Source organism: Xenopus laevis, chromosome 3L (assembly GCF_017654675.1).
Source record: "Xenopus laevis strain J_2021 chromosome 3L, Xenopus_laevis_v10.1, whole genome shotgun sequence".
NCBI lineage: Eukaryota > Metazoa > Chordata > Amphibia > Anura > Pipidae > Xenopus > Xenopus laevis.
This window is the reverse complement of record NC_054375.1, coordinates 14,714,999-14,940,547: the sequence shown is the minus strand read 5'-3', so window position 1 is coordinate 14,940,547 and position 225,549 is coordinate 14,714,999. Positions and strand designations below refer to the sequence as shown.

The following is a 225,549-nucleotide window of genomic DNA, read 5'->3' as shown; positions in this document are numbered from 1 at the left end:
AACAGTAGCTTGTACTTGATCCCAACTAAGATATAATAAATCCTTATTGGAATCAAAACCACAAGAGCCATGAATATCCTGTAAATAATATCCTTATCAACGGTGCTCAGTGATGTCATCAGTTATAATCAGAGTGTAGTGATGTCATTTCTGTCACATGACTCACTGAAACTTGTGTATTATAATAAATAAAGTACCCCCCGTTGCCAAATATGAGGATATTAGAAGTCACCCCGTAGTTCCATATTATATGTTATATTATATGGTCACAAAACTCCACAGTATCTTTTAATTGTTATATTTTACAAGAGGGGGTACTTTATTCACTATATATATATATATATATATATATATATATATATATATATATATATATATATATATATATATATATATATATATATATATATATATATATATATATATATATATATATATATATCTCTCTATCTATAGGCACAAGAAACGCTCTGCTCCAGATGAGATAAAGCTGAAGAGAATTATATCTTATATATGTAATATATATATATATATATATATATATATATATATATATATATACACACATACATATATAAAATATAATTCTCTTCAGCTTTATCTCATCTGGAGCAGAGCATTTCTTGTGCCTGTGACGTTATAAGAAATTGGGTGATATACTCTTTTCAAAAAGATATACATTTTTTTGATGAAGCAGTTATTGGTTTTCTGCCTGAGTGATCAAACTGTATTATTGTCCTTGGTCAGTTATACTTGTTATTTAGCATATTAGTGCAGCGGCAGGCGAGCCACAGAATGGTGTCATTTGCATTTATATAATCCTTTAAATGCGTATTACCAGCTCAGATGCAAAAAGGAAATTTCTCTTGTTTAGGCCTGGAATCCAGCAAGAAGCAAGGTCTTCTTCTGTCATTATAAATATAAAATTCAATTATAGCTAATGGGAAACAGGCAGTTCTGTATTTTTGTTTATATATATCTTCAGTTTATATTACTATTTGACTGATTAATAATTCTGTAGCTTTGCAAATAAGTTCTGCGTTATTTATCTTGTCGGCATCTACCAAATGAGGAGGATCCGCATTGCAGTTCTGTATGTGAGTCCTTGTGCATGCCATGTACTTAGAAATTGCATTTATTATTAGAGGCGTTTAAGTGTGTGACTTCATAATTAAGTTGGGATATTTTCATTGGTCGGTTGAAGTTGCAGTCATGCATTTACACATGCTGTGTATTTGCCTACTCCATTCACAACTGGATATTTACTGTCTAGATTTAGTAAATTAAATGACTGGGCTGCAAGTACAAGGTCTAGTAGGGAGAGATGGTGCCTATAGTAACAGTGGGATAATAGTCTCTGGGAAGGGAGTGTGACTGTGGGATAGCAGGTATAGTAGGGAGAGATGGTGCCTATAGTAACAGTGGGATAATAGTCTCTGGGAAGGGAGTGTGACTGTGGGATAGCAGGTATAGTAGGGAGAGATGGTGTCTATAGTAACAGTGGGATAATAGTCTCTGGGAAGGGAGTGTGACTGTGGGATAGCAGGTATAGTAGGGAGAGATGGTGCCTATAGTAACAGTGGATAAATAGTCTCTGGGAAGGGAGTGTGACTGTGAGATAGCAGGTATAGTAGGGAGAGATGGTGCCTATAGTAACAGTGGATAATAGTCTCTGGGAAGGGAGTGTGACTGTGGGATAGCAGGTATAGTAGGGAGAGATGGTGCCTATAGTAACATTGGGATAATAGTCTCTGGGAAGGGAGTGTGACTGTGGGATAGCAGGTATAGTAGGGAGAGATGGTGTCTATAGTAACAGTGGATAATAGTCTCTGGGAAGGGAGTGTGACTGTGGGATAGCAGGTATAGTAGGGAGAGATGGTGCCTATAGTAACAGTGGGATAATAGTCTCTGGGAAGGGACTGTGTCTTTGAGATAGCAAGTATAGTAAGAGAGATGGTGCCTATAGTAACAGTGGGATAATAGTCTCTGGGAAGGGACTGTGACTGTGGGATAGCAGGTATAGTAGGGAGAGATGGTGTCTATAGTAACAGTGGGATAATAGTCTCTGGGAAGGGAGTGTGACTGTGGGATAGCAGGTATAGTAGGGAGAGATGGTGTCTATAGTAACAGTGGGATAATAGTCTCTGGGAAGGGAGTGTGACTGTGGGATAGCAGGTATAGTAGGGAGAGATGGTGTCTATAGTAACAGTGGGATAATAGTCTCTGGGAAGGGAGTGTGACTGTGGGATAGCAGGTATAGTAGGGAGAGATGGTGCCTATAGTAACAGTGGATAATAGTCTCTGGGAAGGGAGTGTGACTGTGAGATAGCAGGTATAGTAGGGTGAGATGGTGTCTATAGTAACAGTGGATAATAGTCTCTGGGAAGGGAGTGTGACTGTGGGATAGCAGGTATAGTAGGGAGAGATGGTGCCTATAGTAACATTGGGATAATAGTCTCTGGGAAGGGAGTGTGACTGTGGGATAGCAGGTATAGTAGGGAGAGATGGTGCCTATAGTAACAGTGGATAATAGTCTCTGGGAAGGGAGTGTGACTGTGGGATAGCAGGTATAGTAGGGAGAGATGGTGTCTATAGTAACAGTGGATAATAGTCTCTGGGAAGGGAGTGTGACTGTGGGATAGCAGGTATAGTAGGGAGAGATGGTGTCTATAGTAACAGTGGATAATAGACTCTGGGAAGGGGGTGTGACTGTGGGATAGCAGGTATAGTAGGGAGAGATGGTGCCTATAGTAACAATGCAGATACCAGAACAGATAAGGATAAAGGTCATAAAAATATATATATATTTTTTTTTTTACAGTAAAAGGATGTCAAGTAACATCCATTAAAAGAACTATCAGTTATTTTGGGCCATTTGCTACATGAAAAGCAAAGTATTTCTGAGTGCAGCACTAACCTTTTCAATGGGAAGTGTTCTTTGGGTGAACACTGAGCTTCTTGGCTTTACAGTAAGTGCAACAGACCCATAACTCAGTAAGTGGCAGAGCGAGAGGTCATTAAATGATGTGCGCACCAGTGAACCAGAGCTTTTACTGTGTTTTTACTGGAAATCTAAGGATTTTTTTTACTCCAGTAATATGTTTTTTTATATATATAAATTAATTTTCACTCCTGTCTTAAAATACTTTTCAGCGGCTTTCTGCTCAACCGATGCTGCTTGAATGGAAAGCAATGACTAACATGTACTCTGAACTTTCTGCAGGTCACACAAGCAGATATACGTGTATACAGTATACAGATATAGGACCAGAAACCCGTTATCCAGAAAGCTCAGAATTACGGGAGGGCCATCTCCCATAGACTCCATTTTATCCAAACAATCCAAATTTGTAAAATGATTTCCTTTTTCTGTGTAATAATTAAACAGTAGCTTGTACTTGATCCCAACTAAGATATAATTAATCCTTATTGGAAGCAAAACCAGACTGTTTAATGTTTTAATATTTTTCTAGTAGACTTAAGGTACGAAGATCCAAATTCCAGAAAGACACAGGCCCCAAGCATTTTGGGTAAGAGGTCCAATACCTGTATAATAATTTGCATTGAAAAACATTAAAGGGGTGGTGCAGCCTTAAGTTAACATAGAGTACATATAGAATGCCCACTTCTAAGCAACTTTTCAATTGGTCTTCATTATTTATTTTTCATAGTTTTTTAACTATTTGCCATCTTCTTCTGACTTTTACCAGCTTTCAAAAAGGGGGTCACTGACCCCATCTACAAAAACAAATGCTCTGTAAGGCTACACATTTATTGTTACTGCTACTTTGGATTACTGATCTTTCTATTCAGGTCCTCTCCTATTCATATTACAGTTTCTTATACAAATCAATGCATGGTTGATAGGGTAATTTGGACCCTAGCAACCAGATGGCTGAAATTGTAAACTCAAAAGGCACACATTGCACAGTAACCACTTTTTGATACTATTTCCCCTTTGTGTGAATCAATAGTAAATACAAAAAGTAACAGATACTCATGTCGCAGGCCCTTCCTATGTTTTGATAAAGGGGTTCATATACTCAATTACCCCTTGGTCCCCAGTTCTTTTCATAATGTCGTTTAGTCCCAGTCGAATATATTGTACTACATTAACCCTTTCACTGCAAACTGATTTGGTCACTTGCAAACTTTTAATGCCAGATTGTTTTGTTTTTGCCTTTCCTGGGGGTTCTTTTAGTTTACCTAGGTAAACAATATATTGGGTTTTTTTCAGGACAACCTAAGCTTTCAAAATATACTAAAATGTTGTTGTAATTCCACTTCTATAACAAGATATAGGCTTCTAAATGTCAAAAAATTAAAAAAAAAAAATTACATAATATAAACACATATAGTAGATACATGATTGATTTTATGAATGAAAATACAACTGAACTGGAAATTCCCATGTCTCCTGAACGCGCTAATACCAAATATATATCGTTTTATGGAGATTTCTGGCTTGTATAGATCAACAACTCCAAGCCGTACACTACCAAATTTTCAAAGCACTGCTCCACAGATCTCAAGGTCAAAAATTCCAGTAAAAGTAGGTTTACCCTATCGAACCATATATTTTTGAAAAAAGCTGATTCTGACGAATCTAAAATAAGTAAATTTGTCTTTCTACTTCAAACTACCCAGTCAAAACACTTTCCAAAATTTTCAGAATCTTATAAAATTTTCTGAAAAATCACCTTTGCAGCATCGTATCTCTCACATATCATTAGGTATGAAGATATATCACCATAAATATGAAGGTCAGGGGTCAACTGAACAGTTTGATGTCCAATGTTTATTTGTTCACCAAAGTATGTGGCATAAGGCACCCAAAATGAAGACACCCCATATGATCTATCATTTCAATCATTCCAGCTACTGCAAAATCAACACATTTACCACATTTTATGTGGGGTAAAACTACAAAAATGTAAGTTCACCCCAGAAAGTCATATATTTTTGGAAAAAACAACAATCGTGTCACGGGGACCGACATGACAGCCCTACAGCCTTGTTGCCCACTCTCTGTGGAAGTGGTGAAGCGGCCAATGCAGAGTGAACTGCTCATCTGCTTAAGGACTTACTTAGTACCTTCTTGGCAGATAGAGCCCCTGCCTGCCAGCAAGTGCTTGGCAGGCAAAGGGTTAAACATATTTACAGTGAGAATTGTGACTTATCGTTTTGATCTGATCCATATTTTAACAAGTCCAAATTCTAAGGCTGTGGGTGATAATTCTATCACAATAGGCTTTGGCAAGGGTCAACATCCGTAATCACGGGGTCCCTATCATAAGTTTGAAAGACCCTCCCCTTAATGGGGCCCCAATTAATAGCAAACCTGGCCCTGCAAAGCATTCACCTGTATGTCCCAATAAATGGTTTGAACTTTTAATTATTAGTGATGGGCGAATTTGGGGCGTTTGCTTCACGGAAAATTCGAGAATTTCTAGCGAAATTCATGAAACTGTGAAAAATTTGCAAAATTTTGACACCGGCGTCCGCGTTTTTGACAAATTCTCAGACGAAAATGCGCCGGCGTCCATTTTTTTCTACGCCGGCGAATTTTCACACTGGTTTTGCGAATCACAGGAATTCGCCACAAATTCGCACCTGGTGAATAAATTCGCCCATCACTATTAATAGTAATACTTTTGGTTATTATTTTGGAGAAAATTTTTTGGATCCTGTTACCTGCAAAGCAGTGGGTCTTCCCTTCAAATAGAATTAAGTCACAATTAAAACAATTGCCTGAGCACACATGGTCATGCCTCCATTTATAGACCCACACTTCCCCGCCGCTGATGCCACAAAAGCATACTTCCGAACATTTTGGAAATAAAAACAGGGACGGAAAAGTTGGGGCGCGTAGCACGTCAACAATTAATTTGACCACGCCCATTTTGTGCCCACACCCCCTAATTATCATGTTAGTTTTACAAAATTTGGCAGGTTGTGAAAGTTTGAACATATTTCTGTGGTTTTTTTCCACTTATTACAGTTTTGCTAATGAAGGTGAATTGCCCTTTAAACTGCGAGTCTAACTTTTCCCAAGGGACCTGTTATCTTATATTGTTACAATTACTTATTTTCTTATCTCGAAATTGTTACAAAAGTATCTTATCAGCTGCTGTGGCTGTTCGGGGCTCTCTGCCAAAAGCCAATTAAGTTAGAAACGTTGTTTCTTTTTTTCTGGCTGTTCAGTGCAGAGAAAAATGGGACTTTCCAGTACAAACAAGGGACTGTGGGTTGAGCTGTCAAAAGAGGGACTGTCCCTCTAAGAACTGGACAGTTGGGAGGCATGAAGGGGCGGGGAGGGGCAGGTGTGAGCTGTTATAAAACAGGAAGCTGGAAGCCCAGTGTCGGACTGGGACACCAGGGGCCCACAAAAACCCTTAGACCAGGGGCCCACCCAAAAACCTTTAGACCAGGAGGGCCCACTGACACCTGGGCCCACCGGGAGTTTTCCTGGTAACCCGGTGGGCCAGTCCGACACTGTGGAAGCCATCTAAAACAGGAAGTCTAAGGTCATGGCAGGGAAAACAGGCATAAGAGCTCAGACAGAACACACACACGCAAGAGGAGCAGCGAGTCCCAAACCCGCGGGTAGTCGGTAGCCCACACATCACTACTAGACAGGTCCACCATCAATAACAAAGGACCACCATATTACTAATTATGCAGAGCCCTCCCTCCATGGGCCTCCAATTATCATCAGTCATCTCAGCTCTCTGATTGGTGGTCCCTACCAGAAAGTAAAATGGGACCCCAATGTAAAATAAATTCCCTCGCATGCATGGTCAGACCCCTGATTTACCTTGGTCACGCCCCATTATGCCAAATTCCTACCCATGATCCAACCAAACCCCTCCTACTTCCTTGCAAGCCCCACCCCATCATAACCTGCAAATTGCAATGTTCTTCTTTTGAGAACCCCTGTCCATGACCAGGGTAATCCTTGTACCCTCTGATAGCAGCCCTAGCACTATGCCCTAAAGGCCAGGCCTTGCCATTTTACATTGGCAATAAGGATAACAATTGTAACTCGCTGCTACATTTTACAGTAGCCTTTCAATAGTGCAGCAGGAGCAAATTCTGCTATGGACACAATCCTCTGTGTACAAAGTGTATAGCCTTCTGTAGAAGTACATTCACTTCACCTTTTATGGCTGTTAGGGTCGGTGACTGTAGCAATCAAATAGGGACAAGTAAACTAAAATCCGAGTGCACGGTATGCAAAATGCGAATAGTTTCAGGGTTTACTTCCCCTTTAACGTATATTGTCCTGAAAATTTAACCAGCTTTGTTTTTTCACCTTTCATTATGGCTTGAGTCATGTATTTCATGATATTACATTATATATAATGACGCACTGATACGTATGCCTATCCTGTGCCACACAATATTAGAAGGAAAACATAGAAGGAAGGGCATCTGGCTGGCATTTGCCAGTCTGTGTAAATGAATGAGAGACATGTGCCAGTGTTGGGGGGTTTGGGCTGGTGACTGTGGGAATGAGTGTTCTCTCTCTCTCTCTGTGCCAGGCTTGCTCCCAGCTGATACAGTATATGGAAAGATACAGGTTCTTGCTGTAATGACACTGTAATTGGCAGCGTAATCTTTCTGCCCGTCTCTTCTTTTCCCTGGTTATTTCCTTCTATTACCCAAGCTCTGCGCTGCAGCCCCAGCTGTGTCACTAAGTGAAGTTTTTGTCCATTAAAATAATGTATTTTGTGTTTAGCACCTGCTACAAAGTATTTTATGTTTTTCCCCACCCCCATAGCTGAGGGCACACTTAAAGGGGTTGTTCGCCTTTGAGTTAACTGTGAGTATGATGTTAACTGTGAGTATGATGTAGAGAGGGATATTCTGAGACAATTTGCAATTGGTTTTCATTTTTTATTATTTGTGGTTTTTGACTTATTTCACTTTATATTCAGAGGCTTGTAATTTCAGCATTTTGGTTGCTAGGGTCCAAATTATCCTAGCAACCATGCATTGATTTGAATAAGAAACTGGAATATGAATAGGAGAGGCTCTGAGTAGAAAGATGAGTAAAAAAAAAAAAAGCAGCAATAACAACACATTTGAAGTCAAACAGAACGTTTGTTTTTAGATGGGGTCAGTGACCCCCATTTGAAAGCTGGAAACAATCAGAACAAGGAAGCAAATAATTAAATTGAAAAATTGCTTAGAATTGGCCATTCTATGACATACTTAAAGGTGAGCCAACCTTTTAAGGGAGACTTCTTTGCCAGCCTGCATATCACTAGTGGAGAAAAAGATGAGATACCAATGGCATAGAAGGGGACAGTTCGACTTTATATCAGTGTTACCCAAACTGCAGCCTTTCAGTTGGATTTAAAGAACAAGCCAACCCAAATAAATGTTTCCCATATTATAGTTCAAAATTAACTTTTAGTATATTACAGAATAGCCAACTCTAAGCAACTTTTCAATTGGTCTTCATTATACTTTTTTTTTTTGAACTAGTGTTCTTCAAATGGAGGCCCATCTAAAAACACATGCTCTGCAAGGCTACAAATGTATGGTTATTGCTACTTTTTATTACTCATCTTACTAACAGGCCTCTCCTATTCATATTCCATTCTTTTAGTCAAATCAATGCCTGGTTGCTAGGATAATTTGGACCCTAGCAACCCGACTGCTGAAACTGCTAACTGGAGAGCTGCTGAATAAAAAGCGAAATAACTCAAAACCCACAAATAATAAAAAATGAAAACCAATTGCAAATTGTCGCAGAATCGCACTCTCTACATCATACTAAAAGTTAATTTAAAGGTGAACAATCCCTTTAATTAAACTAAATGCACCTACTTGGCTGATATACGAGGATGTATATTGCCAAGCAAGACAACTTTCACCTTTACTCTCTTCCATGGTCAAAAACAGGTCAATTGGCATAAGGTGAGCTCCTCCACACACCTGCATTATTGTGATGACCCTGAGCTTCTTGTTCTCATGTACTGGAGGAAGGTAGGTAATTCCACAGGATGGCAGCTACAGCTGAAGGGAAGGTGTGGGGTAAGTAGATCATGGCTCTGGGAACAGGGCTGTTTTAAGGCCTTGGTGGGCCCTGGGCAAAGAACCAAATGGTGGGCCCCTATTATACTGCTGTAACCAGCGTAGTGACATTTTTTGAGACCACGCCCAATTTGGCCACACTCCTAAATACAGCATTTTACTAAAACACAACCAAGGTGTTCCAGTATAATTACTATACAAAATGGATAATGAGCATATTAACTCAAGACTTGCCAATAAAATGCCTAAGTAAAATAGATAACGACATATTTACCCTAGATGTGCCAGTACAGGTATAGGATCCATTACCCAGAATTCTCTGGACCTGGGGTTTTCCAGGTAAAAGATCCTTCTGTAATTTGGATCTTCATACCTTGTCTACTAGAAAATCAGGTAGCCCAGGTAGTACTCAAGGAGTGAGTTGAATGAACTCTGACCTTGAATGGAGTTGCTCTACCCCTTAGTGAGTAGGTTCTGATGATGGTAGCTCGAATCCACCTTGCTATAGTTGCCTTCAAAGCTCTTATCTTAACCCTCTTCTAGGGCCTTCTGGAAGAATAAAAAACAAGTCCACTCTTCTTATCTTCTCTGTGGCAGACAAGTAGTTTTTGATTGCTCTGACTACATCAAGCTTGTTGAGCTTCCTCAACAATTCTGTGGATGTGAGCAAAGTGATGGTACCACCAAGTCCTGATTGAGATGGAATTCCAAGACAGCCTTTGGTAGGAAGTCCAGCGTTGGCCTCAGGATACCGTTGTCCTGGTGGATGATCGTGAATGGAAAGTTGCATGATAGAGCTGCTAGTTCTGAAATTCTCCTTGCCAATGTGATTGCTAGTAGGAAGACTACCTTTTCTGTGAGTGTCGGCAAAGGTATAGCATCTAGGACTGAGTACCAGTGCTGATATTTGTACCTTTAGGGAACTCAGCGAGAGACCCTTGGTTAAACCGACCTGGAGGAAGTATAGAATCTCCCTTTCTCCAGCTGTTCTTGGATCCTTATTATTGGATTCGCACCAGATGATGAAAGTCTTCCACAGTCTGTGATATTTTTTGGCTGAAACTGGCTTGCGTGCTTGCAGCATGGTAGGGATAGCCGATGCAGGAGCTCCTGATGCTTGTAACACTAAGGCCTCAAGAGCCATGCTGTTAAAGCCCACCTATGTAAATTCGGGTGAGCAATTGGACCCTGTGTTAGTAGGTCTGCTCTCTGTGGTAGGTGTAGGGGTGCGTCCCTTGACATGTCGACAACCTCTGCCAACCATTGTTCTGTGAGGCCAGTAAGGGAGTTCATTCTATTCTTATCTTTTTGATGACCCTTGTAAGTAAGGCCAGAGGTAGGAAAACATATGCCAGTGTGAACTTCCATGGAATCACTAAGGCATCTACCTCATATGCCTGTGGGTCAGTGCTTCGTGCTACGAATTTTGGAACCTTGGAGTTGTATCAAGGTGCCATCAGGTCTACCTCCGGAAGCTGACATTTTGCCACTATTAGCTGAAAGGCTTTCTGGTGTAGGAACCATTTGCCTGGGTCCAGGGTTTCTCTGCTTAGGTAGTCTGCCATCCAGTTGTCCACTCCCGGGATGTAAACTGCAGAAATTGCTGGAACAAAGCTTTCTGACCATCCTAGGATTTTTTCCTCCTCTGTAAGGGCTGCCTGACTGCTGGCGCCTCCCTGGTGGTTCACGTAGGCTGCCACTGCAATGTTTTCAGACTGTATTCAAACTGCCTCCTCGCAAAAGAGATTCGTCCAATGTCTTAGCGAGTATAGGATTGCTCTGAGTTTTAGGAGGTTGATTGGAAGCCTCTTCTCCTCCTGACTCCAAAGTCCCTGGACTGTCAGTTGACCTAACACTCCATCCCACCCTTTTAGGCTGGCATCTGTTGTGATAACTGTCCATTGAAGATTTGGGAATAGTTTTCCAAACTTTAACCTGGGTGGATGTAGCCACCAGTCCAGGGAAGCCTTGACCTGCATTGTGGTAGGACAAGTCCTTGCAATTCATCTTCTGATGTTGCAGAATTAATTGTTGCAGTGGTCTGGTGTGCAGTTGAGCGTACGGGACTGCATAAGTCGATACCATTGTGCCCAGCTCTTGCCTGACTGAGAAGAAGGCACTCGGAAGGAACACTTCATTTTCCTAAGTCACCCGAAGTTGCCTCACAGATAACACATTCACAGAGACTGGCAGTTGAAACCATAGCAGGGCCTCTGGGAGTAGTAATGTTAGTGGGCTTCCTCCGTCAAGCAGATTCCTCCAGCAACAACGAATCCAGCACTGCAAAATGGGAGCTGGGACAGTGGGGCCGTCACTCGAACTCTGATGTCACCTCAATTTGCATTAGAAAATTGTCCAATCTTCCAAAACTAGCCCAAATCCATACCTTGGCAGGTTTGAACTTTTAACACCTGCCAATAAGTTTTAAAAATAGCCAGATTTGGCTATAAACCCACCAGTCTGGCAACCCTGGGAGGGAGGAGAGGAGACTAGGAGCTCTGGCCAATCAGTTACAGTTTAGTTTTTGAGAAGCTGCTATTCAGTGACAACAGCCTGTGTGCAATTTGATCCGGCTGCAGTGAAAGTGACAAGGGAGGGAGAACTGTTTAAAAAAAAAAAAGTTGGGCAGCAGGAAAGCAAAGCTCTGAGGGAGGGAACAAAATTAAATGAATAAAAAAGGCATAGGGGCACAGTGGCCCTCAAATTATTGGACCCTGGGCAGATTGTCCATTTGCCCTATTCAGTGTCGGACTGGGACACCAGGGGCACACCCAAAAACCTTTGTCCAGGGGCCCACCAATTAATCTTAGACCAGGGAACCACTCTTAGTACTATTTTTCTTCCTCTGCTCACTTTACCTCTTTTCTTCTAGTCTATTTTCTTTACATTACTATACTCTATTTTTCCATCTATTTAGCCTCATTGTTCTCATAGAAATAGGAAATGGCCAAGAAATAGGCCAAATGTTTAGCACCACTGACACCTGGGCCCATCGGGACTTTTCCTGGTTTCCCGGGGGGCCAGTCCAACACTGGCCCTATTATTAAAGCAGTCCTGTCTGGGACCCTTCATCCCCAGAACCCCTATCATTCCAGGGTCTGGGTGCTGGCTGAGCAGTGTGGATTCAAATGACACAAGTGTCCGGAAGGCCCCAAGGGAGGTGTGGGCCTGGGTACCCCCCTGTAGTTCTGCCCTTGGGCCCACAAACATGGGAATCCGTTCCAAAATTCACATCTGTAGACAGGAAGTTGGTCCAACTGCACTTCCTGCACCAAGGGCCTTGATATTTGAAAATAAGACTAATGGAAAGAGTGAACTTTCATGCATTGTCTAGGAATAGTCAGTAATTGGCAGTTTATTCTGCAGAAATGATTGGCAGGTACCCCTACTTATTCTTGACCCATTTTCTTCTATCAGGAGCCATCTCAAAGCCAAAAATTTTATGTATGTAAAGCAGATTCGGTTCTTTATGGAGAGGTTTGTGCAGGTTTAGGGTTGCCACCTGGCCGGTATTTTACCAGCCTGGCCGGTAAAATGATGGTTGCTCCCAATGTTATTAATAGGAAAAAAAAGATAAATATATAGGAAGGCCGGTAATTTTTTCCAGAAAAGGTGGCAACCCTATGCAGGTTATAGGAGGTAAGTCTCACGCTTGCAGGAGCACTCACATTATATGATGGCAGTGCAGGTGCGGTCAATGGCATCCACAGACCAAGATTTGTGGCAAGGTCACAAAGGCCCAGGCCTAGGGCGGCAAAATATTAGGGGCAGCATCACGCCCAGCTGCTTTCTGAGGATCACTGAGGACACACAGCTCTGCAGTACTCCAGTGGGGGGTTGAAGTGCGGGCGCAAGGAAATCCGACAATGGGCATCCATGTTAATAATCGAATCAGGATCTGAGCAGTGAAGTGCAGCAGCCTCTCTCACTTCTTGTATCTCATTGCACTGTATCAGGGCATTGTGGATTGTTAATTATTAATGGAAATGAATGGAAAGCCTGACTATAGCAGAGACTTTTAATATATATGTAAACTAGTTGGTGTTCGTCACTGCTCTGTCTTAATCAATCTATAGAATCCTCTCCATGGCAGTCATAGGGCTATGGCACATGAGGGGTTTGGATTAGTGATGTGCAGGTCAAGAAAAGCTCGACCCACACCTGACCCAAACCAGCTCCTGCCCGCACCCGGCATCCCCCCACCATTTATAAACTCGATGTGCAGATGACATCACAAAAGAGAAGGAGCAGGCGCGCGCCTATTATTTTGGAAGTGGGAAGTCTAAGGTAGCGGGTGGGGAGAGCAGGCAGAAGAGCTCAATTGCGACCCTCAAACAGCACAGCTAGGTTAGCCCGAACCTGCCCGACCCGTGGGTAAACTTGTGGCTCCTGAGGGTATAAGGGTGGTACACACATCACTAGTTTGGATCACTGGTACTGTAGAGGTCAGAATGTGACAGATCACTGTAAGGCAGAGAATAAAAGAACCCCGGACCCTCATTTAAGCACATCTTTATTCTCTTTCCTCTATGCAATGGGATGAGGGGTCAGTGGCACTAAAGGAAACAAACAGGAGTCATGCCTGTTGTTCACAATAAACCGTGCATTTGGCAAGAGGATACATTAAGCCCTATTTACAAAGTTAAAGGTAAATAATTTGCACTTTGCACCATTTATCAAACTTAACACTTGTAGAGACAAATCTTTTCTCTCCCATAAATATAGTGCTGCCCGCATTTCGCTGCATTCATGAATAGTAGACTGGGAGTTGCACTTTTGAAAGCTAGGGAGCATCAACAGGCCTCTGTTTCTCAGCTTGTACAAGGGGGTAATTGAAAAATGAAATTATATATTATTTAATTTGGTGTCATCCCCTGTATTCTTGATTCTAAACCCCCACTGTTTAGCCTTTTGCCATGGTGGTGGGAAGGCCAAATGCAGATCCTTGTAAACCCTGAATTAAGCTGTATAGTTTGCCCTGAAACCTGCCGAACATATTTGTTTATCTATTTAGGGCCTCCCCTAGCGTTAGGGTTTGTTCACCATAGAGAGTGAAATTCTGAGACAATTTGCAATTGCTTTTCATTTTATATTTGTGGTTGTTGAGTTATTCAGCTTTTTATTCAGCAGCTCTCCAGTTTGCAATTTCAGCAGTCTGGTTGTTAGGGTCCGAATTCCCCTAGCAACCATACATTGATTTGAACAAGAGTCTGGAATATGAATAAGCATTAATGATATCTTAGTTTGGAGAAAGAGAAAAAGGAAAACATTTTTTAAAATGTCAATTATTTTATTATAGTGCAGAGAGGGAGATGGCCTTTCTGTAAATTGGAACTTTCTGAATAACAGTCAATTCAATTTGTGTGTGCTTTAAAAGTGGAAAATGGCTCTTTGTAGCCCCAGGTGAACGCTGTACCCTATGCCAGGGCAAATAGATGCAGATCAACAAAAGCAGCAGCACTCGGGTAATTTGAAAAAAGTGAATCTTTATTTAAAGTGCCAAGGCAACGTTTTGAACTTCTATGGCCCTTTATCAAGCTTGATGAAGGCTTGATAAAGAGCCATAGAAGCCCGAAACGTTGCCTTGGCACTTTGAGTAAAGATTTTTTTTCAAATTATCCTGGATTCGGTGCATCCCTATTTATAACCTTTTCAATTGGTCTTCATTTTTAGAGATTGTCACTGACCCCAGCATCCCAAGAAAAAAGATTGCTTTGCAAGGCTACAATTGTATTATTGTTGCTTTTTATTCCTTTTCTTTTCATTCAGACCCTCTCCTAGTCATCTTCCAGTCTCTCATTCACACTAATGCCAGGTTGTTAGGGTAAATTGGACCCTAGTAACCAGACAGCTGCTAAAATTAAGGGGGAACCTTGTGTGGTTCTGTTGATTAATGTTACCAACCTTTCTTCCTGTTTTGAATGCAGCTATTTGTTAGAAAAAAAAGACTAAAGCAATTCCTTGCCCGTAGTCTTTTAGAAAAATCACTTTAGCAGCTCTTTCTAGAGCCAGCGCCGCTGCACAATTCCTTTGCTGAACACTTTATTTTTAACAGGCTTCATCAATTATTTATGGAATAAAAGGCTAGAGCCGCGCATGAGAACAAAAGGTGCGGCGTGAACAGCATCGGGATGCGTATTTGCAGCCGCAGGGTTCCCATAGTTGTCTCTAACCTTTTCGACAGTGCTGTGCATGCTAGAAATTTAAATTGCTTCCCACCAGATTTGTAATATCTATTGGAAACGCTCTGTATTCCAGGTAAATATAGCGCCACTTAGAGTTTGCTTGCATTATATTCTGGAACTGGCAAGATTGGCATCTAAACAGAAAGGGCTTAAAGGAAACAAAACCCTTGGCATAAAGGGGACATTCACAAAAGTTATTGACTGAGATAAAGCCTCAGGGTTAGGGATCATGCTCAGTAGGGGCTAGGGTTGCCACCTTTTCTTGAAAAAAATACTGGCCTTCCTATATATATATCTTTTTTCCCTATTTATAACATTGGCAGAGCCGGGCCAACCCAGACCACGGGCATGGGCCACGGCATCGGCTGACAGAGCGTTCGATCGCGCATATCGAAAACTTCATGCGAGCGCACATGCGCCCAACTGTGCGCATGTGCGCATGCACAGAAGTGCATTTGCTTTCCAAATTCCCAGTAGCACCGGGGAGAGACGGAAACTGTGCTTGTGCGCGCATGCGCAGAAGCGCATTAAAGCACAGAAATAACAGCAGTGGCCGGGGAGAGACGGGACCAGACATGGGGTAGGCGGCAGAGCAGGTACGTGCCTGGCGCCCCCCCAGCTTTGCGCCCTAGGCACGTGCCTACTCTGCCTACCCCTAGTTCCAGCCCTGAACATTGGGATCAACCTTCATTTTTACCGGCCAGGCCGGTAAAGCACCGGCCAGGTGGCAACCCTAGTAGGGGCTGAAGTTTTCATTAGGGATGCACCAGATCCAGGATACGGTTCGGTATTCGGCCGTTTTCAGCAGGATTCGGCAGAGCCGGTCCAACCCGGGCAGGCGCCCTAGGCAACCTGGCCGGTCACGGCGCCAGCTGAGTGCGTGCTCGAGGGTGCATGTGCGCATGCACAGAAGCGCAATTACGAAAAAATATCAGCGGCAGTCGGGAAGAGACGGGACTGGACAATGGGGTAGGTGACAGACCAGGTACGTGCCTGGCGCCCCCCCAGCTTTGCGCCCTAGGCATGTGCCTACTCTGCCTACCCCTAGTTCCAGCCCTGCGATTTGGATTCGGACAAATCCTTTTGCCTGGCTGAACTGAATCCGAAACCTTAAATTCATGTTACATAGTTACATAGTTAAATTGGGTTGAAAAAAGACAAAGTCCATCAAGTTCAAGCCCTCCAAATGAAAACCCAGCATCCATACACACACCCCTCCCTACTTTTAATTAAATTCTATATACCAATACCTATACTAACTATAGAGCTTAGTATCACAATAGCCTTTGATATTATGTCTGTCCAAAAAATCATCCAAACCATTCTTAAAGGCATTAACTGAATCAGCATCACAACATCACCCGGCAGTGCATTCCACAACCTCACTGTCCTGACTGTGAAGAACCCCCTACGTTGCTTCAAATGAAAGTTCTTTTCTTCTAGTCTAAAGGGGTGGCCTCTGGTACGGTGATCCACTTTATGGGTAAAAAGGTCCCCTGCCTTTTGTCTATAATGTCCTCTAATGTACTTGTAAAGTGTAATCATGTCCCCTCGCAAGCGCCTTTTTTCCAGAGAAAACAACCCCAACCTTGACAGTCTACCCTCATAATTTAAGTCTTCCGTCCCTCTAACCAATTTAGTTGCACGTCTCTCCAGCTCATTTATATCCCTCTTAAAGGGAATCTGTCGTCATTTTAAATAAAAAATTTTTTTGTGTAACGCTTTCTTGGCCTATTCTGCCAATTAGGAGTTAAGGGTGACCAGCTAGGTAGTGAGCATGGGTTACATTGCGAATCCTCACCCAGGGCAGAGCCTTCGCCAAATGGAAGCTTCCCCTTTAAACTGTAGTTAAACTACAACTCACAGGCATATAAGTGCAAAATAGAATAATGGACGCCAGGAGGTTCTTTAAAAAGGTAAAACAGGAGCACAGATTTATTATGCCAGAGGCAAATGACCACAGGTTTACTTACAAATATACTGAGGACACAGCAGGTGGAATCACTTTGGACAGTACAAGGTTCACAGTCAAACAGGTGCGACTTCCAAAAGATATTGCAGATAGGTGTACATCAATTCCCAGTTCAACCGACGTTGCACAGTGAGGGGATCGGGATCGATCAGGTAGGGTACAGGTAGTCCTTTGCTCACCTAGATCAACTGAGTTCCCTGCTCTAAAGGCAAACAGGCCTTGTGGGAAGCTACTTCCTCCTACAATCCTCGTTGGAGCAACAACTGCTCTTTCTGCTACACCTCTCTGTCTTTCTCTCCTAGAGAGACTATAACAAGATCTTACTATATTAGCTGGTCCTCGTTCACGGGGTTACCTGGTTCCCGACTTAGCACCAAAGGTGTCAGGTCCCTCTGGGGGTAAATGCTTACTGGGGCCTATGGTGATCCCAGGCTCAATGGGGATTCACCTAGCAGCAGCACCAGGAGCCAAAGAGGAAACTCCCTGCACAACACTATATAGCAGTGTGGCAGGGGAGTGTCATTACACTCTTTGTCCAATAGGTGTGGGGGTTACACTTTACCAGTTACAAGGGCTTGGCCCAATTACAAGGAAAAAGAGAACTACATACAAAAGGTAGGGGATTAACTCTATAGGGAAAGGATATCCTATAGGTCCCTACATTTGCATTTTTATAAAAAACACACATCCATAAACACTGTCTGGCAAATAAAATGTTAATCCACAAATCCATGCATAAGTTATTTTAGTTTGTATTTTGTCATGGGGGCTTCCATTTCTGCTCATTACACATTCATCCTGTGCTGCTCTAACAGCTGGCGCAGCATTACCTGTGTGCTTGGAGGCAGCCACTCTGTAATGAAAAGCCAAGTCGCACTACCACATGAGAATCTAGCTGTACACTCCCCCTCCCCTCTCTGCCCATGCGTGTGATGTTTGGAGGAGAGAGGTCACATGGTTTGCAGGGAAGCAATTTCTTTCACTTTCCTATGTTCTGCTCTACAGCTGCACTAGCAGCCCCTCCTCCCACAGACACTATCAAAGCTCCTGCCGTTCTGTAAGTTTGTTCTCTGCTTTCCTTTGGAGGGGTGAACTTTCTCTCCTTGCTGCCTTCCTAGTTAGTTTTACTGGTTACTAGATGAGGTAAAGGAGCTGTGAGTTCCCTCTGCTATCCACCTCACACACACCTTGCTCCTTTCCTGCCTGCAATACTTCTTTTTACATTAACTACTTACTGCCTCCTTTTCATGAGCTATTTTAACCCTTCCTAGACTTCCTCTTAAATTTTCCTGGTTTTCAAGTATGTCCTTATTTTATCCTTTTTTTCTATTCCCTGTCATCAGTCCTGGGAGTGTACTCCTGTGTTTCTGCCATTCATTTTTGTGTAAACAAATATAATAAACTATCTATATAAAATATTTTTTCCAGTGTCCAAAATGAATTGTGTGTGTATATATATTTATATTTATTTTTTAAACGTAAGTGGGGGCAGTGATCACAGGACTATCTTATTTCAGTCCTTCTGAAGTGGTGTCAGTGAGAGCTTATCTTGATTCCTGCCTCTTGTTCAATTGACAGGCTCAGCAGACAAGGCTCTATTTACATTACAGCAGCTTGTAGGAGGGAGGGGTAATGACATCACTCCAACTTGCAGTGCAGCAGTAAAGTGTGACTGAAGTTTATCAGAGCACAAGTCACATGACCTGAGGGCAGCTGGGAAATGTCAAAATGTCTAGCCCCATAGCAAATTTTAAAATTAGATATAAAAAAATCCATTTCTTGTTTTGAAAAACGGATTTCAATGCAGGATTCTGCTGTAGTAGCACTATTAACTGATACATTTTGTAAAAAACATGTTTTTCCACGACAGTATCCCTTTAAGGACTGGAGTCCAAAATTGAACTGCATACTCCAGATGAGGCCTTACCAGGGACCTATAAAGAGGCATAATTATGTTTTCATCCCTTGAGTTAATGCCCTTTTTTATGCAAGACAGAACTTTATTTGCTTTAGTAGCCACAGAATGACACTGCCCAGAATTAGACAACGTGTTATCTACAAAGACCCCTAGATCCTTCTCATTTAAGGAAACTCCCAACACACTGCCATTTAGTGTATAACTTGCATTTATATTATTTTTGCCAAAGTGCATAACCTGCATTTATCAACATTGAACCTCATTTTCCAGTTTTCTGCCCAGTTTTCCAGTTTAGACAAATCACTGTGCAAAGTGGCAGCATCCTGCATGGAACCTATAGTTCTGCACAATTTAGTATCATCTGCAAAAATAGAAACAGTACTTTCAATGCCCACCTCCAGGTCATTAATAAACAAGTTGAAAAGCAAGGGACTTAGTACACAGCCCTGCGGTACTCCACTAACAACACTGGTCCAATTAGAAAATGTTCCATTTACCACCACTCTTTGTAGTCTATCTTTTAGCCAGTTCTCTATCCAGGTACAAATACTATGTTCCAGGCCAACATTCCTTAATTTAACCAGTAACCTTTTGTGCTGCACTGTATCAAATGCTTTAGCAAAGTCTAAGTAAATCACATCCACTGCCATCCCAGAATCGAGGTCTCTACTTACATTCTCATAAAAAGAAATTAAGTTAGTCTGGCAAGATCTATTACGCATAAAACCATGCTGGCACAAACTCATAGTATTATGATTTGCTATGAAGTCCAGTATCTTATCCTTTATTAACCCTTCGAAAAGCTTTCCTACCACTGACGTTAGACTATTTGGCCTATAGTTTTGAGGCTGAGAACGCGATCCTTTTTTGAATAGAGGCACCATATTAGCAATTCGCCAGTCTCTCGGCACCATGCCAGATCTCAATGAATCCTGAAAAATGTGACTCACAAAACAAGGAAGTAAGAAAAACTTTTCCTTCGCTCTTTCCCTCCCCCCCCTCACTGATTAGGGTACGGCTTTGGTTCAGTATTGTGCTATCCATTGTCTTCGGTATTGTACCGAATCCACTATTTTGACTGAATCCAAAATAGTGGATTCGGTGCATCCCTTGTTTTCATAGTTAATTGTAAATGAAATTGCTGTTGAAAACAGTGGCTGTGTGGCTGTCGGTATCCTCTGCACCTCCAGCGCTGACTTAGCGAATTAAAGTGGTTGCTCACCTTTATATTAAAGGGATGGTTCACCTTTTTAGTATGTTATAGAATGGCTCATTCTAAGCAACTTTTCAATTGGTCTTCATTATTTATTTAATTGTTTATAGTTTTTGAATTATCTGCCTCCTTCTTCTGGGTAGGACTACATGGACGTTTTCGGCATGATCCAACACGCTGCAACAAAACGCCAGCGTCAAACCGCATGCAACGGAAATAAGGTAAGTGAATGCATTGTCGAATGGTGTCACAGCGTTGATCCGACGTTCATCCAAGTAGTCCTACCCTTATCCCAGCTTTCAAATGGGGGTCACTGACCCCAGCTAAAAATGAAATGTAATGTAAGTAAGTAATGTAAAAATGTAAGCTACAAATGTATTGTTATTGCTACTTTTTATTACTTACCATTCTACTCAGCTCCTCTCTAGGGATGTAGCGAACGTCGGAAAAAAAGTTCGCGAACATATTCGCGAACTTGCGTCAAAAATGCGAACGGTTCGCGAACGTCGCGAACCCCATAGACTTCAATGGGAAGGCGAATTTTAAAAGCTAGAAAAGACATTTCTGGCCAGAAAAATGATTTTAAAGTTGTTTAAAGGGTGCAACGACCTGGACAGTGCCATGCCAGAGGGGGATCAAGGGCAAAAATGTTTCTAAAAAATCCATTGTTGACACAGCGCTGCGTTTTGTGCTGTAAAGGGCAGAAATCACACTACATTTCTAAACCTGTGTAATAAAATGCTTTAAAACGTCCGGCGTCTACATGCCAATCAAGTCGTGTAAAAGTTACAGCCTGTTCACACGCAAAGACGAAACGCGGTGCTTACTGCAACGCAAAAAGACGCAAAGAGCTTTAATGAATGATACCGACAAGTGAGCAAATAATAGTTTTTAATTACTAGTTGCTTGTCACCTCCAGGATGTTCGTCCTGTTGGTGGCAATATTTCTGTAGTGGTGTGTTTAGCAGTCACCGTGCTTGTCGCACGTGCACGGTCAGGCAGAGGTAATTCAATGTACAGTGAAGTGAACCAAAAAACACTGATTCTGCAGTGTGGGCCCAGTTTTGGTCTACTTTATTGATCACCTGCGGTGACCATAAAAGATGCGATTTTGCCACTGTTGCAGAACCCTGAAAAATTAGGCATGTGTACTTTCCTGAAAAATTATGTTTTTTTTGTCGCAGCCACTGAACCAGAAGTCCAGAAACAATATGCCATATAAATGCTGAAAATATTAATTTTTTTTTGTGGCAGCCACTGCAGCACAGAGGCCAGAAAAAATATGCCATATAAATGCAAACAATATTAATTTTTTTTTGTCGCAGCCACTGCAGCACAGAGGCCAGAAAAAATATGCCATATAAATGCAAACAATATTAATTTTTTTTTGGTCGCAGCCACTGAAGCACAGAGGCCAGAAAAAATATGCCATATAAATGCTGAAAATATTCATTTATTTTTGTCGCAGCCACTGAAGCACAGAGGCCAGGAAAAATATGCCATATAAATGCTGAAAATATTCTGTTTTTTTTAGTCGCAGCCACTGAAGCACAGAGGCCAGAAAAAATATGCCATATAAATGCTGAAAATATTCAATATTTTTGGTCGCAGCCACTGAAGCACAGAGGCCAGGAAAAATATGCCATATAAATGCTGAAAATATTCTGTTTTTTTTAGTCGCAGCCACTGAAGCACAGAGGCCAGAAAAAATATGCCATATAAATGCTGAAAATATTCATTTTTTGTCACAGCCACTGAAGCACAGAGGCCAGAAAAAATATGCCATATAAATGCTGAATATTTTCTGTTTTTTTTGGTCGCAGCCACTGAAGCACAGAGGCCAGAAAAAATATGCCATATAAATGCTGAAAATATTCTGTTTTTTTTTGGTCGCAGCCACTGAAGCACAGAGGCCAGAAAAACTCAGGATTTACCTGGATTCAAATTAAACCAGTAGGGTTTGCACCCTAGTTTGTAACGGTGGTGGAGGGAGGAGGACGCTAAAGGACAGCTGTATGTGGAGTCATGAGGCGTGCAGAGAAGGACAGCTGCATGGGGAGTCAGAATCAGAAACTCAGAACAAGTCTTCCGGCGTGCAGTAACCCTCCGAGATCCACCCCTCATTCATTTTAATAAAGGTCAGGTAATCCACACTTTTGTGACCTAGGCGAGTTCTCTTCTCAGTTACAATCCCTCCTGCTGCACTGAAGGTCCTTTCTGAGAGGACACTTGAGGCGGGGCAAGACAAGAGGTTCATGGCAAATTGTGACAGCTCTGGCCACAGATCAAGCCTGCGCACCCAGTAGTCCAGGGGTTCATCGCTCCTCAGAGTGTCGATATCTGCAGTTAATGCCAGGTAGTCCGCTACCTGCCGGTCGAGGCGTTCTTTGAGGGTGGATCCAGAAGGGTTCTGCCGCTGCCTTGGACAAAAAAACATTTGCATGTCTGACGTTACAGAGTGGCCAAAGTGCTTTGTCCTTGCAGGTGCGCTCGTGGCAGGATTACTGGCACCTCTGCCCCTGGAATGTTGATGAGTTCCTGAAGTGACATCACCCTTAAAAGCATTGTACAACATGTTTTGCAGGCTGGTTTGTAAATGCAGCATCCTTTCAGACTTGTGGTATGTTGGTAACATTTCTGCCACTTTATGCTTGTACCGAGGGTCTAGTAGAGTCGCGACCCAGTACAGGTCCTTCTCCTTAAGCCTCTTGATACGGGGGTCCTTCAACAGGCATGACAGCATGAAAGACCCCATTCTCACAAGGTTGGATGCAGAGGTATCCATCTCCGCTTCCTCGTTATCAAGGACTGCATCATCCACGGTCTCCTCCCCCCAGCCACGTACAAGACCAGGGGTCCCCAAAAGGTCACCACCAGCCCCCTGGGAAGCCTGCTCCTGTTGGTCCTCCTCCTCCACAAAGCCACCTTCCTCCTCTGACTCCACTTCTGACACCTCTCCCTGCGTTGCAGCAGGTGCCTGGGTTCGTTCTGGTGATTCCGACCAGAAATCGTGCGCTTCCTGCTCCTCGTCACGCTGGTCTACAGCCTCATCTGTCACTCGTCGCACGGCACGCTCCAGGAAGAAAGCAAAGGGTATTAGGTCGCTGATGGTGCCTTCGGTGCGATTGACCATATTTGTAACCTCTTCAAAAGGGCGCATGAGCCTGCAGGCATCGCGCATAAGCACCCAGTAACGGGGGAAAAAAATCCCCAGCTCTGCAGATCCAGTCCTACCACCCAGTTCAAACAGGTATTCGTTGACGGCTCTTTATTGTTGCAGCAGACGTTCCAACATGAGGAGCGTTGAATTCCAGCGAGTCTGGCTGTCGCAAATCAAACGCCTGACTGGCATGTTGTACCGCTGCTGAATGTCAGCAAGGCGTGCCATGGCTGTATAGGAACGTCTGAAATGGGCCGACACCTTCCTGGACTGCCTGAGAACGTCCTGGAATCCTGGGTACTTTGAGACAAAACGTTGTACTATTAAATTCAGAACATGTGCCATGCAGGGCACATGTGTTAAATTGCCCAGTCTCAGTGCTGCCAACAGATTGCTTCCATTGTCACACACCACTTTTCCGATCTTCAGTTGGTGTGGGGTCAGCCACCGATCGGCCTGTGACTGCAGAGATGACAGGAGTACAGATCCGGTATGGTTTTTGCTTTCCAGGCACGTCATCCCCAAGACAGCATGACAACGGCGTACCTGGCACGTCGAATAGCCTAGGGGGAGCTGGGGGTGCACAGGTGTGGAGGAGGAGGAGGACCCAGCAGCAGAGGACGAAGAAGAGGAAGAAGACGAGGTAGAGAGCGAAGGAGGAGTAGAGGTGGTGGCAGAACCGCGTGCAATCCGTGGCGGTGACACCAACTCCACTGTCGTTGTTGAGCCACACATTTCCTGCTTCCCAGCCATGACCAAGTTCACCCAGTGGGCAGTGTAGGTGACATACCTGCCCTGACCATGCTTGGAGGACCATGCGTCAGTAGTCATATGGACCTTTGGCCCAACACTAAGTGACAGAGATGCGGTGACTTGGCTCTGCACATGGTGGTACAGGTGTGGTATTCCCTATTTTGAAAAAAAATTGCGGCTGGGTACCTTCCACTGCGGTGTCCCAATTGCTACAAATTTGCGGAAGGCCTCAGAGTCCACCAGCTGGTATGGTAAAAGCTGGCGGGCTAAGAGTGCGGACAAGCCAGCTGTCAGACGCCGGGCAAGGGGGTGACTCACAGACATTGGCTTCTTACGCTCAAACATGGCCCTCACAGAAACTTGGCTGGGGGCAGATGACTGGGAATGGGAACTGGTGGTCAAGGTGGAAGGCGGAGTGGAGGGTGGTTCAGACGGGTCAAGGACAGCAGAGGTAGAGCAGTAAGATGCTGGACCAGAAGGAGGGTGGCTTTTAGTTTGCCTGTTGCCTTTGAGGTGTTGCTCCCAAAGTGCTTTGTGCTTGCCATTCATGTGCCTTCGCATAGAAGTTGTACCTATGTGGCTGTTGGGCTTCCCAAGACTCAGTTTCTGACTGCACTCATTGCAAATTACAACGCTTTTGTCAGAGGCACACACATTAAAAAAATCCCACACTGCTGACCTTTTTGAGGCTGGCAATCTGGCGGTAAAAGTAGAAGTCGGCGGCGTTGGCGGCAATGGCGGGTGCGTTGGCCGGCTGACCACAGGTGCCGATACATGTTGTTGCCCTACTGTTCCCTGCGAGCTGTCCTCCCTGCTTCTTCTAAGTCTTATTCTCCTCCTGCCTCTCTGACTCTCCGTCTCTCCATCTGAACTATCCTCCTCTTGCTCTCTTCTACTGGGCACCCACAAAACATCAATCTCCTCATCATCATTCTCCTCAGATGCATCAATTTCTTCTAACAGCTCACAGAAGGAAGCAGCAGCGGGGACCTCCTCGTCATCACTCATTATGTCCATCTCTGTTGTGTTCTCTGCCAGAATTAAATCTGGTGTAACGTCCTCATCTCCTTCATCTTCTTCTGCCAATAATGGTTGCGCATCACTCAGTTCAAGAAACTCATGTGAAAATAACTCCTCTGACTCCAGTGAAGAAGGGGCGCCGGTGGTGGAGGAAGTGTTACGTGGGGTGCCCATAGCAGTGGAGGATGAGGAGGATGTTGTGGTAAAGTTAGAAACGGTAGAGGATGGGGTGTGCTGTGTAAGCCAGTCAACTACCTCTTCAGCATTTTGGGAGTTCAGGGTCATTGCCTTTTTAAAACTGGGCAATTTCCTAGGGCCACAGGATAGCATAGCAGCACGGCCCCTAGTGCCTCTGCGTGGCGGCCTGCCTTTGCCTGGCATTATTTTTAAAACAAAAACAACAACAACTCAGGTGGTGTTTCTGGAGACGGTATTATTATTGATATTTAGACAGAATGTGAACAAGCTCACAGAGCTAGATGGGAGTTGTTTGAAAATGAAGAAGAAGAAGAACACACTGGGCAAACAAGGCCTACAAGGTCAATGTATACACTACTACAGCAGTGGATACGGAATATATTATTGCTGCCTGAAAAACGTCACTCGGGTGGTGTTTCTAGAGACGGTATTATTATTGATATTTAGACAGAATGTGAACAAGCTCACAGAGCTAGATGGGAGTTGTTTGAAAATGAAGAAGAAGAAGAACACACTGGGCAAACAAGGCCTACAAGGTCAATGTATACACTACTACAGCAGTGGATACGGAATATATTATTGCTGCCTGAAAAACGTCACTCGGGTGGTGTTTCTAGAGACGGTATTATTATTGATATTTAGACAGAATGTGAACAAGCTCACACAGCTAAGTGGCAGTGGTTTGAAAATGAAGAACACACTGGGCAAATAATGCCTACAAGGTCAACGTATACACTACAGCAGTGGTGGAAACGGAATATATTATTGCTGCTTGAAAAACGTCACTCAGGTGGTGTTTCTGGAGACGGTATTATTATTGATATTTAGACAGAATGTGAACAAGCTCACACAGCTAAGTGGCAGTGGTTTGAAAATGAAGAACACACTGGGCAAATAATGCCTACAAGGTCAACGTATACACTACAGCAGTGGTGGATACGGAATATATTATTGCTGCCTGAAAAACGTCACTCAGGTGGTGTTTCTGGAGACGGTATTATTATTGATATTTAGACAGAATGTGAACAAGCTCACAGAGCTAGATGGGAGTTGTTTGAAAATGAAGAAGAAGAAGAACACACTGGGCAAACAAGGCCTACAAGGTCAATGTATACACTACTACAGCAGTGGATACGGAATATATTATTGCTGCCTGAAAAACGTCACTCGGGTGGTGTTTCTAGAGACGGTATTATTATTGATATTTAGACAGAATGTGAACAAGCTCACACAGCTAAGTGGCAGTGGTTTGAAAATGAAGAACACACTGGGCAAATAATGCCTACAAGGTCAACGTATACACTACAGCAGTGGTGGATACGGAATATATTATTGCTGCTTGAAAAACGTCACTCAGGTGGTGTTTCTGGAGACGGTATTATTATTGATATTTAGACAGAATGTGAACAAGCTCACACAGCTAAGTGGCAGTGGTTTGAAAATGAAGAACACACTGGGCAAATAATGCCTACAAGGTCAACGTATACACTACAGCAGCGGTGGATACGGAATATATTATTGCTGCTTGAAAAACGTCACTCAGGTGGTGTTTCTGGAGACGGTATTATTATTGATATTTAGACAGAATGTGAACAAGCTCACACAGCTAAGTGGCAGTGGTTTGAAAATGAAGAACACACTGGGCAAATAATGCCTACAAGGTCAACGTATACACTACAGCAGCGGTGGATACGGAATATATTATTGCTGCTTGAAAAACGTCACTCAGGTGGTGTTTCTGGAGACGGTATTATTATTGATATTTAGACAGAATGTGAACAAGCTCACACAGCTAAGTGGCAGTGGTTTGAAAATGAAGAACACACTGGGCAAATAATGCCTACAAGGTCAACGTATACACTACAGCAGCGGTGGATACGGAATATATTATTGCTGCTTGAAAAACGTCACTCAGGTGGTGTTTCTGGAGACGGTATTATTATTGATATTTAGACAGAATGTGAACAAGCTCACACAGCTAAGTGGCAGTGGTTTGAAAATGAAGAACACACTGGGCAAATAATGCCTACAAGGTCAACGTATACACTACAGCAGCGGTGGATACGGAATATATTATTGCTGCTTGAAAAACGTCACTCAGGTGGTGTTTCTGGAGACGGTATTATTATTGATATTTAGACAGAATGTGAACAAGCTCACACAGCTAAGTGGCAGTGGTTTGAAAATGAAGAACACACTGGGCAAATAATGCCTACAAGGTCAACGTATACACTACAGCAGCGGTGGATACGGAATATATTATTGCTGCTTGAAAAACGTCACTCAGGTGGTGTTTCTGGAGACGGTATTATTATTGATATTTAGACAGAATGTGAACAAGCTCACACAGCTAAGTGGCAGTGGTTTGAAAATGAAGAACACACTGGGCAAATAATGCCTACAAGGTCAACGTATACACTACAGCAGCGGTGGATACGGAATATATTATTGCTGCTTGAAAAACGTCACTCAGGTGGTGTTTCTGGAGACGGTATTATTATTGATATTTAGACAGAATGTGAACAAGCTCACACAGCTAAGTGGCAGTGGTTTGAAAATGAAGAACACACTGGGCAAATAATGCCTACAAGGTCAACGTATACACTACAGCAGCGGTGGATACGGAATATATTATTGCTGCTTGAAAAACGTCACTCAGGTGGTGTTTCTGGAGACGGTATTATTATTGATATTTAGACAGAATGTGAACAAGCTCACACAGCTAAGTGGCAGTGGTTTGAAAATGAAGAACACACTGGGCAAATAATGCCTACAAGGTCAACGTATACACTACAGCAGTGGTGGATACGGAATATATTATTGCTGCTTGAAAAACGTCACTCAGGTGGTGTTTCTGGAGACGGTATTATTATTGATATTTAGACAGAATGTGAACAAGCTCACACAGCTAAGTGGCAGTGGTTTGAAAATGAAGAACACACTGGGCAAATAATGCCTACAAGGTCAACGTATACACTACAGCAGCGGTGGATACGGAATATATTATTGCTGTTTGAAAAACGTCACTCAGGTGGTGTTTCTGGAGACGGTTTTATTATTGATATTTAGACAGAATGTGAACAAGCTCACACAGCTAAGTGGCAGTGGTTTGAAAATGAAGAACACACTGGGCAAATAATGCCTACAAGGTCAACGTATACACTACAGCAGCGGTGGATACGGAATATATTATTGCTGCTTGAAAAACGTCACTCAGGTGGTGTTTCTGGAGACGGTATTATTATTGATATTTAGACAGAATGTGAACAAGCTCACACAGCTAAGTGGCAGTGGTTTGAAAATGAAGAACACACTGGGCAAATAATGCCTACAAGGTCAACGTATACACTACAGCAGCGGTGGATACGGAATATATTATTGCTGCTTGAAAAACGTCACTCAGGTGGTGTTTCTGGAGACGGTATTATTATTGATATTTAGACAGAATGTGAACAAGCTCACACAGCTAAGTGGCAGTGGTTTGAAAATGAAGAACACACTGGGCAAATAATGCCTACAAGGTCAACGTATACACTACAGCAGTGGTGGATACGGAATATATTATTGCTGCTTGAAAAACGTCACTCAGGTGGTGTTTCTGGAGACGGTATTATTATTGATATTTAGACAGAATGTGAACAAGCTCACACAGCTAGATGGCCACTGGGCAAATAATGCCTGCAAGTGCACTACTATTGGTAAAGTAAAACAACAAAAAAGAAAATAAAAGCAGTCCTTACAAGGACTATTGGGTTATTACAGCAGTCAGCAGATGAGATCAGAAGAGATCAGTGCCCACAGCAGGCAGCTACATACAGAGCACTGCAGTAGAAGGTAGATTACTAGCCAGCAAAGCTACCCTAAAATGTCCCTCAAATCCCTGCAGACTTCTGTCCCTCCAATACAGAGCAGTATCAAGTAGATTACTAGCCAGCAAACTTACTATCAACTGTCCCTCAAATCAGTGAAATCACTAGCAGCTCTCTCCCTACACTAGCTCTTCCAAGCACACACAGGCAGAATGAAAAAACGCTGCAGGGCTTCAGTTTATATATGGAAGGGGAGTGGTCCAGGGGGTGTGGGGGTGGTCCAGGAGGGAGAGCTTCCTGATTGGCTGCCATGTATCTGCTGGTCTGGGGTGAGAGGTCAAAAAAAAGCGCCAGGTAAGGCAAACCCAAAATGGCGAACGTCGCGCGACGTTCGCGAACAGCCGATGTTCGCGCGAACAAGTTCGCCGGCGAACAGTCCGCGACATCCCTACTCCTCTCCTACCCCAGTCTCTTTTTCAAACCAGTACATGGTTGCTAGGGTACCTTGGGCTTGCCAACTGGAGAGCTGCTGAATAAAAATCTAAATAACTCAAAAACCACAAATATTAAAAAAAAGTTATTTTTTAAGTTATTAAACGTTTTTATCCAGCAGCTCCAGTTTGCAATTTCAGCAATCTTGTTGCTAGGGTCAAAATGACCCTAGCAACCATGCACTGATTTGAATAAGAGACTGGAACATGAATAGGAGAGGCCTGAGTAGAAAGATGAGTAATAAAAAGTAGCGATAAAAAAGGCAAATAATTAAAAAAACTATAATAAAATAAATAATGATAACCAATTGAAAAGTTGCTTAGAATTAGCCATTCTATGTAACACTAAAAGTTAACTTAAAAGTGAACCAACCCCATTAACATCCCTGGAGAAGAACTGAGTTCTCTGACGTCAAAACCTGTGATTAATGAATACAGTATTAGAAAGCTGCTCAGAAGGACATTTTCTTTCATGGTGGGGTGGCGTCCCCCTGTTTCGTGAGCATCTGGATACATGAAAGCTGTCATGTTGCAAAGAACAGAAATTACTGACCAAAAATAAACTGACGTAGATGAGAGAAAATAACATTTTTCTGAAGTGCGATGTTCTGGGGAATGAATAATTGAGTGCACTGCCTGTCCTGACTCAACAGAGGAGCTTCTTTGCCCTCCATAACAATCAATAGTCACAATCAATACCAATCTTCTGGTTGGCATGGAAAAGACATCACCTACAGCAGTGAGATTGCCCTTCTAGCTACCTTGCCTTTATACAGGAGACAATTATACACCAGCACTCTCAATTTTACAAATTAAAGGGGAACTCTATCACCTTTGCATAATGAATAAAAAAGCAAAACCTTATTCTAAGCAAGGCGTTTATTACCGCTGGTTTTCATTTTAATAGCAAATGTATTTAATATGGCAGCTTGTTTTTCCTCTGTTTCTCTGGTCGGGACTTCAGGACAGAAGAAGTCAGTTCTACTCCAGGTAGAGTCCTTCAGTGGGTCAGATACCCGCGGGTTACCCGGAAAAAAAACGGTTACCCTGCGGAATGAGGGTAGGATTTTTAGATGCGGGTATTGCAAGTCTGCGGGCTGCGGGACTGGTTGCGGGTCTCATCTAAATATCTTATCTTATGTTATATTGTCGATATTTTACTCCTTTTAAATTTTTACAAAACGTGTTTCTGTCCCCACCCACTATTGATGATGTCACTTTGGGTTTGCAGCAACATCACTTCCTGTTTGATGTTGGTCAACGGGTTGTGGACGGCAAGGCAGTTGCGGGTCCGGGTCAGGTAATGGATCAAAGTGGGTAAATATGCGGGTTGTGGTTCAGGTCTCGGGCAGCGGGTTCAGGCATTAGAAATTGGTTCCACACAGGACTCTAACTCCAGGTCTGTCTAGTTTCAGGTGGAGTTTGCTACATTGTTTTATGAGTTGGAACCAGTAGTGCAGAGCCAATATCTAGGTATTAACAGGGGTTTGTTTACTTGTCACCAGGGTGCAAATGCTAGAGGACTAAGGGATACAATAAAGCATCCTTTAGAGCTTTACTGATTCTAGAGCCTGATTTAAAATTCAGTGGGAGGAGCAAACCATAGTATCAAGTGGCACAAGCCAGCCCTGTCCTTTCCATCTGCCATAGTTTAATATGTCATAGAATAGCCATTTCTAAGCAACTTCTCAATTCGTTTTTTTTTTCTTTTTTGAATTATTTGCCTTTTTCTAAATGGGGGTCACTGACCCTATCTAAGAAACAGATGCTCTGTAAGGCTACAAATTTATTGTTATATGCTACTTTCCATTCGTAACCTTTCTATTCAAGGCCTCTCCTATTCATATTCCAGTCTCTTATTTAAATCAGTGCATGGTTGCTAGGGTAATACAGACCCTGGCAAATTGATTGCTACAACTGCAAATTGGAGAGCTGCTGAATAAAAAGCTAAATACCACAAATGATAAAAATGAAAACCAATTCATTTGTTTTGGTTATGGAGCTTTTTACCCTCTATAACAATCAATAGTCATAATTGCAAATTGTCTCAGAATATCTCTGTACATCATAATTAAAGTTAGTTTAAAGGGGAACAACCCCTTTGAGATGAGATTCCCCAAATGGGAAAACTGAGAGCTGAAATCATACGCCTAGTGTACTTATTATTCAATCTCTGTTTGCAGATATTTCAGGAACCCAAGAGAGCGAATCAGGTGGATCAGGTTTTGGCTGAATATTCCAAGTGCATCAAGGTGAGAAGCGTCAGAAACTCAGTATAAAGTAAGTGGGGGGTTAAGGGATTTGAACATCTGGACAATCTCAAGAGATTTCCATGTCAGGCTCAGTCACCCAAAATAATGACTGCGGCTGAACACCTGGTGTAGAATTGTCTTATAATATGGATTATTCATGTGACCTACTTAGGAAAGAAGCAGAGCTCTATGGATTGTGATGGAAACATCGGATCTATAACGTATTGTTTTAGGGATGCAGAAAAAAACAGTTCTGAAATTGGCCCGAATATTAAATATGGTGCAACTATAATTCTTTGTCATTGAGGATAACATGACTTAGAAGAACTCCGCAGGCAGGGCCGGCCTTAGGCCTATTGGACCAATTGGGCCCAATAGGGCCCCGCACCTCTGGGGGCCCCGCACCACAGGGCAGCACAGATAATATTTCCCTCAGCACATGATGCTGCCTGGCCTGCCCCCAACTTTGAGAGTCCAGCCCATCCCCAAATCCATAGGTCCAGCCCACCCCCAACTCTGATAAGCCAGCCTATCCCCCAACTCCATAGGTCTAGCCTGCCCCCAACTCTCATAGGCCCAGCTTTCCTCCAACCTTGATAGGCCCTGCCTGCCCCCAATCCCAATCCAACCAAGCCTGCTCCCAAGCTGAATCAGTCCAGCCTGCCCCAAACTAATTGGCCCAGTCCACTCTCCTATTTCCTCCCTCTCTCTCTTACCCTGTGTGCCCCTATTATGTTCTCCTATTTCATCCCTCTCACTCTTGTCTGCCCCTTTTCTTTCTATTTTGTGCCTGTGTGCCCTTATTTTCCTAAATACTTGGTGTGTCAGTAGCCAGCAACACTTTGTCTAGGGGCCCCGCCAACATGGTCCCAGTTAGGCCCCATATTTGATAGGTCAGCCCTGTCCGCAGGGGGACTATAATGATCCTCCATTACCATTTAAACTGGTCTTCAATGTAGATCTGGAAACTAAAGGCAACTTGGGGGGCTACAGAAAAATTCATTGGGAAGAGGTGGAGCGTCACAAGATTTCCTTCCACCTGCGCGGGGGATCCAGACCAAGGCGTCTGCTTCCTCTAGTTGTAAAAACTGCTCTCAAAGTAGGGATGCACGGAATCCAGGATTCGGTACAGGATTCTGCCATTTTAAGGATTCCGATTCGGCCGAATCCTTGTCAGGCTGAACCGAATCTTCATCTGTGTCACGCTAAAGACTCCAAAACCTTTCAAATTTTTAAAACTTCAGCCGGGCAGAAGGATTCGGCCGAATCAGAATCCTGCTGAAAAAGGATTTGGGGGTTCCGCTGAATCCAAAATAGTGGATTCGGTGCATCCCTATTTCAAAGGCAGAATTATTAAAAATGTAAAAGGTTTTGGAGTCTTTAGTGTGACACAGATGAAGAAGGCATATTAGTGGTGGGATATAATCACATCTCCCAGAGTTACCCAGAGTTACATAGTAACATAGTAAGTTAGGTTGAAAAAAGACACGGCCATCAAGTTCAACCTTTTAACTCTATTTTAACCTGTCTAACTGCCAGTTGATCCAGAGGAAGGAAAAAAAAAACCCCATTTGAAGCCTCACCAATTGGCCTCAGAGGAGGAAAAATTCCTTCCTGACTCCAAAATAACAATGGGACCAGTCCCTGGATCAACTTGTACTATGAGCTATCTATCATTGCCCTGTATTCCCTCACTTGCACTCCTTCTTAAAGCTATCTAATGATCCCCAACAAGTGGCTTGAGAGCAACATGTTACTCATCAACCCTTGGATGTTGCTTGCAGTGGCCTCAAAGCAGGTGCATATTTTTGAATTCCTGGCTCGGAGGCAAGTTTTGGTTGAATAAAAGCCATGCATACTGCCAAACTAAGCCTCCTTTAGACTGCCAGTCCAAATAGGGGTTGCCAAATAACCAATCACAGCCCTTATATGGCACCCCCAGGAACATTTTTATGCTTGTGTTGCTCACCAACTCTTTTTTACAATTGACTGTGGCTCACGGGTAAAAAAAGGTTGGGGACCTCTGATCTAATGTATCAGCCCATAAGAGAGAATTCTACATCTTCACAGCTCTCAGTTGGCAAAATAGAGCCAGTCACTCAAATTCAATTATGTTAAAGGCCAATTTGCTTACAGAACTGCAGTCAGTTTGGGGAAGCTAGTGATGTGCAGGTCAGGTTTTACCCAACGCTAAGCTGCCCTCCCTGAACTCGCGCCTGCCCACAACTTCCGGGTTCCTTTTATAGACCCACGCCGACCCACCTGCCAATGACGTCACAAAAAGGGGTGGGGCGATATCGGAAGACCAGCAGTGCGAGGTTGGCCCGAACCGCCCGAACCGCGGGTAAACCGGCCGGCCACCTCTCTCTTTATCCGGAGTGCCGCCTGTTTTATGTTTTGAGTTGGGCGATAGTGAGAATGCCTTATAAGAATGTCCGATCCCAAGAGCTTCAAGATAGAGTCCTGCGTGGGTACATTTTTTGGAACCCGTACTTGACCCGTACGCGCAACCTGCAATCGGCAAGTACTTTATCTGCAACCCGGACCTTCGACCTGCTGACCATCAAGAATCAGCAAGTGCTGTCATTGTAAACCGGAAGTGCCATCATCAGAAGTAGACGTGATCAGAAAAAAGGAATAAAAATTGCTATTGAGAAGACCCCCGGCCCGACCGCGACCTGCAGAGCCGCGTCTATACCCGCACCCGGAACTTCTACCCGCAACCCGCAGGTTTTTGCGGGTAACCTGCTGCAGGACTTTACCTCAAGAGAAGATGTCCTCTCTAGATAAAACACTGGTTAAGAAGGAGCACGCTATGGACGGCTTTTCTAAGTAGCCCCAAAACAACATCCCCAAAACACATGTAACAGCTCAACATAGACTTATTGCTGTATGCTTTTTAATGCATTTTTCAGTGGTCCCCTCTCTTCTGGCCAAGACTCCATTTCCCACAGAGAGAGAGTTTTGCCTGCAAAGAGCTGACTATTCTTACATTGTTTCAATGGAGCATGTAATCGGGAGAAGCAATGGAGGGAACTGGAAAAGGACAGACACATAACGGCTTTTAGCAGCAGTTTTCATTGACAAATAACTTTACAATGTGCAATGAATGTATAATTATATGTATGTATAAATTTATGCGAGTTATCATTTCTTCCATAAGGCATAAAATTCCCCTTTCCCGTTTTCTCCAGTTATTCCAGCAAAAGAAAAGTTCCTGAGCAGACGATTCCTCTCTCGTGTTAAGATTTATGTTTCTGCTATTTAGTTAAAAAATGGTTTGCACTTATACTGTGTGTGACTGGTACAGATATCGACCATCTGTTGGAAATACTTCTGCTGCCACCAGCATTATGGAAACCGTGAAGGGGTGGTTTACCGTTATGTTAACTTTTAATATGTTGTAGATTTCTTAGCAACTTTTCAATTGGTCTTCATTATTTTTTTTTTTATATCGTTTTTGAATTAGTTGCCGCCTTCTTCTGATTTATCCCAGCTTTCAAATGGGGGTCCCTGACCCCACCTAAACTAAAAAGTAAAGTTATTGTTTTATTACTTATCTTTCTGTTCAGTCCCTCTCCTATTCATAGTCCAGCCTCTCATTCAAATAAGTACATGGTTGCTAGGGTTATTTAAATACTAGCAACCAGATTGCTGAAAATGCAAACTGGAAAACTGCCGAATAAAAAGCAAAATAACTCAAAAAACACAAAATGTAAACCAATTGCAAATAATCTCGGAATATCACTCTCTACATCATATTTAAAGTTAACGCAAAGGTGAACAGCCCCTTTAAACTCCCAAGTTTTTAAGAAAGAAAGAAAATGTGATTCTAAGCAACTCTGTAATTAATACATTCATTACATATTTTCACTGCTTTTATAGTTATGTGTCTTTCATGTTCTCTGCGATGCTGGTTCTGACTCCTGAAAAAAGGTAGCACCTGAAGGAGACCTGACTTTTTTGCTACTCAGAACCAGAGAACAGAAACAGCAATAACAATAGCAATAATAATAACAACAATGTGCTATTATTGAATACTGGGAAGTTGCTTATTTTCTTTCTTTGAACAGCCAGAAAAAGAAACAAAGTTTCTAACTTAATTGGCTTTTGGCAGAGAGCCCAGAACAGCCACTGATAAGATACTTTTTGTAACAATTTCAAGATAAGCAAATAAGTAATTGTAACAATATAAGATAACAGGTCCCTTGGGAAATGTTAGACTCGCAGCTTAAAGGGCAATTCACCTTCATTAGCAAAACTCTAAAAACTAAAAAAAACACAGAATTATGTTCAAACTTTCATAACCTGCCAAATTTTGTAAAATGAATATGATAATTAGGGGGTGTGACCACAAAAATAGGTATGGCCAAAAAATTTGCTGCGCTACGTGCGCCAACTTTTTTTGTCCCTCTTTTTATTCCCAAAATATTGGGAGGTATTCAAAGAGTAGTGTTGGGTTGTGACCCCTCCCCCCCTCTATTTTTTGTCTTTTTGCATTTTCACGGTGGTTAGTGTTGCTTCTTTGGAGCCTAAGGATAAGGGCACATGGGAAGATTCACGGAGATTTAGTCGCCCGGTGATAAATTGCCTCCTTTTCGGGGGCAACTAATCTCTCCGAACTGCCACCCGCCGGCAAGAATCTAAATCGCCGGCGGATGGCACTCGGAGCACTTCGTTTTCCCGAAGTTTCCTCATGCGTCAACTTCGGAAAAAGAAGCGCTCCAATTGCTGTCCCGCTGGCGATTTCGATTCTTGCCGGCGGGAGGCAGTTCAGGGAGATTAGTTGCCCGAAGAAAAGGAGATTTGTCACTGGGCAACTAATTTCCCCGAATCTGAGCATGTTTCTCTGCCCTAAGGGTCTGTATGGAGTTTGTATTTTCCCCCTCTGTTTACATGGGGTCCTCTGGTTGACTTCTTATAATTCTGACCCGTGAGAATGAAATTAGACTGGAGCAGGAGCCAATGGTATCCCAGTGGGCACAATATAATGATAATGGTAAATGTGAATGTTTTGAGGTTTTTAGCAACAATAAAAAAAAAGGATAGTTCACCTTTAAATTACCTTTTAGTATGTCCTATTTCCAATTGGACTTAATCTTTCATGGGGCCCCATGCTACTAATTTCTAAACTGCATGGGGCATTTTGATAAGATTTTGTGGTGCCCAAATGAAATTAAAAAAAAAGCCTAACCGAATCATGTTCCTGATCTACTACAAGTGTCAGACTGGCCCACTGGGATACCAGGAAAATTCCCGGTGGGCCCAGGTGTCAGTGGAACCTCAATCATCTAAACATTTGGCTGATTTCATGGTCATTGCCAATTTCTGTATGGGAACAAAGAGGCTAAATAGGTAGAATAATAGCGTATAGTATGTAAAGAAAAAAGATTTGGAGAATAAAGAGGTTGAGGAAGGAGAGGAAGAGGAGTGTGGGCCTATGATTTAAAGGATAAGTCAACCCCAAAAATATTTTTTTGCCAAATAAAAGAAAACACAATTCTAAGTAACATTGACTTATCCTTTAACTTTTTCTGGAGGGCCCCTGGAATCCAAGTCTGACACTGTGTCCTATCTCCTCAGTGGGGGTTGCCCTGATCCTAGCAACCAGATAGCTGCTGAACAAAAAGGTAAACATTAAAAAAAAAGACCAATTGAAAATGTTGTTGCTGTTTACATCATACTAAAAAATCAGTTAAAGGTAAACAACAGCTTTACCCACTGGATATTTAGCAGTTTCCCAAGATCTCTTACCTTTGGTTGAAATCGCACCCTCTGTTTATCACTGAGAAGTTCTGGGCAGCAAAAAAGTCGTATTAAAGGGGTTGTTCGTTTTTGAGTTAACTTGTAGTATGATGTAGAGAGTGATATTCTGAGACTATTTGCAATTGGTTTTCATTTTTTATTATCTGTGCTTTTTGAGTTACTTAGCTTTTTATTCAGCAGTTCTCCATTTTGCAATTTCAGCCATCTGGTTGCTAGGGTCCAAATTCCCCTAGCAACCATGCATTGATTTGTATAAGAAACTGGAATATGAATAGGAGAGGCCTGAATAGGAAGATGAGGAATACAAAGTAGCAATAACAATAAATGTGTAGCCTAACAGAGGAATTTGTTGTTTTTTTGAGATGGGGTCAGTGACCCCCTTTTTTGAAAGCTGGTAAAAGGAAGACGGCAAATAGTTAAAAAACTATGAAAAATAAATAATGAAGACCAATTGAAAAGTTGCTCAGAAGTGGCCATTCTATGATGTACTAAAAGTTAACTTCGGCTGAACCACCCCTTTCAATGAATGATGGGGAAGTTTCAGGTCATAGAGAGCAAAAAGGAAAAATGCAGACCCTGAAATACTTTCTGTGGATTAATTGTAACACTTTGTTACCCTCAGCAAAGCAAGTTGGACAGTAAGGGGCATGTTTATCAAGGGTCGAATTTCGAATTGAAAAAACGCCGAAATTCGAATTCAAAAAGACCAACCGAAATGATGTTGAAGGTTTTTTTGGTCGAATAGGTCCGTTTTTGATGGAATAGGTCTGTATTCGGCCGATTTCGAATCATTTAAATCAAAGCAATAGCGCATTCGATTGAATTCGATTCTACGTTTTTCCAACTTTCAAACTTTCAAAGTCCGCCAATTGACTTCAAATGGGTTCTAGGAGGTCCCCCATAGGCTAAAACAGCAATTCGGCAGGTTTTAGATGGCGAATGTTCGAAGTCGAATTTTTAAAGGGACAGTATATGATAAATTTCGATATTCAAATTTCCGAATTTTTTTCAAATCGAATTTGGACTATTCCCTAGTCGAAGGACACAAAAAATAGCTCAAAATTCGAATTCACCTCGTTCCAGATCCCCGCAGGCTCCCCTGTACAGTCCATAAAGGTTAATGGTTCCACCAAATCTCTGCCTGACACAAGTACAGAAAGCCCGGCACCTGGAAAGGAGACTCTCACGGTCTCTTGGATTAACCCAGACCCATCTGTGTATTTCTCTAGCCATAACCTGGACTGTATAATATATGCTAAACGATGCGTACAATTAATACCCGTATGAATATGCAATGCTTCCCTGATTGCTCCTTTACATAATCAGATGAGAGCAGTGAAGGGGATTATACGGAGGCAAGAAACTGCCAGAATTGTCATAAACGTTGTTTATATTGGGGACTGTCTATAAAAGCTACATTGTGACATTAACCAGTACCTCCAGTGCAGCTACACATTCATTAATACTCATCCCCAAAACTCCTTCTGTTCTTCATCCTCCAAGATTTTTAAATTCTTATGCATAAGCCTGCCTGCTCTTTACCTGTAAGAACAGTGGGTGCAGCATTCCTGTTCCGCCACACACCCCTTTTTTTTGGAAGCAGCAACACCACAACCTAAGTAGCCCCAAAAATACACCCCCAAAGCAATCATAAAAGCTCCCATAGACTTACCTCTGTAAGCTTTTTCATGCACTTTGCAGTAGTCCCCTCTCCTCTGGCCAAGACTCCAGTTTCGTTACATTGATGACGTGTTTGCTATTTGGACGGGTACACCTTGGACCCTAAATGCCTTTCATCAAGAGATAAATGCTGCCTTGCCCTTTATTCATTTCACCTTACATTCAGATGGAGAACAAATTGCCTTTCTGGATACATTGGTTATTAAGAGGGATGGAGATTACGGACTTGTTTCGTAAATCAACAGATAGAAACACTTTACTTCACTATAATTCATTTCACCCTATCCAGACCAGAAAGTCATTACCTAAGTCCCAATTCGTCCATGTGAAACGGATTGTTACAGATGGTAAATTGTTAACGGATGAAATTAACTTTTTACAGAGCGGTTATGACCTAGGCCTCTTTAAGCAGCAATGTGAGGATATTAGGGAATCTAGTGGAAGTCCTTCCAATCAGTCTAAGTCTAAGGGGGGTATTTATCAAGGGCCGAATATCGAGGGGTTAAAACCCTCGAACTCGACCATCGAATTGAAATCCTTCGAATTCGAATATCGAATTCGAAGGATTTAGCGCTATAATAAGCATTCGATCGATTGAACAGAAACTGTTGGATCGAACGATTAAATTGTTCGAATCGATCGATCGAAGGATTTTTATTTAATGCCAAAAACTTAGAAAATGCTTGTAGAAGGCCCCCATAGGCTTACAATGCAATTCGGTAGGTTTAACTTGGCGAAGTATTGAATTCGAAGGATTTTTAAAGAGACAGTACTTCGACTATTGAATGGTCGAATAGTCAAACTATTTTTTATTGGAATCGTTCGAATCGAAGTCCAATTCGATGGTCGAAGTAGCCTATTCGATGGTCAAAGTATCCAAAAATTTTCTTCGAAATTTGAATATTTTGAAATTCGAATATTCACCTGAGGCTTAGTAAATCTGCCCCCAAGAGTAATTTAAAACGGATCAGATTTAGTACAGTGAGTCAAGAGGTGGCCAAAATTATACGTAAGCATTGGAGTTTACGGAGAGATGGGGTTCCTGAAGTGGAGTATTTTCAAAATATGCCCCTTATGTCGTATAAAAGAAATAATACGACTGGATCAACACTGGTCAAATCTGACTTATGGGGAGCCCCATGGGAGGAGCGTGTGCTTTGTCCAAGAAATAATGGGACCTTCCCTTGTTTGTCCTGTAACTGTTGCTCTAACGTTCTTAGGGGAGATATAGTTCACCATCCACATAAGGTCATCCCTATTAAAATAAATAGCTTTCACACATGTAATAGAATACGTGAACAAAAATCCACCGTAATGTTGAAAAAACTGCGTCATGTTATTTTGCTGAGAAGGGCCATGAGGTTCACCAACTAAAGTTCCAGGTGGTGCATAGCCTTCCAAAACTTCTTTGCAGTGGTGACCGTGTAAAAATGTTACTTAAAAAGGAAGCTATGAGGATACGCCGCCTTGAGACCTTGGAGCCCCATGGCCTCAATTGAGAATATGACTTGCACCCCATATTCCGACAAAGTCTTTTCTCTCATGGTTCGTTTTTTACCTTAATTGTGATCAGTGTTTTTCTAAAATGTGATCAATTTCACTATTTTGCAGATACTGTGTCATGAAATTTGAGATTAAGTCTGGATGAATGATACCAGCAGGAACTAAGTGGATATTTTATTGATTTAACATTGTATCTGTATATGTCATCTTTATGTTTCCATTTTTGCTTCAATTTATTTCCGCTATCTGCCCATAGATGGCGCTGTATATGGGAGTATAAATTTGTGTGACCACGAGTAAAAAAGGCCATGTAGGCCTGAAACGTTGTTTTGTCTGAGATCTGAGGCAGGATTCCAATAAAGGCTTTTTATATTGTAAACGCAGATGGTGCTGTGACTTCAAGACTCCAGTTCTCACGTATTTTTTCGGGTAACAGACCCGTGCAAAAGTTGTTTCAATGGAGCATGCAGTTCTCTGAGAAGCAGCAATGAAATCCTATTCTTATTAAAACCTTTATCTAATTAATGACAACTGATCACCCTCTTCCTTAAGAATATTGGTTAATTCATCAAAATCCTCTCCTCTTGAGTACTATGAATAGGAACTGCCCAGGGGGAAACTGCAAAGCCATATTTTGTTATTACTACTGTTATAGTCTGTCTGTATATAAATTAGAATCAAGGCCACCATCAGTAATAATGGGGGTCTCATACTACTAAGGCCTATCCCTCAAGGGGGTCCTAATCATTAGTCCACCAGTCATCCGGGCCTCCAGAATGCCAACAAGTAGAATGGATCCCAAATGCACCTGAGCCCATGGTCGCACCCATATCTATACAGGTCACCCCCTTAAACCCAAATAAGAGCTCAGTCAACCCCTGAGGGCCCGACTTTTGCCATCCATTTATGGGTGAAGCCCATACAGAGAGCAGACTTAGCAATACATAGGGCCCAATGGGGATCAAGATGGATCTCTGGGGACCAGGTCACGTTCCCCGAAGGCTGGTGGGTTTGTGGCTCTAAAGTCTTTGGGGCCCAGTAAGTGCAAACAGAGCCAGTAGTATTTTCACAGAAACGTGGGAGGAATAAAACAATCAAAAAAAATCATTTTCAGCTTTTAATTTTTTCCATAGGGAAAACAAAGCCTTTCAGTGCAACTAAAGCTCCCACCTAACAGCTGTATAGGGCACTGGAAAGAGCAAGGGTGGGGGAGGGGGTAACTATATTGCAATGCGCCCAGTAAAATACTGGCAAGGTATTGTTAGTAATAGTGGATTACTGACTGATTAGTAAATGATGGGCCTGGGGTCAGGCGTTGCTTTTGTTATCACAGTGATAAATGCCTGTCTATTCTCACGACTAATGAGGGGAGACAGTTAAAGAGATGGTTAATGGTTGGTGCCAGTCAGCTGGACCAGAGAACCCCCCGCAAGCCAATTGAAACAGAGAAAAAGGTAAGGGGACATCAAAGCACTTTAGAAAAATGAAATATGATGTTAAAGAGTTCCTTCATAACCAACAACACCTGAATCCCTTCTTGGTGCTGATCTAAACAGGTTCCAGTCCATCAGAAGACTTTTGGGCCTACACAAATGTGCCATCCCTGATCTTGATTTGGGGTGTACAACAGAACAGATCCGTGGCAACGTTTCCTCAAGATGGGAAACCACCGCTAAGACTCCCAGTCATCCTCATCTCCATCTCCCGAGGCCTGATGCGGTGGAGGTAACGGTGGAATGGTGTCGGAAATGCGAGCAAAGGCACCTGTGGGACCGTCTCCACTTGCTTCTCCAGCGGCCGGCACCTTTCCGGATATGCCTAGTAAAAAGAGGAGTTACTATAGTCCCAAAGGAACAGCAGCCTTTGCCACTTGGCCGGAACAACAAAGATGTCATGGAAGCGGACATTCTTGGTTCAAACCAGCTGCCCAGGAACTTGAGGCCTGAACTGTGGCTTGGTCTAGTGAGGACAGAACTACACATGGAAACACCACAAACTATATAGTCTGACATGATTCTAATGTCGTTGTGGGTGAGATGTTTGACACAGTATCTACCCTTGTGGGTGCAAGGAGGCTCTCAGAGGTCCTAGTTGAGAGCTGGTATGGAGGGGTTCATGGTGATGCCAAGGAAAAGTGAGACCATCCTCTTTAACACCTCTTGAAAAAATTCCTGGCAAGCTAAATGCTTAAAGGGATACTGTCATCGGAAAACATGTTTTTTTCAAAACGCACCAGTTAATAGTGCTACTCCAGCAGAATTCTGCACTAAAATCCATTTCTCAAAAGAGCAAACAGATTTTTTTATATTTAATTTTGAAATCTGACATGGGGCTAGACATTTTGTCAATTTCCCAGCTGCCCCTGGTCATGTGACTTGTGCCTGCACTTTAGGAGAGAAATGCTTTCTGTCAGGCTGCTGTTTTTCCTTCTCAATGTAACTGAATGTGTCTCAGTGGGACATGAGTTTTTACTATTGAGTGTTGTTCTTAGATCTACCAGGCAGCTGTTATCTTGTGTTAGGGAGCTGTTATCTGGTTAACTTCCCATTGTTCTTTTGTTGCTGGGGGGAAAAGGGAGGGGGTGATATCTACTTGCAGTACAGCAGTAAAGAGTGATTGAAGTTTATCAGAGCACAAGTCACATGACCTGGGGCAGCTGGGAAATTGACAATATGTCTAGCCCCATGTCAGATTTCAAAATTGAATATAAAAAAATCTGTTTGCTCTTTTGAGAAATGGACTTCAGTGCAGCACTATTAACTGATTCATTTTGAGAAAGAAAATGTTTCCCATGACAGTATCCCTTTAAGTAAACCTTCAAAATAAGTAAATGTAAAATTGATGAGGGGGCTACTCTAAGCAATTTTGTCATTTACATTCATTATTTATTTTCTTTCCAAAGCAGAAGAACATCAGAGCAGCCTCTTTCTTTCTCCTGACAACTTCCTTGACTACTTGGTGGTCAGACTGGTGGGAAAATGATCAGCAGGTGGCGCTGTTGTAACACAATTCATTCATATTAACAGCACATGTATCCCTTAATATCTTGGAGTAACAAATAAATAAATAATGAATGTAAATTACAAAAGTGATTAGAATAGCACTTGCTTTACTTATCCTTCAACTGGACTTTGTAGTGGTTTAGTCTGTTAAAATATGTTCATCAATTGGTTAACAGTGGCCAAGATGGCAGCTGCTGCCAACTTGACCAGTGTTGAAAAGAATTAATCCCTGATGTGATCCATAAATTGGCCAATTTATCAGATTTGCTTAATTTGTCACACCAATCGGGCGCCCTGCTCAGGACTGATCCACTTATACTATATAGAACCAAGCTGAACTTTCTTTTGAATGCAAACATGGCAGACCATCACAACCAGCAGATACCGCCATGGGTTATTAAAACCCGGCCGGCAGTTTAACCTATAATAGGCCTTTCTCTGTCCTCTCACATTTGGGGCAGACGTGACTAAGTGTCAGGATGGGAGATTTCTGGAGCACAAGAGACCGTGCAATGGGCAGTGACAGGGTGTTACATCTTCTCTCCTTCCAGGCACCATCACCACACATTCTATCAAGTCTCCCTGACAGTCAGAGATGCGAGTCCATTCACATTACGCAAATGAGGGAAGTGATGGGTACTACAGCCGACTCTATGCGAATAACCACACATCTATGTCATCGGATGCTACAGGCAGATATGCAGAGCAAATGTGTTGCAGTCTGGCAGCCGGGGAGTTAAAATGTTTTTAAAGAGAAAAACCAACAATGTTTACATCAGGGGGCAGATTTACCAACGGTCGAATTGAAAATTCTATTTTTTTTATGGTCAAAACTGTCAACTACGACTAGGGAGTTATCCAAATTTGATTCGAGTTTTTTTAATTCAAATTATATTTTTGAAATTTATCATACTCTGGCCCTTTAAGAATTCGAATTCGACTATTCTCCACCTAAAACCTGCCAAATGACAGTTTAAGTCAATGGGAGAGTCAGCCTTCCTGACATTCAAGGTTTTTTTCAGAGAAAAAACTCAAATTGGGTTTGATCGAATTTAAATCAAATTCGGGTTGTTTAAATTCGGGTTGTTTAAATTCGTCCGAGTAAAAAAAAAATTGATTTTATTAATACATTTCGAATTTATGGGAGATTTAAATAAACTTACATGAATTCGACCCTTGATAAATGTGCCTCCCCATTTAAAAACCACAGGGAGGGCAGCCTAAAAGTCCCCTGCCGCTGCTGCTGAGCCCCTCCTGTCACATACCTTAACTCCGGAGGGGTTCTGTATACCCCCGCTGCTGCCCGCCTCAGGCGCTTTCTTCCTGGGAGCCACACAGCCGCACAGGATCCGTCTGCGGCCTGCTCACACCGGCGGAGCCGCGGCCTAAATTTTGCCGCACCTGCCCAGGATCAGAGCGGGTCGGCGCGGAGCAGGGACCAAACCTACTCCAACTGGATGGAGGTGGGTGGGACAGCTCTGGCCCTGGGGGTGCCCTCCCTACCTACTGTGCACCACTGTAGCCAGAGCGGCCACGTCTACTTGTGGACCTAGAGGAAAGGCTGCTGTGTGGCCTTGTGAACTCCGCACAACTAATGATCACACTGCCTGTATAGTGCGCAGTTAAGCACCAGGTGACACAAGTAGCCTCCAGACCTAACCTGCTCTTAGCTTCCCTAAGCAAATCCTAAAGGCTATAGGGGTGCCCCAAATACACCTACCCTGGCCTTCTACACGACACACCACCTGCTCACCCCAGCAACTCCATCTAAAGAAGCTGGCACCTAACAGCGCAGACAGCGGCAGGACAGAATTCTGGGCAGAACAGGCCTCTACCACTGTAACTCAGGGGCTGCTCCTAACAGGCCACAAAACTGGCCTCTTTTATGCCTTTTCTTGCATCTGTTGGCACCTTTGCGCTGGCCCTTACAATAACAGGAGCTGTGCCCCCCCTGTCCCCCCTGATCTGAAATATACCTTCTGTGGTTAGAGGGTATTAGCCTACTCCCGGCGGCGTGTCCAAAATGATGCCGTGAACAGACGTATCTGCCTAATTTTCCGAGCACCGAGCACACATACCCTGCTACTTACCCCGTTACTCCATTACTCAGAATACTTCTCCTGTCTGGAACTATTGACAAAGATGAGGAGGAATACCCCCAAACCAAAACCGGAGACTGCCTCTCGCCTAGAGCGCTTTGCACGAGATCAACCACACCCGCCATCTCCCGGCCAGGCCTCTCAGCCACCCTCTCCTCCAGACCTAGCCCTGGATCCACCAGCAACACCTCCTGAACCCACCCTGGGAGATGTACTATCCGCAATTATGGAGAGCCGCGCATCTACCACTGCACAGTTTGAGGAAATCCGAATTGACCTATCCTTGCTGCGCCAGGACCTACAAAAGGTGAGGGAGCGTACTACGGCCCTAGAAACCAGGGTGTCGGAAATTGATGACGCCATGCCCCCGTTACAAACTGATGTCCAGGCCATGAAAACCCAACTGAAGGCAGCCATTGATAAAGCAGATGACCTAGAAAATAGGTCCAGACGCAATAACATCAGAATAATAGGTCTGCCTGAGCGGGTGGAGGGGAATAACCCTCCATTGTTTATAGAAAATTGGCTCCAAGAGACTCTAGGCCCAAATACCTTCTCTCAAGTCTTTATTGTGGAAAGAGCTCATAGAGTTCCAACAAAACCCCCACCACCCGGTGTTCCCCCGCGCCCTTTTCTCCTAAAACTGCTCAACTACAGAGATAGGGATGCGGCCCTTACAGCAGCCAGAGTAAAAGGCCCGATTCGCTTCCAAGGGGCAACAGTATCACTTTACCCTGACTTTTCCCCTACCATTCAAAAACAAAGGGCTGAATTTACAAGGGCAAAGGCTTGACTCAGAGAGGCGCAAATCAAGTACAGTATGCAATACCCTGCGCGGATGCGCATTCAAGATGGCGACCGCACACACTTCTTCACCTCACCTAAGGAAGTGGAAGACTGGCTCAACCAACGAGGCGTTCGCCAATCTCCCAACCGGAATCCCAGACCTGACTAGCTAGTAACCTCCCAGAATCCCCATTTCTGATCCAGCCCACGAGGATCTCTGCAAGTTGTTGTTTCCCACACCCACTAGGGCATTCTATTGACTTTGGCAGTTTGTGTCAAATACTCTTACCCCAACATTATTCTGCAGGACCGTGCGTATTCCACTCACACTATCTTAGGTACTAGCAATGTAGAGCTGACTATTTGGTGACCATCGCACAATGTTGGGATGTTGGGTAAGCATGCAAATAAGCACCCCAGCTGTCCCTGAAACATAACTGCCTAGTTTCCCTTTGTTCTACCCATGGAACGCTTACCCCCTAATGTTTTTGCCTAAGGGATCAGCCCTGCAACTCTCCAAAACGGTCACCACAGAGGAGGCATGACCCTCTTTTGCATCCTAAGGACACCATTTACTACCTGCAAAAAAATGGAGATGCAACTGACTTGAAGGAGTCTCTTAATAATCCTGCAGTTTACAGTTTCCCCCCCCCTTTTTTTTTTTTTTCCCCCTTCCCGGCCACATCGGTACCCTACTGCGGGCAGCTCCTGGTCTTTTCTTACGGGGCAACTGCCCAATATTTCAGCTCGGTGCCTGACAACAGGCAGTTACTAACTTTAACACCCGCCCTAGACCCCCGGATAGGGACTGTTTCTTAGCAGATGTCTAGGGGATAACCCCCATTATTGTTATAGATTGTTATGGGTAATAGACTCACCCGAGTTTGGGGGGTGAGTAGGGAGGGTTGGGGATGTATATGTTTTGGGTTTGTATGTCAATCTATTTTGCAGACTATTCACTCTCAATTGTATGGCATAGTAACTAAGCATGTTGCACTTTATATGTTTCTCTTACTGATGTACCTGAAGGGATGGACACTTCCTCTGGCTCGGCATGTACCTGCTACTGTATGCTATGGCTAATATATCAATACTTTCTTGGAACGTGAGGGGCCTTAATTCCAAATTTAAAAGGAGCTTGTTGTTTAATTACCTCAAGAGATATCCTCCCTCTATCCTTCTCCTCCAGGAGACGCATCTCTCCAGGCAAAAAGTTCTCGCACTTAAGAAACCATGGGTGGGTTGACATTTTCATTCTACTTTTTCAACTCATTTGAGGGGGGTCTCCGTATTAATTCGCAAGGGTCTGCCATTTGAACTTCTAAAGCTCCACTTAGACCACTACGGCAGATTCCTGGTATTACATGGCCTTATCGCCAACAAACCCATTCTATTGGTCAATCTATATATGCCTCTGCCATTTGCAGTGTCAATCCTAGATATAATGATGACTAAACTGTCTGAATTCCCACCTAGCCCCCTCTGTATTATGGGGGATTTTAACTGTTGCTTAAATCCGTCCTTGGATAAACTTAGCCCTGACCCCCATACGCTTACAAAGCTCACCACGTGGACAGAAGCCTTACAACTGACTGACCCCTGAAGATGGAAATACCCACTCCAAAGAACCTTCTCCTCCCACTCTCCAACACACAAAACTATCTCTAGGATAGACCTGGCCCTAGTATCTCATGACCTCCTGCCAAATCCGATACCTACCCCAATCCCTATCCGACCACTCCCCACTTCAAGTTACTTTTCGCTGGAATCCTGAGGCCTCAGACAAGCTATGGCGCTTAAGCCCTCTTTGGCTTAAAAACACTACAGTGGCTGAAGCGAATGTCCAGGCCTATGGCGACTATTGGGTCCATAACGTGGGGTCCACCTCCCCTCTGACTCTGTGGGATGCTTCTAAAGCAGTCATGAGAGGAGCGCTTATGGGGGCAATCTCACAAGCGAGGAATGATACTTTAGACCAGGTTAAAGCTGCGGAGAATGAACTCCACAATGCTTCAGGAGCACATACTCTGAACCCTACCCCTGCCAACTATGCTGGTCTCCTAAGCGCCCAAGACTCTCTTTCCAGAGCCTCCATATCACTAACTAGGAAAGCCTTACTTTACCAGAACCAGCGTATCTTTGATCAGAGCGACAAAAATAGTAAGCTTTTGGCATTTTTGGCTAAACAACAGACAACATCCTCCGCTGTTCCCCGCCTTATCTTGGATGATGGCTCAATAGTCGCAGAACCCAAGCTCATAGCACAAGAATTTGCCACCTTCTACCAAAACCTCTATTCTACCACAACTACTCACTCTAGAACCCAACTCCTTCAGTTCTTGGACTCAATCCCTATCCCGTCTCTTTCACTTAGTGACAGAACATTTCTGGATGCGCCTATAACGCCCCGAGAAATTGCTGATGCCATTGCCTCCCTACCCCCCAATAAGACACCAGGACCGGATGGCCTCCCTCCAGACTGGTATAAAGCTCTCTCAGAACAATTAGTCCCAAAATATCTAGAAACGCTGCAAAGTGCTTTTGATAGTAATTCTCTACCTCCATCATTTACAGAGGCCCTCATAGTTGTCATCCCTAAACCGGGTAAAGATACAACTCGCTGCTCTTCATACCGCCCTATATCTCTCCTAAATACAGATGCTAAAATCCTGGCTAAGGTCCTCACTTCCCGCCTCCAACAGGTAGTCCCTGACCTTATCCACCCTGATCAATCTGGCTTTATGCCAGGACGCTCCACTTACATCAACCTCCGCAGACTCTTTACCAACCTGCAGATTGCCCATACTGAAACAGGCACCAGAGTAGTTGCCTCCCTTGACTCTGCTAAGGCTTTCGATTCGGTGGAGTGGGATTACCTATGCGAGGTTTTAGCCCGTTTCGGATTTGGCCCTAGATGCATATCCTGGATCAAACTTCTATATTAGAACCTGATGGCACGTGTGAGAGTTAATGGCCATATCTCCCCCCCTATTTTACTAACAAGGGGAACAAGGCAAGGTTGCCCCCTCTCCCCAATTCTATTTGCCCTAGCAATAGAACCACTAGCAATACTGACCAGACAATCTCCTTTAATCAAGGGTTTAACCTACGGCACTATTCAGGAAAAAAATCTCCCTTTTTGCAGACGACCTCCTTATATATTTGGCAGATCCCAATGATTCTCTCACTGCCCTCCTTGACCTGGTCAACCGGTTTGGCTCATTTTCCGGACTACGAGTTAACTGGGAAAAATCTGTTTTATTCCCCATTGACCCTGACCAACCTCGATCTCTACCACAAGAGACCCCACTCGAATGGGCCACCCAGTTCAAGTACCTAGGAGTGATAGTCCATACAGATCTCACCAAATACACTACCTTAAACCTAGACCCTATTTTACTTAATCTGACCAATACCTTAAACCGATGGACTAAACTCCCTCTGTCTCTCTGGGGTAGAGTAAATGTCATTAAAATGATTTACCTCCCCAAAATTCTCTACCTACTCCATAATGCACCAATATTTATTCCCAAAAAATACTTTAAAAGTATAAACCAAATCGTGACCCCCTTTCTCTGGAACAAGAAAACACCCAGAATCGCTTGGTCAAAGTTATGTGCACCATGCGACAAGGGAGGACTGGCCCTCCCCAACTTCCATTGGTATTTCATAGCTTCACAAATATATTACCTCCACTGGTGCTTTAACCCTGACCCGTATAACCCAAACTCCCAGTTACAAGCTCTTTTACTATCCTCGTGGGAGAGCCTCCGCAACTTTCCCTATCGGAGTCCCAGGGATTCTGGCCCGCTACCGACGACACTGACTACCCCACAGAAGGCCTGGCTGATAGCTCTCAAAATCTTGGGCCATTCACCACCCCTCCTATCCCCTCACCTCCCACTCTGGAGAAATTCCTATTTGAATCACTTTAGATCCTTGCAACACACTGCTTTCTGGCCCAGGCAAGGCATTAAATGCTTGAAGGACCTCCTTGAGAACCATACCTTTGTCACCCATTGCACACTACAACTTAAGTGCCAGCCAACGCAAATTCCACTATTTAAATACCTACAATTACGACATACCTTCTACTCCCAATTTAACAGTCTTACCCCACAGCAATCCTGCCTAGTCATAGAAGAAATTCTTCATGATCCCAACCCAGCAAAGCTGGTGTCCCGGCTCTACCAGCAATTCCTTTTATCCGGCCCCAAACCTTTTCAATCAGCACAAGACTGGTGGAATACCAAAATTATAGGCCTTGACCAAGATAACTGGAACGAAGCGACAGAACACATATACACTGGCCTGATATCGTTGAAAGACAAACTAATACAATATAAAATTATGCACCATATTTACATAACTCCCACACGACTCAAACTGATGGGCCAGATCCCTTGCGACTCCTGTCCCAGGTGTCGCCAACATTTCTTCCATCTAATCTGGGAATGCCATTACATACTGAGCTTTTGGACACAAATTGTAAACTATCTAGCGGATAATCTTGACTTCCCAAGAATAATTTCACCTGCAGTTTGCCTTTTGGGGGTCCTAGAAGAGATAGTCCCAGCTAAATATACTCAAATCTCTTTTCGTATCCTACTCTTTTATGCAAAAAAAACTGTAGCCCTTCACTGGATGGGTAACCTCTCACCCTCTCTCAATGCGTGGATACAACTGGTTAACAAAGCAGTACCCCTATATAAGCTCACCATGAAATTAGGGTACACCAACAAAATTTGATAAAATTTGGGGCTTGTGGAATTGACCCGACCCCTCTATAGTAGGTCATAGCCGAGTCCATCTCCTACTATGAAACCCCTCATGGTTTGCTATCCTTCGTATCCTCGAGGGTCCCAACCTAACCGTCAGATGTATAGTTCACCTGAGTTTGATAGTGTCCATCTCAACTGCTCAATAACTGTATTGTGTTATGCTTGGTGATAGCATGTGCCATATTTTCTTCCTGCCTAAATTGTACAGTCTAGTCTGCGAGTGTACTTATTGTTGTACGTATGATTGTTGTATGTGTTTAAAAATGAGAAATAAAACTTACCTTTAAAAAAAAAAAAAAAACCACAGGGAGAGGGATAGCATGCTATGAGCACTTTAGTAGTTGCTGAGATATTGGTTTAAGACTGCTATTATCAGGCTTTCAACTCAACAACTCTATTACAGTCAGAGTGTCAGACACTCTAGTGTGACTATACGGGCAGCACAGAGTCAATTAGGGCCAAGGATTTTGAAAGAGAGCTGGTAAACTGAAAGCTTAATATTAGTAGAACAAAACTACCCAGAAATCACTAAAAGTAGCACTTTCAGATAATGTTACATCCATTTTTCATTTGTGTTCAGATCCCCTTTAAAGGGGAGCTTTCAGCCAAAAAAATTGATTCCAAATACTATTTTATGGCATGAGTCAAGCAAAATAAACTTTGATTACACTATATAAATTATTTGAATCTTGTTTCATTCGGTCTGGGAACCTCATAATTATATCAAGCAGGCAGGAGCCATTTTCAAGCCTTACATCATCTCAGAATCTTGTTTGTGCACCAGAATGGGGGACCTGATGTCCATCCCCGTGCCCTGGTTACACAATTAAATGGTAAAGAGAGAGGGGGAATGTGGGGAGAGCAGTGATATATAGTAAGTGCGGAATGGAAAATGAAAGTATTTGCCTGCTCCGCCTCTATTCCTAAGGCATAGAGGAGGGGCAGACAATATTTGATTGACAGCTGAGATTTTTAAATGCATTTTCAACAGCTATGAATGCTTTAATAAAAAAAATAATTTTGATTTCATGTTTAATTTGAAAAGGACTTTAAATCTACAGCTTTTTATGTTGGGGTGACAGGTCCACTTTAAGCAATGGTTTGGCTAAAAATGCTCTGAGGGAAGTTTACAGGGGTAAGGCGTTAAAGGGGTTGTTCACCTTTAAATTAACTGTTAATATGATGTAGAGAGTTATATTATGAGAAAATTAGCAATTGGTTTATTATCATTTGTGCTTTTTGAGTTATTTCGCTTTTATTCAGCAGCTTTCCAGTTTGCAATTTCGGCTATCTGGTTGCGAGGATCCAAATAACCCTAGCATCTATGCATTGATTTAAACGAGACACTGGAATATGAATAGGAGAGGGACTGAATAGAAAGATGAGTAATAAAAAGTAGCAATAACAATCCATTTGTAGCCTTTTAGAGCATTTGTGGTTTAAATAGGGTCAGTGACCCCCATTTGAAAGCTGGAATGAGTCAGAACTAGGCAATTAATAAAAAAAACTATAAATAATAAAGACCAATTAAAAAGTTGCTTTGAATTGGCCATTCTATAACATACTAAAAGTTAACTTGAAGGTGAACCACCCCTTTAAGAGTCCCAAGAAGAGGGCTGGGCTAGAGCACTGGTGGCAGCTTACAGGGGGAGACGTGGAATCTAACTCATGCAGTGGGCTAGACTAGATGTGGTGATGGCAGATTACGGGGAGGAGTAGCTTTTTAAAACTAAAAGTTCAGATAAAAATGGTGGGGGGCAGTGTGTAGAACCCAAAGAGGCAGCAAATATCCTACTTATACATACAAATTCCCCAATGTCTATAGGATAACCTACATCCTAAACACTAACAATACATTATATTGCTACAACCAGCAATGCCTAGATCTTTGGCCAGTAGCAAGGCTCATGAATGGTGATGACTTTAGAGCTGACACTCACTCTTGTTGCCGCAGCCATAAGGGGCCCAAGCATAACATTTCCAGCACCTTTATTGCTTGTCTATAGCCCGTGAGAGTCACAGAGGCATCTGCTGGACCCTTGACAATAAACGATTAGCATAAAGCAGTAATGATAGATAATGTAGCAGTCACTGTACCTTTGCGTCTCATTGCCAGCTTATTAAAGAGATCTGACATCAGGTCACCGCCACCTCCTGTTGCTCCAACTGAAACACACAAAGCATTGAGAGGTCTGAGAAAAACCCTAGCACAGCCCATTCAGTCTCATAGTGACATAGTAAGTTAGATTGAAAAAAAACACACATGTCCATCAAGTTCAACCTTTTAACTCTATTTTAACCTGCCTAACTGCCACTTGATCCAGAGGAAGGTGAAAAACCTCATTTGAAGCCTCTCCAATTTGCCTCAGAGGGGGAAAAATTCCTTCCTGACTCCAAAATGGCAATGGGACCAGTCCCTGGATCAACTTGTACTATGAGCTATCTCCCATATCCCTGTATTCCCTCACTTGCTAAACACCATCCAACCCCTTCTTATACCTATCTAATGTATCAGCCTGTACCACTGATTCAGGGAGACTATTCCACATCTTCACAGCTCTCACTGTAACAAACCCCTTCCCAATATTTAGGCAGAACCTCCTTTCTCCTAATTGGAATGGGTGACCTTGTGTCAGTTGGAAGGAACTACTGGTAAATAAAACATTAGAGAGATTATTATATGATCCCCTTATATATTTATACATAGTTATCATATCACCCCTTAAAGGGATTCTGTCATGATATTTATGATGTCATTTTATTTCTAAATTTAGTTTACACTGCAAATAATTGACTCTACAATATAATATTTCATTCCTGAACCAGCAAGTGTATTTAGTTGTAATATTGGTGTGTAGGTGCATCTCAGGTCATTTTGCCTGGTCATGTGCCAAGAGCCAGCACTTTAGGATGGAACTGCGTTCTGGCAGGCTGTTGTTTCTCCTACTCAATGTAACTGAATGTGTCGCAGTGGGACCTGGATTTTACTATTGAGTGTTGTTCTTAGATCTACCAGGCAGCTGTTATCTTGTGTTAGGGAACTGCTATCTGGTTACCTTACCATTGTTCTGTTATTAGGCTGCTGGGGGGAAAGGGAGGGGGGGATATCACTTCAACTTGCAGTACAGCAGTAAAGAGTGACTGAAGTTTATCAGAGCACAAGTCACATGACTGGGGGCAGCTGGGAAACGGACAATATGTCTAGCCCCATGTCAGATTTCAAAATTAAATATAAAAAAATCCTCTTTTGAGAAATTTCAGTGCAGAATTTTGCTGGAGCAGCACTATTAACTGATGTGTTTTGCACATTTTTTCCTATGATAATATCCCTTTAAGCACCTCTTCACCAGTGTAACCAACACCAACGTATCCAGTCTCTCCTCCTAGCTAAGATTTCCCATACCTTTTACCAGCTTAGTTGCCCTTCTCTGGACCCTCTCTAATAGAATAATGTCCTGTTTGAGCACTGGAGTCCAACACTGTGCGTCTCCTAGCTGCTCTAAGCAGTACCCAACCTACTGACAACATAAATATCTAAAGCTTTCCCCATTCATTGCCTTCAGCAACCAACCATCTCATTAAATGTCTGCCTCTTAAAGGGATACATTTATCAAAAGAAACTTTATACTTTATACAGAATGTACCAGTGCATTATACTCATTTAGATATAGAAGAATTGTACTTAGTAGTGTTTTTTATTTAAGGCTGATTTATTGAATATTTCTGCAAAACCCCTAATAATCCCTCCCATCTCTTCCACTTCCTGCTCCCTGAATTAAGCAGCAACCTTTTTGGGTACCTAGGAAGGTCACCAGCAAGGCACTCAAAATATAAGTACGGAAGAATTTGCATTGAAATAATAATTATATAGAAGGAAATAACAGGATTAGCTGAATCTCCCAGTTTCATTGTGTTTCTTCCCTTTGATATACATGGAATCTATTATCCAGAAAGCCCAGGACCTATGCCTTAGGGTTACATGAAACATGAAAACGAGTTTCGTTACCCGTATGGATTTATGCAGCTTTTCAAGGAACAAGGCACTTATTATTATTACAAGGGGAAATAAATCCAAATGAAGTTGTTTGTATAAAGAGGACTTGCAAACTACTGAAAAGCCTGGAATTAGAGTATTTAAGAACTTTCTGGATAACAGGTTTCCAGATAAGGGATCCCATAGCTGAATTTCTATATTTTGACATTTCAGTGATGCTCCTGTAGTTAAATCTTTAATAAAATTGTAACTAAGCCCCCCTGGGCTGTCTGCTGTCAGAAGAAATGCTGGGATTTGTAGTTTGCCAGTCTACTTCACACTTTAAAGTCATTTGTAACGCAAACTTCCCCTTTAAAGACACAGTATCTACCCGTGGGTGTCGGCATTGCTACAATATATTAGTTGAGGGGTTAGGACATGTATTAAACAGAACAGACCTTTTATCATATAAAAGTGATACAAATTCAAATACAACTACTGTATGCCCCTCTAAAGGGGAACTATTGCAAAAATGAAAATTTAATATAAGCTTCAGCATACTGAAATAAGAAGTTTTCTACATATAATGAATCTAAAATTCTGTATAGTTTCTGAAATAATCAAGTTTATGTTCACTATTTATCTCTCAGCATCTGTTTCTCTTCATTCTCTCTTCATGCAGCAATTGGGTGTCAGATATTCATTGACAGTTAGATCCAATACATCCGACTGCCTAGACCTAGAAGAAGTATTAGAGCTCACTCTGCTAAAATCACCAGACATCATGTCTCTCTACCTGCAGAATTTGTGCAAAACACAGTTATTTTGTTAGATTGTGTTTGTACTGGAATCAATTATTTGAGTGAGCTCTAATGAATCTGCTAGGAAAGGAGCCCCCCCTATAAGATATATTGGATCTAACTGTCAATAAATATCTGACACCCAACTGCTGAATGAAGACAGAATGAAGAGAAACAGATGCTGAGAGAGGGATAGTGAACATAAACTTGACTATTTCAGAAATGGTACAGAATATTTAATTGGTTGTATTTAGAAAGTTTTGTATTTCAGTATGGTGAAGCTTGTATTAAATTTGTATAGTTCCCCTTTAAGTGCTTATATCACTGATTAGGTTAATAGCAGATCTAGTCATTTTCAGACCTTTGCAGTAACCTGAATATCCTTTCCTATATCCATTGCTAATGTAATGCGCGCATCCCCACGCTGCCTAATCCTTTCATTTCACAGCTGATAGGCGCTGCACTGCTCTGCACCCTCTCAGAGCCATTATCAGCGGCAAACAGTAGTTACTCTGCAGAGGGCCCACAGCCAGATGCCAAGAACCCATCCAAGTGTCGGCTTCAGCTGTCACAGCGCTGATCTGTTCCTGGCAGCCCCAGGGGAACTTTCTTGGCATTGGAATCCTTGTCACTCTTTAATGCTTACAATCTCCCAACTATTAAAGCATGCGCAGGGTTTGTTTTTAACTCTTGTGTCACCTTGTTCCTGTTCCTTCATCTTCTTCTTCTCCAGCTTTTTCTCCTTCACGTTCCGCAGATTGGCTTTCCCAATGCCGCCTGCCTGACGGATGGACTCCAGCAAGGATGCCCGTCCATTAGAAGGATTGACCACTTCTTTGGGAGCCCCCTGGACGGCACCTAGGGTATTTAGGCAATAAAGGTTGAGCAAAAAAAAATACTGCAGGATACCAGGGGTTAATTTAAAGGGATACTATCATTGGAAAACATGTTTTTTTTCAAAATACATCAGTTAATAGTGCTGCTCCAGCAGAATTCTGCACCAAAATCCATTTCTCAAAAGAGCAAACAGATTTTTTTATATTCAATTTTGAAATCTGACATGGGGCTAGACATATTGTCAGTTTCCCAGCTGCCCCAGTCATGTGACTTGTGTCAGCACTTTAGGATGGAGCTAATTTATGGCAGGCTGTTATTTCTCCTACTTAATGTAACTGAATCAGTCTCAGTGGGACTTGGCTTTAACTATAAAGTGCTGTTCTTAGATCTACCAGGCAGCTGTTATCTTGAGTTAGGGAGCTGCTATCTGATTACCTTCTCATTGTTCTGTTGTTAGGCTGTTGGGGGGGGTAAGGGAGGGGTGATATGACTCTTAACTTGCAGTACAGCAGTAAAGAGTGACTGAAGTTTATCAGAGCACAAGTCACATGACTGGGGGCAGCTGGTAAACTGACAATATGTCTAGCCCCATGTCAGAATTCAAAATTAAATATAACAAAATCAGTTTGCTCTTTTGAGAAATGGATTTCAGTGCACAATTCAGCTGGAGCAGCACTATTAACTGATGCGTTTTGAAAAAAACATGTTTTCCCATGACAGTATCCCTTTAAGGTGGTAAAACCACAGTTTCTTTTAAACCAACGGAGCCATGGTATTTATGTTACAAGTATGGGACCTGTTATCCAAAATGCTCAGGAGTAAGGACCTGGGGTTTTCCGTATAACAGATCTTTCTATAATTTGGATCTTCATACCTTTAAAGGGTTGTTCACCTTCAAACAACTAGTTGTTTTCAGATAGATCACCAGAAATAATGACTTTTTCCAATTACTTTCTAGGTGTCAACATTTTTCGAATATTGAAGTGTAAAGTGTCATTTTTCACCTTCTATAGCAGCTCCGGGAGGGGGGTCGCCGACCCTGTAAACTGTTCTAAATTGATACATTTAGTTGATACATTTCTTATCTTTGTCCCTGCTGAGAATCTCTGCGTTTCATTAAAGACAGCTGTTAGAATTGATACAATAGTTGCTAATACTCCAGAGATGCTGCTGAGAAATGGATCAACTAAATGTAGTGAAATTGTAACAGTTTAAAGTCTGGGCTGGGGACACTAAACTTTAAACTTAGATTTTAGAAAAACGGTAAAAAATAAATAATGGAAAGTAATTGAAAAAAGTCTATATTTCTGGGAAACAATTTGAAAATAACTGTACGGAAAAAAGTGTTTGGAAGGTGAACAACCCCTTTAAGTCTACTAGAAAATCATTTAAACATTATCATTTAAACATTATATAAAACCAATAGGCTGGTTTTGCTTCCAATAAGGATTAATTATATCTTAGTTGGGATCAAGTACAAGCTACTGTTTTATTATTACAGAGAAAAGGGAAATCATTTTTAAAAATTTGCATTATTTGGATAAAACGGAGTCTATGGGAGAAGGTTTTTCCATAATTCAGAGCTTTCTGGATAACGGGTTTCCGGATAATTGGTCCAATGCCTGTATCTCTCTGTACAGATAATGTGCAGCTTTGGGGGGGGGGGGTATTTTGCTGCAGCTATGTCTGTATAATTTATACTGGGCACTCCACAGATCACACCAGTGCCCATCTAGTACTAGTCCATGCCTGCAACTACAGGAAGTGATTTTTGACTAGTTAAGACAAACAATGGAGTTTTGTAGAAGGCTGAAACTGCCCAAGTTAACACCTTTAAATGTGCACAAAGAGTGCAGGAGTCCAAAGCAAACAGTACATTTTCCATCTTACCTTGGTCTCCAGGGTCACTGCCACCTTTCTTAGCAGGAGCAGGAATAGACAAAGGTGGGGGCGGAGGTGCAGGGGGTGACAGGGCACTGGGTTCAGGAGGAGGTGGGGGAGGAGGAGGAGGAGGGGGTGGGGGTGGTGGTGGCAGCAGACGACCATCTTGCCTATCTGAAAAAAAGAGAAATATTGTGACTTTTAGGAATAATCCAGCAGTTCTAGTTATAATGTTCTCACAACCCCTGACCTCTCTCCCACTTCTGTTCCCTCCCTCTACCTCTGATCTCGCTCAGTCTGCGTCTCTCTCCTTCTTCTGCTCCCCCCTCCGACCACTCCGTCTGCCCCTCTTCTGTCTTTAAAACTGGTTGGGTGGGGAGAATAGTGTGGACGTCACTAGTGTTGCCACCTGGCCGGTATTTTACCGGCCTGGCCGGTAAAAATGATGGTTGATCCCAATGTTATTAATAGGGAAAAAAAAGATAAATATATAGGAAGGCCGGTATTTTTTTCCAGAAAAGGTGGCAACCCTAGAAGTCACTACAGCCATGCTGCCCAGGCACGCCCCCCTCCCCGAGGCTTCGCTGGCTGGCGTCGGACTGTGTGCCTGCCCTGTATGGAGACTGGGGAGACAGAGTGTGGAGGTCTCGGTTCACGAGACTCTGACAGAGAGACTGCCTGTTGCAGTGTGCCGCCACCCACCATGACCACGTGGAAAGCCTCAGTCAGTCTGTGCAGGAGTCTTCTCTCCTTCAGCGCTCACACAGGCACACCCCTCCACAACTTCTCTTCTCTCTCTGAAACTTTAGATTATAATGAATAATGTACCCCCTATTTAAAATTTATAAAGATATTAATAGTCACCTCAGAGTTATGTGACCTGTATAAAAGCACTCGGCCTGCAGCCTCATGCTTTAATATGGTCACATAACTCCTCGGTAACATAATATCTTTATAAATTACAGTAGGGGGTACATTATACATTATATATTTACTCTGCAGAATGCTTTACTATACCGAAGTAAACAGCTCTAAAAGCTCTGTTTGTTTAGGATAGCAGCTACCATATTAGCTTGGTGTGACATCACTTCCTGCCTTAGCCTCTCTCTGCTCACTCGTAGCTCTGGGCTCAGAATACAGCAGGGAGGGGAGGAGGGACGAGCAAACTGAGCATGCTCAAGCCCTAGCCCTGGAGGTTTATGCTGAAAACAGGAACTCTGATACAGAAGCCCATGTATACACAATAGAAAGAAAATGCTGTGTTTCTTTTGACAGAGGACTCAGAGTATATATATATATATATATATATATATATTTAATTTTAGCCTTTTCTTCTCCTTTAGTACTTTAGTAACCCAAGGTTGGACCCAAAATGTCCCTCTTGGGTATAAAGTCTGGGAATAAAGTTACCAGTTATAGAGTTTTCTGTTATATCCTCGGTGGTGAAGGTTGGAAGCTCAGGGATGGGAACTCCAGGTGCAGAAGGAGCAATACCCGGCCCAAGGTCAGCGCTGTACATGAGATCATCAGCCACTCCCAGCAGGTCCGGCAGAGAGTAAGGGACATCTATTTCGGGGACTTGTCCCAGGTCTGGCACGTAGAAGTAATTCTCTGCTGTCTAAATGGAAAGAAGAAAACAATAATAAACATTAAATATCATTGCACAAGGAATTCACATTTTAGAACATCGAGCGACCAACTGCCTACCTGTCGCTCCAGCTGCTCCCTCTTAGTGATGGAAAGGGGTGCATCGAAAAGCTTCTCTTCATCCTCTCCCTCTAACGCAGGGTTAGTCCTAGTCACAACCCCAGCAAGCGGGTCAAGCAACACATACTTTTTATAGCTGTAAATAAGGTAAAATAGAACAAGAAAAGAAGACGTTCATTTTCTACTCCGCACCAACCATTTGTGGGACCAGATCCCTACCCACAGTGAACCATTTGTAAGATCCATCCCTCATATCACACCACCCATCTCCCAGCATCTAACCACATTCCCACTTCAAGAACCAAAGCCCTGAACAATTTGGAGACTCGTCTACTCATCATTTCTGTTCAGCTCATTCTACAGGGCATCACAAATGTATCCTAGATGCATCACTTTGTTTATTACATTCATTTTCCTTATTGACTCACAGATTCTCTGTTGTGTTGAAAAGGAGCAAGGAGCTGACAGAATTGATGTTTCTGGGGAGGCTGCCCAACCCTTCTTCTGCGCTTTCCTCATCTTGTCCTCTTGTATTCACGCACACTGGGAAATACTTCAGTTTTTCCTGGAGAAGATAATAAAGAGACAACACATGTGTTACTGGTCCTTTGCAAATCAGCAGTCCTGCCCTGCTTTATGGCTAAGATTCTAGCTATCTGTATAACAGTATTCCGTCCAATTGGCTGCACAGATCCTATCTGGTCCCTAATGGAAGCAGCAGTTGTGCCCTGCTTTATGGCAGCTGAGATTCTAGCTATCTGTATAACAGAGCATTCTGTCCCAGTGGCTGCACAGATCCTATCTGATCCCCATTGGAAGCAGCAGTCCTGTCCTGCTTTATGGTTGAGATTCTACCTATCTGTATAATAGGGATGCACCGAATCCAGGATTCGGTTTGGGATTCAGCCAGGATTTGGCCTTTTTCAGCAGGATTCGGATTCGGCCGAATCCTTCTGCCCAGCCGAACCAAATTCTAATTTGCATATGCAAATTAGGGGCGAGGAGGGAAATCACGTGACTTTTTGTTAGAAAACAAGGAAGTAAATAATGTTTTCCCCTTCCCACCCCTAATTTGCATACGCAAATTCGGTTTGGATTCGGTTCGGTATTCGGCCGAATCTTTCGCAAAGGTTTCGGGGGTTGGCCGAATCCAAAATAGTGGATATGATGCATCCCTACTGTATAACATAACATTCTGTCCCAGTGGCTGCACAGATCCTATCTGATCCCCATTGGAGCAACAGTCCTGCCCTACTTTATGGAGGAAATTCTAGCTATCTGTATAACTTTTATTAATAAGTGTATATATCAAAGCAGAAAGCTGCAAAATTGCAGAGAACATGAAACCAAACTTAAAAAAAAAAATGGAAATATTGTAATGACAGTACATAAATGCAATCAATCTGTAATCAGCGCAATCATGCTAATTGCATTTCTCATAATTGTCCCTGGGAACTCGGTTTTACCATTCTGCCCGGGGCTTGTATAAACCCTGCAGCTACAGCAACAGAGGGAGACAAAATAGGCCACGGTGTTCTCACCCACGGTCCCTTTCTATTTTTAATGACAATCGGTGCATAAAACCAGCGGTGGCTGTAATTACATTGCAGGATTTTTATGAACAATTTAAAATTCCATTTTATTAGGAGATTTGGTGCCAAATGAACCCTGGTGCAATGATTTAAGTTTCCACTTTGACCAATGTAAAATGTGGATCTGTATAGGAAATTCTTGTCCCTCGCAGGCAATAAAGGAAGAAAGGAATTCCCTATTGATATGGATGTTCTACTTCCATTTATCTTCCCTTAAACAGGCACTAAGTAAAAATACACTATATAGATACCTGAACAGCCTGTTCATCCAGTGGCCGGTGCTTACTCTGAATTTTGTGACGCTGCTTTTTTGCCGACCAGCCATCTTTGGCACCGGCAAAAATGGAACTGTATTCCTGAAGGCGGTCAGGTGCAGGATACTTAGCACTGGAGAAAACCTAATGCAGCAAATCATACATACAGAGTTGGGTTAAAGGGGAAGCTTGCCTAACAATTAAAGTTTTTTGTTTAATTTTATTCATCTCCTATGTCATACACAGTAGTGATGGTTGCTAGGGTCAATGAGCCTAGCAAACAGACCGTACCAAACTGGAGAAGAACAGAGCACAAAGCTAATGATAAGAAAAGAAAGCATAAATAAAATAACACAAGAAGAATGAACGGTGTCCCAAACATAGCAAAATGTTAATTTTAAGGGCCTCGCCATCTTCAAGTGGGACCAAACATGTTCATTAACTGGGATACAGTAGGAAACAGCTGAGAATAGTACAGGTTACAGCTCAACATAATAGCATTTTAAGGGATTGTGTGCCTTTAAATTAACTTTTAGTAGTCTCCAAGAATCCAGGTTTGAAGGACATGTAGTTTGAGATAAGGGCTAGTTACTCTTCTAGAATTCAAGCCTTAAAGGGGCTGTTCACCTTTGAAATAACTTTTAGTATGATGTAGAGAGTGATATTCTGAGACAATCTCCATTTGGCTTTCATTTTGTATTATTTGTGGTTTTCGAGTTCTTTAACTTTTTATTCAGCAGCTCTACAGTTTTGAATTTCAGCAATCTGGTTGCTAGGATCCAAACCCCCCTAGCAACCATGCATTGATCTGAACAAGAGACTGGAATGTGAATAGGAGAGGCCTGGATAGAAAGCAGAAATAACAATAAATGTGTAGTGTTACAAAGCATTTGTGACCCCCATTTGAAAGCTGGAAAAAGCCAGAAGAAGAAGGCAAATAATTCAAAAACTATAAAAAATAAATAATAAAGGCCAATTGAAAAGTAGTCTAAAATTAGTCATTCTATAAATTACTAAAGGTTAACTTAAAGGTGAACCACCAGAAGGTAAAAAGTACAGAGAGAGGCGGAGAGAGCGGTCACCTTAATGGCTTTCTTGCTGCCTTTGAGCCTTTCAATCTTTGCTTGTGCAAGGCTCAGTCGGCCATTGATTCTCTGCAGTTGGTCTCTGTTGGTCTCTACCCTCTGCAGAATCCTGCCAATAAAAAACAATATGGTTTTAGCAGACCTGTTAGCACACATTGTTTTTTTTTTTTGGAGTCTACTGTATAAGGGGCCATGTGGGCTGACCATCCAGAAGACTGGAGCAGCAGAAAGTCAAAATCAGCTGCATTAATGGGGCTCCACTTTAGGCTGACAACAGAAATATGTTGGTCATCTGAATGAAGGTTTAATGTTATGGTTGGACCACAACTACAGTAGCTGTAGAAGGCTGTCAAAGGATGATGGGAGATGCACTTCAATGACAACTGAAGGGGTGCAAATTGGATATCTCTGTGGCAGCAGAAGCATCTATGCGCACAAGACCCTTATCAGGCCACCCTCCTTCTTTGGAACAGGCTCAGCAGCACCCATTTCCGGGATCGCTGCCAGCCTCCCACCGCTCGAAAAGGACTCTGCTCATTTACTGTCAAGTTCTTGCCTCACTAATTACTGATAATTAGAAACCAGGAAGGAAGATTTTTGAACGAGATGATTTAAGAGCAGGAAAACATAAAACACGGCTGCCAATTCTCTACGGGGGGGGGGGTTTGTGAAAATCTCAGATAATTATACTGTAAACTGTACTTGTACGGTCTCAATTGTCAGTGATACTCGATCTGCCGTCCTAATGGGCTAAAGTTTGCCACGTCTGTATTAAAGGGAAGACTATACCCCCCAAACAATGTAGAGGTCTATAAAAGATATTGCATAAAACAGCTCATAAGTAAACCCCTGCTTCGTGTAAATAAACCATTTTCGTAATAATATACTTTTCTTGTAGTATGTGCCATTGTGTAATTATCAATAGAAAATTGCCATTTTAAAGAATAATGGCCGCCCCCTGGGGATCGTAAGATTCACGGTGCACACAAACAAACCAAACATGTTAGGTCACATGAGCCAATTAAAATACAGAGTTCTGTCTTTTGCTTCTACACTTCTTCCTGTTACAGTTAGAGCTGCAGTATTTCTGGTCAGGTGATTTCTGAGGCAGCACAGAGACCATCACAAAATGGTGGTTCAAGGCAAGAGATGTAAAAGGGCAATATTTACTTAAATATATATACCAGTTTGGTAAGATTCTTTAACATGCCACTTAATTTGATATAAACTATCTGTTGCTTAAATATTCACTTTGGGGGTACAGTTTTCCTTTAAAGGATAAGTAAACCTTTAAAATAGGTGAATTTAAAACTGATGAGGGGACTATTCCAAGTACTTTTGGAATATACATGTATTATTTATTTCCTTTCTATTCCAAGATACTAAGGGATACATGTACTGTTGATATGGATGAATTTTCCCACCAGTGTGACCTCCAAGTAGTCAAGGAAGTTGTCAGCAAGTGGCGCTGTTGGAACAAAATTCATTCATACTATGAACATGTATCCCTTAATATCTTGGAATAGAAAGAAAATAAATAATGAATATACATTGCAAAAGTGCTTAGAATAGCACCCTCGTCAAATTTACATTCTATCGTTTACTTATCCTTTAATAGAAATAGATATCGTTTAATAGAAGAAAAGAAAGTAAAACCCCCACACTCTCCAACAAAGTGCTACTGGCACTTTATCACGTTAATCGATTCATTCAATATTGACACATATAAATGAGTGTTTAATATACAATGCAATAAATGGTATAAGGCAATCAATTTAATCACTAATTAAATATTGTTGGAGAGTGTGGGGGTTTTTACTTTCTTTTCTTCTATTAAACAATTGATATCAGTAATTTATACCTCCACTTCTCCGTGAGGTGAATTTCATGTAAACTAATAAACACTGCTTTTCTTCTCTTTTTTTAGAAACAGATATCCTCAAATGTCTCCACTGCTGCAAAATGGGGACTTGCCATTCCCCCAATCTCCACTGGACCAGTGACTTGGCTCAGTTCCTTTGTGTAGAGAGAATTATAAATAATAACAGGGTCCCTTGAAAGTGCATGGGCCCTTGTACTCACATCAACTAGGGTGCTGGGATTTGATAGGCTGGGTCCCAAAGTGCCCTAGCATTGGTGGGCCTTCTGTACTGTTAAGTGACTGTGGGTGCAGGTGCTTTTGCTCCATTCTGGAGTCCTCTGCATCAGGGGTGGATGGGTGAAGGCACTTAATGTAGGTGTTGCCCCATCTACCACCCTAATCTTTCAAAACAATAAAGACTGTAAAGGAGCCCTGTCTAAAGACAGGCTGTAAGGATAAAGCTGCATTGCACCATTGTACTCTGAACCTTAATTTAAATCTAGCACAAGGTGAGGAGCATAGCAAGGTTTTGCTTCCCTTGGACATTTACTCATAAGCCTAATATATATGTGATGGATTGCTAGTAAACTCTAACACAGCTCTCCACCCACACTGGGTTTCTGGAAAAAAATGATAAATGATTCTCTGGTCAAGCAAAGACTAGTATAACTGTATATTGCCAGGTGTGCCCTGGAAAATTTGAAGGGATATGGGGCGCTTGGCTAGAATATAGTTCTCCAGGGCCTGATCGGCCAGCCTTACCCAATTCGATCCCGAGTGATGAGGATCAATATTACTAACTGGGCTCACTTCTTCTTGTATTCCCTTTCCTTTCTAATCTTGCTTTGCTATGTAAATGTTATGAAAATCTTTAATAAAAAAAAAACTCTAATATAGCTTAACATGGGCAGAAAAGATTAGCCAGAGCTTTCACTGGAGTAGAAATAGGGGACTCTGGGGCCACTTGTAAATAGGAAGAGTCGGGCAAGATGACCTCCACAAGGCAAGATTGTGACAATGTCAGCCGGTTGGGCCTTTCGTTTGGTACGATGACCAACAACCAATAATTGATAGTTGTAGTTGACGGGTTACCTGCTGAAGATGTCATTGGATACAGTCTGCAGGTGCTGCAAGGTGTCTGTGATCTGATGTATGGCCTCCTCCCTTCGCAGGTCTGGCAGGATAAGGGGAAGGGAATAAGCCTGGCTCTCCACTGACCGATTCTGTGGCATTGTGCCTGCTTCACCCCGGCCTGATCACTGGTCTTGCACCCCCCTGGAGAGAGAACATGTTATTAGAGAACAGATAGAAACACGACTTCAGAATCAGTTAGGAACATTGCCTCTCGGCCCAATCCCACAGGGATTCACACAACTCGCTCCACTGTGTTCCCTATAAATAGGAGCAATCATCAGTCTAAGGACAAGGAAATTAGATGCAATTATGAGCAGGTAATCAGAGCGAGTTCGTCACTTAACTAGGAAGATTGAACAAGACAAGAAGGGGAAGAGGGGGTGAAGCAGGGACAACGGTGATAGGAGGGCAGATGACAGGGTTGATGAGAGGGGTGCATGTCCAACTCATGTCACCAATAACGACAATAGCAATTTAGGTGGCCATACCTGCCCAGATGTAGCTGATTGGTACCATGGTGCCTGATATGCCCTTGGCATTTGGATGAGGCATTGGCAGGTGTGATAATGAGAGCAGCCTTAGCTTCTTTAGCAGCTAAGTTGGAATTTAAGCGGCTCGCCGGTTGCTAGGGCCCAATGTAACCTAGCAACCAGGTACTGGTTTGAAAGAGACAGAAATATGAACAGAGGAGGGCCTTAAATAGAAACATTAGTAATACTATTAGGAATAAAAATTGTAGACTCGCAAAGCAATAATTTTCTGGCTGCCGTTTGAAAGCTGGAAGAAATGATCCCATTCACATAAATACAATATTTTTTCTATTTGAATTTATGTCAAACAGAGTGATGTTATTTTATTCTTTGGCCACATGGTAGATTCCAGTTATTACTTGTTACTAGTTTTCACTGGCTTTAACTAGTGTTAGTTAATATACAATATATATATATATATATATATATATATATATATATATATATATATATATATATATATATATATATATATATATATATATATATAAAATCTATCAATCATTTATTTTGATCTGCTTTGAAATCGTCATGTCAATTTATTACATGAACTGTTTACTGCTGTATTATAATAAAATTCAATAAAAAGAAATTGAAAAGAAAGAAATAAAGCTGGAAGGAGTCAGAAGAGGAAGGCAAATCATTAAAAAACTATAAAGAATAAAGACCAATTGAAAGGTTGCTAAGAATAGGCAATTCTAGAACATACTAAAAGTTAATATGAAGGTGAACCACCCCATTAAATCTCATTTTAAAAATTGCATCATCCAGGACCCCCCTGGAGTACTCAGTCCTGGGTACAGCAAAGGAATTCCAACGGCACACAGGACTGTGAGAAATCTTCAAAAATTTATTTCAATGCGGAGTGCGATGCAAACTCAGTTCTGGCCCACAGATATCAGGTCTGTTGTGTAGATTTTACATCAGTGGATCCAATATTTACCATGATAAATCTGTGTATGTGACTTAAACCAGAATAAGGGAGTGCATAAAGGTGGGCATGCACTAGCCAATCCTCTTCAGTTACTGACTGATTGGCAGGCCCTGAAAGGGTGTGGGAGATGAAGTTTAACAACAGCAGTTGTGATGCAGGCTGGATAATGAATTCATAGCTCCCCCTCAGATAAAGGCCAATTCTTTCAGCATTCCTAAGGCCGCTTTAAACTAGCCCTGGCCCTGCTGACATGACTGGCACTGTCCTGCATTGGTAAAGAAGATCACATTGTCCCAGTGGTTAGAGGAGGTGCTTTTTGCATGCAAATAATATAGGAGGGAATCAGTATAAGGAGTAGGGAGATAGGGCAGATTATGTGTTAATACATTGTCCATTTTAGGACATTTCTGTCCCCAGTCTAAAGTCTCCATGTTGCTGAAAGTTCTTTATTGCCCCTCCCCAGTTAAGCTGGCCATACATCTGCCAAAGTGGATCTGTCAGTACAAGCAGGCCGTCAGGTCGAGGCAAAGACTTTATCCAGGGGATGGTGTGGGGGGCCCCTGAAGCTGCAGGCCAGGTGGGCCCCCCAGTCCAATGCTGCCTGTTTTGTGATCTGATTGTTGGGCCCTAGGTAAGTGACAGTTGCGTGCTGCAGCATACTTACTCTGCCCCTCTCCCTCCCTGTGTGTAAGTGACAGTTGCGTGCTGCAGCATACTTACTCTGCCCCTCTCCCTGGGTGTAAGTGACAGTTGCGTGCTGCTGCATACTTACTCTGCCCCCTTCCCTCCCTGTGTGTAAGTGACAGTTGCGTGCTGCAGCATACTTACTCTGCCCCTCTCCCTCCCTGTGTGTAAGTGACAGTTGCGTGCTGCAGCATACTTACTCTGCCCCTCTCCCTCCCTGTGTGTAAGTGACACTTGCGTGCTGCAGCATACTTACTTTGCCCCTCTCCCTCCGTGTGTAAGTGACAGTTGCGTGCTGCAGCATGCTTACTCTGCCCCTCTCCCTCCCTGTGTGTAAGTGACAGTTGTGTGCTGCAGCATACCTACTCTGCCCCTCTCCCGTGCTGCGGCATACCTACTCTGCCCCTCTCCCGTGCTGCGGCATACCTACTCTGCCCCTCTCCCTCCCTGTGTGTAAGTGACAGTTGCATGCTGCAGCATACTTACTCTGCCCCTGTCCCTCCCTGTGTGTAAGTGACAGTTGCGTGCTGCAGCATACTTACTGTGTCCCTCTCCCTCCCTGTGTGTAAGTGACAGTTGCGTGCTGCAGCATACTTACTGTGTCCCTCTCCCTGATCCCTCCAGCAGCAGGTCCTACAGCACAGACAAACCAGAGAGGAGGGGGGTTGGGAGCAGGACAGAGAACGTATGCTGCAGCCTACATCTACCCTTCCATGCAGGGGATAACAAAGCCAAACTGGGGACAAAGGCTACAGATTAAACAGTGAGTGGGACCAGTGTCATTTTGAACACAGATGAACACCGTAAACCAGTGAAGCTTTACCCACACATGAATCCACTTACCGTCTCTCTCTTCCTGGCTGCTCAGTCATCTGACTGTCACATGACCAGCCACACTCTTCCTTCTCCCACTCACAGTCTATCACTTCCTGAACTCCGCCCCCTACACAGTGTGGCCTAGTCCTGCCTTCTGCTGTCTTCAATGGCAGCTTTATTAGTCCTCTTCTTACACAATCCCCTGATGATTCAGCTTCCTCATAATAAACACAGTGTGCCCCTCAGAGTTTCTCAGTCAGGGCCGCCGTCAGGGGGGACAGGCCGGGTTAAACTGAACTGACCAAAGTTTTTCTTTTTAATTGTAGGGGGGGACCCTGACCACAGTGGGTTTTTTTAACTTTTAGGGGGCCCTGACCACTAATGTTGTTTTTTTTAACTTTTATATGGGGCCCTGACCATCAATTGTTTTTTAACTTGTAGGGGGATCCTGGCCACCAATGGATTTTTAGAACTCATGTTTTAGGGTCAGGCTGCCGGCTAAAATGAAAATCGCCTTTGGCAATTCACACGCGGCGCTTCGTTTTCCGAAGTCACTGGAAGTTGCCTCACGAGGAAACCTCGGCGACTTCGGAAAACGAATCGCTGCATATGAAATACCGCAGGAGATTTTCATTTCAGCCGGCGGAGGGCAGGGGGGAGGCAGTTCGGGGAGATTGTCGCCCCAAAGAAGAGGCGATTTGTCGCTGGGGGCGACTAATCTCCCTGAATCTGCTCATGTGGACTGACCCTTAGCGATGGTGACTGTGTGACTTTTTTTACTGTGGTATGGGTGTGCGCAGGGTCTGGGGCAGAGTCTGTGGTGGGGGTGCGTGTGGGCCTGGGGTGGGACCCAGAAACTTGTGTTGTGCAGGGATTTCTGATGGTGGCTCTGAATATAGCCCCAGAATTTCATGACATAGAGTCCCCCCTCGTACCAATGTTTGGTGTGGACCCACGAGCATTTCACGACACCCCCCCCCCCAACTACGGTTGCCACCTGGCCAGTATTTAACCGGCCTGATCCATAAAAATGATGCTTGACCCCAATATAATTAATAGGGAAAAATTAAATATAAAGGAAGGCCGGTATTTTTTTCCAAAAAAGGTGGCAACCCTACCCCCAACAGACACAGTGTCAAATTGGGCTACTAATTTAAAGCCCAGACGGGATTTGAAAGTACAAACTAGCCAAGGTATGGATTTGGGATACTTTTTTGGGCCTTTGTCTGGTTTCTACTTTGGAAACCAGCCAAAGTTTTTTCTTGCCCTAATGTGGCCAAGCCTGTGTCTCCCAATGCATGTTGGGTAATGTAGTTTTTGTTTAACAATTTGCCAACTGTGAAGTTTAATGTAAGACTACAATACCCAGTATGCAATGGGACTGACTTGTGTAGAAGTCGGGAGTTACGAGATTGTGGGCTCTGCACCCCAGTCTCCCGTTCTCACATTTTACGGTGACTTTTCCTAAATTTTGGAGCAAAAATTTGCTGGCCAACAAAATGTCTACACTAGGTTGAGCTGTTTTACCAATATTTATTGAAGTTGTTTATGTATTAGGGCCTTATTGGACCCCTATACCTCCTGGGCCCCCATCTGTAGTTACAACGCTTCTTGGAAAAATTTGATGAACTGTGAAAATTAAAAAAAGATGTATTTTCACATATATTTATTTATTTTTTTGACTTTTGAAGTGCCTTTGGGCTGGTTTTGCAGCCGTCTTTGGCTGGTTTTGAAAATTAGACCTGGCAACCCTGGATACTAAGTAGTCCACAACAGACACAGTATAAACAGTGAGGCCCTAAGCACTGCACAACAGACAGAGTATGACCCCCAATAATTTCACAGTAGACACATTGTGCCCCCTACCTTTTCCACGCAAGTACAGTCAGGCCCTAAGCATTTCACGACAGACACAGTATTTCATAACAGGCACAATGCGGCCTTTAAGTATTTCACCACATGCACAGTGTGGCCCTCAGTGTTTCACAATAAGAACAGTGTCTCATCACAGAAATAGTGTAGCCCCCAGAATTTTAAAACAGACAGAGTATGCCCCCCTAGCTTTTCACAACAGGCATGGTAAGGCCTTAAGTATTTAATGACAGACACAGGATACCACCCACTAATATTTCTGCTTCACAGCTGCCCCTGAGATGATATTGTGGCTGTGTTTTAATGGAAATGAGCCCCTAGGAGTCAGGGAGACAATTATAATGAGGAGGCAGAAATACTACTTGGGTCTTGGAGAACTTAGTCTGGGATCCAGCCTTTCCCTTATAGGTATGACTCCAAGAGGAATAACCCTGATTCATGGATTCCTTTTTCACGCTGATACTTTCTTTTATGTTACAGGAACAGCAGAACCTGCTGGAGTGGAAGCTTTATCTCCTCTGCCTCAATTTGTTTCGTGTAATGGTGACCATAGGTGATTTTTAAAAGATCTTTTCGTAATCGCAGGAGTTGAAATGATTGTTTAAATGCACGATTTGTCCATCAACAAAAAAAAACAATTCACGTGTTATCATCTAGTTGAAGCTTGGAAACTGTGGGTAGCTGCCTGCTTGGCCCTGCCAACAATTGGACAATGGATACATTTTACTGTGACCAATGAAAATTTTCTAACCTGAACGTGTTAGATACAGTGGTGTAACTAGATATTACTGGACCCCACAGCAAATAATTTTTCAGGCCCCAAAATTTCAAGAGGTTGACCTGTTTTACCAATATTTATTGAAATTGTATATGATTTAGGGCCTTGTGGGGCCACTGTACATTCTGGGCCCCCCTGCAGCCTCAGGGGCTGCTTCCTCTGTAGTTACGCCCCTATGTTAGATGCATGATTGTTCGATGTACTTACCCTAGAGTGATTACAATCATCTGTTACCTTCAAAGAAAGACTCCATTACTATTCCTTATCTAGGGTTGCCACCTTTTCACGGTCACCCGAGGCAATCTGAGCAGGGGACTGGGCCATGACGCAATGGGGGCGGGGCCATGATGCAACAGGGAGCATGGCCGTGTCTCAACGGTGGCGGAGCAATGACATCAGGGGCGGGGCTATGACGAGGTGATTGGCAATTGCCAATCATAGGAAATCCTGCCCAGTTTTCCTAATCTACCTGTCCCTGGTCTGTTTCCTTTGCTCTAATTACATTTCCAAAATGTGCAGGTTCCTGTCAGGTCCGGAGCTGGCAGGGTTTTTGCCTGTTTCACAGAGGAGGTAGGTCACACCAGCTGCTACCCAGGGCTCCCAACAGACTCCCTTCCTATATAGTAACATAGAGAAGAATAAGCAAAACCATTATCCAAACTGTAAAGCACCATGCTGCTACAGAAACACAGAGAGTCAGGGTTCAAATAGAAGATATGGGAAATCAACCAGAGATGTAATACGGTTCAGTAGGAACAGCCCCTGACGATTGCTTATTGCGCGTATAGAAAGAAACCATATTTTTCTGCCAGCATTTGAATGCCCCTGTACTAAGCACCGTTATGCAGAAAAATGTTAGGGTACAGCTGCCCTCTTGGAAGCCCACTGCCAAATGTGGCCCTAAACTCAGGAACTCCTTTGTATGATGTCATATTTTGATAGAGTCCAATTCTAACATGTTGGCACCCCCCCCACGAATTGGGCTTTGCTTGTCCTTTAATGAATAATTGATATTGAGAGTCGTTTTGGAGACAGGACTGCCAATCACTGGGGCGACTGAGGCATTATGGGAAGTGATGTACACACAACAAACTCCCTTATTCTAAAAAGACAATTACAGAGGGCTCGGACTGGGATTTGGTGGGTTCACTCTGTGCAGCACTAGCCATATGGGGGGGGGCAGAACCCTCTTAATGGATCCTTTAGCACAAACTTCTTCCTCCTTTTTTCTCTTATTTTTATTAACTAAAATATTTGCCTCAAGCCATAAATAACATCATTAACCCTTTAATCCCCACCGAGATTATCCATATTGCCAGAAAGGAGTGCAGCTCCCCATACCTTACTGATAGCTCAGTCTATATAGATAATACAGTCTATAAGCTGGTGTAATAAAGCCCTTTAGCGAATTATCTTCTACCCTTGCTCCCATCCAGAGCATGAATCAGGAAAAAGAATTGTGTAGGGGTAATGATACCAGGAAGCGCATAGAAGTATATAGATAACAACCTAGATATTCCTTCACATGAAGTCTCCATCAAGTGAGGGGCCAACAAGTATAACTACATGATAAAAAAAAGGAACCCCAACCCTGTAAAACCCTGGCTAAGCTTTAGGGATGAGGATCAGAACTCTTGTTGTGAGTGCAACCATCCAGTTTGAGATTTGGTATGAGTAACAAAATGAGTACTTGTTTGTGCCCTGACTACCCCTGGAACTATAGCAGGGTGACTATTACCCCAGTTTTTTCTATATATCTGTAACCTTGTTATGAGCAAAGATAGCCCAGTCTGAAGACCAGTTAGGGGGAAATGTTTATTTGTACCGTGGGTACCCCTGGAACTAAGCAGGGTGACTGTTACTCCAATGTTTCTATATATCTGTAACCTTGTTATGAGTTAAGGGGGTCAGCCTGAAGGCCAGTTAGGGGGAGATTTGGGGTGAGTGCTTATTTGTGCCCTGGGTACCCCTGGAACTATACCAGGGTGACTGTTACCCCAATGTTTCTATATATCTGTAACCTTGTTATGAGCTAAGGGGGTCCAGCCTGAAGGCCAGTTAGGGGGAGATTTGGGGTGAGTGCTTATTTGTACTCTGGGTACCTCTGGAATTATAGCAGGTTGACTGTTACCCCAGTGGTTTTATATACACATTAGCTCGTTATGAGCTAAGGGGGTCAGTTGAAGCCAAGCTAGGGTGAGATTTGGGGGTGAGTGCTTATTTGTGTCCTGGAACTTTAGCAGGCTTGCATAACAGGTCCCGCGTAATGCAGCACAGTTGGGAGGTATGCAGCACTAGAGACTGGCATTGCGTCTAAACCGAATGCAGCTGGGCAATATGCTGTCCCTGAAATTCAGACGCCCTAGGCCCCGGCCTTTGCAGCCTTGCCTGGTTACACGGCCTGAAGCAAATATTTAAAAGAAATGGCCAGGGAGGGAGGATTTTTTTAAAAAAATACCGGCCTTCCTATATATTTATAAATTTTCCCTATTAATAACATTGAGATCAACCATCGTTTTTACCAGGGGGCAATCGTACCCTCCCTTTTCCCCGAACCCCGTTTTCCCCGACCCCTTCCTCATTTCGCTATAGTCACTCCATTGCAGGATATCTGCTTAAATATGTCCCAAGAGCTGACAATTTAATAAACATTTTTTTTTTTTGTCCATCTAAGAACTCTAGTTTAGCTTTACTATTGACTGTGGACTCTGGTCTAGTTGCATTGCACTATCACTTCCATGTATTGAGCTGGAACTCCCTGATGACATTATACTCAGATTTAAAAAAAAAAATCACGAGAAGGCAATAAATATCTTTATTGGGACACAGTACACAACAGCGACGACATCCACAAACTGTGCTTCTGAGTAAATGATAAGGAAGCCCTTCCCCCTATTATATAAGACCGGCTGCTTGTGAGCTAAATCCCGCCCACCGAGCCTGACTCCTCCTCCTCTAAGCCCCTGCTGCTGTCAGGCAGCCTCCTCCAGTCAGTCAGTGAGTGGCCCGGGATGGAGAATCTGCTGGAGAACCCGGTGCGCGCGGTGCTGTACCTGCGGGAACTAACCACCATTGTGCAGAACCAGCAGAGCCTCATCCACACCCAGCGGCAGCGCATAGACGAGCTGGAGAGGCGGCTGGATCTGCTGGGGAACGAGAATCAGAACCTGAGGGGTCAGCACCAGCCTCAGGGGCAGATCCAGGGCGCCGCAGATACACAGAACCCAGGGCAGATCTTGAAGATAGAGCAAAAGCAGCAGAACCAACCGCAAGTCCAGACGGCAGCGGAGAGCCGCAGCGCGCACACAGAGGGGCAAAAAAAGCCGCCAACTGCGCATCAGAACCCACCAGTCGCCCCCCAGACTGAGGAGCCAGAACCTGTGCCGAGCCCTGCACCCCGGAGCTCCCCGCAGATCCATCAGCACAAGCCGCCGACCCTGTGCAAGGCGATCCTGGGCAGGAAAGCAGAGTAAGTAAAGCACCCGGGGTCACCCTGACTTACCTCTAGTCATTCACCCTACTGGGCCATTCCGGGTGATTGGGCATCGGGTTTTAGGATGGGAATTTATTGGGGGCATGGGAGGGGAGATATTAGTCAAGTCAGGTATTTCTGGCCTGCTTGATCTTGACCTGCTTTTAAATATTTAAAGAACCCAGTACTTGAATATGTTGGGGTTTGGTTAGAAAGTCTTCAGGCCTTGGGTTCTTTGGAGGCTAATATAATATAAGAGAACTCTGGGCCAGTCACCCATACAGAGGCTTAGTCAGTGATTATCACCAGCCAAGCATCTACTATAGGAGTCCCGAGAGGCTTGGTGACCCAGGTTTGTGTGCTTCTCATGGAATCTAGTTTTGCTGTAGGTTCTGCTAACCCACAGTTGTGTTTACTCTATGCTTTTCATCATCAGGAATCGAGAGATTCTGCTGGAGAACGATCCAGACTTGGATGATTACCACCAAGATATCTAGGGGGTTCTGCCCAGAGAGTAGCAAAAATTGAGGTTTACTCAGTGTTATCACCAAGCAGGAATCTACTGTTTCTGCTGAAGGGTAACTTATCCTCAGAGGAGGTACCAACTATTTAGGGTTTTACTGGACGTAATGACAGAATTGAGTTTTTCTAGAACCAGGTGGAGTTTTAGGGCTTCAGTTGACCTGTCTCATAGTGTTAGGTTTCTTGGGAGGTCTTTGTGGAAAATGACACAGCCTCTGTGCTTGTAGCTAGCAGGGTTTTTTTGGGGTTCATGCGGGGCAGTTGGTTAGCTTCAGTTTTCCTCTTTGTTTGTGAGAGGCAGGGTATCTGGAGGCTCTGCAGAAATTATATCTATAAGTTCTTCTAGATTCGCACATTATCTAGTTACTCTTTGTTAGGAGCATACTATCCAGAGGTTCTGCCAGACCCAAACAGACCCTTATATGTACTCTTTGTCTTATTCTGAAGATGATATATAGAGGTTCTGCAAAGCCACAGGTTTAATCTTTGGTACTGATAAACATGATATCTAGAGGGTCTACTGGACCAGCTTGTGTTGAAGTTGGTATCTAGAGTTTATGCTAGAATAAAACTTTGTCTTGAGTTTAGGCTTTGCTTGTCACAAGAGGGACCTAGGGGTTTTTCATATATGGTCTAGGTTGCAGACTTGGGTCCCAGTGGTCATCTAAAGCTTCTGCTCTTGGATATGTGACAAGAGTTAGAATTGTTACCTATGAATTAATCTGGTAATTTGGCTTTAGGAGGTCTGTTGCATGGTCAGGCATTTAACGTCAGGTCTCTGCTCTTGTTTAAAAACCAATGGGGACATAGGGCATTTGCTTTTGGTCAGAGACCCAGCCTCGGTTTTGGGATCTGTAAATCAGACCCACTGGTATTTCGCAGTTCTGTTGTTGCACGATGGAAGTATAAGTCCCTTGCTGTTGGTCATGCAGGTGCTTTATGACGTGGTCAAGGGGAGATCAAGGGTCAGCAAGGGCTAACTAAAGGGCTGTTTGGGAATGCTGAGAATTATAGTAACCCACAGAGTGCACTATTGGGTTCTGCAGTTGGTCAGGAACCCATATTTAAGTCTGTGATTCAGACCCAGAGGAGATCATGGGGTCGGACTGTCGGACAATGACTTTGTATCAAGCTGGTGCTCTTCTGCTGGAAAGGGGGCTGGTGTCAGGCTGGTTCTCCTGCTATCTTCATGGCAATTCAGGTGTTAACACATATAGGTTTAGCAAATAATGGATGGCGTAATCCATCTATAAATTGTTATTATTTGGTATTTTGTTGTATGATATAAATGTCTTTTCCCAATCCCCTTTGACAATCATTTAGAGCAGGGGCAACAGAACGCAAATGGGTCGGCTAAGATTGTCCCTGTTGTGCTAGAGCAGACGAAGGGCATGGTGGCTTCGAGCGACTCTCGCTTCCCGTATTCGCTTTCCAGTCACACATCATAGAGCTGTCAGTCAGTGTCTGACGGATGGAGCTGACCTGCCTGTGTGCCCTGCCAGGGGCCATTTACTGCAGATTGCGTAAGAGACTGAATATATATATATATAATTTGATTAACCATTGCACACAATATTCCTGAACCCTGCAGAATGCCTTCAGTCTTGTTTGTAAATCATTTAATTTTGGTAATGACCCATACCAGTGGGGTGTCCTTCCCGTCTCTCTCTCTCTCTCTCTCTCTCTCTCTCTCTCTCTCTCTCTCTCTCTCTTTTGTAGCCTTTAAAGGGGAAGTGCGACTTTGAATTAACTGTTCGTAGTCTGCATCTTGCATTTAAAATTACTCTTTACAAGTAAGGGTCACTGACCCCAGCAGCCAGAACAACGTTATTATTGTTACTTTTTATGCCTGTCTTTCTGTAGCGTTGATTGGTTGCTGGTGGCTAGATTATGTGGGACCCAAGCAACCGCATTGCAATAGAGATATTGGACTGGAGCACTGCAGAACACATACTTTAAATAGTCCAATTGCAAGTTGTCCATATACTACATCCTAGCGAAAGTTTCAGATGACCTGTCCTTTTCAATTAAACCCCTTTAACAATATAGATTTGCTCACACAGTTAGACCCCTTCCTCTGGCATCATTGCCTTTCTATACCCACTATTTCCCACAGGCACAAATTAATAGGGAGCAGACCTGTAACCAATTGTGCACCCCCTCCCAATTCTCATGGTCCCTGTTTCAGACTAGTAGTTGGCAAGGGGGGCCCACAGGTCCCAAGTTATCCCACTAATTCCTCTGGCACATTACAGCTGTTGGTGGGATGCTGGGAGTTGCAGTGGAACAACAACTATAGGTCCGTAGGGTCTGTGTCCAACCAGATCAATTTTATGACTGATCCCAAACATTGTGAAACTGGTGCCCACTGACGTCTATTGGCGCCGAGCTGTGTTTTGCTGGCATTGCCCTCTGCTTATTGCTCAGCATTTTTCTTTACAGTTTCTTCCATGTTAGTTCACATGTTCCTGTCGTGCATTGCTCTTATCTGCTCTCTGCAACCCTGCTCTGCACCTGGGGGTTCTGCTCAGCTCTTAACGTCCTTTAACCCTTTCTCTGCTGGTGCTTCAACTCCCGGCTGCGTTCTGCAGGGCCTTGCACCGTGGCTCCAGGCTCACTTACAGCACCCACCCCCTGCTGACGCAGACCTACATGTAGAGAATCTGGATGCGATGGGGATTCTGGGAAAACCAGGCGCTTCTTTCTGTGCAGGACAGAGAGGTCATTGGATGTGAGCTCTGCAGAAAATGAGCTGCTGTGCACTGCACGCACACATCCAATGGCTGCCGAACACCATGCACATTGCTTATTGCACTCTGATTTGGCTCTGCAGAACTACGTCTCTCTGCATTGCAGCACCTGTATTGACTGGTAGCAGTGGATCACAGCACCTTGCTATGGGGAGACCCAAGAGCAGGCCAAATATTTAATTCCTGATACTCATATATCAAACTGCAACTCCCAGGCAGGGCTATGCATATTATGGCAGACCACCAGATTCTTTGCACTACAACTCACATGATTCCCTGACTGTGACTATTGCCCAATATGGTACGACCTTTGTGCTTATCCTGCGATTCTGGGCTGCAGGCAGAGTCATGTATGAATGGGAAGTGTGGGGAGAGGAAAAAGTCACCCATCACCTGCAGTGCCTGTTCTATAAAGTGACGGTTTATTAAGCCACAAGATGAGGCCTGAGCTTGTGATCCTGCACCCATGAGCGGTAATAGATAGATATTCAGAAGCCAGGGTGAGTGTTATATAGGGCATAAGGCAGAGATTGAGAGGGGAATTACTCAATAAAGAGCTGAAGAGGGGACTATAGGGGCGTCAACCCAAAAATTCTAAGCCACTGTGCAATATATTTATTACACAGTTACAGTGAGTGTAAAGCTATTCGTAACTGAAATGCAAATGAGAGCAGTTTGTTTGTCCTTTGCTCTTCCCTTCTCAGCTTGCCCGACTGCAGAAACAATGTACCAGAAATCAGCTCTCCTCCAGCCTTCATATCCCATGATGCCTTGCATGTACCTGTCATTCTTACTGTATCTGCAGACCTGTTTAATCACAGAAAACTCGGGATATTAGAATGCTGCTAAGAAGCATTTCCACGGGGCAGCAGCACTCATTTTAAATATAGGGGGGGAAAAGGGGGGAATATTGGACGTATATTTAATGTCTGTGGGTTATTACAGAGCCAGAGGAAGAATTCTAGTTTTTCTATCTCACACTGTTAAGGGACGGATCCATTTCTCTCTTGGATCTCATCGCAGTCACTTGGGAAGCACAAGAAATAATAATTCACTAATTGAAATGTCCCTGACTCACACCCAAGAGATTAAAATCTTATTATGTGCTTGTGCCTAGGATGATTAATGTGTTTTTCTGTTTTTGGGGGTTGATCCTTGATTGATATTAAAAGAGTTTCCCTTTGCAGGGGTGATAAACTTTGTGTTTCCTATCTGCAGCCAACCATGGCTTTTGATCAACAACTCCCTGCACCCAGTGCCATATTTATAGCAGACTCTGCCCCGAGCACAGCCGTCTGTCCACTCTCCCCTTACCCAAATGACTATGTGCAGAACAGTCTTTATTTTTCTTATATAGGCACACAAAAGTACCCCCATGAAGCTGCCACCTTATGCATATTCCCTCAGGTGTCTATATAGAAAACATGTTCCTGTTTGCATCCCTGGCACACAGACACTCAGGTGCCGGAAGTTGTAGTTGACCAAAATCTGGGGGTTTTGTGTAAGTGGATACAAGGAGTTGATATTTAACACCTGGAGGGCAGTAGCATATGGAGTTGACGGTTAGCTGGTGTGGCCCTGCCCTGCTTTATGTCAGCTGAGATTCTAGCTATCTGTATAACAGAGCATTCTGTCCCAGTGGCTGCACAGATCCTATCTGATCCCCATTGTAAGCAGCAGTCCTGCCCTGCTTTATGGCAGCTGAGATTCTAGCTATCTGTATAACAGAACATTCTGTCCCAGTGGCTGCACAGATCCTATCTGATCCCCATTGTAAGCAGCAGTAATGTCCTGCTTTATGGCAGCTGAGATTCTAGCTATCTGTATAACAGAGCATTCTGTCCCAGTGGCTGCACAGATCCTATCTGATCCCCATTGTAAGCAGCAGTCCTGCCCTGCTTTATGGCAGCTGAGATTCTAGCTATCTGTATAACAGAGCATTCTGTCCCAGTGGCTGCACAGATCCTGATATAACCCTTATACTCCACAATGATTTTCTTTTGGCTTCATCTAAATATAACAGTTTTTGTATTGAATCAAATGTAAAACCTGAACGAAATTCCAGGTTTAATTCATCCATAATAATAATAATATTGCTATTGAATCAGAACAGCTGGAAATGGCACGGGACAATCTCATTGGTTGGATCAGTTTCTTTTACAATTGTTTTCTGCTTGTTTCCATGTAATAGGGTACATGCAGGATACCCTACGGAATTTTCTATCTCTGCAAATCTAACGCACGTGCGTCATTGTATTTAAATTTTTTAAATTCCCAGCCCTCCCCCCCATGGAGTGCAGCATTTTCCAATACCCCAAGCAGAAGGCATTTGGAGAGTTGAGCCCGTAATCCTTTACGTAACGTCGTGTGCAGAGTTTAATGTGTGGGCACAGATACGGGAGTCAGCAGCGTGCGGAGATGGTAGGCGAGGGAGTTAATTGGAGCGAAAGAAAGGATGAGTGAAGGAAAGACAGCTAGATAATATTCTCATTTTAGGAAACCTCTTTCTCTGTCTCCCTCTGCTCAGGAGAATCAATATCCCTCAGCTCCGGATTCCTTCTGCGCAATTCTTACGGTCTATTTATGGTTGAAGCGAGGGCGAAGGATTATTACCTGTCCACCCCCCACCTTTGCTCTCCAGCTCTCTGGGGGAATAACGATGCAATGGAATGTACAGACATACATACATGTGTACAGGCTCAAAAGAAATAAACCTTTCTTTTTGTGCATTTATTTTTTTTCGTTTGTCAATTCTTTAAATCCAAGGAATGCTGTCCTTGGTACAATGTATTTTTTTTTTGTACTAGCACCCGGATTTTGGTACTACCCATGGCGTGCGCCCATTGGACTATTTTATGTATATGTGTATCTAAAAATAATCTCGAAAAATACATCTTAATACTAATAATAATCAATGTCCGTTATCCAGAAACCCGTTATCGAGAAAGCTCCGCATTACGAGAAGGCTATCTCCTATAGACTCCATTTGAATGACTTCAATCAAACTGTAATAATAAAACACTACAGGTATAGGATCTGTTATCTGGAAACCCGTTATCCAGAAAGCCCTGAATTATTGAAAGCGAAGCCATGGACTCCATTTTATGCAAATAATCCAAATTTTTAAAAATATTTTCCTTTTTCTTTGTAATAGAGATGGGCGAATTTACCCTGTTTGGCTTTCTGAAAAATTCTCGAATTTAGCACAAAATTTGCGAAATGGCGCAAAATTTGCAAAATTAGATTTTGACACCGGTGTTAAAGTCAGTGGGCATTCGTATAATGTTGACGCGCAACGGTCTTTATGCGAACGACTGGACGCGGGCGAATTTATTAGCCCATAGCTACCCTCTAATAATAAAACAGTACCTTGTACCTGATCCCAACTAAGATATAATTAATCCTTAATGGAAGCAAAACCAGCCTTTTGGGTGTATTTAATATTTACAAGTTTTTCTAGTAGACTTAAGGTATGAAGATCTAAATTACGGAAAGATCCATTATCCTGAAAGCCACAGGTTCCGAGCATTCTGGATAACAGGTTCCATACCAGTACCTTGTACTTGATCCAGCTAAGATACTGTATAATTAATCTCTATTAGAGGCAAAACAATCCTATTGTGTTTAACGTTTAAATTATTTTTTAGTAGACTTAAAGTATGGAGATCCAAATTATGGAAAGACTCCTTATTCAGAAAACAGGTGCCAAGCATTCTGAATAACAGGTCCCATACATATATATATATATATATATATATATATATATATATATATATATATATATATATAGAATAAATCGGCACTCACCATTCCTGTAGTTAAATGGCCGGTGCTAACCAAATTCATGAATGGCAGTCCCTGCATCAACGCGTTTCGACTCGCAGAGAGCCGTCGTCCTGGCGACAGCTCTCTGTGAGTCGAAACGCGTTGATGCACCATGCACTAATAAAAATATTTTGATGTACCCCTGAAGGGTCAATGCCGGGAGTGCTTTCATTGGATTGCCATATATATATATATATATATATATATATATATATATATATATATATATATATATATATATATATATATATATATATATTGAAATAATTAAAGAATAAAATATATTTCTAAACTAATTTCCAGTGTACATTAAAGGGGAAGCAAAGGTTCAATCAACGGGGGGCAATTTTTAAGTCCCCGAAGTGATAATTACTTTCCTGATGCCCGGCTGGTACTTTTCATTGAGCATCATGGAGCCATACTCTATTCCTTTTTCCTCTTCTAATATCAGTGGCCAGGGGTTCAACTATAGAGGAAGCAGACCCCGTGGTTGTGGGGGATCCAGGGAGCAGGGAGGTCTCTCTGTAGAATTAAAATCCCCCCTGGGGAGGGCGTTGCAGAGAGGGAGGGGGAAGCAGCTCCAGGCACACTTGGACACTCTGAAGATTCTTTTGGCGGGGGTTCCAGCACACTCCGATGTCAATACCCCTGGGCCCACAAACATGCAATAGAGTGAAAAAGCCGTCTTTTTTGTTAAAATGTAGTTAATTTTATTGTGTCCATTTTGGATTGCTTGCAAGTGTCCTTATTGACTCTGGGGAACACTGAAGCTGGAGGCTAGCGTAGGTGAATAAATTCAGCAGCCATGGATCCGCTGCAAATTTCTCTATTATGCGGGTAGCTAAAAAATTTGCAGGCAAAAAATTCACAGCGGAAAAAAAAAATTTCCGCGCGTCAGAATTGTCACGCGCATAAAATTGCTGCACATCAAAATTATTTTGATGTCCACTGACTTCAATGCTTTTTAGAAATTATTCGATGCATTGCGAATTTTTTGCCGTTTCGCAAATTTTTACGTACATTTGTGAATTCAATGAAGCGAAACGCCACAGATTCGCCCATCACTATGCGCCAGTCAATGAAACAGTTGTGCAATTCCCAATCCAGGTGACAGTTGTACAAAGTGCAACTCATGGTAAGGGTGAACTTATGCTGCAATTAATGGGGCAAAAAAATGCTGTGTTATGTGTAGAAGAAATTGCACTCTTAATACAGTAGAACCACAATGTCCCCAGGACTGCCAAAAATAGACATAAAAACCCAGTTTACCTGCGTCAGAAAAACTGTGTAATTTCTGGGAAAACATGATTTCTTGGAACATCTACTTAAAGGTGAACGATATGTAAAGGTCTAAGGGGTAGTTGACCTTTACTTCAACTTTTAATATCCTATAGATTATCCTATTCTTAGCATCTTTTCTATTTGTGAATTCATTGGCTTGTTATTGTTACCTTTTATGCCTTATCTTTCTATTCAGCCCCTCTCATGTTCGTCTCCCAGTCTCTCATTCAAACTGCCTGGTTTCTGGTACAATTGGACCCTAGCAACCAGAGAGCTTTTAGGGTCAGGGCACACGCTCAGATTCGAGATTAGTCGCCCTGCGACAAATCTCCTCTTCTGCGGGGCAACTAATCTCCCCGAACTACTTCCCGCTGGCTAGAATGTAAATCTCCGACGGGATGGCACTACGCTTCGTTTTCCAAAGTCGGCATAAATTGCCTCACAAGGAAACTTCGGGCGACTTCATAAAAACAAAGCTCTTTGAGTGCCATCCAGCCAGCGATTTACATTATAGCCGGCGGGAGGCAGTTCGGGGAGATTAGTCGTCCCGAAGAAGAGGAGATTTGTCGCCGGGCGACTAATCTCTCCGAATCTGAGCGTGTGCCCTGACCCTTAAAAATTCAAACTGGAGAGCTACTGAACAAAATGCTAAATCAGTCAAAAACCATAAAAAGAGGACTAATGGCAAAATGTCTCCAGATATCCATGTCTACATTATCCTAAATATTTACATTAAAAAGATTTGGATTTCTATAAGAATAGTGAATTCTGGACGCTTTAGTTATAAGAGACTGGATCATAATTGTATAATCCCGTTAAAGGCAAACTGTGCTGCGGCTGAGAATTTCCTTATCTCACCTTGCACTTCAATAGAAGTTAAGTTCCGAAAATTCTCCTGATAACTTGATTATAGGTCATGAAATCTATATTGGCTGTGTGTGAATAACAATCGCCGCTGAATGGGCCCTACAGAGCTAACCTGGAGTGATTCTTGGCATTAAGTCAAGGGCCCTTGATGTAAACTGTCCACTGATGGGGTCCTGCTTATTGCTCATGGCGGTGGGATTGCTGTTATTTATTGATGATTCCCATACAAAGGAAGATCCATAGCTATTAAAGTGTTCTGTATTCAGCTCCCTGTGCTGCTATAAATATTGTATCTTGCTGTTAATTCCACATTGGCTGTTGCTGCCGAACACGCATTACAGTCGGATGCTTCACGCCTCACTAAACCTGCGTTATACATTGCTTTGAACAGGGGCTCTTTCTGCTCCATGCTGTACAGTGGATATAGTGCGTACATAATATAGTCCCTTGGGTGCGCATTAAATGGCCCCGTCAATGTTACATTCTGGTTCTGCCCTGGGGAATTTTATATATTTATATGTGAGTTGGAATACGGATTGGTGATCAGTGTGGCGAGTTCAGCCCAAATGATGGCCATGGAGAGATATGCGCACAAGTGAAGATTTTTGGGTATACTACAGGGCTGGAACTAGTAGTTGGAAGCAGGGACTCATGCTTAGGGTACAACTGGGAGGGGGCTTAAGGACCCTATGCACATCAAGACACAATAATAGATCAGCGCCACAGGCTATGGAAAAAACGAATAAAAGAATGCAAGATTGTTAATATTCAGTGCAGTCACCAAAGTGTTACAGCACTAATCTGTGTGTGTCTTGATCCATAGAAAGTCTATGCACAGATTTTTCTTGTGTGTTCTAAGGTGCTTTAGTGATTTCTACAAAGTGCTATCTCCAAAATAAAATGAAAATTACAATTAAGTCAAACCCTGTGCACATGCCTCTGCTGCCTTTTCTAACTACTTGTATTGTAGCACTGGAGCAAGAGCTGGTTGGGGTGGTGGTGGAAGGTGTAATATAGTAGGGTGGTGGTGATTAGTGAGTGGTTTGGAAAGAGGTGAGAAGGGAGGTGGGGACTTGGTAGTTAGCAGGTTAGGAGGGGGTTCAACAAGCAGGGGGAAGGGTTGTTGTAGTGGGTCAGGTGGAGTTCCGAGTGCCCTTGCTTAGGGAGCAGGTCCAGGTCTGATCTCCTAAACCAGTGGTTGTCATAATTTTTTAATTAAAGCTCCAAACGGTGTTCAGGGTCCCTCTAGACTAGAGAGGTTGAAGATATAAGAACATAGTAGTGTGTCAACCAGTCAGCCAACAGCCTCAGGGATACTTATGGCAGCACCCCAAATCTTAAACTTCAGATTTTCAGGATATCAATTAGTCATTCTCCACAAACCAGCACTCAGCCTGAGATCCCCCTCCCACTCTCGGCCTCTGTGCCAAGCCCCCCAGGTGAGCCATCCGACAGTTTGGGAACCACCAATCGAAAACTGTATAGCAGAGTAGAAGGGGTCTTAAAAGTGAAATAAATAACTGGAAGGTGACAATTTTGTTAAATATCATTGGCCCGGGGTACCATTTTTCCATTGCATGTTGTGCGAGGGTGCAGCTGCCTGTATCACACTGCAATGTAATTGTAACATGAACGTCCCCCCCTTTAAACCTAATTATCCCTATAATCCAGCATGAGTCAGGGCAGAATCAGATTTATAGCTAGAACAGCAACCCTGTCTTTATAAAGACACTTAGCCACGCACTTTTACTGCTTACATGGGCACATCTACACTTCCTCCATAGGAAACTCATTAAAGGGAAAATCGGCCATATTTATAAGTGGGGTTTATGTCTCTGCCAATATTCACTATAGGCCCCTTAGTGCTCATTGTCAAAACACTTGTGGCGGAGGCATAACAGTCGTCAACAATTAATGTTTGACCTCATTAAGTGTTTTTTTTTTTTACTTTGCCTTTATCTATCAACAAGACAAGTGCGAAATTGATTTTTTTTTTGGACAAGAGAAGACTGTAGTCCAGCAATACTTTCCATTTGAAATTATTTTTAAATTCTTTTCACTCTTTGGGAGTGTAAATCACCAAAAAAAGTCAAAAGCAGGAGGAGGGAAATGTAGGCCCTATTTAGGTTCTGACTCCTGGAACAGTGTAGCAGTCAGCTGATTAAAGGACTAGTAACATAATCGGTGTTACTGGTCCTTTAACAGACCTGGAGGAGTGCTGAATGTGGTGCTGAATGACTGGGAGACCCAGTGCTGTCTATGGTGCTGAATTAGTTGCATACCGCAAAGCTCTGGGTGAACAAGACATATTTTAACCTCTGATTGGGCCACCTATGGGTGCTACAAGGAATGCCATAGATATACTGCCAGTTCTAGGTTGGTATAACTACATAATCTACCATTCACCAAGGGATGCAAAGCCTCAGTGTAGCAACTGCAGCCACCCTTTAAAATGGGCAGCAAGAGATATTTCTGTCATCATTAATACTGATGATTAATAAATGAGCCCCCACAAGTCTGAAATCCCCACTGTCTCCCTTGTGATTTGTTCCCGTATCTATTTCATGGGTTACATTTTATTCGGCTCCTGATATTGGCTCATATTAAATGCAGTGAAATGATACTGCAAATTGCTTACTGCCATGGGTTTCTGGGCGACTGTGGTAGAGTAGATGCGTATTTTACACACCAATAAATACAATTATCTGGGTAGGCATTGTATACAGTAAGGAACATGGACATCTGGGAGTATTTCACACTCTAATAAGCAGTGAGTGCTGAGCCTGCCTTTATCATCTGCCTTTATCATCTGCATATGTTATTAGTGTCTATTGTATGCTGGAATAAATAGGGAACTCTGGAGGGGGGGGGGGTTCATTGTGCCCATACAGAAAATGTGAGGGGTTTAGGACTGCAGCGTTAGAGTGGGATTCCAAGGTCCATGGCTGCTGTCACTTGAGAATTCTGCCCTCCCTCCTTACTTCCTCTGTGCTTAATTTTTTGCCATTGGAGCATGTCAAGAGAGAGCTGTTTTTGCCACACATTATAACTAGCCATTGTTACTTTGCCTCATGGCAGCAGCCCAGCCTGTGGCCCACCAGACAATCTGATATCTAGGGCTTACTTTCACAACTAAATACAGTGTCGGACTGGGACACCAGGGGCCCACCCAAAAACGTTAGACCAGGGGCCCACCATAAAACCTTAGACCAGGGGCCCACTCTCAGTACTTATATTCTTCATCTCCTCAATCAACCTCTATTCTCCTAGTTTGTTTTTTTTACATACTGTAATCTATTATTCCATCTATTTAGCCTCTTTCTTCTCATATAATAGGGAATGGCCATGAAATAAGCCAAACGTTAAGCAGCATGAGGGCCCACTGACACTTTGGCCCACCAGGAGTTTTCCTGGTATCCCGGTGGGCCAGTCCGACACTGACTAAATATAATAGGTGTCATCAGAGTTAGACTGTGCTGGTGGCAGTAACGCAACTACCCTCTTCCTGGGCCTGGGTAAAGAATGTGTGGTTTCCTTATGACTTTTGCAGTGGCGCCATCTCCAGCAGGCCCTGAGGGGGAGTGAACCCTGGTGTGATTGCACCCCCTGCTCCCCCAGTAGTTATGCCACTGACTGGTGGGACACTGGGAAATAAACCAGTGGACCTGGCCCAGACTGCTCCCCATGGCCACATTAGACTGTGCAATCCCTAACCTCCTCCCTCCCCAATCGATAAGAGCAGATAAAAGAAAGTATGTGCTGGCAAGAGGGAAGGGTTTGGAGGGGTGTTGCAGCTGGGGGCCCATGGGGCAGGTGTGTGTAACCTGACCCCTCACTCTGAAGCTGGGAAATATAGGAATACTAGGGCCCAGTAGGTCCAGAGCCCACTGGGAGATCCTCTGGCAGAGCAGACCATCCCTGCAAAAGTGTGTAGGTGTCCTGTAGTTTTTGGAATTTTTGACCATGTTTGTTTAGGGGGCTGGGAGATGACATGTTTGTATGGACAGTGGCTTTGTGGGGAGTTTGCAGTTTAGGCAGGCATTTGGGGATGCACAGGGGTATTACATTTGTACTGGTTTATTAACAGGGATTGATTGTGGTGGTAGAAGTGGAATGAGCACTGTCTGTGGTGCTGAACCTCCTCAAGTGCTGTTAGTGGTGCTGAATGACATGTCAAGGCAAAATAAGCAGGTTCCACTATTCCTTATGCTGTTGGCACATTGGGCATTTCTCCAGGAAAGAAAATCCCAAAACCGGCCCCAAACCAACTATTCAAATAAATGGGAAGCACCTGAACTGCACTCATATGAACAGGCATCGGATTTTATCCCCCAAGACATTCTAGTACAGCAGGTTGTTTTGGTAAAAAAGTGAGTCAGTGGTAGGAATAATACCTCCGTGCAATAAACAAGGATCTTGCAGGGGAATAAAACTCATGTATAGACAGGCATCTTGTGGAGAATTAAGCTTGTGTCAGCAGGGGGTCTCTGGGGAATCACATGGGTTATTTTTTAACATGGAGTGGGAAGGTTGCTTGGCATTCCTCACTGTAGAAACAGCATTAGAATCCTCAGAACTAATCAGTGTCATGGAGAGGGGGGAATTTATTAGCAAGAGAGAGCAGAGTGCGTGGGGTAGGGGCATCACGGCTGTGCTGTTGGTGGGAAGAGGGGGCTAGGGTTTAGACAGAGATATTCTGGACCAATAACAGGAGCTTACAATCAGGTCACAGCTGCCTCCCTACATGCAATGCCCTTGAGCTTGTTATGTGCACAGATAGGGGCATGTTGCCAGGTTTATCTGCCCCAAAGATCCAGCAGGGGTGGTACTTAGACAGGATAATGGATGGCAGGGAGAAAATTCAGCGGAAAAGACTATGGGATTATCTCCTGTTTATTAGACAGCTTTATCTGATGTGATATTATCAGCATCCCCGGCTTAACCTGTAATTGGACAGGGACTGGGACATACACAAACATAGAATCTGATGGCAGAAAAGAACTAGTCGGCCCATCTTGCCTGACCATTCAGCGCTATAGTTATTTTTATAATAGCTTTGTATCTGTCCTCGTCATGTTTCAGTTGCTTAAATGAGTTAGTTGTTCACAGGGGTCTGGGTAAGGGCCTTGGGCTGGCCCAACCAGTGGCACTAGAGCTGCTGTTGATATAGAATTCCCCAAATCAGTTAGAGCAATATGGCTCGCCTTCTGCATCTCTGGGGGACCTTAGTGTATCAGCCTTGCAGAGCTAGGTGCATTTGTGACCCCCAGCACTAGGTATGCCTGTCATGAGCAGAGCTCTTTTCTTGTTTGCAGAGCAGTGCGGTGTCTGCAGAGTAATTTTTGTCTGTCACCTGTGTCTTTGCATTTGCATATGCAGCCAGCACGGGGATTTGCACCTGAGTGGAGGTGCATGTCCCTGTAATTTGCTGAGTAATGGGAAGCTCTAATGTTCATGGCAAAGTGCTTTGTGGGGGGGTTTCTGTGCAAAGTGAATAAAGCTGTTGTGTTGCATGCTGCTATGGCGAGAAATTGCCTGGCTCCGACCCACTATTGGGCTTGAGGGCCCTCCACAAACATGACACCGGGCACCACCTTCTCACTCTTCTCTTCAACCTACGTTTCTTTTCAATTTTATTCTCCCCCATTGTTTTGTCTCCTTGCCCCCTCTCTTTCATGTTTCCTTTGTGTCTATTTTTCTACTTCTCCCCTCTTCTGTCTCTCTGTCTCTTACCATTCTCTTCTTCTTTCTTTTCTTCTACCTTTGACCCCTTCTCACTCTTTTCTCCCATCTGACTTCTATATCTCTCTCTAGTTTCTCTTCTTCTGTCTTCTACTCCTAACCTTTTTCTATCTTCCTATCTTTTTCTGCTTCTGCCATTTGCCACTTAATTACCCTTTTTTATCCTCCCTTTTCTCTCTGTCTGTAATTTCCTAATTTTTCCCTTCTTGTCGTCATCTGTATCTCACTCTTCCATCTTTTTCTGTCTCTCCCCATTTCTGCGTTCTTGTCTATTTCTGCTTTCCTTCTTTTATCCTCATCTGTGTTTTCTTTGCCATCTGCTTCTCCCTCCCTACCCTTCCATGTTTATCTTTATCCTCCTGTCTGTTCTTATCTTCTTCTCTTCCTTTGTTCACTTTTGTCTCCCTCTTTCTACCCTTCTGTCTCACTGTGCTTCTGTCACTTTCTTCCCCTTTCTTTGCCTCTTCTTTAACTTTTTTCTCTTTCTCTTCAATGTTCTTTTTTCCATTTCTTATGCCCAATTTCACTTTCTCCTTTTTGTTTCTCTCTCTTTTTAACCTATTTCTCCTTCCCTTGTCCTACCCATTTCTTCCAGGAGGATGCACCAACTCCAACAAGTAGAACTTGACACACCCTGCAATAAAGAGATTGTTGGTTATGCAAGCATAGGGGGAAATATGGGAAAATAGGACCATGACTCAAAAGGCCTTATTTTAAACCTGAGTGTCTGAAGATAAATGAATTTAAAACTAAGTCATGGGGCAAATGGTAAAACTTCTGCAGGCGTTGGTCCAATTGCATTATGGCCTTGAGTAGGGGTAAAATACTGGAGTGAATTGGTAAATTCATTGATGCCGACATCCAGTAAAACATTTTCTGGGTTTATAGCCTTTCTTTGGACTTCCCTCGGGATTTAGCTAAATGCTCTCCATATTGCTGATCATTGGAAGGAGTGTACAGAACCACCCCATGGAATTTTCTGTACATCCCAATCAATTTCTGACAAAGCCCTGGACAGATAGCGTTGGGGAAGTTGAAGTTTGGCCCCAGGTACAGGCCAATAAGCTGCCATCTTTAAACATGGCATCCACAATGACCGAGGGAGAGCCCTGATCCTCCTCCCTGCCTGCTGTATATACATGTCTATGTAACTCATAACCAACCTGTGTATGGAGACATATGGCTCTGTTTTACCCAGCCTCATCCCTCTCATTCTTTCTGATTCCCTTCTTTGGCCATCCCCGCGGCGCTTCCCTGGTGATATCCATAGTAGTTCCCTCCTTCCTTTAATAGAAAGGTCAGCTCTTATGCCCCAGTAATTAACCTCCTCCCACTCCGTAGGATTCTCCCTCAGTAATTAGAGAAGATTATCCTGTCAGGCTGAGCTCTGAAGCGGAAATCCCACAGTTATTATGATATTAAGCGCGCTACACAATCACACAAACACGTACACTCATGTCTCTGTAGGAACTCGCTGCGTCCAAAGAAACCCCCCAAGCAGCATGTTAATAATGACATTGTAAAGAACATCCTCGTCGCTATGGCAACAGAACCTTTCTCTGACATATTATGTTTTTCTAGTCACTGTTGGCGGTGGGGGGGATTACGTAATACCGATGGTTACCGGTTAACTGCTTGACCTCTTTTATCAAGTGAGTGGCTGCCGGCTCCGGATCAGAATCGTTAACCTATAATAGACATTAGCAATCGAATCTGTGATTACAATGGGAGGGGTCAGTGCTTTGTCCCTTGGCAGCCACAGGCACGTTTCGTTATTCGTGGGCTCGATTCCAGATTGATCTGTGTCACAATGGAAATTACCTAAAGGCAAGAGTAAGAAATTGAAATACAGGGATGTCATCTATAAACCCCCATACACCCTGCTGTACTAGGCCTGAACCCAAGGTGCAGGACAAAGAGGAGACATTTAGTCTCATTTATGAATTCAATTAGCATGCACTAAATGTACATGGACGATAAGGAAACCTAAAGTAATCACAAAGTCCTACACGACCAGGGTGCATAATATATGGGAGATTGCACCCATTTTATTCATTGGCACCCTGCCCCTTGGACTGCCAGTACCACTGTCTGGGAACCACTGATCTAAGAAAAATCTCTAATATATCAATATGAATAGAATGTTTAGTACCTTGAATATGATATACCCTTAAAGGGAATCAATATGTCATCTTCCTACCATATGTATAAATACAAATATACCTAGAAGGAATGTTCTGGGCACACAATAAGCTATACTCTCATACTGTACTGTCTAAGGGAATCAATATGTCATCTTCCTACCATATGTATAAATACAAATATACCGAGAAGGAATGTTCTGGGCACACAATAAGCTATACCCTCATACTGTACTGTCTAAGGGAATCAATATGGCATCTCCGTCCTCCCATATGTATAAATACAAATATACAGAGAAGGAATGTTCTGGGCACACAATAAGCTATGCCCTCATACTGTACTGTCTAAGGGAATCAATATGGCACCTCCTCCCATATGTATAAATACAAATATACAGAGAAGGAATGTTATGGGCACACAATAAGCTATACCCTCATACTGTACTGTCTAAGGCAGTGATCCCCAACCAATAGCTCGTGAGCAACATGTTGCTCTCCAACCCCTTTGATGTTGCTCCAAGTGGCCTCAAAGAAGGTGTTTATTTTTGAATAAGTTTTGGTTTGCAAGTTTTGTTTGTATAAAAAACAGGTCAACTGCCAAACAGAGCCTCAATGTAGGCTGACAATCCACATAGGGGCTACCAAATGGCCAATCACAGCCCTTATTTGGAACTCCAAGGACATTTTTCATGCTAGTGTTGCTCCCCAAATCCTTTTACTTCTAAATGTTGCTCACGGGTTCAAAAGGTTGGGGATCCCTGGTCTAAGGGAATCAATATGGCACCTCCTCCCATATGTATAAATACAAATATACAGAGAAGGACTGTTCTGGGCACACAATAAGCTATACCCTCATACTGTACTGTCTAAGGGAATCAATATGGCACCTTCTCCCATATGTATAAATACAAATATACAGAGAAGGAATGTTCTGGGCACACAATAAGCTATACCCTCATACTGTACTGTCTAAGGGAATCAATATGGCACCTCCTCCCATATGTATAAATACAAATATACAGAGAAGGAATGTTCTGGGCACACAATAAGCTATTCCCTCATACTGTACTGTCTAAGGGAATCAATATGGCACCTCCCTCCTCCCATATGTATAAATACAAATATACAGAGAAGGAATGTTCTGGGCACACAATAACCTATTTTGCTCTTTTTTAATACACATTTAACATAACAGGGTATTTTCTGATGAGGAATATGATGGGTAATTGCTGGGTATGATGGGTAATGCGCAAGGAAGAACAAACAAAATCATGGGAACTGCAGAAAAAAAAAAAACTGCATTATAGAAATAATTTGATATTTTAAAAAAACACAGCTGTTCCACATTGAGCCCAAAACGACTGGAAGCAGATAAATACAATTTCAAGCACAGTTGTGCAGTGCTGCGGATCAGAAATCTCTGAATTACAGAAATCCCAAGTCACGCACATGTACAAAGCAGAGCAGAGGATCCCAGCAACTGCAATTATACTTGTTATTGTTACTGGGTAATAAATGGTATTCTTTACAAAAGGAAAAGCTTGCGCTAAGTTTGCTCATAGTCTGTACAGAGAGATCTCATAAAATTATGAGTAAACTTAGGGGCTGTTCATGCTGAATTGTGCTTTTATTGGGATGCCAGTGCTGCCATAGTTTTATGGGATCTCTCTGTACAGACTATGAGCAAATTTAGGGGCTGTTCCTGCTGAATTGTGCTTAGTACAGGGGAATACCTATGCTGCCATAGTTTTATGGGATCTCTCTGTACAGACTATGAGCAAACTTAGGGGACTGTTCCTGCTGAATTGTGCTTAGTACAGGGAATACCTATGCTGTCATAGTTTTATGGGATCTCTCTGTACAGACTATGAGCAAACTTAGGGGCTGTTCCTGCTGAATTGTGCTTAGTATAGGGGAATACCTATGCTGCCATCGTTTTATGGGATCTCTCTGTACAGACTATGAGCAAACTTAGGGACTGTTCCTGCTGAATTGTGCTTAGTACAGGGAATACCTATGCTGCCATAGTTTTATGGGATCTCTCTGTACAGGCTATGAGCAAACTTAGGGGCTGTTACTGCAGAAGTTAGACCATGCCCACTTTGAATATATAGATAGCTAAGCATCTAGTTTAGGTCTTTCTAAAGTATCTCAGTGTTCTGAAAAAAAGGCACTGATGCAATTTAATTTATAATGCCCATAAAACACTAAGCAGAGTGAATGCAGTGGCAATTCCATGTAAACTACCCCCAGAACTTATATCAAGATGGCACGTGGCAATTCCATGTATAAAACCAAGGGGTTGTAGGTCTAGCAAAAAAACATACAACAGCTCATCTAATGTGATGGGAATGGTTATTGTTTTTTCTTTTTCTTCAAGTTTTCTTATTGGGGGAAAGGGGAAGTATTCCTTTGATTTAAAATGGTAAAACATGTGTGTCATATATGCAGTATGTGTCATTTTCATATGGCAAGTAATATGTACCCCTTATGCCTAGCAGCATGCACACACTTTTTTGCAGTGGGCACTGTGATGCTAGAATTCTGGGTAAATTGTTGCACCAATTCTTGCACCAATTCTTGCACCCTGTCTACTCTTAGCTATCAATGCCCCTTATGGTTACTGAATGGGAGGGAGATTTACATTATACTGAAATAAATGAACTCTATGGCCTGTCTGCCCATCCCCTGAGTGGCAGTTGAGTCGACCCATTTATTGAGCGCCCCCATCGAACTTGGTGCCTGATCAGATCCCATAATGGGGTAATTTAGGAAGGTATGGCAGGTGCTCATTAGATTTGCTCGACTCATTACAGGAACCTTGGAATGAATGTCCTAGCAAATTTGCTCTTTGGTTTTCCTGCTCCTAACATTAATGCACCACAGCAAGCCGCCGGAAGAGCGTGCAGTGTATAACCCAGCGATCTGGAAACAACTTTACTTTTAACTTCTCTGCTGGGTTGCGGGCCCCATCGGGGGTGCAAGGGCACAGTCCATGGTGAAGCTGCACCTTCTACACCCCCGATAGTTCCACCACTGAACAGCCCCCTAAACTTGCTCATAGTCTGTACAGAGATATACCATACAGCTATGGCAGCATAGGTATTCCCCTGTACTAAGCACAATTCAGCAGGAACAGCCCCTAAGTTTACTCATAGCCTGTACAGAGAGATCCCATAAAACTATAGCAGCATAGGTATTCCCCTGTACTAAGCACAATTCAGCTGGAACAGTCCCTAAGTTTGCTCATAGTCTGTACAGAGAGATCCCATAAAACTGTGGCAGCATAGGTATTCCCCTGTACTAAGCACAATTCAGCAGGAACAGTCCCCTAAGTTTGCTCATAGTTTGATAGTTTGTACAGAGAGATCCCATACAACTATGACAGCATAGGTATTCCTCTGTACTAAACACAATTCAGCAGGAACAGTCCCCTAAGTTTGTTTATAGTCTGTATAGAGAGATACAATAGGATACATTCATGTTACCACCAGGTATATCTCCTTTATATCAGAATCTAGTGTGATCCTCAGTTCCCCTGCACCTAGTTAGCAGCATCAACCCCCCCCCCCCCCCCCACTGGGGAGTCTATACCTAAGCCTTTTGCTTCGGCTGATGCTCAGCCAAGATCTAAACATTTCCCAGAGGAGAGTTTATTCATTGTGCCTCTTCACCAAATCCCTAATGCCCTCGCTGATCCTCTTTAGCCTGCCTGCACTAATCATCTCCTGGCTGCCCCAATTTCTTATCTGTCTACACCAGCACCTCTTCAGCCTACTGCATTTCAGCTAGAGCTTAACTACAATTCCCAGAATCCTCTACAGCTTATTGGCCCATGTAAAGAGGGGGGATAAAAGTTATCCCATTAAATTAAGAGATTATAATTCTAGATATAATTGTATCTTCTCTTTACTAAGATAGAGTCCCTTATTTGTTGCTATGGGTTACTACCCATAGCAACCATTTACAAATGTGCCAATCATTGATGAATGAGCCCCACTTCCAGAGACCAGTTGGATTTCTTAAAGGACAAGTAAACCTTTAAAATAATAAATTCATTATTTATTTTCTTTCAATTCCACAATATTAAGGGATATAGGTACTGTTAATATGAATGAATTTTGTTACAACAGCACCAACTGCTGGTCTGTTTCCCACTAGTCTGACCACCAAGTAGTCAAGGAAAATCTTCTTCTTCCCTGGCAGAAATAAACAGCAGGTGGCACTGTTATTCATTTTCATTATATTAGCAGTGTAAAAACTGATACTAATATCTTGAAAACTAGAAAAAAGATGAATGGAAACTGCAAGTGAATTCTGAACAATTTTATATTTATTTGATTTGAGCATATATATGTCCTTTAAACACTTGAATTTTCTATGTGTTCTGTATTTTTGTGTTGGTATGGACATTACACTGATGGAATTCTTTCCAGCTCAGCTACAGTATTATAGAAGACGTTCAATTTATGTTATTTGTGCCCATTCAGTGTGCTCATATTGCTTGGGGCCCTATAGGTCAGTGCAGGAGATACTGAATAGCAGCCCTTGGCCATTTCCCAGAATTCCCTGGCTGACCTATTTCACTTGCCTAGAAATGTCATGACCTTAATAAGTAACAGAGCAGAGACTGGCCCCTGCGAGTGCAAAGGGACATGCAGAAGTGTAATTTATTCATTAGAATCACTGGGACAGAAAGAGGATTTAATTGCAGATAGAGCAGCTCAGCCGGGAGTATAGAAATGATAGACAGGCCATGATCCCATCGCAAAAGGCATCAAAGGGCTTTTATTGACTCTATCTCTTGGGTTTGAGCTTTAATACGGTCCCTGCCTATTCTCACCTTTGGTACCTTTGGTGTCTGGTTTAATTAGTGAGGGTTAGAGCGAGTGCCTGCTTATTTGTGTTAATGGAAAGGGGCCGTGCCTGCTGTGTGTATGAAGGCAGCTCCTGTATTAGTATAGCTATATGATACCACATGGAATCTGGTATTTTAATAGGGCAAAAATATGCTACAGTTGCATAAGTTGCTTGTTGTACTGACTAGTGTCGAATAGAGACATATGTCCAACCTGCTGTTCCAAGGACCCTGTCAGGGAATTGTAGTTCAGCTCACCGGTAGCTTGGACACTTTTTCTAGCCTGCTATGGAACTAGCTACAGATTATGCACTAGGCATACATAGCTGGTTCTATGGGTCCCCATCCTTGCTGGGAGATGCAGTCACAAAATCTCTACGCTTTTTGGCCATCCTCACCCCCAGTGCCACCCCATCATCCCCAAAATTGGGCCTGTGCTCTCTCGATGACTCCATTTTATAAAGAAAGAGATGTTCTGCTTATATAAGCAATAGTACAACAACAAAGGGCATCGTGAATTCTAACCCAGTGTTTTGGGTCATGAAGCTGACCCCCAGACTTTATTTGGGTCCTCTGGAAAAAAAGGTTATGAACCCCTGAAATAAATCAATATTGACCTATAATGTCTTCCTGCATATTTATCATGTTGGGGCAATCAATATCAAAATAAGCAAATACGGATTGTGATCAATCAGAGCACCGGTTCCATGTGCCTCACTGCCTACGGTATCTAAGAGCACAGATGATTGCAACTGTCGGTTTTATAGACTGTCACCCCACCGGCAGAGCTGCACTTAGCGACAATCAACTTGCTCTGCACATCATGTTCCGCTCGTAGTGAACAAGAATTATGGGAACGAGTGAAGCTTGAGGTTCCATTCCATTTAATGGGCAGTGTATTTAATATGATTGTTGGGTTACATTTTACAAGCGGCGCTCATGAGACCTCCAGCACTGGTTGCAAATCACTGGGTCTCGAAGAGGTCACTGATGTGGAACAAAATGCATCGGGGCTTGTGTTTGCAATGTGCGATGTTTAAAAGGCAACTATGCACCATACTAAATACAGGTATGGGATCCATCAGCCGGAAATCCGTTATCCAGAAAGCTCCAAATTACAGAAAGGACGTCTCCGTTACACTTTTTGAAAAATAATTTCCTTCTCTGTAATAGTAAAACAGTAGCTTGTACTTGATCCCAACTAAAATATAATTAATCCTTATTGGAAACAAAACCTGTAGTGCCAACTATGGACCTTATGGGGTAACCACCCCTAAATTAAATCCTATCACTCCTGACCATCAGGCCACAACCCCTCCGGAAATTTTATTTGGACTATAAATATATCAGAAGCCTGGTTCCCAGTGATAAGGAGCTTGAAGTGAGGCAATGGCTGCTTAGGCAAGTTTGAAACGGCAGGATGAGCAAGGAATATCTGGGATGGAATTAAAAATGAGGAAATGATTGCCCTTCAAAGATGAGTCTTGGTGGTAAAAGTGAGAATTAAAATGCTGCCTTTCTTCTCTCTACAGAAATGAGACTGTGTTGCATCAGTTTTGCTGTCCCGTTGCCGATGCTGAGCAGAAACCATCTCCACCAAGGTGAGTTTGTAGATATTAGGGCTCAATTTAACTCCAAATCCATGTCAAGCCAACGGGCCATATCATGGTCTGAGACTGTATATCCTTTGTGGCCTGTTATTTTCCCTTTACATAATATTTTGTAACTGTAACGATTATCGATCTTCTGTGGGCTTCTTTATGGAGCATATCCATGATTTTTCATGTTCTTCAATAGGAATATTCCTGTTTTGTCCTTGGTTTTACAAAGATGTACCTTTACAAAAAGAATAAATCTGAAATAAAGAGTAATCCATGAAGATGCATGAATCCATGAAGATGCCATATAGAACTCTACCAGGGGGGAATAATAATAAATGCTGATTTAGATATGTGGGGGCCCTGGCATTACAGGAAGAGGCCACAATCAGTGGTTCCCAAACAGTAGGACTAGATCTACTGGGATGACTTGGAGGGGAGAGTCTTAATCTGAAGGCCAGTTCACGTGAGGAATGGGGAGAATGGTCACTCTCCTACTAGATAACTTGAAAGCCCAGAATGAAAGCCAGTTATGGTGAGAATTGGGGATGATGGACATTTGATCTAAGACCACTGGCCCTACTGAGATGGCTTGGAACTTTAGTAAGGTTGCATTAGCCTGAAGGCCACCTAGGTTGAGACTTGGGGAGAATGCCCAATCTCTCTTACAGAAAAACCCTTAGTGGGTGTAACGATCGCCGCCCGGAGCAGGCCCAGGAGCTCCGGGCGGCGCGTCCATCTTCGCCGGCGTCGCTCCCAAAATGGCGGCGCCCATGGCCGCCACGTGGGTAGCGGCGCCGGGCGATGACGTCAGCGCGCCGACGACGGCGCAAGAGCGTCAATGACGTCAGAATGGCGCCAAATTTGAAAATAAAAACGCCAACTAGACGCCAGAATGGCGCCCAAGAATAGGATTACTTTCCTGAAGCATATCCTGGGTTTCCTGTGTGCCTTATTGCCTAATCTTGTTCCTGCCTTGTATCCTGACCCTTTGCCTGGACTTTGGACTTTGTTTGTATTCTGCCTGCCTGTGAACTCTTGCCTGATCCTGACTATTCTCCGTTTAACCCTTTGGATACCGCGACCTTGTTCCCTCAAGAGGGCTTCCTCCTTGATCCAGACAACCTCCCTGGAGGGAGCTCCCGGCTCCCTGACATTATTCTTGGGCCATGGATCCTTCTGAGGAAGCCACACCTCATGTCGGACGAGCGCTCCGCGGACTGGCATCCCGCATGGAGGACTACGAAAACCAGCAGGTTCGCATTGGGCAAGCACTCGATGTCCTGCTGGCTCAAGTGCCTTCTGCGTCCTCCACTGCTCCACCTACTGGGGATCCCCCCATGGCGGCAGCCCCCACGAACACAAGCTACTCGACAGGTGAGCCTCGCATTCCACCTCCCCCTCGTTTCAGTGGGGACCCACAAGCTTGCAGGGGATTTGCCACGCAATGCCAAATTCAATTTGAGTTCCAACCCACACAGTTTCCAAGCGAGCGTTCCAAGGTGGGGTATGTGATGTCTCGATTGGAAGGCAAGCCACTGGAGTGGGCAACGTCTCTTTGGGAGAAGAATTCCCCGCTGACTTTTGATGTTAAAGACTTTCTCCAAGCTTTTCGTATAGTCTTTGATGCTCCAGGTCGGGTTACGAACGCCCCTGCCCGTCTCTTGCAGCTCCGGCAAGGAAGCCGCAGTGTCAATGAGTATGCTATAGACTTCCGAACACTGATGGCGGAGACTTCCTGGTGTGATGACGCTTACAAGGCTGTATACTACCAAGGCCTATCCATCCGCATCAAAGATGATCTCGTCTCCAGAGAGACTCCTGACACCCTGGAAGGGTTGATCGCTCTATCCATTAAGGTGGACACTCGTCTCAGAGAGCACCAGGTGGAGAGAGAGCGCAGTAGACGATTTTCTCCCATGTTGGCCCCTCGCTTTCAAAGGCCGATTCTGCAAACACCCGCTGTTCCTGTGACCCATGTGTCGACATCTCCCTTGGAGGAACCCATGCAAGTAGGAAAGACTCGCCTCTCCGAGCAGGAAAGACTCCGAAGACGTATGGCAGGTCTCTGTTTATACTGTGGTGGGCATTCCCATTTTGCCAACGCCTGTCCTGCCAAAGCCAAGAGTTTTGTACCCCGAGGTATGTCTCAGGTTTCTCATGTAGGGGGCATCACTCGAGGTTCTCTGGAGAAGTATCAAGAAAATTCACGCAGGCTTCTCCTTCCTTTGCAGATTCACCTGGCAAGTAAGTCTATCTTCGAAAGGGCCTTCCTCGACTCCGGAGCGGATGGCAATTTCATGGATGCCTTTTTTGCCGAACGCATGAAGATTCCTCTGCTTCCATTGTCTTCTCCCCTGCGAATTACTGCCATAGATGACAAACCCCTGGAGTTTGAATTCGTCACAAAGTTCACGGCGGAACTATCTGTACAAGTTGGGGCGCTGCATCAAGAAAAACTTTCATTCTTCATCATCCCCTGTCCTTCTACTCCAGTGATATTGGGTCTTCCATGGTTACGTCTGCATAACCCCACCATAGACTGGTCCACTGGGCAGATCTCTCGTTGGAGTTTATTTTGCCTGCAACATTGCCTTCCGCCAAAACCCCTCGAGAAGGTGAATGTCTCCTCTGCGGAATTAAAGACTTTGCCCTCCACTTACAAGGGATTTTCCGATGTGTTTTGTAAAAAGTCTGCAGAGTTCCTTCCCCCACATCGCTCCTACGACTGTCCGGTTGAACTCCTGCCTGGAGCTATGCCCCCCAGAGGGCGCACCTACCCTCTCTCTCCTGCAGAGACTACCGCTATGAAGGAGTACATCCAAGAAAATCTCCAGCGGGGGTTTATCCGCCCTTCTACCTCTCCTGCAGGGGCTGGGTTCTTCTTCGTGGAGAAGAAGGACGGAGGCCTTCGGCCTTGTATAGACTATCGGGGTCTGAATAAGATCACCGTGAAAAACAGATACCCTCTGCCCCTGATTGCCGAGCTCTTTGACCAGCTGAAAGGGGCAAAGATTTTCTCCAAGTTGGATCTCCGGGGGGCCTACAACCTCATTCGCATCCGGGAGGGTGACGAATGGAAGACGGCATTCAACACTCGGGATGGGCACTATGAATATCTCGTTATGCCCTTCGGCCTATGCAATGCCCCTGCCGTCTTCCAGGAGTTTGTGAATGATGTGTTCCGAGATCTCCTAGGAAGGTTCGTAGTCGTATACTTGGACGACATCCTGATCTTTTCCAAGGACCTTGAAAGTCATCGCTCCCAGGTGAAGGAGGTACTCTCTCGTCTGAGGAAGAACTCTCTCTTCGCCAAGTTGGAGAAGTGTGTTTTCGAGGTATCCAAGATCCCCTTCCTAGGATACATTATCTCTCCAGAGGGATTTGAGATGGACCCCGTGAAAGTGTCGGCCATCCAGGAGTGGCCTCTCCCACTGAGTACCAAAGCAATCCAGAGATTCATCGGATTTGGTAATTATTATCGACAGTTCATCCGGGGGTTCTCTTCCCGCATTGCACCTATCCTGGCCCTCATCCGAAAAGGGGGTAAACCCAGCCTGTGGCCTCCATCTGCTATAGAAGCCTTTCAGTCCTTGAAAGAGGCCTTCACGTCCGCTCCTGTTCTTCGACATCCCAATCCTGCACTACCCTTCTGCATCGAAGTTGATGCTTCTGAAGTCGGAGCCGGAGCTATCCTGTCTCAGAGACATTCCTCTGATGGAAAATTGCACCCCTGTGCGTTTTTCTCCAAGAAGTTCTCATCCGCAGAGCAGAACTATGACGTCGGGAATCGAGAACTCTTGGCAGTCAAGCTTGCCCTTGAAGAATGGCGTCACCTCCTGGAGGGTTCTGAAATTCCTGTCCAGATTTTCACCGATCACAAGAATCTGGAGTTCATACAGTCCCTCAAGAGGCTAAATCCCAGACAAGCCAGGTGGGCCCTTTTCTTTTCCCGATTTAACTTTGTTTTGACTTATCGCCCAGGTTCCAAAAATCTGAAGGCCGACGCCTTGTCTCGTAGCTTCACTCCGGTGGACCGTGACCCTGAGAGACAGGAACCAATCATTCCACCAGTCAAGATCATTGCCTCTCTGTATCCCCAATTTGCCGACCAGATTCTGGCTGGGCAGTCCTCGGCTCCTCAAGATACTCCGATTGGCATGGCCTTCGTCCTCCAGAACTTCGCCTGGCCATCCTGCAACAAACCCACTGCTCCAGGCAAGCTGGACATCCTGGTTCGGCTAAGACCCTTGAACTCTTGAGGCGCCTAGTCTGGTGGCCTGATATCCGCAAGGATGTAAAGGACTTTGTGGCTGCTTGTAATGTCTGCGCCACTTCTAAGCCTAGCCATTCCCGCCCCAGTGGGTTGTTACAGCCTTTGCCGGTACCCTCTCGTCCATGGACGCACCTCTCTATGGACTTTATTGTCGAACTTCCTCCCTCCGGTGGGAATACTGTGATCTGGGTTGTTATTGACCGCTTCTCCAAAATGGCCCATTTCATCCCTCTGAAGAAGTTGCCCTCTGCGGTGGAGTTGTCCCAGCTATTTATCCAGTACATCTTCCGCCTGCATGGTTTCCCGGTGGAGATCGTCTCCGATAGAGGCACCCAGTTTACTGCCAAGTTCTGGCGTTCCTTATGCAAAGACCTGGGAATTGTTCTTCAGTTTTCATCTGCATACCACCCGCAAACGAATGGGGCAGCTGAACGTGTCAACCAAGCCCTGGAGCAGTTCCTGAGGAACCACGTATCCCTCTGCCAGGATGACTGGTCTGATCTCCTCCCATGGGCGGAATTCGCTCATAATAATGCTTGTCATTCCTCTACAGGAAGGTCTCCGTTCATGTCGGTGTATGGTCAGCATCCTCAAGCTTTTCCCCAAGACTTTGTGCTATCTGACGTCCCGGCTGCTGACGACTCCGCAGCCCATATGTCTGCTATTTGGGCTGCGACCAAGTTGAACCTAGAGAAGAGTGCTCTTGTTCATAAGACTTTCGCGGATCGTCGTCGAAGATCCTCTCCTCTCTACAAGGTGGGTGATAATGTCTGGCTCTCTTCCAGGAATATCCGGTTGAAGATACCATCTCCCAAGTTGGGTCCAAAATTCGTGGGACCATTTCCCATCTTGGAGATAATCAACCCTGTGGCTGTCAGACTCCAGCTTCCACCAGAGATGAGAATCCCCAACGTGTTCCACGTGTCTCTGGTGAAACCCGCCATCACCAACCGGTTCTCTGGCGGTCAGTCTCCTCCTCCTGCCATCTCAGTGGAGGGTCAACTCGAGTACGAGGTGGAGAAAATCCTAGACTCCAGAATCTCCAGAGGGTCCCTTCAGTACCTCATTCAGTGGAAGGGCTTTGGCCCTGAAGAATGCTCCTGGGAAGGACACCGTGATGTTCACGCTCCTCGTCTGGTGAGGGAGTTCCATTCCAAGTTTCCCCAGAAGCCAAGTCCTGGTGGTCCAGAGGCCCCCCGTGAGGGGGGGGGTACTGTAACGATCGCCGCCCGGAGCAGGCCCAGGAGCTCCGGGCGGCGCGTCCATCTTCGCCGGCGTCGCTCCCAAAATGGCGGCGCCCATGGCCGCCACGTGGGTAGCGGCGCCGGGCGATGACGTCAGCGCGCCGACGTCGGCGCAAGAGCGTCAATGACGTCAGAATGGCGCCAAATTTGAAAATAAAAACGCCAACTAGACGCCAGAATGGCGCCCAAGAATAGGATTACTTTCCTGAAGCATATCCTGGGTTTCCTGTGTGCCTTATTGCCTAATCTTGTTCCTGCCTTGTATCCTGACCCTTTGCCTGGACTTTGGACTTTGTTTGTATTCTGCCTGCCTGTGAACTCTTGCCTGATCCTGACTATTCTCCGTTTAACCCTTTGGATACCGCGACCTTGTTCCCTCAAGAGGGCTTCCTCCTTGATCCAGACAACCTCCCTGGAGGGAGCTCCCGGCTCCCTGACAGTGGGAACACTCTGATATAGTCCAATGTAGAGGCCCAGCATTGCTAGAAGTTGATGAAGACCACAACATAAGACAGTGGTTGCCAAAGTGTTGGGCTCTCCACCCCCCTGGGGGGTTTTGGAGCAATTACAGTTGCTAGTAAGGGTGAGAATTGGAGATAGTGGGCATTTAGTGTCCAAGATACGCCTGAAAACCCAGCATGAAGGTTAGTTAGGGTGAGATTTTTGGGGAATATGTATTTACTTTCTTAGATTTTCTTGGAACTATGGTTGAATGACTGATAAACCAATTTTTTTCTAGAAGTCCAAAGATTGAACCTGTAAGAATACCCCTCAAATGTTGGACCTTCATCTGTGGTTTAAATTTGAAAGCTTTGCAGGCACTGGTCTAAGGGTAAAAAACTATCTGGGAATTGTTATAAGGTTGTTAGTTTTATATCAGCATTTTCCACCCAAGCAGCCCCTTGTGATATGTATGAGGGCCATAAACTATTCCTCTTCTCCTTTGTCTTCCACCTAATTGGCAATTCCATTTCCACCCCTGTTGGCCCTTACGCATCAAATCTTAATGAGAAATTCCTGCACCAACTCAGACATTTCTATAACATCTGCCATTACAAGAAGATAAAGGGAGCAGGGATGCAGATGGAGGGGGAGTCATGGAAACAATGTATATAAAGGAACCAGGGACATTCTGAGCTCAGCTGACCCTGAGATCTGGACAAATATTGAACGGTAATCAAGGATCGTATGGAATGGAAGATCTCAGGTGGCCTATTTGGGATTGGTTACACTGGAGATAGCTGTGTAGCAATGTTGTAGACATGTATGCTGTTGAATTCGCTCCCAGCAGTGATCATACTGGCAGATACATGAGATGGATTCAAGGAAGGGTCAGATGTCTTTCTAGCAACTGGCTTTTCAAATGTGTACTTTTTGTGCAATGTTGAGCCATTAACTCTTTGCCATTAAGAGTGAATATTCCCCCAATCCCCTTCTTTGACACAAGACAGCAGCCATAGATGGGGCTTTTCACCTTCCTCTCAATCATCTAGAAGGAAGGAAGGAGTTGAGCAAAAGGTTGAATTAGATACGTGTAGGGTTTTTTTTCTTTATCTATATTATGAAGCATCTAGTTAAATGCTATAATTAAATAAAGCAATTCATTCGAGGAGGCGTTCATTATGGCACTGCCTGATATCTACTGTATCTCTTGTGAGCACGTTTGTAATTTATATTAATTCATTCATTCTTTCCCACCAGTTTCAGCAGATATTAGCAGTTTTTTTCATTGCTTATGATGATTTTAAAAACAACAGCGCCACCTGCTGTTCATTATGGCTCAGGGATCATCATCTGCAGTTACAGTTTTGTATTTGTGTATCTATATCAGTTCTCTTCTTGGCAGTATTCGGAACCCTGTGTGCTGAGCAATTACAGTCAGGGTCATGGGGTTTATAATGCAGATTATGTAATTCTGTGCATGGAATGGCAAGGGGACAATATGTTACAAAGCAGCGCACTCTGCAGTGAATTCTGAATCTATGCAGCAAGTTTACCCGCCCTAGCAAGATTTTTTTTTTATTATGGTGGCTTAGAGTTTAGCACTGCTGGTGGTACTGCTGGCCTGAGTTAGATTCTGGCCTGAACACAATCTCCAAGCAGTATCTCCCCAAATCTATGCCAGTTTCCCTTTGGGTACTGCAGTTTCCTGCCGCACTCCAAAAACTCAGGTGTGTTTATGTTATACTTAGGGGGTTATTTACTAAATTCCAAATGCAAAAATAATGAAAAATTTATGATTTTTTTTTATAAAACCGGACTTTTAAAAAAATCATAAATTTTTCGGAATTATTAAACCCCAAAGATGGAAAAGTCCAAAGGATTTGTCCCAACGGATTTGATTTGAGTTTGTAGCAGAAAATATTGAGATAAATTTGGACTTTGATAAATAACCCCCTTAATTTGTGAATAGTGTATTACTTGCATATGTAACTGTAATACAAACAGTATCCCAAGAGAGTAATAGCAGCAGCACCCCTAGTGATCATTAGATGGATGTTTTGAGGGTTAGTTACTCTCCAAAAATCCAGGTCTGAAGGACACTTTGAGATTAGGGCTAATTACTCTCCTAGAATCCAAACCTGAAGGACACTTAGTTTGTGATTTAGGGTGAGGGTTAATTACTCTCCTAGAATCCAAGCCTTATGGCCACTGAACCCTACCATTTAGGACTTAGCATATAAGATTGCCATTATAAAAAGAAGATAAGTAATTTTCTGTGTGCTCAGGAAGATCTGCTCAAATTAGATACATTATAGTGATATTTGGGATGTGTTTGTTACTCTCAGCTCAATATTTGGGATGAAGGTTAGTTACTCTCTGAGAATCCAAGCCTGAAGGACTCTTTGTTTGAGGTTTGGGATAAGGGTTAGTTACTCTCCAAGAATCCAGGTCTGAAGGACACTTTGGGATGAGGGCATATTACTCTCCTAGAATCCCAACCCGAAGGGCACTTTGTTTGTGATTTAGGATGAGGGCTAATTACTCTCCTATAATTCAAGCCTTTTGGGCACATAACCCTTACCATTTAGGATTTAGGATATTTTAGGATTGCCATTATAAAAAGAAGAGAAGGAATCTTCTGTGTGCTCAGGAAGATGTCCATAAAATAGATATATTTTAGTGATATTTTGGATGTGTTTGTTACTCTCCTAGAATCCAAGCCTGAATGTTTGGGATTTGGGATGAGGGTTAGTGATGGGCGAATTTGTCCCAATTCGCTTCGTCGAAAAAATCTGGGAAATTAGCGAAACGAGAAAAATTATCGAAATGCATTGAAGTCAATAGGTGTCCGAATAATTTTGACGTGGTGAATTTTTCGCTGACAAATTTTTGCTGCAGTTTTGCGGCGGTGAAATGTGGAAATTCACCGTGAATTTGCGCCTGCCAAATGTATTCATCCATCACTAATGAGGGTTAGTTACTCTCCTAGAATCCAAGCCTGAAGGACCTTTTGTTTGTGATTTGGGATGAGGGCTAGTTACTCTTATAGAATTCAAGCCTAAAGGGGTTGTTCACCTTTAAAATAACTTTTAGTATGATGTAGAGAGTGATATTCTGTGCAAGCATTTTTTATTTGTGGTTTTTGAGTTATTTCACTTTTTATTCAGTGGCTCTCCAGTTTGCAATTTCAGCAAATTGCAAACTTTTGAATAAGAGACTGGAATATGAATAGGAGAGGTCTGAATAGAAAGATGAGCACTTAAAAGTAGCAATAACAATACATTTATAGCCTTACAGAGCATTTGCTTTTTGGATGGGGTCATTGGCTGGAAAGAGTAAGAAGAAGAAGTCAAATAATTCAAAAACTATAAAACAAGCAATAATCAAGACCAATTGAAAAGTTGTGTATAATTGGCTAAGCTATAACAAATTAAAAGGTACCATAAAGGTGAACCACCCCTTTAAGGACACTTTAAGATTTCAGATGAGGGCTAATTACTTTCCTAGAATCCAAACCTGAAGGACACTTTGAGATTTGGAATGAAGCCTAATTACTCTCCTAAAATTGCTTCAAGCTTGAAGGACACTTTGTTTGAGATTTGGGATGGAGACTAATTATTTTTCTAGAATCCAAGCCTGAAGGGTACTTTGAGATTTGAGATGAAGGCAAATTACTCTCCAAGTTCCCAAACTGAAGGCCACATTGAGCAAGATTTGGATATGGGATGAGGGCTCAATTTTTGGCTAAAACCAAGCCTGAAAGATACTTTATGGGAGATTTGTATCTTAGAATCCAAGCCTAATGGAAACTAGGCCAGAAATATATCCTTAGTGAGGTCAGGCTGAGGGACAATTACCCTACACTAATCCAAGCCTAAAAGACAATTTAAGTAATATTTGGGGAGAGGGCTAATTACTCCTTGAAACCAACAATTAAGGGCACCACAAGTGAGATCTGCAATAAGGACTAATTATTCTCTTAGCCTATTCTTTCAGTGAGGTTTGGGATGAGGGCTAGACCCTAGAGGATCAGATTTAAGGCCACATTAAGAGAGATTTGTTATGAGAACCAGTTACTCTTTAAGAAGCCAACCCTGAAGGCTACTTTGAGCATGATTTGGAGTGAAACGTATTACTCTCCTAGAAGCTCAGACTAAAGGACAGTAGTTGATATTAGATCTAAAAGCCATTCAGGGATCGATACTGGGTTAGAACTGATATGCTAACTGAGATATTCTTGGATCTGCAACAGGATGACCAATAGCACATTGCAAAATTGCTAGGAGCTAAGTAGGACACAAATCTGGAGAAAAAAAGCTGAACTTAAAAAATCACATTTATAATGGCATATTCATGAAAAAAAACCTATTCTGAATGAAAACATATTTCCCCATACTGGTCTCATTATTGTCCAGTTCCCACTGGGGCTTATGAAGTGATGTGTCCAATCAGTCAGTGTGTGATGGGTGTTGTAGTTTAGTAAAAAAATAAATAAATAAAGAGCATCAGATCCCTTTTGTGCCAAGGGATGCTGATACAGTGATCCCAATACACCAGAAACCCACTTCCTATGAATTTCCTTAGGGGAGAAGTATTCATATTGATCCAGCTGGTTATTTTGTCTCCCAGGGAGGGAAGTTAAATCCGCTTGATTCATTAATATAGTGCAACCTTCTCTTTTCACCTCTTTCTATTCCCCAAGCGCTTATGGTACATTATGCATACTCAGCAGCACTGCCAAGGTGTATGAGAAGGAGTTTGTTAATTAACCTCTATTTTCTCTTACCCCCCATTAAAGATAAAACCTGAGTTCCCTATTACTGTTATTATTGTGTAATTAACCTGCAAGATGCAGCACAATGAAATAGAGCAAAACCATTTCGGTAATACTTGGAGCAGAAACAGAAAATAAAGGTCAGTGTCTTTTGGAAAGAGACAAAAGGAAATAGGAGAGAAAGAAAAATGGGATTGAAGAGAATGAAGGAGAATAAGGAAGAGAAGGGAATGCGAAAGAGGTATTACAATGATCAGAGAAAAAGTTTAAACAAAAGGGTTGTAAAAGATGTTTAAATATGTGCCCCGCAGAGGGTTTTTGATGGGTTCTGACCCAGCCTGGATCTATAAAATGCTTCGGAAATGCTACCAAACTCAACCTGCAGGGGGTTTTCTGGGAAGCACTCCCGGCACTTCCAATGGGTTTTGGAACACAGAAGTGACGTCACAATGAATCAGAAGTGATGTCACTTCAAGGTGCAGAACAGCCATGACCTTCCCTTATGGTCATAGACTTCTGTGGTCACCTGACCAGCTGCAGGACTCGTGCCTGGTTTGGAATTTTTCCAGATTGCACCCACCCCAGGCCCTGCTTGAGCTTGAAGGTGTATTGTGCCCCCTTTGATGATGAAAGATAGTTAGAAATAACAGGGCACCACTTTTTCTCTTCCATCTTCCCCTCTCGCTGTACTCCCCCTTAGCAAGTTCTCTATAAATCAGACAGAGACACTTGGCACATTGAGACAGACTACGGGAGATCTGAGAGGGAATGCAGGAGCTTGGCAGAACTCTATCAAAGAGAGTGAGTGTTTGCAGTCGGAATCCACCTGAAAGGATTTGTGAGAACACAGTGGGAGTCAGGCTGTGGCTCACTGTCAGACACGACTCCAGGCAGCAGATGCACATCAAACCCCCCAATCATATCAAAGGTAAAATTCCATTCAAGCAAATATCTACCTGTAGGACACACACCGATAATTGCCTCCTACCTGTGTCTCATGTGTTTAATATATTCCATACTCATGGGTTTCTCTATTGGCTGTGAGCAGTCGCTAGATGTTATTTATCATCTTTTATATCTGCTTACAGTGATAGGTTTGTCTATAAACCTCACTTTGCTTTTGTCAGTTATTAAATTAATTAAAGCCTATCTAGCAAGCTGTCCAGGCTCCATGTTAGTACAGAGAAGCAATAGGAAAGATAATCCCCTAATGGTCCATCATCCTCAGGCAGGAATCCCAATGGGACCTAGGAATGTGACAGCTGATGGGGAGCATTTTAGGAGGGGGGGAGGGCCCCTTAGTCTGCAGCTACTGGTTTATTCTAATGGGAAATTATTCCTCTTTTTTAACTATTTAATATCTGGTTTGAGTTATTTCTTGCACTTAAACAAAGCTGATACTGACACCTGTGAGCGGAAGAGAAAGGAGTTAATCAAATTGCTAGTCCAAATATAAATCCTCTGTATAGTGAACTCCTCCTTATCTGAAAACCTGACATATTCTGCAGCTGGGAGAAGGAGGGGGTTTGTTTATACGGCTCTCATCGTGGTAATATATGTGTTTTATATTAATATATAATAATTTGTAAATATATAATTTTGTAAATTAAAATTATAGGAGGATACAATATTCAACACAATTCCTGTGTATTGTGCTCTAGCTGAACAAGATGGATATAAGCATATTGCTTTTTCCAGTGCTTTGTTACTTCGCTTGCTGATTTTCAAGTCATCCGGAATGTTGAGTTCCAGGTGCTCACTCGTGTAGGAGCTTCGGTGCACACAATACTCTGACATTTTAGGCAACAAGGACTGACAATCTCAGAAGTAGGTGGCACCAATGGATTGCTTGGGAAGTGGCACCCAAGTCTAGATTTATGATTCAAGGCCTTTAGGCTGCAAGTGCAACTGTCAAACAGCAGTGTGTGGAGGGTAACTGCAATATAAAGACTAATGGCTTTTGTTCTCTTTTCTCCTATGCCCCCCCTAACATGCTGCTGTTTGTCATTGCACAGGCCCAGGCACTGATGTGTCCCAGAATGGATCCCCACGCCCAGCAGGGAAGAGTCATTTCATCAGACCCCTCAGGTGTGTGTGAGCGGAGCATCGAGTCAAGGCGTCTGCTCACACAGCATCCGCCCTTCCTGGAACAGGACCCTCTGCGCTGGGCTGCAGAGCTTGCACCTTCACCTCATTGGCAGAGCAGCTTGCAGTGCATTGCAGAGCAACATGTTACCCAGCAGAGCATTACAATACTGTGCAGAGTATTCTAATACTGTGCAGAGCATTCTAATACCATGCCTGTGGCAATAGTATTGGCCTTTAAGCACTGTGCAGAGCAATATGGCACCATGCAGAGGATATGTCAGCTGTGATTGGCTGGGTGTGTGTGCCCAATTACCCTCAGGTGACTTTAAGACTCAGGGTCTGGATTAAGCCTTGTATTTAACTGTTTCGGTCTGCAACCCATGTTTCCTTGTGATACCAAGACTTGTATGTCCATATGGGTTCCAGCACATTAATATGGATCTCTCTATGGATTGTACCATCAGAGCTGTACTTGATTTTACAGTGGGAATTCAATGGATGTCAGGGATACCATCTTGTTTCCCATGTGTGCATTAGTCTTCCCTCTTGCCCCCAACTTACTCCCACCCCAGTCACTTCCAGTACAGATGCATTTTGTACCCTTCTTTCCCTATAGTACTTTACTCCCATACAGTCTCTTCATACACAGATTCATTTTGTACCCTTCTATAGTACTTTATTCCCACCCTAGTCACTTCCAACACAGATTCATTTTGTACCCTTCTCTCCCTATAGTTCTTTACTCCCACCCAGTCTCTTCCAACACACATTCATTTTGTTCCCTTCTATAGTACTTTACTCCCACCCAGTCTCTTCCAGAACCGATTAATTTTGTACAGGTACGAGACCTGTTAACCAGAATTTTCTGGACCTGGATCCGTAATTTGGATCTTCATACCTTAAGTCTACTAAAAAATCATGTAATCATTAAATAAACCCAAAAAAGCTGGGTTTGCTTACAATAAAGATTATTTATATATTAGTTTGGATCAAGTACAAGGTATTGTTTTATTATTACAAAGAAAAAAAATCATTTACAAAAATTTGGATTATTTCATTATAATATAATCTATGGAAGACAGACATTCCATAATTCGGAGCTTTCTGGATAATTGGTTGCTGGATAATGAATCCCATACCTGTACCCTTCTCTCCCCTATAGTACTTTACTCCCATCCCAGTCTCTTCCAGAGTAGATCTAAAACTCACTGCCTCATCTCCAACCCAGTCTCTTCTTCTTCTAGCACAGATAACCTTAGTACGTTCTCCAAAATATTGCACCCACGCCCCATCTGTAGTATAAATGACTCTTATACTCTCCAGTCTCTCTAGTACAAGAACATCACTCCCTCTAGAGTATTTTACATACCTCCTTCTACACTCCCCCTTACCCCACTCACCGTAAGTGCTTCACCCTAACTTTGGGTTGTACATTATTAAACCTATGGGTGCAGGAATAATAACCTGAAGGGGGGGGGGGGGTATTACAATGCAGTATGGCTAATGTGAGATTTGGGGAGAAAGCCTTGTTGCTCTTCTAGAAAGTCATGGAAACTCAGAGTGAAAATAGAACTAGATCTGGGCTGAAGACGTCTTTGCTTTCCTAGAACTATGGATGACTGGCTGATAGAATTGTGTCTCATATATCTCTAATCCTGATATGAGCTAAGAGGGGGCTTCACAAGGAAGCTTTCATCAGGAAAAGTCTTTCAAGTTCAAAAATTCACCTTCGTATATTCACCTTACTCTTACTAGCAATGGGCTTTTTGTCCATTCTCCTATGAGACACCCCCACTCTCCTACTGTTAATTCACTTACCCACCTCACTAAACAATTAACCAACCAAACTTTTCCACAAACTCAACTGACCATACCTGTCACTTCTTCTGTCTTCCAAGAAACTTGGTTCTAGAATAGAATGAGATTTAAACCCTGCCAGAGACTCAACTAGAAGTCATTGGCCACCACAGTAAAATTATTTTAGGAAACTCAGCAACTTGTTTTACAAACATATATTATTCCCACCGGTTGGGCCTTCTATACTCTTGGGCCACTAGTAGTTACAGGGTCTTCTTCCCCTTTTATTTCTAGACCCCTACAGATGGTACTTCTTCTCAGAGCAGGCAGCAATTGGCCATTCTCTTCACTATTCTTGTGCACACTGATGTCTTGCACGTGCATACAGCATTCTCTAGCATGGCACCCCTACATTGCTGCATATTTGTCAGTGATGTGATTGTGTATCACCACCCCAGTATATATACATTTACATATATGTTACTCTGTATGCATGCAACTGTGTTGTGCTTCTTCATATTCCCATAATATTATATGCAATATATATGTTAATAAGTATTTGTGTCCCTCGATATATATATCTCTCTCTATATATATCTATATATAGCTGTATCTGGGAATATACACCTATATATATATCTATTTTATATATGTTCATAAGTATATCTTTATATATGTATCAATGTGTGAGTAATAAAAAGCCATAATTACATACCTGCTTGTGTCTTTGCTGCTGTTCTTCCATACGCTGCATTCATGTGTATGTGTCTGTCGGCTCCAGTCCCCTTGTATTGTGTTTTTCATGTAAGGGCGAAGCAAGGGGATGTGCGACTGGTGGGGATATTTAATATTATGGTGGTAGTGAACAATACAAGATTAACAAATATGTGCCAAGTGCAAGGAGATTGGACAAGACAAAAGCGATTATTTACCAAGACCCAGGGCAGAAGTGCAAGAACATGCCCTTTAGTTGGACAGGTCACTGCAGGCGTATTTACCAACTATGTGACCCCTCCCTCCCTTCATGAATACAGCACTGCTGAACACAAGCAGCACTGTATTCATGGGGGTAACCTTATGAAGCATAGAGGTCTGCATCAGTGCATCAAGGGAGGGAGGCTGAGTGCAGTTCATTGGTGTCCAAACCATAGGCAGCATCCAAACCAGTAGAGGGGGGAGTAGGGCATCTTTTGGTCCGTTTCTAACTAAAATGTGAGTCTTGTCTGGCTCCACTAAAACAGTTGATTTAACCAATGAAAATCTAGTGTGATCACATCAAAATGAAGGGGGCAAAGAATGAAACCTGCTCAATCAATGAGATTTTGGATCATGGGCCTCCCTAGAGAGATCCAAGCAATAGCCCTTTGACCATGTACATGTGCGACCATCTAATGCAGAGATCTAGGGCTGACCACTCTACAGGACCATAAGTCAGATATAGTGGAAGACCTTTGCACGTGTTCTTGTTACAACACATGCCACCCTTCTCTCAATGCTTAGAGATATGAGGGGATTCTCCTGTGGTTGGCATTTGTCCCCTTGAACATGTTCTAGTTACCCCACACTTTCCAACACATTCTCTCTAGGCTTAAAACCCTTTCTTTCTACATCTTATGTGTCAAGTTGATCTTTGGAATCAAAGCAAAGGCACAGTGTTGGACTGAAGCCCACCCAAAAACATTTCACCAGGGGCCCACCAATTCATCTTAGATCAGGGGCCCACTCTCAGTACTATTTTCTTTTTCTCCTCACTCATCCTCTATTCTCCTAGCCATTCTTTCTTTACATACTATAATCTATTATTCCATCTATTTAGCCTCTTTGTTCTCTTTGAAATAGGCCAAATGTTTAGCAGCATGAGTGCCCAATGACATCTGGGCCCACCCGGTGGGCCAGTCCAACACTATAAAGGCATCATGTAATGTTACCAATACCAACTCATGTTCAGAAACAATTAAACGAATGTTGCTGGGTTGCACGTTGTCTGGTAAACCTCAAAAGCCTGCCTACCTATAGGCAGGACTCCAGACAGGTCTTGGTGTCAGAACTGAACTCACAATTAGAATTTGATGGTCTTGATCTAGCCCTCAGTCTTGGACCTCAAGTAATAAGTAATAATTCTTAGGTCAACTGCATTGTGTCGATGATGCCCCATTCATTGTGATGAAGATTAAATCATTGTATAGTATCTGGCTGCAGCCCATGCATTCTATTTAGTTGCCCATTTTACAAACTAAGAAGTCTGAGTAGAGTATGGGAATTCCAGGATAACTATATCACAAGGGGTTTTCAGGCTATACTGTAGCAACCCTGTGTTCTGAACTTGAATCTCAGTGTCCAGACAGTAATTAGTTTGCCAGTAAACAGCAACTTCTCATCACCCTTTGTTGTGACTGTTTTGTTAGCAGTAACATTATCTCTAATTATTTCCCTCACGAGGACCAAACATGGAGTAACTCAATTTCCTTGTTTAACTCAAAAATATCAAAAGCCATAGATTTTCCCCGATTCAAACAACTGACAACAGTTATGTTCAGTACAAGCTGTAATTGTTGCACTCAAGGCGGTATACTACCAATTTAACTAAGGGACTATGTATTCCATTTTGGGAAGTGCTGGCAGCCTAATTCTGTATCTAATTTACCATCCCTAACAGCAGTATATTTCACCTTCCACTTCATTTCCTTGTCAGCAATTCTTTCACCTCCTGAACTGCCTCGGGGCCAAAGAAACAAGGACTTCAGAACGGAGCATAACTACCCCTCCCTTGCTCCATGTGCCACGAGGCATGAACAGATAACACTAATGCTGGTTGGCAGCTGCTGTACAGGCTTTCTGGGTGCCAACTTTCTGTGGCTGCTGAATGTCAACTTTGATTCATTCTTTTGGAGTCATATGATATCAGATGCAAAGTTTTCTCCCATTCAAGCAACCTCTAGCAGCCAATCAGGTGGTAGGATCTACTTTTCTACTGTTTGGAAGTAAACTGATTGGTTATTCTGGGTTACTAGAACTTGAGCAGACTTTGGACCTTATATTCCTCACTTCTAAAGGATGGTTCAAACGTTCATGGTGCTTCATGGTCAGCCTTTCCAACCCCATTTGTTCCTCACTTCCCTCTTGGGGGCCAACTGGTCATTAACAGTTGAGGCTAGGTAATAATATGAATAGATTGTGCCCTGGTATAGCAACTAATAACCAGTAAAACATGATATAGGTTTTTAGAACCCATGATAGAACCAAACTCTCCCCCCACTAGGGATCAATCTGAAACTGGGGACCCAGCAAAAAGGCCCTCTCTGTCCTCCTACCCCAAAACTTAGTGACTAGTTGCATTAACCAGTGGCATAACTAGCACCCTCACAGCAACGAGTGTCCAGCCCCGGCCTGCTCCCTGCCTCTTGCATGACTGCTCCCTGCCCTCCTGCCCATTCCTTGCCTCCTGCCCACTCCTTGCCTCCTGCCCTCCTGCCCACTCCTTGCTTCCTACCCTCCCGCCCACTCCTTGCATCCTGCCCACTCCTTGCATCCTGCCCACTCCTTGCCTCCTGCCCACTCCTTGCATCCTGCCCACTCCTTGCAACCTGCCCTCCTGCCCACTCCTTGCCTCCTGCCCACTCCTTGCTTCCTGCCCTCCCGCCCACTCCTTGCATCCTGCCCACTCCTTGCCTCCTGCCCACTCCTTGCATCCTGCCCACTCCTTGCAACCTGCCCTCCTGCCCACTCCTTGCCTCCTGCCCACTCCTTGCTTCCTGCCCTCCCGCCCACTCCTTGCAACCTGCCCTCCCGCCCACTCCTTGCCTCTCGCCCTCTCCTTGCATCCTGCCCTCCCGACCACTCCTTGCATCCTGCCCTCATGCCCACTCCTTGACTCCTGCCCACTTCTTGCATCCTGCCCTCCCGCCCACTCCTTGCATTCTGCCCTCCCGCCCACTCCTTGCATCCTGCCCTCCCACCCACTCCTTGCATCCTGCCCTCCCGCCCACTCCTTGCATCCTGCCCTCACACCCACTCCTTGACTCCTGCCCACTCCTTGCATCCTGCCCTCCCACCCACTCCTTGCATCCTGCCCCCCTGACCACTCCTTGCATCCTGCCCTCACGCCAACTCCATGACTCCTGCCCACTTCTTGCATCCTGCCCTCACGCCAACTCTTTGACTCCTACCCACTTCTTGCATCCTGCCCTCCCGCCCACTCCTTGCATCCTGCCCTCCTGCTCACTCCTTGCATCCTGCCCTCCCACCCACTCCTTGCATCCTGCCCTCACGCCAACTCCTTGACTCCTGCCCACTTCTTGCATCCTGCCCTCACGCCAACTCCTTGACTCCTGCCCACTCCTTGCATCCTGCCCTCCCGCCCACTCCTTGCCTCTCGCCTGCATCTCCAGTCCGCCTACACTCAAAGATAGGAGAGCGGCTGGGGAGGGGGGAATCATTTCCAGCTATATAAGAAGTAGACCCTGCAGTCTGGCCGCTCTGTGACCGCTGCATTTGCAGTTTTCACTAATTGCCTGTACTTGCTGTTTCTGGGCTGTTCTCTTCCCTGTGGTCAGGGTGGGCCTGGTGGGTGGTATCTGCTTAAACAGTAGGTGGGATCTTAGTATACCTGCATCTGAAAATTCTATAAATACTAAAACTGTAGTTAGATCAGGGCCCAGCTTATGCCCCACCTGCTGAGATCTGCTGGAACACCACCAGTTGGACACCCCTGACATAATGATAAAATATCCAGTGATTATTCATTTAATAGGTAATTTGCATTGGCAAATATATTATGTAGTGGGTTCCTATGAGTCAGGGAACTCTGCCTTAAATCCCTGCATTGCTCTTGTCTTATTCCTTGTGCGCCCATTGGGGAACAGTATGTTGTGGTGCCTACTATTATGTGCCCGCTATGTAGAATTTTTGGAAAATGCGGCAGTGGGCAGTAGTGAAGTGACAGAGAGTCTGTGCTGCCTATGATATGATGTACAGCCTTCAGTAATCAAAGTCTTGCCGAGAGATGCTAATGATATATCGCTTCCCAGTTGGGTACAGTAAGTAACCATAGATACAGTTCTGCACTGGTCCAGTCAGAATCGCCCTTCCCGGTGACCACTATTATGATAGGCGCATGTTTCATAAAAGGAATTTCACGCCAATATAACAGATAGAAATGAGGTAAAACTGCAGCAGTAACTATGGCAATATGATGTTTGATATTCAATGTACCCTTTCTTATTTTTTAATATTAGCAGAAAACCTGTCTTTGTTAATGTACTTCTTTTAGACAGTCATTGAGGCAAGTAATATGGATGTTTCCATATTTCCGGGATGGCAGGCAGTTTATCTGTTTAAATCTGCTCCATGATTGTTGTCCCTGCAGCTGGAGTTGGAAACAGTAAAGGGGATGTAAAGGCAAAAATAAAATCCAATACAAATCTCTACACAGTCGCCGACTGTTCTACAGGGAAACAAACAAAGCTGCTTGAGTTCTGCATGGCCAGGATGTAAGGCGGGGACTCCCCCTGTTGTTCATAATTATGATTGATTCCCTGCAGAGCAGTTAGGGACCGTCTGACAATTCCAATCCACAGCAGTAAATGAAGGGAGAATTTCACTGCATACCTGAGTTTCTTATAAAAACGGTGCACATTTTTTTAATTAGAGTATATTGGAGGTTTATTTTTCATTAAAGAAAGTAAAAAGGGGGTTATATTTTTTTGCCTTTACATGCCCTTTAATGGAGACATCTGTACAAAGAGAATGCATGGGGCCTCACAACAAGGAGTACAGAATCACTTACGGTTGCACCTTCTTACTGTATCAGCTATAGCACCAGGAATATCTAGAAGAGCAAAACAAATGCTCACCCCCAAATCCTACTAGTTGACTAGTAACTGAATAAGTGAACCTAAATAATATATATGAGCCCTAAGAACCATAATTATAGCATATTTCCCCTTTACAGATGCTGCCTCTGAGGCTTCGCTGTACAGATGCAGCCACTTTGGTTTGTCTGTTTGACACAGAATAACTAAACACAGATATCCCATTTATCTCATTTAACACAGAAAACTGTGACATAACATCCCATCTAATTAAAGCATTCACCATTGTGAACAATGGTGCTTTGGTATGCTAATGAAAAGGTTAAATGCATTAAATGAGTTAAGATAACTTTAGATAACACAGTTTCTTCAATTAACTCTGAGTCATGACGCATTTAACTCACAAATCCAAGTGGCTTCATCTGTATATCGGGCCATTTCATTTTATCACAATCTGCACATTTCCCTTCTCCATAATCTGCCCCGGCAGTCCCTGGAAATTTCTGCCGAGCCGCTGTCCAGAGCGAAAGGTTAATTCCAGAAGTGGAATTTATTAACAGTGACACGTTTCTCTCGTGTTTCTGGCCTGTTTGACTTTCCATGTGCCGCCCCGGGGTGCATTCATCTTTTAGATCTTGTATTAACTTTCAAATTGGAGCCCATTTTTTATTCAGGGGCCCGGAGACCCAGCAGTATTAAGAGGCGTAATATGAAATCCCAGATGGCAGATATGTTAAAAAATACAAGCTTTGGCTCGATCATGGAGTGCGCTAGGCAAATTCACGCCGATTTTCCAGGTCACTGTGAGAGGACTTACCCTTTCCCCCGGCGGGGAAGCCCGGCCGCCACGCTGCTTCTCTTGGTGCCGGTTCCTTAGGGCACGCACCACACATTTCCCATTGTTATTGGCGCTGGCGTAATGAGCGAAATTCAAACCTGGGTTTCAAGTTCCTGGGTGCTATTCCTGCATTATCCTGTTATCTAATTCCTGTTTTGACTCCTGCCTGATTGACTATTCTGACTTCTGTGATCCTGACCCCTGCCTGGTAATCTGGCTATTCTACTCTCTGTAACCTGACCCGTATCTGTTTGGACAACTCTTGATTGATCTACCGGCTTTGACCCTTGCCTGTCTGACTCCGCTAGAATTCTGCCAGCACCGACCCAGCCTGACTACGATTTTGTCTAATCTTTGAACTGTGACTTTCCGCCCAAAGACTTTGCTTTACAATCGTGCCCCACTGCTCATCCAGAACCCTCGCTTGGCTCCTCTCTTAATAAGACCTGGCGGCATCCGATTAGCCGAGGGCTCCTCCCAAGGTGAAAGGCGGCTGTTAAAGGCGGAAGCAAGAGCCGAGAACATGGAGCTTAGCATTGGTTCTGGATTTTGGGTGCCGATTCGTGACACACTGGCTTCTCTAGCAAACGCTCATCAACCTGAAGCAGAAACTGTCCCATTTTCTTCCTAAAATATTTTCACGCAGCAATTTTAAAATACATATTTTAATCTACATTGCCCTTTATGAATCTAACCAAAAGTATGTGTCAAGTGCTAGTTGAATCTGTATTAAAAGGGCCACTATACCTTTAGAAAGTTCCTGCTTTGTAGTTTTATGCTATAGGCTGTAAACAAACTTTGGAGTTCTGTTCCTGCTGAATTGTACATAGTACAGGAGAATAACTATGCTGCCATAGTTTTATTGTATATCTCTGTACAGACTATGAGCAAACTTAGGGGGCCATTCCTGCTGAATTGTGCTTAGTACAGCGGAATACCTATGCTGCCATAGTTTTATGGTATCTCTCTGTACAGGCTATGAGCAAACTTAGGGGACTGTTCCTGCTGAATTGTGCTTAGTACAGGGGAATACCTATGCTGCCATAGTTTTTTGGGATCTCTCTGTAAAGACTATGAGCAAACTTAGGATGCTGTTCCTGCTGAATTGTGCTCAGTACAGGGGAATACCTATGCGGCCATAGTTTTATAGTATCTCTCTGTACAGACTATGAGCAAACTAAGGTCACCGATCCTGCAGAATTGTGCTTAGTATAGACCCATAAATACCCATGTTGACATAGATTAATGGTATCGCTCTGCACAGGCAATGAGCAAACTTAGAGGTCTGTTCCTGCCGATTGAGAATAATCATACCTATGCAGACTGTTCCTGCTGAGCAGAGAAGAACACTTATATTGGAATATACTGTATTTGTGGTCTCTATAAATATAAAGAGTACTTGCATCCATGGTCTGACTGCACTCTGCAGAAATCCAGATTTTAGTCTGTTTTCTACCCAAATTAAATATGTAAACTGATGGCTCTGGTAACAATTTAACAGAAGCCGGCTCTCCTCCAGCTAAGTCTCCGGTTCCCACAATGCCTTGCTTGCTTTAACATAGGTCCCTTAATCAGTTTTTATCTTTTTTTATTTTTGGATCTCATTAGGGTAGATCAGCATTTCAGATGAGTAAATATCATGCGTTTAGCTCATTTCTCCCAGACATCAAAGCAAGGGCTGTCCCTCAGGCATTTTTTCTCTTTATTCAGTGGCACATTTTATTCCTTCGCATGTTACCTGTATCAAACTGTTTCAATAAATGTAACACTCGCTAAGTCTTACGTAGAGCTTCACCTTAATTGCTTTTGAATAATTATTCTTAAACATGCAGTGTCTAATGGCGGAGGTACGTTGATGATTTATGCCTTCATATGAGAAATAAGTGGCTGTTTAAAAGGCTTGGAAGACCAAAAACAAATTGACCTGCCAATAGTTTCTGTCCGATTCCATATTGAATTTGTTTAACTGGTCATTTTTCTTCCCAGGGTGTTTTATAGAGTTGTAGGAAATTATTTCCTTCCAGGCTCTGAGCTGATGAATTTTCTGATGAATTTTTTTCTTAGTGATGAATCTGCCAATAAGAAGATGATCTGCTCAGCACTGGTGTCCCAAGACCATGAAAAGCCTGCAAATAACAAACAAACCGGAGAGGAGGAAAAGCCTAGTAAGGATGATCTGCCCCACACAGATTCACCAGTCAGATTACAGAGAGGAAAGGGGACAACCAGCTGCTCACATGGGACCAACAACACGGAATATGAACTCCCTCTGGATCTGAAGAACAAGCAGGTATGTTTTTGTTCTACTAAAAGCCGTCTATGGTCAAAGTAAAGAGAAATCAAAGATAAATCAGGGTCCCTGGCCTTGGTGGACAAGGGCTATTTAAATATTATTGACATGTAGGTTCCGGTAAAGATGAGACCAATGGTATACATATTATAGAGCCTTGGTGGACACCAAGATTGCCGTACACTTGACTTTGTTTTCTTGACCTCATGCATTGGCCTTAACCATTAGACATTAATGGTCTTGTGGGGGGGGGGTTTGAGGTCTTTTTTTCTGGGGCCCTGAAAGCCATATTTAATACCATCTTGCAATTCAGTAGAAGTGCTGGACACCAGAATGTATCTCTATAGGGCTCCACGTGTGTGCACTGAAAGAAACCTAGCACCAAAAAAAAAAAGAAACTATGTCAACCTCTTTTTAACAGCTTCCTCAGTCTGTTTTGTTAGTTGAAGCTTTTCCTTCAAGTATTCTTGAAATTTAAATAAAAGCCACTGGAACGTCGGAATGCGTGAGGGTGTGTTTTTGTAAATGACACTTTATTCCGTCTTCACTCGTACTCAATATATCATCTCTGTCTCTCGCTAAACAAGGAACCAGACAAATAATTTTTTTTTTGCAAACACTTTTCCCTTCTGAGGCTAATTAATTGTTTGTTTGTTAGCTAGGAACTAAATGTAACTATATTTTTTCCAGTATTTCCTTGAGGGGATGTCCTACATGCCATATTCATATAATCCCCTTTTTATATTACAGATTGAAATGTTGGAGCACAAATATGGAGGTCATCTGGTGTCCAGAAGAGCAGCATGCACAATCCAGACAGCCTTCAGGCAGTACCAGCTCAGCAAAAACTTTGAGAAGATCCGAGACTCCTTGCTGCAGAGCCGCTTGCCCAGACGAATTTCTCTACGGAAAATGCGGGTGCATAACCCAGAGAGCATTCCTCCAGCTGAGAAGGCTTTGTTGGAGAGTTACAACTTGATGGGAATTCCATTGGTTCGGTCACCATCCCTTCCGGCTACTATTAGTGGGGCACTGACAGAGCTAGAAGACTCCTTTACTGAACAGGTTCAGGCCCTGGCTAAATCAATTGATGATGCCCTCAGCACTTGGAGTCTGAAGACCATGTGTGCCTTCCCTGAGGCTGGGTCATACCAAATTCGAGAAGCATTTATGCAACAAAACCCAGAGCTGGAACCACCCAAGACAGAGGAGGGAGAAGCTGAAGAAGGGCAGCTTGGGGCATTGCCCAAGAGCAGTAGTACATTGATGATGGCTTTCAGAGATGTTACAGTACAGATAGACAACAACAACATTTCTGTCTCTTCATCCACCTCACTTTCTATGTCCAACTGCTTGGCTGGATCTCAGACCCCAAAGCCAGATGAAGACAGGGTTTGCGGAGATGCGGCTTCAGAACCTCCATCTTCTCAGGAGGCTTTAACTCATGATAATCACATTGCACAGAACTCCTTCCCAGAAGTCAATGGGGATGGCATAGGAAAGGAGTTGGTAGGGCCCATACAAACTGAAGGTGAAACTACAGACCTCTCTGAGCAGCTCAGCAGCAGTAGTACCTCTACTTCTGCTAAATCTGTGTCTGAGGTCTCTTCTAAGGAAGCCTTGCAGGCCATGATTCTCAACCTTCCGCGATATTATTGTGAGAACCCAGCCAGCTGCCGGTCTCCGACCCTGTCCACTGATACCATGAGGAAGCGACTATACCGCATTGGGCTTAATCTCTTCAATGTGTGAGGATCACAAATATGAGATTTCTCAATTGCTACCTTTAATAAGTAGGATTTAGACAGAGGTTCAGGGCATTAAAAGGCATTTAAAATTCTGCAAATAAACCTAATAAAGATCTCATAATATAAGTCTTGTATTAAAACCTGTTCTACGTTTTGTTGATAAAACTGACAAGACGTGTAGCCACATTTTTTGGGGATATGAGACATGTGGGGGGGAATGCAAATTTTTTCATAGGCAGGAGAGTTTCATCTAAGGTTTATACATAGATTTTTACAACTTGTTAAGTGTCAGGCATGTTCCACTGCTCTCATGCCATTAGAGCATGAAAATCAGACAGTTTCTAGGGCCATCAGTAACCTGATTGACCAAGAAATTGGTCATTGAGTCATTTAATGATGGCAGACAGTTTCTAGGCTCCATGTGCCATAAGTCTTATAACCAAGGTACAAAAAGTAAGAGTCACATTGACTCAGAATTATTAGCTCAAGGAGGTTCATAGTGATCCCTTTGAATACTAAGAAGAGACCCAACCCAAAGGGCATATTGTTCTTTTCCGTTCTGATAACCATTGTCCTGTTTCTGCAGTAACCCCGACAAGGGCATCCAGTTCCTCATCTCTCGAGGTTTTATTCCAGACACCCCCATTGGGGTGGGCCATTTTCTGCTGCAGAGGAAAGGACTGAGCCGTCAGATGATTGGGGAATTTCTTGGAAATAGCAAGAAGCAGTTCAACCATGATGTCCTTGAGTAAGTGATACCTTAAGTTTACACCAAAGGACTTTGACTGTTTTCCATGCCCATTATAGATAATGGTGGAACCATCATTAGATTAAATATGATGGAGGTCTATCATATCTAAAACATCTCTACAGCCAATTAGACAATAATTCAGATGCCACGTCAGTCACAGTTTATAAGGGGAGATACTCAGCACTAATGTTTTTTGTGTAGCTGTGTCGTGGACGAAATGGATTTCTCCCACATGGAACTTGATGAGGCTCTGCGAAAATTCCAGGCACATATCCGCGTACAGGGTGAAGCACAGAAAGTAGAACGTTTAATTGAAGCGTTTAGGTAAGCTGAGACAAAAATATGACTGGTTGCTTAAGCTGCCCACCGATCTGAGATATGTAATTAGTAGGCTGATTTGGGTTAGTAGTTGTATAAAAAACTTGATCACATGTGGCTCATGCAGTTTTTGGTCTTGGCCCACATAGCTAATGAATGTTATGAGATTTACTAACCAGACCAGTTAGGATGCATTCAAAAATCATTGCATTTAACCAGTAGATGGGAAACACATGTAGTGTTTTGGGGCCAACTGACCAGTGCGTGCATTGCCACCTTTGCCCAAGTCTTTGTTTTTGAATACACCTATAGACTTGGGATGTTTCTATATTCTGATCACCTCGTGTTTCTCTTTCGCAGCCAGCGTTACTGTATGTGTAATCCGGAAATTGTACAACAGTTCCACAACCCGGACACCATCTTCATCTTAGCTTTTGCCATCATCTTGTTGAACACAGACATGTACAGCCCAAGTATAAAACCAGACCGTAAGATGATGCTGGAGGATTTCATCAGGAACCTGAGAGGTAAGTGCCACCATCAATCTACAGGGGTTGGAATGCAGCTTTTGGTTGTGCGAGGGGTGGGGTGGATATCCTATAAGACTTGCTTGATTAGAGGATATCTGTAATTGGTATGTGGCTGCTCCAAGCTATTTCTGCATCCACAGGAGTAGATGACGGGGCTGACATTCCAAAGGATATGGTGGTTGGAATCTACGAGCGGATCCAACAGAAAGAGCTCAAATCCAATGAGGATCATGTGACCTATGTGACCAAGGTGGAGAAGTCCATTGTGGGCATGAAAAGTGTAAGTCTTGTGCGCAGTTCAACATACACCAATATGGTGGAATGCTTAAGACTTGCCTAACTTTCAGTTGATCCAGATAAAGGGAAAAAAACATTTGAAGCCTCTCCAATTTGCCTCACAGGGGGGAAAAGCTGATTTTAAGATGGCTATGGGACCAGTCCCTGGATCGACTTGTACTATGAGCTATCTTCCATAACCCTGTATTCCCTCACTTGCTAAACATCATCCAACCCCTTCTCAAAGCTATCTAATGTATAAGCCTGTACAACTGATTCAGGGAGAGAATTCCACATCTTCACAACTCTCACTGTAAAAAAAACCCTTCCGAGTATTTAGAGGGAACCTCCTTTCTTCTAATCAGAATGGGTGCCCTCTTGTCAGCTGGAAGGACCTACTGGTAAATAAAGAATTGGAGAGGTTATTGTATGATTACCTTACTATATATATATATATATATATATATATAATATATATATATATATATATATATATATATATATATATATATATACATAGTTATCATATCCTCCCTTAAGCACCTCTTCTCCAGAATGAATAACCCAACTTAGACAGTCTTTCCTCATAGCTAAGATTTTCCATACCTTTTACCAGTTTGCCCTTCTATGGACCCTCTCTAATTCAATAATATCCATTCTAGAGTGCTGGAGACCAAAACTGTACAGCATATTCTAGATCATCTTCACATCTCTTTGATCTGACTAAACTCTACAGTCTTGTTCTTTAGGGAGGCCCATGATCATGATTGTGTTATCAACTGTAATGTAAAATTTGCTGCCTCCCACACTGCAGGTACTGTCTGTGCCGCACCGACGTCTGGTTTGCTGCAGTCGCTTGTTTGAGGTTACAGATGTTAACAAAGTGCAGAAACAGGCTGCTCATCAGAGAGAGGTCTTCCTTTTCAATGACCTGCTGCTGGTGAGTACTCTTTCAATATAAAAAGGTTTGCTTATATTTAGGGGATATGATTATTTTCCTTTTCAATATAATAAATCACCATATCTTATTTTGCATTGGGTTCCCTATTTATATTATATATGGTTGGGAACAATGATCCTATTGTTCTGATATGTCCTGATGAAGGTTTGCTGTCTGGTGATTTAATTATCAAGATATCAGGGGAATATCTGATGGTGCATTTGAGCACCTCCCCTAGGATGGTATTTCTGCAAAGAGTAGCAAATAGCCACCTGCTTCGAGGTTGAACATTATGGTCAGGAGAACCAGGACCTGCTGGGATTACTAGGAGTTTAGGAAGTCCAGCAGGTTAAGTCTGGCAGATCATAAATGATTGTTTTGCAAGGCCCAATATCTTCTACATCTGGGTGAAGTTTAACGTGCTACCATTGAGATTGGACTTGGATTATGGAGAGTGGGTGGTTGTTGATTTTCAGTATTTTTTGAGGCCCTAACAATGTTAAATTTTAAAAAAATGGTGGATAGCACTTCAGAGTCTTACTTTATCCGTATCAGTCCTAAAAACTATCCACCAAGCCGTCCAGGCTCCCTTGGACTTCAGACTGTGTATTCTGTTGCATGCCGCATTTGATGGTTGTGTACTGTGGTTTCCCAATGGATTGCATTCTCTCAGATTACTGGCTTCTCTAGCTCAGATGTATTTTGAGAATCCGTCTCTTAGAAACCTAAAGCTGGTTATCCCTGACACTGAAGAAATGTGTAAATGATTGCAATGAGAGAAAGGCTTAGTGGAGCACAACTCAGGGAAACGGAGCCTGCCTAGTTGGTGAATACATTTTAATCTTACACTACTGGCTTCTTTGACAACTATGAATTTCCTTATAGATCTTGAAACTTTGCCCCAAGAAGAAGACATCGTCCACCTATACTTTCTGCCGAGCAGTTCCCCTGCTTGGGCTGCAGTTCCACCTCTTTGAGAATGAATGTAAGTTATGTGATGTATTGAAGAGTTTCAAAGCTTGTATAAAGATAGGTAGAGTAGTAGCAGCTCTTTTGTAGATTCAGGGAAAATTTTAAGGTATGTGAATAGTGAATGCAACCTGAAACAGACCATTTAGACTACAACCTAAGTGAGCCTGCCCACTTAGATAATAGGACTTACAATGTTAAGTGTATTAATTTATAGTGTAGAAAGAGTACCAAGAATACAACACTCTCTCCGCAGATTACCCCCATGGAATCACCCTGGTTAGTCCTCTCTCTGGCTCCGAGAAGAAGCTGGTGTTGCACTTCTGTGCTCTAAGCTCCGAAGAACTTCAGAAATTCCTGGAGGATCTGAAAGAATCCATCTGTGAAGTGATGGAGATGGAGCAGATTCGCATCGAATGTGAGCAAAAGTGTGAGCGTCAGTGTACAGATGTTTGCATTGATACATGTAAGCATCTGTCCCAATATGCACGTACGTGTACGTTTTTTTGTGCCTTTATATATATAATTATGTGACACTCTGGGACTCATTTACAAAAATGGGCATTAGCTGCTATAGAAGTGCACATATCTTGCTGCTAAAGGCTGCCATATTTTGTTCTCCCTCACAGTTTGTTTTATTGAACCCCTGGTGTTCTGCCTTTAGACTTCACCCAACACAGGGAGTGAATGGAAACATTTCTAGTGTATCATTTATTTGCAACATTAAGAGGTATAGCAAGACAATATTGACTTTGAGGCCATTTTGGTTCAGTGCTCTGTGTAGTGTCTCTCCCATAGACTGCACTCAGTCATGCATTTTACTGAGGCCCACAGTTGTAGGATGTAAGAGTAAATGACAAATTGTGAAGGTAGGGCAAGATGGTAAACATAGAGCAAGATAGGGACAGTAGGAAAAATGGTGAGTTTGGTGACAGTATGACAAGATGTCAGCAGTAGGACAAAATGGTGACAGTATTGGAAGATGTTTGCTGTAGGACAAATAGTGACAGTAGGACAAGATGGTGACAATATGTCAAGATGGCAACAGTAGGACATGATGGTGACATCAGAGCAAGGTAGGCTCAGTAGGACAAAATGGTGACAGTAGGGCAAGATGGCAGCAGTAGGACAAGATGGTGATAGTATGGCAACATGTCAGCAGTAGGACAAATGGTGACAGTAGGACAAGATGGTGACAATATGTCAAGATGGCAGCAGTAGGACATGATGGTGACATCAGAGCAAGGTGGGGACAGTAGGACAACATGGTGATAGTATGGGAAGATGTCAGCAGTAAGACAAGATGGTGACAATAGGGCAAGATGGCAGCGGTAGGACAAGATGGTGACTATAGGGCAAGATGGCAGCAGTAACACAAGAGGGTGTCAGTAGGATAAACATAACCATGTTCTTATGCATCTCCAATATGGCCTCCTAGACCTTTTAGGGCCTCCTTATCCTCTAGACAGCATCAATAAAGCCCACAGGAACCCAGCAGCCCTGTGGAAATGCCTGTTCTGTCTCAGACGAGTATTCTGAATGGGCAGCAAACTCCTTTACTGTAACACAATTCTGTATGAGCAGCAATAGAAATTGGATTGCTCTTACTTTGTAAATGACCCTCTTCTGTGTCTTTTTGTGCATTAGCACTGTGGGGGATTTATAGGGTGGGTATGGAATGGGTGGGAGAGGGATAGTATATTAATCCTTATTTTTTGTGTTTCTGATACTGAAGATTTAGATATGGTTGTTATTTATTAGACGATCCTCAGCAAGATATGTAGCACCTATCAATGTATAACTGTAACTTTAACCAATGATATTGATGGACACAAATGATTTGAATAGTAGGTACATTAAAGAATAAAAGGTTCAGGGATTTTATGAAAAGCCCCTCTCCTTTTGGCTTCTGAGGTTTGCCTTGAGTCAACTTAGCATTATCTTTCTCTGCAGGGGAGCTAGAGAGACAGCATACAGGACACACTGCCCCAGCCAAAAGTAATGGATCTCAGTTGGATATTCAGATCAAGCAGGAATCCCCCACCGGTGAGTGGCATAAAGTCCTGTTGTTGCCGTCTCACCCCCTCATACCTCCTGTCTCTCCCTGACATGATCACTCTCATTCCTCCTAAGCCAACAACCCAACCCTTTTCATGGTCAACTCTTCGTTCATTTCCTTCTCTCTTGGCATCTCTCTTATTATCGATACAACTTTGTGGCATATAAACTTGTTGTCCCGGTTCTGAAGTCACTTTTATACGCTTTATGGACCTATAACATCTCCCATAAGTAAAAAGCAGCCATCCTGCCATGCCCAACCATTAAGCTTGTTATTCTTGACGAATGGCCACCTGCATACTTCGCATATCAAAAAGACACCATGTTTCCAGTTTTTCCATCAATAAGGCTGTAGCATGCAGAGTACTTAAAAGAATTAAGAAGTAGAGTAGGAGAGAATCAGATACATTTGTTGTCAGGGTTGGGTTTAGGGTAGAGCCAATTGAGTTTAGTATTTATTTTGGCTACCCACCATTCTGACATGTTCAGGAGCCCAGCTCAAATTTGGACCAGTACAAAATCTCAACCTTTTGTTTGGTGTTCTAGTTCTCATACATATCATTTACAATGTGCATCAGTCAAGATCCCCACTAGGGACTATTGTATCTACTGATACTGGTGGACATCATCATTTAGCACTAGAATGACACTGCCTTCCCCCCAAGAGTATCATGGCAACAGTCAGAACAGGTATTTTTTTAATGTACACACTGCTATTCCTATTCAAAGGGGGCCTTTTTTGGTTAGAGTTACTAAAGGTTGGAAAAACTTTCAGGTGAATTATCCTCAGTTTTTCAGGTGGAACAAAAACAGCAATGTATGAATAAATGTCCTTTTGTGAGATGGAAAAAAGGACAATCTCAAATGAAATGATCTCCTATTTTTGTATTTGGAGGTTAACAAAATATTCAAGATAAATTATTCTCCAGTTGAAAAAAAGCGTAATCTGGTGAGATCAAACAATAGGAGAATTAATTGAGAAAGATGAAATCGCCAGGGCTGCCAGATAATAGCTGGATTGTTCTGCTGGTTTGAGGAGCACAAAAAACTAGATCAATACACCTCATTTGGATGAGTCATCCAGACAAGTGATTCTTTCAGCCTTTAGTATCTCTGATCTTATAGAGCCCCTCATTATATTCTCCATTCGCTTCTTATTTCTCTGTTTGACCACCTGACGCTCTGCCCTCTTCTCTTTTCCTTCTTTTTGTCTCTCGTGTTTGTTATTGTCCTGCTTTCACACTCTTCCATGTCTCTGGCTGTTGCTCATAATATCTTCTCCACCATTTCACCGTGTCCTGTTTCCCTTTCACTGCTTTATGTATTCTTTCTCTTTATTCTTTTCTCTCTTTCTTTTCCATTGTTTCCATTTACATCTCTGTCTTGTGCACATTATGTTTGTCCTTTCTTTTCACACTTGTCTGCTCTTGCCATTACCTCTGTCTCTCTGTCATCCTGTCTCTGTCATATTCTCGTCTTCCTTTCTTTCTGTTCTCTATCTCGTTCACTCTCTCTCGCACCTAAGTTCACCTCATATTTTGAAGGTAAGCGTGAGCCACCTGAGAAGGACACAGACAGCACAGTGGAGGTGAGTAGCAGTGAAATTAAATAGGGTTGTAACACTGACCAATCAGAATACTCCATGCTGCACTGCTCCTCACACCATTTTTATTTACACATTAGCATTTTGATTGGCTTATGTTATTGACATCCTAGAGTATCTTAAGTATCACTAGAAATGCAATTATTATTGCTTCAGCAAGGTATGATAATAGTGAATAGTTAGGTGCATTTCTGGTCACCTGACACTAACTAGAACTTTCTTAATCCAGGCCTAATCCTGCCCAGGGTTTAAAAAGATCTTCAAATCTGTTGCCATCCCACCCCCTTGGATGACATAAGAGATTATGTTATAGAAAGTTGGGTTGTCAGTTTCACCATAGATAGCTTGGGAGGTAGAGTAGGTTGTAAGCCGAGCAGGTAAAAAGTTCAGCTCATGACCCATTCCTTTAGTTCTGTTGTTGGCCCCAAGGGTTGTCATCTGTCCGGTTTTGACCCAGACAGCCTGGCTTTCAGAAAGATTCTCCTAGATTGATGCAGCGATCTGGCAAATGCCAATTGCCATGTTATAGTCCCACCCCATGATCTAAGCAGTCCGCACCCATGACATCACTGGCACACCCCCTGCCTGGACCGTTGGCAACCCTAGCAACAAGATTTGGGCCAACTCAGGCACCTCTAGTTCTGTAATCTCTTGGGGTTTCAGTCTGCCCAAGTTCCATCAGTGAGCTGAGATAGGAAGCCATTGGCATAAATATGTAAACCGATGTAAACCCAACAATAAAATCCTGCATAATCAAATAAAATTGTCATTTGAAATCATATACTGTGTTTTATTTTAGTTTGCCTTAATAAATAAAGGCCAGATTTTAAAATAAGCGCTAGTTATTTGGGCATAAAAAAATATATTTATGAACCCAACACGCCACATGGCCCAGTATCCTAAAAAGAAAATTATACTTGCAAAGAATGTGTAATAATTGTTGCAGAATAACTGATGTTTTAAGATTTTTAGATGCATAAGAGTATATAATTAATTATGCCTTCTTCCTGTCGTGGTATTTTAGATGTCTGTATAACGGAAAATTCATATATAAATCACTAATTGTTGCTTTAAACCTCGGAATATAGGGGGAGATAAGTAAAGGTAAAAGTAATTGCTGTAATTGTATGTTCTTGTTTTTTCCTTATCTCCTCTGTCTTAATTCTCAAAATAAATCAGCACTACTATGATATTCAAAAACAAATTTTCCACTGGCTCATTGTTTGGGTGAGGCCAATCTAGAATCACATGACTGGAAGGCAGCAGACACATCAACATATCCCAGGAAATATGCAAGCAGAAAAGTGGCTATTTACTAGAAGTAAATAACATTTTTCCAACACTGTCTCGTTCACTGTATTATATACGTAGTGTTAAAGGCAAACTTAACCCCAAATAAGAGTGTGGCTAGAAATGCTGTGCTTTATATACTGTACTTACTGTACCAGCCCAGAGGTTTAACAGCCCTGTAGCATTAACGATTCAGCTCTTCAAAGCTTTCCATAGGGTGCGCCATCTTGGATCTTGTTAGGCAAAAGATCAGTGTGCTCTGGGCTGCTGTTGAGAAACTAATCTAAGAAACTGAGGTTTTGTCATAGAAGCTGATGCTACAGGGATCATTGAAGCAATTCTGATACCGAATACACTGGTTATTTATTGCCAAAGTGTCCTGGTGGGCTTGGGCTGGTACAGAAGTTCAAGACTAAGGTGTAGGATTACTAGCTTACTTCTTGGTTGAGCTTTAGTTCACCTTTAATACCTAAACAAACCTATATTTAATGTTAGTGTCCCTTTAAAGAATACTGTGATATCATTTGCCTTCAAAAGTGCTAGAATTTCCCCCATTTTAGCCTGTACTTCCTTAGCTCCATACAGTAGGTGATGGGGCCCATGTTGTTAATACCTGTCTGTAAACACTGTGTTCATTATGGCATTATGTGGGTAATATACTAAACTTGCCTCTCCCTTTAAGGGGACACTACCACTGAAATAACTTAGCATATTCTTGAAAAAAAGTTACATACTTCAATTTTGGAACGAAATTGCAGTGGTCTGTTTGTTAAAGGTCAAAACAGAACTGAATTTGAAGTCATATAATATAAAAATTCTTAGGTATAAAATATCAGAAAATTGCATTTGCTATTATTGAAACTATTGTAACTTTAGTAGAATTGCAGTTTTTCTATCAACCAATGATCTTGCAATACATCGCCTACAAATTTAAAATTTTGATCTTATGCAGTGTATATATTTCTATGTATTTTTCATTTTTATGTTATTTTTTAATTTCATTTTGATTCTTTTTTTTATATATTTTTCATTCGAATTTTGTTCTTTAATTGTATTTAAATAAAATGGGTATGTCTTTTTATGTAATTTGTTACTTTATATTATTAATTCATTATTGTTAATATATTATATTCATTTATGTGAATATTTTTTCCTTTCGAAATAATTTTCATTTAATTACAAATTATATTGTACAATTTATTGATTTTTTATTTGATATGATTAATTTATTGTTATTAATAGTCTATTGATTTATTATTAGTTTTTTTTTATATTCCTTTTCATTTAATCAAAAAAGTCAGACCAAACTAGAATCCACAATTGGAGTTCTTTCCCCAAAAAGCCAGAATTTTTCAGATTTTTGCCCATAAAGTCCGAAATAGTCGAATTTTCAGACTAATTCCAGTACAGACCACAGAAGCTTCCAAATAGGATAGGGACCTCTCCCATTGACTTATATATGACCTCAGCAGGTCTGAGATACCATTTTTTTGGATTTTGACTTTTTCCGTCCTCTGGATTTACTAAATCTCAAAAAATTAGAGGGTTTTTTTCAACGAAAATTTCGGATTAATATTAAAAAAAACTAAAAATGTCTGAGTTTTTGAAATTCAGACTTTAATAAATAACCACCTTAATGTTGTTAATTGTTATAAATATATTATATTAATTTTATCTTTTTTCTTTAAATATTAATTTTTATTTTAATTCAAAATTATATTGTACACATTTGAAATACCTTTAGTTTCCCATAGAAATTAGCCATATTTGTCTAATAATGTGACCAAAAATGACCAGTCTTTCTATTCTGACCTTTAATACACAGGCGCAGTAGTAACTTTTTTGGCTTGCATGGGATGCATATTTCCTGGTAGTCTTGTGTCTTCCTCTTTTAGGAAAACATATAATAAAAAAGATTATTCTGTCATGCTTATACCTCCCAAATGGTCCTGATTTACACTGTACATTCCCAAATGGGAACCCCAAAAAGGGGAGTGGTTTCCAGAAAGCAGGTTGGGTTTTGGGGGACTGTAGTGTTCTCCATTTAAAATGATAGAACAATTGGGAAGTATGCCTGCTTTATGCTCATATAAGACTTTAGCTATCCTTATAAAAAAAGCATGAACTATGTATGGGCCTTGGTAAGACCAGCAAGGCATTATCTGGAAAATGTAGGCTTATATTATTTACAGTAATATTGATGCGGGTGCTATTCAAAGCATGTTTGCAATGTACATTTATTATTTATTTATTTTAATTCCAAGATATTAAGAATTGTTCAGTGTAAACATAAAAACTGTGTAAATAGATAGGCTGTGCAAAATAAAAAATGTATCTAATATCGTTAGTTAGGCAAAAATATAATGTATATAGGCTGGAGTGACTGGATGTGTAATATAATAGCCAGAACACTACTTCCTGCTTTTCAGCTCTCTTGGTTTACATTGACTGGTTACCCTGGTTACCAGGCAGTAACCAATCAGAGACTTGGGGGGGCACATGGGTTATATCTGTTGCTTTTGAATCTGAGCTGAATGCTGAGGATCAATTGCAAACTCACTGAACAGATATGTCCCATGTGGCCCCCCTTCAAGTCGCTGACTAACTCGGAGTTAGAGAGCTGAAAAGCAGGAAGTAGTGTTCTGGCTGTTATCCAACAAACACAAAGTAGTGCTACACACACACTCTCACCGCTCTTTGCAGCGTCAGGTGCTGTCTGTGACTCTGTCTGCCCAGGTCTGGTTCACGTACAAGAAAATACTTCAGCAGCACCCCGATTATGGTGAAAAAATTGTTGCTTTATTCGTGCCTCAAGCTAAGCGACGTTTCGAGCTTTTCCAGCCCTTTATCAAGCTGGATATGTTACACATCCAGTCACTCCAGTCTTTATACATTACATTTTTGGCTAACTAACTATATTAGAAATATTTTTTTTATTTTGCACAGCCTATTTATTTACACAGTTTTTATTTTCACACTGAACTGTTCCTTTAAAGGATTCATGTACTGTTAATATGAATGAATTTTGTTACAACAGCGCCACCTGCTGGTTATTGTCCCACCAGTCTGACCACCAAGTAGTCAAGGAAGTTGTCTTCTGCTTAGGAAAGCAATCTCAAATCTTTCTTAAGCAGAAAAACATCAGAGCAGCTGCTTTCATTCTCCTGACAACTTCCTTGACTACTTGGTGGTCAGACTGGTCAGAAAATGGCCAGCAGGTGGCGCTGTTGTAACAAAATTCATTCATTTTAACAACACATGTATCCCTTAATATCCTGGAATTTAAAAAAGATTATGAATGTACATTGCAAAAGTGCTTAGAATAGCACACTCATCAATTTCACATTCACATATGTTTAAGGTTTACTTGTCCTTTAAAGGAGCTGTAAGCACCTGTTCCCTTTCCATTTTACCAAATGAAAAAAAATTGTAATTCTAAGCTGTAAAAAAAAATGAACAGTCGATTGATTTCTGGATCACACTTTTTGTCTCAAAAGATGTATTACTTTTCTTTTTGCAGTATTGATTTTTTTTTTAAAAAAAGAAAGAAAATCTTGCCTCCTAAACCCTGCTGAGATTTTTATGTTTGGGGGAAAAAACATGATTATGGGTGGGCGTTGCATTTTTTTCCAGTTTTCTGAATTTTTTCCCGGGTTTGAAAACTGCCAAATACGGGTATCCCCCCTTTTCTTGTGCTTTAATGAATACATTTTGACAAACCGCTGAGAATTACTTTTTCTTTCATTTGGTGGAAGTTAAAGTTTCATGAAAAATAGCAACTTTAATAACAAAGTTTTAAATCCTTTAGATGGTTTCTAGAGAATAATGTGCATGGACATTCACCCACTCCTCATCAATATGATAAATAAGGCTTTAATATGTCTTACACAGCTGTCTTTATATGTGTTTTTTGTCTCTGTATGACATATGTGAAATTGTACTGAGCTCTAAATTATAAGGAGAAGTCGCTAAGCACTACATCATGTAGATATTACTAGTGAAGAGCTGTAAGGTAGGGTGCAAAGCCATACCCATATCCTTATAGATATTGTGAGGAAGGGTTGGGTATCTTATGTCTTATAATGAGGTCACACCTGTATAATAATATATTTATAATCCTATAGTCTTGCATGTCTAGGTATACACATGTAAGACTACGCCAGTATTATTTAAAGCTCATTAGAACGTGCGTTCATATTAGTAGTATGTATTTGGTGTCATAGTCACCATCCAAAGTGCAGACTTTTCTGGTTTTTAGAAGTCACTTGTGCCCTTACCATAGAAAAGTGTAGGGTGAGGATGTGCCTTCAGGTCAACTGTTACTGCAGAGGGCACAAGGCAACCAGACTTAGACTATTGGGGGATAGTCTTGTAACATTTAATGCTTCTCTGGCTGTTTCTAAACTAGGTGTCAATTCACAACAGGCTTCAGACGTTCCAGCACATCGACCCCCAGGGGCCAGAGAATGGAGCTCCGGGCAGCACGGCTCTTAAAGAGCAGCGGGAGTCTCTGCAGGCCGCCCATTCCAACCGGCTTCTGCAATGTCAGCAGATTGTCAAGGTGATTGTGCTGGACACACCTGGCCGGGCACTGCCCGCTCTCGACACTCCCGTTCGGGCATTGCCCGCTGCCAACCAGACTGTCACACGCTACTTGTCTGGGTCCTGCTCTTCCACTCCCCTGAGAAGCATTGGAGGGAGTGTCCACCAACCCCCTCTCCCCCCTCCTCCACCTCCCTACAACCACCCCCATCAGTACTGCCCACCAGGGGTTTTGCTCAGAGAGCGAAGGTATTCCAGTGGCTCCCGGAGCCTGGTTTAAGCACTGAAGCACTTACCCGCTTCCTTGGACTAACCTACCTGCACTCAGTGGCCCTTGCACATTTACCATCCCTAGCACAGCCCTTGCACACTGATGCCTGCCAGCTCAATGGAATCTAAAGCTTTTTCTTGCACCTTCACCTGAACATCCTTGGATCTTAACTTCTCCGTCTGGTATCCCTCAATGCATTCCAAGCACACTCACCACTTTTTATGTCCTACACAGTTCTAGTTTGTGTACTTTTAGTAGCTAAGACCTCTCTTTCTCTCCCAAATGTTTTTATTGTGGAGAAACCTTTGTATTATTAGCACATCCTGAATACTGTCTCCCAACCCACCTTGTTCTCCTCCCATCCATCCCATGTTGGGGGGCCATGCAACCATTGCACTGCTGGCCTGATCACTCTTTTGCTGGACAGAACTGGGAGACTGGAAATGAGTTTTTGAACTATTGCAGTGAAGATGTTAGTAGGCTTGAAAAAATATTCTTCTGAACTCCTACAAGTCACTGAGTTGGGAGGAGAGTAACCTTGAAGAAATGGACTTTTTCCAAAGCATGAAAGGAGATCATAGTTACATAAACTTACTTACATACTCCTTTGGTCCACCGGCCCATAGCAATCAGCAGTTAGGTTTGGCTATTCTAAAATAATGGCATTAAATGGTTAATTGGTTGCTGTGGGCTAGTGGCCAGGGACTTACTTTGCGCATGTTAGTGCTGCTTAAAATCAAATCCCATGCAATGGAATATACTCATCCCTAGCCATGGGCCATTTACAACTTTGCAATATTACGGATATGAATATGAAGACATGAAAGCATAAATTACACATACATACCAAATCCCTGTCTGCTGGGCACAGTTGTCTTTATGGGGTCCCAGCTAGCATAGGCATAGCATAATATCATTTCTAGGTGGGAGGCTTATGGGAAAACTCATTCATCAGAAAATGTACCTCTTGGCTGTGCAGGTGGTGCAGTATCTTCAATAAATGGAATATGTCCTGACAAGGAGTGTGACTGTGGCATAGCAGGAAAAGTAGGGAGAGATGGTGCCTATAGTAACAGTGGATAATAGTCTCTGGGAAGGGAGTGTGACTGTGGGATAGCAGGTATAGTAGGGAGAGATGGTGTCTATAGTAACAGTGGATAATAGTCTCTGGGAACGGAGTATGACTGTGGGATATCAGGTATAGTAGGGAGAGATGGTGCCTATAGTAACAGTGGATAATAGTCTCTGGGAAAGGAGTGTGACTGTGGGATAGCAGGTATAGTAGGGAGAGATGGTGCCTATAGTAACAGTGGATAATAGTCTCTGGGAAGGGAGTGTGACTGTGGGATATCAGGTATAGTAGGGAGAGATGGTGTCTATAGTAACAGTGGATAATAGTCTCTGGGAAGGGAGTGTGACTGTGGGATAGCAGGTATAGTAGGGAGAGATGGTGCCTACAGTAACAATGGGATAATAGTATCTGGGAAGGGACAGTGACTGTGTACTAGTATGGCAGGTTGGTATATTTGTTTACTATTCACACAGGTAGATTCACACATTACAAACTTTCACAGTAACACTTGTTTCTATGAGTTGCATGATACCTTGGTAATCCTATCACAGTAACCCCACAGAATGCCACCTCTGTGAGTTTCATATTTCAGCTCTTTGAGGGCTATTCCACACGGGGAGATAGCCTTGCGTTTGCGGTCGCGGCGACAAAGCGCCGCGCCAGTCGCCGCGACCGGCGCAGGCGACAGTTTTGTATGGGCGCCTATGTAAAAACGCCTGTGCTAACCACACGAGGCGATGCGCTTTTCAACAGTCGCCTGAAAATGCCTCGCCAGGCTTTTTCAGGCGACTGTTGAAAAGCGCATCGCCTCGTGTGGTTAGCACAGGCGTTTTTACATAGGCGCCCATACAAAACTGTCGCCTGCGCCGGTCGCGGCGACTGGCGCGGCGCTTTGTCGCCGCGACCGCAAACGCAGGGCTATCTCCCCGTGTGGACTAGCCCTGAAGAGTTACAATTGCTATTGTGATTGGATTAGTGGACGAGTGTATATGCCAAGGATTTACCACACCAGTCAGTTGAACTGAAGAGAAGAGACGTCTTCAATGAATACTCAGCAAGTCCAGTTGTTTTAGAATTACTTATACTCAATATACCATGACCTGGGTGAATGAAAATCTTCATAGTAAACTTACACAATACCTCTCGAGATACGCAGGGGTGCCCAGTGCCTACAGGGCAAGGTTGGTCATCCTATGCAATAAAGAATGCCATTTACATGCATGCCTCACTCAGTTGACTTCCCTTTAATAGTCTCTATTAGGGGTTTGTTAGGGATGTGCAATGCTCTGTATTCTCCCTGTGCTATGACACCCTCTGTAGCAGAGGCATAATTTTAGATCTTATTCCAATTCCCATTATCCATTATAGGACACGGGGATCCAAGTATGAAATATCTAGCCTGACATTGCACCAACAGCCATTGAGTGGAGATGGGGTGGGTGGGGCTTACGTGGACATGTGACCGAGCACCCAGACACCTGTGATATTTTGTAACAGACAAAAAGTGAATATTTTACCTGTTCTATAGAAATCTAGAAATTAAATAAGATGATGTTACCTCTGTGCTCTCTGCGTCTCATTCCATTGCTGACTTTGCCCTACAAGTGAAGTGAAGCCTTTCATGCCAATGAAGTGGTTGTACTACTCCTTCTGGCGGTATCCCTACCCCAGCCACTATTTAACCTCACAATTCTGGAGCTGTGTCACACCAATACTATTTTATATACACATTTTATATCCAGGGGCAAGTTGAGATTTTTGCCTTAGGTGGGCAGTGCCTAGTGGGTTCCCAGGGGTGACAAAAAGCCAATCATAGTAACTTTAAGAAATGGAATTCTGATTTTTAAAATGGATTTCCAGCTCGGCACTTTCTTCGCCCCCCTCTGACAAGTTTAGCCAGAGGGGATGGCATCGGAAAGTCTGTCTCGGGTGGCACAGGGGCCCAAATAACCCGTATATCTAACAGGTCTTAGAGTTGACCTTGGATGCCAGGTTCTCAAATGGGTCCTAGATGGCCCAGTCTTAGGGGGCGAGCATTAGAATGTGAGATTGATCACACCTCGACCATGGAAACTGTTCTAATTCGAATATCACCACCTAAAACCTGCCGAATTAATTTACAAGTCAATGGCAGAGGCCCGTTGACCCATTTGAAGGTGTTAATAGCCTTCCTGAAATTCAATTTTTTTTTCTGAGAAAAACTTGAATCGAGTTTCATTCTAATTCAATTCGGGTTTTAGGGTCAGTAACATTCGTCTGAATTTTAGGCGTTCGAGTTTTTCCTTAAAAAAGATAACATTTGAGTTTTGAGTACTTTCAAATTTAAAACACTAACAAAAAATTTGCATAATTCAACGTTTGATGAATCTGCCTCTATATGTTTAAAACAATTATAACATGTTTTTAAGTCATTTACATGACATGTAGATTAAAAAAAAGATATACTTTTTTTCAACCACGTTTTTTTCAATAAGAGCTTTATTTCCCACCTTGGCCCCTTAAATAAATTCGCAAAATATTTTAAAATGTTTAAAATATTAACAAAAAATGTATTTTACAAGACACATGAAAATTACTGATGAAAAATGGCATATTGATAGGATAAAATATGTATAATTTAAATACATTTTACGTATCTATGTTAGACCAGCACCCCACTGTTTCACTACTAAAACCCCTTTACCCAGTGCCAAAAGTATTATCACAAAAAGTTCTAAAAGTTAAGTTAGAAGGCAGTCAGTTCACATCTACTGTGCCATGGGTGCTTTGTTTCAGACGATTACAAAAACGGATCCGCACTGCGTAATTAGGAGAACAGGAAGTGATGTCAGCAAAGAAGAGGGAGGAGTTTAGAGCCATGAGGTCTCCCTATCCAGGCTCAGTCTGGGCCGCATCTTTTGCATTGTTATGTCTTAGGCCCGGTCATTTCACGGAAACTCTTAAAAGGCGAAAAAAACAAATGATTACATTTTTGAAGCCTACAAAAATTTCAAATCTATTAAAATTGTCATCCAGATATTGTTGGAAAGGCAATTCTGAGCACCCCATGTATGGTCCAAAAAAATAACTATCTCAGTTTGGAGTGACCAAGACTTCAGCTTTTATTGGCATATTTCCCCCTAGCATTGGTTTATTTAATTAGCTAGCTGTGTCTTTAATATATGGTACATTAAAATGAGAAACAGTTCAATTACACCAAAAATTGTTGTTACCTGTCTCAGCATGCCTTTAGTTGTGAGAAGAAGATACAGCACATAACTTGGTATAAGAACCATGGAGGAGAGAGCCATGAGCCACCCTATGCCCTGTCCCCAAGCAGGATACACTTAGGGGCAGATTTATCAACGGTCGAATTTCGAAGTAAAAAATACTTCGAAATTCGACCATCGAAATAAAATACTTAGAATATCGAAGTCAAAGGGTTTTTCACCGAATTTGGCAATCGAACGATCAAAGTAAAATCGATTCTAACGATTTTAGCGTACGATCAATCGATTTTACTTCGATGTGTAAAGACTTAGAAAAATGGTCTAGAAGGTCCCCATAGGCTAACAGCACTTCGGCCGGTTTAATTTATTGGCGAAATTTAAGTCGAAGTTTTTTTAAAGAGACAGTACTTCGATTATCAAATATTCAAACTATTTTTAATTCGAATCAAATTCGAAGTAAATTCAAAGTTGTAGTGTCCTATTCGATGGTCGAAGTATCCAAAAAATTTATTTTTTACTTCGAAAATTCCCTTGAATTCACTTCGACCCTTGATAAATCTGCCCCATAATGCCCAAGCATGAGAGGAGTCATCTCAAACACACTGAAACAGAAGACACCCTTCAAAAAAATACTTTGTAATATACTAAGCTTCTACATGAACAAATATACAACGGGCCAGGTCTACTAAACAAGAATCAAGTGTTCTTGTCCATGGTAATGGACTCACTGCTGTGACATGCCGAATGAAATCTGATATAGCTTCACTTTTACTTTTATCAGGCATGATGGGTATCAAATTGTCTAGGTCAGCTGAACCAAATGAGCTGGGAAATCTTCCAAAGGCTTAAGGTAAACCTTACTACAGGAAGCAAATCTTCATTTGGATTGTCAGAAAAAATAAGGTTCCATTGCAGTGCTTGAAGGGGTTAGTTACTGATCCTCACCAAACAGACAACTCCATCCTGTGGTATGTAAATATAGTTGCTTAATCACTCTAAAAATGTTGAATATGATATTACTTGCCACTCAATGTTATGTATGTGTCTTATAGAACAAATGTAATAAAGTGGCCAGGTTAATGAAAAGGCTAAATAATGAAAGTCCTACAGTGTGACTGTGATGCCCACCTATGGCATAAATAGTTCCAAGATGTCATTCTTTGCCACAACCATGACATTTTGTTCTCAAGTCCTCAAGGCAAAAAACAACGGGATGCCGGCTAATAAACCAATTTTTGTGCACTGTATGAATTATGACTTTATATAAAAGGAGCTGATTATGGTCTTTGAGTAATTTGGAGAGTGTCTCTTACCATAGCACCATGATATAGACACAGTCTCAAAGAAAACCAGGAACAGCAGGCACATCCCACTGGCAGAGTAAAAACAGCTTGAAAACAAGTCCACCCTGCAGAGACCAGGGAAAATGTGTCAGAGATGTTAGGTTCTATGTTAGTGACTCCAGTAGGACTCACTACCCATAATCCAACATCCTACAACACCAAGACTTGGAAGAGGGAGCATGGAGTTGAAATTCAACTGGAACTAGAGGTCTACAAATTGAATATCTAAAAAGTAGAAGACGGTGAAATAGAGACCTACACTCTAATTTATATTTTGGTTCTCTTTCAGAATTTTTTTTGGGGGGGGAGGGGCTTGGCATTTATGTGATCATTAAAATGGAAACAAACCCCTGTGTATGTATTGGTAAATAATAAAGAAGGAAAACTATACCCCCAAACAATGTAGGTCTCTACAGGCCTGGATATGTGGAAAGGCCACCTAGGCCCGGGCCTAGGGCGGCAGGATTTTAGGGGGGCGGCATGCTGCCCAACCACACCCATATTGGTTCAAAAACACTGGGGATGCGCTGCAGATACAATAATTTTTTTAATTTCCCATGTGCCAATCCCCATTGATCCAGTCCCCCTGGAGGGGACAGGGGCGACGAACGGCAGTGGGCCTAGTGGCGGCCCCTATGTAAATCCGGCCCTGGGTCTCTATAAAAAGATATTGCATAAAACAGCTCATATGTAAAACCGTGCTTCATGTAAATAAACCATTTTCATAATAATGTACTGTTTTAGTAGTATGTGCCGTTGGGTAATCATAAATAGAAAATTTCGAAAAATAAGGGCCACCCCCTGGGATTGTACGATTCACTGTGCACACAAACATACCAAACAAACTATAATTGTTAGGTCACATGAGCCAATTAACAGACAGAGTTCTGTCTTTTTCTTCAACTGAGCTGCAGTATTTCTGGTCAGGTGATCTCCGAGGCAGCACAGAGACCATCACTAAATGGTGGATCAAGGCAAGAGATGTAAAAGGGCAATATTTACTTACGTATATATACCAGTTTGGTAAGATTCTTTAATATACCACTTAATATGATATAAACAATCTGTTGCTTAAGTATTCATTTTGGGGGTATAGTTTTCCTTTAAGCCCTATCAGAGCTTGGCCAAGGTATACAGATGTCCAAGGCTGACAGATGTCAATTAGTCATTACCTAATGTTGGAAAATCCCAATGATGAAAGAGATGAAGCAGACCACAGCAATGAAGACTTGCCAAGGATACTCATCCACCAGTGCAGTTATAAAACCCTCCACTGTGCAGAACTGCAAAAAGCAAAGGATGGATCAACTGTCCATAAAATTGATAATGGAAGTGCTAAGATAGTCTGGTGCAAAGACCAGAAGATCTTTTGGAAGCTTTAGGGGTTCCTCATAGTACTTACTTGACTATCTAGACCCGCATTACCAACATAAATAAGAGGATGGATCACACTGGGGACATGGGCAGTTGGGTAACAGACTGTGGATATGCCAAGAATGCCAGTCCTCGTCCTATAAAAGAGAGAACAATTGGCATTTTGTTTCTGGGTAAGAGGAATCTAAGAGGATTATTCTTGTATTTTTTTATTTTTGATCATTTAAAATGCTACATAATGCAGCAGTAACAGTGGTCAAAGCCACCCTTTAACGCATTTCAAGATGGCTGGTTGAGGATACAGGGAATTAGCTTTCAGCACCTTCTAAGGGATCACCAGCAGATCCTCCATTCATTAAATCATAAGGCTGAACAGTGGGCTTGGCAACAAAATGATCTGTCAGTTTGTCGATGGCTATTTGTGTAAAGTTCACACTTGGTGGATAGAGTTCATGAAACATATGGAGCTGAACTGGTATTGGAGGTTCACTGTACCCATTAAAGCTTCTACGTCCCTGTTTCTTATCATCATATGTCTACACTTTGATTTCATGGGAAAGTTTAACCTAGCTTAATGAGATGGTTCTCATCCCCTTAGTAGAACATCTCTAACCTTGATTATTTTGTTCATATTGTTCATGTGTTGAGCTGATTTCCTCTACTTTTTTTTAAAAAAAAAGCAGGAGGCATAGGCTCACCTGATGCTGCTAGCTCCTGGATTGGCTTCTTGGTTATGTGAGACATAAATCCAACAATGGAGAAAATGACAAATCCCACAAACATGCTTGTAGAGGAGTTTATCCCACATACAATGATGGAATCCCTGTCAGGGGCAGAAATAGGGTGTTAGGAACCATGTGTAAGAAAATATAGGGTATTGGGTGGTCACATAGCTGTACAGAAGTCACAGTGAACCAGGCTTTATACAAAATATCTATTTTACTGCAGTCTTGTAGGACACAAATGAAAATTGACATAATGCTGGAAGAATCTGGTGCAGCATGTTTCTGACCTGTAGGCATTGTTGTCAAAAGCATTGTAGCTTCCAAGGGCAATCAGGGATCCAAGACCCAATCCATAGGAGAAGAAGATCTGGGTTGCAGCATCCAGCCAAACCTATAAAAGAGATGTAGATACAATGACATAAACCTAATAAGGGTGTATTTTGGGCGGAAGCTCTATATGTGTAGAAATATTCATTATATCTGTGATTTACACTCTCTTCAACCATAACTACTCCTTGCATCATTAATTCTACATTCACTTTCTTGATGCTTGTGTACAGAGGATATCAGCAAGATGGCTGACCTAGGCAGGACTGTGTTGGAAGAAACTCTTGTATCACTAACTATAGGCCATCTTCTTTGGAAAGCCATGGAGATTTTATATTCCCTTTAATGTTTTTTTCTGTTTCTAACACTCACCTCAGAATTAGCCAGCTTGCTGAAATCGGAGTGATGTAGAAGCGTATTCCATCCATTGCTCCTGGAAGAGTATCACAAGCATGAAGTATGGGTATCTAGCAGAAAAATATACCACCTGAGGAAAGGAAAAATAACATAGAAGAATAGTCATCTTATAGCTTGTGGCAAAACTGAGCACCATTTACACCAATAAAAGACATTGTGGATTCACCAATCGCTAATGACCTTCATTTGCTTCAGTTGCATGCACCTCTCTCGTGCACCAATCCTGCTCCATGTCTATAGTAACAATTAGATGCAACTAAAGAAAATGGCAAGAAGCAAGGGCAGTATTGGGTGGTCACTGGGTTTTCTCTACCAAAGGAAGGTCCACAATTTGGTCATTGGCCTTACAAGAATACATTATATAGGCTATTTATGGCTGCAGCAGAATGGAGAGATAGGCAAAACGAGACCTTCCCAGTCCATTCAACTCCTTTCCAAATGGAGAAGTAGATCGTAATCCAAGCCAAGGCCAGAGTGCATGCAAGCGGCCGTCAGATATTCCCTGGCTCTCCCAGTCCTCCTGTGATCTCATGCATGTTCCTCCTGCAAAGAACAGGACCAAAAATAAGCATTAAATATATCACTCACAAAACCCTATGTTTGCTCTTATTTGATGTTCTCTAGAACAGCCTTCAGCTACTTTTTGTAAGTGTATGCTTTAAGCAGTATAAATGTAGTTTGGGTCTACAAAACAGTGTGATACATAGTAACTACTACTATATTACCAAAAGCAGGGGAAGTCTGGTCATGCTGCTGCCTTAGGTTGTGGACCTGATGCCTGGGGGAGGGGGGAAGAACTAAGAGCTATAGATCAGATGACATTCCCCATTGGTAAGAGGATGGGGTACCCTAAAACTACTCTGTTGTGTGGCCAGATTTCATCACTTTACGACATTCGGCAGACTTCTCATATTGATCAACTGGAGGACTTTTTTTTATATGGGCAACTTCGTTAACTAATATTGCCCCAAGTGCAAAACAAGGCACATTCTGCCATGTTTTCTATCCAAGGATGCAATGTCTTGTCTCAGAATTCCAGCAGCTGATGCTGGTTAATACATTGTAAGCAATTGAGTGAAATGTATGCCAATGACATGGCTTTGGCCCAAGGCTTCTACCCTGTCTTAGAACTTCTTCTATACCAAATGTAAGTTATCCTCCATCTTGCTTTTGCAAAGTCCTAGGGTGGTACTAGACACCTACTCCCAAAACTCAGTGAAAACACTGGTCAGGTTACTGGTTTCATTCAGGGAATAGTAGCAAATGTATTCCAACTGTTATCACAGGTCTGCCAGGGTAGTGTCTAAAAGGAGAGAAAAATCAGTCAGGTTAAAGCATGAAGTTTGGCATAAAAAATGTACTATTACTTCTAAGCCATGTGCTAAAAGGACATTGGCAATCACTGAATAAAGTGAAAAAGAGTGGTGGACTATAATGCTGGTGGGCTAATATGTCTCCTTAATAATGCCCCCTGTCACCAAACATTCCCTGTTCACTGATTACCGATGAAAAAGAGTTGAAGAGATAGTATAAGGCCCAGGCGATGTTTACAATATAGTAAATATTCAACCAAAAGGATAGAACCACTGCCGCCATCCCAACTCCTATATCCATGTTCCATAAGTCATTGAATGGTTTAGGGAAAAATAATGAAAGGGGAAGAGCATAGTTAGTACAGGTGATTCTCCCTACTATACCTGCTATCCCACAGCCACACTCCCTTCCCAGAGACTATTATCCACTGTTACTATAGACACCATCTCTCCCTACTATACCTGCTATCCCACAGTCACACTCCCTTCCCAGAGACTATTGTCCGACTGCTACTATAGGCTCTATCTCTCCCTACTATACCTGCTATCCTACAGCCACTCTCCCTTCCCATAGACTATTGTCCCAATGTTACTATGGGCACCATCTTTCCCTACTATACCTGCTATCCCACAGTCACACTCCCTTCCTAGAGACTATTATCCCACTGTTACTATAGGCACATCTCTCCCTGCTATACCTGCTATCCCACAGTCACACTCCCTTCCCAGAGACTATTATCCACTGTTACTATAGGCACCATCTCTCCCTACTATACCTGCTATCCCACAGCCACACTCCCTTCCAAGAGACTTTTATCCCACTCTTACTATAGGCACCATCTCTCCCTACTATACCTGCTATCCCACAGCCACACTCCCTTCCCAGAGACTATTATCCACTGTTACTATAGGCATCATCTCTCCCTACTATACCTGCTATCCCACAGTCACACTCCCTTCCCAGAGACTATTATCCCACTGTTACTATAGGCACAATCTCTCCCTACTATACCTGCTATCCTACAGCCACTCTCCCTTCCCATAGACTATTGTCTCACTGTTACTTTGGGCACCATCTTTCCCTACTATACCTGCTATCCCACAGTCACACTCCCTTCCCAGAGACTATTATCCCACTGTTACTATAGGCACATCTCTCCCTGCTATACCTGCTATCCCACAGCCACACTCCCTTCCAAGAGACTTTTATTTCACTCTTACTATAGGCACCATCTCTCCCTACTATACCTGCTATCCCACAGCCACACTCCCTTCCCAGAGACTATTATCCCACTCTTACTATAGACACCATCTCTCCCTACTATACCTGCTATCCCACAGTCACACTCCCTTCCCAGAGACTATTATCCACTGTTACTATAGGCACCATCTCTCCCTACTATACCTGCTATCTCACAGTCACACTCCCTTCCCAGAGACTATTATCCCACTGTTACTATAGGCACCATCTCTCCCTACTATATCTGCTATCCCACAGTCACACTCCCTTCCCAGAGACTATTATCCCACTGTAACTTTTATATGGTACATAATGTTTTCTTGATATGTAATCCATGGGTTGTACCTCCTCCATTCTTTCCACACAGGTAAGGAAAGCGCCACGCGTTGCCCAGACCAATGGCATAGGCGACACAGGACAGCAGGAAGTCAAGTTTCCCTTTCCATGTGCCTCAATCATCATCAGCTTTCTTCTTCTGGCCAGATAGAAGGTATAGGGTCTCTCCAGGCAAGGCATGGTCATTGTTGGGTGACGTCAGTTCCACTGAATCACAGTCTTACTCATACTGGGTTAGAGGCTGGGAGAGAACTAGTAGAAAGTGATTTGGAGAAGAGGCAAAAAAAGATAGAAAAACATAAGTGACCAAGGTCAAGGTTCTACGGTAACATAATACAATGTCTTGATTTTGGGTTATTCGTTTTTTTGCACTTCCTTTGTCTTTTGTACAAGTATGGCATTCATTTTAGGGAAACCCATTATCCAGAATGTCTGAATTACTGGAAGGCCATCTTCCACAGTCTCTATTTTATCCAAATAACTGAAATATTTAAAAAGTATTTCCTTTTCCTCTGTAATAATAAAACCTAACATATGGTTAATCCTACTTGGAGGCAAAAACATCCTATTGGATTAATTTAATAGCAGATTCTGGTATGAAGATCCAAGTTATGCAAAGATCCATTATCCAGGAAACCCCAGGGGCAGAATCACTAACAGGCGAATTTCAACCAGCGTCAGCTTCGCACCACTTCGTCAGGCACAAATGCGCTACGAATACGCTAATTCACTAAAATGCAAAGTTTTGTCCCAGGCGTCGAACGCTGACTTTTTGTTACCATTACTTCGGTTGTGCAAGCATTTTATAGCGAAGATGCGCTAGCGTTCATTTGTGCCTACCGAAAATTTGCTTAGGTCAATTTGCATAGGGTGGGAAATTTAAAGGACTTTATTATAAATGTTGGTGCAAATGCTTGAAGTTACCACTTTTTATTATAAATGTCCAGGGAACCTTAATAAAGACAAGAAAGTTAATAAAATGCCCTACACATGAGCCCACTGTATAATTAATGTACTATATGTTATAAAATGTCTGGAAAAAAACAGTTACCCAAAAAAGTAAGTTAGGACTTTTGCAGCCAATCCCGCTTAAAAAATGGAAAACTCGATAAGAGTTTTTTGAACTTTGATGCATTTTCGGCAGACAGGATTTGATGTAAGTGACAGAAGATCGAGGAAGATCTATCTGCTTTTTAGCACTTCGACTGGTCTGTGGTGGCAAAGTCAACTCTGGCGAAAGAGATAACGTTCAGTAGTGAATTTGCGGAGTAATGAATGTTCGAGTGTGAATGAACGCTAGCGATGGTCCCGTTCTCTAGCGAATTGGCACCTGCGTCTGTTAGTGAATAGGCGATGTCCCTGTAGGTGGCAACGTTGTTGAAAAGTCGCTAGCGTTAGCCACTTCGCCCTTTAGTGAATCTGCCACCAAGTATCGAACATTCTGGATAACAGGTCCCATACCTGTACCGCAATCCTTAGCTGGGCTTACTTTTCAGTATTCGGGCTGCAGAATCCTGCTTAGCAGTACATGGATAAACCATGAGACTTGACATGGGACATTGAACCTTACTCAATGCCAAGTGAATAATAAAGGTAATATGAACCTTCCATAGAATTTTTGCGCCACCAAAATACACAACACTCTGCAGGATAAAACATGATGGGAGCAGGAACTATGATATTAAATAAAGCGCCAGCAGCAGAAAGGTTTCACTAATAAAAAAACCTTTCATACAGTGTCATGTGTGTTTGTGTCTATCTAATATTGAGTTTAAGGCTTTGTACCTGTGTTTGTTTAAACCCTGCACTGCTTCTACAGTCACAATGTATAAAGGTCATTGATTCCAATCTGCCTTCTGGGTCTGCACTCACAGGAGGGGTGCCCAAAGATGACCCAGAATTGAATGTGATCAAACACATGTTCAAACTCCCATGAGTGTATAGCTCTACATACAGAGAAGTGTGTGTGTAACCTGTGTAATACAATGTAGCTGGACCATGTAATGTGCATGAAATGTACTACTATATACATACATGTATATCTGCTATTTATGTATATGTATAATAGCTATAACTGAAAATCTTATAGGATGTTGGCATGTATCATGAACAGTACCAATCAATACTCATCTAATTTAAGTGACTTTGAGCTCATTAACCAGACTACAAAGTCTGTAGGGTGCAGTGTACGAGGCCCTACAATAGATTTGGATCCCGCTTGAAGGTTCAACGTTTGGTCAAGGTTCCCTTAGCTCACAACATGGTTTCAGATGTAGGAAAATACCAGTCAATCATTTAGCCATAGTTCCAAATACAGCATATATGTTTTCTTACCCTCTCACCCTAACTGACCTTCAAGTTGGACTTTCAGGTATCTTGGAGATGATCTTGGTGATCGTGGAGAGCAATTAGACATTTTAGATCTGGATCTCATTCTGACAGGCCATAACATTGATCTCCCCCTCAATGCCCCAGGGGGATCAGCCCAACAATTAGGAACATATAAATGCAGGCAGTCCTATGTAGCTAAGTAACTCACCAAATGAGAGAAGAGGCCCAGGTGCACCGCCCTGAGCCTTCAGCAAAGGGAGCGGTTCAAATCCAGGTAACTGTAGAGCAGGCACTCGAGTAAAGGCAGTCTTCCACTAGGCAGTAGATATGAGTACAATTTTTATTATGTCAAAAAATACAGCCTTACATGTTTCGTGTTAACAACACTTAGTCATAGGCCTATGATCAAGTGTTGGTAACATGAAAAGCATAAGGCTGTATTTTTTTGACATAATAAAAATTTTACTCATATGTAATGCCTGGTGGAAGACTGCCTTTAATTGAGTGCCTGTTCCACAATTATCTGGTTTTCAACAATTAGTAACCACTGTCTTACAATGTGTGCCCTGGTATGTAGAGACCTGCCCTCCTATGATTACTATGGATAAGAAAGTTGAAGGATCCCCTACCTTATGAAGACTGTTCCTATGGAGCTGTGAGAATCCTTTCTGTCCAACAAGCACCGAACTCCAACTAATTTCCCACCCCAGCTCCTCACTCCCACGCGCCTCTCTGAATCCCACCTCCCCATTCATCATTAACAGACTTATCGATCTCTTCTTAATGAGCTTGGAGGCGATGTCCGATCTGATCAGTCATTCATGCCCAACGTTTGGAAGAGTATCTATGCAGGGCAGTGATAACATGCAGCTAGAGATACTTGTTTAGTCCAGTTTATCCATGAAAATGTCATAACAACTCATCAGCTGAGGCCGAACAAAGACTCAGGACTATCAAATTCAACCTTTTGACTGCATTATTCTTGGTTAGTTTTTCAGCTGATCTAGAGAAAAACAAAAGGCAAAGAAATGCAGGTGAAATGACCTCTTTGGTGGGATGAACTTGGTTCTCTGTTCGCCTTGTACTTTAATTATTTAATTATACAAATGTCAATGGTTTGAAATGCCTTTGTTCTCTGGTGCCCCTGTCATGAAGCCCGGTGGTTCCTTTACACAAAAAGTAGGAGAGATAAGAGAAACTATTAAAAAGCAGAGGGCAGCACAGGGTACTTGTTAAATGTCTCCACTTCTGTAAGACCATACCTTCTATATTACTTGTACCCCCCAACCTCAGAGCGGTCATCTGTAGGCATGTGGACAACAGAGAGAACAAAGCAAGATGATGACAATAGGGCAAGATAGTGTTGCCAACTCCTCGCCCACACCAGTGTCCTCCACCCACCTGTGTCCCCTATTCCCTACCTACAGGTTAGAGAGCTTTTGGGGAGGGGGGTTACTTTAAACTATAGAGGAAACAATACCTGTGGTCTGGGGACCCCCCATCCCCTGTGGCCCCCGAGGCCTGTTCCTCTATAGTTAAGCCAGTGACATGGTGATAGTATAGCAAGATGGCTGCAGCAGAACAAGTAAGAAACAGTCAGACAAGAGGGTAAAAGTAGGGTAACATGTTAACATTAGAGCAAGATAGCAACAGTAGGTTTTCCATAATTAGGGATGCACCGAACCCACTATTTCTGATTCGGCCGAACCCCCGAATCCTTTGCGAAAGATTCGGCCGAATACAGGACCGAATCCGAATCCTAATTTGCCTATGCAAATTAGTGGTGGGAAGGGAAAAACATTGTTTACTTGTTTTGTGACAAAAAGTCACGTGATTTCCCTCCCCATCCATAATTTGCGTATGCAAATTAGGATTTGGATTCGGTGTCGGCCAGGCAGAAGGATTCGGCCGAATCCTGCTGAAAAAGACCAAATCCTGGATTCGGTGCATCCCTATCCATAACTGACTGTAGTCTCCCTTCTGTAGAACGCTGGTGCTTTATTTCTACTGTACATGTTCTCTTACAGTCTCTGAAATATCCCCAGCCTTGTTTCTCCTTCCTTCGCTTCCATCACTTTATTTTACCCTCTTGAGTCCAGACCCCTCCTGTGATTCTTATGCCCTTTTCAGGTAAATGTCACTAATTATCTAGACATTTCTGTCTGCGTTGGATTCGAAGCCAGTGGTCCCAGAGACCTTTTCTACTCAAGACATGTCCCTGGTCACCAGCCTTCAGTGTAACGAGAGCTGACATTACCTGTTCTGTCCTGGAATAACCATTAAACTCAATGGAAAGAAGCTGACACTGTATTGCTGGGCGCAAGGTCTCCATACCGGTAATTCTAAATTATACCATGACAATTGATTTAACGCTTCAACTGCCAGGCAGAGCAACCACAAAAATATAAATAATATAAATATATATATATCTATATATACAGGCAAAAAGTATGTTGGGCTCATGTTGGAAAAAGGTGGGTATACTTTCCCTTTAAAACATATACAGGAGGGTGACATGCAAATAAAAGATTTATTGCTCAGTGAATATTTTCATTTCATTTAGAATTACATGGATTGCACAGAACCAATACTCTGGGCTACATCGGATTTAATAAAGGCCAAGCGCACTCCCTGTAATAAAACTATAAACTAAATTGCTGATCCGAGCCCCTCAACTCAATCTGTATTCATTCACTTTCATTCATTTTTCCATTTCAGTTTCCATAAATATTTAATATTGTGAATTATAAGCACTCTCCCATTTTTTTCTGCCCTTTAGCCCCCTCGCTTTCATTTGCTATCCCTTTATAACTGTTCAGTGCTCCCAGTGCATGCTTATAGAACAGTAGCCTAAGAACGGTACTTAAAGAAACAGTAACACCAAAAAATGAAAGTGTTTTAAAATAATGAAAATATAATGTTCTGGTGCACGGCACTGGTACAACTGGTGTTTTTGCTTCAGAAACACTACTACAGTTTATATAAACCAGCTGCTGTGTAGCCCTGGGGGCAGCCATTCAAGCACAGGATACACACTAGATAACAGATAAGTACTACTATAGTTTATATAAACAAGCTGCTGTGTAGCCATGAGGGCAGCCATTCAAGTACAGTATACACAGTAGATAACAGATAATTACTACTATCGTTTATATAACTAAGCTGCTGTGTAGCCATGGGGCAGCCATTCAAGCACAGGATACACAGTAGATAACAGATACGTACTACTATAGTTTATATAAACAAGCTGCTGTGTAGCCATGGGGGCAGCCATTCAAGCACAGGATACAGAGTAGATAACAGATAAGTACTGCTATAGTTTATATAAACAAGCTGCTGTGTAGTCATGGGGGCAGCCATTCAAGCACAGGATACACAGTAGATAAATAAGTACTACTATAGTTTATATAAACAGGCTGCTGTGTAGCCATGGGGGCAGCCATTCAAGCACAGGATACACAGCAGATAACAGATAAGTACTACTATAATTTATATAAACAAGCTGCTGTGTAGCCATGGGGGCAGCCATTCAAGCACAGGATACAGAGTAGATAACAGATAAGTACTGCTATAGTTTATATAAACAAGCTGCTGTGTAGTCATGGGGGCAGCCATTCAAGCACAGGATACAGAGTAGATAACAGATAAGTACTACTATAGTTTATATAAACAAGCTGCTGTGTAGCCATGGGGGCATCCATTCAAGTACAGTATACAAAGTAGATAGATAAGTACTACTATAGTTTATATAAACAAGCTGCTGTGTAGCCATGGGGGCAGCCATTCAAGCACAAGATACACAGCAGATAACAGATAAGTACTACTATAGTTTATATCAACAAGCTGCTGTGTAGCCATGGGGGCAGCCATTCAAGCACAGGATACACAGTAGATAACAGATAAGTACTACTATAGTTTATATAAACAAGCTGCTGTGTAGCCATGGGGACAGCCATTCAAGCACAGGATACACAGCAGATAACAGATAAGTACTACTATAGTTTATATAAACAAGCTGCTGTGTAGCCATGGGGGCAGCCATTCAAGCACAGGATACACAGTAGATAACAGATAAGTACTACTATAGTTTATATAAACAAGCTGCTGTGTAGCCATGGGGGCAGCCATTCAAAGCTGAAAAGGGAGAAAAAGCACAGGATACACAGCAAGTAACAGATAAGCTCTGTAGTATACAATGGGATTCTTCATAACTTATCTGTTATCTTCTACCTGGCTTCTATCTTCTATCTGGCTACACAGCAGCGAATTTATACAAACTATAGAAGAGTTTCTGAAGCAAACACCCATGTTTTACTAGTGCAGGGCAACACAACATCATATTGTCATTCCTTTAAAACATTTCCATTTTTTGGTGCTACTGTTCCTTTAATTCCTTTTCTACTGTGCTTATAGAGAATTATATATTTCATGCACCAGTACTGACATAGAGTCCGACCCCTTTACTGAGACAATGTTCATGAGCTTAGTAAGGGGTTGTTGCCCTGTTATATGTCATACCTCCCAACTGTCCCGTTTTTAGAGGGACAGTCCCTCTTTTGACAGCTCAACCCGCAGTCCCTCGTTTGTACTGGAAAGTCCAATATTTCTCTGCACTGAACAGCTAGAAAAAAAAAAGTTTCTAACTTAATTGGCTTTTGGCAGAGAGCCAGAACAGCCACAGCTGCTCATAAGATACTTTTGTAACAATTTCAAGATAAGCAAATAAGTAATTGTAACAATATAAGATAACAGGTCCCTTGGGAAATCTTAGACTCGCAGCTTAAAGGGCAATTCACCTTCATTAGCAAAACTGTAATAATAATAATTTTTGTAAAATGAACATTGTAATTGGGGGTGTGGCCACAAAAAGGGCGTGGTCAAATGAATTTCACCGCGCTGCACGCTCCAACTTCTTCTGTCCCTCCTTTTATTTCCAAAATGTTGGGAGGTATGATGTCTTAGTAAAGGGATGGAGCTCTGTCTCATGGGAAGGAGTGCAATGTTCATGATCTTAGTAAGGGGGTGTTGCTCTATGTCATGTCTTAGTATTGGTGGATCCTGGCACTCAGAATACCGCCTATCACTTTCCACCTCTTTGCTCACACACTGCTCCGCTGGGTGGAGGCTCAGAACTGTCACATCCTATTATTTCTGCATCACTAATAAGAAGAAAAATAAGCCACTTGCACTCCCTCCTGCATCAACCTGGTGAGTGTAAATGTAACTAGGCCAGCGAGCGCACAAGATGGATTAACTCTTGCACAGCCCCATGGTCATGAATCCAGGGGGTTAAAGGGAATTTGGCAAACTCTCATTGATCGGCCTTCTCCTGGAAACGTTCTGCATTGCTGGGAATAAACACTGCCGGCATTCGATCAGTTCTTGTGAATAAGTCTACAATGAATGCAAGTTTCGAGGGGGGGGTTGCCATTACTATTAACACTAGAGAATCTTTCAAATAAAGCAAAGGTTCAAACCTGGTAAGGTCAACTAACCCTACTATTTAAGAAAACAAATCATGGCGCCCCATAGGGGTCAGTGTGGCTTTTGAAAGTGGCCACAATTCTGATAAAATCATGAAAAGAAAAATGCTGCATTGTGGGTAAAAAGTGTGTCCCAAATTGCACACTGTACTTTTGCTTATAAATAAGCACCTTGGCCTAAGCCCACAGTCTATGGCTCATAGAGGCAAAACAGAGCTTGCAATTCCTGCAGATAAGCAGAATATAATGTTCTCAGCAGCTTATGTTCTGCCAAGGCATGAGACCTCTTCCAGTCTTACCAAGACCCTTATATAGGGACCCCCCTGTATTCTATAAGCTCCCTCGTTCACCCAGAGACTGAATGGAAATTTAGATGGGTATTTTAGAAATGGAACACGTGCGCCCCCCGTCAGTGGGAATGTGACAGGCTGGCATGAGAAAGAGCTGCAGAGAAGTGACGTGGGCCGATCTATTTATACACAATGCCGGGTGACTGCTCGGAGGCAAATAAGCAATGAGAATAGGGAGGGTGAGTGGATACGGGGGCTGTGGCTCTGTGTATAACTGATGGATAGATACCCTGAACTCCAGCCTGCCAGAAAGGATTAGACTACACCGAAATGGCACCTAAGGGCTATCTATCTCAACAGCACATTCACTCTTTACACACAGAACACCCCCACCACCTAAACCACATTCAGCCTAAAGGGGAGAATGGGTTTTTGTTTAACTCTGGATGGGGAGTGGGGTGTGTAATAACCAGAGGAACAAAATCTGCGTGTAAAGCTGAGTCCTTATCAGTATATGATGTTAAATGGGGTCCTCAAATCTAATTGTGCTTTGTCTTCATTGATTGGGTCAAATCATGCCAAATTTTTAAACAGAATGAATGGCATGTGGGCATGGCCTTTAGCAAGTTTATCTAGAACAGTGATCCCCAACCAGTAGCGCGTGAGCAACATGTTGCTCCCCAACCCCTTAGAAGTTGCTCCCAGTGGCCTCAAAGCAGGTGCTTATTTTTGAGTTCAAGGCTTTGAGGCAAGTTTTGGTTGTATAAAAACCAGGTGCACTGCCAAACAGAGACTCAATTCAGGTTTAAAGTCCACATAGGGACTACCATCAGTCATTCACAACCCTTATTTTGCACCACCCAAGAACATTTTTGATGCTTGTGTTGCTCCCCAACTCTTTTTACATTTGAATGATGCTCATGGGTAGAAAAGGTTGGGGACCTCTGATCTAGAATGATGGACATGTTGGAGGGGCCATGTAGCAAGTTATAAATATGGAGTGTTCTTCATACCTAATCCCACATGTGATGAAGGTGGATACTTTAATAAAGGGTAAAGATGATTAATGCTCATCATGGAAACGTTTAGACCAGCCCCATAAGAAGACAGTGTAAAATCTCATTAGGAAATGAAGAATTAAAAAGCCACTAGATCCAAGACTACACTGAGAGCCATAAGGTAGGTAGGACTCATGTTGATGGAGTCTATTTAGTCTTAGAATTTTAAGTTATGGGGCCTTTACCAAATAATGCAGGTGATGTGTCCCTCCTATCTAGCTCTGAGTGAGTCTTTATAATTCAGCTCTACTGTATGTGACTAATTCAAAAATAATCATAATAAGGGGGGGAGACACTGTCATAGTGGTCCCAAAACTGTAGAGCTGGCCTCTATAGAGGGCTTAGAGAAAGGGGTCCGCAAACACAAGCCTGAATAAGGGTTGTAATTGGTTATTTGGTAGCCCCTATGTGGACTGGCAGACTACAAGTCTGTTTGACAGTAGACATGAACTTAATGCCTCCAAAACTGGCCTCCAAGTCAGAAATCCAAAAATGAGCACCTGCTTTCAGGCCATTGAGGGTTTGATGGGCAACATGTTTGGAAATTGAAAGTAACAATGTGGTGAATACTGTACAGAAGCAGCAAGAACACTATATACACCTGAGAATTGATAGAGTCTCTGGTCTTTAGGTACTGGTAATGAAGAATTTCCCCACGAGTCCCAAGAGAAGCTGATCCACACGTGGGCAGAAAAGTTACCTGAGCTTGCAGGAAAGTACAACTGTAGCGGGAAGGTAATTCCAACTGGAGATATGTGGTCTTAAATGATGACCTCTTCCCACAGATACTTGGAGAAATGGATCCTTCACAAGGTGAACCTCTTTACAGGAAGGGATGGGTTAACAGCTGAAAGAACACGGATTCCCTCAGAGGTAAATAATCATGCACCTTTGGAAACTTGGATAAGTATTCAGTCCTGGATTTAGGAGCCTATCAAAGATGTAAGGCCCCACTTAGGTAGATCACTATGCAGTCAATATGGGGTAATGCAGAAATAAGCAAGCCAGGCAACATAGACAGCAAGGGTTAACAGCACAGTCTTTAACAGGAATAAGCAGTCTTGCAGGGGGAAAAACAAACAAGTGAAGGACAGCTGACAAGGGTTAATGGCACCGTCTTGACTAAGCTAATAAGGGCTTGAAGCAGTTAATCACAGTCTTGCAATTTAAATAATAACAGCGCTTACTTTGAGCTTGCAGGGTTTAAATAACAGTTTGGGAGCGAATCACCCCAATGGCAATCTTTCTAGGCAGAAAACAAAGTAGACTGGTGATGAAAATGGTCACTCACAGGCAGGAAGAATCAAGGCAGAGCTGTTGCTAAGGATCAACCTCCAGGAAACCGGGTCAGTGCAAAAGGAGCCAGCCAAAGACAGGAACATGTCGAGTCAGGCAAAAAGGATCTGTCCTACTGATGCAGAGAGGCCAAGGCAGAAGGACTGAGCCAAATCTAGAACCGAGCCAAAATCAGGAACCGACAGGACAACGGAACATGCAGACGCCGAAGCGTCTTCCGCGTTGACGTAAGTCAGCACAACTGCACATGCGCTGCCCCTTAAATAGTGGAGGAAAGGCAACCGCAAGCTCCGGCATGGAGATGTGGTGCCTTACAATGTTGCTCCCAAGCCACTGGTTGGGGATCACTGACGTTGAGTTTTGATTGGTAAGGGGGAAATCCAATCTGTAGGTCAGTTAGGGACAGATATGGGGGACATTCTTCTTTGTTCCCCTTGTAGATACTCGGAAACCCATCTTAGAGGTTAATAAGGGCAAGAGGGATGTACCTCATTAATGCCCTTGATATTATATGTTTTAATGTTTGAAACCTTGACTTATGGGAGTGTTCTGGCCTCAAATAGTGGCACAAACCAAATAAGTCATTCAATACGTTTTATTTAAGAGGGGTTCCTCATATCTGCTTATGCTTTGCTGTCACTGATTCCATTTCTCCACAATCAAATAGAATGATGGGTAATCAAGTGAAGCCTATAACAATGAGATGTCCCTCATATCTAGGTTATGTGGCACTTCAAACAAGTCCCTTTACTCCAAGGTGACGACTTCTATTTTGCTCTGTAACTGCACTGTAATGGTAGGAGTACAGGGCAGACTTAAAGATTTAAGAGGCTCAATTAGGATAAGCTAATTGTTCTAAAACTGCCATCCAACTTTTACGGTTTCCTACAAACCCTCTCTAATAACATCCCTTATTGCCAAATGAATAAAGCTTCTGTAGAACTATCTGGCCTATTTACTGTACCCCGAGGAAAAACATTTTCCTATAGACCCTGCACGCTGGGAATATGACAGGAAATTTGCTTCCTAATTAACCAGTGAGATTTCATGTTAAATAATGAACATTATGAACCCCAGGCTATGTAATGAGAATATTTGAAAAAGTAAATCAGCCAGATAAAAAAAATAACTCATTTTAATTTGACAAAAGTACTTTAAAGTGAAGACCATTCCTAGTAATACTGGCACTTCTTTTGTGTTCCTGCCACCGAGTCCTATAAAGGACCGAGTCCTGCAGTGGCGGCATTAAAGTGCGGACTTACAGAGAGAGAATGCAATTGTCCAAAAAAAAGCAGAGAAAAAGCTTACTGAATCTTCAATATGTTTTACATAGGCCTATGTGTGTAAATAATACCACGGACCTGGACTTGCCTACCAGAAGATCTCCATTCTGGCAGGCACCTCCAGTTCTGTGATATTTGTCTAGTAGTAGTGATGGGCGAATTTGTCCCGTTTCGCCAAACAATTTGCAAATTTATAGCAAAATTTTTTGAAACAGCGAAAAATTTGCGAAACGCATAGAAGTCAATGGGCGTCAAAATTATTTCGACATGTGTCAATTTTGACACCCGCGACAATTTTTATACGCGCGCCTATTTTGTCCAAATGCATTAAAGTCAATGGGCGTCAGAAAGATTTTGATGCTGTGGATTTTTTGCCGGCGAATTCGCGCCGCAGGTTCACAAATTTATTCGCTGGTGGCGAAGTGCAGATATTCTCTGCGCCTGGCAAATTTATTCGCTCTTCACTCACCAGTAGTTGTTGGACTTTTTCATTTCAAGTCCTTCTTGAAAGTCCAACCTCTATGATGGGTTCTCCTTAACTCATGATGTGATAACAGATATAGGAAAAATTGCAGTCATATATCCAAGAATATCTAGCAGCCCCCTTGCCACTGAGTAAGTGCCCACACAGGCACAAAACGCGTTGGGCCTATGCATCTTCTAATAAAGCCTTTTTAATTTAATGAAAACCAGAGCTACTGCTTTACTTGTAAATGGGCTTCACCCTAATTGTATTATTTGTCCCCTTGCCGCTGCTCTAGCCCCCTCCCCACCCCTCAGTTTGCAGAGGCACAGTTCTCCATTAGTAAAGTTAACCTGAGGTCAATAATACTGTTGTTGGTGTTGTGCCCCCAATGGACATTCTTGCTGGCATTCTCTGTCCTACTACTGCAGGTAGGTATTTAAACAAGCAAATAATATGGAACGGGCAGACTATGGGGCAAACAAGGAAACTGAAGCTACTCCGAGATTGGTTCTTGATTATGTGGAGGTATTATCTGTGCACTAGGAGTTTAGTTACCAACTACATAGAATCAAACATAGCGTTGCTTCAATTTCCCTGTTTTCCATCTTTAGCTTTAGAGAAACTTAAAAAATAGCAAAACATATGTTCAGAATAACCTCTTTTCATGGGACAAGGGGGTATACTGCAACTTAAAGGAGAACTAAAGCTTACTGTAATGAAAGAAGTAGCTAGAAATATTGTACATTATGTTTTGTGCTTCTGTACCAGCCCAAGGCAACCACAGCCCTTTAGCAGTAAAAATCTGTGTCTCCAAAGATGCCCCAGTAGCTCCCCATCTTCTTTTCTGCTGATTCACTGCACATGCTCTGTGCTGCTGTCACTTACTGAGCTTAGGGACCCACTCACAATATACAGTACACATAGAATAGAAATGTCACAATATAAGGCTGATTAGTAATTAATACAGATAATTACTACATGGCAGCACAGAAACCAGTGCAATTAGGATCAGAATTTAATAATCAGCAAACCTGTAGCATCAGCTTATATTACAGGGGAAGCTCATTTTCTGCTGGATAATTAGTGACGAGCCCTAAGCTTAGCTTCTCAACAGCTGCTCAGAGCCCACTTTCCAAGATGGTGACCCCCTGTGACAAGTTTGAAGTCCAAAGTCCATTGCTGCCATTGACAAGCTGAAACTTTAGGCTGGTGCAATAAATTCAGTATATAAAATATGCCATTTTGGGCCATATTCATTTTTGAGGGTTTAGTTCTCCTTTAAACACCACTCATGGTATCATGCATTGACCAAACATATTCAGGAAATAAAAGCACAGGAAGAGAAGTTACAAAGTTTTAAAAAAAAAAACTTTAATGTGTGAGTGTCCATTAAAAAATGTTCTGGTTGTGTTAACATAAATGTTACAAGTAATGAAATGTCATTAAAAATAAACCATCTGGACAATAATAATTACAAACGTACATTCATTGTTCTTTTTAAACTTTACCCCACATTGCTCCTTATGGTAGTGGAGTTCACCATCTTGTTTAAGAATGGCAGACCCATGGCAACAGCAGCCAAGATGCTTTTGGATTTACAACACCCCTCCCTTATACTCCTACATTCTCTTACCCCAACCTCATTCCTCTGTAAGGTGCCCCTTGGCGAAACCATTCAAAACTTTTAAGGGTAAATGGTGATGTCTACCCAAAGAATCCCACCCACTCTACCTTAAACCCAGTCCATTTCCAATCAGGACTGTGCCACCAAAAATGGTAGTTTTGAGAGATACTCACCTACCTACTCACACTCTCCATATCAGCAGCTTCACTTTGTAGAGGGGGAGCATTGAATCGTGTACATGTTCCATTTAATTATGTCCAAGGATACTACTGATATACTGATTGAGTTAATAAGAAGTAAATATTTATGGACCAGAAACCATCACTATCACTGGAACTCAAGGATTCAAAATGGCGCCTATCAAAATCTATCTAGTTGTGCAATTAGTGGTGTTATTTGCTTAATGATACCCCAATCCCTTAGGAATTCCGCAAAATAATATCATCTGTCATAATTTATTGTAAACTGATGTTCAATCCTTCAAAGCAGCTAGTAGGAGCAAACATTGAAAAATTAAAATTTTTGTCCATTTGGGCTAGCAATGAATTTATAGGAAAAGGTTTGAAATGGACATTTTTAAAGCCGCTGTTTGATTCTTGAGATTAAGGCAGCCCCACCCCCAGTGGTTGCAGTGGGTCAAAATGATGGAGCTTTTAAGACACACCTACTTATTTTAGCCACACCCCTTTTCAAAACCACCAACTGAACCCAATTTCATAACTTTTAAGCGATACGAAGAATTTTTATAGCACAGTGGCCCCTGCAATATACAGTATGTCACAGTGACCCCAGCAAAATAGGCCCAACAATGGAAGATATGTCTAGTACAAGATAAATAATAGCATCAACTTAAAAAAAAGACTGCTTGTAAAAATGGAACTAATTCTCCATTTATATTTTCATTTTTTAATATTAAAAAAAATTGGTTTAGTCCACAATAAAAAATAACAGTTGCTAAAATACTCTATATTTTCTCTTTTGTTTATCTTTAGTTTCTATAAAATATTGTTTTGCGATTTCCCAACAGCCACCATAAGAAGTGCTGAGATTCCTCATTAAGCATTCATACCAGCTAGCCAATAAAAGGCCAGAAGCTGAATGGGAAGTCAGCCATCTTGATGGCTCCTGGGCAGTACAACAGGAAAGCTCTAGCCAGACAGCCTGTTGTCCATGTGTTTGTTGTTTTCCTGCCTCTTGACCAACTTGTTTTATACAATGCTTCCTCTCCCTATGTTAGAGCTGCCCTACATGCTTTGATGATATAGGGAGAGGAAATCACAAGCTATATTTCATATTTAAAAACAAAACAATACTAAAAGACAATGAGAAGGATACATGCTAATCTTTACTTCAGCACCAAACCCTCTAAGAAAGACACCCAGGCCCTCAAATTGTCAGTTTTTTGTTAAATAGATCCCAAAGAGTATCATGTGTTGACCAAAAGAAGCAACACCATAACTGTAATTACTGCTAAGCAGTTATGTTGGCAAATGATCTATTTTATTTAGTTATAAGTTAATGAGGTCACTAGCATCATTTGCTATAATAATTCCAGTGATTATATTTCTCTTGACAGTGCAGAAGTAGGTCCTCACCTACAGGTCAATACAGGATTTGGGGAAAGGGTTTTAATTGGCTACACAATGTATGGAAGAACATTTCTGTTCCAGTTCTCTGAACTGTGCCACGCTTGGTTTCCTTCTTATGTCCACCATATGCAGAATCAAAGTGTGCCTGCTCCGTGACATTGCTTTGATATGATGTGAAGAGACATTTGCAGTTGTCACAGGCCATAAAATGGTCTGCAGGGAGGGCAATGGATTTAATGGAGGGTAAAAATGGTGTGAGAGAGATCATGTCTAGCCTGGCTTCTGCAGTGCCTCTGATGCAAGCAGTGGGTTGGAGATATGGAAGGGTATGTTCAATATACTCTATACTATGGGGAAATTAAATTCAACTCCTCAAAAATGTTGTCCTGAATGTTTCTGGTTTAGCTTCATCAAAGTACAGTTGCATATGTTTTGAAAATAAAATTCCACCATGGAAGGCGATATATGTAGTGAGCCTTTTGGTTCTGCTTCCTCAAGCGTAGAGACCCCCCAAAGGTCTAATAAAAATGGCAAACAAACTGGTTATATGAGTGTTCCTCATCAATTGAGTTTGTAACATACAATACTGACACTTTAGAAAGGGCGCTACTGCCCTTTAAATAAAACACTTCTCACAGCAGTAAATCTGCATTGAAGTGCTCTCCTCTATCCCACCTATAATTCTGACCTTGGATGTGGGGTAGATCTTTTATTAGAGGATTGAAGCATTTATCATAAGCAACCTTTGGCAGTGCACTTGATTCATCTACCCTTTATTGAAACATAGAATACTGGGTTGGTTTTCTGAGGAGCTTTTCATACATGGGGGGTGATGTAATGAAGGTTGCACCAGGTCTAGTAAGTTATGGCACAATCCTCTCCAACTGTTTGAAGGCCAACTTCTGATTGGATGCTATGGCTTACAAGACCTGGTGAAAAGGGACTCATTCAGTCCTACTATGTGGTTAAAAAGAAGTGAGAGTTGGGCAGCATTTGACACATTGATATGGACTTATGGGTCAATAGTTGGGGCATGTACAAGTAGAACATATGACAAAATTCGTTTTTTTGTGGTTTCGACTTAAGAGATATAATTTTGTGAGGGCCTTCAAAATAGACTCACCAAATTCATCTGCCACTTTTCTGCCACTAATTATAATTAATTAGGCAACATTTTTAAGGTAATTAAGGCAACATTATGGCTTGCAAGGAGTAGAACATAAAGTTTTCTTCTAGGAGGGTCTCATCTAAAGTAACAGTGCTGGATTTGGTGTTGGGTGGCCATAAGTATCTTAGAAGTAGAAGACAATGTCAATCCTGAGTAGTTGGTTGATGCCAATACAGAGTCAAAAGAATCGCCCAGGCATACAGGGGTGGTTTTGCCTTAACAGAATTTTCACAATATTGAGAAGACTTCTGATATGTTTCGACCTAGGTTATAACATAAATGGAAAGATATGTCTCTATTTTATACTATGCAGTCTATAGAATGAAGCAGCAAGGGCTTTCCAACTTGAAAATGAAGTTCCACAGGAACAGAGGAACTGCAGAGACTTTCTTCTCCATAGAACCTACACCCACGCTGTCTGTGAGCTGCCCATGACAAGGCTTCCAGGCAGTGAATGCCACCAGGCTGTGACAGATGCTGGTATACCTTTAAAACTGTGTCTCTTTGTTAGACACAATGAGTCCATCCTTGGCTTCCAGGCCTAGAACCTCTATTTGCTTTGAATCGGCACGTGCTGTGAGATACTTCTTGGGCTGTGGAAGGTCTGTGTTAGGGGTCACCAGCTGCTTCAGCCTCTGTCAGGAGAAGTATATAATTTAAGTCAAACTTGTAATATCTATCCTTCTATCTATCATCTATTGTATATCTAGCTATCTATCATCTATCTATCCTTCTATCTGTTTCAATAATAATACACATCAAAAATACATGCAAGCAGAGCATTGTCTCCTGTAGAGCAGTAATCCTGGACCTTCTGTTCTCCAACTTCTGTAACAGAGGCTGTTGTTCTGAACCCAGAAAATTGCTCTTAAATAGCCTATACCTCCAAGCCTTTATTACCTGCTTAAAGGATCCTTTGGTCCTGAAGATGATATAAAAGGCATAGACTGGTATGCAGATCATGGAAGAAAGTGCCATGAGCCACCCTATAGCATATCCCCAGGATGGGTAAACATAGCGATTATTGTACTTCAGTGGGCTGTATTTGATGAGAGAAAACAGGAAGGTCCCCTGTAGATGGAGAACAAAGTGGGTGAGATACTAGATCTTTAGTTGCAAGATTGGAAATTGAGGAAAGTTCTTCTTGGCACAAAAAATGTTGCATTTCGGTGCCATCTAGAGGTTCAGAATGGGTTTATGAACTTACCATGCATACTGCAGGTGTGGCAAACAGCCAACAGTATTTCACCAGAGGCCATGGCCGGTAACCAATCATGTCTTCTATGTTATCATAAAATCGATTTGCACCTGGAGAAAGAGTTTTTTTGCATTAAGGCTCAAGTACTGTACATTGTCGTTCCTGGGAGCGTTCAGCCATGCTATTGTCCCTACACTTACCGTACACATAACCCACGCAGACAACCTCAAATATAGCAACGAAGAGCAGACAGGTACCACTGGCAGCATAATAATCAAAGAGCTGGAAGACATACATTCCACCCTGCCGGACAGAAACAAGAGTTGATTTAGAATTTTATACATCACATTATTCAATATTAGTCATTAGGAGGGAAATTAAGGGGTTGAGAGACATGTAGAGATGTACCCAAAACTGAAATGGGCTGACAGCTATTTGGTTGGCCAATGCATTGTGTGCATTTGAGCCTTCTTTGGCTCATTCTAAGACCTGATTGGATCTTGACCAGTTGTTTTAAGCTAAGACTCTAGAGGTCAGGTTTATTGCGCACATATGGACAGCCAGACTAACCAACAGAACTAATCAAAACACAGGGCCAAGAAAAGAAAATATAAACATAGATGGTGAAAAACTCCATATTTTGAGCCTTATCGTTGGAAACCAACGTTTAAGTTCCAAGAAGCTGATATAACACAACCCCCAGCCATTACCTCGGTCAAGAGGATGAGACCCAAGAGATAGCAGATCACAGCGACTGCAAGAATGAATAATTCTCTGCGATATTTCTTCCTGAACACCTGAGGGTACATGTCTACAATGGCGGTAACCAGGCTCTCCACGCAGACAAACTGAAAGAAATAATGAAAAATTATCCTTCAACTCACACATTTGTCAAAACTCTGCTTATTTCCCTTACAGTCCCACACAGCCAAGTTAAGGCGAACCATAACTCCCAACATCCAAAGGTGAATGGAGAATGCTGGGAGTTAGAGTTCCCAACTGAAGACGTTTAAGTGTGATAACCCTGGTGTATGGTTCTTACTGCCCCCTCAGCTCTTCTCATGTCTATTTTTCCATGGGTCAGTACCTGGCTGTCCAGTCCCAGGAAGATGAGCATAAGGAAGAAGAGACAAGCCCAAAGAGGCGACACAGGCATCATGGTGACTGCTTTTGGATATGCAATGAAAGCCAGGCCTGGGCCTAAGATAAAGGGAAAATATAGAAATAACATATAAAAGGCAATTTTTTGCTGATGCATTTGTATTTCTTGATATGCGTTTGTGGGTCACAAAACCCTTTTATCTAACCCCTAATCCACAAAAATTACAGTATAAATGCATTTCAACAGACACCATCTGTTCAAACAAATATGCCTCATGACTTGTCCTGTTATCCCTTAGTATATCTGGCATTTCACCATTAAACCTGGAGATGTGTGCACTGTGCTACAATCTGCTTGGGATTGGGAAGAGATCTGCTTACCTGACTCAGCCACCTCCGAAATAGGAACCCCCTGCTCCCGGGCCATAAACCCTAAAACAGAGAAGATGGCAAAACCGGCCACAAAGCTGGTTATGCTGTTCAGGAAGCAAAGGGCCATGCAGTCTCTAGTGGGAGAGAGAAAGGCAGAATTACTTGGGAAGAAGAAGGTCACAGTTATACAGGCCTGAAATGAGACAAATAATTAGAGAGGTCAAGGGTCGAAGAGACATTTTACTTAAAGCATTATCTTATCCCATAAGTCTCCCATTATATTAAAACAGAAAAGGGGGACAGATAATATTATACAGTTACACTCAGCAACATTAATAGCACATTGACACCCAGCAATAAGTCACAAACGGACCCCAGCATTCATTTGTAAAGTGACCCAGCATTAAATTCTGCAGTAAATGGCACAGTGACCTCAGCATTAAATCACACGGTAAACTACACAGTGACTCCCAGCAAGAGGTACAGTGACCCCAGTATAATCCCACAGTAAATTGCATGGTGACTCCTAGCCAGGAGCGCCCCACCAATGAGGCTAGGCACCTCAGACGACAGTGCCCCCCTGGTTGGCTGGGGCGGCAAAAATGCCGCTCCTAGTAACTATGAGCCGAATTTTAGCTTTTCAACCTGGAAATTTGACATTTTTCAGCAGGCCGTGGACTGCCCCGACACCCTCTGGCGCTGAAGAGGTGAGTGCAATGGGGAGGGGTGGGGGCGGCAAAAGGAAGGTCGCCTCAAGCGAGAAAAATGACGAGGATCGCCCCTGCTCACAGCAATAAGTGGCACAGTGACCCCTGACATTAATTGGCAAAGTGACCCCAATATAAAATACTACAGTAAATGTCACAGTAACTCACTAAAAAAAGTGACACAGTGACCCCAGCATTAATTGGCAAAAAGACCCCAGCATTAAATCCTGCAGTAAGTGACACACTAACCCCAGCATTAATTGGTAGAGTGATCCCAAATATTAAATACTACAGTAAATGGCACATTAACTCACTACAATATGTGGCACAGTGACCCCAGCATTAATTGGCAAAGTGACCCCAATATTAAATACTACAGTAAATGGCACAGTAACTCACTATAATAAGTGGCACAGTGACCCCAGCATTAATTGCCAAAGTGATTCAAGCATTAAATCCTACAGTGACCCATGATTAAAGTCAAGTCTAAGGAGAGACACACAGATATACAGGTCGGGGTGTATAGGTACATTGACGTGTATCCATACCTGTAACAATTGTTGTTATACTTATTGTAACTCCCCAGTGCAGTCAAGCACCCCTGGCAAATGGCATAGGAGAAGAAGATCTGGGTTCCAGCATCCATCCAGACCTGCAGGGGACAGCACATGTATCACTTGTTTCTTATAAGTCACCTGAATGTTCTTCCTCTGTGTATGTATGTATATATATATATATATATATATATATATATATATATATATATATATATATATATATATATAGATGCGGCCATATTCATGCATTGTATCTGAATTTTGCCTTTTACACACTAAATTGACCCCTTGATGATCTGAGCACACACTAAGCCGTACCTTCCTTAAACTGTACTGTCTAAAGAAAAACAATATGGCAGATCTGATTTTACTCTAGTAGCAGCTAATCTGGTCGACTGTTTGGATTGATTTTTTGGGGGGTGGAATGCTAATATTAAGGACCCTTTTCCATGACCCTGAATTACCTGGGGATCCTGGAGCCGAGAAATGTCTGGTTTGAGATAAAAAATAATGCCGTCATATGCTCCTGGGAGGGTGACTCCACGAACCAACAGGATGATCAGCATTACATAAGGGAACGTCGCTGTGAAATATACAACCTGAAGGAAGGAAAATAAAGTTCAGCGGCTCAGAGAAGAAAGGAATATTTGCCACCTACAACAGGGACATTGATAGATGTGTGTGGGGCTGCCATGTTGTTTGATAAGTCATTCACCACAAACTTCAGTAGAGGGGCACAATCTATTTATGACCTGTAGGACTGTTGCATATGAAGAGCGTCACTGCCAGTATAACTAACATACAGAACCATCAAGCTTGGTGCTTCTGAACTCACCTTTCCTGTGGATTTGACCCCTTTCCAAATACAGAAGTAACATACAATCCAGGCCAGAAGCAGACACAGAGCCAGATCCCACCTAACGTTGCCCAGGTGTTCGATCCCATCTGACAGATGCAGGACCCGGTTCCTAGAAACCACAAACACAAATGGGTTGGTTCTGAGGAAATAGATTATCTGCTATTTCTTACAGACTAACACTCAACCTTCCCTGGTCCTGGCCAACGTGGCTGCAATTTACATTATAAGCACAAGAAATCTCCTCGTGGGTGGCCCTATCATTAGGTGAGGTGGACAGCGAAGCTCCTCAGGGGTGGTCCTACCATGAAGCAATGTGAAAATTAATAGGAGGAGTTCTCCAAACTTCCAAGGAAGGTGGAAGAGATAGATTAAGACAAAACAGCTCCCATGATGGGCATGGTAATTAATTAGAGCCCCGTCGTTCCACTATGACATGGTTAGAGCTTCCATTAAGGAGTCTAAAGACTTGAGACCCCAAATATTGTCCATGCATTACTAGACGTAGTATGTATAGTAGGGCAAGAAGGTGAAAGTAGGACAAGATGGCAACAGGGAAGCTGTATGATAGTGTTACAAAATCTGTGGCCCTTGGTTAGTAGTAAATACAGGGCCCCATTGTGGCCTGTGAATCATACACACAAGTTAGGGAATGGAAAGGGGACAGGAAAGGGGACGTCTATGGAGGACAAATCTCTAGCATTATGAGCCTCAACCACTTACTCCCAGAATTCCACAACGGGCGACGTAGAATTCTTCAGGGCCGTATAGTTCTCTGATTTCCCAACGAAGTCAACGCAATTTTCTAGATGAAAAAATGATAGAAATACATGACCAAAATCATAATGCCTCCTGCCCTAAACCCACTATTCCTCATAGAGTAGATCCTGGGTGTCCAGTACCTGAGTTCCACGTATGGTTGCACGTTGCCCAGGGCAGCTCGGAGGTGAAGGAACTGAACAGATAAAACAAGGCCCAGGCGAGGATAACAATGTAATAGATGTTTAGGTAGCCTTCTATTACTTGAGATGCATAGCCGATACCTGGGGTTCATAGGAAATACAAAATATACAAATGAATCCCATTGCTTTGTACTAATCAGTGATTGGATGCTTGTTTACTGGTGGCCAGAAGATGGCAGTGTTTGATAGGACATAAGAGACTTCTAGGGAGCAGAAATTGCCAGGCTCAAATGCCTGTGCAATAAAATGTCTAGTAATCCAGAGCAACCAATTTATTTATGAATATTTTCATTTGCAGTGTCAACAGTTCAGGCTCACCTTCCAACAGAGGGCAGATTTTCCTCCATGCAGTGACCCCTCCCTGGCTGGTGTACTGACCCAGGGCCGTCTCCAGAAAGAAAACAGGGATCCCGCAGGTGAAGAGGAAGATGAGGTATGGGATGAAGAAGGCTCCTGTGGATAAGGAACAAGAGAAATATGACGGTGATGTCACAGTGACGTTATTAGCATAAATACATGACATCACTTCCAGCAATATACAGAAGTAAAAGGCACAAGGGAACCTCCAGGCACTGGATTCAACTTACTTTCCTTACTGTAACTGCATTTTTATATATAAAATATCCCTTAGCCACAGATTTGCCACCTGTTTGGCTTAAATTTATAACCCTTTCACATCCAATACTGTTTTGTCCTTCTCCATCAGCTCATGTGCTGTTTCCTTCCCATCCCAGATTCAGTAGCCCAGTGTGAAAATTAATTTTCTCTTATAAATAAAGGACTTTAACAAGCGCCCTGTTCTCAGGGCCTGTAGCAATAGCCAATTTCACACTATGCTAAATCCTACCCTGAATTCCTCAGAGCAGCTTGTCTAAGCAACGGATACAATAGGTCTTCTGATCAGAACCCCCACCCCCCAATAATATGCTCTTGCCTCAAAGTTTATTGTTACCAAGAGACTGTGGGATAGCAGGTATAGTAAGGAGAGATTGTGTCTATAGTAACAGTGGGATAATAGTCTCTGGGAAGGGAGTGTGACTGTGGGATAGCAGGTATAGTAGGGAGAGATGGTGTCTATAGTAACAGTGGATAATAGTCTCTGGGAAGGGAGTGTGACTGTGGGATAGCAGGTATAGTAGGGAGAGATGGTGCCTATAGTAACAGTGGGATAATAGTCTCTTGGAAGGGACTGTGACTGTGGGATATCAGGTATAGTAGGGAGAGATGGTGTCTATAGTAACAGTGGGATAATAGTCTCTGGGAAGGGAGTGTGACTGTGGGATAGCAGGTATAGTAGGGAGAGATGGTGCCTATAGTAACAGTGGGATAATAGTCTCTGGGAGGGGAGTGTGACTGTGGGATAGCAGGTATAGTAGGGAGAGATGGTGCCTATAGTAACAGTGGATAATAGTCTCTGGGAAGGGAGTGTGACTGTGGGATAGCAGGTATAGTAGGGAGAGATGGTGCCTATAGTAACAGTGGATAATAGTCTCTGGGAAGGGAGTGTGACTGTGGGATAGCAGGTATAGTAGGGAGAGATGGTGCCTATAGTAACAGTGGGGATAATAGTCTCTGGGAAGGGAGTGTGACTGTGGGATAACAGGTATAGTAGGGAGAGATGGTGCCTATAGTAACAGTGGATAATAGTCTCTGGGAAAGGGAGTGTGCTGTGGGATAGCAGGTATAGTAGGGAGAGATGGTGTCTATAGTAACAGTGGATAATAGTCTCTGGGAAGGGAGTGTGACTGTGGAATAGCAGGTATAGTAGGGAGAGATGGTGCCTATAGTAACAGTGGGGATAATAGTCTCTGGGAAGGGAGTGTGACTGTGGGATAACAGGTATAGTAGGGAGAGATGGTGCCTATAGTAACAGTGGGGATAATAGTCTCTGGGAAGGGAGTGTGACTGTGGGATAGCAGGTATAGTAGGGAGAGATGGTGTCTATAGTAACAGTAGGATAATAGTCTCTGGGAAGGGACTGTGGGATAGAACAGGTATAGTAGGGAGAGATGGTGGCCTATAGTAACAGTGAGATAATAGTCTCTGGGAAGGGAGTGTGACTGTGGATACCAGGTATAGTAGGGAGAGATGCTGCTATAGTAACAGTGGCATAAATAGTCTCTGGGAAGGGAGTGTGACTGTGGGATAGCAGGTATAGTAGGGAGAGATAGTGTCTATAGTAACAGTGGGATAATAGTCTCTGGGAAGGGAGTGTGACTGTGGGATAGTAGGGAGAGATGGTGTGTATAGTAACAGTGGGATAATAGTCTCTGGGAAGGGACTGTGGGATAGAACAGGTATAGTAGGGAGAGATGGTGCCTATAGTAACAGTGAGATAATAGTCTCTGGGAAGGGAGTGTGACTGTGGGATAGCAGGTATAGTAGGGAGAGATGGTGTCTATAATAACAGTGGGATAATAGTCTCTGGGAAGGGAGTGTGACTGTGGGATAGCAGGTATAGTAGGGAGAGTTGGTGCCTATAGTAGCGGCGGGATAATAGTCTCTGGGAAGGGAGTGTGACTGTGGGATAGCAGGTATAGTAGGGAGAGATGGTGTCTATAGTAACAGTGCATAATAGTCTCTGGGAAGGGAGTGTGACTGTGGGATAGCAGGTATAGTAGGGAGAGATGGTGCCTATAGTAGCGGCGGGATAATAGTCTCTGGGAAGGGAGTGTGACTGTGGGATAGCAGGTATAGTAGGGAGAGATGGTGTCTATAGTAACAGTGCATAATAGTCTCTGGGAAGGGAGTGTGACTGTGGGATAGCAGGTATAGTAGGGAGAGATGGTGCCTATAGTAACAGTGGGATAATAGTCTCTGGGAAGGGAATGTGACTGTGGGATAGCAGGTATAGTAGGGAGAGATGGTGCCTATAGTAACAGTGGATAATAGTCTCTGGGAAGGGAGTGTGACTGTGGGATAGCAGGTATAGTAGGGAGAGATGGTGGCTATAGTAGCAGTGGGATAGCAGGTATAGTAGGGAGATATTGCAAAACTGCAGAAAGACTTTGCCTTAATTTAAGAATGGAAGCCTTGAACCTGAAGGGTGTCGGTAGTTGTAATTAAACAGTTCAGTTCTCAAATAGTGGAGTCCATAGGTTCAGCAGCAAATATTAACAATGACAATAATATTTATGTTACAGGATTCAGTTGGTGAAGTAGGACTGTTGCTGCATTATGTGTGACTGGGACGTGGGAGGGGAACATTGGTGCTTGTGGGTTCACAATTAATACACAAAGCTTGTTTTCTTGCTGACAATTGCCAAAGAAACACTGCTGTCCCCCCTCCTCACACAATCTCCTTGCCCTGTTAACCTCTGCACTGCTAAATGCATTTTCCAAGCAATGAAAAGACACAAGGAGCTGAGTGGCCTCCCTGGCAAGGAGTAGCTGTAAGTCGGGGCCCCCTCTCCTTGTGCCCAAAGAAAGCAACGGAAACGTCTTACAAAAACTGTTTGTGGATCTATCCGGAGCTCTATTCTTCCCCTAAACAAGTGTGAAGCCAGCGGGGACTCCCTGCAGCCATTGGAGCTCCTTTAATAGAAGGTCGCAATATAAAAGGAAGCTCTGGGGCAGCAAAGAGTTAACTGGCGGGGACCCAGAAGGGTCAGCGACTTCTTTGCTTTGTGGTGGGCTGTCGGGCCCTTTGGCACTGAAGGAGTGAATTAATGATGTATCACGCCGTGTGATTAATAGTTCCTATAAAAAAGGCCCTTGTGGGTTTGGTGCGCCTGACCCCTGACCCCGGCAACACATATCAATGGGAGAGAAATGCATAGCTAATGGGCGACTGTGGGAAAATGATCCCCGGTGCTCCCTCCCCACCCCCAGTACCATCCACATACTTCCAGCCCTGCTTCCCTTGGATCCAACCAACAATTCATCCCATATCCAGCCATGTTACTCCAAACGGATTAACAATTGTGTTATCACTGCCCAGTCTCAGTGGGAACCTACTGACAACCTACTGAGCCCAACCCACAATCCACTGTGACCTGCAACAAAATCTGAAGAAGAATATTTGTTTTGCACACAGGCACCCATGGGCCTTTGGTATTTCTGAGCAGTCCAGTCTATGGTTCCATTGTTGCCATTGTTACGTCACTCATTGATGTACTTTTTTTTTAGCCCAGCTCTCCAAACGGGGCCTCAGGGCGCATTTTACTGGACAAGTAAACTTACTTTTCCCTGGGCCCTCATGGGTACTTCTTAGTGCAGTTCTCTGTAGGCCAGGTGCAACCATTGTTATATCACTCTCACACACTTTATATTTTAGATTGCCAACTTAGTGTACTATTACTGGACTAGGTATCATTAACCTTTCCCAAAAGCTCCCTAATTTGTCCTGAGTTATATGGGTACCCGTGAGTTTTCCAGTAGTTTGTGGGTTCAACATCACCATTGTTACATCACTCACTTTTAGACTTTTATGTTAGAGGCCCTCTCTCCAAAGCAGAACTCGGGACACCTTTATTGGACTAGTAAACTCCTAAATTTGCCCTGTGCCCTCATGGGTATGTTTTCACAGTGCAGTAGTCTGTGGGCACAATGTGACCATTGTTACATCACTCTAACACACTTTGTATTTCAGAGGCCCACCTTAGTTTACCGAAAGTGGACTAGGGCTCACTAAAATTTCCCAAAGCTCCCTAATTTCCACATGGTACCCTTGAGCATTCCGGTAGTTTGTGGATCCAATGCCTCCATTGTTACATCACTCACTGTTAGCCTATTAGTGAGAGGCCCTGCTCTCCAAAGGAGATCTCAAGGCACCTTAATTGGACTCACTAAAGACAAAACCCAATGAGGTGGTAGCTTTAAAACAGATGACCAGTAAATGCTACCTGCCGATAAGTTGCTATAGGCGATAAGAAATGTAGCAAACTTTTCACCTTATATTACATAACCCCCTTAAACCTTTCCCCAAACTCAGCCTGGAGCCCACTTGGGAAAGTTCCATCTCTAGTGAGTCCTAGTGAAATTCAACCTGGCTCACAGGTTCTATACAAAAATCCTATTACCTCTCCTGCACCAGCTGCAAACAGTTCTTATGTTGATAAAGAGCTCTGTATAATCAACACCCTTCTATCCCTTAAAGGGGTGGTTCACCTTTAAGTGAACTTTTGTCTGTTATAGAATGGCCAATTCTAAGCAACATTTCAATTGGTCTTCATTATTTATTTTTTATTATTTGCCTTCTTCTTCTGACTCTTTCCAGCTTTTAAAAGGAGGTCACTGACCCCATCTAAAAATCAAATGCTCTGTAAGGCTACACATGTATTGTTAATGCTACATTTTATTACTCATCTTTCTATTCAGGCCTCTCCTATTCATATTTCAGTCCCTTATTCAAATTGGTGCGTGGTTGCTAGGGTAATTTGGACCCTAGCAACCAGACTGCTGAATTTGCAATCTGGAGAGCTGCTGAATAAAAAGCTAAATAACTCAAAAACCACAAATAATAAAAAATGAAAACCAACTGCAAATTGTGTCAGAATATCACTCTCTACGTCATACTAAAAGTTCATTCAAAGTTGAACAGCTCCTTTAACTGTAGTCTGGTCATTTGTTTTACTGCCCATGTTCCAACAGAACCAGGAAGTAGTTGATTTTCAGACACTAGGCAAGTGCAGCAGGAGGTATAATGTCCCTTAAAACCTCATCCTTAAAGGGCCACAGCAATGAAAGTGGTACATGTGCCATTGTCCTCCTGCCTTCAGTTTATTAATAACGCATATTTTGCCTCTTTTATATCAACTTACCGCCTCCGTTTTTGTAGCAGAGATAAGGAAATCTCCAGACGTTACCCAATCCGATAATCTCCCCAGCAACCGAGAGGACAAACTCCACCTTGTTGCTCCACTGCCCCCTCTCTTCCATCTCTGGCTTCTTATGTCTTCCCTCTCCCACAACACAAAGAGTCTCTGAGCCTCCAGCTCCATTCTGGGATTTCTCACAGTCTTTCTGACCCATTGGCCTGGGAATAGAAGAAGTGTTTTAAAGGGGACGTTCATCTTTAAATTAACTTCTAGCAATACTCTCAAATCTATTAGCAGATCATCTTTGTATTATTTTTATCTGTTCAATGTGCTGCTCTTTTAGCCTGAATTTAATATGCTATCTGGTTGCTTGGAGTCAGTGTGCCCAGTAACCACAAATTAGACAGGCCCTGAGACTTCATATTTAAAGAGGTGATTTACCTTTAAGTTAACTTTTAGTAGGTTATAGAATGGCTAATTCTAAGCAACTTTTCAATTGGTCTTCGTTATATATTTTTTTATAGTTTAATTATTTGCCTTCTTTTTTCTGGTTTCAAATGGGGGTCACTGACCCCATCTAAAAAAACAAATGCTCTGTAAGGCTACAAATGTATTGTTATTGCTACTTTTTATTACTATTCAGTCCCTCTTCTATTCATAGTCCAGTCTCTTATTCAAATCAATGCATGGTTGCTAGGGTAATTTGGGCCCTAGCAACCAGACAGCTGAAATTACAAACTGGAGAGCTGCTGAATAAAAAACTAAATAACTCAAAAACCATAAATAATAAAAAATTAAAACCAATTGCAAATAGTCTCAGAATATCACTCTCTACACCATAATACAAGTTAAAGTAAAGGTGGACAACCCCTTTAATAACATTATTTTTTTTATGACATATATTTCTGTTCAGGGCCTCTCCTATTCATTCTATGGTCTGATATTTAAGGCAGTGCCTGGTTGCTAGGCTAAGTGGATCCTTAGCAACCAGATAACAGTTTAAACTTAAAACCAACAAAATAACAAAAACAGAATACAAAGTAAAGACCAAAAGAAATTTATCTTGTAGATATCACTATCTACATCATATTTAAAAGCTAATTTCAGGGCAAAGACTTTGGCAGGTAATATAGCAAAAGCCTCAGTTTTGCCAGGTCTAGTAACCAATAGCAACCAATCAGATATTTGCATTTAGCGATATATGGTACCTTATTGGTTGGTTGCTATGGGTTACTAGACCAGTCATGACTAAGGGCAGTTATCCCTTGATTTTAAACTTTGATCACCTTCAGGTCACCCATGGCAACCAAAAAGCAGTTAACTGATTGAGTCTAGTGCTGTTAGATTAATGAAAGCTAAAGGTAACCTAGCGGCTACTTACGAGGCTTTATAATTTAACTTCTGCATTGCCGATCCTGTGATTTTGAATAGACATTCCTGAGCTGGTGTAAACAACAGAAACCCTGTTTATGGAGTGTCTGAGACTTATATGACATAACGTGTTGTTCTACAGCTATTTAGGATCTGGGTTCAACTCCACGGATTGCTGACAATTTTCTAGCCTCAAAGGGTGTGGAATCTCTCTCTCTCTCTCTCTCTCTCTCTCTCTATATTTGGAATGGGCTGAGCAATGATGTAATCAAATCGAATTTACACACTTTAAGCCTGAATGAAAGGCATTTAAAACATATTTTTTCAACGTAAGGCTTCAACAGGCTGCAACTGGCAGAATAGGAATAGGAAAAGGAGAACTAACCTTTATCTAGACTTTCTTCTGTACCAGACCGAGTCCCCAAGAGCCCAGGGAAGATCTTTGTCCCTGAAAATGCCCCTAATAGCTCCTCATCATATTTTCACCTGCATTTTTTATATGGTCATGGAACTCCTCGGTAACTTATAATATCCTTATATTATATATATATATATATATATATATATATATATATATATATATATATATATTATATATACAATTAAGCTACCTGAGTGATACTCAGAGTTCCATGTATAACTCAGCCTTGTGCCTTGTGCCTTAATATGGTCACAGAACAACCCCTCAGTGACTTCTAATATCCTTATCATTTACAGTAGGGGGTACATTATCCCTTATAATACATGAATGATACTCGGAGTTCCCTGTATAACTCAGTCTGCAGCCTTGTGCCTTTATATGGTCACAGAATCCCCCAGTGACTTCTAATATCCTTATCATTTACAGTAGGGGATACATTATCCCTTATAATACATGAGTGATACTCAGAGTTCCCTTTATAACTCAGCCTGCAGCCTTGTGTCTTTATAGGGTCACAGAACAACCCCTCAGTGACTTCTAATGCCCTTTTCTGCTGATTCCCAGCACCTGCATGTAGTATCTGCTTGTGCCTTTCTGTTATCTGCAATAACTCCTGGTTCTGACTCATGAAACAATGTAGCAAGTCAGTTCTCCTCCAGCTCTGTTATTCACTTGTCTGCATTATTGTCTATGGAGACTAATGACCTCACACATTCATCAAATCAAATGGGGTCTGTTTGCTTTGGTTCATTCATGTCAGAGTCTAAATGGATTGCTCTGGAGGGCCACACACACACATAGACAACTGCACAGACCAGTAGAGCACCAGTAGAAGTCTGGTCGGATTTTCTAAATAGGATAATTGTTTCAGTTGTGCATAAGGCAGTGCATGTGTAGGCCCTCTCTTCTGGCTCTCACACCAGTCGAACAGCCAAATTCTGCATCAAATTGGACTCATCCAACTGTTTGTCCCCAGGCACAATTCTACAAATGCCTAGGAGGACCAAGCAGATCCATTGGCAGGGAAACAAATGTTTCTCTGATTTGTATTTTAAAGTGGTGGTTCACCTTTAAGTTAACGTTTAGTATGTTAAAGAATGGCTAATTCTAAGAGACTTTTCATTTGGTCTTAATGTTCTCATTTTAATAGTTGTTGAGTAGTTTGCCCTTGTCTTCTGACTTTTTCCAGCTTTCAAATAGGGGTCGCTGGCCCCAACTTAAAAAACGAATGCCCTGTGGGGCTACAAAGTTATTGTTATTGCTACTTTTTATTACCCATCTTTCTATTTAGGCCTCTCCTATTCATATTCCAGTCTCTTATACAAATCAGTGCATGGTTGCTAGGGTAATTTGGGCCCTAGCAAACAGACGGCTGAAATTCCAAATTGGAGAGCAGCTGAATAAAAAGCTAAATAACTCAAAAACCACAAATAATAAAAAGTGAATTATGCTAAAAGTTAATTCAAAAATACACCTGGGCACGGGGGTGTGGCTAAAGGATTAGTGGCCCCACCCCACAGTGGCAGTTGCACAGTCTGCTCCCCTGGCAGTTGCACCCCTGTCTGGGCATGTTCTGTCAGTTCACTGTACAAAATCCAAATTACACAAGTTCAGGTATAGAATGAAAATGCCAGTCACTCGCCAGTTGGGCAAAACTGGCGCCTCTGATTAATGCACTGGAAACAAATGACTGGGACAGAAAGCCCTGGAACACAATGCCAGTCAAAGGGAGATAAAGACATGCATGAACCAACACAACACAATGGCCTCCGCCCTGCCTTTATTTTATATCCCAGGATCGTGACCTGACATCAAAATAAAGGAGGATTCTTGTGGGAAATTTTTAAGGCGAGGCCTAGAAGTGATTTGTTCTGGGTGCCCAACCTACGAGGGTGTGTGTTATCTGCGAAGTTGGAAAGATACAATTATCTATATATTTTTATAAAACACAATGGCCATCAATATCCCGTAAATGATATCCTTATAAACGGTGCTTAGTGATGTCATCGGTTATAATCGGAGTTTAGCGATGTCATTTCTGTCACATGACTCACTGAAACTTGTGTATTATAATAAATAAAGTACCCCCTATTGCAATATATGAGGATATTGGAAGTCACCTCGGAGTTCCATGACCTGTATAAAAACATTCAGCCTTTGGTCTCATGCTTTTATATGGTCATGGAACTCCTCAGTGACTTAGAATATCCTTATATTTTACAACCGGGTTACATTATTAACTTTATAGTTGACAGTTAGTAGGGGGTACATTATCCCTTATAATTCATGACTGATACTCAGAGTTCCCTGTATAACTCGGCCTGCAGCCTTGTGCCTTTATATGGTCACAGAACAACCCCTCAGTGACTTCTAATATCCTTATCATTTACAGTAGGGGGTACATTATCCCTTATAATACATGAGCGATACGCAAAGTTCCCTGTATAATCAGCCTGCAGCCTTGTGCCTTTATATGGTCACAGAACAACCCCTCAGTGACTTCTAATATCCTTATAATTTACAGTAGGGGGTGCATTATCCCTTATAATACGTGAGTGATACTCAGAGTTCCCTGTATAACTCAGCCTGCAGCCTTGTGTCTTTATATGGTCACATAACTCCTCAGTGACTTCTAATATCCTTATCATTTACAGTAGGGGGTACATTATCCCTTATAATACATGAGTGATACTCAGAGTTCCCTGTATAACTGCCATTTAACATTATACAGTTCTATTTGTTAACTGTATTGTACTCAACCCCAAATTTTCACCTGGGCAGCAACCTGTAGGAACCAGTGATTAGCTCTTTTCAGACAGCTGCAGACAATAAAGAAAGGTTAAGATTTGCTTGGTTGCCATGGGTTACTGCAGAGAATATCCACTGAGTATCACTTCCAGTATATACAGCACTCTCTATTAGCCCTGTACTCACTGAACATCACATTCACTCACAGCCCCACCTTCAGCATCACTCAGAGTATATACGGCACTCACACTCACTGTATTATCAACATATATACTGCACTCACCCTGAGTATCATTCCTGCACTCATACTTAGTCTCACTCCCAGTATATCCTGCACTCACACTGAGCATCATTCCTGCACTCATACTCAGCCTCACTCCCAGTATATCCTGCACTCACACTGAGCATCATTCCTGCACTCATACTCAGCCTTACTCCCAGTATATCCTGTACTCACACTGAGCATCATTCCTGCACTCATACTCAGCCTCACTCCCAGTATATCCTGTACTCACACCGAGCATCATTCCTGCACTCATACTCAGCATCACTCCCAGGATATCCTGTACTCACACTGAGCATCATTCCTGCACTCATACTCAGCATCACTCCCAGTATATTGTGCACTCACACTGAGCATCATTCCTTCACTCATACTCAGCATCACTCCCAGTATATCCTGTACTCACACTGAGCATCATTCCTGCACTCATACTCAGCCTCACTCCCAGTATATCCTGTACTCACACTGAGCATCATTCCTGCACTCATACTCAGCCTCACTCCCAGTATATCCTGCACTCACACTCAGCTGCTGCAAATCACTGACAGTATACCCTGCACTCACATTGAGTATCACACTCATTCTGTAGTCACACTATTGTACACTGTTGTATAAAAGGCAAAGCTGTCAGTGAGTCACAATAACTCACACTGCACATTTCTCTGCTGCAACTTCAGCCCCAATGAATGTCACTTTCACTAATATCTAATTATATATTCCCACTAAACCCAACTGAAAAAGTGCAATTTTAGTGCAAAATTTACACACTTACTGCCCAGTCCTACAGCACTCACACTCTGCTGTTACATCTCTCTCCCACTCACTTCTAACAACCCCCTGCACCCTGGCTCACTCACACTCACCTTGCAGAGGGACAGCGCTCGGGAGGCTGCCAGTCAGTGAGTCGAGTGGATCCAAGTGTCACATGTATCACTTCCTTGGGATTTGCCTCCAGTTCTCCGGCCCTGCCTGTCTATTCATCACAGGAGAGGGAGGGGAAGGGAGGGAGAGAGGGAAGGAAGGAGGAGGAGAAATAAAGGGATATCACAACTCTCTCTCTCTCTCTCGCTCTCTCTCTCTCCAACTGGGTCTCACTCTGTCCTGCTGGCACCGGTCCAGCTCTCTCAGCTCATGAACAGTCTCTCAGTAGCAGCAGCAGTCTCTGCACTTACACAGGGCTGCATTGAGGAACTACTGGCACCAGAGCAAACATCCCACTGATGGGCCCCTGTAGCCCCCCACATATTTGTGTAATAACCCACACACCTCTATAATGCTAATGTTGTGCATATTAGTGATAAGGAATAACCTGCAACATACACAGGTCCATTCAGTATCAGTAGCACTTTATTTATATATTATTTACTATAGTATTTACCTGTCACATTCCTGCACTAGAACCTGCAGCTAGTGTGGCCCATGGGATATTAGGGGACCCGGCTCATTCAGGGATTCCTGGTTTTTGGTTTGGACCAGCTCTGCGGGGTATTAAAGGAGCTGTACCCCTACTTACATATTTATGTTTTTGACAGAATGTTTTTGACAGAATTAGAAGCCCAGGAAGACAAGGTACCCACACTTGTACAAGCTTACAAACTTCTAAAGGAGAACTAAAACTTCACAGTCATTATATGCATATTGGTCCCTAATAATCCATCCACTTGCTGACCCCCAAACCACATTCCCCCACCCTGCACTCCCTGCCCCCCACACTTCCAGCCCCGTATCCAATGCAAAATCCTAACACTCTTTGCAGGACGGAGTTGGATCCATAAACAACGAAACTGCTGAACCCCTGAACAGATTTTTTTTTTTGGGGGGGAGGCAGATATTGTGCAAATTTGAATATACAAATGAGGGTTCAGATTTAGTCTCATGAATGACACCTCTTCATCCAGAAACGAGGGACTAATAGTGCTAGGCAAATGCAGCGGATAAACGTACATGGGGGGTCTTGGATGATGGGTGCTTATATGGTAAATACCCCAAGCACCCACCACAGCTTAAAGGGATACTGTCTTGGGAAAACATGTTTTTTTTTTTTCAAAATACACCAGTTAATAGTGCTACTCCAGCAGAATTTTGCACTGAAATCAATTTTTCAAAAGAGCAAACAGGTTTTGTTAAATTCAATTTTGAAATCTGACATGGGGCTAGACATATTGTCAGTTTCCCAGCTGCTACCAGTTATGTGACTTGTGCTCTGATAAACTTCAGTCACTTTTTACTGCTGTACTGCAAATTGGAGTGATATCACCCCCTCCCCCCCCCCAAGCAGCCTAACAACAGAACAATGTGGAGGTAACCAGATCGCAGCTCCCTAACACTGCCTGGTAGATAAAAGAACAGCACTCAATAGTAAAATCCAAGTGCCACTGAGACACATTCAGTTACATTGAGTTGGAGAAATAACAGCCTGCCAGAAAGCAGTTCCATCCTAAAGTGCAGGCACAAGTCACATGACTGGGGACAGCTGGGAAACTGACAATATGTCTAGCCCCATGTCAGATTTCAAAATTGAATATAAAAAAATCTGTTTGCTCTTTTGAGAAATGGATTTCCGTGCCGAATTCTGCTGGAGCAGCACTATTAACTGATTCATTTTGAAAAAACATGTTTTCCCATGACATTATCCCTTTAAGCACAGCACCTGTCATGGATTTTTTTCCAGCACCCTCTCTTTAACCTTGTACCCACAACCTCCCAGCATGGGCCCTTTTGTGCATACATGATCCTCCCCACAGCCAAACTGCCATGCTGCTTAGTGAATATGGGCGACAGTCGCATTACTTGGGTACAGAGGTTTGTACAGTAAAACTAGTTTTATTGCCTTTAGCTTATTTAGCCGGATATTTTACAGCCTGAATACAGATCATTAAACCTTTGCTCCGCCCCTTTCCTTCTTCATACTTATTTGTTACATAATCGTGGGCTATTGCTTCTTAAAGGGATTTATAAACCCGCCCACATTTATCTGACACACAGAGATTAAGGTTAATAATGTGACTTGTGGTGTGAAGCCATCAATACATTTTCGAGCCAAAAATCTGTCCCATGTGAGCGCTGACAGGCCGCCATTGGTAAATCAACCCATGTCAATCTATGGCACATTAACCCAATTTACAGTAGGTTATTAAATCCTACCCTGTATTTACAATATTGTAGGGTCTGTCCCACCCCCCACCGCTAACCTGTGTGTCATTAACCCCCTGCACCAAGTGACATAGTATAATGGATATTGGGAAACTCAACTGTCGCATCAGGGTCCAATGATCAAAGTATTTGGCAACAGCCCCGGTTTGTGGATCGAGTTCAAAGCATCACGACCTTCAGAGAAAACATTCTGCACCCTTTAACTCTTTCACCTCCATGGATGGGGGTTAATGAGCCGCCCAGATATCCAACTGTCAAATGATGGCACATGGAGTCCCAGGCAGTTGGGCAGGATGGCAAGGAGGGGCTCAAGCAGAGCCCGTATTAAAGCAGTGGTTCAACTTTAATTGGACTTTTATTTTGTTATAGAATAGCCAAATCTAAGCATCTTTTCAACTGGTCTTCATTTTTTCCAACTCTTTCCAGCTTTCAAATGGGGGTCACCGACCCCATCTAAAAACAGCAAATGCTCTGTAAGGCTACAAATGCATTGTAATCGCTACTTTTTATTTCTCATCCATAATCTAGTCTATATTCCAGTCTCTTATTCAAGTGGTTGCAAGGTTGCTAGGGTAATTTGGACCCTGGCAACCAGACTGCTGAAATTGCAAACTGGAGAGCTGCTGAATGAAAAGCTAAATAACTCAAAAACCACACATAATAAAAAATGAAAACCAATTGCAAATTGTCTCAGAATATCACTCTCTACGGCATAGTAAAAGTTAATTTAAAGGTGAACAACCCCTTTAAAGAACTGAATTCTCACTGGGAAGACATTTTCATAGGAAGATGGGTAAGGATGGCAATAACACATTGCACTGGCTACTCCCGTGCTGAACTCTGCCCCCAGTAACATCTATAGTAGGAGAGAGTATGTTATGTGTAATTATAAGATAGAATGGATCTGATAGCTGCGAAATGAGACCAAAGTGCATAATATAGAGGTCTATGCCAGGTTATAGAGGGAAATAACAGTAAATAGTAGGATGAAGTGCTAGATGCATAAAGGGCATGTTATACTACTACATGGCTATTCATGTTATACTACTACATTGATATTCATGGCATAGGAGGGTAATGCCTGGCCAGGGGCTAAGATACTAAGTACAGTATTTTGTAAGATATCTGTTTCTTATTTTTCAATTTTCAATTGATTTCTTGGGATGTTTCTGATCCCGGTCCATCCATTTCCCCCAGATCACAATCTCCTGCTTCTAATTCTTTATTTTGATCTGTGTTTACAGCCCCAGGCTGCTGCCCCCCCCCCCATTGTGCTTTATTCATTCTCCCAGCATCTGGGGAACAGGCGGGCTCTGCTAGTAACTGAATGGATCTGGGACTAAGTGGGATTCTGAGACCAGTGCTTGGGATTCTTATTGGATCCTACCTGCACCGTCTACCTGCCTGTCTCAGCCTGGAATGTTATTTACATAAAAATATTACTGATCCTTCTATTGCTTCATATATGTCATGTAACTCCTCCTATTGTTTCATATAACCCTCCCAATAACTCCTCCTAATCCTCCATATAACCCTCCCTATAACTTTTCCTATTGCTCCATATAACCCTCCTTATAATTCCTCCTATTGCTCCATATACCCCTCCCTATAACTCCTCCTATTGCTCCATATACCCCTCCCTATAACTCCTCCTATTGCTCCATATAACCCTCCTTATAACTCCTCCTATTGCTCCATATAACCCTCCCTATAACTCCTCCTATTGCTCCATATAACCCTCGCTATAACTCCTCCTATTGCTCCATATACCCCTCCCTATAACTCCTCCTATTGCTCCATATAACCCTCCTTATAACTCCTCCTATTGCTCCATATAACCCTCCGTATAACTCCTCCCATTGCTCCACATAACCTTCCCTATAACTCCTCCTATTGCTCCATATAATTCCTCCCTATGACTTCTCCTATTGCTCGATATACCCCTCCCTATAACTCCTCCTATTGCTCCATATACCCCTCCCTATAACTCCTCCTATTGCTCAATATACCCCTCCCTATAACTCCTCCTATTGCTCCATATAATTCCTCCCTATAACTCCTCCTATTGCTCCATATAATTCCTCCCTATAACTCCTCCTATTGCACAATATACCCCTCCCTATAACTCCTCCTATTACTCCACATAGCCCTCCCTATAACCAATCCTATTATCACGTAAGGATGACTTTCTTATTTTGTAGCGGGGGGCACTGACATTATATTGGGGTATAGAGAAGGGAAATGTGTCAGTATCACAGAGAGGAAGTAAAACATCTGTTTAATATCTTCAAGTCCCCAGATGTCCTGCAACTGCCAGTGACACATGTGGCCTTTCCGAGAGGCCACAAAAGACCCCAGGACAACATCTAAAGAACTGCAGGCCTCACTTGCCTCAATTAAGGTCAGTGTTCACGACTCCGCCATAAGAAAGAGACTGGGCAAAAACGGCCTGCATGGCAGATTTCCAAGGCGCAAACCACTTTTAACCAAAAAGAACATTAAGGCTCGTCTCAATTTTGCTAAAAAACATCTCAATGATTGCCAAGACTTTTGGGAAAATACCTTGTGGACCGACGAGACAAAAGTTGAACTTTTTGGAAGGTGCGCGTCCCGTTACATCTGGCGTAAAAGTAACACAGCATTTCAGAAAAAGAACATCATACCAACAGTAAAATATGGTGGTGGGTAGTGTGATGGTCTGGGGTTGTTTTGCTGCTTCAGGACCTGGAAGACTTGCTGTGATAGATGGAACCATGAATTCTACTGTCTACCAAAAATCCTGAAGGAGAATGTCCGGCCATCTGTTCGTCAACTCAAGCTGAAGCGATCTTGGGTGCTGCAGCAGGACAATGACCCAAAACACACCAGCAAATCCACCTCTGAATGGCTGAAGAAAAACAAAATGAAGACTTTGGAGTGGCCTAGTCAAAGTCCTGACCTGAATCCTATTGAGATGTTGTGGCATGACCTTAAAAAGGCGGTTCATGCTAGAAAATCCTCAAATAAAGCTGAATTACAACAATTCTGCAAAGATGAGTGGCCCACAATTCCTCCAGAGCGCTGTAAAAGTTATCGCAAACGCTTGATTGCAGTTATTGCTGCTAAGGGTGGCCCAACCAGTTATTAGGTTCAGGGGGCAATTACTTTTTCACACAGGTTTGGATTTCTTTTCTCCCTAAATAATAAAAACCCTCATTTAAAAACTGCATTTTGTGTTTACTTGTGTTATCTTTGACTAATAGTTAAATGTGTTTGATGATCAGAAACATTTTGTGTGACAAACATGCAAAAGAATAAGAAATCAGGAAGGGGGCAAATAGTTTTTCACACCCCTGTAAATAAGTCAAAAACCACAAATAATAACAAATTGCGGATTGTCTCAGAATATCAGTCTAAATCATACTAACGGTTAACTTTAGTTTAACCCCTTTAACATAGCAGCACAGGGCTCTTGGCTTCAAAAGTTATAGCAATTTGTGGCAATTCAAAAGTTGTAAAGTTACAACTCTCAGAAACCTCCAACAGGCACTGTTTCAATAATTTTTATTGACATGAAAAGTAATAAACCATACATATCAACACAAATGACGTTGTACAGCGTGTATATGAAAGGGATACCATAAATACATCATGATGATAAGAATCATAAGATGATAAGAATACAGATTACTTTTCTATCTTTCTTTTTGTATTGAAAACAGAACCTAACAGTATTGTATATAATACATAACAGTGCAAAGAAAAAATAAAGTAAAGGCAGAGAGCAAAGGAAAATAATTTAAAGGATAAGTAAACCTTTAAAATAAGTGAATGTAAAATTGATGAGGCTGCTATTCTAAGCACTTTTGTCATTAACATTCATTATTTATGATTTTTAAATTCCAAGATATTAAGGGATACATGTGCTGTGAATATGAATGAATTTTGTTACAACATCGCCACCTGCTGGTCATTTTCCCACCAGTCTGACCAGCAAGTAGTCAATGAAGTTGTCAGGAGAAAGAAAGAGGCTGCTCTGATGTTCTTCTGCTTAGGAAAGATGTGAGAAAGGTTTCTAATTTTATTCCTAAGCAGAAGAACATCAGAGCAGCCTCTTTCTTTCTCCTGACAACTTCCTTGACTACTTGCTGGTCAGACTGGTGGGAAAATGACCAGCAGGTGGCGCTGTTGTTACAGAATTCATTCATATTAACAATACATGTATCCCTTAATATCTTGAAATGGAAAGAAAATAAATGATGAATGTCGATGACAAAAGTGCTTAGAATAGCCCTCTTGTCAATTTTACATTCACTTGTTTTAAAGGGTTACTTTTTAATAAAAAAATAAAAAAATAAAAAACAGAAAGAGGATAAAGAAAGTAGAGTAGACCAAATATTCGTCACAAGTATTGAGAGGTAAAGTATACCAAATGTGAGTTACATCATACAAAACATTGAGCAGTATTAAGATACTAGTATTACAACTATGGCTAACTTCCACAAAGTGTACCTTGTCAATTCAAACTAGACCTTATTAGAAGGAGAGCCTGTATTGAAAGGGGTTGTCTGTTGGGGATACTACAGTGAAAGCATGGAAAGCAGTAGAGTGCCTTGGAATCTGTAATCGATCCAGGGTTGCCGTATATCTGCAAAGGTCTGGCACTTATCAAGGTGTATACTGGTTAGCTTTTCATTAACGAGAATCCATCTAGTTTCGTCTTTACCATGTTATACTGCAAATAGGGTGATTTCCATGCTTTGGCAATAACCTGTCTGACAGCTACAAATATATGATTAAGTAAGCGGACCTGTTTCCTAGGAATGTCACTAGGGACTGCTCCCAACAAAGCAACATATGGGTCTCTTTTGAAATTGAAATGCAATACAGAGAAGATAAGAGTGTAAATCCTTATCCAAAATCTCACCGCTAGTGATGGGCGAATTTATTTGCTAGGCGCGAATTTGCGGCGAATTTGCGCAATTCGCCGCCAGCGAATAAATTCGCGAAACGCCCGTGAAAATTTCCGGAAAAACGGACGCCGTTTTTGACGCCGGTGCCTGTTTTTCTTGACGCCGGCGCCCGTTTTTGACGCCGGCGTCAAGAAAAACAGGCACCGGCGTCAAAAACTAGACGCTGGCACCTTTTCGCAAATTTTTGCGCAAATTCGCCCATCACTACTCACCGCTATGGGACACATCCACCAAATATTGATCCTGTCGCAGAACAACCCCTAAAACATGAATTGCTAACATCTGGATAAAATTTCGATAATCTTGCTGGAGTTAAATACCAACGAAACAATACCTCTTCCAGCATGACCGTCTTAATAGAGCATAGTAGGAAATGACTGAGAAGATGTTCCCTTCTAATTCAAACGTAAGAACCAGAAATCTCCCTGGTTCTAGCTGTCCCGAATCTGTAAAGGCAGCCCCACATGGACACAAATTGCTACTGGTTTTATTATCACTATTTGCTAAATAGACCATGGGGTATTTTTTATGAAAATATTTGGGGAAAGATTGTTTGGAGAAATGCGTTTCTTGCAAACACAGGATATCAGCTTTGAGGGAGCTGTAATCCATAAATGCTTTTTTCCGTTTCACCGGGGAATTAAATCCTTGTACATTATGGGATCCTATAGTTAACCCCATTGTTATCTAAAAGAGAAGTAGACGTTAAACCCACAGGTGGTAGTCTCGCTACGCACCCTGGATAGCGCCATATTGGGGGTATCAAAACTCCACGGGTCCTTCCCGACATTCCTGAGGGAAAAGGCACTTGTCTCCCGCAAACAAAAAGGATGGAGAAGGTTGGTAAATAAGTGACAGAGCTCTGTGAGAAAGTAGCAAAGGGTGCATTATGGGTAAGGCATTGCCTGGAAGCCATCTCGAACATATACTATAAGCTATTAAGACTAAGGGTTCAGCCTCGAATAGTCTCAAAAAAAAATGATAAAAGAGAACATATTGCATCATATGTAGTAAAGTGAAACATAAACAATAAGCAGGAGGCCCGCAAATGCAGAGAAAGTCACACAATAAAGTATCCGGATTGCCATTGTCCTTGCTTTACAAGGCCTTAATTAAGGAGATTTACCCTCAAAAGAAAAAAAACGAGAATTATCGTCCATACCTCAAGTGACGGTATTTGAGGGGTCTAAAGGAGGGAAGATCCCTTCAAAGGGATAAACCTGTAAGTAGCCATTCCATACAACGAACATTAAGGATTTGACTTCTGAGATAAGGCTGAAGCTGTCGCTCTTCTGGTGACCGGTTTTCCAACCATGCGCCAAATCGGTGAAGATGGTGGCGAAGATGGAGGAAGTGTCGTAGTTAATTCCAAGCGTCGGAGAAGCTCCATGGCTGACTCTAGGTCGGAGAAGGAATGTTGCTTGTTGTTGAGCGTAAACGCCCGGGGAAATGGGAATAGCCATCGGTATCTGATGCCCTGGTGTTGGAGGACGTGGATAACGCCTGCAAAGGACTTGCATTTCTGCAAGGTAACTGGTGCAACATCTGTATATATTTGAAATTTAACAGCGTTATATTCCAGGTTCTGAGACGCTCCTGCTGCTTGAAGGGCCTTCACTTGAGTTTGGTGAAAGTGTAGCCTGAGGATAATGTCCCTAGGTGGGCCTTCCTGGGATTTGGGCCTGAGCGCTCGATGTGCCCGGTCGCATTCCGATGGCAAGTCAGGCAAAAGTGTAGAGAGTATCGTATGGGTCACAGCTTGTAGATCTGTCTCAGACTCCGGGATCCCAAGGATGCGCAGGTTGTTGCGACGGGATCTGTTATCCGTATCCTCCAGCTTGTCATGGGCCTCCTTCAACTGTTTTTGGAGTTGGACAATGTCCTGTTCATGGGCTTCTAATACTGTTACCACGTCATCCATCTTTGTCTCCATAACATCGATCCGCTGGCCCAACTCATGGATCTGGCCCGTAATCTTGTTAGTTATATCGGCGGCAGTTTTAGCCAGTTCATGTTGTAATAAGGCTTTAAATTGTCCCATCAAATCCGGATTCTGACTTTCCCACGATGGAGGTGGGAATGCGTCAGACTGTGAATCTAGGCCTTGCCATGAGTTCTCCTGTGTTGCCTTCGGAGAGGGAGGTGAAGGCCTTTTTAGGAATGACACAATAGTATTTGCCACGCCTTTAGATGATGGAAAAGAGTCTTTCTTCTCCCGTTGCAGTCTCCTATTAGCCATCCTGGGTTCTAGAGAGGTATAGAGGTATGTTACCGTATATGTAGTACGGCATGCTCTGGTGAAGAGGGTGAAATTGAGGGATAAGGCTTCCGTGGATGAGGAGCGATCACACACCACCGCCATCTTGGATCGCGCCTCACGCGACACCCGATTTTCCGTTTTCAGCATTTCTTGAGACAATGGCCCAGCAACATATAATGTATGAGACTGTGGCCCCAGCAACATATATTGTATGAGACCATGGCCCCAGCAATACCTTTGTATGAAACAGTGGCCCCAGTAATATATATTGTATGAGACAGTGGCCCCAGCAATATATAATTATAAGACAGTGGCTCAGCAATATATATAATGTATGACAGTGGCCCCAGCAATATATATAATGTATGACAGTGGCCCCAGCAATATATATAATGTATGACAGTGGCCCCAGCAATATATATAATGCATGACAGTGGCCCCAGCAATATATATTTTATGAGACCGTGGCCCCAGCAATACCTTTGTATGAAACAGTGGCTCCAGTAATATATATTCTATGAGACGGTTGTCCCAGCAATATATATAATGTATGACAGTGGCCCCCGCAATATATATTTTATGAGACCGTGGCCCCAGCAATACCTTTGTATGAAACAGTGGCTCCAGTAATATATATTGTATGAGACAGTGGCCCCAGCAATATATATTGTATAAGACAGTGGTCCAGCAATATATATAATGTATGACAGTGGCCCCAGCAATATATATAATGTATGACAGCGGCCCCAGCAATATATATTTTATGAGACCGTGGCCCCAGCAATACCCTTGTATGAAACAGTGGCCCCAGTAAAATATATTGTATGAGACAGTGGTCCCAGCAATATATATATTGTATGACAGTGGTCCCAGCAGTATATATTGTATAAGACAATGGCCCCAGCAACATATATAATGTATGACACTGGCCCCAGCAATATATATTGTATGAGACAGTGGCCCCAGCAATATATATAATGTATGACAGTGGCCCCAGCAATATATAATGGATGAGACAGCAGCCCCATCAACATATATTATACAGTGACCCCAGCAATATATAATGTATGAGACAGTGGCCTCATCAACATATATTGTATATTGTACAGTGGCCCCAGCAATATATTATGTATGAGAGAGTGGCCCCATGAACATATATTATACAGTGGCCCCAGCAATATATATAATGTATGACAGTGACCCCAGCAATATATAATGTATGAGACAGTGGCCCCATCAACGTATATTGTACAGTGGCCCAAGCAATATATTATGTATGAGACAGTGGCCAATCACCTAGGGTTTTAAGCTTCTTTAAGGTAAATGTACCTTTGGTACTGAATGTACTTTTTATCACCTGTGTTGTTAACTTGGCTCTCAGTGACATTGTACTTAGGGGAGATGTCATAACATGTTTGCTCCATGTAACCCGTAGCACCCACTCCTCACATGTTAGCAGTAGCTGTTCTACTCCAATCGTAAGAAAAAAAGGAATTGTATGATTTATTATTCATTATTTTCCTGCTGATTTACATATATAGACACCCCTACCCCTCCACTATTTTACAGCTCTATGCAAAGCTAAATATTGCTAGTGTAGTTTGGCCTTTGAAGGGAATCCTGAAATTGCTGCCAGCCGGGAGTTATGTCTACTTCCAGAGTCCCTCTAGTGGGCAGAATCAAGAGGTAAATAATATGCTGATGCTATCATTGCTCATTAAATTCACAAACTTAATGTACATCAGCCACTCCCTAGGTGTTTCTCTGCCCTCTTCCAGCTCATTGTCCAGCTCATATGTGGCCCTTTATAGATTATTATCTATTATTATTATTACTATCAATTAAACCTCCCAAACAGCCCTGGTTCTTCATACTCTACAATGGCATGATAGCCCCAAAGCATGGATGCCAAAAGGGTTGGGTTTTGGATGTACTGAGGGCATGTCTAACTGTACCTTCTCTTGGCTGGGATGGATGGAGGGCAAGGCCTACATTGTGCTGCTTTTTAATGTTTTAATGGGGGAGGTATCATTCTAGGATACGAACAAGGGGATATTATTACCTTTAACAGCCACAAGGTGGTGACAGAGTACTGCCTAATGTCAGCAAAATAATTCATTACCTCTAGTAGCCACAAGGAGGAGACAAAGTACTACCAACTGGCAGATAAATTACTTAACTATCTCTAAGAGCCACAAGGAGGAGACAAAGTACTACCAACTGGCAGATAAATTACTTAACTATCTCTAAGAGCCACAAGGAGGAGACAAAGTACTACCAACTGGCAGATAAATTACTGCATTACCTCTAAGAGCCACAAGGAGCAGACAAAGTACTACCAACTGGCAGATAAATTACTGCACTACCTCTAAGAGCCACAAGGAGGAGACAGTACTACCAACTGGAAGATAAATTACTGCACTACCTCTAAGAGCCACAAGGAGGAGACAAAGTACTACCAACTGGCAGATAAATTACTGCAAAACCTATAAGAGCCACAAGAAGGAGACAAAGTACTACCAACTGGCAGATAAATTACTGCACTACCTCTAAGTGCCACAAGAAGGAAACAAAGTACTACCAACTGGCAGATAAATTACTGCTCTACCTCTGAATGCCACAAGGTGGTGGAGTACTACCTACTGTCAGAAAGTTGTGTCCGTAGCCCACCCTTTCACACATCATCAGTAGCAAGTAAAGGGCAGAGACTGGTGCCAATATACTCATGAGAGTGTCTATCTATATTGTTTAATCATTGTTACACTTTAGCTCCGAGCATCTTCAGTAGTTTATATCTGCCAGGCCATAGTTCTCATTTACTCATTTTACTCTCTATTAATTTATAAGCAAACTATAGAAATATATGAAAACAGGACCATAGAGTTCTTAGTGCCTAATTCTGCCCAAATCTGGCGCATGTGTATGCAGTGTTAGGTAAAAGTTCCTGTAATAACGTCTTTCACCTAACGTGTCGATGCAGTTACACCCTGGCAGCACTATGGGCCACTGAAGCATTCAGAAGGTTAAAAGACATTTGGAGATGCTTCCCTGTCTTTGGAACCGGTTCCCTAGTATGGAATGAGTTCATTCAAAGGATCCTCTATGGGGCCCCAAGATTGTTCTGCTTAGAAAAGGCCAGGTCACATGACTCTTCCCAGCTCACTAACTTTATTCTCTGAACATCACACGATTTTTCTTTTCTAAGGAAGTTTATTTTCAGTTGAGTTTAGTCAAAATGACCAGCAGGTGGCACTGTTGCATGTTCAGTAGGCCCTATATCGGTTATAACCATGATCCACCCAGCCATTCCCCATTATGCCACACTCTCCACAAAAAAGTCCACTAACCCACTCCCTGTTCCAGGCCCCCTCTACTAGCAACACAGTGGGTGGTGGGCCCTTGGGAGCTGGGTTTTCAAGTGGGCCTGGGTAACCCTGTCTGACGCTGGATGTGATGGCGCCCAAAATTCTTCCATACAGCAGTGAGAAGAGTAGAACCATGGTAATAATAATAAAGCCAGTTTGGGTCAAACTATAACCCAGATCACAAAACAGAACATACTATATCGATGTATATATTTAATGATAAAATCACAAATTCTTTTCCTATGAATCTGCCTATTTCCAACGTTTGGGGGAAAGAATCGCTGATCTCTCAGCAGGAAATGTTCCAGAATCCTCAGTTTTCCCATAAGCGAATCCTTTAAAGCTACAGTCTCTGTCCAATCACATTGAAGCAGCTCAATATAATGCCCTGTCATTGTGTAGTTTCCACTCTGGGGCTGAACCATTTTCTTTGGAATGAATGCAGCAATGTTAGAGATCTGTACATGTTTTTGTGGAAAAGTCCAGCAGAATCCTACAGTCTCCAGGGGGCCAAACTCCATACAGGTAATTTACTGTAGCACATGTACATTATTGTGGTTTTATATATATATTTATATATGTATGTACAGTAATTCATATACACCCATAAGTCATATATACATGTATGTGACTCCAGGGATACTGGGTAGAACATGAGATGAGCCAATCCCAAGGAGACATGACATACTGTATAACGAGAAGCTGACTCCTAGCATAGAGATTCCTCTAGTAGAGTCCCTTGTGCCACCTGAGATAGGGGCTCACACTGGGTCTTCTGCGGGAGATCAGGGTCCGGGCAGGTAAGCTGGCGAAATCTCTGTCAGATAAAAGAGAGGGGTCAGGTCAGAAATGTAAGGGCAGGACATTGAACTGGACAACTGTCTGGGGTTTGTGGGCCACCTTGTATCACTGGTTCCCAAACAATGGGGCTGCCCTTCCTAATGTGGACCATTGAGTACTGGCAGGGGTACGGCTCAGCCTGATGGCCAGTTGGGTGAAATGGCCATTTGCTCTCCTGGACTCAGCAGAAAGCTCAGCTTGAACATCAAGATGGGTGACATTTGGGGTAAATATCTGATGCCCTAGATATTCTACTGCCGATGGTAGATATTCCAAAGTTCTCCTTTATCTGTATCCCTGTTATGAGCTAAGGGGGCCCTGACCAAGCTTTAGACCTCCAAGGGAGGCTAGAAGTATGTCAACCACTGTCTTATATAGAGGATACTTTAACTGTTATGGGCATTTGACAAGGGGAGAGGATTTTGTAATTCTGGACAGGGCAAGAGGTCCTAGTCATGACCAAAGTCAACAAGGCATCTTTTTGGTTCTGGAAATATAAGGACAGGACTATGAGGGTCATTGCAGGATGGATGGTGAGACTGCAGTTCATTACCTCAATTAGAGAGCCTTTGATAGTAGACAACTTGTAGCCGACCCAAAGTGGAATGCAGACCATAGAGGAGAGCGCCAGAAGCCAGCCAATAGCATCCCCCCACCATGGGTATACATAGCGCTTATTATAATTTAGTGGAGTGTACTTCACCAATGAGAATAAGAAGGTGGCCTGAAAGAGGAAAACATGAAATACTGAGCGATGTCCCATCCCCTGAAGTTCCCACCTTCCCACCAAGCTGGATGCCTTGGTCTTACCATGCACACGGCCGGAGTAATGAAGAGCCAGCAGTACTTTATAATAGCGGTTGGCCTGTAACCGATCATGTGCTCCACATTCTCATAGAAATTATCCGCCCCTGGAAAAATGAAAATGCCATCAAATTAAGGAGAAGACCTAATTTACACCAACTATGTTATGGACACACTTGGTTGGGGTGTAGCTTTCAGTAACTATAAGAAGGGGTTACAAGTAGAATACTAATCACTGTAATTTTATCTGTCACTAAGTAATGGAAATTTCCAGGCTGCACGCACAGAGGGGGACCACCACTTACCATATACCCAACCTACACACAGGGTTTCAAAGATAGCCACGAAGAGCAGGCACATCCCACTGGCAGCATAGTAATCGAATAACTGAAATACGTACATTCCTCCCTAAGGAAGAGGAACAAGAAGAAAGAAAATCTGGTTTGATTAAGAGAAATAGGGCAAAAATATATCATAAAAAGGAGAAGTTTGTGCAAATTCCAGAACTGATTCATGTACTTCTAAGCACTGGAAGCATTGGTGGTCAACTTTAGATATACTGTAGATGGCACCAAGCTGAAGCATTGGTGGTCAACTCTAGATATACTGTAGATGGCACCATGCAGAAGCATTGGTGGTCAACTCTAAATATACTGTAGATGGCACCAAGCAGAAGCACTTGTTCCACAGCAGACATTAAAGCCATTTAGGCCAAATCCATTAACGGTCCAACATTTGCCCATATCCCCCCTGACTCCAACCTCTCACCTCAGTAAGCATGATGAGACCAACAAAAAAGGAAACTATAGAAACGGCCAGAATGAGAAGCTCACGACGGTTCTTCTTCCGGAATATGGTGGGGTACATGTCAACCACAGCAGTGACCAAGCTCTCCACGCACACAAACTGCCCACAAGAAAATAAAAAATACAACAGAAGTTTTACAAAAGAACTGGAAAGACACAGGAGCCAAATGTTATCTGGCTATTGGGTTAAGTGGATATCTACATGTAGGCATGGCAAAGAAGATGTAGGAGCAGGTCTCGCTTACCTGGCTATCAAGCCCCAGTAGAATCACCATGAAGAAGAAGAAGCAGGCCCAGAGAGGAGAGAAGGGCATCATGGACACAGCCCGGGGGTAGGCAATGAAAGCCAGACCTGGACCTGAATCAAAACCAAGATTAGAGAGATTTCCTTTTACATGGGTTAATGGAGGTTTTTCATGATCTGAATGTCTGTTTGACAGAAGTTAATTGGATTGTTGTCTACACTTAAAGACCTGAAAATGTTTCAGGCTAACTATGATGTTATTGATCAGAAGGGGTGGGGGATGTCCTGCCCTGATGATATAATCTCTAACCTGTTGGAATTTAAAATGTTTCTGACCAAATGGCACTTGAGTTGTCCCTATCCTGGTGGGGCTTGATTAAGTTTCCTAACCTTAGGGGGCTGTAGATGTCCCTGACCTGATGGAACTGTAACATTCTCTGATGGGTCTGAAGTTGTCTCTGACTGGATGAAAGTGAATATGTTTCTAACCTGATAAGACTAGAGCTGCCCATGTCCTCACTTAATCCCAAAGGTTCAACAGTTATGTTGTTAGCAGCGTTAATATGAATGTGCCTACCAGACTCTGCCACCTCTGAGATGTGCACCCCTTGTTCTTCTGCCATAAAGCCAAGGATTGAGAAGATGGCAAACCCAGCCACAAAGCTGGTGCCACTGTTAAGGAAGCAGAGTGCAATGCAGTCCCTAGAAACAGAAAAAAAAACATATTTATTGCCTCTGCCCATATTTGTGTCCAACCCCAGTACAATTTTGTGTTGAGATTTAATACTATTGATGTTTGACAGGGCCTGGTACCAATACCTTTATGAAAACCATCTTATCACATTGTCCCTGATTTATTTGTGGTTCTCCAATAGCCCATGGCCTCTTACAATGACTTCTCCAATGTTCCTTCTCCTTAATGACCTCTACCAACACCACTAGCCCAAAGTCACTAAAGACAGGCCAAAATTACATAGAGGGGGGTGTTTGTATGGGAGTCAGTACCTGTAACAGTTGTTGTTGTATTTATTGTAACTCCCCAGGGCAGTCAGGCACCCCAGGCAGATGGCGTAGGAGAAGAAGATCTGGGTCCCAGCGTCCATCCAAACCTGTCAAGGACAGTCTGATGAAAACACGGCAAGCATGAGGAAATCAGTAGGAGAAGGAGCCAAACTCTGTCCTTCGTACTTACATTTCACTACACACTCACTTGCTTATATGAGCACCCATGGCTGCACCCTGTTGGCCCGGCATCCATTGTTGAGGGATAGAGGGCACAAATTTAGGGGCCCCGTGATTGTGCTGCACTTGTATGGCACAAGTAGGTCCAGATGGATGACAGTTGTTAAAGGGGCTTCCATAGGATACTTGAAATGCCAAGGCATGTTTTGAATGTCAGTCTAAGAATGGGCACGAGGAACCACCAAAGACAGGGGCTCAACTGCAGAGTGGCAAGTGGCAAGGGGGAAGCAGCAGTGCACAGGGCCCAGTAAAGCCCTATTTAATTGGCAGTTTCAATATATCATGGTCAATTTAGCAATTTTTCAGGGTCCTAAACTGAATTTGCTCTGAGGCCCAGTAACATCTACTTATGCCATTGCCCAAAGAGTATATCCGTGGAATGAAAACTGCCACTGGTTTCCATTATACAGAGTTGGGCCGGCTTCAGGCTTAGATTCTAATTGCCAATATTATTTAGATTGTCCCATTGCTTATCATCTAAATGCCTGTTTGCTACTGTCAGCGAAATTAGCAACTAGATTTCCAAACTGGATAGCCCAACAATGTATATGTCTACATCAGGCTTCCAATGAGATGCAAAGCAACTCCCCTTTAATGGGCTGTGAATGAGTGGAGTAAATTATAAGTTAATGTATAACACGTGGGTAGTTAGTATATTGGTGTAAGTGCTAACACATGGGGATGCTCCCCTGGGAATACAGTAAGGAGATTCCATACATTCTCTAGTAAAGCTGAATTCCAGCCGTACAAACAAGCCAACTCATACACAGTTCTGGGGTGTAAACACAAGTCTGTGCAAGTCTGCTTTAAGGGCAGGATAGAAAGGGCATTTGTTATTCCCCCCCAGGGCACAACAAGGGCCCACCTGGGTTTTAATGTAGATAAATTCCCCTAGCAATAAAGTACTAATTTAAATAAAAGACAGCAATACAATTAGGGGAAAAGAAATAATATAAGTAATAAATAGCAATAACAATACTTGTATAGCCTTACAGAGCATTTGTTTTTAAATGGGGGTCAGTGACCCCTTTTTGAAAGCTTAAAAAATCAGAAGAAGAAAGCAAATCATTAAAAAAAACTTTAAAAAATAAACAATGAAGCATAATTGAACAGTTGCTTAGATCTGGCTATTCTATAACATGCTAATCGTTAACTTAAAGGGGAACCAGCCCTTTTATTTGGCAATGGAGCTGGTATCCCAGATAGAGACTGTACTGTGCATGCGCCAATCGGGTACAAGACGGGTGAGATACAGGGTAGTGCCCCATTGACAGGTAACAGGCGGATCCCATTATGCCTGTTATTATACACATGGAGGGGCATTAGGCGTTTGTGTAGGGTCAGTGGCTAAATGGAGTAGTTGGGACATACAGTAACTGTTCTCTACTAACTTCAATGTGGGGTTGCTACTATCTTACAGACACATTTGGGAACCCCATTGCTATGTAGCTGAAGGCAGTGTTTGTCTTGGGAGTGTGCTGCATGGCTTATTAGGTATCAGTGCAGTCTGAATTCTTATCAACCAGCCATGCTCTAGGCTATTTTTATAGACCTACCAGATGGGGAACTTTTCATAAAATCGCTTGATCAATATTAAAAGCCCTAAATTCAATTCTCAGTGTTAGTTAAATGCAAGGGGCCTTAAATTTGATGTGGTGTTGCTGATCATCTGGGCTTTAAAGTGACCGTGTCTTATATTTTTGGCCAATTATGCAAACAATTCTGCAAAGTGGCAGTACAGTGAGCTAAACCTGACATGCAGAGAATCTCTCATTACCGGAGCCTGATAGAGTGCAGAGCTGGGGAGAGCTCCCTCTGCCCCTCGGAGAGCCCCATATGAAATATAAAACCCTGTGCAGCCCCCGAGAGTCACGGAGAACACTGTGCCACCAACTGCTAAGGTTCTGTTTAGACTCAGCATCTTCCAGGAAGGTCCATGGGGCATGTTTGGGGTCCTGCTGGCTGCCCCACTGGGCTTATCCGAGTGTAAATTCCTAAGTGGACAGCGCAGTGGGAGCAGGCCCCAGACTCCTGCCGAGGAGGGAACAAAACCCCAGCAGCTTCATTAAGATACTAACACTGGACAATAATCCATATTTTATATTAAAGCAGTAAGGCTGCGATATTTTCAGTGTCTGTAATGCCCAGGATATACTCTATGGTGCATGGGGGGTATAAAATGTAACCCCAGCATGCCTATAGCACATGGGGCAGTCTTATTCATTAGGAAGCACCCACCATGTCTGAAGCACACAGTGTGGGGACGGACCAACTGTCATATCCAACAAGAACAAATTGTGGTCAATGAAGTGACCAACCATCATGTTGCCATCCCGTGTGCTTCAGGTATGACATTTAGGGCCACTGCGAAGCCACATAGGGCAATTTCTCAATTAGACAACAAAATGCCTGGACTCATAAGGGCACCCACTAGTCCAGGAGACTTCCATTAAAATTAATGAAATACAAGCGGCCAAGTTGGAAATTAACCGGGCAACAGAATTGGCGCCCCCTAAAATAGCTTGGGAGTGGTCTTGACAAAGTAGGTGCACTTGTGAGACATTGAAATGAATGGGGAGGGATTCTGAGCCTTTTTTGTCAACCACCTGCTGAGCTGGAAATTACCTAGGCAAGAGGATTGGTCATTGGTCTTTACATTTCTTAGGACCCCTCCAGCTGCTGAATCTGCAGTCATTATTTTATACACTCACCTCTACTGTTTCCCCACTGTACAACTTCCAATGACTCGTGATCAGTGGTGTAGCTACCATATAGCCGTACCCTGTGACCATGGTGGGGCCTGTGGAAAATGGGGACCTGGACTATGGCTCTACTGTATGGTAGTCCTTCTCATCAGCTGCCAGAACCTCCCACTTAAGCAAGTGTGTGGCCAACTAGGGCTGGAGCCGAGCGCGTATAGCTGAGGGTGGTAGCCTCACTGTGTTATCATACAAGCTGTCAGATGCATACTCCGCCTTTCTTACCTCTGGGTCCTGCAACTTGCTGAGATCAGGGTACAGGTAAAACTGGATTCCAGTCAAGGCCCCAGGTAGTGACACCCCCCGGATAAGCAGCACGATCAGCATTAGGTAGGGGAATGTGGCAGTGAAATATACAACCTGCAGAAGATGCACATATTGAATTAGACAATAGGAGATGCTGGAAGAATAAGAAACTATTGTGGCTCTAATAATGTTTTTTTGCAGAGTTTTGGCGAATGTCACATGGCTGCTCTACAACATCAGAATTACAGCAGGCAATATACGGACTGTACACAACTAGCTGGGTACCACCCAACTCTTGATCTCCCCCCAAACTCAATGTCACCTCTTCGAATTGATCAACCCTATACAATATCAGTGCCCTACAGGCCAATGTAATGGTTATGTACCAAGTCTAGTAACCTAGGTCTACCATCAGCATCAGAGCTAATCTTTACTTCTCACTCATATACTCAGCCAAGCCTTACCCTGATACATCCTTTGTAGACCAGACCAAATCCCTGATAATGTCCTACTTCATGTAGCCTTCAGGCCCTCACTATAGGAGAAAGTGCCACAAGATCACTGACCTTTCCTGTTGATTTGACCCCTTTCCAGATACAGAAGTAACAGATGATCCAGGCCAACAGCAAACACAGGGCCAGCTCCCAGCGGAGACTCCCAATGTTACCAATGCCATCTGATATGCCAAGCACTCGTCTCCTGGGAAGAGGGGAGTTGGGTTACAAAGTTGGGTTACAAGGCAGCAAAACGATTGTTATAATTGGGGAGGAGGAAAGTGTGCGGTACAGAGAAGTAGGGGAGGAGGATGATGATTTTGGAACCTTGTCACAGGCCACATAGGCATCAAACTCTAGCTGCTTATAATATATTGAAATTTCACTTTATCCTCTAATTAAATATCTGCATGTGGACTGGGCTGGAACTATGGGCAGGCATCAGAAGCTCCAAAAATATGTTTATTGAAGAGCAGCCCATTATTTGATTCCATTAACCCAGCTAATTACTTTTTTTTGCCTTTTCAACCTTCCTGTGTCAACCATTTACTCTTCCAGACATGGCTAATGGAGGTGGCTCAGACCCTTGCTTTCCATGCCAAAGCTCCTTGGCCTAGCTTTGTCCTTTCATGGACAGTCATGCTATGATAGCTACTAGTAAAATTATCCTACAAGCCTATAAAAATACTAGCTGGAGTTTGTTCTACTGGATGCATTTTGGGTTGAGATATCAGACTTATATGGCTACTAGGAGACAAAGAAGGGTGTGCATATGGATAGGATGAGGATCACCAAGAGTAAAAAAAACTTACTCCCAGAACTCTATGACGCTGGAGGTGCCGTTTAGTGTCACGTTGTGGGTAGAATTTGCCTTGTAGAAATCCACGCAGTTCTCTGTGTGTATATAAATGGGGGTCAGCAGGTGAATGGTAGGATAAAGAGAGGGTACCCACTAAGTGATAAAAGTGGGGGGACTGGTTAATTTTTGTAAGGAATAAATGATAATGAAAACAGGGAGAATACTAGCATGTGTTTTTACAGCAGCACATTTACGTGCATGTTGACTGTAGGGTCTATACATGCGTTGCTTTGCTAGAGTGGTTACCTGTATTCCATGAATGGCCACAAGACGCCCAAGGCAGCTCAGACGTAAAGGAGTTAAAGAGATAGAAAAGGGCCCAAGCCAGGACTATAACGTAATAGCAATTCAGCAGCATAACAATGACCTGCGAGGCGTAGCCGATCCCTGAAACAGAGTAACACAATGTTCCGTTATGGACCTTCTTGCCCTTTCCTGGGGCCCATAAGCAAAGGCATGAGAGATCCAAAGAGATAAATGAAGTTGGCTGGAGTTGTGCTCATTAGATGGGACAAAGGTGGATGTATCATTCAGTAACGTTACCAATAAGATATTGATCCAGGGTTAATTTGCAGGGTGGACTTATAGGCTTCATTAGAAATTAACTATTATGTTAACTTTACATTTACATTCTGGTCGGCATGGTCTTCTGCTCCTAGAAGAAAAAGGCCTTGTTTCAAGCTGTTGTTTTTCTAAACCTAATTTTTGACCTGTTATGGGGTATAGAAGATGCTAACACTCAAATTACAGAATGCCAGAGCTGTGTATTACACTTCCAGATTACATGTTAATCTATGTCGTATTGGGAGTTATCCAGTAATTGTGTAGCATTTTCTCTTGACTTGGAGAACCTGAGATGTTTGCTGCACAACCTGGAAATGTTAGCATGGCAACTAGTTATTAGCGCTAAAATGTCAGTGATCACATGAACAGACGGAGCCATGAAGGAAACATGTTTTGAGGCTATCAATACACTCTATAGGTAGGTAGAACATTTAGTGAGTGTGGTGAGCAAAGCCACCACCAGATATTTCCAGTATTTGGGGTTCCACTGTCTGGGGGTCCAACTAACAGTCAAGTTAGTAAATGGAGCATTTAAAACCAGAAAAAAAGAGTAAGTGGTGGGAAAGTTGGAGTGGTGAAGTGACCTATGGATTCCTACAAACTTACCTTCAAACAGAGGGCAGATTTTCCTCCAGGCTGTGACACCCCCTTGGCTGGTGTATTGACCCAGAGCTGTCTCCAGAAAGAAGACCGGGATCCCACAGGTAAACAGAAATATAAGGTATGGTATGAAGAAGGCACCTGCATGGAGACAGGGTAAATTCATACAAGGAACATGGTTTGGTATTTAGGAAGTAATTGTCCAAGTGCAAAAAGTATGGATGTTGGAGAACTCTTATCTAAATGCTGCTTTATGGGGAGTTGTTAGGAGCATAAATCAGAGTGTCATGTTCCCAGCCTTCAACAAGGTGTTGTACCACCACAAATGCCCCAGTGTCCCAGAAGGCAACAGGTACCTGCTCGGTAGTAATTACATTGACAGCAGAAGTCATTCTCATTAACGTACCTTCACCGCGGAATTGGAAAAGATCAATTTACGAGTACAAGTGTCCCATGTGTGCTCCTAGAAACATGTAGAAAGGGACAATTGTACAGAATTAGGTGTTCAGATGCTTGGGACCCCTAGAATTACCCCCAGCCTGGACCTGGTGGTTATTGCAGGGTTCCCTTGGTTTGTTGTTTCCATGGAAGCAACTGACATCCCATGAGCCTACATTGGCACATTGGAAGTACCACCAGCCCTACCTATGCGCTACTTTGCAGGCACCCCAATTTTGCACCTTGCAATGTGTTCATACACTAGCTCTCAGAATACCAAAACAGCTGACTGTCCCAACACCAGATCTCGTGATTACTAAATTTGTGGTGGTTATAAACGTGCCAGTAAACAATAACCAGAACTTATAATGATTATCTCCTTGGAGCCCAGTCCTGGGCAATAAATGATCTGCTCTAACCAGGGAGCACAGTGCATCACACAACTTTGGGCACCATTGGTCTGTCGCCTTAGTACAATATCCCTAAAGTCTCTCAAACATCAATATGAAACCACTGAGTGATCTGGGCCCCTGTGTTATTCAGCTAAATTCACTCCAAAGTCAGAAATGGCCACACAAGGCAGTGCCATTCATCAGAAGCCATTCATCAGTTACTCATTAGCTCATTGAAGGGTTCCTTTCAGTTCTGGAACTCATGTTTAGACATTGAACCGATGAGGTGAAGTAATAAAATGACAGAAAATTGAGTTACAGCAGCTTTGCCCCCACCCAACCGCCACCTCTCAACCCATTCACACACCTCAACCCACCTCCCTCCACATAACCAATCACCGAGGGGGGAGGACTCCACATGGGTTTGTGTTTGTGTGTAACTGGCAGCGATTCAGCGGAACGACCGAATATACCTTCTCCTTATACAAAAACAAGGTGCCCATTGATTCCTGGCCTTGGTCGTGCAGCAGGAGGGATGTATGGCTCAATAAAGTCACCATACAAAGTTCAAGTCATGCAGGTCACAAGGGCCCTAAAGCAGCTTTGTATGGGCCACGAGGAGGAAGAATTAGGAGGGATTATTGTATGTGAGCTCTACAGTTAACCCAAGGGTCCCCACCTCAACCCTGGTCTGTTAAACAGCTGGCTTCTGGAGTCGGAGCCAGTGGTGCAGAGAATAAAAACAGCTGTGGATTTCAATAGCAATTACATTTACAAATACATGTGCTAATTAATTTATGTTCCATGCTGATTTTATAAGGGCTCGATGTTGGGGTTGTAATGTGCACCTCTGATTGGTCAGGAAGTCTGACTTCAAAAAAAAAATGCCAGAAATGTAAACAGTTTGGCCCTTACTGATTAAACACAAGTGTTGTGCAGACCATGAAGCATATAGCAGTGACCCAGATCAGTATGGTACAAGACCCGTAGAATTGACCTGTGTCTCCTTAACAAGACGGAAGAACTCTCGCAGAACTCCAGAACATAGCAATGGGGATTTGGTTATATGGAAACCGTTAATCGTAAAATCGGCTCATGGAGGCAAATCAATGGGTCCGTTCTTTTCTACACAAAGAAATGTGACCATTTCAATGCCCAGAACTTGTTGGACTTTGGACTTTATGTTGGCAGCTCCTTTCTGCCTTAACTACAGTCACATTCCTAACCCTTGTGTAACCCCTGCCATTGCTGCTAGAACTAGGTTATAGCCATGGTACCTTGGCCCAACTAGTCCCCTACTATTAGGAGTAATGACATTATTAAGGTCCCCACCATCGTTTTCCGCTGGATGGAACACCATGTGACCATGTGCCGTACTCTATATTATGTTGTATGGCTGGGACATGACTCAGAATCACTTGCCTCCATGTATTGTGTTACTGGGGGAGTCCAGGGGCCCTAGTACCGACCTGTTCTCTACTCTGAAGACAATAGAAGTCCTGTGTGGAATTGCTGCATAACATATGGGGACTCCTATTTGTATGAGATGCTTTGTTCTGATGAACGTTTTCAAGCCCGCATCCCACATATTACGCATGACAAATTGCCCATTGGAGCCTGTGGGTGATATTTTATATTTTCTTGTCAAGGGAAGCAGTATAGGGAAGCAGTATGGCAGCTTTAGTCACAATAAGTCCTATTGATTAAATGCCTCAAGCCTTTACTTGCTTAGACAGTAACAACCCAGAGGGATGAACATTCTTGACGAGATTATCTGCTTGGATAATACAAGTGAGTATGGCCAGAGAAGTAAGGGATAGACCCAGGAGGGCAACCAACTAACCGTTATATATAGGTTCTATTGGCTGGGGGCATATGTTACCTGTGGAACCCAAGCAGTTACTGAACTATAACCCACGAGTTTTGCCCTATGTGTTTGCTTGTTGGGTAAGTTGACAGTTCTGTAATTGTTTTTGGGGACAAAACACACGTATGTGGAACACTTCCATTTGCCCATCACTCTGTATGTATATGAGGTATAAGTGCGACTCTCCTTACCTCCTCCATTTTTGTAGCACAAGTACGGGAAGCGCCACACGTTCCCCAGTCCAATAATTTCTCCGGCCACAGACAGGACAAACTCCACTTTATTGTTCCACTGTCCCCTCTCAGTCATTCCGGCGCTGTCCTCTGCTTTGGGCTCCTTCTCCATGAGAGGCTTGGTTGGCACACAGTCTCCATTGCTTATGGCACCCGGCACCTTGTTATCCATAATGCCTGTAACACAGAGTCATACACCTGTTATATGCAGGAGTGCGGGGTCAGGCCCGTAAGTATCATTCTATCACCAGGGAACATTATTATCACTGTCACAATGCACACAACAAAGATTTAAGTTATTGTCGGTAACAATGTCCAACATGTTGAAATAACAGGAATAGTCGGGTGCTTGGGGGAGAGGACCCCTACTAACTTAGTATTCTGGGGCCCCATGATTACTGATGGCCATGACACAGTGCAAGATGGGATATACAGAGTGCTAGTGGGATATAACACCCAGACCCAATATTAGAATAGAGTGCTACTAGGAAATAACACCCAGACATAGTATTAGAATAGAGTGCTAGCAGGAAATAACACCTGGACATAGTATTAGAATAGAGTGCTAGTAGAAAATAACACCTGGACATAGTATTAGAATAGAGTGCTAGTAGGAAATAACACCTGAACATAGTATTAGAATAGAGTGCTAGTAGGTAATAACACCCAGACATAGTATTAGAATAGAGTGCTAGTAGGAAATAACACCTAGACATAGTATTAGAATAGAGTGCTAGCAGGAAATAACACCTGGACATAGTATTAGAATAGAGTGCTAGTAGGATATAACACCTAGACATAGTATTAGAATAGAGTGCTAGTAGGAAATAACACCTATACATAGTATTAGAATAGAGTGCTAGAGGTATATAACACACGGACATAGTATTAGAATAGAGTGCTAGTTGGATATAACACTCAGACATAGTATTAGAATAGAGTGCTAGTAGGAAAAAACACCCGGACATATTATTAGAATAGAGCGCTAGTGGGAAATAACAATCGGACATAGTATTAGAATAGAGTGCTAGCGGGATATAACACCCTGACATAGTATTAGAAAAGAGTGCTAAGCCTAATTTGCATAAGGCGCCGAGTTAAAGTACAATGGACGTACAGTATGTGTAGCACCAAATACATTACACTACACAAGCCTGGGAAAGCTTCATAAAATAAAATAGAGTTATTTTGCCCTACACATGTGCCCACTGTATAGTTTAGGTGCCATATGTTAGGAAATGTAGGGGGGAAGGAGGGTACTCCCAAAAAAATGTACAATCTTTTTCAGCCTATCACCCTTAAAAAAGGAAAAGACGCCAGCGTTTTTTGGTACTTAGAAAATATTTCAACTTTTTTTGAAGCAAGCCCTATCAACTCTATTGCACTTCGCCTGGTCTCAGTTGGCAAAGGCAAGTCTGGCGCAAGAGTTAACGTTCATGAAAATCCGCAAGTTAGTGAATTAGCATAGTTACGTCCCTTCGCCATAGCGCAACTTCGCCTGGTGTAAGGGTGCGAAGTAGCGCTAGAGTAGGTCCACTTCGCTAGCGAATTTACGCCAGCGCCCGTTAGTAAATCGGCGAAGTAACGAAATGACGTCACGCTGGCGAATTTGCGCTAGCGTTAGTTACTTCGCGCTTTAGTGAATTTGCCCCATAGTATTAGAATAGAGTGCTAGTGGGAAATAACACCCAGACATAGTATTAGAATAGAGTGCTAGTGGGATATAAAACGTAGACATATAGTATTAGAATAGAGTGCTAGTTGGAAATAACGCCCAGACATAGTATTAGAATAGAGTGCTAGTGGGAAATAACACCCGGACATAGTATAAGAATAGAGTGCTAGTGGGATATAACACCTAGACATAGTATTAGAATAGAGTGCTAGTTGGAAATAACACCTAGACGTAGTATTAGAATAGAGTGCTAGTGGGATATAACCCCGGACATAGAATTAGAATAGAGTGCTAGTGGGAAATAAAACCCGGACATAGTATTAGAATAGAGTGCTAGCGGGATATAACACCTAGACATAGTATTAGAATAGAGTGCTAGTTGGAAATAACACCCAGACATAGTATTAGAATAGAGTGCTAGTTGGAAATAACACCCAGACATAGTATTAGAATAGAGTGCTAGTTGGAAATAACACTCAGACATAGTATTAGAATAGAGTGCTAGTTGGAAATAACACTCAGACATAGTATTAGAATAGAGTGCTAGTGGGATATAACACCCAGACATAGTATTAGAATAAAGTTCTAGTAGGAAATAACACCTGGACATAGTATTGGAATAGAGTGCTACTGAGATATAACACCTGGGCCCAGTATTAGAATAGAGTGCTAGTAGAATATAACACTCAAACCCAGTATTAGAATAGAGTACTAGTGGGATATAACACACAGACAAAGTATTAGAAAAGAGTGCTACTGGGATATAACACCTGGACATAGTATTAGAATAGAGTGCTAGTGGGATATACAACTTGGACATAGTATTAGAATAGAGTGCTAGTGGGATATAAAATTTGGACATAGTATTAGAAAAGAGTGCTATTGGGATAGAACATCCAGACCCATTACTAGAATACAGTAATGATGGGGATTAAAATTTGTTTTTTAAATAGGTGGGCGCTCAGCACAAAATCCCAGAGAGCTGCAAAACTGAAAAATTCCTTCTCTGGAGCAGCTGTACTGGCAGATATATTAGAGGTTCTAAGAAAAGGTTGGATGCTTTTTTTCACTAAGAGAGAGTATGCAAGGTAACTGAAATGAATTCTTAGTACATAGCTGATCCAGAGACTGGTCTGATTTCCCTTTTGAATCAGGAAGGATTTTTTCCCCCGAAAATCAGGTGTGATTTTCACCTTCCTCTGAATCAGTTAGAATATATAGTGAATAAAGTAACCCCTCTTGTAAAATGTAAGGATATTATGCTACAGAGGAGGCGAGTTCTACATGAGGGTCACAAGTTATGCACATGGTGGAAGAGGGCCCAGGAATATTGCTCGGTAGCATGGGAAAAATATGCATACTGTACTTGCACAGAACTGCAACATAACAGACCACCACACTACAAAACCATTTACATTAATTTTACAATAGGCTTTAGTTGCCCTTTAATTTCTCCCACAAGGATAAAAAGCTTTTGAATCAAATGCCGTTAGCATTCTGGGTCCCCTCTGAAGAAAGGTTAGATACAGTTAACAAGTCTTCACCCTACAATTATAAGAAATACATTACCTTTTGGGCTCTGTCCAGGTGACTTCTAAACCACCGGATAATCCCGGCTAAAGGAAAGCAACTGTGGCCCCAGCAGTAGAGTCAGGAAAGACACATGATAGCTGCGCTGAGTAAATGTACACAAGGAGGAAGAAAGGGAGAGAAAAGGAAGCGCAGAGCAAGTGCCACCCTGAGTACTCACTCCTCATGTACTGCTTGTAGGAAGCACCGGGCTGGGGATATTTAAAGGATGAAGGAAGTAATTCTAAACTCTCCCCTCCCTCACATTCCATGGTCACCAGGGAGATGATAGGGGCCGGGGAAGCTACGGGGCAGCTGGGACAATCTGACTCTTCTATAATCTAATAAATACAAATATGGATTTTATTGCTCTAATGACTCCTACTCCATCAGCTTCACCCATAGTTACATATGTTTACTGTAGTACTCATTCCCTATAATATGCCCCCGTAACAATTCATCCATATGTATAGCAAGGAGTATGTAAAATATTACTGTCCCTTCCCAGAGACTATTATCCCACTGTAACTATAGGCACCATCTCTCCCTACTATACCTGCTATACCACAGTCACACTCCCTTCCCAGAGACTATTATCCCACTGTTACTATAGGCACCATCTCTCCCTACTATACCTGCTATCCCACAGTCACACTCCCTTCCCAGAGACTATTATCCACTGTTACTATAGGCACCATCTCTCCCTACTATACCTGCTATCCCACAGTCACACTCCCTTCCCAGAGACAATTATCCACTGTTACTATAGACACCATCTCTCCCTACTATACCTGCTATCCCACAGTCACACTCCCTTCCCAGAGACTATTATCCACTGTTACTATAGACACCATCTCTCCCTACTATACCTGCTATCCCACAGTCACAGTCCCTTCCCAGAGACAATTATCCACTGTTACTATAGACACCATCTCTCCCTACTATACCTGCAATCCCACAGTCACACTCCCTTCCCAGAGACTATTATCCACTGTTACTATAGACACCATCTCTCCCTACTATACCTGCTATCCCACAGTCACACTCCCTTCCCAGAGACAATTATCCACTGTTACTATAGACACCATCTCTCCCTACTATACCTGCTATCCCACAGTCACACTCCCTTCCCAGAGACTATTATCCACTGTTACTATAGGCACCATCTCTCCCTACTATACCTGCTATCCCACAGTCACACTCCCTTCCCAGAGACAATTATCCACTGTTACTATAGACACCATCTCTCCCTACTATACCTGCTATCCCACAGTCACACTCCCTTCCCAGAGACTATTATCCACTGTTACTATAGGCACCATCTCTCCCTACTATACCTGCTATCCCACAGTCACACTCCCTTCCCAGAGACTATTATCCCACTGTTACTATAGGCACCATCTCTCCCTACTATACCTGCTATCCCACAGTCACACTCCCTTTCCAGAGACTTTTATCCACTGTTACTATAGGCACCATCTCTCCCTACTATACCTGCTATCCCACAGTCACACTCCCTTCCCAAAGACTATTATCCCACTGTTACTATAGGCACCATCTCTCCCTACTATACCTGCTATCCCACAGTCACAGTCCCTTCCCAGAGACTATTATCCCACTGTTACTATAGGCACTATCTCTCCCTACTATACCTGCTATCCCACAGTCACACACACCCTTACCAAAGAATATTATCCCACTGTTACTATAGGCACCACCTCTCCCTACTATATCTGGTATCCTACAGCCACACTCCCTTCCCAGAGACTATTATCCCACTGTTACTATAGAACATATTACTCTATCAAGAAGTGAATTAGTAGTGCTGCATGTTCTACAGGCTCCTAAAATTCTTGATATTCACCCTACCTGAACTCCTTGAAAACAGCATAGAGTGCAAGGAAGTGGCTCCTGTTGGTTTATAATAGGTTGCATGAATGAATGAGAGACTTATGAGGTTTGGAACGCTATGTACATATGAAAAAAGCTCTTTATGGATTACATAGCACACTGTTATTCTGGGGATGTTATGAGCTTTCTAATTCCCATTGGAGTTAAAACACAGGTCATTTAATAGAGAAAGTTCATTTGTAGCTATATATTTTGGATTCAGGCAGCACACCTACCGACTGTTCACTTGTCTTGATGTGAAATTCCAGCACTGTGTGGTTTAGTGGGAAAGAATGGGTCAGATACATTTTGTTCGTGTATATAGGGTGTATCCTGGGCAGACAGGGGGAGTTGCTATCAGATAGGATCTGTGCAGCAACTGGGACAGAATGCTCTGTTATACAGATAGCAAGAATCTCAGCTGCCATAAAGCAGGACAGGACTGCTGCTTACAATAGGGATCAGATAGGATCTGTGCAGCAACTGGGACAGAATGTTCTGTTATACAGATAGCTAGAATCTCAGCTGCCATAAAGCAGGGCAGTACTGCTGCTTCCAATGGGGATCAGATAGGATCTGTGCAGCCACTGGGACAGAATGCTCTGTTATACAGATAGCTAGAGTCTCAGTTGCCATAAAGCAGGACAGGACTGCTGCTTCCAATGGGGATCAGATAGGATCTGTGCAGCCACTGGGACAGAATACTCTGTTATACAGATAGCTAGAATCTCAGCTGCCATAAAGCAGGACAGGACTGCTGCTTACAATGGGACAGAATGCAACCACTGGGACAAAATGCTCTTTTATAAAGGAAAGTAAAAGCTCAGTTATACTAAGTGACAGGACCAATGTTTTATGACAAAAAGTTATTCTAGAGAAAGTTGTTAAAAGGCCAAAGAGGTCAGAGAGCATAGGGCAGAGGTCTAACCCTTTAGGTTAAGGGACATCTAAGCATCCACAGGTCAAAAGAAGGGTCGCTCAAAAAATGTGTGTATGCATTACGAAGTACATAGACCAGTCGCCCTCCAGATGCTGCTGCTTTTCTACCTAAGAGCAAAGTAAATAAAACTTCCCAAAGACTCGCATCACACTTACCTCTCCTGTGCTCAGACAATGGTAAGGGTTGTGCTCTTTGAGAAATAGAAGGGCAGAATTTCTGGTTAAAACCTGAAATTCTGCTCTTAGAGTTACCGCCAATTATTTCATGGCCAGAACAGCACTACATTCCCTCCTTTGGCCATGATTCAGTACATACATTAATTATGCAGGGGAATACAAAATATTGTTCTTTATTTCTGTCATTTGTGTCTTTTTTTAGCTCCCTCCGGTGTCACAGACTTGCAAGCAGGTAGCGCAGAGAAAGAAACCTTCATGAGTATAGATATTCCCCTGTACTAAGCACAATTCAGCAGGAACAGTCCCCTAAGTTTGCTCATAGTCTGTACAGAGAGATCCCATAAAACTATGGCAGCATAGGTATTCCTCTGTACTAAGCACAATTCAGCAGGAACAGTTCCTATGTTTGCTCATAGTCTGTTCAGAGAGATCCCATAAAACTATGGCAGCATAGGTAATTCCCTGTACTAAGCACAATTCAGCAGGCACAGCCCCTAAGTTTGCTCATAGTCTGTACAGAGAGATCGATAAAACTATGGCAGCATAGGTATTCCCTGTACTAAGCACCTAAAGTCATGATTATTAATTATAATTCTTACAAACCAATAAAAGTGCAATGTTAGCAACCAATCAGAGGCAGCCAATCAGAGACAACCAATTGGTTTCTGTGGGTAGATATTCCCTGTACTAAACATAATTTAGCAGGAACAGTCCCTAAGTTTGCTCATAGCCTGTACAGAGAAATAACAGAAAACTATAGCAGCACAGATATTCCCCTGTACTAAGCACAATTCAGCAGGACCAGTCCCCTAAGTTTGCTCATAGTCTGTACAGGGAAATACCATAAAACTATGGCAGCATAGGTATTCCTCTGTACTAAGCACAATTCAGCAGGTACAGTCCCTAAGTTTGCTCATAGTCTGTACAGAGAGATCCCATAAAACTATGGCCGCATAGGTATTCCCCTGTACTAAGCACCTAAAGTCATGATTATTAATTATAATTCTTACAAACCAATAAAAGTGCAATGTTAGCAACCAATCAGAGGCAGCCAATCAGAGACAACCAATTATTGGTTTCTGTGGGTAACTAAACCCAGAGAAACTTTGAAACTTGTATTATATTACCCAATTGAATTATTGTTCATACAGGTCTGCCAGCAAGGCCTCCATACATGCAGAACACATTATACATATATAAAATGCTCATCCAGTGCTTTATAGAGATTCTTTGTTCCTGACCCATAATGTATATGGGATTAGCAAATACCCTTCCCACATCTTTGACAGTTGGTCAGATCTTCCAACGTGCCTGATGTCCAGTAGATTTCCGTTAACATTTTATTTTATCCTTACACAACAAATTCATTTGAAAGCATCAGACAATTTGGCAGTGTGTATGGGCAGCCTAATCCTAAAGACTACTTCCAAAGCAAATAATAAATAAAAATATTTATCTCAGCGTTTCACCCCTGCCTATTTGCTTTACTCTCATTTAAAGTGCTGGTTATCTTTTAGTATCTTATAGAATGGCCAATTCTAAGCAACTTTTCAACTGGTCTTCTTTATTTATTTTTTTATAGTTATTTAAATATTTGCTGCCTTCTTTTAAATCTTTCCAGCGTTTAAATGGGGGTCATTGACCCCATCTATAAAAACAAATGCTCTGTAAAGCTACACATTTATTGTAATTGCTACTTTTTATTACTCCTCTTTACATTCAGACCGTCTCCTATTCATATTATAGTCTCCTATTAAAATCAATTCATGGTTGCTAGGGTAATTCAGACCCTAGTAACCAGATTGCTGAAATTGCAAACTGGAGAGCTGCTGGTCATTTTCTAAATCTCAAATGTATCTGATCAGGCTTTTTGGGGCAAAAACTAATTTTTTTGGAGATTTATTATACCTCAAAGCTGAAAAAAAGGTCGGATTTGAAAATCCACCATTCAGACCTATCAAGGTCCAGTATAATTCAGTGGGAGAGACCTTTCCCAATTTGAAGACATTGTAGTTTACGCTGGGTTTAGCCTGATAATCCAAAAAAAAAGGTGTTGTCGGCAAAAACCCACCAAAATATCGAGCGATTCGGGAAAAACAGTCCAAAAAAATCAGGAAATTTGGGTTTGTGTTCAATTTTAGTAGGTTTTTTCCCGATCCGATTAATTAGAGTTTTAAAATTAATAAATAAGGTAAAATCGGGCATGGGAGTTTGGTCGTGTTTTTTTTTAATAAAAATGAGATAAATTCTGAGTTTAGTAAATAACCCTCTTAATGGCATTATTTTAAAGTCTAATAATGATAATGCTAATCTGTAAGGAGAAGAGTAATTGAATGTGATTGGCTGCACTGCCTTTTCCAGACTCACTATGACATCATCGGAGAGTGGCATGTGACTGGCTGCACTGCTTTTCCTAGACACATTGTGACATAAACAGAGTGTGGCATGTGATTGGCTGCACTGCTTTTCCAAGACATTGTGACATCACTAGAGTGCACAAGGTATCTGATATCTGCATTGAGCTTCATTTTGATGCGTTGCTGAAACAGCTCACGTTGCTCTCTGAGTCAACCTCGCTGTTTCAGTAAATCAAGAATCAAAATGTCTTGTAAAAAGATACAGAATTTGATCTATTTTTTAATTCTCAGCCATTTGGCTTCTTTATTATTACTGAACCTGTTTCCTGCTTTCCGAGTCGCGAAGTTCAGAGGAAAATATAAAAATGGTCCAGAAGGTCTTGATACTGTTTTGGTGTTTGGAAAACTATCAGGAGGAACAGAAGAAAGGGTAAGTGGCACATTGCTGTATTATTAATGTTAATAATGTAGAGAGATGGGCACATCAGAAGTAACCCTTTCTGTATCTCTCTTTTTCTTAGGAAACCCAGAAAATTAAATTAACAGACCTTGATTTAAAGGAAAAGGATATGGTCCAACTAAAGAAGTTTCCAGAAAGCAAGATAGTAGAAGAACAAAAGGTTAAAAAAGTCAAGGCAAAGGAAGAACTTTCTGCTTTGGAAATGGGCACTGGCACTGTGGAAAAGCCAGTCCAAAATTCCCAGATCAAACTGCCCAAAAAACCCAAACCTCCAGCAAACAAAGCAGCTAAGGAGCTGTCTGATAACAAAAAGATGATTGACCTAATGATTAAACGATCCTACCTGGATAGCGACCCGTTCCGACAAATTGCGGGGCCGGAGAAAATATTGGAGGCTGAAGCGCAGTATAGTCGCAAGGAGGCCAAACTCAAACTCCTGGAGAAATATGGGAGCCGGCAAGAGTACATAGACAGAACTATGGACCTCATCTTGGAATCCCAGACTCTATTCCAGTATTTTCTGAAGGCGACATTAGGCATGGATGGAACTAATAACGAACAGATAGAAACAGCCGTATTCAGTGACGAAAGCAAATTTTACGAAGATTATAAAAACTTAAAGCGGCGTTTCAGCTAAAAAGATGTGGGTATGGATGATGACTCCACTGGCTGATCTGGGCAGAAAAAGCAACTGTGATGACCCACCCACTCCCCAAAAAATGGAGTGCTTTGCCAACCTGATATTATTCATATATATTCTGAATGAGGAGGCTGCTTTCCTTACAAATAATTTATATGTGTATTTTATTGTAACATGCAATGATTATAAATGATATTATATAATAAATAAAGTATTTATTTTATTTAGCACTGTCTGCAGCTAATGTTTCTGAGAGTGGGCCCTTAAAGTCAGGTTCTATGGTGGACACGGGGTTTCCTGAGTAAGACTTGTCTGTTCTTGGGGAAACACTGTCAACCATGGAGATAGCTAATAACTGGGAGCATTTACACACATCGCAGAAGAATTTACCTGCTTCCAGTCCCCACCATGGGAACTACTTCAAGCCATTGGCACAGACATGGTTAATGCCAATTTGCTGACATGTCACTTTCGCCTGTTTGCAGATGAACGCTCCATTGCTCGCGGATTCTCGCCCTCTCTGCGTGGCGCCGCCCTGCTGTTCTCACTAATTCTCAAAGCATCTGATGTTGCAGCTGGTGGCTCAGCAGGGTTCTTTGCCTACAGCATTAAACTGAAGATTAAACACATTGCGTTGGAGGGAAAATTTATTTTATTTGGTCTCCCCAAAAAATTCTTGAGCCTATGGGTAATCTGGTGAATGTCTGGGGATATGGGTCGCCTTTTTAGTTCCCCCCCACTTAGTATTCGCTAATTATATTTGTTTTCATTGCATTATGCAATGAAATAATAGCCTTTGGGAAGGGACTGTAGCCATGGGACAGCAGGTATAGTAGGGAGAGATGGTGCCTATAGTAACAGTGGGATAATAGTCTCTGGGAAGGGAGTGTGACTGTGGGATAGCAGGTATAGTAGGGAGAGATGGTGCCTATATAGTAAAATTGGGATAATAGTCTCTGGGAAGGGAGTGTGACTGTGGCATAGCAGGTATAGTAGGGAGAGATGGTGTCTATAGTAACAGTGGATAATAGTCTCTGGGAAGGGAGTGTGACTGTGGGATAGCAGGTATAGTAGGGAGAGATGGTGTCTATAGTAACAGTGAAATAATAGTCTCTGGGAAGGGAGTGTGACTGTGGGATAGCAGGTACAGTAGGGAGAGATGGTGTCTATAGTAACAGTGGATAATAGTCTCTGGGAAGGGAGTGTGACTGTGGCATAGCAGGTAAAGTAGGGAAAGATGGTGCCTATAGTAACAGTGGATAATAGTCTCTGGGAAGGGAGTGTGACTGTGGGATAGCAGGTATAGTAGGGAGAGATGGTGCCTATAGTAACAGTGTATAATAGTCTCTGGGAAGGAGTGTGTGACTGTGGGATAGCAGGTATAGTAGGGAGAGATGGTGTCTATAGTAACAGTGGTATAATAGTCTCTGGGAAGGGAGTGTGACTGTGGGATAGCAGGTATAGTAGAGAGAGATGGTGTCTATAGTAACAGTGGATAATAGTCTCTGGGAAGGGAGTGTGACTGTGGGATAGCAGGTATAGTAGAGAGAGATGGTGTCTATAGTAACAGTGGATAATAGTCTCTGGGAAGGGAGTGTGACTGTGGGATAGCAGCTATAGTAGGGAGAGATGGTGCCTATAGTAACAGTGGATAATAGTCTCTGGGAAGGGAGTGTGACTGTGGGATAGCAGGTATAGTAGGGAGAGATGGTGCCTATAGTAACAGTGGGATAATAGTCTCTGGGAAGGGAGTGTGACTGTGGGATAGCAGGTATAGTAGAGAGAGATAGTGCCTGTAGTAGTAGTGGGATAATAGTCTCTCGGAGGGACTGTGACTGTGGGATAGCAGGTATAGTAGGGAGAGATGGTGCCTGTAGTAGTAGTGGGATAATAGTCTCTGGGAAGGGACTGTGGGATAGCAGGTATAGTAGGGAGAGATGGTGCCTGTAGTAGTAGTGGGATAATAGTCTCTCGGAGGAACTGTGACTGTGGGATAGCAGGTATAGTAGGGAGAGATGGTGCCTATGGTAACAGTGGATAATAGTCTCTGGGAAGGGACTGTGACTGTGGGATAGCAGGTATAGTAGGGAGAGATGGTGCCTATATAGTAACATTGGGATAATAGTCTCTGGGAAGGGAGTGTGACTGTGGCATAGCAGGTATAGTAGGGAGAGATTTTCTATATAAAATTAATAAAAACAAGTACTTGTTCATGTATTAGGACCACCTAAAATGAGTGAAATGCTAATAACAAGAAAGACTAATAAAGTTCAGATGTTGGTCGGGTGACAGCCGTGGGATAACCTTACTAGCGTGTAGCTCTGCTTTATTAGAGATGTTTGTTACTCTCAGTTCTGTCCCCAAACATTAAAGACTTGTTTTGGTTCCTCCCTGCTGGGTTCCTTGCTCCTTCATTGTCCCTTCCACCCCCTCCTTCCCTACTAGGGGGCAAGAAAGGGACAAGCAGCTGTGACCCTTCCAAATTGTTCCACCACATTCCTCCCATCAGAACTCTCAGCGAGTCTGTACTGGGGGATATTTAGCAGAAAATACACATTGTAGTACAGATTAGTTAATCCAACTGTTGCCTTACATAAAGTGATTCTTTATATTAAGTAACAAAATCATTGTTTCCTCAACCAAACTTTCACATTGAAGCAGAAAAACCTAACAATGAATATGGGTAGAAATACTGTATATACTGTACTTACTGTACCAGCCCAGAGGTGCAACAGTAATGATCCAGGACTTCATTCCCCAGCAGCTCCCCATCTTGGATCTTGTCAGGCATCTTTTTGTGTGTCAGTGGCTCTGCACATGCTCAGTGGGCTCTGGGCTGCTCTTGGGAAGCTAAGCTTAGGGGTTGTGGAAAATCATCAAGCAGAGAGTAAGGTTCATCTGCTATAGAAGCTGATAGAATGGCTAATTCTACGCCACTTTTCAATTGGTCTTCGTTATTTATTTTTTTTAGAGTTTGTGGTTTACTTGCCTTTTTTTCTACTGACGTTTTCCAGCTTTCAAAAATTCAAAAACGATAAGAAATAAATAATAAAAACCAATTATAACGTTTCATTGAATTGGACATTCCATAACATACTAAAAGTTACCTTAAAGGTAAACCACCCCTTTAACATATTCAAATGGTTCAACGGACCTCTGCCATTGACTTGTACATGAACTCGGCAGGTTTTGGCGAATATTCGAAATCAGGACTGTTTGCAGGGTCGAGACGTGATAAATCTCACATTTGAATTCAAATTCGAGTTGGATTTTTGAGATGTGACCACAAAAACAATTCGACTTTTTGAATTTACCATTGGAACCTTAATAAATCTGCCTCTAAATGATGTTCTTTGCTTGGTAAAATCAAGTGGAGTGACCGATTCAAGTAAATATTTCATTTTATTTTGGCAGAGTCAGCAGTATGGCAGCTCACGTTTATTTCGCTATTCTCATTCGGGGCTTGGGGTGTCTTTTGCCGCCCCCTGGCAATGTTTCAACTTAGGGAACGTTCTTTATCTTGTGTTATGAATGATACTGATATTATTTAGAGTCCCACCGGGACCATTGGCTTCCAGTCTAGCGGTACAGATGCTATGTAAGTCCATTGGGAGTGTTCTCCAGTTACGCTGGTTGCTATGCAGCGCTTGTCATGTTACCCAGCTCAGCCAGGGATTCTGACAGTTAGCTGTAAGCCCGTGGTGGAGTCTATATTAAGCAAGTAACTATACCTCTGCGGTATGTTTAAATACAGACCCTCGAGAGCCAATGGTGGGCTGTTTCAGCCATGACTAATGCACAAGAGTGAAACGCTATCTATATGTAGAAAGCCAGTTTCTTTGAACTGCTCCTGCCTGAGGTCACATGTTCAACCTTTGCTACAGTTGCAGATGGCCAAACCGTAGGGTTCCTTAAAGGGGTGGCTCACCTATGAGTTAACTTTTAAGGGTCAGGGCACACAGGCAGATTCGGGGAGATTAGGCGCCCGGCAACAAATCTCCTCTTCTTCGGGGCGACTAATCTTCCCGAACTGCCCTCCTCCCGTCGGCTAAATGAAAATCGCCTGCGGGATGGCACTCGGATCGATTCGTTTTCCAAAGTCGCCCGAAATTGCCTCACGAGGAAACTTTGGGCAACATCGGAAAACAAATCGCTCCACTGGCGATTTTCATTTTAGCCAACTAGAAGGCAGTTCGGAGAGATTAGTCGCCCCGAAGAAGAGATTTGTTGCTGGGCGCCTAACCTCCCCGAATCTGCCTGTGTGCCCTAACCCTAATATGTTATAGATTGGTCAATTCTAAGCAACTTTTCAATTGGTCTTCATTATTTATTTCTTATAGTTTTTTTTAATCATTTGCTTTTTCTTCTGACTCTTTCTTTCCAGGTTTCAAAAGGGAGTCGCTGACCCCATCTAAAAAAACAAACGCTAAGCAAGGCTACAAATGCATTGTTATTGCTAGTTTTTATTACACATCTTTCTATTTAGGACCTCTCCTATTCATATTCCAGTGTTTTGTTCAAATCAGTTCATGGTTGCTAGGTAATTGCGACCCTAGCAACTATACTGCTGAAACTGCAAACTGGAGAGCTGTTGAATAAAAAATCACAAATAGTAAAAAACGAAAACTAATTGCAAATTGTCTCGGATCCAGGATTCGGTTCGGGATTCTGCCTTTTTCAGCAGGATTCAGATTTGGCCGAATTAGGCCGCATAAGTCCTCACATCATCCTTAGCCATGGTACCTGGAGCACAGGTAAAAAAGTGCTCAAGTGAGGTGGTGGAACCTGCCTAATAAACTGCTATCATGACAGTGTAACTTTATATTACTGAAGCGTAAGCATCTCTTGACACTTCCCTGCTCAGTTTACTGGGACAGAAATTTATGTAGGGTATATGTCCCCTTTAAATGATATATTTTTTCTCCCCATTATCTTATATTTATCAACACTTAAAGCCCATGCTGGGGGCAGTTACAGATTTTCCAAGATCAGCAATAACTAAAAGGAACTGAAGTCCCTAAAGGGGTGGTTTACATTTCAGTTAACTATAGAATGGCTAATTCAAAGCACCTTTTCAATTGGTCTCCATTACGTTTTTTTTTTTTTTTTTTATAGTTTTTGAATTATTTGCCTTCCTCTTTCGACTCAGCTTTCAAATGGGGGGGTCACTGACCCCATCTAAAAAAAAACAAATACTCTATAAGGCTGCAAATGTATGCTATTGCTACTTTTTATTACTCATCTTTCTGTTCAGGCCTCTCCTATTCATATTCCAGTCTCTTATTCAAATTAATGCATGGTTGCTAGGGGAACTGCGACCCTAGAAACCAGATTGCAGAAACTGCAAACTGGAGAGCTGCTGAATAAAAAGCTAAATAAGTCAAAAACTAAAAATGAAAACCAATTGCAAATTGTCTCAGAATGCGACTCTCTACATCAGACTAAAAGTTTATTTAAAGGTGAAGAACCCCATTAATGGTAAATGAATAGCCGTGCCTAGCCATGCTTGGGCAACCAGTTGAAGCTGTATGTTATTTATTGCCAGATCTGCCGGGAATTCAGAGACGTCTCAGCAGAGATCTGGAACAGGCAGTTTGAGGCCAGAGGGACATCAGCTAGAGATTGGGCTGTTGTACAGGACTTCAGTCCCCCCCGCAGGCAGCTGGCAGGACACATCAAGCCCTTTCTGCCAACTCTGCTCAAACTGCAGTGCCCCCTAGGGCTAAGGACTGACATGGCAGCCTGCCAGAGAATAAACCCTTTACTTGCCTAATATATCATCATTTATAAAGGTTGGTTGTGCTAATGCCCTAAAGCTCACTGGCACTAACTAACTAACTAACTAACTAACTCACTAATAAGCAACAACTCTTGATAGGAGTAAAAATGACATTAAAGGAAAACTTGTCCAACCATAAAGCTGATCCCCACTGCGCACCCTAGTTGTCTAAAGGGGTAGTTCAGCTTTCAGTTCATTTTTAGTATGTTATAGAATGGCTAATTCTAAGTAATTTTTCAATTGGTCTTCAGGATTTTTTTTATCTCTTTTTATTATTTCTGTTTTTTGAGCAATTTAGATCAGCAGCTCTCCAGCAATATGGTTGCTGGGGTCCAAATTACCCTAGCAACCATGTTGCTAAAATTGCAAACTGGAGAGCTACTGAATATAAAGCTAAATAACTAAAAAAAAACACACAAATAAAAAATGAAAACCAATTGCAAATTGTCTCAGAATATAACTCTCTACATCAGGAGTCCCCATCTTTTTTATTTTTTTTACCCATGATCCACATTCAAATGTAAAAGGAGTTAGGGAGCAACACAATCATGAAATAAGTCCCTGGGGGTGCCAAATAAGGGCTGTGATTGGTTATTTGGTAGCGCTTATATGGACTGGCAGCCTACAGAAGGCTCTACTTGGCAGTATACTTCGTTTTTATGCAAATACATCTTATTTCCAAGCCTGGAATTCAAAAATAAGCACCTGCTTTAAGGACACTGATTTGGGGTAAGTGCTTATTTGTGCCCTGGGGACCCCTGGAACTATAGCAGGGTGACTGTTACCCCAATGTTTCTATATATATCTGTAACCTTGTTATGAGCTAAGGGGCCCAGTCTGAAGGTCAGTTAGGGGGAGATTTGGGGTGAGTGCTTATTTGTGCCCTGGGTACCCCTGGAACTATAGCAGGATGACTGTTACCCCAATGTTTCTATATATCTGTAACCTTGTTATGAGCTAAGGGGGTCCAGCCTGAAGGCCAGTTGGAGGGAGATTTGGGGTGAGTGCTTATTTGTGCCCTGGGTACCCCTGGAACTGTGGCAGGATTACTGTTACCCCAATGTTTTTATATATCTGTAATGTTGCTATGAGCTAAGGGGGCCCAGCCTGAAGGTCAGTTAGGGGGAGATTTGGGGTGAGTGCTTATTTGTGCCCTGGGTACCCCTGGAACTATAGCAGGATGACTGTTACCCCAATGTTTCTATATATCTGTAACCTTGTTATGAGCTAAGGGGTGTCCAGCCTGAAGGCCAGTTGGAGGGAGATTTGGGGTGAGTGCTTATTTGTACCCTGGGTACCCCTGGAACTATGGCAGGATTACTGTTACCCCAATATTTTTATATATCTGTAATGTTGTTATGAGCTAAGGGGGCCCAGCCTGA

The 225,549-nt window shown here is 42.6% G+C and overlaps 5 protein-coding genes, 1 long non-coding RNA gene and 1 pseudogene across 14 annotated transcripts; 1 reads left to right on the top strand and 6 right to left on the bottom strand.

The window, feature by feature from the left end:
- Positions 1-42,069: 42,069 nt before the first annotated feature.
- On the bottom strand, positions 42,070-69,758 carry washc1.L (WASH complex subunit 1 L homeolog). Its single transcript, NM_001095143.1, is given in 11 exon segments — positions 42,070-42,783; positions 53,731-53,799; positions 57,106-57,264; positions 59,134-59,298; positions 60,535-60,742; positions 60,832-60,967; positions 61,260-61,396; positions 62,675-62,821; positions 63,760-63,871; positions 66,716-66,898; positions 69,749-69,758. Coding segments are annotated over 10 exon segments (1,419 nt in total). The 5' UTR covers positions 66,856-66,898; positions 69,749-69,758; the 3' UTR covers positions 42,070-42,637.
- A 5,593-nt stretch (positions 69,759-75,351) lies between these two features.
- On the top strand, positions 75,352-139,303 carry iqsec3.L (IQ motif and Sec7 domain 3 L homeolog). 8 transcript variants are annotated; one of them, XM_041585958.1, is made up of 15 exons: positions 75,718-75,840; positions 99,362-99,430; positions 112,181-112,253; positions 122,763-122,988; positions 123,739-124,736; positions 125,323-125,484; positions 125,689-125,811; positions 126,166-126,332; positions 126,476-126,615; positions 127,426-127,551; positions 128,437-128,536; positions 128,777-129,010; positions 130,474-130,566; positions 132,123-132,166; positions 137,880-139,303. In XM_041585958.1, exons 2-15 carry the CDS (start codon positions 99,364-99,366, stop codon positions 138,291-138,293), a joined length of 2,967 nt encoding a protein of 988 aa, XP_041441892.1. In that variant the 5' UTR covers positions 75,718-75,840; positions 99,362-99,363; the 3' UTR covers positions 138,294-139,303. The 8 variants fall into 8 exon arrangements, with proteins under 8 accessions (XP_041441890.1, XP_018096636.1, XP_018096639.1 ...); XM_041585956.1 differs by lacking the exon at positions 112,181-112,253 and having other exon boundaries at positions 75,352-75,840; positions 128,777-128,938; XM_018241147.2 differs by lacking the exon at positions 112,181-112,253 and having other exon boundaries at positions 75,352-75,840.
- Positions 139,304-142,160: 2,857 nt separating this feature from the next.
- LOC108704563 lies at positions 142,161-148,466 on the bottom strand (annotated as a pseudogene).
- Positions 148,467-149,533: 1,067 nt separating this feature from the next.
- On the bottom strand, positions 149,534-160,319 carry LOC121401380. The gene is made up of 3 exons (XR_005966192.1): positions 159,503-160,319; positions 152,601-152,974; positions 149,534-149,892 (listed from the first exon to the last, which is right to left on the bottom strand). It is a non-coding gene; the product is annotated as an uncharacterized LOC121401380 (long non-coding RNA).
- A 2,879-nt stretch (positions 160,320-163,198) lies between these two features.
- LOC108704574 (sodium- and chloride-dependent GABA transporter 2) lies at positions 163,199-183,546 on the bottom strand. Its single transcript, XM_018241151.2, has 15 exons — positions 183,427-183,546; positions 177,744-177,958; positions 172,300-172,434; positions 171,922-172,062; positions 171,743-171,824; positions 170,999-171,131; positions 170,628-170,762; positions 170,155-170,258; positions 168,909-169,033; positions 168,514-168,626; positions 168,137-168,274; positions 167,627-167,729; positions 167,436-167,536; positions 167,129-167,299; positions 163,199-166,863 (listed from the first exon to the last, which is right to left on the bottom strand). Exons 2-15 carry the CDS (start codon positions 177,952-177,954, stop codon positions 166,717-166,719), a joined length of 1,839 nt encoding a protein of 612 aa, XP_018096640.1. The 5' UTR covers positions 177,955-177,958; positions 183,427-183,546; the 3' UTR covers positions 163,199-166,716.
- A 5,698-nt stretch (positions 183,547-189,244) lies between these two features.
- MGC98825 (uncharacterized protein) lies at positions 189,245-193,341 on the bottom strand. The gene is given in 2 exon segments (NM_001096100.1): positions 189,245-189,666; positions 189,889-193,341. A coding segment is annotated over 1 exon segment (1,104 nt). The 5' UTR covers positions 193,031-193,341; the 3' UTR covers positions 189,245-189,666; positions 189,889-191,926.
- Positions 193,342-196,493: 3,152 nt separating this feature from the next.
- Positions 196,494-219,235, bottom strand: slc6a13.L (solute carrier family 6 (neurotransmitter transporter), member 13 L homeolog). 2 transcript variants are annotated; one of them, XM_018241139.2, is made up of 16 exons: positions 218,779-219,235; positions 218,092-218,296; positions 208,640-208,858; positions 205,758-205,892; positions 204,834-204,974; positions 204,541-204,622; positions 203,801-203,933; positions 203,214-203,348; positions 199,993-200,096; positions 199,565-199,689; positions 198,989-199,101; positions 198,706-198,843; positions 198,243-198,345; positions 197,944-198,044; positions 197,687-197,857; positions 196,494-197,110 (listed from the first exon to the last, which is right to left on the bottom strand). In XM_018241139.2, the coding sequence occupies exons 3-16, from the start codon at positions 208,851-208,853 to the stop codon at positions 197,003-197,005; spliced, it is 1,803 nt and encodes a 600-aa protein (XP_018096628.1). In that variant the 5' UTR covers positions 208,854-208,858; positions 218,092-218,296; positions 218,779-219,235; the 3' UTR covers positions 196,494-197,002. The 2 variants fall into 2 exon arrangements, with proteins under 2 accessions (XP_018096628.1, NP_001083451.1); NM_001089982.1 differs by lacking the exons at positions 218,092-218,296; positions 218,779-219,235 and adding an exon at positions 211,926-212,053.
- Positions 219,236-225,549: the final 6,314 nt, after the last annotated feature.

Bases quoted from the DNA above. Each gene is read 5' to 3' on its own strand.
- iqsec3.L (XM_018241147.2), top strand. From the start codon at position 75,383: ATGGAGAATCTGCTGGAGAACCCGGTGCGCGCGGTGCTGTACCTGCGG. The intron at 75,841-99,361 runs GTAAGTAAAGCA...TTCTCTCTACAG, and splicing joins ATCCTGGGCAGGAAAGCAGA to AAATGAGACTGTGTTGCATC. The intron at 129,011-130,473 runs GTACGTGTACGT...CTTTCTCTGCAG, and splicing joins GCATCTGTCCCAATATGCAC to GGGAGCTAGAGAGACAGCAT.
- LOC108704574 (XM_018241151.2), bottom strand. From the start codon at position 177,954: ATGGGTCAGAAAGACTGTGAGAAATCCCAGAATGGAGCTGGAGGCTCA. The intron at 170,763-170,998 runs GTGAGTTCAGAA...TCCTTCCTTCAG, and splicing joins GGGTCAAATCCACAGGAAAG to GTTGTATATTTCACAGCGAC. The intron at 167,300-167,435 runs GTAAGTTCATAA...CTCCATCTACAG, and splicing joins CCACACCTGCAGTATGCATG to GGGACCTTCCTGTTTTCTCT.
- slc6a13.L (XM_018241139.2), bottom strand. From the start codon at position 208,853: ATGGATAACAAGGTGCCGGGTGCCATAAGCAATGGAGACTGTGTGCCA. The intron at 203,934-204,540 runs GTAAGTTTTTTT...CCCTCTTCCCAG, and splicing joins AGCGTCATAGAGTTCTGGGA to GAGACGAGTGCTTGGCATAT. The intron at 198,346-198,705 runs GTGAGAGGTTGG...CCTCTTCCTTAG, and splicing joins GTCTCATCATGCTTACTGAG to GGAGGAATGTACGTATTTCA.